General features: G+C 45.8%; 2 protein-coding genes across 7 annotated transcripts in view; one reads left to right on the top strand and one right to left on the bottom strand.

The window, feature by feature from the left end:
• Positions 1-20,726: 20,726 nt before the first annotated feature.
• TGFB3 (transforming growth factor beta 3) lies at positions 20,727-150,813 on the top strand. The gene is made up of 7 exons (XM_078659936.1): positions 20,727-23,434; positions 83,442-83,605; positions 117,126-117,255; positions 132,791-132,898; positions 139,726-139,894; positions 141,453-141,606; positions 149,730-150,813. Exons 1-7 carry the CDS (start codon positions 23,020-23,022, stop codon positions 149,886-149,888), a joined length of 1,299 nt encoding a protein of 432 aa, XP_078516062.1. The 5' UTR covers positions 20,727-23,019; the 3' UTR covers positions 149,889-150,813.
• A 43,902-nt stretch (positions 150,814-194,715) lies between these two features.
• TTLL5 (tubulin tyrosine ligase like 5) overlaps positions 194,716-243,793 on the bottom strand; it is a 1,026,293-nt gene continuing 977,215 nt past the window's right edge. For 4 of the 6 annotated variants that reach the window (XM_078659927.1, XM_078659929.1, XM_078659932.1 and 1 more), the window contains 3 exons: positions 230,930-231,015; positions 209,969-210,092; positions 196,056-196,188 (listed from right to left, as the gene is read on the bottom strand). In XM_078659927.1, coding sequence (XP_078516053.1) covers positions 196,182-196,188; positions 209,969-210,092; positions 230,930-231,015 — 217 coding nt within the window. In that variant the 3' untranslated portion in view covers positions 196,056-196,181. Of the gene's footprint in view, positions 196,189-209,968; positions 210,093-230,929; positions 231,016-243,793 lie in introns of all 6 variants that reach the window. The other 2 variants (XM_078659928.1, XM_078659931.1) reach the window with 1 other exon arrangement.

The raw sequence follows: 243,793 nt of genomic DNA, 5'->3' as shown, positions 1-243,793 counted from the left end.
TATATGGTTAATATGCTGCTGCAAAGGCAGGGTGTAACATGTCTGTCACAGATTTGTATTTTATGTAGATAGCTCTTTAGGTAAATACTTTTGTTGCGGAGATCGCAGGTCACAAGTTACACTTCGTTATAATATAGCGTAGTGAGTTATGTACCAGTATCAAGGAGCTGAATGCAAACTTTATGTACACTGCAAGGCATACATTTCGACCGCCACTGATTTTTCTCAATCTTTCATTATTCCAAGTTTGCTAAAAAAAAAAGCGATTCCTTTGGTAAGCAATAAACAGTTATTAGTATGTGCTATATAAATAGTTATTAGTGTAATTGTTCACATAGACAGATACATCTGACATACAGTGAGTGCATGCCTATCTCTTACATAGGATTGGAGAAGTCAAACCCAGCCCCAAATCCTAGTTTATCTCTTAAGTACTTGTGTCTTTGTTTCCTCGATGGTATTGGCATCAACATGTTAGACTACTGCTAGCTCCCAGCCAGGATCAGGGTCAACCAAAAAGAGTGTTGACAGGCCTTTATGTGAAGCAATAGTGTTGGGCTCAGCTGCAGCTGAAAGTAAGAGGCCTCCTTAACTTCTGCAGGTTGCTGCTCTGAAGGCAAAGCACAACAATGTGCAGGCACTGCTAAAAGCTAACTGCACCACAACAAATGTCCTGCATTTTCTCTGATCCTGCCTGCATCTTAGAAGGGCTAAACAATAGATGCAGTATTCCCCTCTTTTCAGCACAGCCTGCATGGGTGTTGTAGTCAGTAAGTAGGGCTATTATCTGGGAGTTTTTTTATGGTGTACTGTATTTTTCTGTATGATTGTTGTAGGAATTGTCAATTGAGATCTTAAATATCTGTACAGATCACTGATGGGTGCCTTCAAGTATTCTAGGTTTCTGTGTTGATTTTCCAGTCTGTATTGAGCATTTTAGTTGGTGATGGGGGTGTGTGAGAGTGAATATAACTTTCTCTATCTCTGCCTAGGTGGTTATTCTAGTGTCTATGTGTTCTTGTGCATTTGTATAGATTTAATTTTATGCATTTGGTTGCTCTAAACTGTCAGCATGAATGTTACGGTCTGGGAATATGATTCGCTTTGCTTGTGTTCATGCCATGAGCTTCATGGATGTTCTATGTTGTGTTATCCAGGGCCGGCCCTAGGGCGGTGCGCCGCACCATGTGCTGACTTTGGGTGGGAGCTTCATATTTGAAAGTATATCATGGTTTCTTAAAGCACCTGTTGCCACGTTCCTAGACACCAGTAATTTTAAGGTAACAATAAAAATATCAAGATAACTCCATTGATTAATGTTCTTTCCTAGAGAGAGTTGGGAGGTTTGTCTAGTGGAAGTTTTGACTCATGATAAGGTAGAGGAGAGGGTTAATGTGCCTGCTGCAAAGAGCGTGTACCATTCAGATCACAAAGTGATATAATGTAAATAGGTCAGTGGGTTACTGCTTTTGCCTGAGAGATCCTTTTTTTACTTGCAGTTTATAAGTTAAAATCCTAACATAGAACAGTGAGCTATTAACTGTCAACAAAGAACTGCATGCAAACTGCAAGGTGTAGACTAGAGCGTTATGATTTTTTCCTCTGTCAGTGTTTCATTCTCTTAATGTTGGAAAAGGAATTAATTTGGATAGAAATCAATTCTGATTATTAAAAAGAAACCCTAACCATGGTGTTACGTTTTAAATTCTTAGTTTGTGCTTCTCCAGACAAAGCACTCAAACTATCCTGCCTAAGTCTCCTACACCTTATAGTCTCTGTCTTATGTAACGTTTCCTATACACTGATTTACATACCTGTGATTGATTGTCTCTGTGTAGTGTGTGATGTAAAGTGCTCTGACCAGTAGCGGCCGGCATTGCTCTGCAGGGGGGAGTGGTGGCGGGCACGAGGGGTCACAGGGGGGATTCGCAGGGATGTCACGGGGGGTCGCGGGGAAATAAAAAAAAATTAACTTACCTTAGCTTTCCACCAGGTCCCGCGTTTTCTCGGCTCCTGCTCTCCTGCCTCCGACAGGAACAGGAAGCAGGCAGCCAGGCTCCCTCCTCTAAGCCAAGCAGCGTTGGGATTGGTCGGGACCCCGCACAGCCAGGGGCTAATGGGGGGTGGCTATGTTCTCCATGCAGGCTGCAGCCTGCATGGAGAAGGGCAGAGTGGCATGACTGGTTTGGGCGGCTCAACAGGGCCGACCAAACACTCTCTACACACTCAGGAGTGGGCACACCACTCGTCCCCTACCCTGCTCAAAGGCCAGAGCAGCCCCGCCCACCTGCTTGCAATGGCCAAAGCAAACATGAAATGGTAATAACTAAAAGTTATTACCATTTCATGTTTCTGCTTCTCGCACTGCGAGAAAGCAGTACAGTGGGGCTGCGCTCCTCTGCCGCCACCCTTGGCTCTGACACCCTACACTGGTGTGAGTGGCGGCAGCGCCTAAAAAAAATTAAACGCATCTGAGAGAGAACTGTTATGGAGACTTGAGGGGCACAGTCAACGGGTGATAGTGAGGGAACCCGTAGCGGAGGTGGTCATTGGGGGGCGCCAACAAACCATGTCGCACCGGAGGCCACCAGCGCTAAAGCAGGCCCTGATGTTATCACACGGACGTTCTAATAAAATAAGCAACCGGTGTTCTGTTAAGGCATGACTAGCGACGGGCAGGCTTTTCCTTGGCTGCCCAGCAGATGGCGCAATAAGCCCATTCGTGGATTTCGAGCTTTTGTTCCAGTGCAGTTTCCTCGCTTAATTCTTCAAATAGTGTTTGTTCTTTAATACATGGGAGCACACAATCCGGAGGGTCAATGCCTCTCAAGTGTCCTTACTAAGTTAATTCTTTGTCTTTGTGATGATGCCCCTTATATAAAAAAGTTTAGCCTGCTCCCTCAGGGTTCTATTAGGCACCCGTTGAACAGAGGATTTGAGACTTGGATTTTACCTATCCTGTCAAAGGGAGAGGCTGCTTGCTGGTCAGTCGTGGAGTGCAGGCTCCCTAATTTATATGCTTAGGGGGGTGAATTGTGACAGTCTGGGTCAGAGCCCCATTTTCCTTTAAACAATGTGTTCGCATCATGTCACGATTCATCTAGAAAACACAGTGATTAGAATCAAATAGTACAATCTCCAAGGTGAATTATGTGACTCTTCATCTGGCATACATTCTGAAGACCTTCAGGGATAGGCCTTCTTTTTGTGGCATAGAATGTAAAGGGGCCTTGTGTGGTGCATACCTGTCATGAGCCCTGCGGTTTGCGTTATTCCTTCTTATACATATTTCTCTTTCCAGCATGTCTTATTATAATGAGCCTTTCTTGTTATAACATGACTTCTTATAACCCCATCTCTGTCAGCCTGCCATGCTTTGCTATACACCCGTTTCTTTGAGCATGCCTTGTTATAAGCACAGCTCTTTGTGGCATGCTTCGTTATAACCTGCTCCTTTATAACAGAAATGTACACCCGTCTCTTTGTGACATGCTTTGTTATATATGGAATAAAGTACCCCCTACTGTACATGATAAGGATATTGCAAGTCACAGAGGAGTTTTGTGACCATAGAACTCCGAGATGACTTGCAATATCCTTTTAATGTATGGCAGAAGGTATTTTATTCCTTATAATACATAATTACTCATCACTATTTCCAGAAACCGGTTACATCCTTGCTGCCTTGCTAATTCAATGCCATTGCAGAGAAGAAGAATAAAAGCATAATTTATACAGAGAAATTAAACCCACTAAAAAGCAGTTCATATTTTTTGTCAAAACATAGTCGAATCAGTTCATGGTAAGTCAGGTTAAAAATGCTGTGGCTCCTATTATGTAGAAATATGCAGAGGGTCTATCTTTCCTACAACGACCTAGAGCTGTAGAACAAATAAACATGTTGCCATACATGTCTTCTTTCTGCTGATCACTTTTACTTTTTAGAGACATATATCAGAAAAAAAGAAAGAAGTAAGATATTCCCTGTTCTCCTTGTTTAAACTGTGGTGTAATAATGGTATGTGACCTGCCTCTCACCTTGGATACTGGCTCTGACATCACAACTGGCCTGTAATGAGGAATTTAGAGACTGGTTTTTATTAAAGGATTGTAGACTACCATACATTATAAGCCCTTCTCCTTAAGAAATGCTATGCTATTCACCCTTCTGTTTCTTCCATGACTTGGTATAATCCCGTCTCTGTGAAACATGCTTTGTTATACACTATTCTCTTTCTTCCCATGCCTTTACATAAGGCGTTCTTGTATCCAACAGCTTTAGGGGCAACAATCACAGTCCTACATGATGGAGGGTAAATGAAGTCATTCAGACCCCTTCAGTTTTACCGTTTTCCTGTCTGCTGTAACAACACAGGCTGCCCTTGATCTAGATCTGCTCACACCCTAGTGCACGGCACAGACTGCATCTGATCTAGAGCTGCTCACACCCTAGTGCACAGCAGACTGTACCTGATCTAGAGCTGCTCACACCCTAGTGCACAGCACACACTATACCTGATCTAGAGCTGCTCCACACTCTAGTGCACGGCAGACTGCACCTGATGTAGAGCTGCTCACACTCTAGTGCACAGCACACACTGCACCTGATCTAGAGCTGCTCACACCCTAGTGCACAGCACACACTGTACCTGATCTAGAGCTGCTCCACACGCTAGTGCAGAGCAGACTGCACCTGATCTAGACCTGCTCACACCCTAGTGCACGGCACAGACTGCATCTGATCTAGAGCTGCTCACACCCTAGTGCACAGCACTGACTGCACCTGATCTAGAGCTGCTCACACCCTAGTGCACAGCAGACTGCACCTGATCTAGATCTGCTCACACCCTAGTGCACAGCACACACTATACCTGATCTAGAGCTGCTCCACACTCTAGTGCACAGCAGACTGCACCTTATGTAGAGCTGCTCACACTCTAGTGCACAGCACACACTGCACCTGATCTAGAGCTGCTCACACCCTAGTGCACAGCACACACTGTACCTGATCTAGAGCTGCTCCCCACGCTAGTGCACAGCAGACTGCACCTGATCTAGACCTGCTCACACCCTAGTGCACGGCACAGACTGCATCTGATCTAGAGCTGCTCACACCCTAATGCGCACAGACTGCACCTGATGTAGAGCTGCTCGCACCCTAGTGCACAGCAGACTGCACCTGATCTAGAGCTGCTCACACCCTAGTGCATAGCACAGACTGTACCTGATCTAGAGCTGCTCACACCTTGGTACACAGCACAGACTGAAACTGACCTAGAGCTCCTCACGCCCTAGAGCACAGCACAGACTGTACCTGATCTAGAGTTGCTCATGCCCTAGTGCGCAGCACAGACTGCACCTGAGCTAGAGCTGCTCACGCCTTAGTGCACAGTACAGACTGCACCTGATCCAGAGCCACTCGTACCCTAGTGCACAGCAGACTGCATCTGATCTAGAGCTGCTCACACCCTGGTGCGCAGCACAGACTGCACCTGATCTGGAGCTTCTCACACCCTAGTGCCCAGTACAGACTGTACCTGATCCAGAGCCACTCACACCTTAGTGCACAGCACAGACTGTACCTGATCTAGAGCTGCTCACACCCTAGTGCACAGTACAGACTGTACCTGTTCTAGAGCTGCTCACATCCTAGTGCACAGCACTGACTTACCTGATCTAGAGCTGCTCCCACCGTAGTGCACAGCATGGACAGCACCTGATCCAGAGCTACTCACACCCTAGGGCACAAAATAGACTGTATCTGATATAGAGCTCATTACACCTATTCACACCCTAGTGACAGCACAGACTGTACCTGATCTAGAGCTGCTCACACCCTAGTGCACAGCAGACTGCACCTGATCTAGAGCTGCTCACACCCTAGTGCACAGCACAGACTGTACCTGATCTAGAGCTGCTCACACCCTATTGCACAGCAGACTGCACCTGATCTAGAGCTACTCACACCCTAGTGCACAGCACAGACTGTACCTGATCTAGAGCTACTCACACCCTAGTGCACAACATAGACTGTATCTGACCTAGAGCTCATTACACCTACTCACACCATAGTGCACAGCACAGACTGCACCTGATCTAGAGCTACTCACACCCTAGTGCACAGCACAGACTGTACCTGATCTAGAGCTACTCACACCCTAGTGCACAACATAGACTGTATCTGACCTAGAGCTCATTACACCTACTCACACCATAGTGCACAGCACAGACTGTACCTGATCTAGAGCTACTCACACCCCAGTACACAGCACAGACTGTACCTGTATCTGATCTAGAGCTGCTCACACCCTAGTGTACAGCAGACTGCCCCTGATCTAGAGCTGCCTACACCCTAGTGCGCAGCACAGACTGCACCTGATCTAGAGCTGCTCACACCCTAGTGCACAGCACAGACTGTACCTGATCTAGAGCTGCTCACACCCTACTGCACAGCAGACTGTACCTGATCTAAAGCTGCTCAAATCCGAGTGCGCAGATTGTACTTGATCCAGAGCCACTCACACCCTAGTGCACAGCACAGACTGTGCCTGCTCTAGAGCTGCTCACACCCTAGTGCACAGCACAGACTGTGCTTGCTTTCGAGCTACTCACACACTATTGTCCCCTTCACGTGCTGAACTCCCAGCCTGAGTGTGAGTGAATTTGTCTTCTCTGGCAACACGTGAACTGCGAGGTACTCCTAAGCATTTAGCTAGCTTCTGAGCCCAAAATAAGGACTAGTCCAGCCGTGCTGAAAAATAGGAAAGAGTCTCAATTTCCAAACTGCTTTCTTTCTGTGGTGTTTGGGCAGAGCACAAGCCTACTCCTATAATACATGGTGAGGAGTGATAAAAGTTGTTTATTTGAAATATAGTTAAAAGGAAAGTGATAAAATGCCCAGCCGTATACATTAGATATAGAAATGCATTATTTAGATATAAGAATGCATTATGAAATAAGCATTGGCAAAGCCAATAGGTCCGACTTGTATTTTGAGTCCTGACTAAAACATTGAAAAGCCGGCGGTAGTGAAAAAAACAAAAAAAGACTTCTCTATACAGTGTCTCTATGAGATAAACCATGTAATGTGTGATAATGCAGTGTACTTTGGTCTGTAAAATAGTCCCTTGTGCTTTGCAATGAAAGTTCACTTCTTAGCAGATGGATGCATATACAGCCAGTAGCATGAGGAGAGAAAGAGATGTTGTTCTAGCACATTCCGTGTATATTTTAAGCATTGATAAAAAATATTTAATGCAGACGGCTGTGCTGTCAAGTAAGACCTACAAATCTACCACGACCAAAAAAGGGGGGGTGCCTCGTGTATTGTGGTGAGTGTGGAAGAAGAAATAACGTTGGGGAAAACTGAAACTGGCAAAAGGGCAGTAAACAAATATGTTCTTGAAAGTAAATCCAGGTCTCGATAGAAAAATTAAGGTTCTACATCAATACAATAGATAATAAAGGTTTGGTATCCTTGTTAGATGATGTCCTTGTGGAGAGTGAACAAGGACAGTGGGCAAGAAATGTTGAGGTTAAAAATCAATTCACATCAAGACCGACCAAACCTGGCAATAATTCACAATGAAATTCAAAGTAACACAAAAGTTGCTTTTCATCTGAGCATTAAAAACAGCACTCAGTTTGGCCCCATTCAGAGGTTATACAACCAACAGGGGACTAAGAGGTGTGTTTAGGTTCCTGGGTACGTAGAGATGTTCTCCGGCCCAACACTGACTTTGGAGACCCTGGTTAAGCCTTATGGTTTATCCTCACTGCCCTGCTTACAGACATGTTTTCGCCTGATTTTCTTCGTCACAGAAACAAAGGGACTTCGGTTTTCTCGAAGTGGAGCTTTGGATGATTCCCATAGTGTTGGGATACAGGAAGAGGATGCTGATCTGCGCTGGAGTCCTTAGTGATCCAGTCACCTGCCATTGGACTGCCATTGCTGACTGTCTGAAGTCAATTTCTGGGGCTGGACAGAAGGGAAGGAACTAGGACCACTGTCCGTAATGGGCTCCTGAGCTTATGGTCCTACTTTGGTTAACTGGGGCCAGTCTAATAAAGACCTCCAGAGCCAATGAGGAGTTCCTTCCAATCTGCTTATGTGGCTGTGATTTACTTGTCCTGCAGAGCTGGATGAAGCCACATTCTTCTCGGGGATCTGCTGTGGCTTCCCTGTCCCGTAGAGCCAAAGTCAATCCCATGCTTCTCTAGGGACCTACTATGGTTCTTTTATCCCAGTGAGCCAGAGGAAGCTATATGGCTCTCCGATGATCTACTCTGGCTCTTCAACATTGCAGAGCGAAAGGAAGTTACATTGTATTGTATTGTATTATAATTGTATTTATTTAGCACTTACTACCCCTGACGAGGCGTCAAATCACTTTTTTGGCGAGTAGCACGCTACTCCGGGACAATAGAGGATTAGTGTTGAATTAGTATAGTGAAACATGGAAGTAAATTTTAAGTGGTGAATAGGTTAGTCAGTTATAATTTAGTCTATTATTTGGATTCGGAAAGATAGCAGAATCTTGAAGCACGCTACTCCGGAAAACCATAAAGGATTAGTGCTGAATTAGTATGTTGAAATATGAAAGTAATTTTAGTGGTCGATATTAGTCAATTATTTGGAGTGAGAAGGGTAGCGGAGGGCTAAAAGGGAAGAAAGGTTTGCATTCATGTTGCACCTGTTACCCCTGATGGGTGTTGACGCGCTTTTCTGGCGAGTAGGACACTACTCTGGAACCCATAAAGGATTAGTGTTGAAAAAGTGAAGTAAGAAGTAATTTGAGTGGTGGATCTGTTATTCAGTTATTTGGATGGAGAAGGGTAGGTTGCGGGATAGAAGAGGGAAAGAGGTTTGTATTTATATAGCGCTTGCTACCCCTTGATGAGGTTTTGAGGCGCTTCATTGGCAAGTAGCATGCTACTCTGGAGCCCAAAAAGGATTAGTGGTGAATTAGTATAGTGGAACATGGAAATTGAGAAGTGAACATGGTAGTCTGTTATTTTGATTGAAAAGGATAGTAGAGGGACAGAAGAGTGAGATTTCTTTTTTTTTTCTTTTTTTTTCGGTGATAGCAGTAGGAGGAGGCTTTTGGATATGTAAAAGGGGTTTTTGAGGGGAAGAGTCAGAGGGAAGAGTTTATAAAAGTTTGTTTTGTGGGGATTGGTATAGTAAAATGAGGTGTCAGATGATACAAGGAGGGGTAGAGTAGGAGAGAGTCTAGAAAGGATTATTTTGGGGATCATAGTAGTGGTACAGGGTACATGCTTCCATGGTGAAGTGTTCTGGCTCTCTGACGCTGCAGAGCCCAAGTAAATCACATGCTTCCCTGGTGTTCTGCGGTGGCTCTTCTGCCTTGCAGAGCGAGAGATCACTACATGCTCCTCTGATGATCTGCTGTGCCTTGCCTGCCCCTTGGAGCCAGAGGAAGCCCTATGCTTCTCTGATTATCTGTTCTGGCCTGCTCGTCATGCAAAGCCAGAGTAAGGCGCATGCTTCCTTGTTGATCTGCTCTGGCTCGCCTGTCCCTTGGAGCTAGAGGAATCCCTATGCTTCTCTGATGATTTGTACTGGCTTCAGAGCCAGAGTAAGGAACATTCAGCCTGATTCATCAAGCTAAATTGCACTTGCAAAGGGCAAGATTCTCAGAATCTTGCCTTTTGCGAGTGCAATTTTTGCATTTGGGATTCATCATCCCAAATGCAAAATTCGCTATTAAAGAATTCGCACATTTGCGAAGAATTGCATTTAAGGAATCTCTATTTGAGATTCCTTAAATGCAATTCATGAAGCATTTTAAAATTGCGAAATTGCAATTTTGGGCCGCTATTTACCGAGAGGTCAGACCTCTCGGTAAATAGCAAAAACTTAGAAAAATGCATTTAAATGCATTTTTCTAAGTTGGACATGTGTGTGCGCAACACCAATGTAGATTACATTTCAGGGGTGCTACAGGGTGTCCTTTGGTCACCCCTGCACCCTTGAAATCGCATCCTTATTTGCGATTAGCTAATTGCTAATCGCAAATAAGGAATAACTCCCCATTCATTCCTATGGGCCTGTAGGCCCATAGGAATGCATGGGGAGTTATTCCTTATTTGCGATTAGCAATTTGCTAATCGCAAATAAGGAACATGTAGGAATCGCAATTTTTTTTGCAATTCCTACATGAATCCCGTTTTGCAAGTCCTTAATAGCGATTCCTTATGAATCGCTATTAGGGGCCGCAAAACGGGAGAATGATGAATCAGGCTGATTCTTCCTTGGTGACCTACTGTGGCTCACCTGTCCTCTTGAGACAGGAAAAGGTACATGCTTGTCTGGTAATCTTCTCTGGTGTGGAACCAGAAGGTACAAGATTGTCTGGTAATCTTCTCTGGTGTGGAACCAGAAGGTACACGCTTGTCTGGTAATCTTCTCTGGTGTGGAACCAGAAGGTACACGCTTGTCTGGTAATCTTCTCTGGTGTGGAACCAGAAGGTACAAGATTGTCTGGTAATCTTCTCTGGTGTGGAACCAGAAGGTACACGCTTGTCTGGTAATCTTCTCTGGTGTGGAACCAGAAGGTACACGCTTGTCTGGTAATCTTCTCTGGTGTGGAACCAGAAGGTACACGCTTGTCTGGTAATCTTCTCTGGTGTGGAACCAGAAGGTACTTGCTTGTCTGGTAATCTTCTCTGGTGTGGAACCAGAAGGTACATGCTTGTCTGGTAATCTTCTCTGGTGTGGAACCAGAAGGTACAAGCTTGTCTGGTAATCTTCTCTGGTGTGGAACCAGAAGGTACACGCTTGTCTGGTAATCTTCTCTGGTGTGGAACCAGAAGGTACAAGCTTGTCTGGTAATCTTCTCTGGTGTGGAACCAGAAGGTACTTGCTTGTCTCGTAATCTTCTCTGGTGTGGAACCAGAAGGTACTTGCTTGTCTCGTAATCTTCTCTGGTGTGGAACTAGAGCATACATACTTCTCTGGTCATCTGCCTCTCTTGTGGGACCAGAAAAAGGTACAGTTGGGCCAGATGGGCCTGATGTAGAAGTCAGCTGAGGAAAAACTCTGTCACAAATGTGACAGATATCCCATCCGCCGTATTACGATCCCCATAGGATAGAATGTGATCTATAATACGGCGAACGTGATATCTGTCACGTTTGTGACGGAGTGTTCCCCTTCGCCGACTTCTATCTCAGGCCCTAAGCTGGAATCAGAGACAGACTAGATTGCGGTGAGAATTGCTTCCCATCAGAATTCTGACCACATCGATTGTACTTGCATTGCTGAATCTGGTCCACCGGATTTCAGATATTTAGTCTGGACTTGGGGCCTGATTTAGAGTTTGGCGGACAGGGTATTCTGCCACCATAAGATTGAGAGGCAGCAGAAAATGCCGCCAGATAAGTTGCTTCAGACCCACGATAAAGGCACAGGAATTAATAGGTATTTTTAACATACATTAGATGTAATATATCATATGTTTTACAGCTGTTTGCATCAAAGTATACAAGTACTGAAAATACACATAGTGCAAAATATAAACAGAATTTTTGGGGCACTTTTTTTTTTTTTTTAACTTTATTTCGGATATATTGCAATCCATAAAAGTACACAACATTAAACAATTCATATTACAAACATCACAATAATTACAAAGTCAATCTAGGTTACATACAACACATATATTTCTTAAAAGAGTGCGTAGACAAAATCAGTACAAGAAAAAGTGCAAGTAGTGCCCACATACAGAAAAAGTGCATTAGTGCATTGGGCTGCAGATGATTCACAATTACTCATCTAAACATTTTCTTAGTCTCATGGTTAGTTTTAAAAATTCTAGCACCTGGAGGACACTATCAGAGTGCAGCAGCTGTAAGTACATAAGGGCGGGTCTAATTTGATTAAAATTTAATTTCTTTAAAAGAGTAACAAGATACCGCCTACGGGGATATTCATAAAATGTACATAAAAATATAAAATGCAGCATATCCTGTGGAGACTTCCCGTCGCAGCCACAGGGAGCAGCAAGTTTCTTAAAAATGTCCGACTTGGGTCTAATTAAAAGATGATGAAAGATTATTAAACCTGAACCGGGTCAGCAAAAATTTCTCATGGGAGGTAAAGGAGCATGTTAGGTACATTTCCATGGAATCACAAGTTCTCAGCATAATATACTTTCTAACATTGGGTTTCGAGAGCTCAACTTCATCTCTTAGGGCATTACAATCCAAGAAAAAAGCTCTCTTAATTGCTGCAACATCACCCTTAACTATATCCCTCGGGTTATCAAACAAGTTCAGGCGGCCGAGCTTCAAAAATTGGGACTTCAGATATTTAAGCCAAGGTACACACATTGCATGATCGAGTGATGCAAGATCTTCCACTATCTGGTGGGTTAAAGGAATTTCATCACTTAACCATAATTTTACCCAGCATAACAGTGGTTTCACTCCAACAATGTTGGATAAATGCAGGCAACCAAGTTCTTCCTGTACAGCTAAATTCGGTGTGCTACCTGGGACACATAACAGACGCTTTAAGAAATTATTTTCAACTATTTGTAGTTGTTCGCCATTTACGTAGCCCCATATCTCGCTTCCGTATACTGCGGTGGCTATGGATTTAGTGTTGTATAATTTCATCATAGCCACATTTGGCTTTTTCCCCAATTTAGAGGCAAAGTTGAAGATGGAGGCATTTACTCTAGTCATTCCCCCCTTCTTCTTGGCCAAATGTGGGGCCCAACTAAGCTTCGTATCAAATAAAACACCCAAATATGAGAACGTCTGGGTGATGGGGATCAGAACATCATTCAGTTTAAAATTGAACTTCTTTTTAGGTTGACGGCCAACATGCATTATGTAAGATTTAGAATTGTTGACCATAAGGTCCCTGTCAGACATAAAATTATTAAAAGCATTCAAAAGTGCCTGGAGACCTAATTCTGTTCGTGAAATTAAAACCGCATCGTCGGCATATAAAAGTAAAGGAATACCCCTCGCACCAGCTCTAGGACAATCTGATTTTACCTCTTGTAGTTCAGCCTCTAAATCATGTATATAAAAATTAAAACGAAAAGGGGCCAGGATACACCCCTGACGTACTCCTTTATTAATGCTAAAACTTCCTGTGGTTTCCCCAGTCGATGAGAACCTCACGTTGGCTCTTGTGTCATTATGCAGATCCGCTAGGAACTCCACAATCCCCCTATCAATACCTTTATCCTTCATGGTCTGCCACAGCCTCCCTCTGTTAACACAGTCGAAGGCTGAGGACAGATCCATGAAGGCAAGGTGAATTACTCCTTTCTGTACGACAGTATATTTATTCAGAATAAGAAACAGGTTGAGACACTGAGTTATGGTAGAGCGCCCTTCACAAAAGCCATATTGAGAAATCGACATGATGTTATTTTCATTCGACCAGCTTGTTAGGCGTTGAAGTATAACTCTCCCCATAATCTTAACCATTGAATCAATTAGGGAAATTGGTCGGTAACAAAGAGCACTTCCCCTATCTCCCTTCTTGAAGACAGGAACTATAGTTGACAGTCCCCACGTTCGCGGACAACCCACTCTGGCCACAGCATTAAATACAGCAACCAGAATGGGAGCCCAGAAAACTGGATCCGATTTGTAAAGATCCGGTGGTATTCCGTCAGGACCTGGCGCTTTATTTGCAGTGAGACCCATTATGGCAGCCAAGACCTCACTTTTGTCAAAAATAATGGTGCTGTCCCTATCATAGGGGGCAGCAGCCATGGTTCCAGAACCCTCAGAATAGTACAGACTTTTAAAATGACTTTCCCATTCCTCTTTGGTTATACAACAGACAAGTCAATCTCCAGGGTCCTCGGCCAAAAAAGGTTTTTTAACCAGGGCCCAGAATTTGGTGCTGCTATTCAGGGTAGAAGGATCAAGCAGTTCCTCCCAGGCCTCTTTCCTCAGAAACTCCTTGCGGGCAACAGTAGTAGCCTTATATTCCTTTCTACAGAGTTTTACAACCTCCCGATTCCTCGGGGAGGCTGACAGTGCAAGCCTCAGTTTGCGAGCGGCTATAGTGCAGTCGTGGCTAAACCATCTCGGGCCTATATTAACCTGAATTTTGTTAGGGACCGAAAGAAACGCAGACACCTTCTCCGAAATATTTTGATAAGCCTCTAGAACCTGCCTAGGTTCACCCCCCCCCCCATTGGTACAGACTTTAATATCCTCTACACACCCTTCAGAGATGTTCTTATAGAGGATATCCGCAGAGACCATAGACCATTTTAACCGCCTCCTCCCGTCTGTTGTGCCCAATCTACCTTGATTGATGATCTTATTACCTTTTTTTACCCAGGGACATTTTAAACAGATTGTTAGAGGGTTATGGTCGCTGAATTCGCTAGGAACAATGCAAAAAGAATCTAAATAAGTTTGCATCGTCCGCGAGACAAGTATATGGTCTATAAAGGTACCCCTTCCATGCCCTTTAAAGGTAGGGGTATCAAAGCAATATAGCGGGTCCTTTAATGACATAGCCAGAGAGAGGTCATAGTCATTCAGTAGGTCATTGCACATTTCCCCCTCCTTAGTGTGCTCCATATGGAGATAGTCCGCACGTTCACAAGTCATTTCTGGTAAGCACTTGTGCAATGGGTCAATACAAGAATGCAGGTTAAAGTCCCCCATAATCATGAGGTTATGGCCCACATTTTTCATAAAATTAGAGACAAAAGAATTTAATATATGAATGTGATTCCTGCCTGCACTATCATAAGCAGCATTGTAAAAGTTCACCAGGCCCACAAGAACATTACCTCCAGTTAGAGTTAAGCCCATTACACCTGTGTGTTGTGCTTCAATTCTTCGTACTTCACAGCGTATTAGTATGGAAACAAAAATTACAAGACCCCCCTTGGGCCTACCCCTCAATGATGGCAAGGCTGGCACAAAGAAGGCCTTATACCCTTCTAAGAAGAGGTTACAGCCCAGCTCCCAGGTCTCTTGTAAACAGATAATCGAAAATTGCTTGATGTAAGTCACCCAGTTTGCATCGGACATTTTGGCCGCAAGACCAGCAATATTCCAAGAGACAGTAAGACATCCTGGCATTTTGCCCACCGGGTTATCTGAGTTTATAGATTCACCTGTAGCCCTGGTAACCTGAGCCGCAGGTGCCCCCCGTCAATCACACAGCTCAAGACCGGATAACACTTCATACCTGTTCTGTGTGTTTAAGTTCGATCCATATTGATAGTGTCCAGCACTGGGGCTCCTGTTATAAGTTCCAATGGGTCCGCCTGACCCACAGGGATTAATGATGTTATAAAGGAATTGAGTCTCTTGCACAGGAGTATAAGGTTCAAGCCCCCGCCTGGTTAAACTCTGTTGTGGTATAGGTTTGCACAAATGCGCATAAAAGTAACCCAGGGGGCGTACACAGATACTGTTCATATCATATACCAGTGCAGAGGCTCTCAAAAGAACAGTTGCCACATGCTGGGGATGTTTGAAATTTACAACTATACAATCCCCAGACCCAGTCTTTTTAGACGGCCCCACCCAGTTTACACGCCTTACTGTCATTATCTGGTCAGAATATGAGATGGGGAAACCACAGTTTTTGTTGAGCCATGACACTGTCTTATTTTTCAAAGAGGTTTGAGATTCATCAAAAGGAGATGCGGGATGGGTGCCACAGGGGGGCACATTAGTCAGTACTGCCACAAACGGAGCACAGTCTGGTGGTAAATTAAGATAGCGGTTGTGCCTCGGGGGTCTGGGAGCTCTACTGCTTTGGGGGTTTGTAGATGGTTGTTGCTGCGAGGCAGTTGCCACAGGGATATCCGGTCGAATAGGTGTTTCAGACCCTGAGGCCACTGCAACAACAACATTCCCCCTCCCCTTAGTTCGTGTATCATTAACTTTGGCAATTTCTCTCCCTTTCCCCCCAGAGTGTACATTTCCACTAGATGTTACAATCTTCTGAGACGATAACAGACCACCCAGCCTTGTCACTTCCTTGACTAGATTATCTATCTTATTGGTTAATGGTTTAATAAGCTCCTCCATTTTTGCTGTTAGAGAAACTTCTAAGTTTTTTATAAGTGAAGCAAGCAAATCAGGATTTAAATTTACACCATTACCATTACCATTACTGCCCGTGAATACAAAAGGGGTTGTTATAGCAGGACTGTTAATTGCCTTACCATCCTTTTTTTAGACTTAGAATTGTTATGTTTCCCATTCTCCCTTTGAGACAGTGTTCTACAAGTTCTCAGAGGCCTGGTTTCAGGTTGGGTCTCATTCAGCACACCAATATCTGAACTTGACAGCGCCCGTGAGTCAGGATGAACCTCCACATTCACTAAAATGGGCGCTGGAGGGTCAGTAGAGATGACATCACTCGTGTTAATTTCACAGTCTTGGGTTAGACTAATAGGGGAAATTTCAGATAATGTTTCCCCTATCACAGTGCCTTTCCCCAGAGATACACGTCTATCATTATTAATCTGATTTACTTTCCTAACCAGGAAATTGTCTAGAGTGGCAAGGCCCACCATCACTTTGTCAGTATTGGATTTAGACATTATAAGCAGTGATGATGTTAAACTTCCACACAAGTACCCTTAAGTCTAAACACTCACAAAAAAGCAAACGAAAATAACATAATAATAATGAATAAAATGTCTTACATGCTCATAGCACGTTAGAGGTCCAGAAGGGGCAATATAAAGTTCCTGGCCCAGTCCAGTCTCCTCAGGCCTCTGAGGGCCACAGAGGGCCCGCCCTTTGCCCGGGCTTAGCCCCGGGCGCTCCCGCGCGCGACTCGCTTTGCGAGAGGTGCTCCCTGCTTTTCAGGCGCGAAGGTAGCGTCAGGGACGCGACTTGGTCGCCGGGGCACCTGGGGGTTGTAGTTCTGTGACCCCGGTGGAAGAGATCAGCTATGCCGGTCAGCCGTTCCCCTCACGGCGCTGGACGATGCTGGATAAGCCGTTGCCCTCACGGCAGGTAAGTTCTGCACTTAATAATAGGTGTTAATTACTACTCTACACATTTATTTGATTGTCCTCTGACGACGAGAAGTTTGAGTTAGCTCTGCACATATTCAAACGTATGCCTTATAGTTTATGTGCAGGTATTTTCCACCCCTGAACTCCCAATCAATCAATCAGGGTTCTTGCAGAGCGCAATTACTCACCCGTTAGGGTCTCAAGGCGCTGGGTGGGGCGGGGAGGTCCTTTCTGAATTGAGGTATAGACAGTGAGTGCCTGAGATGTAGAGGTAGGAGAATGGAACTATGTACCAGGATCAGACCATGTAACTTGCAAGCTCTACACTGATCTCTGCAACAAACACATACATCCACTGAGTTATCTACCTGGGTTTCAGCCCTATGGCTTGCAGGTTAAAAGTGTTCTGTGTAATGGACATCAACAGATACCGCTAGCAAAACAGCTGACCGAACTGATGGTCCGGTCCTACTGTGGTTAACTGGGAAATAAGTGAGTATCTAATCTGTAATTTGCATATTTGAAATTTAACGCAACCAACTCACCTTTCTGTCTACCATTGGGAATAAAATAGTAGGGCAACAATACATCTATTCTATTAACATTTCTACTCATCGGCAAGCTGGTGGTAACAAACGTGTGGGGGAGAGTTGTGGGGAGGTGGAAGATTAAGCTGAGGGACTGGGGAGCCTAGGGATGACTGTGTTGGTTTAAGGATGGGGAGACTGTCAGGGGTTCAGAGGATGCTCTGAGGATCAAAGGAAGACTACAGAGATCAGATGGACTCTTCAGGGATAAGATGCAGGCTATCAGCATAAGAGGGAGACTACAGGAATCAGGTGTGGACTCAGGATCAGAGGGAGACTGTGGGTGTCAGAGGGAGACTGTGGGGATCAGAGGGAGACTGAGGGGATCAGAGGATGCTCTGAGGATCAAAGGAAGACTACAGAGATTAGATGGACTCTTCAGGGATAAGATGCAGGCTATCAGCATAAGATGGAGACTACAGGAATCAGATGTAGACTCAGGATCAGAGGTAGACTGTGGATCAGAGGGAGACTGCAGAGATCAGATGGACTCTTCAGGGATAAGATGCAGGCTACTTGTATAAGAGCGAGACTACAAGAATCAGATGTGGAATCAGGATCAGAGGGAGACTGTGGGATCAGAGGGAAACTGGTGATCAGAGGGAGACTGGGATCAGATGGACTCTTCAGGGATAAGATCCAGGCTACTGGTATAAGAGGGAGACTACATGAGTCAGATGTGGATTCAGGATCAGAGGGAGACTGTGGGATCAGAGGGAAACTTTGGTGATCAGAGGGAGACTGTAGAGATCAGATGGACTCTTCAGGGATAAGATGCAAGCTACTGCTATAAGAGCGAGACTACAGGAATCAGATGTGGATTCTGAGGATCAGAGGGAGACTGTGGGAGCAGAGGGAGACTGGGATCAGATGGACTCCTCAGTGATAAGATCCAGGCTACTGGTATAAGAGGGAGACTACATGAGTCAGATGTGGACTCTAAGCATCAGAGGGAGGATATGGGGATCAGAGGGAGACGGTGTGTCAGAGGAAGACTGCAGAGACTAGATGGACTCTACAAGGATAAGATGCAGGCTACTGGTAAAAGAGGGAGACTACAGGAGTCGGATGCAGACTCTGGGAGGTCAGAGGGAGACTGTGGGCATCAGGGGGAGACTGCAGAGATCAGATGGACTCTTCAGGGATAAGATGCAGGCTACTGGTATAAGAGCGAGACTACAGGAATCAGATGTGGATTCAGGATCAGAGGGAGACTGTGGGATCAGAGGGAAACTTTGGTGATCAGAGGGAGACTGTAGAGATCAGATGGACTCTTCAGGGATAAGATGCAAGCTACTGGTATAAGAGGGAGACTACAGGAATCAGATGTGGATTCTGAGGATCAGAGGGAGGCTGTGGGATCAGAGGGAGGCTGTGGGATCAGAGGGAGACGGTGGGATCAGATAAACTCTTCAGGGATGAGATCAAGGCTACTGGTATAAGAGCGAGACTACAGGAATCAGATGTGGATTCTGAGGATCAGAGGGAGACTGTGGGAGCAGAGGGAGACTGGGATCAGATAAACTCTTCAGGGATGAGATCCAGGCTACTGGTATAAGAGGGAGACTACATGAGTCAGATGTGGATTCTGAGGATCAGAGGGAGGCTGTGGGAGGCTGTGGGATCAGAGGGAGGCTGTGGGATCAGAGGGAGACGGTGGGATCAGATAAACTCTTCAGGGATGAGATCCAGGCTACTGGTATAAGAGCGAGACTACAGGAATCAGATGTGGAATCAGGATCAGAGGGAGACTGTGGGATCAGAGGGAAACTTTGGTGATCAGAGGGAGACTGTAGAGATCAGATGGACTCTTCAGGGATAAGATGCAAGCTACTGGTATAAGAAGGAGACTGAGCATCAGAGGGAGACTATAGGGACCAGAGGAAGACTATAGAGACCAGATGGAGGCTTTAGGGACCAGGTGGAGACTATGGAGACCAGGTGGATGGTTAGAGGCCAGAGGGAGACTTTGGGGCCAGAGCGAGACTATGGAGACCAGATGGGGGCTGTAGGGATCAGGGGGAGACTATGGAGACCCGATGGAAGCTGTAGGGATCAGGGGGAGACTATGGAGACCCGATGGAGGCTGTAGGGACCAGGGGGAGACTATGGAGACCAAATGGAGGCTGTAGGGACCAGAGGGAGACTATGGAGACCAGATGGAGGCTTAGGGAACAAGAGGGAGACTTTGGGGCCCAGGTGGAGGCTGTAGGGACCAGAGGAAGACTATGGAGACCAGATGGGGGCTGTAGGGATCAGGGGGAGACTATGGAGACCCGATGGAAGCTGTAGGGATCAGGGGGAGACTATGGAGACCAGATGGAGGCTGTAGGGACCAGGGGGAGACTATGGAGACCCGATGGAGGCTGTAGGGACCAGGGGGAGACTATGGAGACCAGATGGAGGCTTAGGGAACAAGAGGGAGACTTTGGGGCCCAGGTGGAGGCTGTAGGGACCAGAGGAAGACTATGGAGACCAGATGGAGGCTTTAGGGACCAGGGGGAGACTATGGAGACCAGGTGGATGGTTAGGGCTAGAGGGAGACTTTGGGGCCCAGGTGGAGGCTGTGGGGCCAGAGCGAGACTATGGAGACCACATGAGGGGTGTAGGGACCAGGGGGAGACTATGGAGACCAGATGGAGATTAGGGACCAGGGGGAGACTATGGAGGCCAGATGGAGGCTGCGGGGACAAGGGGCAGACTATGGAGATCAGAGAGGGATAATGTGGGGATCAAGAGAGATGATGACGGTCAGAGTGAGACCATGGAGGTGAAAGGGGGGCCGTGGGGGTCGGCGTGAGCCTTTGAGGTGCAGAGAGAGATTGTGTAGGCTGAAGCCTCAGGAATCAGACAGAATATTTCGCGTTCGCTGGGACCTTCGAGCTTAGAGAAAGATTGTGGTGTCCAGAAGCCAGAAGGGTTTGTTCAAAAGCCAAAAATACAAAGGTATTCGCGAGTAAAGCGGAAAAACACTCAGATATGTGAGCTAAGGGCTTTTTTCCCGCTGCCTGCTTAAGACATTAAAATTTGGTGAAATAATGCAGAAAAGGCTGGTCTCCGGCTAGCCCCCCTCCCTCCCCCCTCCCCCGGGCAACGTCATGGCAGAGGGTATAAAGTTTCACAGAGTAGGAACAGAGGAGCCAGTCAAGCTAGAAGCGAGTGAGCGAGGCAGGGTTGAAGGAAGAAAGAGCGGGAGGAGGGGGGAGAGAGCGCGCGAACGAGAGAGCAGCGAAGGAAGAGGGGGCGAGACGACGCAGGAGACAGAGTGACAGCAGCGGGTGGAGAGAGAGAGAAGGAGAGCAGGACGAGAACGGGAAAGAGAGCCAAGGAGAGACAGCGGCGAGGTGAGGGGAGAAAGAGAGAGAGGGGAAGCAGGGAGGGAGACAGACAAAGAGGGGGAGAGACAGAAGGATAGGGGCACGGACAACGACGGAGAGGGCAAAAGAGACGGAGGGCAGCACGACAGAGGCACGAGAGAGCGCCGAGGGAGCTCTGCAGGAGTGAGAGAGCAGCCTCGGAGGGGTCTGTGTTGTGTACTTTTTCTCTGCCGTATTTTACCTCAAAGAACCGAGAGACGCACTATCCCTCCTTGGAAAGTACCAACAGCCCGGGAACAGGCATCAGGGAAAGAAAGACAGCACGGGGGACACTCCTCACGTCGGCAGGGAACCCCGTCACCCCAGAGGATCTGTCCAAGGTCCCCAAGCAACTCACTGGGGAACTCCAAGGTTAACACGACTAATCAATTTCACAGAAGAGCATTGGAAAACACTAAGAAGGAACCCAAGACCAGGGAGTCAACATGAAAACCACCAAACCCCCAACATAACGGAGGTAGTCCAAGACCACCAAGGAACCAACAAGATTCCCTGAGCAACCCTAAATCCTCACAGTCACCACAGGACCATCAGAACGCTCCCAATCCCACAATCACTTCGAGTCATCGAGTAACCCCAGTCTGAGTACACATCCCAGGACAACTGAGTAACCCCAATCCCAGCGAGCCATCCCAAAACTACAAGAAACATCACAACCAGATCGCAACCCTAAGAACACTTTGAAACTGCAAGGCAACTGAGCTATTCCAACAAAGAACCGCTCGACCACCAAACAATCCCAGATACAGCCAGAGCTCCTTCTTGCCCAGTATTTCTAAAGAATTCCAAACACACTTGATCAATCCTATAAGCGAGTCTACGAGAAACCTAACAGCACAAGCCAAGACCACCAGGGAATTCCAAATCCAGCAAGAAAATGTAAGACTACTAAGGCGCCCCAAATCCCCTAGTATCCTCAAAACCACTTTTAAACCTCCTGGACCAGAGGAACCTCTGTGATCACCAAAAAATCAAGGTCCAAGGAAGACCACGTGGGTCACTGAGAAACACCCACACCCTTCAGGTCATCCAGGAACTGCATTCCACTGAGGATTATCCTGGGGGCCAGAGAAAGCCTACTGGGTGATTTGAAATAACTTCCAGACCAGCACTGGGTCATTCATACCTCTGAGGGATTGCAATAGTCACCAAAGACTACTGGGTTAATGGGAAATCTCCATTCGCCAAACACACCCCACTGAAAGGAAGGGCCTGCGAGATCTGCAGCCACCACTTGCTGGATTATCTGTGGGTGCATGTCACACCACCTCATGGAGCTGGAGACGAACAACACTGCTTGTAAGGGGCAATAATGACAAAAGCAACTTGCACGATGCCTGGTTCTGGGTGGCCCCAACCTGGCTCTATGCCAGAGAGGTGCAGGCAAAATCCCACAAGTCATTGCTGGTGAAACAGAGGGCCTGTGTGGCTTCCTTACATCCAGCCTACTCTCTGCATCTTTGCTACAGGTCTAGACAAGGGTACCGGAGCCCCGGCAGCAGCACTGTCTCGGATTCACCCAAGATAGGTCTGGATGCTGTCGTCCCACTGAGCGTGAGCCCAGGGAGAGTCTCACAGAAAGTCTTTTTCTCCGATAGCATCTGCATCAATTGGCCTTCATCAGCCATGGCCCCATGTTCCGAATGAAAGGGCAGGAATATTGAGCCGGCACCGTTTTCTTTGCTTGAAGACCCCTTTGCACCCAGAGATGGTCAGTCCTCCCAGGAAGGGTCTGCTTTGCTAGCAGCCCTCCATGCACCTCCTGGCAGGACACCCTTCCCCACAGGTTCCCAGCTGCTTGGGCTCCACAGAGCCTGCAGCAGCCCCCCCTGGCTGTTGGGCACCACTCATCCTCCTAGGACCACAGCATTCTTGGAGGCCTCCGACTCTGCACCCCCAGTGCCTGGTCACTAGGCACCAGCTATCCCACTAGAAGCTCCACACACCTGGAGGTCATCAACCCTACTCCTGCTCTGATTGGCTGTTGCTGCACCAGTCCTGCTCTGATCCTAACACTCCTGGGGGACTTTAATTCTCCACCTGCCCCCAGCTCCACCAATGAGGATGCCCTGGGACTGCGTGCCACTCTGCATCCTAAAACACTGGCAAACCTCACCCAAGAAGATGCCCTGGCACCGAGCCCTGCTTGCCCTGGTGCTTCTCGACATGCTCGGGCGATGCTGCGCCCTCTCCACCTGCACCACCATGGACCTCGAGCAGATCAAGCGGAAGCGGGTGGAGGCCATCCGAGGGCAGATCCTGAGCAAACTGCGGCTGACCAGCCCGCCGGAGGCCCTGGAGGACACGCAGGTGCCCCCGCACGTGCTGGCGCTCTACAACAGCACCCGAGACCTCCTGGACGAGGTGGAGGCCGACGAGGAGCGCCACTGTGCGGCCCAGCACACCTCCGAGAGCGACTACTATGCCAAGGAGGTCTACAAGTTCGACGTGATCCAGAGCCATTCCGAGCACAGTAAGACTCTTCCTCATATCCTCGCCAGCTTCCCTTCTTTCTTCTCGCCTTCTTCCCTTCTTTCTTCTCGCCTTCTTCCCTTCTTTCTTCTCGCCTTCTTCCTTTCTTTCATTTTTCCTTATCTCCTCTTTCTTATTTGACTTTTCTTTCTTTTCCCTTCACTTATTTTTTCTTCCCCTTTCACTTTTCTCTTGTTTTTCTTTTCACCTCTTTTCCTTATTTCTTAATTACACCATTTTCTCATCCTTCTTTCTTCTTCTCCCTCTTTATTCTATTTCCTCTTTCCCACATCTTCTTTTCCCTTCTTTTCCACCTCTTCCATCCTTTTATTAATTTTCTTTCCTTCTTTCTTCCGTCCTAAATTCATATGTTCCTAATTTCTTTGTTTCTTTCTTCTCTATGCCTAATTCATTTTCTTTCCATTCTTTCACATGTTTCTTCCTAAATCGTTTTCTTATTTTCATGTGTCTTTATTTTTCTTTCCATTTTGCTTCCTTCTGATTTGGCGTTACTTTGTTGTCTTGCCTCCTTTCTTCTTTCATTCCATATTTCATTGTCTTTCTTCTTTACAGCTTCTCATTCTCCCCTCCTTCTTTCTTTCCTTTGTTTTTCCTTTCCTTTTTTTACCAATGTACTTTTTTCTTTCTTCACTTACTTCTTCCTTCCGGATTCACTTTGCTCATTCTTTCTGCATTTCTCTCCTCCTTTGCTTTCCTTTACATTATTTTCACCAAATACCTCAATGTAGAGTGCACAAAGGGAGGCTGGAAGCAAGAGCTGTTATCTCTTCCTTGATAGTTTTTGCAATACCCAGACATAAATACGCTTTCGAGAGGCTGGCTAATACGAAGCTAGATAAGTAACATAACTTGTAATTTGGAAAAGTATACCAGCAATAATCAATAGCATTGACATGTTTTTTCCTACAGCACCAACCTAGCTCCAAGGAGTAGCAGATAGCTTTACAGAGAGGGTTTCCTAGGAATGCACATTTGCTCTCTCTTATGATAACTTTTATTACCTTACAGGGGGCTTACAGGTCATCTATTGCTCATCATTGGTTGGCTTCATTGTGACTCTCATTTGCGTGCTTCTTATTCGTCAGCTTCTAAGGGCTTCCTTCCTCTTCCTGTGTTTGTCCCTCCCCTGGAGCATGGACACATTCATTACCTGTGTCCTTCCACTACTCACTTTTTCAGGTTACTTTTTCTTTTTGTTTAAGTACTCTGCGAGAGTGTGTGTTTTTCAGCTGTCTCCTTGATGTACTTCACCCCCTCCATTTTCTTTCATTAGTCCTACCCGTGTCCATGCGCTTGCCTCTCTGCTCAACCCACCATTGTCAGTGTGCTTACCCTCAGCCATTCCCCAGGGGCGTAGCTTGGCAAGTAAGATTTAGGAGGAGTAAGCTTCAGATTTCCCGACAATTACGCGGTTATAAAATGTTAAAAATTGTAGGAGCAGCAGGACACGAGGAGGGGCTTTAAAAGGCAGTGGAAAGACAGAGGAATGCGGATGTTAGGGGTACTTAAAACACAATAGTTTTCAAACTACAAAGTTTTAAGGTAGAGAGAAGAGGGAGTGTGTGTTTTTGTCAGTGTGGACATGTAACAATCCAGGGTGAAATCTGACAGACACCTCACCATACCCGACTGAAAGCACCTATACCCAACTATTTACTACAGAATACATTTTGTAGATGTGGGGTGTAACACACCAAATACTCTCCCTAAAGCTACGCCGCTGCCTTTCCCGACCATCCTATGTTGACAGTGTCCATATGGCTGAATCCAGCCCCTCCCGAACACCCGCTGTAGTCTGTGTGGTTGCACTGCTCTACTCCCACCCACTTTCCGCTGTCCACGTGGTTGCCCTACCCCTCCCATCCACTCTCCGTTGTCCGTGTGCTTGCCCCCGCATCCTCACCTACTCTCAGTTGTCTGTGTGCTTGCCCTTGTCCATTGCACCCATTCTCCATTGTCCATGTACTCGCCCCAGCCCGTCCCGCTGACCATCCATTGTCTGTCTGCTTGCCCTTAGCACCTACCACTCACCCTCCATTGTCCGTCTGCTTACATCCACCCTCTGATGTCTGCCTGCTTGTCGCCAACCCCTCCAGTCTGCCACTGTTGCCTCTGTGTGCATCCATCCCCTCTCGCATATCCTTCTCTTCCTCCCTCCCTTCATGTTGCCTCAGGGGAGCACTCCGCTAAAAGAAATAAAGTGCTATGACGTGACCAGCACTAATGCATGGCTACAAAACACTGGCAAAGCCAATAGCACTCGTGGTCTTGGAGAGACCTATTGGCTTTGCCAATGCTTGTTTATGATAGGAGTGGCAGCTGAAGCACAAAGGGCTCTACATAAAAGATGACATTTCCTACTTTGTAATGTGTCTGGTGGCGATAGAACTCCGGAGTCTGAGCACACCAGTACATTGTGAGTGGGTATTTGCACTTGGGGTTCAGAGAGTTAAGCGCCTGGATCTAGTGTCACTGTCGCATTGGCGCTAACATTACAAATACTTTTCATAGAACAGTATTCTGTGGGAGCATTACAGAAGCTATGTTGCATCTGGCTATATGGTGTACCCGAGCTCTGTGTAATCTCTTCTGGTGTTTGCTTGTGTTTGTTGTTTTTTAGTGGTTGTTTTTGTTAGAATCTCTGTTAGCCGATTGTAAGCATATCTTTGGAGCGCTGGATCTTTGTGATAGATCATTTATTGTTAAGTAGCAGTTAAATAGAGCACAATTTAATAGGTTCTCATTAATATGTTCTGGTTCATTGTGGGCTGTGGGAACAATGCAATCAATGAAAACTTTACATCAGCTGATGATCTTTAAGATAGGACACACCATTGAATAACATTGGATGTCCCCTGTAATGTGAACCTACAATGTATGCACTATTGTCTACTTACTGAATGACTTGCCAACATATTAAACAGGACAATTAATAAAACTAAAGGCTGCTGCGAGGTTTATATGGCTGCAATTGATAACTATCTCTTACACAAATTCACTATGTTTGTGTGTGGAAAAGATACTTGTGATTTGCAAAAGGTAAATATTATTTTAATGTTGTTTACACATCTCCTTGTGTGATATCTATTTTGCTTATTGTTCTGTATAGCGCGTTCACAGAGGGAAAACCCATTCAGAGCACTGATAAGACATAGCATGAACCGAAGCTCTGAGATCCCCAATAGAAAATGCACTGGGGTGCAAAGGCACCCCTTTTAATTCGTCAATTAACATGCATTTAACATGGCTGCTCAATTCCAAAATAAGATGTTAGCATAGTGGTGGATAGCTTCTTATATCCGCATTTGCATTTCTTAAATCATGCTTTATTGCATGGCAGTTATAATTACATGATATATATATATGCACGCATCATGTTCGATATATTTTGATTGATTAGAACCGGAACTGTTTTGCAGCGACAGATAAGGTAGACTCGGCTGTGTGGTTATGAATGTGCACATGCACTGCATACTTATACTAAACATGTTCATATAATACATATACAGAAAGGTTTTCCTTTTGCCTTGCCTGGAAATAGGTCAATTGGTGAAGGCGATGATAGAGTTGTGACATGTATTTCTGACAACAAGGAGCATTTCACATGGCTGATCATCAACACTTGAAGCATCATCTTCCATCAATTGTGCTCCACAGCACATCACCAGCATAGTTGTAAGGATATTGTGCCATCCTTCCACCTTCAAGGGAGGGCTGTGTGGGAGTCCAGCACAACAGTAGGTGGAATCAGGGAGAGAGCACCAACTCCATGCAGGTGGCAGATGGGCCTGGGGGGGGCCCATGGCAGGTGATACACCCCAAACCACAACCTGGAACCACAAGGGTGGCAGAAGGAGTGGCGAGCATGAGAGCGGGTCAGGGAGGCTTCAGACTGCAGGGGGAAGGTTCATGTAGAGTAACTTTTGTTATATGTATTTATTTAGAGTTTTGATCGTGATGTGTTTCTCCTTCTGGTTACTTCAGAGGGCTAGTTTCTGTGTACTTGCGCCTCATGTCAACTTTGTCTCTTCTGTGATTAGTGGCTGCACCACATTTGCATTGTTTGTGCCCACAAATTCAAGAAGTAATCAGGGTTAGACGTCATTAACAGACCTGCCACTGAACATACACCGATCCGGGTGGAGTGCCAGGCCCTCGAAGATCAAACAGCTGTACAGTCAATAAAATAAAGCGTGCCAGTTACTGTAGGGCACGTGGTTTTTGACAATGCTATATAAACACTGGACACTTATGGTTTCTTCAAATAAATTAATCTTTCTGGCAGTGATCTAGCTCAGTGAGTTAATTTCCCTGCTCAGAGCTTTGTGTGCAACTGGAAAGCTGAAGCGTTGAATTCCACTAGAGTAGATCTAGGCTTTTATCCTTCCACGGCTGATAAATTAAGGAGCATCGGATTGGACGACAGAAAACGTTAATTAATAATCCATGCTTTCACTAGTGTGGTGTGGGGGGGGGGTATGGTTTCCATCCTTAGTAAACCTACCTCTTGGCCAGCAAGCTGGCAGGGCATCTTTTTCTTACAGCCAGTCAAATTCAGAGGTGGTGCAAACTTTAAGTCCTAAAGTAAATGTGATTGGATTTATATAGCACTTACTAACTACCCCATACGATACATTGACACGCTTTAATGGCAAGTAGCATGCTACTCCAGAACACAGGGTTAGTGGTTAATTTTATGGTTATTGTTGGTTATTGCGATTAGTCGTGCTCTCGTGAAAACATTGCATGCAGTTAATCCAGTTACTTTATGATAGCTAATATAATATCAGTTAGGTGTGATCATTACTGGGGACTGTGTGGTTTCAGGTGAATGGTTGGTGAGATAGATAGGCTGCTGGACATTAGTTAACCTAACATTACAGGACTAGAGTTTTAAAGAGGAGAGGTTGTGATCTATGAAATAAGGTATCAGTCAATTGCAGATGTACAGGAAGAAGGATTGAGGCAGACAAGCATGCGATTGAGAGGAGGCTGTACTCTGAAATTGAAGGCATGCAGAGGATGAAAGGTAAGGAGAGGGTCATTCTGAAGAAAAATGGAGAGGAATCGAGCAGGAGTAAGTCAAGGGCAATTGTTTATGCAGGGGTTAAGGAGTAAAGTGGGAGACCTCTTTCTGAGTTAGCCAGCATTCAGAGAATGTAAGCTTTAGAAAGAAACAACATTATAGATATTGCTCTATAATGCTTAAACAACTGATTCCGAGTATACACATCATTTAATCATTAAAAGCCTTAGTCTGTGCCCCAAGACTAGGACAGCCCTTTTAAAAATAGTATGGAATATCCCAGCCTTGGTACAGGGTCTGTAAGCAGCAGAAAGGAAGTTGGCACAGATAAAAAGAAAAGGTCTCTTTTAAAGATCTTCAGGCTTATTTACAAGTACTTGTGCCGCCTGTGTGTCACTTTTAATATGGAAAAAGTGACACACCGGCGGCACAAGGGGGTTGTAAATAAGCCCCCTTTTGTAAATTATAGGTTTTTTTTCACCCACTCACAAAAAAAGGAGTTCTTTGGCTGAGAGCGTCTTGCCAGTGCACAGTCCGATTTATACATTGGTGTCACCACCTAATCCCATCCAAGTTTGTGTTGTGTGTGTTTGTGGCTTTTGTAGTATATGCATTGTACTTATAAGCGAGGCAGAGTGAGGACGGCCTGTGGGTTTCATTTTAGAAGTCCGGGGCCTGATCCTGTGCACAAGCTGGGGGTGATGTTGTTTTCCCAGACTGTGGAAGTGCACCAGGAAGCAGGACAGAGGAGACCTAGACAGTATCTAAGGACAAACGAAACAAGGCTCCTAAAGATTTTTTTTTATTAGGTCCTTCCTGTAGCAGTGCCAATTGGTAATTGATGTGGATGAAGGGGCTGCAGCCTGTTGCTCAGAGTGAGAAGGATCTTTTAGGTAAAACCATCCTTTTGTCTATCTCCCGATTAATGTCTTTGTGGCTGTTCATAGCCAGGTGCAGATAGTTCAAACCTCTTTGTGCCTCTTTTGTGGGTGCCCCAAGCTGGAGACTACCCTGCTGTGTAGGTAGTAAGTGGTAAAAGACCAGTCCCTGGTTCTACATCTTGGCACCACTCTAACCTTGACGAGTGGCATCTCTCTAAACTTAAGTAGTGGTAAAACAGGTTCATTACATACATCCTGCCCTTCAATAAAGCTCCCATCCCAAGTAATGTGAACTCTTGGTACCACATGGCTTTCAGTTGTAATACCACTCTGCACGAATGCAAGTGTTACAGGGTATGATATTACTGGGACGTAGTACCGCGCCTGGTAATACTACACCTGGTATTTCCGTCTGCTTATCCATTCACAATTTCCATCTGCAGATAGCAGGTGAAATATATGTGTGGAAGAGAGCCTGGCATTTGGGAAAAACGTGCAATAAAGGGCCCAGTGGCATTGAGTCCCATATGTTATTCCTCAATCCAGGCCTCATAGTTAAAGTTGCCAATAAATACCCCCTTTAATGGAACTTCCAGGCCCGTATTATTACCACTCCATATACCTGCCAGCTGGTAAAGAGGGCCTAAGATGGCTGTTGTGTTCCTTTCCAGGCAAGGAGCTTCCGCTGATGGAGATGAAGGTTTAAATAGCCTTTTGCCCGAGATGGAATCACTAGCAGCCTGTGACTGAGCCTGACCTGGCTTGGCCGTCTGTCAGTTGGCTGGCAAGATGGTAAAGTCAGTTAAGCATGTGCTCCTGATGTCAATGGAAAGGACAAAGACAAGCAGCTGTTGGTACACGCACACATTTTTGCTTTCCCGTCAAAAATTCCTGTTGGATTTTCTTCAAATTAGGCTGTATTTGAGTGGTCCCTGGACTAAGCAGCCACCTGGCCACTAACTTTGGTACTTCTCAGGGGCACCTTTGGTGTCTCTTGGGCAGGAGGAATCACAAAAGTGCTTCTTCACCATTTGACTTTGAAGAGACACCTTCCCTGCTCCTACCAGCAATTCTAGATTTTGGGGTACAGTGTGGCTTCTGGCTCCCCAGTTTAAGCCTAGTGACCCCCTTGCCATGCTGAGGGGTGTGTGTGTTATTAAATGGAAGGTGGCTTCTGCCACAGAATAATAGGGCGAGCACAATCCCATCACTTCCTTCATGGCAGGAATATAAAACATTTCCACCAGATCAGCTTCTTGATATGTGCCTGCTGAGTGCCACATAACATCATTCCATGTTGGGAGCCTGATCTGCCCAGTAACAGCCTGATTTTTCCACAGCTGTATGAGAGGCAGTCCTGGAATCTAGCCACACCCTGACTGGCTGGTGGCCAATACTTTGAACAGTGCATTTATTATGACTGGCAATGGGCAACTGCCCAACTACTTAGACCTGGAAACAAAAACTGCAATCCCTCTCCAGCAAACTGAAGAAATTTACTTTGACAAGACTTGCTTCAATCTGTCCAAGCTCCTTCCTAGACACCTGGAGCCGTGTGCTGCTGGCCTCCCCTAGGAGTCAACGCTTGAAGCTCTTGACCAAGGGTCTGCAGCTCTGCCTGCTGCTGTCCTGGCGTGGGAGCTCCAGCCAGCCCAAGCAGTTCAGCGAAGTAGACCCAAACTGCCCAGACTCACCCCAGATTTCTCACCAACGACAGGAGAGCTGGCCTTATCCTTTCATCAAATACAGGTAAACAATTCCCAGGAGCTGTGAGTCTGCCTGGTGAGCGTGATCCCTGTGCTCCAACATTGGCTGTCTGCGTGCACTCCAGTACTGGCCAGCCTACATCCAGATTTGTATAACCATGAGCCAAGCACCAGCCTTTGGCTTGAGCCCCGGAAGTGTCCCAGAGTCATACTTTGAGTTGTTCCTGCCCGTCTGTGCAGCGATCTAGCACCTGATTGCTACGTCAGGTCACTGGATGTGGAGTTCATGAATAGACTTTGAAGTTCCTTTGTGTGCCCTGTCCTCTTGAGGTCAGCCAGCTCTTTGGTTTTAGATTATGAGTCAGTCTTTATTGTCTCATCTTCAAAAGTGACTGCATTGCTGACCAGAAACATTGACCTATGTTGCTACTGTGAATGTGGCCTCAGATATTCAAGGTCCTCAACCAGAAAACTCCCCTGGTGTTGGCGGTCCATGGGGGCTCTTGCTTTGGGAGTTTGTTTTTGTAAAAAGTTAAACTTAGTAAAAGTTTGACGAGCCATCCGTCATACTTTTACCACTTTGACATGAGCCATCCTGACAATGTTTCCTGCAAATGTTAAGATATGTCTGCATGTCCGGCTGGCATCTCTAAATTTGAGGGAAGGGATGCCCATCGTGGCAATGGAGTAATTTATTCCATTATCCTGATGGATATTACTTTGTCCTCCAAATTCTAAATCCGGCCCTTAATGCATTTTGGTGCGTTTAATTTTGCACTACATATTTTGCTTATATTCTCCATCTCTGCAACCATACTGTCTCTCTTTCATGTGAAAGAGCAAGACACCAAGGGTGATGGTGTATCCACCTATTATAAGGAATAAAATATCCCCTGCTGTACATCAAAAGGGTATTACAAGTCACTCTGGAACTCCATGACCTTATAATGGAATTTAGCCTTCTTTTTTGTTCCTCTATTTGGTCCTTGAACTGCTTGATGACTTTCAATATGTTTATAGTGTATGGAATAGGGGTACTTTATCCTGTATATAACTTTTTGCACTAAGAACATTTCACCGTCCCCATTTTTCATGGCTTACTACTGTTCTATAATTTTAGGGTGTTTCTTAAAGAGTTATGTATTTTCGCTCCATTTCTTATGCACTGTGCTTTGACTGCATGGCCAACTTTCAATCACACAGGACCCTGAGCATGCCAGTTCAGAACACATGCCATCTCTTCTTTCATACTGTTAGGTGGTCTGGGTCTTCATGGAAATACTGCTTCGCCATCTTCGGGGTACCTCCTGTCGCTAGCATTTATGCCCATTGCAGGCCTTTATTTTTGAGGACCCCAGCCAGAAGTAATGCGCATGCGCAATTTGGCCGCTGAGTCACTTGCATGCCAGAACTGTATGGACTGCAGCTCTTAACTGATATCACGAAAGGATGCCACAAGGCAGTTTGAGATATAGTCAAGTTTACTGCCTGCAGGGATGGGCCGCCTGCTCGATCACCAGCCGGACCAACTCTCGCTCTGGAGCTCCAGGCAATAGTCCAATAACAGCATTGTAAGAGCAAATGGAAAGTGCAATTAAGGCCGAACAGCATAGTCATGGAATACCCAGAATAGTCATTGTGCAATTCTTAAGGTAGGCACTACAGTAACTGTGAAGATAACTCTCTCTGCAGTTTCCAATCGCGGCACCCGGGGCCGGCCTTAGGGCAGAGCGACTGGTGCAGCCGCACTGGGCGCTGACTTGTTGAGGGGGCGCTGACCTCAAGGGGGGTGCTATATTTAGTAAATAACTTATGATTGAAGAGATGAGGGGCACTTTTGCCTGGAGAGAATCCAAGGAGGCGGTCATCGGGTGTGGGGGCACCAAAAATGATTGTCACACTGGGCGTCACCAGCGCTAAAGCCGGCCCTGGCTGCGCCCACACCAGGGTTGAATTGGCAAAGCGGGCAGTCCGGTGCCGGCCTTTGGGACGGTGCCAGAGTGTTATCTGTGGGCCTTTTTTCTTGGAGGGAAACCACCCACAATGTCCTACTAGCCACCCAGCCCCTCCATGTCTACCTGCCTAGGCCACTGTCATATGGGGCCGATGTGGGCAGCACGTAGGCACGCAGTGCTGTGCTTACAGGTGGGAATCTGGGACGCGTGAGCACACAGCAGCATCTTTGAGAGGCTTATTTTGTGGCTGTAGTTGGGCCATCTTCACCTTGGCCTACACCCAGTGCAGGCCAAGGTGCACCTTGGCAAATGCACGTTTGCTTTCCTTTTGCAAAAAGACAGCGCCTTGGGAGGGCTAATTTAGATCCTTATCAGCTGCTTGCCTGAATGAAATGCAAATCACTCCAAGCATTGCGATGGCAAAGATTTGGTATTTTGAGTGGAAGTGCAAAGAGTTAACAACTGGGATGGGAAGTGTTTGATTTTAGTTGTAGCTGCATTTACACAGCCCTTAGTACCCCTAAAGAGGTGTTGAAGAGACAGTTATGTAAAACAGGAATTGCATTACACACGATCTGGTATTACTAAAATCTAGATTTTGGAGGCACCATTTTATCATAAAACTATTTGCACGTTTTGCAACATTCTATCTTACACTGTATGTAATGCAACTATAAAATAATGACTTACATATTCACAGTGCTTTCTGTCACCGGCTGTGACCTCGTAGCAGTAAACACAAATCACTATTCTCCACTGTACCAATCACAGTTTAATTCTGTGGCTCTCTGGTAACACACACAACTCTGAAGTGCATTAACTAATAGAGGTTTCATAATGTACTACAGTGCATTTCCCACTGAGTAACAACTTTTTAAATAGATTTTTCATTTACGCTGCCCATTATTTTATAAGTAGATACCTGATGGTTAAAGGCCTAAAAACGAACAGAATATTTTGAGGCTTATTTATGAGAGGCTTGCATCGCCAGAGCATCCCTTTTTTTGATGCTCCAGTGGTGTAAGCGTCTCAACCATACCTACGAGGTGGTGCAAAGTCATCCTGCATGTCTTTGCATTGACTCACAGATATGGAGTAAGACATAGCAGCGCAAGTCACTGCGTTGCCTCACTCTGCGTCAAGGAGGTGTTCCATGGGCTTTGCATGGGTTCCCATGCAACACCCATGGACTTTGATGCTGCTCTATGTTTACAAGATCATGTAAACCTGGGGCAGCTCCAAAAACATACGCCACTACGGTGGACGCTTAACAAGGATAAATGTTTTCATTGCTCCTTGTTTATCCTCTTTCCTTGTGTGCTGCATTCTGCAGCTCACATAGAAAGAAGAAAACGCCTCTTGGGAATGTTTTTGTGAATGAAGGTGTTCCTTTCTGTACAAAAACAATCCTGCCTATGTTGGTGCTAGGCAGCAATTAGTGCGCCAACGCGAGGGAAAAGGACAGGAATTTCATGAATACGGTGCATTCATGCCCTTTCACATTGGCATAGAGCTGCGCAGCAAGACGACTTGTGGTGCTTCCCTACGCCAATTCCTCATAAATATGGCCCTTTGTTTTTAGCTATACCTTTGACTACACCCCCACGCTCACTGACCTGTGGTTTGCTAAACACTGTTTAATGTTATTCCCCACCGTAAAAATGATTTGCTGTGGGAATTGGAAGCGTTTAAAGTTGTCGATGGTAGTCGATGATGAGGAGTACCAGGTTCTAGAATTTTTTTTTGTCAGATGGGGGTCCTTACGCCTAAAAAAGTTTGACATGGGGGTCTTGGCATCAAAAAGTTTGAAGATCTCTGCCCTAGGGTGACCAGACCTTGAGGACTAAAAACCAGGACATATTTAGCACAGTGAACTATGGAGTAGCATCAAGGAGCTGCCCACAAATTGCAAGACAGAAAGAGAACCGTGTTATTACTTTTCTCAACCTTTCTTTATTTTAATGTCGTCTAAAAGGCTTCTTTGGATAATAAAGTCTTATTAGCGGTGGAAATAGGTTATTATACACTACGGGTAATATTATTAACAACCAATGGCAAAACCAATAGGTCTAGGCTATGTCAATTTTTGGCTTTGTCAATGTTTGTGTCATATTGTGCAGCATCACAACTGCTGTGCTGCGTGCCTGAAATTGGCAAAACAAAAGCACTGTGTCCTCGTCGTAGTGCTTTTTTGTGTTATTGTGAGTGGGTTTGGGCAAGCCGTGACAAGGGAGTGGGGAGGAAAGCAACAACAACAAGAGGGCCGAGGGAGGTTTTGAGTAAAGTAATAAGATTGGCTCTATGATGCAGCCAGCACTTGGTGCGTTCTAGTGCATCTTTTTATTGTTATGGCGTGTGGGTAAGGAGGCAACACCGATAATGGAGGGAGGAAGGGAGGGGCAAGCAATAAGATATATAGCTGGTGGTGGCAAGCAACAAGATGGACAGTGGGAGGGTGCAAGAAACAAGACTGATAATATGAGGGGGCAACCAGCAACACGGAGGGAAGATGGGAGGGAGAAGCAATAAGACCTATATCGGGTGGTGCCAAGCAACAAGATGGACAGCGGGAGGGTGCAAGCAACAAGACGGACGGCCGGAGGGGGCAACCAACAACACGGAGGGAAGATAGGAGGGAGAAGCAATAAGACATATAGCTGGTGGTGGCAAGCAACAAGATGGACAGCGGGAGTGTGCAAGCAACAAGACGGATGGCGGGAGGGGGCAACCAGCAACACGGAGGGAAGATGGGAGGGAGAAGCAATAAGACATATATCGGGTGGTGGCAAGCAACAAGATGGACAGCGGGAGGGTGCAAGCAACAAGACGGACGGCCGGAGGGGGCAACCAACAACACGGAGGGAAGATAGGAGGGAGAAGCAATAAGACATATAGCTGGTGGTGGCAAGCAACAAGATGGACAGCGGGAGTGTGCAAGCAACAAGACGGACGGGGGGAAGGGCCAACCAACAACACGGAGGGAAGATGGGAGGGAGAAGCAATAAGACATATAGCGGGTGGTGGCAAGCAACAAGATGGACAGCGGAAGGTGGCAAGCAACAAGATGGACAGCGGGAGGGTGCAGGCAACAAGATGGACGGTGGGAGGGGGCAACCAAGAACACGGAGGGAAGATGGGAGGGAGAAGCAATAAGACATATAGCTGGTGGTGGCAAGCAACAAGATGGACAGCGGGAGTGTGCAAGCAACAAGACGGACGGCGGGAAGGGACAACCAACAACATGGTGGGAGAATGGGAGGGAGAAGCAATAAGATATATAGCGGGTGGTGACAAGCAACAAGAAGGACGTCGGGAGGGGGCAACCAACAACATGGAGGGAAGATGGGAGGGAGAAGCAATAGGACATATAACTGGTGGTGGCATGCAACTATATGGACAGAGGGAATGGGCAAACAACAAGAATGACTGCTGGAGGGGGTGCAACCCACAATACGGAGGCTAGAGGGAACAGGCAACAACACGGAGGGCAGGAGGGAGAGCAAGCAACAATTTGGAGGGCAGGAGGGGCAAACAACAGCACAGTCAGCAGTTGGGGGCCAGCAACAACATGGAGGGTGGAAGCGGACAAGCAACAACACGTAGAGTGAGTAGGGCAAGCAGCAAGACAAACAGTGAGTAGGGGCAAGCAACAACACAGGCAGCTAGAGGAGACAAACCACAACAGCAAGGGGGACAAAAGCACACTAATGCAAGAGAGTGATCAGGGTGGAGAGAAGCACAGGAAGCGGACGGCTTTTAAACACATGCAATAGCAACTATTGCACACAGAGGGAAGATGTGTGTCAAGTCGTTTTCACCATCTTGTGTGTAAGAGCCAACAGGAAGCAGGGAGTTTTCCAATCAGGTCAGAGTCAATCATGTACAAAAGACCTTTGAAGCTATGACATTTCAGCAGGCAGGGAGTTGGAGACTGAAACTGGAAGTATTTCATTGGCACCCTTGCATCCTAAAACGTTCTGCATCAATCTTGTTAACTTCAGCTCAGGGTCCAAGCCCACATTACACTCTCATAATTCCTCCAGGATGTAGAAAACATGCTGATAAGGGAAGTAATATTAGCCAAGCCTGAATCATTGAAGTAATTTTCCCCTTTAGATTGAAAGAGTAAGATGATGCCTGTTTCATTGTTTTCTTCCTAGTGCCTACATAGTGAACTGCTTCTAGGAGTAGGTATGACACAGGTACCCTCATACATTAAAGTCATCATGTGACCCTATTTTTTTTTACATTGAAAATATTTTATTGAGGTTTCTTTGGTAAGATACACAATACATCATACATTTCATTTTGATCATTTTCAACTCTTAGTCTCTTATTAGGTCTCACCTAAATGACAACGTTTTCTAAATACCTCTTGTGGTTCGTACCAAAACTTAAGTGGCCAATGGGCGACCCCGTTGCTTTCAATTGTATGGCTTTTTTGCTTCTTATTCAATGACTTTCCACCCTCTCCTTGTAGTTGTCCCTCTTGTGAAGCATATCTTATTTACCATCCTTTTGATCAGATGACTTTTTTCCTTCCACTGCTCACATTATTGGGAACTTGAGAGCAGTGACAAAAACCTTGGCAAAGCCAATATGTAGAAAAGGCGAGAGCTACTGGCTTTGCCAATGCTTGTTAATTGTTTAATTGCTCAGCTCACTCTAGTAACTCTCATTGCCACTGGAGGATTACTAACAACACTGTAATATTCGCATAAAACCTTCCACCCTGTCAAGAAGTTGATTGCAAAGGAGCAACAGACACCTAGTATGAAAACTTGTAAAGTTGGTGCAAATTCATAGTTATGTTGGTGGCAGCAAACGATCGCCCTTATAGGTAATTATTTTAACATGCTGGCCAAACCCCTTAGAACACACTCCGAACTGCTAAGAATCCATTTCGTATTCTTTAAGACAGATACTTGCCATCGGCGGAGTTATTACAGTATGCAAATATAACCAGGGATGGAAAAAATGTTAAAAGGGTCCCCTCTGGGCAGAGGCAGCCACAAACTTGGATCAGTGCCTCCTTGAAAAGAACCCTGTGATCCTGCTAATCCTGTAGCAAAGCCAAGAGAAGGGGCCATGCTAAGCCAGAAACAATAATACATTTTTTGCCTGAACAGGACCACACTCTTGAGATATTCCCATGCTCTTGCTCTATCTACTCTGTCGAGTTGTGATGTAGTAAGTGTTGGGGTGGGAGGAGGGGAACACATTAAGAGCCACAGGTCATTTAAAATCATTCAAGATGCACCAATTAACCATGATTTGCTGCAGTGTTAAGTGATGTACCATTCAGATTTTATCAAATGTGACCTATCTCACCTCCCTTATAAGAAGTTCTACTTGAACCATAGGGTTCTTTTTAATTGAATTACAATTGTGCTTATAGATTAATGGCCGGCCACTGCCTTTACTCTGTCTCTCTCTAATCCACCGGGGACCTCTGGCGGGGTTAAGCCTTCGAACCTGGCCTGATCCACTCTTGGTAGCCCAAAAGGTTCTCCGGCGAGGCCTTCTTGCTTGCCTCTGTCTGTAAACCACTTAGTGAGAGGGCTGCGAAATCTCAACTGCAGGATGTTAAATCACCAACACATTCCATATTCCTGTCCAACCACCCATTTCACCAAGCAGTTGTCGCAGAAAGGGCACCGCAATGTGGCAGTTATTTAATGACCTAGCTGCAGGCAGACTTTTTAGGTCTCGCCTGGTGTTAGCAGCACGCAAGCGCTGCTCTGCCATGTGAGGACTTCTTGGAATCGATCCGATTCCAGAAGTCATGTCTGAGCTCCACTCATACTTTTCATTGGTGTGCCTCTTTTGGCGTCATTGAATATGCTGAACAGAGTGTAATGATTGTACCGGAGGCTTTGTAGTCCCTCCTGGTTGCCACCCTGCCCACTTTTGGGCCCGCCCCGGGACTGGATCTTTTACTGGCGGCAGAACACAGTGGGTTTTATGATGACTGTTGCCACTTTTTTTTTACCTTTGTTTGCGTGTGGGCTGTGCGTTTACTTGTGGGTGACATTTAATAATGTGCTTTACATGAGTCACAATTATCTTACATTGGAGCGCTTTACATGAGACCCAGTTACGTTACACAAGGACACATTAGATTTTGGTAGGCGCAGGGTACAAAAATAGTCGTGCCGCGCTGTTGGTGTAGTTTGGCACAATACCCGTACCTTTACTACGAACGTCACATGGTTCTTGACCAAATTGGAGCAATTCACCACCACGTCCACCACCACATCTACCACCATGTCCACCACATCCACCATGTCCACCACCACGACCACCACCACGTCCACGACCACCACCACGTCCACCACCACCATGTGCATCACCACCATGTCCACCACCACATCCACCACCACCACAATGTCCACCACCACCACCACAGCATGTCCACCACCACCGCCACGTCCACCACCATCATGTGCACCACCACCATGTCCACCACGTCCACCACCACCACATCATCACCACCAGCACGTCCAACACTACTATGTCCACCACCACCACAACCACCACCACCATATCCACCACCACGTTCACCACCACCACCACCACTTCCACCACTACCACTTCCACCACCACCACATCCACCACGTCCACCACCACGTCCACCATGTCCACCAAAACGTCCACCATGTCCACCATCACTACCACGTCCACCACCACCATTTCCACCACCATGTCCACCACATCCACCACCAAATCCACCACCACTACCAAGTCCACCACCACGTCCATCACCACCGCATCCACCACCACATCCACCACCACCACCATGTCCACCACCACATCCACCACCACATCCACCACGTCCACCACCACCACGTCCACCACCACCACTTCCTTGAGGGAAGTCTATAGACCTTACAGAGCACATTTTAAACCTTGACATCATGTAAATTCAGTCGCTCTCATGATACTTCTTCCATTCAAATCACATAAGAATCAGGCAATGTCTCAGGAGTACCATTCTAGTGCTTGGACATGTGTGTCTCCTTCAGATCAAGCAGCATTTCAATCCTTGCATCATACTTTAGCATCACATGATTGGCACAATATTGAAAGGGAACTGTCATAGCCACTGCAGTTAAACACACAAGATGATGGACGGAATGTTGCACAATGGCAAAAAATTCACCCCCAGTCACAGATCTGGGTTTAATCCATCGTTATTTTGCTCACCAAGCCACAGTTCAGACATGGCCATATGTAAATCAGTCTTGACCCTGTGCCTCATGGGAACAGTCCAGACCGAACTACCAAGCTATGTCTTCCCTGGACCGGAATCAAGCATCCTAGGACCGGTTTCTGGCTATCAGCTGTCTTCAGCCAGGATAGCTTGACTCCAGATGCGTAGTGAGCAAGGGACCCACGTCTGGGCATACCCTTCCCAAATAGGGTGAACAGCAAAACACACAAGATGATGGACGGGAGGTTGCATAATGGCAAAACATTCAACCCTAGTCACAGATCAGGGTTTAATCCATCGTTATTCTGCTCACCAAGCCACCCCAGTTCAGACATGGCCATAATTTGTTTGATAGCCACTGCAGTTGCCACAGATTGTGTCTCAAGGGCCTGGACTCTGTTCTCAACTTTCTCTGCCATTCCTAAGACTTCGCCCCTGATGCCCTCCAGTGTTTTCTTTGCCTTCTTTACCATTGCCTGGATGGTGCTAGCCATGTCCGCCAAATCAGTGTGCAGCTCTGTAAAGGAGCACTACTCACCTTATGTAGCTGACTGCTGGCTTTCTCAGATCTCTTTTGCACTATCATCCCAGAAGTGCATAGTTTGGACTTACACTGGGTGTGTGTCCCTTGTGTTTGGAGAGCTATACCTCTCTAATTACCTCTGTGTTGCAAAACGTGTCCGGAGCTGCTGTTACTTATTCTAGGTTGGCGTGGATGGTATTTTACCAATACAAAGCAATAATACTGTGCCTGGAATTGTAAAATGCCTTTGCCATTTTTATCTGAGTGTGATAGCGCTTGCTAATCCTATGTTTAAAGACTTTGCTAAAACATGCTTTAAGGCTCTGTCACTTTTCTGTCTCAGCCTGGATAGCATTGGCCTTATTCAAGGGGACTCCAACCTTTTCTCTAGTTAGAGCTACTTATGTTCAATGAAAATCATCCTGAGCTACTAATATGATTAGAATTTTTAAACTGACCACATCCGATAAGTTTGAATTTTTGTCCCAAATATTCATGTTTACATTTTCATATACATATATTAATTCAACCAAGCAAATGCTTCGAACTTAGTAGGTCGAGATGCACACAGGTGAGATACTTATGGGTAGCTGGAGAGCTACTGGTAGTTCAAAATGACAAAAAGGTACCCCCTAATTTAGTTTAAAGTCCAAGAAGAGGGGGAAAGAAAAGGCCAAAAACTATGAAAGACCTCTGGCAGACCTATATTTCTTTACAGCATAGCCTGTAGCTTATAAGCGCCCCACAAGAAACAGCTATTTATTTCTATAAAAGAATCATTTAGAAATGACAATTATTTAATGAAAAACATTATTTTTTTATTTTTCATTTACGAAAAGTGAAAGTTAATTTATAACATTGTTAAATTCGCAAATCACAGAAATACATCATGAGAATAATTCAACATAAATTAGCATAAATACATAGATTTGAAATCAAAATCATGTCACTTTTTTTATCAACACCATACCCCAGCAGACTCATACAAAAAGTGCAGCAACCACACTTACTATCATACCAATCATTTAACCTAACATACAAAAATGTGCATTAAAAGTACAATTTTACAACACAAATGGGATCTGACAGTTCAATGTGATGTAAAAACATTCCATCAATTTCAACAGTGTATAAGAATCACTATCATTTCATTGTTATATGAGAAATAACACCATCTGTCTTTTCCCTCTAAATTTGTCTCACTGGCTAAATTCCAAAAGGTCAATGGTCGATGTACGTTTCGGTGGGACAAACATTCTTTTCACCACCTTCATCAGGACCAATATTTAGATTTGTACAGTGAAAATATTAAAAAAATAGGGTATCTGAGCAAACGTATATTCAGTCATAGATAGTGGTACTAATCATCATATGGGCCACTTTAGAAAACCGGAAACTCCTCTTCTTGAGACTCACAATAAGTATATGGGTGCACCCGGGACCATTTATTTCGTGGATGTGCAACCCTCGGTCATTTATTCGAAAAGCGCCAAACGCCAGAGATCATTCAATAGCGCTTACTGTGAAACCAGACCTCCGTATCGTTCTGAAAACGTGTATTTACCGTTACATGTGTGTAAATTACAGCTTCAAAGTAGCAGCATGGCATCAGGAATGCCCGTGATACACAAGGCTTCTAACTTAGTAGGTCGAGATGCACAAAGGTGAGCTACTTATGGGTAGCTGGAGAGCTACTGGTAGCTCACAAGCTACTCGTTGGAGAAACCTGGCTTATTCTTTGCTTAAAAATTCTGCTACAAAAGCAGCACTTGGGTGAGCATATTTAGAGTACTAGTGGTGTGGTAAAGGTGATCCGTAAGAAGCAGCTCTCCGGATAAATACTGTGCAGGGTTACGTGCTTGTGTTTTGCATTACTATCAGGGATACTGGGGATGTGGTACACCGTGAAGCACTGGGGTAGTTTTTACTGTGAGAAGTTTTGGGAAGTGTTACATTGAGAGATTTTGTACAGCTGTAACAAGTGTCACTCATTAGGGATTAGACTAACACAAATCATTCAGTGTCTCGTCTTTTGTTGTCACACAATTCACAGCTTCATGATATGCTCGGCTACACAGTCTCTTAAAATTTACCAGCAATGTAAGCACGAAACAATAACTGTGAGTTAGCATTTAGCTGCTGCCAGCCTGCTCTGCCCAGAGTGAAGGAGACGTGGTTGCCATGGGTTATGGCGTCATGCACGGCGCCATGCCGGCTGTGTCAATATGCATCGAGTAGCTGTTCACTCTGTCCTGATTGGGCCGTTCAGGCAGATAGTGACTAAACTGCTTCAGTTAAAGACAACTTGAGGCAGTCATCGTTGTTCCTGGTACTGACTCTGCCAAGTGCCTAAGACCCTATAAGAGAAAAGAGCCCTGACCCTGCTTCCCCCATCACAGCAACCATACTTGACAACCATGATGAGCTCTGGAGGTGTGGTGCGAAAAGGGGCAGGAGAGGCTATGGGAGAGGTTAGCACAGAAAAGGGTAGAAGGGACAGGTCATTTTTCTGTGAATGGCACTGCTATAATTGTAGAGCTTCCATCAAAATCAGACAGCCCTGCCAAGAACCACGCATCAGGCTCTAGACTAATGCATTTCTGTTTGGTGGTCCACATCACCGCACTGAAAAGCAAAGGCACGCATTGATAGCGCCTCCTCAGCCGTCAAGCTGGAGCACATTAATCAGGCCCGGACTGGCCGTTGCGGGCACCGGGCAATCCCCCGATGCGCCGCAAGGGTGGGGGCCGGTTTTAGGCCCTGGGGGCCGTTTTTGTTACAGGGTCGTTTTTGCAGCATAGCTGCAAATGAAGCCCTGTAACAAAATCTGCCGAAAACCGGCCCCGCCAAAGAGCTCGGTCGCACCCCCAGGGGGCCGGCCGAGCACTTTGCCAGGGCCGGTTTTGGTTCTCAGTCCGACCCTGGCATTAATTAGCACCACTGAGTCTCTGAGCAAGCTAGTGGCAGCGTGCGGTCTGTGCTGCTTGCGGCAGCCTTGGGGGCTGGCTTAGCTGAGCTCGCTCTAGCTACAATGTAACCCGTTCACCCGACACCGCAGCATTTAGCACTGACGTCACAAGAGTCAGTCCAATTTTGCCTAATCAGGCAACAAGGACAGAGATTCATGTGATACAGAATCAAACCTTTAGGTGTTGTGCTGCCTGGCGTACATTTTACTACTTTTGGACTTACATGCTACCCGGCCCCCACCGGAATGGTGCCTCAGCGGAGTCTGAGTGCACTGCACAGCCATGAATGCATGCTGTGCGAGTCGAAAGTCTTGGACCGCCCGCAGCCTGTGCAGTGGCGTCCCGGGGGAATTTGTTGTGGCTGGCTCGCCCTCCCATTCATAGTGCTCGCTAGAAGAGAAACAGACTAATAAGTGTCTGTCTCCTGGGGCACAGCTCGCCTGTTACTGCAGCGAGCTGGGCTCCGAGTCAGTCCATATTAGCCACTTAATTTCGAAAAACTTATGAACTGAACAGTAACAAAAGAATCCCTGTGACAAAAGCAGTAACCCACTGAGCTATGCACATAAAATACAGTTCTTTGACATGTTCTTTGCAGCAGGCATATAAACCCTCTGTGCTACTTTAGATGAGGCAAAACTGCAGCTAGACAAACCTCCCATCTCACTCCAGAAGGTACATTAATCAGCAGAGTTATCTTGACACTTTTATTGTTGTCCGAAAACTGCTGGATATACAAGAACTTTGCAGTGCTTTTAAAACTGCTGCACTGCTACAAAACTGGCCCCCACCCTTCCATCCTCCCGGGAAAACACACGATGTGCATTTGCATGTTTTCATAAGCTGTATACGTGATACCTACAGGCAGATCTTCCTTTTGGGCCAACATCGCTTACAGATTGGGACCGTGAAACCCCAGTCTTTAATGGGAAAAGCGAAAGTACATGTCCTAGAATGTAAAGTGTTGTTAGAAAAACGTGTTAGCTGGTAGTCACTTGGAAGCTGTGCATTGAAACCGGGCCAAACAAAGAAAACCGATTTTATGTAGACGAGTTTCGTGGATGGGTTACTCTGTCACAAACATGATGTCCCTTCCTGCACAAAAACAATCATACCCATGACGAGGGCACCCTTGCACCGTGGTGCAAGGATGCCTGCGTCGGCGCATGGCAGCTAATTGTGCGCCAGAGCAGGGGAGAGTAAAGAGATCCGTCATATCGTTGTAGATATGATGCATCCCTTTGCTTCGGAATTTATGCAACACGGCGCAGCAAAATAGCTTGCGGCACCGCACTGTGTTAATTCCTTGTAAATAAGGCCCTGAATCCCTTCCCTTGGCAGCCCTTCCTAACTCATGCACACACAAGGAAGAGCCACTCTCCTCGCCATTCTTCAACCTCATCCAGCAACCCCAGGCGTTCAGGACCCTTGCCACAGCATCGGGACTGGCATCCCTGACCCCTGTACATATATCCAAAATGTTGGCTCCAGAGCTTAATCTTTGCTGGTGGGGGGTACCAGTGTTCATTTTTGGGAAATTAACTTTCATCGTCAGACTTTGATTCATAGGAAGAGACAGGTATGTAGAAAAGGAATAAAGAATGGAGAAGATAGATAAACAATAACAAATGGAGAAATCTGTGATAAAAAAGAATGTTGAAACGTAAGATAAAAAGACAGGAAGTGAAAGGCGGTGGAAGAAAGAGGCATGAAGTGGAATCAAAACTAGTCCACCTTCTTATATAGGAACCCCGCCATTTAACTGAGCCAATCTCTGGTTACTAACAAAAACTTTGGCCCCCTGTGCACACTAAGCACTGTGGTATATCCAGCAACTGTGCAAACCCTGAGATCTGAGCACTAGATGACATACACTGAGCAGACCCCTACAAAGTTAGCAGCAAACTGCAAAGCCTGCTACTGCAGAACCTGGCTGGGCCTTGTAATGCCTCTACCCTCTAAAGAGTCCTCATACAGCCTCCACATAGCGGCAATTTATACCTACCCGTGGGCGGCCTCATCCAGGACCCTCCTTCCAATCCTCCCTGGGCTCAGCTCACAAACCAGTGCAACAGTTTATGACCAGCACTACACTCGCCATCAAGAGTGAACTACCAGCAACACAAGCTAAAGCAGAAATTCAAACCCAGCACATCCACTTTTCACTTCTACTTTTCAGCTAACAGCTCACAAGAGCACAGGTGGTGCAGTACGAAGGAACAGCATCAGGTTTGTCACCAGTGAAATGGGCGCTAACCTGTAGTAGCACGAGGCCTTGACCCTACCCATTTTCATGTTGAAAGGCTCTTGAAACTGGCCAGGATTAACAAAGTGGCAGTGTTTTTTGCACTTAGCTAATGTTGGCTAGGTTGTGTGAAACTGAGATTTTTTGTAGAAATTGAGTAGTGCGCAGAATGTAGTTGAACGGTGTATCGCACGGGGTGAAGGGAGCAGCCAGCATGTGGCTGGTTTGAGGAGAAAATGTCTCTTAGTCGTGGTTTTATCGTTCCCATAAAACATTTTCTGCTAGACACAGTTTCATGCAGGTAAAAAATTTTGCAACTGCGAAATGGCAAAACAGTTACGAAATTCTAGGTAATAAAAATTTCACCTAGGTCTATTCATGGCCTGCCCAAAATGCAAAAGAGCAAAAATGACTGTAAAGATGGCTTTGAGTATTCGTTAAGAACACTTTTGCTTCCAAGAAAGTCTGAAGAGATCAAGATGTGTTGCTGCGAGAGATCTGTTGGGGACTAATCAAAAACTTACAGTGGGCTTTGACCCCGCCCATTGTTTACCATTAGTAGGCCCTGGTGTCACTCTTGTTTGCTTGATTCTTATATGTTGGCGTGCATTGGCTTTTCTTGCTCTTCTTGTGTTTGTCCCTCTCCTCGAGCATTCAATCTTACCCCCTTTTGATTATACTCTTCCACTGCTTAGATTTAAGGAATTACTTTCTTTGTATTTGTTAAACACTCCATGAAAGTACAAGTGCATGTGGTTTCCAGCTTTCTCTCTCAAGTGAGCATTCAATCTTACCCCCTTTTGATTGTACTCTTCCACTGCTTAGTTTTAAGGAATGACTTTATTTGTATTTGTTAAACACTCCATGAAAGTACAAGTGCATGTGGTTTCCAGCTTTATCTCTCAAGTGCTTCTCCCAATGCTCTGTGTTGCTCTCGTCCTCGTGTGCTGCTCGCTCTCTCCTATGCTTCTCCCCAGCATTCTCCATGCTCGGCGTTGCACTGTCCCCTGTGCACTTCTCCTCTTGCCTTCAGTGTTTTTCTCTCTCGTGTCCTGCTTTCCCCTCCTCCCCATTTGACTTTATATTTGTTTTATTCCACCCACCCACTCCTGCTTCCTTCATTACCTCAAACATCCAGGGTCCTTTTAAAAACATATATTTTATTTTATTGGCGTAACAGGCATCAATTTGTTGCTGGCCCCCATCTCTTTAAAAATAAAATGCTTTTGAGCTACATCACTTTCATTTTTTAATGTATCGATCGGTGCACAGACTTAATATCGACTCCAAAATATCGTTTGGACAGAATATCGAGTTTGAAATATCGTTTGGACAAAATATCGACAGGACAGAATATAGACAGCCAAAATATCGTTTTTAAGGTAAGTGAAGTAATATCGACTGTAAATAATATAGAAAGTGAAAATATCAAAGTATATAATCTAGATAGTAAAAAATATCGTTTTTTTAAATAATATTTAATTATTTATAGTGTTTTTTCATGTTATATGTGTGAAAAGTGTCATTTTATGTTATAATTATTTTTAATTAATGTTTTTTTTAAATTATTGTGTAATTTATTTCTGTAGCGGGTTGTGGGTTTATAGGGGAATAGGGTGGGAAGTAATTTAATTATAATTAATTAAATATGTAAAATTATTAATTGGTAGTAATATTTAATTAATTGGTAATTAAATAATATTTGTTAATTATTTAAAATTTAATTGTTAATTAATTTAATTTAATTGATTAATTGCTAATTATGTAAATTTAAATAATTTATTTCCTGTAGCGGGTTGTGGGTTTATAGGGGAATAGGGTGGGAAGTAATTTAATTATAATTAATTAAATATGTACATTTAATAATTGGTAGTAATATTTAATTAATTGTTAATTAAAAATAATTGTTAATTAATTAAAATTTATTTGGTAATTAATTTAATTTAATTGATTAATTGCTAATTATGTTAAATTAAATTATTTATTTCCTGTAGCGGGTTGTGGGTTTATAGGGGAATAGAGTGGGAAGTAATTTAATAATAATTATTGAAAAATTTTGTAATTTTTGGGTAAAGGGGTATTTTTAGGGTTCAGGGTCAGTTTTTAGTTTTTGGGTAAAGGGGTATTTTTAGGGTTCAGGGTCAGTTTTTGGTTTTTGGGTAAGGGGGTATTTTTAGGGTTCAGGGTCAGTTTTTAGTTTTTGGGTAAAGGGGTATTTTTAGGGTTCAGGGTCAGTTTTTAGTTTTTGGGTAAAGGGGTATTTTTAGGGTTCAGGGTCAGTTTTTAGTTTTTGGGTAAAGTGGTATTTTTAGTGTTCAGGGGCAGTTTTTAGTTTTTGGGTAAAGGTATTTTTAGGGTTCAGGGTCAGTTTTTGTTTTTTGGGTAAAGGGGTATTTTTAGGGTTCAGGGTCAGTTTTTAGTTTTTGGGTAATGGGGTATTTTTAGGGTTCAGGGTCAGTTTTGGGTTTTTGGGTAAAGGTTTTTTTTAAGGGTTCAGGGTCAGTTTTGGGTTTTTGGGGTACAGGGGTACAGTGTAAAAATAAAGTAAAATTACATTTACATTAAATTAATTTAATGAAATTAAATTAAATTATATTAAATTAATTTTTACTCTTTTGTATTTGTACGTTAATAATATTCGCTATTATTTAATTAAATTTTGTTACTATATATATATGTTTTAAGAAATATGAATAAAAAAATATTTTTTTAACTTTTATTAATTATTTAATTATTAAAATTTATTTGAAGTATTGTTAAGTATATTTTAGTAATAAATTTTTTATATTAATGTAATTAAACATTGTTTTTATTAAAGTCGATATTTTTTACAACTATATTTTTGTAAACGATATTTAAAACTCGATATTTTTGTACTTACCTGTTTGTACATAGAAAGTCGATATTTTGACAGTCTATATTTTGTCAACGATATTCTTGAAGGTCGATATTTTGTCACTCGATATTATTTCAGTGATCCGTATCGATCTACCTCAGTCTCAGAACGGTAAATAAAAACATTGCCTCACTAGGCGCTTGCTTGATGATGCCTGCTTGCACATACATCATCACACATATGTATGCCTACAAAATGACATGGCCACATATAGCGGCCATTTCATCTCATCTTTTTATATCCCACCTAGGCAGCACTTGCACCGTCTCTTCAAGAAATGCTGTATTCAGGATATGAGCATTAAGCAACACCCATCTTTCTAATTGGCTCCTTTTACTGTCCTTTGTAAATGGCCACTTTTTATTGGTTAATATGGTCACTAGTCCCTTCTTTTGTTCTTCTGTAACCTTCCATGAGGACTGCCCCTCTTACATGTGGTGTTATTCATCATGGTATTTATTACTGTTTGGGCATTCTTTTTTTCTTCAGGATTTTTTAGGCTCAGGAACTCACTCACACCCATGATTGCACCCTCGCCTCGTAATTATAAACAGCTGCTCTTTATATTGTCTAATGCTCACTCCCACTCCTTGTGAAACAACGTGGCAGTGCAGTTTTTTTTATTTTACAATTTAAAGACAAAGTCTTTCTTTTTTAAAGTGCTCTATGCTGCGCTTTCACTATTACAATGGCGGCTGCCTGCCTATCTTTGTGCGCGGCTCGCCGTATTAACGTTAACAAACATAGTCTTTTTTTTAAAGAGCCCAGTGCAGCGCTTTCACTTTAACAATGGAGGTTGAATGCCTTTCTTTATGCGCGGATTGCTGTATTTATGGTAACAAGCAAAGTATTTTTTTTATGCTGCTCCATACCGCGCTTTAACTTTAACAATGGCGGCTGTGCCCCTTTCTTTATGTGCGGCTAGCCATAATCACTTTAGAAAACATACAACTTAGTAGGTTTGTCAGTTGCTTTTGTCTGTGATGGTACGCAGTGTGGGGCGTCATTTCCTGCTTCCCACTGGCTGCCTGTGCGTTTGGGCTCACTTGTCTTCTGGTCTTTGTCGGTCTCGGGCACAACAGCAGCAGTCATCATTGCTTACCCTGGGCAAGGCTCAAAGGTGCTGGTACAGCACATTGTATCCTGAAACCATTAGCGGAGGAGGGTGACTTTTGTATGGTTATCACAAAATATTTCAATTTGGCCAATTTACTCCTGTCCCTTTCAATGATGGTCTAAACCCCGCATCTCAGCTTCTTGGCAACCCACATTTTGAAACCCTTGCTGTAACTATCCCAAACGTCAGCCCTCAGCCATCACGTCATTCATTGCACCCATGCCATACAGTGCTTTATACATTCTCATACATATAACTACATGCATTTTACGGAACAGCAGTGTAAAATGCTCGCAAACCAAAAAATATAACTAAAAATCTTTGTCATTTACAACGCCAATAGCTCTAACTTTCACAAATACAAGACCGATTGCATTGCAAATGCTTGTTTCTTTTGGCATGCTGCACAGCATCACTAAAAGGCATTGGCAACGCCAATAGGTCCCAAAGGGGAAATCTATTGGCTTTGCTAGTACTTAACGTATTGTTAGCATAAAAGAGGTCAATGCTTTTACTTTTTAAGTTACAGCAGAATCAGTATGCACTACAAGTGATCCATGCAATAATTTAATTGACAGATTTACCACATGGGCTTCCCAGAATTCCACTCTTCTTAATATTAGCAGTTATTTTGTTTGTGAAGAAACTATATGACCAGAAAAGAAAGAAGGCTAGTTTTAAACGGAATATACAGCCTGATTCATCAAAGAGCCGTTTTGCGAGTCTATAATAGCGATTTATAAGGAATCGCTATTACAGACTCGCAAAACGGGATTCATGTAGGAATCGCAAAAAGAATTGCGATTCCTACACATTCCTTATTTGCGAATAGCAAATTGCTAATCGCAAATTAGAAATAACTCCCCATTCATTCCTATGGGCCAAAAGGCCCATAGGAATGAATGGGGAGTATTCCTTATTTGCGATTAGCAATTAGCTAATCGCAAATAAGATAGCGATTTAAAGGGTGCCAGGGGTGTCCAAAGGACACCCTGTAGCACCCCTTAAATGCAAATTGAAACAGGTGTTGTGCACACACATGTCCAAAGGACATGTGTGTGTGCAACATGCAACTTAGAAAAATGCTTTTAAAAGCATTTTTCTAAGTTTTCGCTATTTACCACGAGGTTTGACCTCGCGGTAAATAGCGGGCCGAAATTGCGAATTCGCAATTTTTAAATGGATGATGAATAGCATTTAAGGAATCTCAAATAGAGATTCCTTAAATGTAATTCCTCGCAAAATAGCGAAATCGCTATTACCGATTTTTGCATTTGGGATGATGAATCCCAAATGCAAAAATAGCGCTCTCAGAATCTGGCCCTTTGCGAGCCGATTTCGGCTTGATGAATCAGGCTGTTAGTATCCTCCAAAGAAGCATATTGCCTATGTATATTAATCAACCTCATTAAGCCTAAGTGTAACAAACACTGACAAAGCGATTAGGCCTAACTTTAATGTGCTCACACATGTAAACACAGGCCTACACAAATGCTTTTTTACAAGCGTTGAATGCACAGGTGCTATTGATTGTGTTAAAGTCTGACTTATCGTTTTGCCAATGCTGGGAAAAAAAGTGGCAACTAAGGATTCCTTTCTGTATAGAGTGCATATAAGAGATGAAGAATTAAATGTGACAAACAGTGGGATGACTGATTGTAATTTGGAGATGCAAAAGAATCCCTCATGCGTTCCAATGGAAGCACTTTGTCAAAGGCAGAATGATTCACCCAAGTATTAGATAGCATGATGTGAGAGGGTAATACTCCCCTCGGTGGAGTTAAAGTACACTGTGTATATTTGAAAAACTTGGTAATACTGCATAGTGCAGAGAGCTGCGCTGCCAAGCCAGACTGAAAAAAAGCGAATCCATTAATGCCCTGATTCTTAGTTTTACAGTACTGGTGAGCAGTAAATTCACATTCTCATTTACTTGTACATCCACATCAGTATCATGCTATTGCAAATGAATCCCCCATAGAACAGGACATTTCCATATGGGATCAGATTTTCCTCTTTTAAAACAAGCATTGGCATCGCCAATAGGTCTCGCCTCTGGGACCTTATAAGTGTTTTACCAGAGGTGTTTGGAATTTTGGTAAGAGATGCAATTTAACATAAAGGGATCCCACACCTCGTTGAAACGTGCAGTACCTGCTGTTCAATCAAACTAGAAGAGGGCATGAGAATGTGAGAAAGTGGCTCTATATATACTGGACCAGAATAAGGTACAGTGTGTATTGAGTCCACAAACCCCAGAAGTATAACAGAGGTTAAAGCCAGGTGTTACCTTACTCTCTAAAGTGGTAGCTTGGTCGAGCAGTAAGGCAGTACCAAAGGACAGTGTAAATCATTTGTTGTACATACTCAGTCAGCAAAAGGTTTCACACACTCAAAGACTGAACTCCAGGCCAATTGTTTTTATATCAAAGATATAGTTGTTTTATTTTTAGAATCCACAGGTATCAAAATATAATGTTCTCAATATGAGAGGTCTCAGATGAATACTTTGCAGAAAGGCAATACACTTTGTGAACACCATAGGTACAAGGGTTGCAGTAGGCAACACACTTCTACACACAATTTAGCATAGAGCTCAATGGGCTTTTCTATATAAACACAGTTGATTACTTTGTAGATTACTTTGGTAGTTCCAGGACTGGATCCTAGATTCAGTCCTGGGGTCTAAGTTGAAACCAATTTAGTAAAAACGTTTTAGTTATTGCAGTGATTTTTCAGGAATATAAAGCTATTTTAAAAGTTCACAGTTAGAAACTTTTCAACAGATATCTGGCAATGTTATCCAATGGGAGAAAATTCAGGTTGCAGGTGAAGTACGATCTTGTTACTTTTGTAATCCAGTACTGGGCTCCGAGGTCCAGCACTGGGGTCTCAACTTAAAACAGGTAAGTAATTACGTTTCAGTATTTGGTATGATTTTTAAAGAATATTTCAAATTTTCAAAAGTAAATAGAAGAAATTTCACAGAAAAGCACACAATGTAGTCCTATGGAGAAAATTCAAGTTACTAGTAAACCCGACTAGGATTACTTTTGCGGTTCAGTACTGGGCGACAAGATGCAGTACTGGCTTCTCTCCTGATCACAGATGAGTACTTCAGAATTCGGTTGATTTTTTGTGAATATTTTAAGTTTTCAAAAGTAGGCACTTAGAAGATTTTTCCAGTCAAACCAGTCAATGTTATCCAACGGCAGGTAAGTGAGTTACTGGTTGCCAGGTGAGTACTCGGCTGGGGAAGTTAGGGTTCTGGGCATAGACTCAGGGGTCCCCCAGGGTCAGGTAGGTACAGTTGGTTCACCCTCAGCGGCACAGGGGCGGCCGGGTGCAGAGGTAGTTAGGCCCAATGTTATCCAATGAGGGGCAGGGGGCCTCCAGTTGGTGGCTGCTGGCTAGCAGGCCATGCGGCTGTGGGAGCTGGGCTCCTGGTCACTTGCTCAGGGCAAATGGGGAAGTAGGATAGGGCACAGGTTGTGCTGCCAGGGGCACTCGGGCGGCTGGGTGCAGGGTGCCTTTGAGCCGTCGAGCGCTCAATGTTATTCAATGGGAAAGGTAAAAAGGGAACAAAGGCTGCAGACTTGGGGACGGTGATTCTTCAGGTGCGACCACCACTTCGAGAGGTAAGTTGGGATCCTGGAGAAGAGGTAGGTACCCCAAAGGGAGGCACAGGGGGTCGCAGGGCGCCGGGTGCAGGGGTGTCTTTGGGTGTCGGGAAATCTTACCCTCGGCTGGTTGCGGTTGGAGGGGTCCCTGGTTCTGAGGCTGCAGGCGTCGACCGGTTCGTCGAGGAGGGTCTTTGGGCACTGGACTTTGGGTCTCAGTCGCCGGGGGGACGTCCTCGTGGTCTTGGATCACTCGGGCACGGGCCGGGCTCGGCGGGTGCAGAGTGGGCAGGTCTTGATCTTCCTGGCTGGCACCAGGGGTTGATTGTTGAAGCAGAGCCTCTACTTATGGGAGTCCCATTCTTTAAGAGGGTCAAGGCAGGCAGGTCCTCCGGGTGTCCCAAGATTGCTGTCCGCAGGAGTCGCCGGGATTAAGCAGGAGCAGGTTCCAGGATCGACAGGCCGGTAGGGCTAGGGACAAGTCAGTGGGTGTCGTCCTGTTGTTAGCAGCTGCACGGCGGGTCTTCTTCTTCTTGATCATCTTTCTTCTATTCTTATCGGGATCTGAGGAAGGAAGGTTCAGGGTACCCCTAAATACTAAATGTAGGGGTGTTACAGGTAGGGTAAGGGCAGGGACTAATAGGTCCCTGTCCTGGGGTGGGTATACCCACTAGTCTGCTCCTCTCCTGTGGGAGGTGGGCAGGAGCCTAGCTGTGATTGGGCAGGGCTCCCCATCTTCAAGATGGCTGGAGCCCGGGGTCGTGCTTCACCTCGCCTCTCCCACCTGAGGGGTGGGGTTGGCACAGGCTGGCACACCTCCCTTCCTGACGTAGGGTTTCCCGCCAGAGTGGGGATTAGAACTGGTGGGGGCCAGTTGCTGAGCACAGCAAATGGTCTGGAGAAGCTCACAGAGGCAGCATGCCTTTGAAGCTTCCCCTGCCCATCCTGGGGGAGGAGACCTAGCACCTCGCCCAGGATGTGCATTGTTGCAGGCCCTGGAGAGCAGGTGGCTCTCCACCCAGGGGTCCAGCAACATGTCTGCTGTGTGGCAGCCTCTGCAGCCACTCAGCCCAGACGTGGATTGTAGGTTAGGTTTTCAGGGGGCATCTCTAAGATGCCCTCTGGTGCATTTTACATTAAATCACACACTGGCATCAGTGCGGGTTTAATGTGCTGAGTAGTTTGGTACCAAACTTGTCAGTCTTCAGTGTAGCCATTATGGTGCTGTGGAGTTCGTAATGACAACCTCCCAGCACCATATACTCTTAATGGCATCACTGCACTTATAGTGCCCAGGAATGGCCCTGGGTACTGTAGGGGCACAGGGCTCATGCACCTGTGCCCACACCTCTGGCATAGGGCACCCAGCTAGAGGGGTGACTGAAGTATGCCAGGGCAGTGGGTTCTGTGGGCATGGCACACAGGGATGTGTGCCATGTCGACTCTTTGTTTAGTTCTGCACTTAGACACTCAGCCTGCAGAGGCAGTGTGTGGGTGTCAGTGTACAGGGCACCTGAGGGTGGCACAATAAGTGCTGCAGCCCTCAGGGTCTTCTCTGGTCACCATGCCCTGGGTGCCTAGGGTACCATTTACTAGGGGCTGACAGGTGGCCAGAGATGCCAATTGGGTTTTAGTTTCAACACAGTTTTAGGGAATGTCAAAGCACATCAGCAGTTCAGAAAAAAGTGGGGGCATACCAATGCAAGAAAGATGGCAATTTCTCACACATGGGGATCCCTCTTCTAAGATCTCAATCAACGGAGAAGGCACGCTTTACTGCAACTTGTGCGTGCCTCCACCTTATAAAAATTTAACACACGATCCGAGGCAGTTGAATGCTAGAAGCGTGCAGCTAAAGCCTCGCATGAAGCAGCGTTTTGTGAAAAGGCGTAATCCCATATGTGGGCCACTTTTTTAGGACGCCAGGCTAATTTTTTATCCCATTCCATTGCAACCCTGTATGTATGAAAAACTCTTCTGTGTAAAAGCCACATGAAGGGCATGAATGGGGAAGGAGGGGAAAAAATGGAGGAAGCGTCCACCGATTTCTATTTTAATTAACAGAGCGCCTATGAACCATGAAGCGTGGCATCCGTGCAGTGGGGAGAAATGGTTTGACGCATATTTACCCTACAAAATGGGCTAAAAGTAACCAAACGTTTTTTAGCACATTTTTTAATAGTTTCAATATAAATAAAATGTACCTGATACACATGCAAAATTCTTCAATGCGTACCTTTTAGTTTAATCACGAATCACGTTGTGACCCGCGCCTTGGGGAGGTTCAGGGATTCTTCCTCTCTCTCCTTCCCTTCTTCCATGGCCGGGCAGCAAGCATGAAAGTGGTGAAGGCGGGTTTGGCCAGCTGCAAAAAGCACTGGCTGAAACTGGATTTGATGTAGCATCGTGTGTGGTGCAATGGGTAGACAGATTAATGGAGTGTGAGGGCAAAAATAAAAAATGCAAACACAATGAAGCGGACAATGCATCTGGTAAAAAAAAGCCGCACGCAAGGCATAGATGGGGGAGGGAGGGGAAAGGATGAAGCGTCCAAGTAGATTTCTTTAATTAAGAGCGCGCCTCCTTTGTGGGCGTCCCTGCTGTGGGTGAGAGAGGGGGGTGAGGAAGGGGAGTGGAGATTAGGTTTTTTAGATTAACGGAGGATGAGGGCAAAAACAAATGCAAACGCAATGAAGCGGACAATGTATCCAGTAAAAAAAAGATAGATGGGGGAGGGAGGGGAAAGGACAAAGCGTCCAAGTAGATTTCTTTAATTAAGAGTGCGCCCGCTTTGTGGGCGTCCCTGCTGTAGGTGAGAGGGGGATGAGGAGGGGGAATGGAGATGAGCGTATTTAAAAGTTACTGTGTGATGGTAAAAAAAAAAACAAGCTTGCGAGTGGTGCGCGCGTTCGCGCTGCAAGGAATTTAAGGAATGCAGCTGGCACAATGCGCGCCTCTGCTCGCTCCCGCGACCCAAACGCTATGAGAGGGAACCATTATTGAAAAGGTGGGACATGCATCAGCGTTTGGCCATTTGTGTGCTTTAATTTCTGAAAGACACGCAAAGGCCAATCAGATGTGTGGGAGGAGTCTGACCCACACGGAGAAGTTTGTACTGATTACATAAAGGCACCCATAGGGCAGTGCATGCGCACTGCCCTAGGCTCGACCTAAAAACACAAAAAATGGAATTCCCAATTCTATGGGGTACAACAGATACACTGTTAACATCTCTTGGCACTCTGTATGACGACAAGACAAGATTAAAAGAAGTGTGTTTAAGAAACGAAGAAGAAATTCGGATCTCTTTACTACATGTGCATTGATGCTTTAAACTTTACTTTGTTGCCTCTCTATATGTTATATATTGTTTAGCAACTGTTTGAGTCCTGTGGCAGTGGACTAAAGAGGTGGGCAACTGTGAATCTATGTTCTATAAACAATAAGTGTGTATAGCTAGGTGGTGCGGCCTTCCAGTATCACTTACTGCCGGTTCTCTAGCTAAAGTCATACACTGTTAACACCTGCTCTAAGGCGGTGGTAATTGAATGCTTCTGCCTTAGGGTGAGGTAGGGCGGAGGGGATTTAAAAGTTAGTTCTGATACCCCCCCCCCCCCAAAAAAAAGCCCCATTTGCTAGGAAAAAAATTGGGAAATTAGGCTTGGCTACTCCTGGAGCGAAAACCTTATGCAATTTTTCAGAGTGAAATTACCAACCGTCTGGGCGTGGCCAAGGCGGCGATCATGGCGGACGCAGCTTGAGAGAGCTCCGTCGATCTAATATCCTGACGTTATCCTCTGCTTCCCTCACCCAGAGCAGCCCGAGCCGACGGATTCGCCCACCGGACCCTGCAGCGGAGCGGCGGTGATAGTTTGCGGGCTATGCAGACTTGCTGTACGGCGCCTTGGGCCCCGGTGTGGAGAGGCCTGTGGTCACGAGTGGAGCCGGGGCTCTCGCCTGACTACAGCAGACCGGAAGTGGGGCGCGGCCGGCGTGCCGCAGAGGAAGGAGCCGGTCCCTGCCATCAAGATCGCGGAGGCGGTGGCGAAGGAGGTACCCGGGTCGCACTTGGGGAGGGGGCCGTGGATAATCTACTGGAGGCCCCCGCCCCGCATCTTCTGCTGGCTCGCAGGCGGGATCGGCTGCTGGGCGGGCTGCCGCGAGATTGCGGCGGCCGTTCTGTGGGGCGGTGGAGTGCCCCCCCCTCCTTCCCTGGCGACACAGCTTGGCTTCCCCCCTCCTCCCCCCCATATACCTTCGCCTGCAGCCGAGTGGCGTTCCTTGGAGCTGCTCGAGTGGGGGGGGGGTGTGTGACACTTGGCCATGGGGCGCAGTTCCGGCGTCCCTCACCGTGGTGTACTGAACTTTATCCTCCCCAGGCACAGAACCATTACGGGGCCACTGGGCAGGTCCCGATCTACAGAGGAGGAGACGGGCAGGGGAGCCTGGCGATATATTGCCTCGCAGTGGATTGGTCCCGTGAGGGCTATAGCCTAGCTTGGTGGAGTGGGCCTGCGGGTCAGAGGTGGTGGCCCCCCTCCTGGAGAGCTCCCTGCGGTACGACACACGTGGCCTTGGTCCTGGCGTGGGCCCATTTCCTGGCTTTTGGAGGGAGAGGCAACCCGGTGACGGTACAGCCGGAACACAGGGGCGTGGCGCCCTAGGCAGTGGCGCGTTTTGGCCGAGGAGGGGCTTCTTACACCTTGTTGGCCCTACAGATAGCGTCTTGGACCTCGCCTTCGCATTACTTGGCAGCCATGACGAGGGGCGGCAACATCGGTCAACCCTCCAAACAGGGCACCATAGACAAATTCACGGGCCCGCCGGGGGGTGCTGGAGCGGCTGGGAGTTCTCCTACATCGGTCCCTGACAATGCTGCCCTCATGGCGGCGATCACGCAATCCCGGGACATGTTAGATGCAAAAATTGGGGCGGTGGGAGCAGATGTGACGTTACTGCGCCAGGACCTGCGCAATGCAGTGGCCCGCATATCGGAAGCCGAAACTAGGATCACCGGAGTGGAGGAAGATGTCGCGACCCTTAAGAAGAAGGTGGCTAACATGGAGGGCAGATTCATCAATAGAGAAACGGATACTAGTTACACCTTATGACCATTGGTGCAAGGAACAAAGATCAGAGTAGCCTCAAAAAACTCTATGTTATGGTTGGAAGGAGGTGCGGTATATCTGGTTCATCCGCCCCACATTAGAGTTATGGCAGTTATCATTGGCTACTCCGAAGTGGTAAATTTGCCAGCCTCAACCCGAGGCGCCTCTGGTCTAGGGTGCAGCATCCAGAGAAATTGAGTGAAAAAAGTGTAAAAGTAAATTGTGCAAAAAAAGAAATTAATCGTTAAAAAATGGTAAACAACCCGGAGGTTTTTTAATGAAGGTTGTTTTTACCACTCGCTTAAAAATAAGTGATACTCCTTGTGGACCAAGTTACTAGGACCAGTAGTATAATCAAAAGGCTACGTCGACATGTTTCAGCTCCTTGGGCCCGGATGGGTCTATGGAGCTTTCGTCAGGACTAACAAACATAAAAATTCGTACTTACACAATTCGTGTAGTGGTTTTTCGGGTTTAGATACACTTATTTAGGGTTATGTAATTTTAGGAAATTCTCCTTCACAATCTGAAATGAAATAAAAATAAAGTACAACAAATGCACACACCTTTTTCTAATGCATTGCAATTAGGATTGGTTAAGTAACATTTTCCTTCTACCAATACAACATGACCAAGGAAGGCAGTGAACGGTGGAGAGTTAAGTTGCTAGTGCTGAGTCTTGCTAAGGGGTAGTAGTCGTTTAGCCCCTGTTTTGATACTTGTAATGGGCATTAGTTTGTTTTTTAACAACTGTTTACTCATATGATTCTTAGTATAGTGGCCCGCTAGTCATTGCTTCACGTTGGTTGGTGAAACATCAAGGGGAAGAAAGCGTGAGTGTATACAACAGGGAGCATGCCACACTTTCGCTTTTTCATGAGCGCTATTGCGCGGACATAGAGGTTGCCAATATCACCACGTTATAAATTTCTGAGACGCTAGGCAGTTCATGTAAACTCGCATGGATTTGCACACTTAAAGATACGTTATTCATCCATTCTGACGCAAATGTTATTACGAGGTCTTTAAAGGTTGCCAATACCACCACGTTACAAATTTCTGAGACGCTAGGTAGTTTATGTAAATTCGCATAGATTTGCACAATTGAAGATACGTTATTCACCCGTTCTAACGTAAATGTTATTTACGAGGTCTTTTGAAGGAACAAGGTGGAGCAAGACGCAGTGCTGTCTTAGAAAAGGAGAAAGATCGTTTTTAGCCTACCTTGTATTCAAGAAGTGCTCTGCTACATCGGGGTGTCGCTTTTAGGATTTAGGAGCCCAGAGCTGTTGTAAAGAGGACTCCATTAGTCTGTAACTAATTAAGCATCTTACCGGTGTTTCAGGATAGCAAGGAGACCGGCGCCATTACCCGCGTGTTGCTAGGATTCCTGCCTTGTGCTGACTCTGCCCCGGGGTGTGGCCTCGACTAGAAACTCAGATATTTAAAGGGCCCTGGTGGGCGGAAAAGACGTGTCGTTTTTTTGAAGCATCTCGTCTTTTGCACGTAACTTTATTAGTCTGTCTGTGGCATTAAGACTTAAAGCAGATTGTTTCCTGTTGATATTAGGGACAGAAGGTATTTTATGCAGGCCAAATGGGAAGAAATCAATGCACATGGTTTTTATGTGAGTCAAAAGAAGAAAACATGAAACACGGAAAGGCTAAGTGGTTATGCTCAACATGGAGGGCATCCAGAGGGGCCTTGCCCTGAGGGCAGAGGATGCGGAAGGGCGCGCCCGACGGAATAACCTACGATTTGTGGGTTTTCCAGAAGATTGCGAGAAGGGTGACATGGAGGCCTTCCTGACCAATTGGATAGAAAGTTGGATGCCGCCAGAGTCCCTATTGCGCTGCTTTATCGTTGAACGGGCACACAGGGCGCTGACACAGAAGCCGCCGGTGGGAGAACGTCCTCGGCCTGTGATAGCCAAGCTCCTTAACTATCACGACCGCGACACGATCCTGCGTCAAGCCCGTCTGAAGGACCCTCTACTCTATGACAATCATAAGATCCTCATTTTTCCGAACTACACTAAGCTAGTGCAGAAGCAGCGCCAATCCTTCACTGAGGCTAAAGCGAGGCTGCGGGGTCTGAAAATCCAGTATGCCCTGCTCTATCCAGCCCGCCTGCGGGTGGTGTTTCAATCCAGGACTCTGTTCTTTAATACACCTGAGGAGGTCTTCGCCTGGACAGATGAGACGGTCCGCATTCGAGTGCACACCCCCCGGGTCGGGATTCAGACTCCTCCACGACCGGGCCCCCTCGGACTCCGCGGCGGTCGCGCAGCAGAAGTAATTGGAGGTCCCGCTCAAAGAAAAACTCCTCCACGGATGATGGAGCAGCGGGTACTACTGGGGCTCCAGACTCTCAAGATCCGGCGTCTTAGCTTCCGCAACGCCAAGCGATGGCTTCATTGGGATTTGTGGGGAGTTGATTCGCTCCCCCCTGATGTGAACAGCTGTGACGGATCGAAGCAAAGGATTTCATTTGTACAAGTAACTTTATGGTTTCGGGACTCGGGTGGGGGGACGGCTTATGGAGGGCGGACTTGACCCCTCTGTTTGGTTTGGTTGTTAGTGGGTTTTGGGTAGCGATGGGGGTCCATTGGTGGGGTGGGCAGTCTGTCTCACGTTGGGGGCGGGTGCCAAGCTTCACCGCGACAGGTACTTCATTGTTCATTGAGGTATGGGGTGGGGGCGGGGGGGAGTTGTGGGACGTTGATTGCAGTTGGGGTAGGGGGGTTGGGGCCTGCGGGAGTTGGGGGGAGAGGGTTGTCCTGCTCACGATTGTCTCGAAAGATGCTGCTGTGGTGTTCACGTTTGTTGAGCCTATTGCCTGCTGTAAAAATTCACCGGCGCTTAGATGGGGGCTGAAATCCCTAGGCGGGCGCAAGTAGGTGCCCTCATGAGAGTGATGAGCTGGAATGTGAGGGGTGTGCTAGACAAGATTAAGCGGGGGCGGTGTTGCGACAGGGGAAGAAGGAGAATGTAGATGTCTTGATGCTGCAAGAAACACACCTCATGGGTAACAAAGCACTGAGCCTACAAAGATATGGATATGATCAAGTCTACCACGCGGGCTTTGGGAGAGGTTCCAGGGGGGTGGCCCTACTGATACATCGTAGACTAGCCTTTACTCACACCAAACACTGGACAGACCCCCAGGGCCGATATATTTTTGTGCATGAGACGGTGGGCTCGGACTCCGTGGTTCTTGGGAGTGTCTATGCTCCACCCCCGCTGCAGTGGGCCCTCATCGAAAAACTCTTCACAGTGTGGGCCGAGATCCCTGAGAGCCTTGCGGTGATTGGGGTAGACTGGAACGATGTCATGCAGTGTCGACTTGATCGCCTCAGACTCCGGGGAGATCCCGCTGTTGATACCCCCACTAAATTACACAGCATGGTAAATGGCCTGAACTGGGTTGACACATGGCGATATGTCCATACACATGAGAGGGAATACACGTACGTCTCGGCGGTCCACCGCTCATTTTCGAGACTGGACTACATTTTTGTTCCCGCGGCGGTCATTTCCAGGGTGGTCTCGGCGGCTATCCGGCCGCGGGGACTTTCAGACCACTCCCCCGTGGTTGTGGAGGTCGCCCTCGACAGGGAGAGGCGCCCATTCCGGTGGAGACTCTCCACCTGGCATTTGCAGCAAGAGGTGTATCAACAACATCTAGAGGTGGCTATTGCCCAGTACTGGGAAGAAAACCTAGGCACGGTCTCCGATACACGGACGGTTTGGGAGGCTATGAAACCCACGCTGCGCGGGGTAGACATTACATGGTGCGCGGCAGCGCGTCGCAAGCGACGGGAGGAACTGGTGCGGGCAGCAGCGGAGGTGGAGCAGTTGGAGGCTCAATGTGGGGTGGCGAATCGCTTAGAAGACGTAGGGCAACAGACATACGCCTCTCTCCAGCTAGACGAGGCCCGTCAGATCTGGTTGGCGACCAGGAGTAGAATTTATCAATGGGGCGACAAGTCCAGCACAATGCTTCACAGGCTCTGCCAAAAGGTGTTCCAGGCACAGGACCTGCCGGGCCTTAGAGACGACACCGGGGCCTCCATTACAGCTCCCAAGGAACTTGCGGACAGCTTCGCTGGCTACTTTGCGGCGCAGTGCGCCCCGCGGGACCCTCTCTCGGCACTTGATGTTGATAAATTTATAGCTAATCTCCCGCCCCGCGCGCTCTCTGATGATGTGCTGGAGCTCCTTGAGGACCCTCTTTCGGCCGATGAATTGGGCACGGCACTGGGGGAACTTAATGCTGGTAGGGCCCCCGGGCCCAACGGCTTCCCGAGTGAGTTTTTTAAACGCTATCACCTACAGCTGGGCCCGCACTACAAAGCCGCCCTGGAGGCAGCACGAGAGGAGGGCCTACTGCCGGCGGACTGGAGGCATGCGGAAATTGTTGTCTTCTGTAAACCCGGTCGGCCCCCGGAACGCCACAAGTCCTATCGGCCAATTTCTCTTCTGAACATCGAGGCCAAAATACTTGCTAAAGCACTCGCGAATCGCCTTCTTCCCTATATATCAGAGTTGGTCCACCCGGACCAAGCCGGATTTATGCCCCGCAGGGCGACGCGGCACAATATTAGACGAGCCCACGTAGCTGTGGAAGCGATGAGTGGGACCGGGGGTCATGCGGCACTACTGCTAGCCGATATCGACAGGGCATTCGATTCCCTGAGTTGGACCTACTTATTTGCCCTCCTTCCGCGCCTCAACTTAGGGCCCCACTTTCTGTCCTATGTCAAGCTTCTCTATAACGGTCTGACGGCCTCGGTGAGGGTGGCGGGGGAGGTGTCGGCGGCCTTCCCGATAGGACGCGGCACTCGGCAGGGATGCCCCCTCTCGCCTTACTTGTTTGCTCTAGCTATGGAGCCGCTGGCGGCGTGGGTCCGGATTGATGCACAGCTGACGGGGTTTGAGTGGCAGGCGGGACCATCGGACAGAATCGCACTGTATGCGGACGATGTCCTGTTCTTCCTTACCAATGTGAACCGCTCCGGGCCGCGGGTCCTAGACATCATGAGAATCTTTGGCGAGGTCTCCGGACTCTGCTTGAAACTGCAGAAGTCCACCTTATGGACTTTGGGTGACCACTTCGAGGTCGGGCCGTGGGCCTCGACACTGCAGAGAGCGGTCGGGGGCCTTAAATACTTGGGAGTGTTCCTGACCACTATGCCGACTATAGCCTGGGAGCGCAACGTAGTTCCTGTATGGGACAAAGTGCAGCAGGAAATGAATTGCTGGTCCCGCATGCCTCTCAATATTTTTGGTAGATCAGCCATCTTCAAGATGGTTGCCCTTCCCAGATTGTTATATCAACTACAAAACCACCCGGTCCCGCCGCAGTGGTTCCGACTAGTCAACTCGGCTCTTAGTCGCTTTTTGTGGGCCCGTGGCGCGGCGAGAGTAGCGCTGCGAACCTGCTTTCTATCCACATATTGTGGGGGACTGGCGACCTCGGATATTCTGTCGTACTACCAGGCCTCGCATCTGGTGGTCCTGAATGATTGGTGGTACTGTGACGGGGGGGACCCGGCGTATGCCCTAGAACGATTTCTGATGGAACCTGATTCCCTCCATACGGTCTTATACTCACCCCAGCTGCGAAAGAGACTGCCTAGAGCAACACAGGTGGTGTTCCAGATATGGCGGCAGGCACTGCGCCGCATGGGATGGTGGGGAAAGCTGACTGGGGAGACCCCGCTCTGGCATAACGGGCAACTGCCGGCCCTGATGTCCCTTTCAGGATTTAGGAGCTGGGACTTAATAGGAATTTCTACTCTGGGCCAGGTTTTTAGAGGCACCACGCTTAAAACCTTTCAGGATCTCAGTGCAGAGTTCAATATGCCCCGCACCCAGTTTTTTCGCTACCTACAGCTTAGACATGCTTTGGCGCACGCGCTGGAGGGCTTGGCTACACTACCCGAATTCAGCCCGATAGAAGCGAAAGTCTTTATGGGGGACTTGGAGGAACGTAAAATATCCAAAATATACCAAACATTAGTGACGCACTGTTCCTCAGACCTACAGCCCTTAAGAGATCGATGGGAGCGGGATGTGGGAGAACTGGAGGAGGAGGATGGCGGGAGGCTCTTGAGTCCCCCAGGGGAGCAGCAATAGCAGTCCGTTTATGGCTAATACAATTTAAATACTTGCACCGTGTATATTATACCAGAGAGAGATTGTGGAAGGCAGGGCTGATTGAGTCCCCGGCGTGCTTGCGATGTGGCCATGAGCTAGGCACCCTGTTGCATACAGTGTGGGAATGTTGTGGCCTGGCGCGGTTCTGGAAGGGTGTGTGGGACTGTTTGTCGGAGGTGCTGAGGTGGGAGCTCCCTCGCACGGCGAAATTGGGCCTGCTTTATGTGCTTGAAGGGGTAGGTGGGAATGTGTACAAGCGGCACTTGTTACTGCTGGGACTCACACTAGCCAAACGTGATGTGGCTCAGGCCTGGAAGGACCCTGGGGCACCTAAAGTGGCCGGGTGGAAGAAAGGCCGGGACTTTTGCATGGGACTGGAGCGACCGGTGTTCGAGGCCAGGGGCTGTCCCACAAAACACTATAAGATATGGAAAAGGTGGGCGGACTATCGGGGATTGTGGCTGGAGCCCCCACCACCGCCAGGGAACGAGGAAGGGCAGATGTAGAGGGCATATTGGGGCTCGGTTCTTTTCATGTTGGATTGTATGCTTTTCATAGCAGTGTTGGGGAGACGGAGTGTTGCAGGATGGGGGGAGGGGTGGTTGGGTAGTTAGGGGGGGTGGGGGGGGGTATTTTTCACTAAAGGTATCGCACAGCATGACCCGTGATTGTAGTCACAGTTCCTCCGGGGCTCGGAGCACTGTGGATGTTTATTTCTGCGATTCAATAAAACCAGTTTTGAAAAAAAATAATTACCAACCGTCAAAATCGTGTTTGGTGTTCCCACACCCAGGAAAACCTGGTAAGGGAACATCAGTCCACTCTGAAGGAGGTGGAGTACAATTCTATAGGGTAATTCTGCTCCGCCTGACTCATAATAAGGGCTGTAATGTCTACGGTTCACTTAATCTGGAAGCACTACTTAGTAAAGAAAAGTGCTTTTGTTAACTGAAGCTGGTTTTTATTATCTTCCTTGAGGGAAAAGTTGGCAATCTGCCATTCTGGAATTACAGTGTGTTTTACTTAACTAGGTATTTTAGGGGAAGCACTTCCATTTAAAAAACAATAAAATATACGTTTTTTGCCGTTGTGAATCTCCAAATGGTTTTCCAATGCTGCACTGTTTCATGAAGGCCAGGGATTATCAGTAATAATTCCTCGCGAGGGTTCGCAGCAGGGCTCAAAGACCTGCGTTTAATTTCCAGCTTCTCTGCGTGTTTCGTTTGTGTGATCCTGGTCAAATCATTCTTTGCCTCGGAGCTTCACATGGTCAGATAGTATTTAGCTCTGGGTATCTGACTTTATTTTATTTGTTAGGGAGAGTCCAAGCACGTCTCAGGATGCATGAAGTACTTAAAATGACGTGGTACCAGCACTTCTCAGTAGGAAACAGGTACTCTGAGTTAGCGAATACTCGCGCGCTGTTGCTCGTGTGACTCTGTTCACTATCCGTGTGCTCTAATGTAGGACGATGTATTCATTTACGAGGCAGGACAAGTCCCCAACTTAACCTCACATGGAGTGTGTCCCCTGGAAAGACTCCCTTGGCAATCTAATCTTCAAGCAGTAGACTAGACTGAGGTGAAATCAGGGAACGGGGATGTTAGGTGCCCACTGCTCTCAAATCCTGACTGTCTGTCTTTTGTCAATGGGGGTAGAGTATTTCTTTGTTTGCACCATGGCCAATGACACCCTTACGACATCACTTTGTGATGTAACAAGAGTTTCATTGACCATGTGTGGTATTGGGACTCAGCACAGCCATAACTGTGTTCTGTGAATTACAAGGTGGGAGTTCAAGAAAGCAGCTTTCCTCTCACACCCAGTACATCAGACTGTCTGAAAGAACAAATGTAGAAGATATTGTACTGACGGAAGACACGGTCTAGTGTCTCAGTTCTTCTGTAACCTCACACCTAACACCCACCCACCACCAGGCGTCACAGGTCAACCAGGGGCCGTCTCTATCCTAGGAGGCGAAGAGAGGGTGGAGAGACAGGGAGATGGAGGGAAAGACATGGAAGAGAGGGGAGGAAGACAGGAGGGGCGAGAAAGATGGAACATGAGAAAGAAGGGGACAATAAAGTGAGTGATCAGGAAGGGTTATAGTAAAAGGATAAGCAAGAGAGGGGACTCAGGATAATGCTATTGAACGATAGAGGAAGAGCAAGAGAGCAGCTAGTGGGTAAGGGAGAGTAGAAGTGGGAAGGATAATATTATTAGAAAAAGGAGAGTGGGGGAAGAGGAATACAGGGAATAGTTGTATGGTAAACTGTAGGATTAGAGGGTAAAGAAAGGAGAGATAGAGCATGGTCCTACTGGCCTGTCGGACAATCTGGTGTTGCCAGAAGACTAATCTGAGAAGTTAGTGTGCCACTCGTTTTTTGGCTGTTTGTGGGTCTGTTTATGATCTTGTGGGCCAGTTTTTACTAATGATTTCCCCAATAATATCAAAATCGTTGCCTGCATCACGCACAGAGTCTCCCACACCTTGCAAAACACCCATACAGACTGTCTGTCTATGTGTTGCATTTGTCACAAAACTGCCCCGATTCGCAAAGGTGGCCACTTTTTATGCATCTGATTCGCTATTTGGGGCCACTTTTAGTCTGGGTCCTGGTCTATTTTCTGTACCAATCTGACCCTGAGGGTGAAATATAGAGAAAGTGCAGGAGCGAGGGAGGGACGAAGTGGGATGGGTGGGTGGAAAAGGTAGAAAGTGGAAGTCAGAGAGAGAAAGGAATGCAGAAGTTAGTAGATAAAAAAAGAACACAAAGTGTAGAGAAGGAGGCAGGAAAAAGAATGAAGATACAAGGGAATTAAAGCAGCGGTAGGCTGGCACACATTTCGGAGTTCTGGGGATGGATAGTCATTTCCAGGTTGCTGACTTGTAGTAGCGGGTGCATGAGTTGCAGAATCTAAGAGGGACATGTGTTGCATTGGCACTCAGCAGAGATACTCATATGATCTGGAACCGCCATCCTCCACCAATAATTTTTTAGCATGATCAAAAGCCTTTTGTCTGCATTGACCCAGTCTTCCTCATAGGGCCCATTAAATGAAAACCCGCCATGCCAACCCAGAAGCAGAAGCGGTGTGACCAGCCCACTCTCATTGTGAGCTCATACTTCCATGGGTGGTTCCGATTTGGCCCATTACCTACCGTCACATAACCCTACAACCCTGTCTTCTTGATGTACAAACATCTAATCCCGCTCATGTTTTTGGTCATCTGGCACTTTAGGTTTCCTGTGCGTTATGCTCGAAGCAGTACATGTGTCAGTGCAAAAAAAACTGTGGGCGAGGTATGGGTGCCTAACGAGGGACTATGTGAGAACTCCTTAAACCCCATCCTTTAAGAAGCTCAAATGTAGCAAGGAAACAACATTCCACAGCGGGCAATCTCCCTGCGTACACATAAGAGAAGGGTAAAAGGGCCTACAGTATAAGTGGAAACATTAAGCTAGTGGTAATGGTGAGCAGGTCACAGGTTATGGTGTAGGGGTAAGAAGTAACGTCTTTCCTTGGAGTTTGGCTGCAGCTTCGGATTGGGACAATAAATATGCCTGGGCAACCCAAAAATAAGTGGCCCACATTCGAGGAGCGCTACCTTTCATAAAGCATTGCTAGGTTAGTGTCAGGGTTCAATTTTGGGAGAAATCTGGGATACTGTAAGCATCTTAAAACGTGTAGGGTCAGTAGCATTGGTCAAGATTGGAAATTCTGTAGATGTAAAAACTGAATACTTATTACAGTCTCAACACATTGTACAACCTAGAGAGATGACCCAGATTATCACATAAATCACAAATGGAATACAAGGCCTAGGGGAAAGGGTCTAAATCAGGATCTCTGGGAAAAGAACCTACAATGACAAAAAAGCGGTTCTGAAATTCCTCCTACACTACAGAGGGGCTTCAGAGATTAAAAGCTCTTATTTTCAGTGGCAGCGCTGCCTTGTTCCTGCCTTTTTTTAGCTCTCACCAGAGATAGCATTTGTGCTGTCGCTTGCAAGACATTTTCTTAACTCAGTGGGCTTAGAACCCGCCCATTGCTTATCATAGGTTGGCTTCATGGGCATTCTAATTTACTTCCTTCTCTTTGGTCAGAATGTGCCAACTTCCCTTACTCTTTGTGTTTGTCCGCAGAAGCATGACCAAGTGCTTGTGTTCTTCCACAGTCCGCGCTTTCGGAGCTACTTTATTCATTTTGTTGAAGCACTCTATAAGAGTGCAGGCCTCAAGAAATCTATTCAACCACTTGCCATGGTGAGTCAGATTTTATCAGGGTGGGCTATTCGTAGGGCCTCCAGGCCCAGTCTGATAAGAGAGCTCAAGTGTTCTGTTCATTAAAAAGTGAATGAGCCTTTAAATCTTGTGTTTGTCTTGTCACGTTTGCTGTGCATTCAAAGACAGAGGTGACATGTCAGCGTATTTCTTCCTATAAATTGCTGCTTATTTTATCCTGGATATTGGTGTTTACTTTTCTTTCTTTGACTAGTGTAAAGTTAGAGGATTTTGTGTAAGTGAACGACAACGTGCTGGGCACACAACATTTGAATAGATTGTAAATGAACTGTACACATATTTCAAAATATATTTCAGTAGTTAGGAAAGCACTTATTTTAGTAATTCCAAAAGTGATATGGAAATAAAGATTTTAATAGGATCAAAAAAAATCAGAATACTTTACTTGGTGATGTGCAAATGCTAGATATTTGCTGAAACCTGATTTCCACCCACTATCGTTTGTACGCTATATAGTTGTATTAGTATAACTATGTGTCTTTGGGAACGTTTGTTGCTGTTTCAATGGAAAATGTCTGTCTGTAAATGACATGTGAACTATCAAATCATGCTGTAGTGATATATTATTGAAAGTGAGAGTTTTTAACCCTTTCGGTGCTCATGATGGCTCTGCCCTGATTATAATGCTGTTAGTGAACTAAGTGGCAAATCAGGGGTCATGTGTACCCTTTTTGTGGACACAATTTTTCTTACACTTGGAGAAAATGTTTAGTATATAAAATCAAGCAAGAGTTTTTTTGTGCAACAGACATGCTGAACTCACATATTTGAAGGTGCTCCTATATGTGATATGGTAGAAAAGGGAAATTCAGTGGAATAAAATATTTGCCTAGGATCACAACATTTGAGACACGTTTATGAGTCAAATGCATTAGAGTTAGGTTGAGTAGATTATTCAAGTCACTAGACCTGCCTGCCTTGTAACATTTTTCTGATTTTTCGAGGCCAGCTTCATGTGGCAATCCGTGTAGAATGGATGGCTATCCACCACGTCAGAAGGATGGAAGCGTACTCATCCCTTGGGTGTAGTTTTATGTTGCCTACAAGTAACTGGTGTCTTTACGGGATTCATGTGAAAACATAGATTACCAAAACTTTTTTTCCAAAACATAAGGGTTAAAGTTCTTTTCTATCTCCAGCAATAACACATTTGGGGAAATGTTATAGCGGGTTTAGGTATAGGTCAAAAATATTTAGTCCATTCCTGCCCCTTCTTGCACTGCGAACTAGCCTAAGCAACATGTTGGTGCATTATAAGTCAAATACATAAATGAAACCGAGGAAGACTATGGATTAGATAGAAAAAAAGACTGGCGGACAAAGAAACAGGCACACTTGAGAGGCTTGCAGACAGTCATAGAGGCAAGTAATTCGAGAGGCAGACGTACAAGAAAATAGGCAGCTAGAAAACAAAACAAACAATTGGTGAAACAGACACGAAGAAGAGAACCAATAACAAAGAAATGACAGCCAAACCAAACAGGCATGCTATCACAAATGCAAGTCGCATACAGCAAAAATAGACACTGCCCTCACAGCCTGGTACCAGCTATGTCACTCCTGTTTACATTTCATGTTTTACTTACTCTTGCATTCCTTAAGATTGTTTTTTCGGGGATTTTGCATTTCTGTAGCTTTTCATGCAGCGCTTTTCATGTTTGCTGCATATTATGAAACGAGTTGCTCCAATAAAGTTATGTGACTTCAGGATGTGGTTGGGCCATCACTGTAGAGTTCAGAACAAATTCAGGGCTAATTTCTCACAGTGCCTGTCAGTGGGCCAGAAAGGGGTTAAGAATACCCGCTTAACCAATCCTTTGCCTTTGCGTAGTGCACAGAGCAGTGGTCAGGTGTGCAGTTGTAATTGTGCTTAAATGCAAAAGTGTGTGAAGGAGGCACACAGCTGTCAAAATACTGACAGGGCGAAATTGAAAGAAAATGCAAAGTACAGGTGAGTGGGTACGGTGTGTAGGGGGATTGGTGAAGTGCAGGAGATGCAAGAAAGTACATTGAGGAGAGTTAAAAGAGTGATGACAGGAAAGAGATCAGGCATGCCATATACAGATCGAGTGTTTCAGAACGATATGAGGAGGAAAATAGTGCAAATGTCTAGCAAAGAGACTGCAGAAGAGAGTGGTATGAAGCGGAAAAAAGGAGTGATTGAGACACTTCAAAGATCTTGCCACGTAAAGGCTTCTGCTTAAAATGTTTACATTACGATAGGTCTATAACACGCACAGTCTTCATGATCACCAGTTGTAGATGGCACTGCCAGTTTTATCTGTGGCCCCTTATGTGCTCCCCAAAAAATAACATCTAGAGAAGCCACTGTTTCCCAGCAGGTGGAAAGACATAGAGCGAAGCATGCAGGACACCAGACAGACAAAAAGACAACAGACAAGCGGCCGCTAAGGCGGAGGAGTGCAGCCTCACTTCACTTAGAGCAGTGGAAAAGGGAAAAATAAAATGATAATAACACTATGTTATCATTTTTTTTCTCCGTTGTCAGGCAGGTTTACGGGGCGGGGCTTGGCTGTTGTCACAGCCAGCAGGAGAGGAGTTGTCGGGGCACTTAAGTGTGCATGACGGTTTGGCCGAACGTCTTGGGCCAGCCAAACAGTCATGCGCACTTTGCATGTTCCTCACCAGGCTGTAATACGCAGCCTGGGTGGACAACATGCACAGGCTCATAGTCCCCGTCTGAGCCCAGGACCACTGCGCGCAGACCAATCACAACGCTGCATTGCATTGTTGTTATTGGCTTAGGGAAGCCTATGTGTGCTTCCTGCTTCAAGCAGCAACAGAAGAGGTCGACGCGAGGTGAGGAGGGGCGGCGGTGCAACAGCAAGGTAAGTACGTTTTAATTTTCTTTTCTATCCCCGGATCCAAGTGGGTTCCCCAACAGACCACTTTAATATGTAAAAAAAAAGAAAGTACATTTTCCTATGTGCCCTTTGTTGAAAATGCCGCAGAGTTCGAGAACCCAGTACTGCATTGGTGGACCCTGTGGGAGGTCCAATAATGCAGGGTTTTGCGATCCTAAAATGGGGTCTGTGAACGCAAAAGAAAACCAAGGCCAAACCCTACGTGGCCACTTAAAGGCTGTGCGCAGGGCCTTGCCTAAGGGCAGTCCTTGCGGTCAACCCTTGCTGTGCATGGTCGCGTGGCATGCATAGTGAGGGTTGGCTGTCCCTACAGCAGTTTGGGCTCAGGACTTCGCCTACGCCCAGATCCTTTGCTCAGCCCCTGCTACGCACAGCTGAAGGGTGTTTGTAGTGGGGGTTGGCAGCCCATGGAGTTGAATGCAGGGACCGGCTGTAGGCCAGCCCCCACTATGCATGGTAATGCATATGACCAATAAGTAGCAATACCTAAAAACACAATGTAGTTGAATAGTAACACAGACCCAAACCAATACATTCAAAACCATATCTCTCATAGTATAGAGAGTAATGTGACATGTAATCTCATATGCAAGATTATTTGCGATGTTTGTAATTGCATTTCTCACATTAAAGTTGAGGTCATGAGCACTGCATTTGGTGTCAAAGTTATGGTTTACATGACTAGTGTGTGAATTATGTATTGCTGAGTTAACCATAATTATATTGGTTCTTCACTTTTAATTCAAAAGCACAGCAGTGCCTTAACTGTGTTTAAGCACATATATATGTGCGTGTGATTGAATGTGTATATGTATGTAAGTATATTTATATATTTTCACATGTGTGTGTGTGTTCATTTCTTCTCAAGAAGCATTGTTCAAAACAGTTGCAAGGTCCCTCCAGCCAAAATGCATTCACCAAGTCATCTGTGTAAATAAACACACGTTCAGCCAATGAGAGGGTACCGCCTCCTCATTATACAAAGTGGAGATTTAATTTGTATTTCTAATAAGATATGTGATTCCTGTAAGGACTGCTACAGCCCTGCTACCAGGAAACACCATAGTGTTAACTACAAGTCTTTGGAGATGCACAGCCTTTACCACACTGTTATTGATTTACGACTTTAGCCACATAATTTGCAGATTTCTCAAAAGATTTTTTTTATCGCTTAAATGTATGAAAACCTTACTGCCACAGAATGTGTGCATAATAAGCATTTTTGCTGCATAATTTAGATGATCTTACTCAATTATTCAGTTACCCTCGCTGCATAATCCTAGTGGTTCTGACCATGGTAAAGCTCTGAAGAGTGGTTTGCCAACTGTCATTAGAATAATGATACCCCAATTTAAGAGGGAATCATTAGAATAATGATACCCCAATTTAAGGGAGAACCAGGAATTATATTCCATATTTTATACCACTCGATGTTGTGCAAATTAAAGTACCCAAACATGCTTGCCTTTTATTTGGTGGCTTTCCTTTCTCTTCTTGAGTTTATCCTGCCCTTGTAGCACAGCTTCTTTGCCTTCATTCTTTTGATTGGATGACTTGAATCCTTCCACTGCTTACATTTAGGGGGGCTTATTTATCAGCCGCTTGCTACACTTTGGCACCACAGTTGCGTCACTTTTTGTGACGCAGCGGTGGCATAAGTAATGCTCCACATTGAGCCATTTTTACAAAGTGGCACATCTAGGCAGATGCGTCACTTTGTAAACCCCTACGCCACATTATACTTGTGTCGGGTATAGTGGATGCAGGGTGGGCGTTCCCCCACAAGAAAGCCTTGTAGAAGTGGTGCAGTGAAATCTAAGATGCCACTGCGTCAAAACCTTTACTCCTGCCTCATAGCAGGCATAAAGGTAACTCAGTGATAGGTATAGGCCTCCGCATGCATTGCTGGAGTTGCGTCATGCTTACAACACAACTCCAGCAATGCACGAGTTTTGCGCCAACAGATACGTCAGGATTCCTGACGCATCTGTCAATCCTTGTGACATGGAGCGACGTACATTATATCTGGCGCATCCATGGTGTTGCAAGGAAGGCACAGTGAAGTGTCGCTTTGCTGTTTTACCACAACGATGCAACACTTTTCATAAATGAGGCCCAGGGAGTTGTTTTTTTTTATTTTGCTTTCACCACTTCATGGAACTGTTTGTGTATTCTCTGCGCCTTGAGTGCTGCTTCCACTGTCGCAGCCCTGTGGCTCCTTCATTCTTCTCTTACGCTGCCCAGCTTCTGCTCCTTCCCCTGCCTTTCCCTGTCATGCTTGGATTTTTTAATACCCCTGCACCACTTCTTTCTCCCCCGCCCCTCCACGTTCTTATCCTTTTTGGCAGTGTTGACTTGTGCCCCCTCACTTCTCTGCTCCTCCGTTGTTCCCACAACCCTCCCCATTCCTTTTGTAATTTTTAGGATGGCACAGCAGCTACAGTTTGTTACCAGGCCACTCCTTCCTCTAATTACATGTTTGTGCACCGTCTTAAAGGAAATTATCACTTCAAGATCGGCGTCTGCCATCTTGAAACAATAGATTAAAAAACAGCCAAAATGCCTGCCCTGTCATGATGTATGCACACATATGCATGGTGATGCATGCACACATACCGCATCATGCTGATCTAAAAAACAAAATGGCCACCACGTCATGAAGTATGAGAATGCATTCATGGTGACACATCTATGTGTGGATGGTTTCACGCTGGGGCTGTATTTTGGCTCTTTTTACCCTGACACTGTTCAAGTTTGACAAAGCAAAAATTAATGTTTTCTGGATTTGTTTGGCGCACGAATCATCCCCGAGGGGAGTTCTCGGTGCCTGAGCAGCCTGCCAGGTCACAGTACAATGAGACAATTAAAGATCAAACAGACAGGTTTTCAAAGATTTCTTAAAATAAGGTAAGTCTGAGCAAGAATGTAGCTGTAAGGGTAACTAGTTCCAGTTTTTGGGGGCCAAAAATGAGAAAGAGCGACCCCTGTGCTGTACAAATGCCCTTTGGGCAATAATAGCTCATACTGGATCTCAGTGGATGTGCCAGGATATATGGCTGCAACTTGTTTCTAAGATATATTGGTCCTTTCCCATGCAAGGATTCAAAAATCAGGCACAAAAGATTAAAAAGTGCACGCTTTTTTATGGGAAACCAGTGGAGGGAACGTAATAAAGGTACAGAGGGAGATCGTGGAGAGCGATTGCAAGCAAGGCGAGCTGCCGTGTTCTGTTCCACCTGAAGTATGAAAAAAAGGGCTTCATTCACTGCGACCATAAGGGAGTTCCCATATTCCAGGCGGCTCACTATCAATGCCTGGACCAGGGTTTTCCTTGTTTGCAAAGGAACCCAATGAAAATCTTTCCTAAGTATGCCCATCACACCAAAACATGTCCCAGAAATTGAATTAACATCCTCATTCTTAGAAAGTGGGTCATCCAACAGAACTCACAGATTTGTTGCCATTTTTTGGGGGTCGGAGACAGTCCCATTTCAGATGGCCACCAATCGGTTGACCAGACTGCATGTGCCTTCCCAAAGAGCAAAATTTCAATTTTACTGGAATTAAGCTGAAGGAAATTAGCCATCATTTAGGATGCAATTTTTAACCTACAATTTCTTATTTGATTTTAGTAAGTTTCGGATTGGGGTCCATAGTAATGACAAGTTGCGTATCATCAGCATATGAAATCACATCAAAACCACATGACCTGATAACCTTGGCCAAGAGAGCCATGTATATGTTAAAAAGGGTTGGGCTCAGAATCGATCCCTGTAGCACTCCTTTATCCAGGGCCATAGTTCTGAAGTTATAGAGGTAAAGCTGTACTGTATGGGTTGACTCCGACAGAAAGTTTTCCAGCCATTTCAAAGCTTTCCAACTGACACCTATCACCCCCTAGTCTCTGGATTAAGATTGAGTGGGAGATGGTGTCAAACGCTGCTGAAAGCTCAAGCAGAACCGGCATAACACAGTTCCCCTGATCTAAGGCAAGCGTGATAGTGCCAGTATCCTCCGCCAAAGCTGACTACTTCAATGAGAAGCACAGAAGCCTAACTGTGAGGGATCTAAAAGGGAATGGGTTTCTAAAAAAGACACCAATTGTTGGTTCACCAGAGACTCAATGACTTTCCAAAGACAAGGGAGCAATTATATTGGTCTGTTGTTTCCCTTTTCTGTACAGACAGCTGTAGCTTTTTAAGAGTAGATCTAACCTGAGCGGCTTTTCATTTCATAGGAAGGGTTTCCAAATTGAAGGAGGTTTTACATGGGTCCATAATGGGAGCAAGAAGATTTCGAGCCTAGGTTTGCTAAAGTCTTTCAAAGGTGACACGTATTGGCTTAGCCAATACTAGTTTATTTTGAAAACAATAGGGAGAGGTATTCTTAATGAACTGAGACAGTGGAAGAGGAGCATGGAAGGTTAATGTTTCTACGAGCAGCATCACTTCAGCTTTAGACCCATTGAACTGTAGCCAGTTTGTTTTGAATTGGCTTTGTATGCTCATGAGGTAGAATTTGAAGTTTGTCGAAAGCAGATTAGGAGTTGGACGCACCTGCCAACTTCCAACGGTCTAACTTGACCATGACTTGCGTGTTGTCAGAAGGTATATGGAATTCAAAACTAAAGTGCAAGCTGTCTTTAGTCAGATGTCTTGTGTAGTCTCTGAAAGGCATGGAGAAGATAGCTGACCCGAGGGAACTGTACAATGCAGAGGTGAAACATTGAATCTCCAACTGTGGGCACTTAATTGGAAGAAACAAATGCAACAGTACAAGGAGCAGCACACGGTCTCAAATACTGCATGTGGCCATCAAGCCCAAAATACCAAGGCTGCTAGAAGCACCTGATACAATGGTCTGGAGAAATTCTTCCTGGTGTTCAGCATGATGGGCTCCATCCCATGTTGACCAAAAGGCCAAATAATGGTGGCCGAGAATGCAAAGTTTCCCTAATAAGATAATGAAATTTTACAGCCAGAAATGCCACGTGTTGTTGAACAAGATGTTGCACTTTTAGAAAAGTTGGGTCATAATTGGATGTTTCAAGACCAGAGGCCCAGCTCCCTGATCTTGTGAGTTGGAAATTAAAGTTTACTACACTTAACTAGTAAGGGCATCATTTATGAAAAGTGATGCATCATTGTGGGAAAATAACGATGCAACACTTTTCATAACGCCATCCGTGCGACACCATGGATGCCCATATTTACTGTACGGTGCTCCATGTCGCAAGGATTTACAGATAAGTCAGAAATCCTGACTTATCTATAGGCGCAAAATGACACGTTGCTGGAGTTTGTCTGAAAAGTGACGCAACTCCAGCAATGTGTCATTTCACATGGGGCATGCCCAATGTGAAAGGCGCTGCGTCACCCCTTATGCTTGCTTCAAGCAGGCGTAAGGATTTGACACCATAGACGTGTTGAAGTGAAATCTCATAGATTTCACTGCGTCACTTCTACGTGACTTTCCTGTGTTGAGATGCCGACTGTCACAGGGAATGTGGTGGATTAGAAAATCATCATCAAGACTAGACAGTCTGGTAATCGGCAAACACTGATGTTCCGCAGCCCCGGCAGTGGTCTTCTTAGAAAAACTTTGGGCGCCACCATTTATTCTTTTTTCAAATGAACCATTGAAAAGTCTGCATCGTAAAACTCCTGCGAGGTGCAAGCAAAAGGGAATTGTCACTTCCTCAGTGGCAGTCCCTCCATTAGGACCGAGGAGTGCTGCCAACCAGCTGCAAATAGAATGAGAATACAACTGGTTTCTAATCCGTTTTATTACCGTTTTTATTATTTTAATCCCCCTGGCCCTGCCTCCAGGACTCTGACAAGTCTTGGGGGCGGGACCATGGGGATAACACTGTGATGGGGGAGTGCTAGTGCACTCTTTTGTCCCTTCACTGCGCATGAAGTGTTTGGCCGGTTGTTTCAGGTTGGCAAACTAGGTAGATGAGAGGCAACATATAAGAGCAAAGCAATGTGTAAACATTCAACGAGACAACATATTTTAGTGCTGTTATTCGTCTTTTATTTTCAGCTGTGCAATGTATGCAAATGATGAAACCAGCCAACGCGTTTCACCCAAACATGGGCTTCTTCAGGGCTGTGATGGCATACAATGTAAGCAAACTTTAGTACATTGACAAAAGACTACATGTATACGTCACAAATGCATGTCACAAATATAGCGAGTATGCACGGAAAGACACCAACAGACCATGGATGAGGGGAGAAAAAGGAAAAAGAATATTTGTGGAATGTGAAAGCCAGTGCAGAGGAGTCAAGAGGTGCTGTGGTGAAGAACAGAGGTGAGAAAAGAGAAAAGGACGAAGACCCAAAAAACAATCATATAAATGTAATAAGTGAGCAACATCGACAAACTGCGTACCGTGAGAAGGTTTTAAAAGCATAACAAGTGCTCACTGCATCCAAGAGGATCAGTGAGTCAACCAGCCGCAAATAGAACGAGAATACAACTGGTTTCTAATCCGTTTTATTATCGTTTTTATTTTACTCCCCTTGGCCCTGCATCCAGGACTCTGACAAGTCTTGGGGGCGGGACCAGGGGGATAACACTGGGGTGGAGGAGTGCTAGTGCACTCTTTTGTCCCTTCACTACGCATGAAGTGTTTGGCCGGTTGTTTCAGGTTGGCTAAACATCTCATGTGCAGTGAAGCTTTCTCGAGCCCCAGCTGCGTTGGTGGGGCTGGAGAAAGCAGGCAGGCTCCCAGTCTGCCTGGGAGCGCAACGTTGTAGCGCTCAGGCTAATCCTGACGTTGCTTTCCAGCAGCGTCATGATTGGCGGCAGTGCAGTCTGGGAGCTTGTCCCAGAAGCAGGAAGAGCGGGATGAAGCGGATGGCGGCGGCAATCAGGTACGTTTATTTTTTTAATGTTCTTTTATTATTTCGTCCCCCGAGATCCCCCCACCCCCAGAAGCTCCCTCCTCTGGCCCGCTTCACCAATTTGGCAGGGGACGGGACGAAAACTGCACTTCCTTGGAGCCACAAAGACATGATTCCAAGCTTTGCAACCACACAGGCCGTCACAAAGAACCAATTTTTACTGCATTTTCTGCACGGCTGGTAAGCAGGGTGGGACTGACCAATAAGGCAATCCGGCAGTGTCCGATGGGCTGGTCTGATAGGTCAATTTGCGGGCAGGTTTTTGGGCTGTTTCTGGGCCTGTTTATGGTCTGATGGGCTGGTTTGTACTGTTGATTTCCCTGATATTATCACAAATATTGTCTATAGCAAGCAGAAATGCATGGTTCTCCATATCTTGTAAACATTTTTTACGAATGTGTCTTTACTAGTTTAACACTACCCTGATTTGCAGATGAGGGCCACTTTTTTATATAAGGTTTGCTAATGGGGACCACTTTTACTTTGGCGCCCTTTCCTATTTTCTGTTCCAGTCCAACCCTGGTGGAAACCTTTCATTAGAAAATGAGGAGCATGTGTCTCTTTGCATACGGTAGAGGCTGAGATGTAGAAAGCCACTGCTTGAAATGCTATAAAATGATGTAAAACAGTATCTATAAATGTAAGCACGTTTGTGTAGCAAAGTTATGTGTTCACTTCTCTAGGTGCACATGGTAATCTGTCATCATGAAAATTAATGAGGGAGGCAGTGTGCACCTACTTACATTATACTCCAGTGCCTTGAGAGGCGTCGCTACATCCAGTGCACACCAATATGCTGTAGCTCAGTCGAAGCAGTGCAGCTGCTTCTGCTATTAGAGAGCAGAGGTGATGCATTTGTATATGCACATTAATTAAGCCAGTCTGGTGGTTTAGTGGACTATTGCACCCACTGTAGCGGCCGGTGTTCAACCTCCTGGTCACAGTTCAAATCCCGATGGATCCACTCAGCCTTTCATCCTTCTGAGGTCAATAAAATGAGTACCTTTGAGTTGGGTAACAATAATCATCTGTTATTCAGTGCTTAGATACTCTTGGGTGAACGTTCGCTTTACAAATACATGTTATGTTATAGCAGGAACAATGCAGTTGTGTGTGCTAGAATAGAGCAGAGGTGACGTTTTTGTAAATGTGGGGTAAGATAGCGGAAATGATGCAACGGTGTGTGATGTAATATAGCAGTAGTGTTGCAGCTGTGTCTGATGTAATATGCCAGAGGAGATGCAGTTGTATATGTGCAGTAAAACAGCCGTAGCAATGCAGAGGTGTGTGTTATAATATAGCAGAGGAGATACATTTTTATAAGTGTTACAACAGTAGTGATGCAGCTGTGTGTGATGTAGTATAGCAAAGGAAATACATTTGTTTGTGTGTGGTGCAATATATATAGCAGAGGTGTTGCATTTGTGTACTGTACTACAACAGTAGCAATGCAACTCTGCGCTGTAATATAGCAGAGGTGTTGCTTTTGTGTGCAACAATAGCCATGCAACTGTGTGCTGTAATTTAGCAGAGGTATTGCATTTGTGTGCTGTAATACAACAAACAGATGCAGCTGTGTATGATGTAATATAGCAAAGGTGATGAGTGTGTGTTCTGTAATACAGCCGCTGTTTCCTCTAAAATATCAGAGGTGATGCATTTGCAAAGGTGCTGCAATTCAGCCGTCCTTACTCTAATTTAACAGAGGAGCAACTTTTGTGTCGGTTCTTTTATACAACGACGAGACCATGGAGTAAAGATGAAGTAGCCATAACATCTACTAACCCCACAACAAAATCCAACGCAACAACACAGGTTACCTAATTGTATCTCTAGAAAATCGCTGTATGATTTTATAGACTAGACCAGTGTTTTAATTTTGCTATGCTGAGTTTATGCTACTTTTATGTAATGTTTTTAGACCGGATTGAAGTAATTTATTCGTATTGTATTATTATGGATATTGCTTTCATGGTCTATGACCAAAATAAAGTAAACAAAGAAAGAATTAGCCATGTTTCTGCTCTACAGTAGATCAGTACTACCCAATGTTCCAGTGTGGCAGTGGAAGTAAGGCCAAGTGCTCTCCCTGTTACCCATGTATACTTCTGTAGCAGTATGAACCGTGCCGCCCCATTGTGTCACCAAGGCATGGTCTGCCTATGTGTTCATGCTGCTTTCTATCCTACCCCTGTGACAGTACAATGGTCTGATGTGCTCTGCAACAATATCCTTCCTGAGTCCAAACGTCTCTGTGCCTGTATCACACAGCCCAACCTGCTAGTATATCCGTTTAGTCTGGCCTAGCTATCGATACAGTTTGTCAGCCCCACTGTCAGTACCACCAACCAGTCCCGCTTACCCTTCTTGGTACAAATACAACTCGTTCTGCCGTCATACAGAACGACCCAGTCCACTCCTGCAGAACTTTGGCCCGCTCTGCTCTACCTCAAAACCTTTCAGCATCTGTTCCTATAGATGTATGGTCTGACCGACCTGTATCAACTAAGCACTGTTTATCATTTTATTACTACAGGAGCAAACTTCATAGGGAACAATTACTTAACAATATACAAGCCCGGGTATAGGGATCAAAACAACAAGATGTCCTCACTGTCCTCATCTATCTTGTCTGTAGAGTATGGTTTTAAACTCTTAAGGGAATATAATTCATCGGGCATGTACCACATATATAGTATTACCACATCTTGGGTTGGATAATATATATATATATATATATATATATATATATCTATCTATCAATTCCAAACATTCCTTGACGAGAAAGAATGAGCGAACTCCTCTTCGTGATATTGAGATATCTTTTTTATTTCTCTCTTCTGCCTGCCATGATGCGTTTCGACCGGTACAACGGCCTTGATCACATATATATATAGTCCATATATTATATATGTGTGTGTGTGTGTGTGTGTGTGTGTGTGTGTATATATATATATATATATATATATATTGTCTAAGTTATTAACATATACGTAATGAAATTTCTGGTTTTTCTACTTTTGGATAAATTGATTTTATAGTTATAATCAATTTTATTCATCACTAAATTATTTTATATAAGCATTTTTACTATTTTTTTTTTAAATAGTTGCTTGTATATATATCTTCCTTTAGCACATTTGCGGTTTGCACAGGTCTTTCTTATATGATTGTTTTGCACATCTCTGCAAGTTACTTTTGATATTGATTTTTAGTAATTAGCAGTGTCATGACTTTGGATTAAATGTACTGAGGAATATTTATTCAGTTTCATTGTATTTTACAATTGTTCCCAGCTACAACTGTAAAAGGTATGTTATTTATACCGAAGTTAGTGTTAAACACGGTTTTAAATTGCTAGTTTAGCAGTAACTTCGCTAACTCTTACCTTTATTAACTTTTACCATTTATTTGTGTAAATATGTTGTTGCATTTTTTAACAAGCATTTTTTATCGATGCTTTTAAAACATGACGAGCTGCTTGATATTATATTCTTGTCTATGTCTATGATGACGTTGTCGATTGCAACTTGCACTGTCACTTTAAATGTTTGAATTTCACTCCATAGCGTGTCATGTGATCAAGGGCCAAGGAGGCCCGAAACGCGTCATGGCTAAGGTGCGGGGTTTCTTGCACAAATAAAAATATTGCACCTTCAAAATTTGGGTCCGCTGTCGTCCTTCGAATTCCTTAAGGTGTCGACTTTACTGTATATATATATATACATCCAAAACAAAGTTTGCCTGCAGTGAGTCAGCCCTATATATATTGCCCACATACTCCGCGTAGAAAACCTATTTATTTTACCGCTAAATAAAAAAATAAAGAAAAAAGTCAACCCAGACCATGCATTTGAGCAAATTCACACCATCCTATTCTTACTCCCACACTAAATCACATATTTCTTGTTCTGACTTTTTTTTACAATGGATTGTACATTTATTTAATATTAAATGTACAGGCACTCTTCCTCAGGAGTAGGGGAAACAGAACTGTCACAAATTCATTTTTGAGCATATAGCCCACTAAGGCAGTTCTATGTGATTTACACTTTACAATGATTTTAGTAAATGTATGGTTAGACTTAGTTTTGTATATGTCTAGTGTTTTGCCAGTTAGCAACAGAATAAATATATTTCCTATTTAGATTCTGTGAACGATGCTTGTTTCCTCATAAAATGTAATACATATACTGTTCTTATATGCCAGATGGGTAAAATGTTTGGCTGCTCACACAAAAAGAATGATTTATATTTCAATGCATATGTGATTACCAGCACACTATATAGATAACATAGGAGTCCAGCCCTGCCTGCCCGTGCATCAACATGTCGTGGTCTTTGCTTATACCAATGCGGTCCTGTTTGTTTCTGAATGGGTACAATCCATCAAGACCCTTTATTTGTAAAGATGGATCTGCCTTTTGCTCACTCCTTCAATTTGTCTTCTTCTCTCCCTCCTAGATGACCTTGTTCTCTGTCCAAAAGGGATAACATCTAAAGTATTCCGTTTCAACGTGTCAGCGGTAGAGAAGAACAGCCCTAACCTCTTTCGTGCTGAGTTCAGGGTGTTCAAAACTCCTAACCCAGCAGCCAAGCGCGGCGAGCAAAGAATAGAGCTGTTCCAGGTGAGTGTGCCACATGAAGGCGGGAAAGTAAAAAAAGGACTAAATCATGTTCTATGGAACCCCATGATGTGTGATCGCTTGGACCTTTTTATAGATATATAATATTGGACTCTCACATAATGAGTCATAGTCTAGCCATAATCTGTAGATACTCCATCATCCATGTCCATCAAGCCAGGATAGGGCCTTCATCAATTAAACGCCTTTCACTGCTATCCCGAACACCAGGATTAGGGCAGTATCTGTGTGATCCCTTCTCTCACAGGAAAGGCCTCCTCCTTGCCATGTTCCATGGATTCCTTTATCCTTTATCCCGGTGGCATAAGCCAGGAACTTCAGAATCCCTTTTGCCCAGGCCTTGAACCAGGATCAGGCCTGGATGTGCAGAATCTTTCATCTCCCTTCTGAGAGTCAATGATCAGGCCAGAATGTTGCATATCTTGCAAGAGCCTCTCTGTCCCCATTCAAGCGGTGTAGCACAGATTGCATACTCAAATCTATGATGGTTGAGTATGCAGTAAAACACACAGGACAGAACCCCATGAGAGAGTCATACATTAAAGAAGCATCTCATGATTCTAAGGGGGAAGGTTGCAATGAAGGAAACTATCAATTGGAGAATATATAGCGGCAAAAAGGGAGAGGTACACTATACAGGCATGTGTAATATGAAATATTAATTTGTTGAAAGCATAAGGATCGCCTTGTTAGTACAACAAAAGTCAAATAAAATATCTCATGCGTTATAATGGCTTTGTTAAACTTTAATTGGCAAGTAGTATGAAACTACCTATGGTTAACGAAAAAGAGATGGTTAAACTGGTTTTGTGTTTTTTAAAGACTGTTTCATTGAAGGATAATAAATTGAATTGTGAACAATCTGGTTAATCCACAAAACTATCTAGACTAGAGCATTATTATAATTGGAGTCAGGGAAAATGCAATATTCTGGTACATGAAAGAATGGTTTATGCACCACATATGGCCGCTGAAAGAAAATAAAGGGTCCAGCTGCAAGATATTAGGTCAGGGGGAATATGTGATAAAGTATTTAAAACTAGAAGTAATACGGAATCAGCAAAACATGCAAAACTACCTTGAAGACATTCCGGGTAAGGAAATTGCAACACACAGAAACAACTTCACCAAACGTAGACATAACTTTAGGAACCTGTAAGCATTTCCATCTTTTGAAATTTCTAAAGGGGAATGTCATCAAATAAATAAGGTCAGACGCAAGCAAGCACTTTGTAGGGTGAAAACGAATATACATTTGAGTATATTTTATTCCAGTACTTTGAGGATCTCCCTGTGTTGAGGTTCATTCACATTTATCAGGTATTATACTCACATAACCTATGTGGATCCAAGATTAGACATTACATGTGAAGATTTCAGAAGAGTTAGTTAAAAAGTCAATATTTAACCTGAAAAATGGGTCTACAGTGGACACGGATGGTCTATCACCAAACATTTATACAGTGTATACAGTGTGTCACCTCTCCATAGTAAGAATATTCATTTATTTTCTGTTGGAGTGTATACAAGTTATAAATTGTGGTTTGGAAGTAAATGGTCACATCCATTTTTTGTAACAAAGGGAGAGACTTAGAGGCATGTTCCTCTAAGAGACAAATGTCCCTCCTAAATGTAGAATCAAAATAATTAATCTGACCAGTGCTCTTTTTGTGGCCCAAGGACAGGAGGGATACTTTAGAGCACATATTTCGCAGCAGCCCTATACTTTATTTACTATCGCAGATAAAGTTGCCCAGAAAAATACTGTGTTTGCCGTGGCAGATGCAGAAAAGGCATCTGTTTGGATCTGCGGAAACCTTGTTGGAAGCAAAAAGTAAAAAGACAGGATACTAATTAGTAGATGATTGACAAGATATATATTTTTTTATCACGAAGGGGCAGCCAATAGTGGTGTCACCTGACACCATCCGTGCTTGCGTCATATTTGGGGCCCTTTGTATTAGGGGTATAAAGAGTGGCAATAGTTCAAAATTAGGATTAACACAATTGTATTGGATGTGGTTGATGTTTTGTAACACCCACAAATAATAGCACAAGGCAAATGATGTATGGTTCCTTCCATATATTCACATTAAACAATATTCCTGTGCCATATTATTGCTAATAAAACATAGATAACATGCTAATTTCTATTTATGACATATGATTTGTCTGTTGGCAGATTCTAAATCAAATATAATTTTATTTAGGCATACAAATTGTAAAATATCGTGTCATTATTGTAGAATAATTATTACTGGCCTGCAAATCTACACATTATAAAATTGATTATCATTCAAAAGAATGTGACACTTCCTTTGAGTTGCTACTTGATAACTTCAAGAACATTTTATCACCAAATATGTTATTTAACGGTACACATCAAAATTATTAAAAATAAATGAGGCTGAAAGAAAATCAGTTTTATCTTTAATTACATGTCTTCCTATCTGGATGTGTGATACATTATCAAGGTTGTCCATTAAGGAGAATCTAAATTTATCAGGGGGCTTCACATGTGTGTTGCCATCACGGAGCCCTGCAATGGAAAAGGTCAAGATAGTAGAACGTTCAATACATGCAGTCAGTCATCACAGTGAAGCGTTTCCTTGAGAACTACAATTTAAAATTAATTTTCTTTAGACATGCTGGAAAACCTAATAAGATAAGGAAGAATGGAAAAAGGCTACAGCAATATATAAAGTGATTCCCCTTTTCTTGGGGCAAGAATATCTACCTAACACCCAATTAATTATGGCATTAGACAATGAGAGAAAACAGAAAACGAAATAATAAGTTAGATTTCAAATGTCTAATAATTGATGAGGTAAAACAATCTTTGAATTAATACAAAGTTCCTGCTCGAGAGAAAGGCACCGCCAAGCCATATTAATTGACTTACGTGTATTAATCAAAAGTGCCTGTTAAGCAAGCTTGTACCCAGCCTCGTGAGTAGTGTGATTCTGCAAATAGACATGAAATCCAATATTCTGCTACCACTGGGCCATTGCCATTGTCCAACATTAAGTTCTAATCTCCCACCGTGATAAATTTGGTAACTTTTTATTAGTAATTGTGAGATATCCTGAACTAAGTGAGTGCCAAAAAATCACTAGAGCCAGGCAGTCAATATATTAATAATAAGAGGCCAGAGTATGCTCATTTACAGTGAATTTAAAAGTTAAATCCTCTGCTAACTTAAGCACAACTTCACAGAAAAGAGAAATATTAATTGGGCTTTGTGTAATAGCCAAATTACTGCCTTTTCTTCGTTGACAGGTGAGATGTGAGCAGGTAACTCTTCCAAAATGTCTTTACGTGCATTGAATTCAATATGCAGCATTTGGATAACTTTTCCTAATAAGGATTAATTAATTTGAGCTACAAATATGTTTTTAAATACTCCAATAATGCCGCAGATGATGGATTATGGGCAAACGCCATTAAATCCAAATTTACATGAAATTGATAGAAACCAGAGAATCACAAAAACTGAATTTCTACTCTTGACTATTCTGCAGAAATTCAATGAATGAAGAAGCATGTAAATAAATTGATGATACAGTAACTATAACTTATTTTTGGTTATTATAAATTAGGAGAAAAATAATCTGCATTGTGAGAATTGTACAATGTACTTGCGAGTGCTGACTATTAGAGGTAAGAGAGCTATATGAAGTAATAAGGGAGAACAAGAAGAAAACACACTAAATTCAATGTCCTTGGGAGGCAAGAGGAGGCCTAGTCCCGGTCTGAGTATCAGCTGCAAAGAATAACTTGGTCCTAGTTTGGATCTGGTCTCGAAGTCCTATTCGATGGAGACAATGAAGAAGAAGAAAGGCATGGTTGGTTGTGTGTAAGTCAACAGATAGAGCAGTTCTTACCACTGCTACCCATCTCAAATTCTACATCGTTCACAACTGATGATGGTACCGACTGTGCCGTGTCATGGACACATGCCCAACAGGACCGGATCTTATTTTTATAAAGATTTTAACCTGATCAGTCCCAGCTTTTTCAAGTGCTGTGTTGCGAAAGATCAGGTTTTTTGGAGGGCCTTTAGGTTGAAATACGGTTTCTTAGTAATGGTGGGTACTATATCTTATTTAAAAGTCAAAGGGATATATCTTTGCTGTTCTCATGGAAACCTATTGAAACATACCTGAGCAGATGAAGCCGTGACGGATATGTGTTCAACTAGTGGGGATATCAGCATGAAGTCCACATTTCAGATCGTATCAGGGAACTAAGAAGGTACACAATCCACCCTCAATGCTGAAGAAATAAGTGTTAGCCGTGGCAACACAGACTCAAATTAAGGTACATGCAGGTATTTCCAAGCCTCCTGTCAGCGGCATGAGGCTGATCCCTAAGGATCCTCTTGAGAAAACTTTGGTGAAAGCCTAAAACTGGTCGGTGACTGTTCTCGTGCCCATCGTCTTTGTATTAGATGCTGATCAGTGATTAGACATGGGCAATTGCTCATGCGCTCACAAGCAACTGGCTGCCATGTCTGTTGTTCCTAGATCCACACGCTGCCCGCAGCCCTTACTCATGGATACAACAGCTCCCTGTTGCCAATTGTCTACTTGGTGTTATCTCTCCACGGCTAACACCTTATACAACCAGGCTCGGTGGAAGCCTCCTATGCTCCTCGAGGGCATGCTTCTGACTCGGACATATACGACTATCTCTCCTGCCCCACCCTCGGTGCACCGTGGCCCTGAAAGCTGCACAGACCAGATTCCCTTACAGAGAGCAATTGGTCCTTTAAACAACCATGCCTGCTGTCCTTGCCTTTTCACTAGGGAGTTTTTACATTGTACGGTGAGCTGTATTAAAAATTGTTGGTAAGCATATAGAGAATATTTTGATTAAGATGTCAATAACACATTGAGCGTTAGTAAAATAGCTGCTGGCAGCAATTCCCCCTTTTTGACAGTCTTTTTGGAGATTTGTGTTATCACTTAAGGCGACGTTTGAATGAAGACGTGACATTCCTGCCGGATCCGTGCAGTATAAATCCCTTCGCTAATTAGCAATCTGGGTATTAAATGTATGAACCTCAGAGTAGAAGTTATCCCTTTCTGTAGGGCTTCCATTCATCATTGAAAGTGGAACTGTCGAGCAGTGTAAATATTGACCTTCTCTCCACACATCTCAATGAGATATTTCATATATTCCGGAGCGAGCCCTGGTTGGTCAGACCCATGGGCTCGGCTCGACTAGCGATGAATACCCAGAGGGTGGGAAGTGCGTTTTAGGCGTGGATCCATAGGCGGAGGTTAGGGGACCAGCTATCATCGAATGTTAAGAGTCTAGGTGAACTCATAGCAAACATTTCACAGCAAACACGTGAACTGACAGCAAACATTTCACCTTGGCAAACACCGCAACTGAATTTCCTGGTCTGGTATATCACTCTCCCGGTCAAGAAAGGAGAGTGTAAAATTGTAAGAATGAGGGTAATCAGCGTAAATGACGAAACAAGATGATAGTTTATTCTTTAGTTTCAAGTAGGAGTCATAGGTTACAGGTATTGTATGAAAGAAATACATGCAATAAGAGCAGGATACCACAGAGAGTAACATCTAATTGCCTCATTTAAATCCGCCATATCCATGAACATGTTTCCCCTGTATCCCTTCGCTCTATGTAGCAATTTCATGTGATTTTGAAGTTTGAGTCTAAATAGCCTTATTTAAGCTAAAACAAAACACTGCCAAATAGACCTCTATGTTGCAGTTCAACACAATCCAGCATTCACTACCTCTATCTGCTTGGGAATGTAGGTAACCACCATGGGATGCGGTAAACCCTCATGAGACACCGCGTCAAAAAGTGCCCCATTTACCTGCCTGTGTGCCTTGTGCCCCCAAGTGTTTCTTTCATTTAGACCTGCCCTGGCCCACTCACATTTGCAGGTCTAGTCTTGGTTCGCCTTGTGTCTGTACCCTCCTCCCCTAGTTCAGCATGTTCTCTGTTGTGTATTCACTCTGCAGTCCTTGCCCTCTACTGCTTCCCTTCATCCATGACTTTGCTATCATGTTCACCTTCTTGCAAAGGCAGCATTATGGGAGGCTGCACTGTTATTCCAATCCATGCTCCCCTGCATTAATAAACTCCTGTAAATTCACCAGATACTGAATGTTAAGGATCTACTTTCCTCCTATAATTCCATAAGTCTTTGTCCATCCCATCTCTGCAACAAGGCCTTGTGAACGCTCCCCTCTGTGGACGCTGAGCTATGACCCGGTTGGGTCTGATACTTCTGTAGGAATTCCTGCCTCCAAGAGCTGTGCCCGGCTGTTCCATGCAACCACCCTCTCATTGAGGAGATTGAAGCAGCTCACAGCAGGCATGGCCAGTCCCAACAGTTCTGAACAGGAGGTGGGAGTACAGGTAGACCCTGTCTCCATAAAACAGGTACTCGTGCTCTGAACAGTTTTCTTGCAGATTTTAAATGCTCATTTTAAAAATAACGCAGTTCATCATAATTAAGAAATAAGAAATTAACAGTTTTTTCCCAATCACTGAAATTGATAACTGCAGGCGGTGCTTAGCATTTATTTTCAAACATGTTTCGGAATATCAAGCCCATCATCAGGGGAATTCAATTTTCGGCCAACACTACAATAATGACCAAGGTCATTCCTTGCTAGTCATATTAGTATATCCCGTTGGTATCATCCTAAACATCAATTAAATAGATTTATGTAACCTGGACTGTTGTTTCTTCCCTTCAGGCTGGCGTCCACACTGTCTACCATCCAATACCTGCACATATGCTTTGTGATACTTTTGCCGCTTTAAAGGTTTTCAGTGTGCACTAAGAAGCGTAATTAAACAGTGAAATTACACATGCTCACCAGGAAGGGACTCATGGATCAGACTGCCAAATGTTTAAAGGGGCAAAGATTTGTAAGTTTTTCCTAGTTTCAAATGCTTTTTAGCTGCCCTGTTTCCTCCCTCCAATATCAGATTACTGTCCCTTTGCAATGCTTTCTGGTCTTCTTCCTCCAGGAAATACTTGTATTTTGATTGTGATTTTTATATACATCAAATCCTCTTCTAACATTGACCTAGCAGGGCACTGATTTTTCTAAAGATATTTTATGAACTATGAGGCTGATGTAGTGTTTGGCAGAGAGGGTACTTCATCTCAATAGAAGGTCTGCCCTCCTGATTTACACAAGGGCAGACTGTGATCATGTCGGGACAGAAAATACTTCATCTCCGTTGCTGACATATTCCTCTGACGGAGTAGGGGCCATCACAGATTTGGCCATTCGACCACATGCCGAATTTAGAGTGCGCAGTCGAATGGCAAGTTTTTACTCTCTGTTACTGCAATGATGAGGGTGGTGGTAGAAGACAATATAAACATTTAAATGACCCCCCCCCCCCCCCCCCCCACATTATGTTAGAAATCTTCCATGATGTGTAGGGGTCCTTAATTTAACCTTTTTTTTTTAAACAAAAACAAAAACATGTTAAAAGTTTGACAGACGGTACTGTTATTTTGAATGTTAATACATTGACAGGAATGGATGTGGCGGCTGTTCCTGCCAATGTTTAAAGATGCCTGCTGGGCAGACCAATGTTTCTAAATTCAGAGTGCGGTCACTCCAAACTCTATATCAAGTCCTATGTCATTCATAAAGTTTGCTCAGGAATTAGGTTATTATCAAACTTTGCTGATGAACAAAGTTAGTTCCAAATTATAGGTAGAAACTGTTTTATTTACAATCTTTGGAAACGGAGTTAATACCAAATTTTACTTGTGAATTGTGTTATTCTTTAAATGTCCGTAAGAACTTTATTTTTTGCAAGGTTTGCCTACGAATTTTGCTAATAGTTTATTATTAATTTTATGTGAAAATACTTTAAGGACTTGCATTATTTCTGCTTGGTAGCATTAGTATTTACAAAGAAGAGTTGTGGGCCAGCTTCATAAAGGTTTTAGTACTAAGTTCAACGTAGGTGCACACAAAACTTATACAATGGTGACCTATAATTTGTAATTCAAGATTGAGAATCGGGATTGGCCGAACTTTACCCTCACAAATGACATTGATGAATTTGGTCCTGCCACTGGTTTCTTGAAGATTCTGCATTTTTAGATATAATGTTAGCATTTTTATTGTGAATCACTGAAAAGATGGGCATTTGCACCAAAAGTGCAAATCTATGAGAACAAAGTCTATCGGAACAAACGCCCATCTTTTATCCCCTGGACTTTTTGTATCGAGCTGTGTATAGTTTGCCAAGCTATATAATGAACTTGAAATTACCAGAGTTTACTAAGAATACGTTTTAATTGGAAATATAACAGGAATTTGGGTATTTACTAAGTTTGCTTTAGAAAGTTGTAATTTTGAAAGGATGGCTAGGAAATGTGCTATTCCGAAAGTGTCCTCAAGGTCAAGTGAACTGAGGAGGCAATTGGGGGCCGAGTATACAATCAGCCTCCAGCCATGAGTCACTCAAAAATAGGGGAGGTGGTGTGGAGGTTGAAGACTCTCTGTGGTTTGTATTTGTACAATTGGATTTGAGAACTTTTAAGGGATAGTTTCCCCTTAAAAGAGCTTAGCCATAGTGTATATGCAGGTAAAACTGTTTGTCAAGATTCCAATCCAAACCCTGTGGTTTGGCATTAGACCTCACCAACAAAAAAAATATCTTTAGATTATTGTATTTTGTAAACATTGGTGGTTTGAAAATCTTTGCAGAAAGCCTCTCCATGTTGGACCTCCAGTAAAACGTGTTCCACAACCCCTAAGTTGCAACCTCATCTATTTTGTATTGAGAATATTGGATCTGATGATCTTTGGAAGTTGGAAATGTCTCTTTGAAATGTTTAGCCAGTTGGCAGATTGTCTATTTCAAAGCACATTTTGTCTTTTTTATTCCTAGCTGACACGTTTTTGGTTTTTGTGTGACATTTATATGTTTGGCTTGTGCTTATATGTAAAATTCCATATCCTACATGTGACACTTTCAGAGGCATTTTATCACAAGTGGAGTGAATTGCTTGCCAGAGAGTACATTTATATTTTGAGAAATTACCCACTTTTATGAAGTGTCTAGAAAATAAAATGCATTAATATGCTATGCCTCGAACCTACTTTCATTTTGCCTGGAAACATAGAGCATGATTCACACACTGCATTTTGAAGTAACTTACTCTTTTGAGTAACTGTACTACATTTCTGTATTCACAAACTGCACTTTTGTAATAAATTACACTTTTTTAGTAAGTCTTTACCGCCATTATTTCCTATGGGAGAGTGTTGCAGAACCTTCATGGCTGTAAGGCTAGCTGAAGACTTTCGCTGTGTAGGGTTTAAAACACATTGGAACAAAACACTGTTCTTCCAGGGTTGGTGGGGGGGCGGGAGTGGTTAAAGTCACGATTTTGTGTTAATTAATAAAACAAAATAGCTTATTATTAAATAACATTTTGCCTCATTCCTTGGACCAAGCTAAATACTGTTCAGTGACCATTTCATGTAAGCCATGTAGATGAGGGAGGCCGGAAAAGCAACCGTGAGAATTTCATTGTCACATGTCTAGGCACCATTTTCCTATATTGGAAATCGCCAACATAGGTCCAGCAAAGCCTGATCCAAGCCAGATTTTCAAGATCACCACTAAATCTGGAAATGAATACCATTGAGATCGAGTATATTTTATATTTATATTATGTGCATATTGTGAAAATCTGGCATGGATCTGGCCCTCCTGTATTCAGCTGTACATCTTTGCTTTGACATACATGGACTGGTTAGGTCAATTTCTTAATCTTTTATTAACCCCCTCATCTAGATTGTTAAATGAGGCAAAACCAGGATTCTTAAATTTTCATTTCTATTTTTTAGGGTTTCGATTAGTTCAAAACGTACGTTTCAATTCAAATTATAAAGTCTGGACGTTGCTTCTTGTGCCTTTGCTTTGTTGAAGTGTAGGAATGTACCCTTCCTACTCTCACATTCTCAGTGAGAGCTGCCTACCCCCGCCTGCTACGGAAATGAGCGTAACTGTCCTTTCGAAACCTCACGTTCCCTCCCTGCAGAAATATTTCATTGAGATTTGGCTGGAGACCTGACACAGTGCTTGTTGAACTGTGGTAACCCCTCCTGTGTACTAAAGCCTGACAACATACCTCACATAACTGGCACAGAATAGAAAACGTTAAACTCTTAATTTTTATGGGTACTCTCTGGTGGCTAAAAAGAGTTTGCCTTTTTGGAACTTTGCTCTGCTCTCTCCTCTTGCATTATTATTATTATTATTAGTACAATTTGATATCGCGCACGAATCACCCCGGCAGGGGTATCTCGGCGCTAGGTCAAATTCAAGCCTGTGTATGAGATCCAGAACAGTACTGTTTTTAATGATTTCCTGAAGTTGCAGTAGGTAGGACAAGTTAGAAGAGAAAAAAGTAAACTGTTCCATATGGTGGGAGCCACGTAAGAAAGGGCTCTACCACCACATCTGGCACGTCAAATGCATGGAATCACAAGCTGCTCTCTATCACTGGAACGCAAATTTCTAGTGGGAAGATAGCGCTTTCGTTTCTGGCAGAGGTATTGGGAACCTTTTCCCTGAAGTGCTTTATATGTTAAGCAACAGATTTCAAAAGTGACTTTTCTTTCGTGGCAGCCAATGCAAAGATTGTAGAAGAGGAGCCGAGGGCGGCTGGGGGCTGAATGCAGATCAGCTGTGCAGCGTGTTTTGCTCCACCTGTAATTGGCTATTAAAGACTCATTGACAGAAGCCAATAGCGCATTTCCGTAATCCAACCGACTTACCACCAGCGCCTGTACCAAGGTCTTTCTGGCTGTCAGTGGGAGAAATAGCAGGGCTTTCTTTATTAGGCGTGAAGTGGAAAAGCAAATGCCTGTGGTGGATATAACCTGCTCCCTAATGTAAAGTTCCTGGTCAACCTTAACTCCGAGTTTATTTTGCTACCTTACTGGGTGAAGGGCGCTTGCCTTTCTCTGGAGGCACCAGTCGGAAGACCACAAGTCTTGGGCTTTTCCAAACAGAATGATTTTTGTTTTACCTGGGTTCAACTGGAGGAAGTTATTTAACACCTGTCGCGATCGCCCAATGAAATAAATGCACTGAGTCGGGAGCAATGCATTTACGTGTTGCTTTATTCCCTGCCAGCCTCGCACTGGCTTACAGACTAGTTCCTTTCCGGTTGTGTGCTTCCTGTTCCTTGTTCGCCTGTCCTGTCCTGAGGCAGGGTCAGGCGAGACGACGTGACATCTCCCCCTTTTTTACAAAGTCTCATTTCCGCTATATTTCTTCGTTAAGACGTCGAGGTTTCCTTATCAGACGTTGTGGACGTTTCTCTCGCCCTGATGCTTGACTGTGGTGATTTGTGGTGTCCACCATTCGTGTGGGACTGTGGTGGTTCTGGTCACTGCTGTCACTCTGGTTGGGGGAGTCACTTGAGAGCTGACTTGATGAAGTCTCATGCCGGGTGCGCCGATTACATCTTTTGAAGTGCGATGTTTCTCGTTATCTGTTTGTGGTCAGCCTTGGCCGTGATCATGGTTCCTTTCCTCTTGATGACTTGTAGGGGAATGTCGAGGTATCGACTGTCTGCCTTGGCTCGCTGATCGCCCCGAACTATGGGTGCGTTGACCGGAGGGGCTGGCCCCCCTGTATTTGCTTGTGAGGCTGGGCCTGCTACGCGTTCCCTCCAGATGAGCTGTCAGGAGTTGTGTTTGACATCTGCGACTGATGACTCGAGGTGGCTGGTTATGTTTGTGTGAAGTTGTCTTGAGTTTGTATTGTTTCTGGGAGGCTTTCCTTTGTCTTTTATGTGTTTCCCACTCTTTTCTTTGCTAGTGAAGTCCTTCGTGAAGAATGGCGCCTGACCTTAAAATGGCCGCCATCAAGGATTCATGGGTTAATTACGTGCTGGCGCCTGACTCTAAGATGGCCGCCGCGCGGGACGTCGTGTCTCTTTTCCTCACTGTGGTTGGCGCTTTGCTGCCGACTATGTTCAGACCTTTGTTCAGGTCTCGCGGGGGAGGCTGCCGGGTTATGACTCACCCTCGCTCCTCGCTGCTCATCCGTCTCTGGAGGCGTGCGGTTCTCTCCTTCGCGCCACACGGAGGCCTCGCGCCCCTTCCGGCTGCTCGCGTCTGGAGACACGTGGGGATGGCGCTCTGGCATATGCGCTCCTGCTCCCGGCAGACGGCTCAATGTTCCGTGACTCGGTAGGCTTCTGGCAGGTTCGGGGGACGGCGGCTCCGAAGCCGGTCTTGGCTTTCGCGCTCTTTCCGCGAGGTCGGTATTTGGGCTGCAGGACTCGGTGATCGGCCACGATAGCTGGCTGGGCAATAGCGTTGTCTGTGGGTTTTATGAAGATCCCATCCTCGTCGCCATTGTCGCGATCGCCCAATGAAATAAATACACTGAGTCGGGAGCAATGCATTTACGTGTTGCTTTATTCCCTGCCAGCCTCGCACTGGCTTACAGACTAGTTCCTTTCCGGTTGTGTGCTTCCTGTTCCTGTTTCCTGTTCGCCTGCCCTGTCCTGAGGCAGGGTCAGGCGAGACGACGTGACAACACCCAGCCAGCAATTGCCTTCATACCAGCCATGAAACGGGTCTTTGCTTTGTCAATGTCTTCCTTGAGAGTAATGACCACTGTCTGTCGTTTTCAAACCCATTTGCTCAGATAACCTTGGCTATGGGTGCCACACACATGTTAAACAGAGTAGGGCTCAAACAGGACCCCTGTGGTACCCCTATGTTCAATTAGCTCTTTAGCTAGGCACACCCTTGTACATTGTGCATTCTTATTCACTTTTTAGTTTAAAAACACAAGATTGCATTTTGCTTTTTACTGCTGTGTACTAGCATTATTGTATGCATTCATTCCTTTGAAAAGAAGCCTTCTTCTCATCCAAACTACTTTGAAAAGCGAGTATTTTATTGGGTGTACGTTTTTTAAAGCTGGAAGACTTTGTAACTTTAGAAGAAGCCAAAAGCCTGCGGTGCTTTCTGTTCCCCGTGGGGATTTGCGTGACCTCTGCAAGCCTTCGTGTTTCTGGCTGGTTCTACAGTTCCCCCAATACTAGTTCTCACTGTCCTGCTAGCTCATATTTTCCATTTTCTTTCCTTGCATTTTTTTTTCTCATCTATCCGTATAACCTTTTTTTTATCAAGTTCAAAGCTCGCCCTCAGGGAATGTTTCTTGGCGCCTTTTTGATCTGCCTAGGTTTGTCCTGGCTCAACTACTAAGGTTCAGCTTTACACTCGGTGATTTTTTTCAGTCACTTTGTCCACTTATAATTTTTGGTAATTTTTAAAAGTAAATGTAGCACAGACATGGCTTTTGTAGGTAACGGAGCACTTCACGATATAAATAAAAATATAAAAAATGAGTATGGGCGCAGCCAAATTTTCCCACTTTGCTCCCACTTCTGCAGCCCACCTTCCGTAAACTCAAAAACAAAAATAACTTTACCATATTCTACCACTAAAGACATTCAATGTACAGAAAAAGAAGCTAATAGGCTAATAATAGAGACAGCCCACCAGGCCTGATGTCATTCAAGACACAATAGTGCACCAGGCGCACATAACAGAGATACATATATTTCCAGTGGAAAACATACGTAATTAGAGTGGGAAATTCTTTGAGAAAAGGACAGTCTTCAACTTACATTTAAACTATAATGAAAAAAAGCTAGCTAGCTGCAAAGCAAGATAATGGTTGTGCCACCCAGGGAGGCCAAAAGAAGACAAATTCTGCTTGCTCTGCTTAGATTAATTTATTTTATCAAGGGGATTGCAACCAGAGAGAAGAAATTGACCACTCCTAAAAGCTTTAACGTCTCATTCAAGTAAAGAGAGGGCTTAAGGTGAGAAGCCTTGTATCTGAGGCAAAAGGCCTTACATTCAGTGTCAGGTGAGACCTGCAACCAACGCAGCACCCTGGCCATGGGATAGATGTAATCTATTGACACTGCCCTGTCACTCAAACTAGCTCCAGAGTGCTATAATACCTATCATCTGCCGCATAATCTGCAGATTAAAAAGAAACTTCTAGCTCAAACGGTTCAAAAGTTACTAAAAACACAGTGACAGGTGTTGCTGCGTGCTGGAAGGCCGTTTGCAAAACTAGACTGGTCAACTTTCTGTTGCTTATTACTATATTTGGGTGTTAAAGTGCTTTTAATGCGGTGCAACCGATGCTCAGACAGTGTTACTAAGTTTAAAAGTCAAGTCAAATGGTCTTTATTCGGATAAAAATATCCATAAAAGTACAAATCATCACCACCAATAGGACATAAATATACAATCAACATTATAACAAGTTTAAAAATAACTAATAATAATCGTGGAGAGGAGTTGACCTAACGGCTAGGGCAGTCGACCTAGAACCTGGGGAACTGGTTCGAGTTTCAGCAATGACGCTGAACATCCTGTGATTCTGGGCAATTCACTTAATCTCCCCGTGCCTAACAAAAATTTATGTTTCCTCATGTAATGCAACTGGTGCTATGTAAAGCGCTCTGATACCCGATTCGGGTCAAGTTCCCGCTATATAAAACTCTGTAATAAAAAAAGAAATTAAAAAAACCAAACAATGAAACAATACTATTACAAAATGTGCCGCATTTACAGCATTATTTGTCCTTTCTTGCCCCATAATTTACTAAAGCCTACTGCATAATTTGGCGTTCCCCTGTCGCATAATTCAAGTGGGCCTGAAAATACCTCTCATAGGATGTAAGAAATATGGTGAAAGCCAAACTAGAAGAACATTCCTCCCATTAGGCAGGTAGAAAAAAGAAATGCACAACCACATGAAGATCGGCCTCCGGAATGTGTTTGAGCTATTTTAACAAATTAAGATTATAAGTAATAACTTCTCGCTCGCTCGCACCCCCCGCATCCATAGCAGCATAGCTGTTGGGCGTTCGTTTTCCCACAATGCTGCCAAGACCTGGAACGACCTCCTCCTCCCCCACACATCAGAGGCTCCTCCTCCCTTCTTGAATTCCGCAAGAAGCTGAAGGCCTGGCACTTTAATTAACCCTGCATCACAGGGAGTCAGCCTGTATGCAGGCACGACCTCCTCACCTGCCCAGCACCTGGATACCCTCTCGGGTGACAAGTGCCCTCTACAAAGCCACACAACATAACTTGAACAGGTTTTTCAATGTGCTGAGACACGGACAGATTGCATTTAATGGAGAAACACTAGATTTCTCCTCTGAGACTGAGGTGTGGAGACCTAGTCCACTGATCGGACAGACAGCCATCTTTGAGTTACAAGATTTTTGATCATTGAGAAAACCAAAGCAACTCCATTTTGGAAGGATTGCATTGTAAATGAAAGACGGCATGCAGCTCTCAAAGTGACAGAGACACTCTCCCAGAGGCTCATACCAGCAACAAACCATGCATTTGAACACAATGTTTTCCGTATACTACTATATGGAAATTGACACTGCTAAGGAGCGCCAGGGGCGTTGACCTGCAATGTGTGAGCGAGCTGTCATATACTGGTCACATAATGTTCTCTGTCTGTTTCTGTTTTATTTTGCCCGCACCTTTACCCGGGGTGAAGTGCGCTGCTCCCCAGGCTTGATGATTGGCAGCCAACCTGCTTGTCCCTGTGAGATGAAGTGCGCATGTCAGTTTGGCTGTTACTTTCACCATGGCCAACCAGACATGCATACTTCAGCTCTTGCAACTAGCACTGTGTCAGTGAGCCCGGGCAACATAAATGCAACCTACAGGTCTCCCTGTGAGTGTTGTCCCTGCCCGCTCGAACCAATTGGGTGCTGCTGTCGTACACTTATGCAAACAGTATGAAAGCAGCATCGGAGTGAGGAAAGTCAGAAAAATGGTCAGGCGATTTAGTCGATGTTTCTTAAGTAATTTTGCCCGGCGTTAAACGCCTCTAATACCATACGAAGTTTATCAAATAAAGAGGCAGGCGCTGGGGCACAGGAAGACAGGAAACAAGTTTTATTCCGACGGAGCAGAACACATCAGATCGGACAACAAGGTATCGTCTCGAGGTGCTCTCTAACAGCCTCTCTGAGGCCTGGCCTTTTATACGCTGGTTTACGACATGTGACCGCTCTTTATTACAATAAAGACATTGTGAAGTAATGAAAAATGACATCCCCGGTACCCCCCCCCCAGTTCCGGCTCATTCCAACACGTGGCTACAGTAGAGGTCCTCACCCCCCATACAATAGGAGGGGGCTATCACGCAGCTGAGTGTTCCGCCGATTCCTTTGGAATGAGTGCGCCTGATCGAATCTCAGGGGGTGGGGAGGTCATGATCAATAGTAGCTCCTTTGAAAAGGGGCGAGTGCATACAGTAGTGGGCAATAAACTGTATCCTCAGGCCAAGGGATGACCAGCGGTCCGTGCAGACAATCGGGCTCAGAGGAAGGGGTCATCAAAGGAGAGATATTCATGAAAGAAAGGATCGGTGTGGACAATCGAGCATAGAGGAAGGGTTTATCAAAAGAGGGGTATTCATGGAAGGAAAGGAGGTGTTGGTCAGGCGCGGGGGGTGATTCCCAGAGACAGAGTCATGCGGAAGGGGAAGGTTCATGACTTGTGCATGTGAGAGCGGGGGCAGCCAGGGTGCATGGGGGATGCTTGCAGGGTCAGGGAAGTGCGCTGATGATCGATCGTGAACAGGGAGACCATGGTACCTAAAATGGCTGTCGTGTATGTACATACGTGAGTCTGAGGAATGGGCAAGATGGCGCAGATGATGTTCAGTTCACGAACTAAAATTCCACAGTCCTCCCTTTTAACATGTCTCGCCAGCTTGTCAATTCGGATCTATCCCCATAAGACCACGTATTTCTATCTCATAGAGGGGACTCATGTGCTCAGTTCTAAAGTCCAAAGTCTTAGGGCACATACAGTTAGAAATGAGTGAACACAAAGGTGGCAAACATTGAATACCTAAGCAACACCCACACAGTACCACGACTGGTATCAGTATAAATGTAAACAACCTCCATCCCCAGTCCTTCAAAGTGTCCCAAAACCAGCTTCCAAGCGACCATCCTTCTTGCTCCTGGTGAACCTCTGAGGATAGTCTGTGGAGGTGTTCGATTGCTTTGTAGACTGAAGGCGAGTTATCTGGCACGTAGGTGCAGCAGCTGGAGCCGATGATGCGGCATGCTCCTCCACGGTCGGCCAGAACCACATCTAGAACAAGGCGGTTTTGAAGAGCCACCAGGCGGACTGCCTGAAGCTCAGCCGTGTTGTTAGCGAGGATGCCAGCCGTGATGTTAATGGTTGTTTCTACTGCCTGAGTCAGGTGCCGGATAGCGCGGCTATTTGCCATTGGGCCCCACAGAGGAACAAGTCCCTTCACCGCATCCAGGAACTGTGCTCCGGTGGAGTCGGCTTGTCCAATGTCTCTGGGGCGCTTTTGCCGGTGATGGTAGGCTGGGGCCACATACGTGGGGGGAAGAATAAAGGCGATGTAGCACGTACCCCTCCAACCTTTCGGGAGCCAAGTGTAAGCTTTGATGCCACAAACAAAGTACATATTCGGAGAAGCAACAAAGGAGGGGGGATCAACTGAGACCAATGTTCTGGTGATGTGGCAGGAACTGTGACCCACCAGCTGTGTTCCCTGGCCTTCGAGGCACACAAGACCTGTGACATTGATGACAGACAGGGCCACAGTCAGAGTGGCAGCCGTTCGCTTATGCAGGTAGGAGAAGGTGGGTCTAGCTGGATTGTGGAGCACTTGCATTTCAACTCGTTCTTTGGCAGGGATGTTCATATGGAAGGCAGAACCTGAGGTCACAGGACAAAAGGGGGCAGACGTCCTTCCTGTTTTGTTCAGCCAGAACCCATAGTAGAGGTGTGACACTGTTTGACCAGAAGCGGCGTTGTCCTTGTGGCTTTCCTGCAAGAGGATCAACCAGGCGAGGCAGGAGCCGTGAACTGAGAAAGGAGAAGGGATGAAGGGGATGGAGTGTCCAGTGGCATGCGGGAGCAACCCGCAGACCCAGCAGTTCGTGGCATTTGCAGCAAGGTTGTGCTGGTGCAATAGTTGCACGAAGGAATTGTTCCAGAACTCCTTACGCCTTTCTCGGAGCTGAGGCGAAAGGGAGATCAGGTGATGCTCTTTCATGGTGGTTGGCTGTGCAGTGGTCAGCAATATCTGATGAGCGGGCGTGCTGTCCTCCAAGATCCAGAAGCAAGTCATGAGGAGGAGGCAAAGGAGGAAGAGAATGAAGAAGGCGATTGTCTTTGATTTGTGCAAATTATCAGCCTTTGGGTTCCTGTAGTGGGTATTTCCGGTTGCGTCCATCATCTTCTTATCTGGCGCTTCCATCATCTTCTTATCTGGCGCTTCCATCATCTTCAAGGTGCTCGGTAGGGGGCAGAACCACAGACTTTGTTTAGCTTCTCTCCGGGTAACCCTTGGTTGTTTTAGGCCACCGTTCTGAGATTTTAACTTAGTCCGTGGTCTACTTAGCCGAAGCTCCCTCCTTTCGACGCAGGAAATACCCTTCCCGGGATGGCACAGTGGGATCAGGGAATTTTGCAAGTTCAAGTGCCTCTGTATCAGGATAGCAGTTCAGTGATGGCCGGTCTTTGTTCAGGAGCTCTTCTTGGGTGTCGACGTTTTCTGTCGTGGCCAGGGTCGAGGAGACCTTCTTGCAGTGGTGGGCGTGCAGCCAGTGCCTTTTCCCCTCTACTCGAAGAGCCGTCCGAGTGGTGATCAGTACTTGCCAGGGGCCCGTCCACCGGGGTTCCAGACTCTTTGCCCGTTGAAAATTCCGGACTAAAACATAATCTCCCGGTTGGATATCGTGACCGGGACCCCTGGAAGCATCGGGGATGGCCTGCTGCACCTGTTGATGAATGACAGACAACGTTTTAGTTAATTTGCATAAATAATCTGACAGCAGGACGTCGGGGACGTCGTGAATGGAGGTTGGTTTGGGGGCAGTCCAGAGGTTCATTGGTCGCCCAAACACAACCTCGTAGGGGGTCAAGTGGTGCTTAGTGGGAGTGGAGCGCCTCAATAGCAATGCCAGTGGGAGGGCATCTGGCCACTTAAGTCCTGTGGTGGCCACTATTTTTGACAGTTTTAGTTTCAGTGTAGCATTGTGTCGCTCAACTAGGCCAGCGGATTGGGGGTGGAAGACCGCATGGAACCTCTGCTTTACCCCCAGCCCCTTCAAGATTAGTTGGATAACTTCAGCTATGAAGTGGGGGCCATTGTCGCTCCATAAAATTCGACAAAGGCCGTAGCGAGGGAAAAACTCTTTCAGTAGTACTTTGGCAGTAGTCATGGCAGTGTTATCACGGGTTGGATAGGCTTCCACCCATTTGCTGAAGGCGCATACAATGACTAATACGTACTTCAGGCCTTGGCATCTCTCCAGCTGGATGTAATCCATCTGGAGGACCTCAAAGGGGTGGTCGGGGATCCCAAACCCTACCCGGGGTACCACAGTTCCTTTCCCGGGGTTGTGTTGTAGGCAGATAAGGCACTGCTGGACCAGGCGTTTGGCTGAGTCGGAGATTTTGTTGTTGTGCCAGACTTTGGAAATGAGTTCAATCATGGGGGCAGAACCTATGTGTGCAGGGGAGTGTGCCATAGTCAGTATGGGAATCAAGTATGAGTCAGGCAGCAACCATTTGTTTGTGTCTTTTGTCCGCCAGCAGCCTTCATCGTCCTTTAGACCCACCCGTGCCCACTCAGTCAGTTCGTGAGGTGTGCTGGCCGACTGGATGTTCCTAATCGTTTCCCTAGCGTCAGTCCATTTTTCTGCTTGTGACCTGGTCACATATATACGTGTCGTTGTCCTATTCTCAGCTGTGGTTCAGGCAGTGATGTCGGCCAGTGCGTTTCCCTGTCCAACTAAGTCCGTCACCTTCTTGTGTGCCTGGCATTTGATCACTGCTAATCGTTTGGGGAGGAGAACTGCTTCAATCAGGGCGGAGACTAGATCTCCGTGAAGGATGGGCGTGCCGTGGGACGTCAGGAATCCCCTTTCCCTCCACAAGAGCCCAAAATGATGAACCACCCCGAAGGCATACTGGCTGTCCGTGTAAATGTTCGCCGTGGTTCCTGCTGCTATGATACATGCTCGTGTGAGGGCAATTAGCTCTGCCGCCTGTGCGGATCGTTGCGTGATGCGGGCTGTTTCAACTACTGTTCGGGCTGTCGTCACCGCATAGGCAGCTGAAGTGGTGCCGTCTGGGAGTTTGATACAAGAGCCGTCTACCCATAGCTCTCCATCAGGGTCTGTAAAAGCAATGTCTCGGAGGTCAATTCTACTCCTGGTCTGTTCGTCCGTGAGGGTCACACAGTCGTGTATAGGGGGCACATCGGGGTCATTTTCAGGCAAGGGCAACAGTGTAGCAGGATTCAAAGTTGTGCATCTCTTCAGAGTGATGTGGGGTGCAAGTAGGGTCAATTCGTACCCAGTCAGTCGTGCACTAGTCAGGTGTTGAGTCTTGGTCTGGTTCAAAAGGGTGTCAACTGCGTGGGGTACTAACACCGTGAGAGAGTTCGATAGTACAATTCCCTCACTCTGACGGATAGAGACAGCAGCGGCGGCTACTGCTCGAAGGCAGGCAGGTAAAGCTCTGGCGACTGGGTCAAGAGTGGCAGAGAAGTAGGCACAAGGGCGTTGTTTGGAGCCGATGGGCTGAGTTAGAACAGATAATGCGCAACCCTCCCTTTCGTGAGTGAAGAGGGAGAAGGGCTTGGAGTAATCTGGTGTCCCTAGGACGGAGGCTGAGCAAAGGGCATCCCGCAATTCCTTAAAGGACGCTTGGCATTCGGGGGTCTAAGGGAGTGGGAAGGGAACATCTTTGGCCAACAGGGAAAGTAGGGGCTTTATAATGAGACTGAAATTTGGTAACCATTGTCGGCAAAAAGAGGTAAGGCCCACCAATGAACGGACTTGCTTCTGTGTTTTTGGGATGGGGGTGTCTAGGATGGTTTGGATTCGGTCGGGCGTAAGTTTCCTCCCTTCTTTGGACAGGAGATGGCCTAGGTATGTCACTTGAGGCTGGCAGAACTGCAGTTTCTTTTTGAAGACTTTGTGGCCATTCTCCGCAAGAAAGTGCAAGAGTTGGATAGTGGCCGTGATTGCAAGTGGAGTGGTGTCGGCCGCCAAAAGGATATCATCGACATATTGGATCAACACCACTCCATCTGGTAGCTGGACGGCGTCCAGCTGTCTTTTGAGGGCCTGGCTGTAAATGCTGGGACTTTCAGCGTAGCCCTGGGGAGCTCTACAAAATCGGTACAAACGGTTTTTTAAAGTGAAGCCGAAGAGATAACGGCTGTCTGGATGGATGGGGATAGAGAAAAATGCATTCTTGAGATCAATAACGGTGAAGGTGGTGGCAGTGGACGGGATGAGGGTCAGAATGGTGGTGATGTCTGAGACTACGGGGTACTGTGGCACCACCACTTTGTTGACTTCTCGCAGGTCGATGATGAAGCGGTACGCTTTCTCATCTCCCTCACCCTGCTTCTTAACAATGGGTAGGATAGGGCTGTTGCAGACATTACTAACCACTTCCTCTACCACTCCTGCATCTACCAGGGACTGAATAATCGCTACCAATGCCTTCTCGCCTTCGGGCGATATCCGGTACTGTGGGAGTTTCGGGAGTATTGCGTCTGGTCGAACAGTTATGTGCACAGGGTCGATCATCATTCGTCCTACATCCGAGTCGTTTCTGGCCCATAGGTACAGGGGTAGGGTGTCGAGCAAGGATAGGTCAGCATCAGTTATAGAGTACATAAGTCATGCGGGGCGGGATCTGGACATGCTCGGGTTGTCGTACAGGATGACTCGGACTCCATCTGGGGAACACCTAATAGTAGCTCGGAAATGTTTTAGTAAATCAATACCCATAATGGCGTCAGGGGAGTTGGAGGAGAGCAGAAATGTTGTGTCAGTGGGGTTGTTTCCTAGGTCAAAGGAGATAGGTACAGACAGGGGATTAGTGGAGGGCGTTCCATCGAAACCTATCGATGTAATGTGTGAGCCAGACAAGGGTGCCCTTGGAATCAGTCGCTTTGATAATACACTACGTGTCGCTCCAGTGTCTACCAAGAATGGAGACTTTGTACCCAGGACCTTAGCGGTGACGTAAGGACCTTGCTGGTCAACACAGAGCTCGACTGGATCCCTCCCTTGCCCCTGGCAGTCCTATGCGAAGTCGGGAGTGTTCTCACTGTCAGATAGTTGGTACTGGTTCTGTCGGGGACGGTCAAATGTGTTCGATCTTCCTGGTCTGTCGCTATTGGTGTCGTTTGTGTACCCCCGCCCCTGCCCTCTAGTCCTGGGGCCATTCGTCATGTCCCTCGTTTCTTTATTTTTAATTAGTTCCAGAAGAGCCGGACATTGAGACTTCCAATGCCCGAATCCTTTGCAAAATGCACACTGATTATCTTCTATGACCCTACGTCCAGAGTAGGGAGTGGGTGTGCGGTCCTTTGGGGGTGGATTTCTAGGGGCGATTGATTGGTAGCTCCCCCTGTGTAGTTCTTTCCCGACTGCCACCCCTTGTATCTGGGCTATCATCACCCTTTCTTTCAAATCTTTCTTCTTTCTCTCGATTGCCCTATTATTCTCATCCTTTTGGTGTTCGTAGTACTGAGCCATTGGAGAATAGCGGCGGGTTTGGAGGCCCCCCAACTACTCTCGCTCGTTTGTAACTTTTGGGAAACCTCTCGTGACAGACCCTTTACGTAGTTTTGCACAAATAGGTGTTGTCCGGTTGCGGTGGTCATGTCTTGGCCACTGTAGTCGGAGAACACCGTTTCAAATCGGGAGAAGTATTCTGATACGTCTTCCTGGGGTTTCTGACGGCAAGCCGTGACTATTGACCAATCTACCTTTTTCTCTGGGATCAAGGTTTTTAGCTTCTGAACTATTTTGTCCGGAAGTTCCAGTATGTCTTTTATCGGTTTCCTTCCGGGCTCTCGTCGTCTATCTAGCTCACTGAGTTGATTCCAGGTATGTCCGAACAGATCTGTGTGTTCGGCTTTCCGGATTTGCTTCCACACGTCAGCCGGCAGACATAACCCGAAAAACAAATCAATGTCTGCTAGAGTCATTATCGTTGAGCCCAAGGCTGTGCCTAATTCGGTGTAAAATGCTGTCGGGTTTTTCCTTAAATCAGGCAGGGTTTGCCTAAAGGTTAAAATATCTTGTCGATCCCATGGTTGGTAAACCCAATTGTACACAACCCTCCCTTTTGCATCTGCGTGGTTGATATCGTCGTTTGTTCCCTGACCTCTTGGGGGAACCCAGTAGGGGGCGGCTTCTCTGATAGGCATCATAGTGTTGGCTACTTCTAATGGGGACTCAGCTGTTTCAGGGACTGTGATCTTAACCTCTGGTTTCTGTTCCGTGAGGTGGCGGAAGACTTCAAGCGTTTGCATGAAGAGGTCCGTCACATCGCGCTCAGTCCCATCTCCAACATCGACCTTTCTATATAGAGCCGTCAGCTTAGCAGGACCCTTAGTTTGATATCTATCCTCATATGCGTTCAGGGTGTGGTAGCTGAACCGTAAAATAAAATGCCGTCTGTGGCTACCGGCATGTGAATTGTGCATATCCATCGTATATTCTTCGCTCTCTTTCCGTTCTACCAGTGTCTTTGCTATCTTGTCTATCCCATCCCGCTCGTCTTTGCTCAACCTATTTGGTCTGGCCGTTAGCTGCTTGCTAGTCTCGAGTTCATCTGATGTTGTTACCAATGTGGCTGGTGCGAAGGCCGTAAGAGCCGGGGCACTAGCGCTAGGGTCACCCTCGCCCGCACTCAGAACTGGTAGGTGCTGTGCTAGAGGCTGGCAGGGGGCATAAGGAGGGGGCATGTAGGTAATCGGAGGACCTAGCAGTAACTCGTCGTTTGCCCTTTGTTTGGAGGGCATCTCCGGGTAGAGCGTAGAGGGGGTCCTAACAGGGCATTGGTCTGCCGACCCTGATTCTTGCGTTTGTCTAACTTCCTCTCTCCTTCTTATTTCTTAATCTAGTTCCTTAGCGGCCAGGTGGGCTGCCTTTCGTAACTCTTTCCCTATTCTTGCTTCTTCTCTTTTCCTTCGTTGCTCTGCTTCTTTGCGCCACATGCCGATACTATCGAGCATGGTGGGCGTTGCCTTATTTATTCTAACAGCTGCTTCTAGCGCTTTTATTTTATGATCATCAAAGGAACCTATCAGTGGCCACTGACTTTCGGGGTCCTTTTTTGTATATTTATGCCATAACTTACTATAAGCTATAGCGACTAGTCCTTGTTTAGTGAAATGTCCTTATTAGGGGTGCCTTCCAATGGAGCTGGATGGTTCATCTCTAATAAGCGGTCCGGGTTGTTCCAACTACCAATCAGTGGGGAGAAGACAGGCATGACAGATTACAGCGGGTGACAAAGGTCCGCACTACCTATCTTTCACTATTTGCAAAGACTAGACAGAATATTGCTATTCTACGTTATTTGCAAGCAGAGAACCTCAAAAGAACTATACTCCAAACAATCTATGTTCGGACAATCAATCAGTGGGGAGAAAAATAGGTACGGCAGATTACAATGGGGGACAAAAGTCCGCGTTACCTACCCTTCACTATCCGCAAAGGGAGATAGAATATTCCTATTCCTCCCCGTTTGCAGGCAGCGAATATCTCAAAAAGCGACAATGCAAATACTAGTATTTCAATCAATCAAACAATCAATCAATTCGTAATTCGTCGTGTGTCACGACCTTACCCGGACCGCATGGACAGTTTCTCGTCTTCCGCTTCCAGCGCCCGATCGTCCTCTACTCTCTGCTGCTACCGCGGCACTCCTGATGGTTCCCAGTCAGGACCGTAGATCACTCGGGAGAGGTCTGCTTGGAACCAGTGAAGTTCGGATGATCGGCTGTCAGACGAGGGTCTATCGGACAGGAGCTCTCCCGATCGTTGCAGTCGTTCACTCTGTCGTCGGGACCTCTCCCACTGGATCCACGTGTCGCTGATGGGCCCCACGTTGGGCGCCAATTGAGGAAAGTCAGAAAAATGGTCAGGCGATTTAGTCGATGTTTCTTAAGTAATTTTGCCCGGCGTTAAACGCCTCTAATACCATACGAAGTTTATCAAATAAAGAGGCAGGCGCTGGAGACAGGAAGACAGGAAACAAGTTTTATTCCGACGGAGCAGAACACATCAGATCGGACAACAAGGTATCGTCTCGAGGTGCTCTCTAACAGCCTCTCTGAGGCCTGGCCTTTTATACACTGGTTTACGACATGTGACCGCTCTTTATTACAATAAAGACATTGTGAAGTAATGAAAAATGACATCCCCGGTACCCCCCCCCCCCCAGTTCCGGCTCATTCCAACACGTGGCTACAGTAGAGGTCCTCACCCCCCATACAATAGGAGGGGGCTATCACGCAGCTGAGTGTTCCGCCGATTCCTTTGGAATGTGTGCGCCTGATCGAATCTCAGGGGGTGGGGAGGTCATGATCAATAGTAGCTCCTTTGAAAAGGGGCCAGTGCATACAGTAGTGGGCAATAAACTGTATCCTCAGGCCAAGGGATGACCAGCGGTCCGTGCAGACAATCGGGCTCAGAGGAAGGGGTCATCAAAGGAGAGATATTCATGAAAGAAAGGATCGGTGTGGACAATCGAGCATAGAGGAAGGGTTTATCAAAAGAGGGGTATTCATGGAAGGAAAGGAGGTGTTGGTCAGGCGTGGGGGGGTGATTCCCAGAGACAGAGTCATGCGGAAGGGGAAGGTTCATGACTTGTGCATGTGGGAGCGGGGGCAGCCAGGGTGCATGGGGGATGCTTGCAGGGTCAGGGAAGTGCGCTGATGATCGATCGTGAACAGGGAGACCATGGTACCTAAAATGGCTGTCGTGTATGTTCATACGTGAGTCTGAGGAATGGGCAAGATGGCGCAGATGATGTTCAGTTCACAAACTAAAATTCCACAGGACGGATTGGTTTAGATGGCGGCCAACATCTGAGTGCGGCATCCGCACTTGAATTATGAAGCCAACCAAGCGTGGCACAGGGAGAGGAGGCTATGGAGCAGAACAGCACCGTTTATTTAGGTTGAACACGCGTAGTAAGGTAAGTTATATAAAACATTGTGGGTGATGCAGTCTGTGCTGAAGTTGCAAGCGTGCATGGAGCATGAAATGCCCCGCTACTTTCAAAAGTCACCAGTCGCCGCTGGTAGACCCCCTCAAGTGATCTATAGGTAGAGGGTACAAAGTTGGAGGAAGACTTTCATAGAGCACTATTGACGTATGGACAGTAAGTCGCACAGTTTTGCAAATTGCGTGGAATTCCGATTGGGAAGACATAGGTAGGAGTAGGAGAAAGAAATACGCCCTGGTTCAAATAAGAAATAATGATAGAATATGTGTAAAATAGTAACTATGCGCTATATAAGTACAGCTAACATGACATAACATAATTAAATGTTTGACAGAAGAAAATGGATCATCAAGACAGCTAAGGAGTGCCTAGATTAAACAAGCCTTTGCAAAGAAAGCTTTGTGACAGAAGAAAAAGACTACCAAATAATGGCAGAGTGAGTGAAACAGAGCGGGTGATGCTCTACTGAATTAGTCTGCGGATTCAGAATTTTTATTAGTCTTCTGGTGAAAAAAATAGGAACGTTTTAGGAACTATTCCAAAGTATTGGCAAGTGAGAGGAAGCAACAAATGAACGAAGAGACATTTTGCATCCAGATCTGCCTCCACTCCAAAGATACTAAGTGGTAGCACAATCGCTTTACAGAAAGAAGCGAATTCAGAACAACTCCATGAAAGCATGGGTTTGGGTGGGCCAAACAATGCTGCCCCCTTATCTTTAAATTCTGCCAGGCCCATCTCACCCACGATGCAAAGACAAAACGAACTTTACAGGACCTCAAACCCCATGCCACTAATGGCTGGCAACATAAGGACCTTTTACAGACTGCCCAACTAGCCCTTAACAAGGAAGTTAGCATAATAACTCCCCACAGAACATCGGGCAGTTTCCCCGGAGCATAGATAAAGCATGAGAGAGGGAGGACAGGCCACAGATACTCCTCATAGTTTATGGAATATGGGGCTGTACTAACAATCAATAAATTGCACAAGAAATTTGACATCCCAGACAAAAACCTTCTGTAAATACCTCCAAATTGGGCTTGGTCTACAACTACCACTGCAGGGTTAGAGAGAAGCGAATTTGCTATAAACGCAATAACACAATAACAAGATTAATGGAACAAACGCGAAAGGGTAACACCTTGAAACTTTTGGTGTACAGGTGCTACGAAGAGGTGTTGCAGGCAGATGCAGTACAAGTCCTATCAAAGTGTAGACCCAAGTGGGTGGAACAGATGGTCAACTCAATCCCTGAGGAGAACCAGGACCAGTGCTTTTAGACGATCCTTATAGCGTCTAGTTCACCTTCATGGAAAGGATTACAATCAAAAGAGGTCCCCACACAGACCAAACACTGGGGAGTCTGGGGAAGCAAACGCTATTGGGGATGTTTCAGGGAGGACACATACCGGCACGTATTATTGCCATGCCCAGTTATAGTGACATTTCGGCACAATGTATACAGAGATACAACCTCTCCAGGATGAACCTTCAAGCTTTCTATTCAGATCTCAAACACTAGTAGATCTTAATCATAAAGGGAAATAATTACTCTGCATGCTGGTGGCTTTGGCTAGTAAATGTTCAACCACAAAATGGCTACCTATTGAGGCCGGTCAATAACAAAAGGGGGAGAGAGAGAGATTCGAAAATGGATTCGTTCTCCCTGGGCAAGTATGTATAAACAAAATGAATCCACTTTTTAGAATGGAAAGGTTTCCCTACGATGGTTGGGATCACCAAAGTTGTTAAAATACCCCTCACACACCAACAGGCCCCTTAGTGTCATGCTTCATCATTGGGGTCTTCACACCCCTCTGCGGGATGCGGCGTGCTGCGACCTACAATTACGCGGGAGCACTTATAAACGACTATGTGTGGTGTGTGTGAGGATTTTTGTTTTATGTGTGTGAGTGGTGAGGTTATCGACGAGTGATGTTAAAAAGTGCCTGGCTCGTGGGGTGAACACAAAAAACTTTAATGGGCCCCCGGGCTGGCGCTGTTAAAAGGGTGAGAGAGAGGAGGTATGATATGCAGGGCAATGTGCATCACCTCCTGTGTGTGTGTGTCAACATGTTTCGGAGTCGGAACTCCTTCTTCAGGACTGGGGTACACAAATCCCCACCTTACTCACGTTTCTCTACTTTAAAAAAAGTGTTATTTACAAGAAGTGAGATATAGTGCAGGTTATGCAATGTACCTACAGATTTTTCGTTTTTGTCGCTTAATAGCTGACTGTTTTTGTATTGAATCCAATGCCTCATGAGCCTTAGGAAACGTAGGGGTTACTCGTGCTGGTTCGCTACGAGGTCTGCCAGAGAATGCCCCCTGACTGCCCCATACGCGGCTCTCTACGAAGATTATATGCAACAATAATGCGGCATCTTGTAAGTTGTTCATGCCGTTGACCATGTTGACAGTTTGTTATATTCCCTACTTTTACCCTCCCCTGCGACTCCTAAATTCTAAGAACAAGGAGCAGACAGCTTGAACTGTGCCCAACTATTGCATTATGACTGCTAAGTTCCTGGACCTTACTGCAAACATTAATCATTTTTTAAGGATATGTATGACTAATTCTGGCTTATTTATCTGCTGCATTTAAAAAATAGACATCTTGGCTTCACTGAAAAATTCAGGCTCCATAAGCTTCTGCAGAGATCCTAGAAAGAGGGTTACTTCCACTGCAACGTGGCAGAGGGGTGTCCGATTTTGTCATTACAGGGCTCATGTTATCTGGCAGTGTGCCCGAACAATCCTGTCAAGAGATCTCACCATGTCTGTTTGATGCCCCTGCGCTTCCTGGTACAGTGCGGATAATGTGACCTCTGAAAGTACACATGGTGATCATGAGGTGCTCTGCAGGTACTCCTGAAGCTACTAACAGACATCTCTTGATACCATACTACAATAAGCGGTTCTGATCACTGGTCAGTTTCAACCATATCACAATAAGTCTGTCATTGGATGAGGCAGGAGCGCCACTATAGAAGTTTGTATGGAAATCTGAAGATTTCCCAAGGGGAACATCCCTCAGTCAGAACAGAAGAGCTGGGACAGTCAGTAACTTAACAGCAAGCTTGGAATGTGACTGACTCTTTCCTAGGTCTTCCATCCTTTCACAGGCGCGGCCTATCGTACAGTTTCAAATTTCTGTATCAAATAGTCCACCTCGGGAGAAAGTCCAGTCCGAGAATTGGACCGACTCTCTACTATCTGCAGTTCTCTCGGGTCCATTTAAAAAGTCTTTGGCAGTGTTTGGGAATACCCTAGATTTACTACCGCCTTATCGGTTCAATTTGGCAATGGGGATTTTTCTTTGTAATTTATGCCCTAATACATCATCTGAACAAGAAAGATTGTAGGTGTGTCACGGGCAGCGAAGCAGGGCACGGAGGAATGCCTTTCTATTGGCTGCAATGCTTTCCTCAAGCTTCTATATATTTTAGAGAGAAAAGAAAACTATTTCAATGGAAGATTTTATTTAATTTCAATTACGTTATCTTTATGTGTAAAATGTTTGTGTTGTTTTCAGTAAAGCACTATGCCCTAGATTCATCAAGGTCCCGATTTGCGAGTCCTTAATAGCGATTATTAAGGAATCGCTATTAAGGACTTGCAAATCGGGATTCATGTAGAAATCGCAAAATAAATTGCGATTCCTACAGCCTCCTTATTTGCGATTAGCAAATTGCTAATCGAAAATAAGGAATAACTCCCCATTCATTCCTATGGGCCTAAGGCCGATAGGAATGAATGGAATCGCAAATAAGGATGCGATTTCAGGGCTGCAGGGGTGTCCAAAGGACACCCTGTTGCACTCCTGAAATGACATTGGACGCAGGTGTTACGCACACACATGTCCCAAGGACATGTGTGTGTGTAACATACAACTTAGAAAAATGCATTTAAGTGCATTTTTCTAAGTTTCCGCTATTTACCATGAGGTTTCACTTCGCGGTAAATAGCGGCCGAAAATTGCGAATTCGCTATTTTTAAATGTTTCATGAATTGCATTTAAGGAATCTCAAATAGAGATTCCATAAATGCAATACATCGCAATTTTGCGATTTTGCTATTACCGATTTTTGCATTTGGGATGATGAATCCCAAATGCAAATATTTCGCTCGCAAAGGGCCAGATTCTCAGAATCTGGCCCTTTGCGAGCGCAATTTTCAATGATGAATCTATCTGTATGTACTTGCTTTAACTACCCTTTTCTCTTGTGTGTGTGTGTGTATAAAAAGGAGGCCATTATGGTTTTCTACTAAGATCTCACACTAAATTAGGTTACAAAAAACCTTGTACATTTTCCGAAAAAACTTTAGGTAAAGTGACACTAATGTTACAGTCCATAATCCAAAAGACATTCAAATTCACAACCGTCACCTCATGCACTGTTTATGCCTTCTCAAATTTCATCAATGGTGTTCCATATAGTCCATTAGGCACATACACCTAGATTCATCAAAGTCCCGTTTTGTGAGTCTGTAATAGCGATTCATAAGGAATCGCTATTAAGGGCTTGCAAAACAGGATTCATGTAGGAATTGCAAAAAATATTGCGATTCCTACATCTTCCTTATTTGCGATTAGCAAATTGCTAATCGCAAATAAGGAATAACTTCCCATTCATTCCTATAGGCCTACAGGCCCATAGGAATGAATGGGGAGTTATTCCTTATTTGCGATTAGCAATTTGCTAATCGCAAATAAGGATGTGATTTCAAGGGTGCCAGGGGTGTCCAAAGGACACCCTGTAGCACCCCTGAAATGCAAATTTACACAGGTGTTGCGCACACACATGTCCAAAGGACATGTGTGTGTGTAACATGCAACTGAGAAAAATGCACTAAAGTGCTTTTTTCTATTTTTTCGCTATTTACCAAGAAGTCAGACTTCGTGGTAAATAGTGGCCAGAAATTGCGAATTCGCAATTTAAAATTGGTTAATGAATTGCATTTAAGGAATCTCAAATAGAGATTCCTTAAATGCAATTCCTCGCAAATATGCGATTTCGCAAATAGCGATTTTTGCATTTGGGATGATGAATCCCAAATGCAAAAATTGCGCTCGCAAAGGGCCAGATTCTGAGAATCTGGCCCTTTGCGAGCCGATTTTTCGTTCATGAATCCAGCTGATAGTTCCTAGCCTGCACTCACACATTATAAGAAGCTTGCCTATGGACATGAACTATGCCCTGCAAGAGAATAGGTAATACAGAACTAGACCTGGAGGTAAGCCCGCTGTGTGACATGCACAGCTTATGCCTTGCTTAGTATTAACGGTGACATGGGCATTAAAGGGCACAGTTTGTAGCTATGTGCATAATGTTGCATTCACAGGGCACAGACGTAGATTACACTATGTGTATGATACGTACAGGAACACTATGCATATCTGGGGACTCCTCTACAAAGGGGCCTGTGGCATTCAGGTTATAGCCTGCAGACAGTTCCTTCATATAACGCACAAAAGGTATGGCTTATAGCCATTCACTATGCCCACTACATACAAGTGCATGCTGGGCAAATCTTGCAGCCTTACTGCTTCGTTCTTGCAACATCTTCTGCACAACTCTTTAAACGATCCTACATGTCACTTACATTACAATATATGTAGCAAACAATGGTGTGTAATGAACATAGCATCATTAGCTACTGTAATGTGATGAGGGACAATCCACCAAGAAAATCCCTAAATGCTACAAAGACCATCAACACAAATCTGAGATGCATGGCACATTATGTGTGCCTACATATACCCGGGTTGAAGTGATGTATACTCTTCTTCGACTTCTTTGTACCACTGTCTCATTGTGACATCTGACAAACTTTCAGATTATCACCCACATCAATTACATCACATTCTGTGTGTCCACTCACCATGCCAACAACATCAACTGAAGCATAACTACAGACAAACTGTTTGCAGAAGTAAATCTCAAGTAACCACCACCCATACAAACGCCACAATAGACCCCACAAAATCACCTAAAGCTACACCAAAAGGGAGTTCCTATTCCCAAGCAGGCCTACACTTATGCAATTGAGCAAATCAGGGAGAGAACACCAAGCCAGTGTTATACCTGCAATACTTCAATGGAACTCTTCTGTCGAATTTTAAGCCATAGACCTCAAATCCTGAGGGAGGACTACTGGTACCACACCCACCCGTGGACATAGAGGCAAAGGTTGTCAAGTCATACATGGGAAGGGAGGAAGTCATGCTTGAGTTTTATGATATGCCTTGTTTTGCACAATTGTTATGTCCTATTCCTACCAGAGAGTCAGAGAGACCAGCCCATCAGAAAATCTCCGTTTTCCTAGCCTCACTTTCCATGTTAGGCTGAGACCCTTCTCCCTCATTGTTCCCAGTTCTGAAGCAGGGTGATTCCAATGGCACCTCCTACCCCTTCTCCTCTGCTAAGGCGGAGGATCACCGCCCCATTGCTCTTTTGAGCATTGGAAAAAGGAAAAATAAAATAATAATAACTCAATGTTATTATCATTTTATTTTTCTGAAGCAGTTTTACGGGGCGGGACAGGGACGGGCTGGGCTGTCATCACAGCCAGCAGGGGGAGTGGTTGGGGCTCTTAAGTGCGCATGACAGTTTGTCCGGTTGACTTGGGCCGGCCAAACAGTCATGCGCACTTAGTATGCTCTCTACTGGGCTGTAATGCACAGCCTGGGTGGAGAATATGCACAGGCTCCCACTCCACTCTCTGTCTGAGTGCTGAACCATGGTGCTCAGACCAATCACGACGCTGCTGTCATACTGGTGACAGCGGCATTGTGATTGGCTTAGGGAGGCCTGTGTGCTTCTTGCTTCCAGTTCAGAGGGAACAGAAGAGGATGGAGGAGAGGTGGCAGCCAGCAGTCAGGTAAGTGACATTTTATATTTTTTTCTCCCCCGTGCCCCACCTGTACTACTTTGTGGCTGCCACCAGATATAGTGGGCGGTTTCTCAGGAAAATCCATAGGGAATCATAGGGAATCAAAGAGACCTCTAGAAAGAGTGGCGTGCATGCCCCAACATGCATTGGGACAGTAGGAATAGAACAGGGCTGACACTCCCCTCCATCATTGACTCGGACATAGTCTGGAAAATCATGAATCGGGGCGCAAGGTAGCTACGCTTTGTTATGCAATGTTTTCTCCTCTGTCAACTGTCAACTGATGCTATATTGCCAATACCTAAGGCAAGGTTTGAGGACATGATAACACATATGGTTCTAAGTTCATCTAACTTCAAATTTGTATGTGACTTTTTTGAAGAACTGAAGTCCACCGAGGGCTCACAGTGTATAAATGTGTGATTCTTATCCTTCCGCAGATCCTGCGCCCAGATGAGCACATTGCCAAACAACGCTTCATCAGCGGGAGAAGTGTGCTGACCAAGGGAATAGCGGAGTGGCTGTCATTTGATGTGACTGAGAATGTCCGGGAGTGGCTGACCCGCAGAGGTACAGTATGTTCACATAGCCCTTCTCTCTCTGCAGCATCACTCTGACAGTCAGGGAGGTGATGAAATTGCTCTGTATGATAGTTTCATTTATTGCTCTGGTTCTAAATGCACAGCCCCACATGCATCCAATATGGGAATGTCTGGCAAGCCAGCGGTCACACTAGGCAGATCATTATTAGGCCTCAGCCACAGCCACAGGCGACCATGAACACGGACTCATTGCTTAAGGGGTGGGGTGCCAAGAATGTCAATTCTGGGTAAGTGGTCATAAATGTAGACCCAACTCAGCCCCAACATACTGGAGCTAAAGGCGATACAGTGTCACTGCAAGTATGCCAAAAGCGCCTTCACAGCAAAGTTGTGCTAATACGCATAGGAAGCATGACAATCGAGTACTACATTCAGGTACAGGAAGGCACTCCTACTTCTCAGCTGATTGTCATTGGGTCCAGTGATGTCAAATACATCTACTGGCAGAACATTTGCAGGGGGAGGACAACAACTTCACAAATCAAGATTAATACTCTATCTAGAACAATAGTTTAAAAAATGGGAGAACCCACTGATTGATCTGATCTGATTGATTGATCTGTTTGCTAGACAGAACAAAAAGTCCCAAAGTTATGCCACCAGGTACACGTGGTGGCTAGATTGGTCAGAGTCATTTGTTTAAACTTTCTTCTCACTACAATCATGGTGGAGTTTGGGTGTCAGTATGAGAAGTCTTGCTTGGCAGTTTTGCTATTCCTTGGTGTAGGAATGTCCAGAGTTAGTATTTATTTCCGTCTTGTTTTTCCTTGACCCTCGGAGATGTTTAGTTTTTCCTATACGTATCTAGGAAGTCCTGAATGAACAGTTTTGTGCATTATTCGGGCAGAGATGAATGATCCTTGTGGAACCCCACAGTATAAGAAATGATGGGATTATTTTACATGGTCAAGTTTTCTGAATTCCAATCTATCTGTAAGGAACGAACAAAATAAGTACTGTTGATTATATGCTTATTCTGGTTGAGAAAGTGTTATGCAACGGTTGCATGGTTTATAGAGTGGAATGCTGCTGCTATACAATCACTAAAAGCCAGATTTCTCATTTATCTAGAATTCTGAGGCAGTCCTCTACAATGTGATGATGAGTTGTGTATTCTGCACTGTGCTTGTTTTCATTTAGGATGTTATTCCTGGATATGGTTCTTGTGAGCGTTTAGATGTTGAAAAGATGGTTTAGTTCACAGATCTTTCAGGTATAGGTGGAAGAGTTATCTTTGATCTAACTCATCATGTATTCTTCGAATTTTCATTTGAAAGAATTTTATTTTTAACGCTTTTATTCGAACTTAAAATCTTAGATTGTTTACTTGGGTTTGCAACGAATTTTAAGGTTTGGAAGATAATTGTGGGTCTGTTGTTTGCGTCTCTATTCTTATTTTCGAAGTAGTTATTTTTCGAGTAAAGCACCCTTTTCTTGGAGGACCTGAAGGACAACCAGAGATTCCAAAAACCTCCACTTTTTTCTTTCCTTCCCGGAAAGGAGGGGTAGAAGGAGATGACATTAAAGATTAAATAATAGATGGGAGGAAAGGTGGAACAATGGAAAGATAGAAAAAGAATGTCAAAATTGAGAAATGATGGAAGAAAATGCATCTGTATCCAAGAATAGAAGGATGAAAGTGAAATATTGCGAAGGAAGGATCAACGTGAGGAAATGTGGCAGAAAGAATATAAGGAAGGGTGGAACAATGAAAAGAAGCAAGGAGTAATAGAAAGTTGTAAAGATACAGCATTGAAAGGAAATATGGAAACAGTTATGGATCATTAGAAGGAAAGATTGAAGAGACAACAGAATAAATGATTAAATAATGGAAGTATATTGGAAGGATGGAAGGAAAGATAATAATCACCATACTTAAATTGTGCAAGTATACCATGTGGTGTCTAGGCATTTATAACTGCTGCTAATTACTTCCCATCTCAGTGGTACTCATTTTGTGGGTCGCAAAAGGATTAAACGAACTTCTGATCTTTAGGCCATATTCAAATCTCTGCAACTGATGCAACAGTCTAGCATACCAGCTAAGAGCGAAAGAAGAAAGATCTAAATTTCAGAAACGAGAAAGAGAAAAAATTAAATAAGAGGGAAAGAAGGAAATAGAGAGAGGGAAAGAGAAAGAAGGTTAATGAATGAATTCAGAAGGTAAAAGTAAATATGAATAAAGAAAGGAGGAGCACAGAACGTTGTTGAGGTTGTTAAATATAGAGCTGAACATTTCTTCCAAATAATGTCCGAATAGATTTACCAGACTCGCCAATGCTACTGATTTAGGCAGTAAGCTGTTGTTTGTTTCAGCATCACTACCACCAATAGATGTATCTGATTCATCCTACTTCTTTTGGGGAGCAGTGGATTGAACTGTCCAAGCAGATAAAGCCAAGTCCCTGAGCAGGAAGAGAATTACCAACAACCCCCTGAAATATATGCAGACTTTGGAGATGCATGGCCTGCAGTTATCTCTGCTGGTGTGGTTGTTAATGAAGAGATGTTATCAAGGATAAGTGATGCTACAATGCTCAGAGGGCACTCACTTATGTCATGTTAGTTATATCTTTTGATGCCATTTATGTCATTCCATCTCATCTGGGTACCCTGTCATGTGATTTCCTACAATATCATCATTGTATTAAAGGTATCTATTTACCGGCGGTGGCATCAATATGCTAATTAGTGATTTTAAAATCTGAAAAAACTTGGCCCTCCTTACAGAAGATCAAGAAACGTTTCTTGCCATAACTATCCGAAGCAAGCATTCTATCAATACATCCTGCCATACATTATGAACATGATGGTACTGTAAACAGAAACCAAGGCAAAATCTCATTGGCAAATTCAATCATAGTACCACAATTGTGAATGTGTCTTAGATTTGAAGGAATACGGCATCGAAAGAGACCCCCGGATAGTCACAAACAGCTCTCTGTGTCAGAGCAACAAACAGCTGTACTAATTCACATATGAGTAATTTTGGAATACCGATCAAGTGATTTATATAGCAACAATTATCTCATTTCTAACTTCTATTTTTTGGCAGACATGTGAACTGAAGCACGGCGGGTTGACGTGACTTGCCCAAGATGCCAGAATGTGGTTAAGTGAGAAAGCCAGAATAGGGGTTTATGGCTCCCAGAGGCCCAGTCGGTAGTTTAGCTGCTTTGTAAACTCCCTTGCATACGTATCGTGCACATTTGCCAACCAGGTCCAACCATCTCGCTAAATAGAATATTTCCCTCTATGCAACTATAGGGATGTATGTAGTAGACCCTTGCCACTTGGCAGCAGTGGGGGAATACATTTGGGCTGGAAGTAGTATTGCCAGGAGGCAGAACCCAAGAAGGGAGGGTAGATGATGGACTTTCCTACGGTGTTCCGGGTGAGCAAGTATGAAGAGATACAGTGACAAAAGGGGGCTGGGCGAGTATCCAGGTGGTAGGGCATCAGGGGGCAGGGGAAGGGTGGTTCATCTTCTGCGTATCTTCTCCTTGCGCCATAGCAGCATAATAATGATATGGCGATGAGGTGCTATTTGAAGAGTACAGACTTCAATTCCATCTTAAAGTGGAGCAGGAGTGAGTATGCGTGACAGATTTCAGACACAGTGGCATTTTAGACCATTGCAGAAGATCTGGTATCTGGATTTCTCTTTTCTAGTGTGTCTGGTCTGTAGTTTGACAGTGCTGTGAGCTTTGCACATCTCTCGGAGGTACTGGTCTTAGATACCAGTTAGGGTGGGGAGCCGCTGTTGACTGCCTTGATGACTATTCAGCAAGTCTCTAAGTTGATACGAGCTCTAAGAGGTTGCCTTGCAGAGAACCTGGTTCTGTTTTTGTTATTTGTGGCTAAATCAAAAGATCTCAATATGTGACATGGGTTAATATAATTTTCCGATTTTCTTATAATTCCTGTTTACCATGTTAATGGAAATAGGAAAGAGCCCGGTCTACAATGTAAGAGGGCAAGACCCCTCTAACATACTTCCATAAAAGTCTAGAAAACAAATCTATATTGCGCTTGTTTACATAGTCGATACTTGTCTTAAAAGTCTGACATGGATCCAGCCCTCCTGGACTTACGACGGACTGTCTAGTTACCTGAATATTTGAAAATGGGATGCGCATGAAGTTAAGCTGACCAGGCTGGAGCCTTAAGTCCTGATGTAGAGTTTGGCGGGCGGGTACTCTGTCACAAACGTGAAGGATGTCCTGTCCGCCTTATTACGCGTACCATAGACTAGAATGCACTTATAATATGGCGGAAAGGGCATCGGCCATGTTTTGACAGAGTATATGTAAATAAGTCTCTTAGTCATCAAGTCCACTAATGATAAACATATTTGTAATATTTATGAAAATAAGGCGTTCCTTAAAAAAAAATCGTGGTCCACTGCCATTTTTTGCAAATGTAAAACAGTTTATTCGGTGGGCATCAAAAACAAACTCCTGTCTCTTCATCAAATGGCTGAAATGTTAAGCCTGTTCATAAATCTCTTCTCTCCATGCAAAGAAAATATCAAAATAGGTCCAGATGTTAGGAAACCACCCTAAACAGAAATTGCAAACCACTGCAACAGCAGAATTACTGCTCGAGCCTTCCATTCCAAGTGGCTGGAAACTCATCATTGTAAAGTTTAAAAGAGCCCATTACTGAAGTAATCAGTTCTACAATAATATTCATGCATGCGTCATACGCGGCCCGCTGGCATTGAGATGTGCTAAACCGTCATCACTTTTTACTCTGTCTCAAGAAGCTTTGACGTCGTTAAAAAAGAATCAGTACAATAGTGTAGGTGTTGTTCTGTACCATAATTAAGAGACTCGCGTGATTACACGTTACACTCTTTGTTTCTATAATTATAGAGTAAGTACACAAACAGTGCTTTGTCTGTGTGTGCTTTCATCATTAGAGTTTATCTCTGAGGCATATCTCATTTTAAAGCAGTGATAATGTACAAGGACTCTCTGTCCAAACTCTGCTAGTCTGGGCACTCAGCGCCTTTGATGCTTGGTGACCGCATTGGTGGCACCTGGCAGGAGTGCTGGCACTTACATTAGCAGGGGCGGCCTTGCCCTGACACGCGCCGCTGTCATGTTTCGAGGGAGAAGCGGACATAAGGATACATTTTTATGTCTGGCCTAGAAGCAGCTTTAGCTCGCTCGCCAACCTCCTGTTTTCCCCCAAAAATCTTTAAATCTCTATACATTTTAACTTCCATACAGTAGCTTTCAGTCAGCCTTCTTCTTCAACTGGTCCGTTCAAGCACTATTCACATTTTGGTTTCGTCCGCTTCGCCACAGAATGGGGCAGTGGGACAATCCTCTTCATCAGTTGGTCGTCTTACAATGTGAGTGACACTATTTTGCCTGATCACATGGGCCCGCCTGCCTAGATAATATTGCACCTCAATGGCAGGGTTGGTGCATCTGGGCTGCTGACCCACTCCTTTATTTTTTATATTTTTTTATTTTTGGAAGTTGCTTTTGCATACTTAATCTATTTTTACAAAAAATCAATACATAGGCAAAAAATAAATGTTGCACTCTTCCCAAGGCCAACCCTGTTGCTTTTGCCAATGCTTGTTATTATAGTGTTTCTTAGATGTTTTTTGAGATGTCAAGGTGCGTGATGGTAAAAGAATATTGGAATCAAAGCAATTAACATTATCATTCCACTGCAGCCAAAGTTCTCCTCAGCGGTCACCACTGTAGCCCAAGACCTACCCCCTGCTCTGGAACATAAAACTAAATTCATAATGTATTTGGGGTGCTCAGTAATAATAAGTGGCCACTTAAACAAATATTATAAAGGTGATTATAGGACTGCTACCAATATACAGTCTTAATCTATATTCTATGTTCGTATTGTCATCTCCAACACCAGTCTCATTTTTGAAGAAGAAATGCAACTACTGTTGACCTTTCTGGGAGGAGTCCTGTTTCAAATGTTTTACTTTTTTCTGTTTGAAGCTTCAATTTCTGGAAGCCTTTTTATTGACAGATAGCGCAGTCATGTTTTTTGTGGCTGATTCTGTATTTGCGTATTTAAAAATGTTTAGAATGGCGTGAACAGCTTTTAGTGTGTTTCAAATTCTTATGGAAGATATTGTACGCTTGATTCATATGATTTTATATCACCTTGGTTTAGTGACCCATGTTTCTTTCTTTCTTGATAGCCTTCACCTAGGTATTTTAGGTGTGGAATAAAATGCAATGCAATTCACTATACCGGCACATCACAGGCAGCAGCTCAATCTTCCGGTATACACAGGCATGGGCAGCAAAACAGAACCTTACTATTCACTCAAATCTAAAGTACTCAAAATTCAGTTTCCCCTCTCCTTTGTGAAACAGTAGGGTCCTTGCCTTCTTTGCTCCTTGCCGCAAGGCTGCAGAGTCACAGCTGGGAATCTGGGGCCTGGCGTCGTGGCCACCTCTGAGGGTTGTACACTGGAAGTATGGCAGGTCACTCAGTCTCTGGGCTCCTTAGCACCAGCAACCCACCCTGGTAGCAGAGTGTCAGAAGCCAGCTGAGATCAACATAAGGTCACACTTTTTGACCTTCAGTGGTTAGGTGTCAGGGTAGGAAGGAGGTCCGATGCCAGTAGCAAGGGACTTCTATGTTCAGCCTGGCACTGCGGCCTGGAGACTCGATGAAACCAAAAAAATCTTCGTAGAAGTGCTGGGGACCAAAGGAACCACCCAAGGTAAATAACCATGAATCCCACGGAGGCCGTGTGCAGAGTGGGAACACAGCCGTGTGCTCAATTCAAGTCAATGGGTAAATCGTGGTTGCAATTTTAAAGAAGAAGGACCCTTCCCAGTGGACCCTGAAGAAACCCCATGGAAGACAGAAGGTTGTGGAGCCACCCCACCTGTGGATGCCATAGGAACCAGGATACCTACATCAGGAAAGCAGGGTGCATAGGTGCACAGTGGAGTCTGAAAATGCAGTTGAACTCAATGGAGGACTTCATGTAGATGCCGCTGATGAAGAAGGTGAAAGTGTCCAGTGGATTCAAGATGATCTATGGAGACAAGAGTCGCCCAGGCTTAGCAACGGCAAGCCGATACTGTGCACATGGACTCGGTTCCAGCAGTGTCGACAAGGGATCCTGGCCTCGGACTCGGTCTGAAGACAGTGCCGGCCTCAAGGAGGCTGTAGAACCGTCACCTGTGTTACCGACCCTGTTGGAGATCAGGATCAGCAATCAGTGAGCTTGTGTTGCAGTGCCTGCGAATGCAGGGGTGTGACTCCTTCACTCCAAGGGCGATTCCTTCGGCTGTCTTTGGATGTCCACAGGACCTGTAAGGGGCCTGTAAGGAGGACGGACACTGAAGGTGCGGAGGGCTTGCAGAACGAAGAGATCAGGAGCAGACGGAGTCTTCCTGGTTGCAGTCTCAGTTCCAAAGGTGAAGTCCGATGTGGTCAGTCCTACGTGGTCTGCCCGACTCAGTCAGAATGTCCAGACGGTTAAAGAGAGCGCAGAGTTTGATCTGAAACGAATCCCACGATTAATCTAGGGACCCACCCTTAGGTAAGCCCTTAAGTACCCTAAGGAAAGGGTTGGGATGATTCAGAGGTCCCTCCCAGAAGAGAGGTTGGACACTCGGGCGGATACTCCCATGTTCTTTGTCCAGTTTCGCACCAGAGCAGGAACCAATGGCTCCCCGAACTGGTTTGAGCTGGAGTATGCTAGGAGGGCACCAAATGTGCCCCTCAAGCAGTCTGAGTGGCGCTGGCAAGTGCCCCCATCCTGTCCCAATACACTAAACCATGTCTCGGAGTTGGTCACACCTCCCTGTGACAGGATACCTATTGTTCTGCCTTTCCCTGCTCGAGCTTGGCTCAGCAGCAGGACAGCAGAATCATGTCTCAGGTCGGCAGCAGCCCTAGCTTGCTGTCCGGTTCTGAAAGACTGGTACCGGCAGCACTGAGAGCCTCTCGGAGGAGCTGTACAGTCCATGGAATCATACCTCCCACACTGTTTATGGTGTGAGGATATGATTCCAGCATGTTTGACACCAAACATGACATGGTTCGTTACAGCTAGTTTAGAGATGGTCATCGCATAATGACGAATGGCAACTCTATGTATCGTAATGGCTGATGCTCTTATAACCCGGGAGAATCGCGCAAAGGTTGTTGGGGTGTTCTGTTTGTGCAGAGGCATCCTCACACTTAGAACCGAGCATCTTGCCTTCAGGATTGAAAGGCCTGCCTTAGGGGTGACTTATAGGTTTTAGGTTCAGTGTCCTCAGATATAGGGAAACCTATATCTGCTGTAAATGCTGCTAGCACCAGCTTACACAGGCTGCAGTGGCAGGCCTGTAGTCACAGTTTGAGTGGTCTCCCATGGGTGGCATAATACATGCCGCAGCCCATGGGAGACCCCTGGTGCACCTATGCCCTGGGTACTTCAGAACCATATACTGGGAACTTATAAGGGTACACTAGTAGTCAATCTGGGATGTACCTAAGTACTCACCATAACCAATTTAAGGCAGAAAGAACAGGGACTGGGGTCTTAATTAGCAGGATCCTAGTCAGACTAGTCAGAAACAGAATTGTACCAGGCAAAAAGTGGGGGTAACCATAAAAGCAGATCCTACTTTCCTACTATGTTGAAGTAAGCTTCGAAGCTAATAAGACAAAAAAGGACGTCATGGTCTTGGTTAAGTCATGGATAATAAAAATGTAGTAATTTAAGTTTGATAAAAATGCTAAAACCAGACCGAGAATCTCACAAATTCAGTCCAGGACAGCCCTGATGTTATTTAAGTCGGTTATAATTCTCATAGGAAACACGCAAGTGCTCTGAACTTCAATCTGTTGTCGTCATGAAGTGATCTTGAATATATTGTTAACTGTAGACCAACGCGCTGAAAGGATGATAGGATTTCCCTTAAAGTCCATATTGAAAATGCGGGCTGGGTTACCCCATTCAATGCTCCAATTATGACTCATTGAAACAAAGCATTAAAGCAGATGCCTTGAAGCACTCATGACTCAACTACTAGAGAAGAAGTTTTTTGTGGACATGTCAAACCCAGCTAGTTGTCGTCCAATTGCTAAGGCCCGTTTTGTAACACAAATATTTAAAAAATAGCAACCATTTACCCGGGATAGTGGTGCTCAACTTGTCATTCATTCAGCACTATTGATCATTTCATCCTGCTAGAGGGATTAAGATTAATGTCAGGTGTGACCATGGAGACTTTTAGTTGGTTCAGTGTACAAAGGGTCAAGTTACTAGGGACTGTATGAATGCAGCGGAAGGAATATATGACGTTACAACGCATGCAATTACAACGCATGCTTTTACAACGCAGTCTTTACATTGCAGCTACCATTACATTGCATGATATTACAACACATTTATAAAAACTACCATTACAACGCATTCCGTTACAACGCATACCATTACAATTCATAATACTTTTAGGGTAACAGTAGGGTAAGTGTTGGATAGTGTAGGGGTAAAAATTACTATTCCCACTCCAGTGAGTGCAATAGTAGGGTAAGTGTTGGATAGTGTAGGAGTAAAAATTGCTATTCCTACTCCAGTGAGTGCAACAGTTGGGAAAGTGTTGGATAGTGTAGGGGTAAAAATTACTATTCCCATGTACCCCAAAACCCATACCCACCCTAAAACAAAAACAAATCTCCATTACTTACCTTATAATGCTTTGCTGTAGGGTTCCATAATTAGGCTGATGAAAATCAGCTATTTTTTCATTTAAGGGTAATTATTAAGGGAATTCAGGAACATTTGATAATCATTATCTGGCCTCAAAGAATAAGATTGGTGGTAGATAAAATGCCAAGAAGGCCAAGCTGATGTTGGCTAGCTCAAACGTTGTATTAGACATGGTAGAACCAGGCAATTAATCATTGTGGAGTAGACATTTCCGAAACGCGACCTAGGGCGTTACTCTCGACCCTACTCTGTCCATGGAATAACAGATTATCTCAGCCTCCAGAAGCTGCATCTGTTATATCAGATTGCTTCCGAAGATCCCAGCATTACTGCAGGAGAGGTGCAAGGAGGAACGGCCCGTGCAGGTAAGAGCGGTGGGGAGGGGTGTGGATTCGATAGACGATGCCGATGGGAAATTAAATAAATAACTAATTTTCCCTCATCATCTGTAGAGTCTCCCCCCCAACCCCGCCCCACTGCTGCTACCTGCATGGGCCGCTCTTGGGTGAAAGCCCACCTTTGTAAGGACAGTCTTAGGGGCATGCCTTGATTATGTTAATGATTTAACTGAGAATCCCTCCACCCTCTACGAAGAAATTACTCTACAGTCTTCAAAAAATCCAGCATTGACTATCTCCCAGGAGGTTGCACACTTCCCCAACAGTCGGTGTGCATGTCTGCCCTGACTTGTACATCTTTATGGGCAGTGACTACATTATATCTAATGAACCAGCATTACTAGAATCTCGGAACTGAAATAATCCATACCAGAGTGCTGGCAGTTCCCAAGTGGAGTGAACCGATTTGTTAAGTCGACCTCTGGTATCAGGCTGTTAGCAGAGGTTGGCTCTAACTTTCACCTTCACCTTCAAGAGAACGACGACCCACCACCACCAGCAACAGGCCGCCCGCAGAAGCTGGAACAAGATCACAGCAGACCAGCTCGCCACCTCCCTGAGCCAGCACCCTCCTGCCAGCTCAGCGAACCCCAGCCAGGCCGCCGACAACCTCACGAAGTGGATCAGCAACTGCGCGGACGAACTCGCCCCGCTGAGGACCCCGCCCAGCAGACCCGGCAGCAAGAAAGCCCCGTGGTTCACCGACGAACTCAAGAGCTCCAAGAAGAACTGCCGAGCCCTCGAGAAAGTCTGGAGAAGGGATCCTACACCGGACAACAGGACCACCCTCAAGCTGGCCACCCGGAAGCACCACCAGCTGATCCGCGCCGCCAAGAAAACTGCTTTCAAGGACCGGCTGGACAACAACGCACACAACTGCAAGGAACTCTTCAACATCGTGAAAGAGCTATCCAACCCCAGCGCAGGAAACAACGACATCACCCCATCGCAAGACCTCTGCAACTCCCTCGCTTCATACTTCCACAACAAGATCGCGGACATACACAACAGCTTCAACAACCAACCAACGCACACCAAGACCGAACAACCACCCCTCACCACCACCCTCCACGCCTGGACTCCGATCAGCACCGAAGACACCATCCGCACGATGAACTCCATCCACTCCGGATCACCGACCGACCCCTGCCCTCACCACGTCTTCAACAAGGCTGACGCTGTCATCGCACCCCACCTGCGAGACATCATCAACACATCCTTCGACACCGCCACCTTCCCTGAGAGCTGGAAGCACGCCGAACTCAGCGCTCTACTCAAGAAACCCACAGCGGACCCCACCGAACTCAAGAATTACCGCCCCATCTCGCTCCTCCCGTTTCCAGCCAAAGTCATCGAGAAGACTGTCAACAAGCAGATGGCCGCCTTCCTCGAGACGAATGGATCCCTCGACCCCTCGCAGTCCGGCTTCCGAGCCAATCACAGCACCGAGACCGCCCTCATCGCCGCCACCGATGACATTCGAGCCCTGATGGACAACGGAGAAACAGCGGCCCTCATCCTCCTAGACCTCTCCGCAGCATTCGACACTGTCTGCCACCGCACCCTAGTACAGCGCCTCAGCAACGTCGGAATCCAGGACAAGGCGCTGGAATGGATCATCTCCTTCCTCGACGGAAGAACACAGAGAGTCCGTCTACCACCGTACAAGTCAGAGGCCACCGAAGTCATCTGCGGCGTCCCTCAAGGATCCTCTCTGAGTCCCACCCTCTTCAACGTCTACATGAGCCCCCTCGCGGCCATCGCACGCCAACACAACCTCAACATAATCTCCTACGCCGACGACACCCAGCTGATCCTCTCCCTGACCAACGACCCCGCCGCCGCCAGAGCCAACCTTCACGAAGGGATGAAAGAGGTAGCCGAGTGGATGACGACCAGCCGCCTGATGCTGAACTCGGACAAGACGGAGGTCCTCATCCTGGGCTCCTCACCCTCCGCCTGGGACGACTCCTGGTGGCCTCCCGCCCTGGGCACCGCACCCAAACCGACAGACCATGCACGCAACCTGGGCTTCATCCTGGACTCCTCCCTCTCCATGACCAGGCAAGTCAACGCCGTCTCCTCGGCGTGCTTCAACATCCTACGCATGCTACGGAAGATCTTCTGGTGGATCCCCACCGAGACCAGGAAGACTGTCACCCAGGCCCTCGTCACCAGCCGACTGGACTACGGCAACGCCCTCTACGCCGGTACCACCGCCAAGCTCCAGAAGAGACTCCAGCGGATCCAGAACGCCTCAGCCAGACTCATCCTCGACATCCCACGAACCAGTCACATCTCCGGACATCTGAGAGACCTGCACTGGCTCCCCGTCAACAAAAGAATCACCTTCCGCCTCCTCACCCACGCACACAAAGCCCTACACGACCAAGGCCCGAGCTACCTCAACAATCGAGTCAACTTCTACGCTCCCAAACGCCACCTCCGATCAGCCAACCTCGCCCTCGCCGCCGTCCCCCGCATCCGAAGAGCGACTACAGGAGGAAGGTCCTTCTCCTACCTGGCCGCCAAGACCTGGAACTCCCTCCCTCCCGACCTGCGCCTGACCCAAGACCACCTCTCCTTCAGGAAGAAGCTGAAGACATGGCTGTTCGAGCAGTAGCGGCACCCCCCCACCCCCAGCGCCTTGAGACCCTACGGGTAGGTAGTGCGCTCTATAAATGTCAGTGATTGATTGATTGATTGATTAACTTTGGAATGAGCTCCGATTAGAGTTGGAAGTCTGTTGCCATTTTGGAAAAGCTGAAGACGTATGTCATTGTACGAACAGCTGTCTTTAACCGCATGCGCGCTAGCGGTTTTCCCGCTGCGATTTGCAAAAACCCGCGTTACATGACGAGCTCAGCTCGTCCTCCGCGTAGCGCAGGTTACGCTCATGACGAGCTGAGCTCGTCATGAGCGTAGAAGGGGTTAAAAAGTGGTGCAGTCAAAAGGGGACACCTGGGGCAAAATGTGTAAGGAATTGGCATAGGGCAGTGCTGCAAGTTTTCTTGCTGCACTTCCCCTTTGCCAATGTGAAAGGGCAGGAATGCACTCTATTTATGAAATATGGTGTATTCCTATCCCTTCTCCCTGCGCTAGCACACAATTTAATGTCTAGCGCCAATATAGGCACCCTTGCACCATGGTGCACCCGTGCCTCCGCTGCAGGCAGGCAGGATTGTTTTTGTGCAGAAAGGAAAACCTTCCTGCACAAAAACAATCCAGGCACCCTTGCACCATGGTGCACCCATGCCTCCTCTGCAGGCAGGATTGTTTTTGTGCAGGAAGGAACCCTTCCTGCACAAAAACAATCCAGAGAGGCATTTTCCTCTTTCTACATGTGCTGCAGAATGCAGCATACATGGAAAGAGGAAACAACGAGGAGAAATAAAAAATATTTCTCCTCGTTACGCCTGCTCTGAGGCATAAGGTTGTGGCACTGCCCCAGGTTTACATGATTAATTAAATCTGGGGCAGTGTCAAAATCCATGGATGCTGCATGGGAAAATCCACCTTAATGCCCATGGAACGCCTCCTTGACGCAAAGTAAGGCAAGGCTGCAACTTGCGCTGCTTTGTCTTACTCCATATCTACCAGGCCATGCAAAGCCATGCAGAGTGATTTTTCGTCGCTTCATAGATATGGTTGAGAGGGTGCCGCTGCTGGAGCGTCAAAAATAGTGCCGCCAACTGGCGCAAGCCTCTCATATATAAGCCCCGAGTTTTATAGCAATATGTGGATATAGTTTTAAAAGTAAATACCTATAAATAGAAGGGCAATTAATGTAAATGATTAGCCAGATGTTAGAAAAGCAAGATGATTCAAATTATATGACGCTTTTATAAAGTGCCATATTTGAGGTATGTCTAACTTCTTCATGGATTATATTGGACTCAAGGCTTGATCAAGGCATTTACTCCCAAGGTTTAAAGGATAGTTCTCTATGCTGCAGAGTTGTGGTTTGACAAATAATGAGTTCATTAGAAGTAGAAAAATATTTTTTGTTGAAGACCAAAGCTTGTTGTCAGTGCTACTTATGTGGTAATTTACATAATCCTTCTTAGTGTAGTCTTGCAGTTTCACAGCACTGCAAATAGGAAAGAGTTATTGCTGTGCTTAGGGCATTAACTGTGGTTAAAACCCTGCAGAGGATGTTAACTGCTGTTAGTTGCACACTCCGCGATTATCGGCCTGAGATGAGGGCACGCAATCAGGGCCACACTATTTGACAGCTGTTAATGGTAGAATGTGGAAAGGCTATTAGAGGCCCCCCATAATCATACTAACACTTAGAAATAAACGTGCCCACTGTCTCTGTGTGCATCATGGACCTGATGTCGAAAGTATGTAACTTGGCAACACTAAACAGTGGCAGCATTCTAGCCATTCTCAGCATGCCACACAGGGTGCTAATGGATGTGACTACTTTCAACTGAATGGGATTCGCTTTAGTGACTTCGGAAAGAGGAGAGGCTGTGTGGACCCATCAGCATTTCAACTAATTCTCTGCAGCAGGTGCATTGCCCAACAAGCACTCTCACATGAAACTCAACCCCTCTCCTTGTGGAAGTGTAAACAGTGTAATGCAGCCTTGCTGTGGGATTGCTCTCCCATCCTAATCCCTCTGCTTACGCTGGCAGGTCTCCCTTGGTTTTTTTTTTGGGTCGAGCCTGGGCAGTGCATCTGCTGCTCTGCGAGCCATGCTGTATTGGAGTACGGGATAGAAGCCCCACCCACTCTCCGCCCATGTTTGTCATTGGCTTGTGTCATTGTCCTTTGTAAATGCTGGCTTCGGATTCATTAAAAGGCTTGTCAGTTCTTCCTTAGTACCCCCTTGTCTTCATTTGTAACCTCCCATGAGGACCGGCCCTGTTACTTCGGTTGTTACACAGTACGTATTTTTCAATCTGTAAGCACCATTTTCCTTAATGAGTTTCTCCTACTGCAGGCAGGACATGCTTTCCCGCAACATTAGCGCTCCATGGGTGCTTTCACTTTCCGAGTAGCCGGGACAATGGCAACCACTTCGCATTTACAAGAGTTTGAGCTATTGACATTGTAAATAACAATGCCTTTTTTATTTATGTGTTAATTAGCAAAACAGATAAATAAAAGGCATTATCATTTACAATGCTAATAGCTTAAACTCTCGCAAATGCCAGACCTATTGCATTGCAATGCTTGTTCTTTTAATATCGCCACTATAATTCACTAAGTGGCAAAGGAAGAGGGCTGTACAAGCAGCCCCAGCAGGTAAAGCCTGGAAACAGCAGCTTGTTGCTCTTCTGCAGCCCATGAATTAATGACGTAATTATTTATGTCCACGTTTTCACGTCTCATTTCCTGAACTGCGTGCAAAGTTCTCCAGCTTCTTTTCTGTTTTGCAGAGACCAACCTCGGCCTAGAGATAAGTGTGCACTGTCCCTGCAACACCTTCCACCCCAATGGCGACATCCTAGACAACACGCATGAAGTGCTGGAGGTCAGATTTAAAGGTAAGGGAAGCGCCTCACAAACCTGTCCTTCTATCTAAGGCACATCTCTAGGAAATCGATGAAGATTGTTTGGCTTAAACTATACTCAGGGCCACTGGAATTATGCGAATGTGCGGCCGTGGCGATTTTCGCATGAATATAGATTTGCTGCATTTGCCACATAACCCATTTTCTGCTGCATAATCTGCAGATTTGAACAAATAAAATTTTGTTTCTAGCTCAATAAGTTCAAAAGTTACTAAACAAGCATTTACAATGCAATGGTCTCGGCATTATTAAAGGTAGTGCTATTGGCATTCCTCATGACATTTTTTTAAAAAACATAAATAAATTGTATTGTCATTTACAATGGCAATAGGTGAGCATTAGAGAATAGTAGAGAGTATTGCGGACACAGAGCCACACACACACACACACACACAGACAGAGCCGCCCACACACACACACAGAGCCACGCACACACACACACACAGAGCCACGCACACACACTCAGACAGAGCCATACACACACACACACACACACACAGACAGACAGAGCCACGCAGACACACACACAGACAGAGCCACGCACACACACACAGACAGAGCCACGCACACACACAGACAGAGCCACGCACACACACAGACAGAGCAACGCACGCACACAGACAGAGCCAAGCACACACAGGCACAGAAAAACCGGGAGGACAAGCAGGGAACAGAGGCACAGAAAAACCGGGGGAACAGAGGCACAGAAAAACCGGGGGAACAGAGGCACAGAAAAACCGGGATGACAAGCAGAGAACAGGAGTAAGAAGCAGACTAGAGAGCTTCATGGAAGGAGTAAGACAAAGGCAGTGGGCACACCAGGAGTAAGTTGCAGACTAGAGAGCTTTGTGGAGGGAGTAAGACTTGGATTAAAACCTGGGATGACAAGGCAAAATATGGGCTCATAACAGTAGTATCTGAGTGGAACAGTGGTGTCACAGCAGGAGCATGCAAACTGGCAGGCAGGATCTATCCATGTCGAGGCAGAAGAAAACAAAAGCACACATTCGATAGGACAATCTGAAATTCTGGAGGAAAGGTTATTATTTGATGAGGAATACGCGTTTTAGGCCAATCACCTCTTACAGACCCTCCGCCCCCTCGCAAACCTTTTTCAGCCCAATTAAAGTCCTGGACAACTCTCAGCGCGGCCCGCCATGAGACCGACACATTTAGTGTAAAGCTAACAACGGCACTCTCCTTCAGATATAAACTGTTCCATCTCACTGGGCCGACGGGCAGGCAGTCTGTCTGTCACTCTCTCCGCGGCGGCTGCCAGGCTTTCGCTCCTGTGCCTTCAGGGAGGTCTAGGGATTAAAGGGAGCAAGATGGACATGGATGGAAAAGGGACTATTTATGACTTTAATGTTACTTTTCTGTAACACTTTACACAGATTGGTGTCAATCACATTCAGGATGTGAATTTCATACCAACCAGTTGGCTACTTTAAAATGTGCCAGAGAATAATAAGCAATCTGCCTTGATAGCACTTTTTGGCTTAGTGGCATTGCTTCGTCCCTCGCATGCCAATAATGGAAGTTCCATGAGCTGGCCAGGTACCATGCCTCTAAATGCAAGGGTTAAATTTACTGCACTTTTGCTAATGCTTATGGGATGTTGAGCCTCCGCTTTTCCTATCGGACCTTCCCTTTTGGTTTTTACCAGTGCTCTCTGCTCAAGCCAATCAAGGGCTTACGCTTGAACCCCTCTTCCCTTACTGGCTGACATTAGTCAGCATGTACCAGATCGTCTTTGACCTTCATGGCCCACAATTCAATGCATTCGCTCTACAGCTCAAAATCTGACTTTTGTACCAAAAGGGTTCATTCACTCTTTAGTCTGTGCATTGTTGTTTCAATATTATTTAGGGGAAAAGGAGGTTAAGGCAGAGCCAGTGGATGTGGGTTTCATGTATTGAAACAATCTTTTCGCACAGGGAAGATTGCAAACCTTGTCTAGTCAGTTTCCTCTCAGGGCCACCATCTCCCTACAGACTTCTGAGAACCTGGAGTCCAACAGCAAGAGCGGTGCTCACCCTCTGTTGCTCCCCAACATCTACTCCACCTCACAACGTCCCTCTGTTGTATACGAGAGTGGACACGTTCAGAAACACTAATACACTTATCAGCAGTTGTGAAGAGACGTTTTACCTTATAATACGGTCTCTCAGCAGTTTTGAAGCCTTTAAATATCTCTTGAATACCCCCATATGCCTTTGAATTGGAGTAGTAGAATATGAAACAGAGACAAGAGCACTTCACCGCATGGGGAGCTAGCCTTTCTGGTTAGGAAATTACAACTTGGAGCACTTGTAAGTACAACAACCATAGGGAAATTCGAAGTGGAGTTTTATATTACAATTACACACCCCAGTGGCTGACCCACACCTCATAGAAACAGACACCCTGAGCCTGCTTGCAAACTAAGCTGAAATAAGAGTTCAAGCCGTAGAAAAGAGTGACAGTCACACAGGGAATGTATATTACACAGAACGCTAAATAGAAGCGAGACTACTTTCTAGCACAATATGTAATTCCAGTCAGTAACACAAAAGACAGACAACTGAGATCACATTCAGTGTCGGCAATCACCGGCCGTAGATTGCAAGGGGCTAGCACAAACAGACCTGGGAGGCAGAGCCAGAAGCGATTTGTCAGCTATGTGACATGGGCCTTGTGGGAACCGGATGTACTTCCTCATACTCTGCTCTATTAGGAAAGGCCGGGGCGAAATCATGCACCCGAGGCTATACCAATGGCAGCCCAGCGCAAAACAAATCTCAGTTACTACAGACAGGACATGGAACACGCCTACAGGTTCACGGACGAGCTTTGCAGCCTGCGGGGAGAGACCCGTAGAGCTATCACACGCATCCTTGTGAAAAAAGAACACAACACCGATGAATCAGTAAAGCATTGGCAACTCTTACACACTCACAAGCCATGCCCCTGCAGCGCTGTTGTAATGCACTGTACACAAAGATCTGGGGAGTTTTAAAGAACTCTCAGCACTCGGGCTCTCACTTTATGTCTAGGGCTAAGTGCTTCTTTTGGAAGAAAGTGCGAGCCTCGCTTCAGCCAAGTGCTCATGGCCTGAATACGATCTCGGCTTCTTGTTGAGCCTTTGGCGGATGGTCACATGTATGAGCCCCGAGGTGCTAAAAACACTAATTTGCACAATCAATAAAAAGGTACATAAATCTGAAAAGACAAGGCTGTTTTTATCTGCAGCTCTTATCGTTCGTCCTTATGTTTCTTTCGTCCTATTTCTCTAGCCTTCCGAACTCACACTTCAGTGAAGGGTGGAAACACCCACCCCTATATCACCACCGCCGCCGCCTTGGCTCCGCTGTGGTCCTGCCATGCCATCGGGAGCTCACTCAGATGTTACCTAGGCAGTCTGGCACTCTCTTGCGTGTGGCTGTGTTGATTAAACTGTCCACTGGGGGTTGATAAATGGGGTAATTGCGTGTGTTTGAGAGGAGGCAGCTTGAAAGGTCTGTTGGCGCTGCAGCGCCTCCTTTCCACATGACGGCTGGACGGGTCCAAAGTGGTCCTCGGCTTCTTCTCACTGCCGATTTCTCGCTGAGATTCAAGGGTGTCCGGGCGAGAGGTTTATGAAAACCGATAGGTGGGCAAGAGTTGTTTGGCTAATCAGCCTTTTACGCAGAACTTGGGGGCACCCTGTTTCCTCCTCTTAAAGGATTAGGCGGGGGCGAGGGGGGGTGGTAAGATGGGGCACTAGGTGGGGGTAGCTGCAAACTCACAAACGCTCAGAGCAGCTTGGGCACAGCTAGGGAGGGGGAGCAGCAGCCTCGCAGCCGGCAGAGGGTCCACTGACCGGCAGAGTGTGGAGAAGTGGAAGTGCCCTGTCTCAGAGCAGCACCTGGCCCTTTCTGGCTGCAGAGCTCCTCGGCGGACAGCGGCAGCAGCGAGGACCTCGCGGCGCTGGGATAGCTGATTTTTTGGAGGATTCGAATTGGCACCTGGGGAGCAATTCTAACCTAGGCATGTGTTCTTCTGGACAGACAAAGGACATGCGAAGGGGATAAGGGCGAATGGGTTTTCCAGGACTTGGGGTGGGAATACGCGCGCCTGCTTTCCAGAGCACGCGACGGGGGGTTCCGTTGGTCTCATGGTCACGGCAGAGCGGCTGATGTCAGGTCTCTAAAACACAGGGTGTCATCTAGTCGCCAGGACACTTACGGGAACTTACCAGTCATTCAATGGGTGCAAAAATATCCGATTAATTCGGAAGTCGAAGAGCTTTTTCAACGGCGCTGCATAATATGAAGTGTTCCTGCATCGCTTTGTTTACTTCCACGAGACTCGGTCCCAGGTGACTGTTTGAAAACAGGAACACAGGATCCAACACCACCATGTTTCTCCGAGGTGAGGCAGGAATGCCTCGGAGAAACCAGCGTCTTTTTCCGATTCGGGGGCGTGGTTTGCGTTCTCTCCTCTTCCCATTGGCTGGAAGGTAAAAAAAGAGGAGAGAAAGTAAATAGAAAGAAGCTTAAAAAAACGCCCCCGAATCCGAAAAAGACGGGGCTTGAACCGAGTGACGCCCCTCTCCTCCAATGGCTGGCCAGCATTTACTAGGCCAGCCAATGGAGAAGAGGTGCGGGTTCCAAGCCCCCTCTAGGAAACATTAAATCTCGGGCTCCGCCCACTGCTACGCAGTGCGACGGTCCGAGACCTAAAAAGCAGCAACACGTGTTGCCGCGCAATGGAAGGCACTTTGCAAACCTTGACTGGTCACCTTTCTGTAGCATATTGCTATATTCGGGTGTTATAATTTACTCAACCCTGCCACATAATTTGGCCCTTGCCTGACTCATAATTCCAGTGGCCCTGACTATACTGGCTTAGGTTGGGACTGCTCTTCTCTTCTTCTAAGTTTGTGAGCAGCAGACATGAATGGCTCTCGAATCTCTACGATACGAAAGAGAGCTCACCCCAGATTACAGGGCGAGCCCTCTTGGTCTACTGGTGAAATCTGTTGGTTAAAGGAGTGAATGCTCTTGCACTGAGTGAATGCGCGCCGAGATTTGTAATCATTGTATGGAACAATTTCAGACAGACTTTGCACCGCTTAAAAATCTTTAAAAGATAAAAAATGTGCTAAAGCTAATCATATGCATTAGAAAAAGAAAATAAGGGGCATATTTACAAGAAAATGACGCAGGGCTGCAAGCCAGCTTGCTGCGCCGCATCATTAGGAAAGTGTAGGGATGCGTTGTATTTACAGCAATGCAACGCATCCCTGTACTTTACTCTGCCCTGGCACACAGTAGGCTGCCTAGCTCCAATGCAGGCACCCTTGCAACATGGTGCGTGGGTGCCTGCGTTGCAGGTATGATTGTTTTTGTGCAGGAACGGACACCTTCATACACAAAAACAATAATTGATGGCGTTTCCTCCATCTACGTGTGCTGCAGAATGCAGCACACATAGAAAGAGGAAAAACAAAGAGAAATAAAGGTATTTTATCATGGGAATCCCCAGTGATTTTGGTATTATCTGAGCTACACTGACTGCTCTCTGGAGATGATAAAAGGATGTAACAAGGGGCTGGAGAAGCACTAAACGCCCCAAAAAAACTAGGTGTAGTGTTAGGATGTACCAACTCATGGAAGCATAAAGAACTGTTTATGAGGGCAGGAGATGCCCATAGAAATGTCCTGAAAAATGGGGACCATGGTAAAGCTTGTATAGGCTGGAGGAAGGACTGAGAGGACTAGTGATGGTGCAAGCTGGCGAATTAACAACTGGTGGGCCTACCCGCTGGCAAAAACAAAAGGGACCATGTCATAGAAAGACTCCCTAGTTGACAGAGAGATGACCACCTACTTAGTGGCCTGTATACAAATGATTCCGAAAATGTAATGAGTAATAACTGTAACAATTCCAGTAAACTGACTGTGTTGTATTATGCCTCGATGAAAAAAAAGTTTTAAAACAGTCTGTGTGTGTGAACAACACAAGGGCAGGGGGCAGCAATCTGTTGTGAGGCTGAAACACCAGTTCACGTCCCATGCAGTCTGCTGAAGATACACTCACACAATGCCATGCAATCTGAGGTATGATTATAGACTGACTAACTAGTAGGTACATCATGTAGGCGGTGACAGTTACAGCAGTGCATTCCTATGCAGTCTGTGGTTTGGACCTACAGTGGTTCATTCACCATTTAATGTGTGGTGTGGGAGATACTGCCACCCGTGCCCCATACAGTCTGTGATGTTGAAGATACAGTAGTGCATCTCCTAGGCATTCTTTGGTGTGGTTGATGTACCTGTGACTGTCCCAGGCAGTCATATAATATTTGTGCAGTGAAAGATGCCACAATGAGAGCCTTGTGCATTTCTAGGACTTGGAGGTAAACGAGCACATTTCCCAGGATGTGCCACATGCTGTGATTGCGAGGTACAGTAATACTCTTCCAGTGGAAACCATGATGTAGAATATGCACCAGAGCATTCCCCATACATGATAGGGTGTGGAAGCTACACATATACATGTCGCTTGTACTGTACTCTGATGTGGGCCTAGACTTGTGCTTGCCCCAAGCAGAGTGAGCGATATCAACACTGTCTGGTTGATAGTACAGGGACCCCATGAACAACCAACCGAGAAGTTACACTGTTTTAGCTAGTCTGGAAGCAGGAGAAGAGATTTGAGGGTAACGTAACCTTTATTTGTGGAGGAGCAGAGAAGGTCTTACGTCCCTGTAGCCCTAACAGGCACTTCCCAGCCAGAAATCCTTTCCAGCCTCTCATCTTGTATTTTCTCCCAAGGTACAGATGGCGAAGATGACTTTGGGCGTGGAGATCTAGGGCGCCTGAAGAAGCAAAAGGATCAGCACAACCCCCATTTGATTCTCATGATGTTACCGCCACATCGCACTGAGAGTCACTCCCGGAGCCCCAGGAAGAAGAGAGCCCTCGACACAAACTACTGCTTCAGGTAAATCTAAGCTCATGAGAGAAATGTGAGCTCCCAATCACTCAGGCCCAACAGCCAACCTCACCTATTTCTACAAGATGGCACATTAACTCCTCTACTATTAACTCCCTCCCATTCCTTGTGCACTCTAACTCACATCAAACAGTTGGCACAATTGCCCCCAGTCATTTTTAATAGACGGCACGCCCACTCTTGTTCATTCCCAGTAGCTGGCATATACACTCCTGCTTGTTCCCACTATTTAATTAGGGATGTCTGTATCGGGTTTTGTGGGGCCCTAACCTAACCAATAGGAAGCGAAGCACTGTGTAGGATCTGGAAGGGCAATAACTGGAACCCCCACTCACGCCCAGTGCCAACAGCTGGTACATATACTCTTACCCACTGCCAACAGCAGCTATATTTTAGTCCTTGCATTCTCATCAGCAGGTAGAAATCATCTTTGCCATTCCCAATATCTACAAGATGTACACCTGACTGTCTGGTATATCCACCATTGATGGTCTATCTAAATTAAATCCATAGCCTTGACATCTCATACATCCAGTTCAACTCTCGAAGTAAACACCAATGTGTGGTGCCGATTCTGTTCCTAACAGTGTCCCTGTGACAAAGATGGATGTACAAGACATCAGACATATGTGTGATTGAAAGCGCATTTTAGTTCAACGCTGGTATCAGTGCATAGGAGACATACGCTTGCTTCAGGTCTCACAGAATCCCGTCTCCAAGGAAGGAACGTCAAAATCAAATGTGATTTCATGTTGGTCAAGTCATACAAATTCTTTGTTTGATATCATAGTACTCTATAAAAGCCACAAAACATCATGGATTCCAACATAGCTGCTAAAGCCAGCACTTCATAAATTCATAGCAAAGAAATGGTGGTATTCTAACCCTCACTTTCATGTTGAGAGTACCATATTAGGGACCTCTGTCTGCATGAAGTTATCCGTGCCAGAGGCTATTGAGAATTGTATAAATGTGTCCAACACAGGATACCCTACTAGCAACCCACGCGCTTCATCGTTGGGAGTTCTTATTTCTGCCTTTGGGATTTCCTTAAGTGTCATATCAGCAAGGAACTCTTACTGTGACACACATGGCACACACCCATTGGAAAGCAGATCATTTACCAGACGGTTGAAAACTTGTAACTACTGAAGCATCAGTAATAAGAATAAGGTGGCTGTTACTGTCCTACAGGACCCGCAGGCTACTTCTACCGCCACTTTACCCACCGACATTAACAAAACACATTTAACATCACCCACAACACTTGCACCACGTATATCATAGTCATCTGTGTACACTCCACATGCAGGCATACCTACCTCTTGGTACACAGGAAGCACAAGACAATAGCACCATGAGAATGCATTCTCCTTTAGGCTTTTTTGACGACCACTACCTCTGTCTCTAAATAACAAGTCTATGCCCAGGTCATGCTCCAACTCCCTGATCCATAGGCTAACGTTTGTTACTAGACGAACAACAGATATTTCCACTCCTACAAGTTCATTGTCCCATTTCACATTCTGTGATGTTTTATTTGCAGAAGCCAGGAGGAGAACTGCTGTGTGCGATCGCTCTACATCGACTTCAGACAAGATCTCAACTGGAAGTGGGTGCATGAACCGAAAGGATACTATGCCAACTTTTGCTCAGGGCCGTGTCCATACCTGCGCAGTGCGGACACAACTTACAGTACGGTAAGTAAAGCCCGAATACAAACACCCAACTGCTGTCACTTCAGGGCTGTCCATACCTGCGCAGTGCGGACACAACTTAAAGCCCGAATGCAAACACCCAACTGCTGTCACTTGAGGGGACGCGTCACCCTTAAATTCCATCACAGACCGGGTGTTACTGAGTTCACATCTGGGGATTGGCAAATTGGGCGAAGCGTCACTTTGTAACCCTCTGCACTCCATTATACCTGCATACCTGCCAACTCACACAGTGCCATTGTGTAACACATGATATCGGCTCCCACCACACGGTCTCCCGGTGAAGAGCCGATATCATACAATGATCGGGAAAACGAGCTAAAAACCACTGTAAATAGTGGTTTTCCAGCTTGCTTTTTGAGGCTTTGAACTGCCGAAGTCACTTGAGGACGCGTCACCCTTAAATTCCATCACAGACCGGGTGTTACTGAGTTCACATCTGGGGCTTGGCAAATTGAGTAAGAGTGGACACATTGACCTGATATATTTTCTAACTGTAAGAATTGGCTCAGGGCACACAAAGTAAATGAAAAGCACTACACAGTCACTGGTTTTGCCCCCTCATGTTCCTTCTGATGTCCATGGGTAATAAAGGTCCATCTAAAACAAACCAGAGCCTCAACTGTATCCTGCTTGGTTCTTAAAGTCATTTTACACATCTGCATTATTATGGCTCCTATTCTACTGATCCCTTGTTCAGCAGTGTAATTATCTATCACGACCGTTCTCCAACATATGTATCTTTTCTTGATTTATAAACTATTCAAATCCACCTGTGGGCATGAGAGTACCAAACATTTTTAATATGTCTAATAATACATTGGCAGCCGAGGTCCGTTCAGGTAACAGCAATGGGACCACGTGGGGGGGTTGAAGGGGGGATTTCGAGGAACGATGCTGAGGAAAAATTATTTATTTTCCCTCTGCATCGTTCCTCGAAATCCCCCCTCACACAGCCCCACCGCTGTTACCTGCAGGGACCGCTGCTGTACATTGGTCAGTTTCAAAGCAGAAGTGCCTCTGGTGAGTAGAGGAACTCCAACGCTGCTTTACACCTTTGATGCCCCCCCCCCCACGATTTTATTTTGAAGCTTTCATGTTAGTCACCCAGGGTTTTTATAAGGCCCTTACGCCGCCGTTGCGTCACTTTTTGTGCTGTTACTGCGGCGTAAAAATTGCGCCACACAGCGCCATATTTTCAAAGTGACGCATCTAGGGCGAAGCGTCACTTTGTAACCCCCTGCACTCCATTATACCTGCATACCTGCCAACTCACACAGTGCCATTGTGTAACACATGATATCGGCTCCCACCACACGGTCTCCCGGTGAAGACTCGATATCACACAATGATCGGGAAAACGAGCTAAAATCCACTGTAAAATAGTGGTTTTCCAGCTTGCTTTCTGAGGCTTTGAACTGCCGAAGTCCATTAAGGGGTGTGAAAACACCACAGGACACTGGCGCCAGCCTTAGCAAGCTTTTTTTAATTTTTGGAAGGAGGGGGCTTGGGGGCGGTGGGGTACAAAAGTACCTCACAGTTACTTCTCGGCACCAGGCCCCCCCCTTTCAAGGCTTCACCCCCTCCTCACACAATGAGTGTTCTTCAAGTTGGCAGGTATGAACCTGCGTCAGGTATAATGTATGCAGGGTGGGTGTTCCAACGCAGGAAAGCCACGTAGAAGGTGACGCAGTGAAATCTGCAAGATTTCACTGAAACACGTCTACGGCCTCACTGTGTCAACTCCTTACGCCTGCTTGAGGCAGTTGTAAGGGGTGACGCAGGCAAGCCCCATGTGAAATGACACATTGCTGGAGTTCCGTCTGTTTCCAGACACACTCCAGCAATGCAACTTTTTTACGCCGACAGATACGTCAAGATCAGACGTATCAGTCAATCCTTGCGACATGGAGCGCTGTACAGTAAATACGTCTCATCCGTGGTGTCGTAAGGAGGGCGCACTGAAAAATTTTGCATTGCTGTATTACCGCAGCGATGCAGCACTTTTCATAAATGAGGCTCCTAATTTCTGAAAAGCGGGAATGCTGAGAAGATTGCATGCTAACCTGGGACCAATCAATACCCATGCTGTAGACGTATTTTTACATTTAGCTATTTAACTTCTCCAGCAGTGGATTCTAACCAGATAAATGTAGGCAGTGGTTCTTGACCTTTTGACTTACTGTATTATGGAACAGAAGGTCAAGCAGTAAATAAAACTGGGAGGCAGGCCCTTAAAACGGATTCCACTTGAACAGTTTATTGAGTGATGGCTGTTCTGATCATCGAACTATACATCAGAATCAAATTAATAACAAGGGCAGAATGTAATGGATGTTTTCCATGTTTACATTTAGCACATTCCTGCCAAAGGGATGTTTCTGAAGAACGAAGCCCAGAAGTGTTGTAGTTGTTCTCCTGATACTTGTAGAACACAATCAGGCAACACATTATATAAAGAGAACTATCATTTTGAAATGATTTCCTTAGAAACAGTTTAGCTCAACAGGGACTACATGTTGGCCACAATTAACATACTTTGTAGCATGTCTTCCTTTGTTCTTTGTGTATAGTAAAGTAATGTGCTTTACATCTGTTGTGTGCAGAATCAGTTTGTTTATTTTTTTAATTTAAATTCTTTCACTGATTTAAACAAATGAAAGGATACTATGGGGTATATTTACAAGGCCCCTGCGCTACGGGAGCATCTCTTGCTTTGACGGTCCAGTGGTGTATAATGTTGAGCCATAATAAGGCCACGCACAGCCATCCTGCGTGGCTTTTCATGGCCTTGTAAATATGGCCCCCTTTCACGCATTACTCTGCTTGAAAGGGGCGTTCCATGGGTGTTGCTGCGAGTGTTCCCACGCAACACCCACGGATTATGACGCATACCCAGATTTACAAGGTTTGGTGAACCAGGGAATGCATCAGATTCTAACACCTCCCCAAGGGAGGCATTAAAGTGGCATAAGGAGGAAAACACCATCAATGATTGTTGTTGTGCACAAAGGTGTCCCTTCCTGCACAAAAACAATCCTCCCTGCAGCGCAGGAACCTGTGCACCATGGTGCAGGGTGCCTGCATTGGCGCTAGGCAGCCAGTTGTGTGCCAGCACAGAGGAAAGCACAGGGATGCGTCGGATAGCTGTAAATATGACGCATCCCTGCACTTTACTAACAACACAGCTCGCCGCAGAAGGATGGTTTACAGCACCACGCTGCCTCATTTTCTAGTAAATATGCCCCTATATTGTTTCTGACGAATAAGCACTTCAACATCACGTTTCAGATGTAAATGAGAAGTTTGGTCAGTACAGAAAAAGGGTATGATACATAAAATAAGTCAATGAGTATATTAGTCACCAAAAGAATACTGATGTCATGAAAAACAGGTCAAGTCTGCAAAAATCCGGTAATGATAGTGTCATGCCTTGAATGGAATCAAAGTTTATGTCAGGTATTAAAGTTTGGTATTTAAGTCTATGGAGCATAACGTGACTCAGTTTGTGATATCTAGTCATAAGTGACCAGGGACTACAGAAAGTGAAGAAACAAAATACTGTAAAGAATAAACAACACAAAAACTATAGTAAGATAACCCTGTGTGATGGACATGTATAAACCAGGGTACTTCAACCAAGTGGGAGCAGGGTCGGCGATTAAAACATAAGGATATTGATTGGCTTTATGGTTGCTGGATTAGGGAAAACGTGTATGTCTGTATAAAGCTAAAACGTGAAAAGTACCTTGGTCAGACATTCCTGGTGCCTTTTCTCAATAAGTGAGTCTCTTTGGAAATAAACATGAATTGTTAAGCATGGAATTTGCCCAAGCTTCAAGTTAGTGTAATCTATATCTATACTACTATTATAAAGAGAGAACTTGCACCTTTTGGCAATGTAAACTCGGGAACCACAGCGCCAATCCACACACCCAATACATTGATGTAATCCTCAGGGTGTTTAGATGGACATAGGCTGCATAAAATAAAAAATAAACGTAAATTAAAAAATTAAAGTTTAAAAACAAAGTAGTCCCCTAAAACAAGCGCCTGTCGCGACGTAGCGCTGACCGCGACCTACACCTGCGTGATGACGACAGGCGGGGGGGAGCGGTCACGAGCGGCGACGTGCTGCGAGGAGTGACGTGCGGCGAGGAGTGGCGCGGCGGCTCAGGTAAGGGGAGGCGGGAGGCGGTCCGGGCAATGTCGGGGAGGGCGGGGGCCCGAGAGTGAGGGCTAAGTCCGAGCGCGGCTGAGGTAGAGCGCGGCTGAGGTAAGGCAGAGGCGGGCGGCAGGCGGGCGGGCAATGTCGGGTCGGGCGGGGGGGGGACCAAACAAATGCCGGGCTGCTAGTGAGTAATAAAAGGGTCCACTACCAATACAGACATCCAATATTGCACACCTGTGGGCTCAAAGAGAGCTCTCATCATCTTAGCAAACTCCATGGGCAGGTCCTGAGTTAAGGCAGATTTAGCATCAGACAAAGCCTTCTATTAATGTCCTCCAAGAAGTTGTTCATTGCTTGTTGCGCTGCATACAGGTAAACTAGATAGATGACCTCGAAAAGAGGGTGTGTTATAAGGCATATGTATTTTTTAGTATAGCTTGGCATATACAATTTTAAGAAAACTGGTATTGTTGGTGAGAGAGGTATCAGTTCGCAAAATTAAACACATTCAGCTCAAAGTCTCAAAAATGACAGCATATGGAAATTGCAATTTGTTTATTGCAATATTAAATTATCCTTAGCCTTTACAAGCTTAATAAGCAAATCAGAATTTTCTCCTGAAGACTGAATAGGCACTTGTATGTCTTTGCCACATGGTGACGATTGAAGAAAATCCGCTCAACTTCATCTTAAAAGGCCCGGCCCAATAAAAGTGCAGTCATCAAACTTCTTTCACTAACTATTAGACCTAGTTCTGGGTTGGTCTTTCTCTTGGCTATGCTAGCTAGTCTACTGGGCAGAGATTTGTAGGCAGCAGCACTATCTAAAAATATAGGTGTTATCTAAAGCTGAGGTCTTAGGAAAGGTTAACAGCTGTGCAAGACAATACTGTTGACATTTCGTCTTCAGTCTTAATATTAAGTTTCTTTTATGCCGAGCTACTTCTCAACATCCTTATAAGGGACAAGGTTGAAAATATGTATTGGCCCATCCACGTTGAAGAAGTAATGAGCATTGAAGAAATTTAGCAGTGTGTTGCAGGCACAGATAGACTAGTAAAAGTAAACAAAACTTGAGATGTATGAAATATATTCTCAGATCCTTGGGTGTCTGTGTAACCACTTTGCACAAAGGCCTTTGTAACTACCAGCAAAGTTGCCTTGAGAGGTCCTTTCCTGTGGTGGGTCTGCACTGAGCCATGTTGAACTGCTACCACTAGATCCCAAACAAGGTAAGACAGGCAGGAAGCTTAATTTATTTCCAACTCAGACAGCATATCTCCTGAAGTGCTCATGTATCTTAACTCATGGAGAAGGACAGACCGAAATTCGTGTATTCGTTCTGTCGAAAAAATATTAATTTGGTCAACGTTGAGGGCAAACAAAATCGGAAGGAGAAAAATACACATGAGGTGCCAAAAGAGAAAATAAAGTGGTGAAAAGGTAAATGGAAAACTCGTCAGAAGGACACCAAAATGTTACGAATATTTTAAACGTATAGAAGACCAGTGTCCAGCGATCCACCATGTGAACCAGATAAATGAAATCTGAGGGGTCCACCATTAGTGCAGAGGACTGTACGAGTCCCTTCTCGTACGTTAATTAAAGTGTTAGCAGGAAAGTGCTCCAAATAATTTTCAGCCCTAATGCATACCAGTGTCAACACCACGAACTGCCAGTGCATACTTCTGAGTGGCAGTAGAAACTGCTGATACATGCTCCAGTGCATAAGCACCTATTCTCAGAATGTATTGTATTGTATTGTATTGTAATTGCATTTATATAGCGCTTACTAACCCATACGAGGCGTCGAAGCGCTTTTTCGGCGGGTAGCACGCTTCTCCAGGACCCATAGAGGATTAGTGTTAAATTAGTATAGTGAAACATGCAAGTACATTTTAAGTGTTGGATAGGTTAGTCAGTTATTTGGATTTGGAATGATAGCAGAAGGATAGAGGAGGACAAAGGTTTGTATTTATTTATCGCTCGCTTGTTGACGCATGCTATTCAGTAAGCCTATATAGGATTAGTGGTGAATTATTATGGTGAAATATGAGGTAATTTCAGTGATGGATATTAGTCTGTTACTTGGAGTGAGAAGGATAGCGGATGGATAAAAGGGGAAGAAAGATTTGCATTCATATAGCACTTGTTACCCCTGATGGGTGTTGAAGGGCTTTTCTGGCGAGTAGCACGCCACTCCGGAACCCATAAAGGATTAGTGTTGAAAATTAGTATAGTATAAATATGAAGTAATTTAAGTAGTAGATATGTTATTCAGTTATTTGGGCAGTATATTAGTATAGTTGAATATGGAATATGGAATTTGAGAAGTGAACATGTTAGTCTGTTAATTTTGATTGAAAAGGATAGTGGAGGGATAAAAGAGTGAAGGATTTTTTTTTTAGGTCTTAGCAGTAGGAAGAGTCTTTTGGATGAGTAAAAAAGGAGTTTTGGAGGGAAGGAGTCAGAGGGGAGATTTTAGACATTTGGAGGGAAAACAGATTTGTCACCAAGGAATGAGAGGGACAAACTACAGAGGTTGGACTGCAAATCCCACAATTCAACACACTAAATGGAGGCAATCATGGGCAGGAAAACCAAAAATTTAAAACACAACACAGGTGATAAAATATGCAATTACAGGCAGGCTAAAACTACAATTTTTAACTGTAACAACCACTGGCATAGACAGTAAACACAGAAAGTGAAAGTCGTTTTTTAAACAACTTTTTGTCTTGGGAAGAGACAGCGTTCTTAGACCGCCATGCACAGCGATGCTGTGGGACTTTCACAGGTTAAAAACAAACTGCACAGCAGGCTGTGCATTCCCATCTGTCTGGAGTAACACTTGCATTCTAGTTTTCTGGATTGTAAGCAGTGCTTTATTTGTTAAAAATGTAAGTGCCAGGATCTTTTTCAGGAGGCTACTGAGGCTTACACCACCTATTATTGCCCCAGCCAGCGCTGCCAGTGAGAGTACTAACACAACCACTAACCATCGCACTTCTACAAGTGTGAGAATTCAGACTATCCCAGGCCAACCAGAGCTATAAGAACAGCATGAACAGCATAAGAACCATAAACGCCTGGCCAGGCTATGGTGAGGGAAGGTTGTCGAGATGCATTCGTGCTCAGCGATGCTCAGTGCCTTCAGTATGCCTGCTACTGCTTGGCATCAGCTTATCACTCTGCTGATCAACAGCTGTTAGCAGCAGCATAACTGTGTTTTTTATAGTAGTGGGCCATGGTACAGCAGAGACCCTTAAGCAATCAGCTGCCGTCTCTTCCGCAGTCAGCAGACTTCATTCTAGATGTGAGTAATAGGAACAGCGCAGTGCACTTCAGTAGATGAGGCCTCTCCTCACCACGCATTCTCACCGCCACCTCGCTCTCCTGTTCTGCATTCCTCAAACTCACACAGACTCATCTTCTACAAACAAATACTAAGAAAAACAAGTTACTTACCTTCGGTAGCGTATTATCTGGTAGAGACAACATAGTCAAGCCGCAGATTCCTTAACTCGCGCCTGGGGAGAATTCGAAAGTTAAGGAATCTGCGGCTAGATGTCTCTATCAGATACACAGCACATAAGTGGACAGTGCCACACAGGGGACTCTTTCCAACTGCAGGGAATCCTTCTTCTTGGGAGGATGTTATTCTGGAGACTATGTATATGGCTCAGCCTAATTGGCTCTGTCCGTTAGATGCCCACCGAGGAGTCACAACACAGTGCTCAGTTTTGAAAAGCTATATTCTAGAATCTTCAGAAACGCCCAGTTTGATAAAAGGAAGTGTCACTTTTGGCTCGCTTTATAAATGGCACTTGACTTAGACAACAGAAAAGTAAACAAATTATACCCTGCTGTGTGCAAAATATTAGTGTAACTTTTGCCATATTTCTTGCTTTTAATCAACTACTTTGTTTTTGTAGGTTTTGGGTTTGTACAACACATTGAACCCTGAAGCCTCTGCATCGCCATGCTGTGTACCCCAAGACCTGGAACCTCTCACCATCTTGTACTATGTGGGTCGAACTCCCAAGGTGGAACAGCTGTCCAATATGGTGGTCAAATCATGTAAGTGCAGCTGAGATGAAAAGAGTGGGGACTGGTCATCAGGCAATGGACTACGAGAGGTGCCACGGGGCCAAGGTACGAAGCCAGACATCCTGCACTCCCTACTTTTGGCATGTCTAGCCAATGGAGAGTAGGAAGACAAGAAGGACACAGCCATCCATGGCCTCTCTTTGCACTCAAGTCTCAGGCAGTATCACCTGAACTACAACGTAAGCAGCGAGAAATTCAGAGACGCAACTTTAATCCGATTCTTTACATGGTGGGCTGCTTGTGTCCCAAGGCTCTTACATTATTGAAACTGAACCTAGACCTGTGTCCTAATGGAAAGAACGCTGCCAGCCAACCCAGAAGGAGAGACCACTGTGAACTGTAGGAAAGCCTAATGTCGGCAAAGCTTCAATGCTACGCAGGGATCTGCAAAGTTTAGAGGAAAGAAGCCATAATCTAGGCAACAAAACAGTGTTTTGGACAGATCACATTGGCATACATGTTATACCTTCTGCTGGTTTCATCCTTGAATACCACTTTGAGTTAGCGGAACAGGAGCGAATGGCCTGGCCTGGACTCTACTCTTCAGATTTCTCAAGGTTGCAGCCAACACCCAGACCCCCTTCCGATTGCAACTCTACCTTGCAGTGTGGCAGAAAGTAGAGACTTTTTATGACTTGTACGCACCCGCCTAATCACTTGGTAGTACTCTGAAATCTCTCAGATGACTCAGTGCAACTTCCCTGCCAAGTCCTGGAAGCGGAGGAGGCCAATGGATATTTTAATATTTTATTTTATTAATTAGGGAAAGACAAAAGGTTGCTTGCCCCTCAAGCATTTCCTGCATTAAAGATGGACCTCGGAAACCTTTCTCGAAATGGTGCTTTCATCATAAATATTACAATTGGAAAACTGTACTATTTAGATGAAATAAAAACTTTTTTTTCCATACAGACGTGCATGCCATCAAGACTTTAAACCACTGCAGATTTCAATTTAAAACTCTTTTAAAGAAATGTTATTAGTGCAATGGTATTTAATTGAGAGGCACTAGAGATTATGGAATAATCATTAACAGAGAGGCCACGAATATGAAACACTTACGTCGTGGTATTCTCTATTAAGATTTCTCCTGGCGCCAGACTAGAAACTCGAGAACACTTTTAGTATAACGTGGGTGTCCGATGATGCTGGGGATATGACGTAAAACGTGTTGCTCCGCAGCATCAGAACTGACACACTCAAATATAACTGGCTCCTGATGTGACATCTAGATTCTCTTCCTGTAAATTATTTTATTTGTACAATTGCTATCGTCAGAAGTAGCACTAAAAAGGTGACAGAGTACTGCAGCAGCACATTATAGAAAGAATTCCATAAAAGTAGAACATTACCAAATACGCAGCGTATACACATTTTTTTTACAAGTCGAAAAGAATTGCGCCAAATCCATCTTGAAGATATTAGGAGTTACGTTTTTCTACTAAAAGACCAAACTAATGAGCTGACTGGAAAAACATGACATTTTTTTAATGGCAAAAGCAAGTCTTATTTTTATTTTGGAGGTCTTAAAATATAATCTGGTTCCACTGTGACAGACACGCTGTCTTATATTAAATGGGTTTGCTTGCTATGAAGGCTTTCCAATTTGACTATAATAAGTAGCTTCAATACAAAACATCCAACCTTCAACATAGCCCAGGTTCTGTAATGTACCACAACGCATTAGCCGACAGGTAATTTCTAATTCTAATGTCTGCTTCACTTGTAGGACTATGAGGGCGTCTGGCATAGACTCCCTTAGCAGTAACCAAGCAATTCCAAAAGAACCCCCATTAGGTAAAACGATTTGTGGCCAGGAACAGGTGGCAAAAATCTAGAGACCAGTGTTGTGCACATGCACAGAGGAAAGATGATGTAGTGGCCCAGCAGATCTCCTGTCCTGAAGGAGCCTTTTCAGTGGTGGAATGGCCAAGGCCATTTCCTCACACTGTGGCTCATGAAGCTAGCTCCTTGCATAGGGCACTGAAATACAGATCGTAACCCTCAAAGAGATGCCAGGCAACCCTGACGTCTTATGTTCTTGCAAAGTGAAACCCATTCCTTAGGTCTTAGAAGGCAGAACGGTTGACTTCAATAACTCTACAAGTCAAAGAAATGCCACCCCACCACACCTCTTCCTACCCAAGCTAGCGATTTTTCATAACAATAACGTTTAACATTTTGCCATGCCTGGGTTCAAATGGATTAAATGGATCAAACAGCCAAAAGAGGATGAAAGCCCCACTAGGCTGGTGCTTAATATATAAGTTGAAGAACTCTTCTGACCTTTCTAGATGTGTTAATGAGCATTCATTTATTTATTTTGCTTAAAGAAATATAAAATGTACATAGGGGCAGCTAGGGGCACCCTGATCTAGGGACGAGGAGCAAAAAACAGCAAAAACTGTGCATTAAATCGTATGTACATTTGTAACGAGACAGGCTTTCTGTAGTTTCATGAAAGTTGAATCTTGAATGCAGTTTTGCTTCTTATGGAGTAGTGCAAATTGTAGGCAACGATGTAGACTGGAGATGATTGTGACACACAACTAGGCTCATGTTATGAAAAGCGCTTTTTGAGAAATATGGGTCTCTTGCTTTGAGAATGCTCTGGTGCTTACGCACAGGCATTGAACCATTTTTCAAATGTATTTATTTGAGTTTTATATAGTGCTGGCTAGACCCGGAGGTATCAGAACGCTTTACATGAGGATCCACATTGTTACAAAGTTCCATCAGTTACAAGTTACATCTGTTGCACGAAAACATTTAAAGAGCGTAGAAGACGAGATAATGGAGCCTAGAAGGGTAGGGGAGTAAGGTAAGAGGGAAATACAGCCGAGAGACGAAGGAGAGTCTGCCCAAAGTCCGGCAGGGTAGGTGACGGTCGAGGGGGAAGTCCACAGCCCATCTCCTCTATAGCTATCAAGTTAGCTCCACCGGGCATCGCCCAGAGTGCAAGGTCTCAAACCATATTTGATGTGGAATGTGGATGTGGAAAGCCAGTGAAGGTTGGGTAATTGATGTTCTATGGGATCCTTCCTTCCTCCCAGTACTGATCTAGCAGCTGCACTGTGCAGTTCGCTCCTTTTTAAGCTGGTCTTGGCGAAGTCCTCCATATCTTGAATTGACAGAATCCAGGTGCAACGTGATAGCTGCCGGTACAATGGTTTTACGGCAGTCCAGCGGCATAAAAGGTGGGATTATCCAAATTGTACATTGTGTCAGTAGGCAAGTTAAATCAAATTTATTAATCTGAGCAATCCGGGTTAATTAGTGGTCTAAAAGAAATCCCAAATTCCTCACTGCTGCCACAGGAAGCAGAGGTAGTCCAATGATGGCAGGCCACCAGCAATCAGACCACCTCTCTTTGTGAATCGCTACCACCATTTCATTGGATGGAAGTTTGGAAAAATACAAGACGTCATTAATGGTGTTTATGTTGATGCTGACCTTACCCAAGCTTACGTACACCTTTAAGTTCTGTAGTCAGAGAGCAAGACAAGGCATCTCTGGGTTCAATTTACATGTATGGTAACTCACTTAACAGATTACACTAATCCTCCCAAGGTGATATGGTCAAAGGCGTATAGGCAGTTTATTTTATTCACATTGTGAGCAGTGAAGGACCTTCACAGTCAGTACTGTAAATGTCCTTACATGTGTTTCATAGTTCTTTTCACTCATATCAGAAGAAGTGACAAGGCAGCTGAGGTGCAACCAACTGGATCAGACAACCTAATCATTCCCTCCTACTCAGAATAAGACCTTTAATACTTCACAGATGTGGTTTGCATACTCATCAGAGAAATATACTCCTTACATTTGGGGGACTTACCTAGTGCTTTTTGCATTAAATGTGTGAACAATGCATGTGAGAACTTAGAAATCACACCATTTACTGCATACGTATAGCCAGTCCACTGTACCCTCAAAGTCTGAGAAGACTGCCACTTGAGTAAACTAGAAAACACTTTAGCAAAGTGAGGCCAAAGACACAAGTACACCCCTCCATTGCATTCCCAGCCATGTCCTTTGCCCATCTGAATTTCCTTGACACAGGGTTCTATTTTGTTTCACCAGCTAGCACATACTGCATGTTTGTTATGATCATACAGGCCTGTGGAATCTGTCCTATTGCAATCTGGCGGTATTCTAGGCAGCGAGGGAACATGCCCCTTGATCCTTTATCCAAATATGCAACTTGGAGATGTGCTTGTAGTCTGGCTTGACAGCCCAGCTGTTGTGAGACAATTATGTGAGAATAATCACCAGGAGAAGGGATTTGGCTCCGCCCACGTTGTTGGGAGCCAGTTGTACTTGTGTTTATTGGACAGAAGTTGTGTGCTTCCACAAAAAACAACTTCCCCCCGTATCCTGCTGCCTGAACTGGAGCCTTCGAAGGCGCACACACATGATATTGTAAACCTTTTAAAGTGTTTCAGATAACTGGATACATTATGGGGTTTTTCTCTTGCAGCAGCACAGATGGAAGGAGAGCAGTCATTAACCCACATGGATATTTAGGTCTGGCTTGACACTGCAACTTCACCAGACCTTTTAACCCCACCAATGTTAGTCAACCGTTCTGTGCTTCCACGCAAACACATATCCATTCCCATGCTATTCACTTGTATTGCTTCAGATTTCCTTATAACATTCATTTAAAGCCAGACCTCTTGGCATTGCCAATGCTTATTTTATTGGAGGAGTAGAAGGATTAACTCAACCCTTCATTTTATTATTTGCAAGGCTTAGACAAAAAAGAAGGATATACAGTTTTAGAAGATTCCAAGAAGTATTTTATATTATTCATCTCAACACAGGTTATCTTATAAGAACAATTTACTAAACTTTGATAATGCTCTGTATGGTGTATACTCAATCTAGCCGCAGATTATTCACCTCAGAATATCACCCAGGCGCCAGAATGCATCCGGAGACTGTTTTGTAGCAGTGCTCCCGCGCCACCAGGTGGCATTGTGCTGCTCCACGTTGGCTCCATCCTGCCCTGAAAGTGACAAAGCAGATCTCAAGATGTCTTCTAAAGACGTGGATGGTATCAGAAAGACTGTCTTTATGGTGGGCCCATTGGAATTTCAAGTTCCACTGCAAAGTACGCATGTGCCTCCTTGCATAGTTGACAAGGAGGATGCGTAAGGCTAAGGGGCTATGAACCCTAAGAGCCACCCTCCCCATAATCCAGGAAATATCAGGATCATAGCCCGAATGGCCTGGAATTGTTGCCAATGGATGGAAGCATATTCAAAAGAATCAGGTGGGACTTCAGGTCATTTATAGTAAAACTAAAAAAGAGTTCAGCCGTCGCCGGTAAGTGGTCTGCTAACTTGAAAGCATTCCAAAATGAAGTCAGTCATCTCTTCTATGACCCATCAAAGGGCATGTCCATTATCAAAGCGCGTAAATTGCCAGAGAACCCCGTGGTCCTCCAGGCATGTTTGGAGAGACCCTTCCAAGGCAATCCATGGCATCTAAACTGCCGAGGATTTACTGCGTCCTGGCCATCATGTCTCGTCTGGGCCAAAGAGGCCCTAAGATCCTCCAAGACTGCAACAAGTTCCTGCTGGCCAAGTCCCAGAGGGCATGTGTTTAGCGGCGAGAGATTGTGTTTACAAATTGCAGAACCGGACTGGCAGAAGAAAACATGCATTTGCCAAAAATATCAACCTAGAGGAGTGGTTGGAAATGAGTTAGGGTGAGGAAATGGGGTGTATTATATGGTGTGGCTTTGCGACCTCACTATGTAATACACTTACCAACTCCTTTAGATCCAGTTGGCTTTGTCTGTAAAACCTTCAGCTCAACCCTCAGTAACCGTGGCTCTGAGTAGCAAGGCTTACACAGAGGAACAAGTGTAAAGCATTTATACAGCACCAAAACAACTGAAGAAATCGACATGACACTCAAGAAATCCGACAATTTATAAAAAATAGACTGTATTTTTATAAGAATTTAGAGACTAGAACAAAAAAGATCCACCAGAGGGTTCCGGAGATATAAATTTTACAAGCAATATTAAGTCAAACCAATTTCACGCAACCATGAACAAGCCTTGGCAAAGTCAACGAATTGACCACTTGGAAATTTTTTAATAGAAATCCTAGGTAAGTGTCCGTAAGGTCGATTACAAGCACTTGGGTCGACCAACTCCAGCAGGGAGCTAGTCAGGGGGACAAGCAAGGTCCTCAAGAACAGTTACCTTCACAGAAGAATCAGTCCTTTAGCAGTTGCAGGCACTTTATCCATGTTGCAATGGATTCCTATAGAGTGGTACTAATGCAAGCGATTAAGGATGCTGAGATGCTCCAATGATACTGTGGATGTGATGCGGTCGACGGGTTCTTCCTGCATAGATTCCTTACTCCACGAGGTTGGTGAGGGGCTCCCGGTTCCAGGGTCCATGCCCCACAAAGTCCTCTCTGGTCTGGCAGAAGTCCAGTTGCCACTGGACTACAAGTCGACCGCTGTTGCAGTTACAGGCCAATCCTTCCTTAACCAATAACTCCGCCTTCTTAGGGTCCCAGCAACTCCCGGGCTGCACTCCTGGGGTCAGCGAATTCAAGTGCTACTCTGTGCTCTGTGTCTTGGTCCTTGGTGCTCCATGGCTGCAGTGGTAGCGGTTTGAAGACTTCGGGCTACCAACTTGCCCCAGCAGGCTTCTTCAGCTGCTGTGTTCCTGTGCTGCGAACAGGAGGCATTCAGCTGGCCCTTGAAGTTCTCTTGGCTTGACTGTGCTCTGGAGACAACTTCAGTGAGCAGGACACAACAGACACAGTCCCTCTCTTGCAACAGGTGCAGCCTATATTTGCTGGTCCCTCTGTAAAGCAGGGCAGACCTTCTTTGGTCCTTCTTCCAAGTCAGTCGAGAGCCGAGGTCTGGTTGTCAGGAGTGCCCTCTTTATGCTCGCAAAGTCCCTGTAAGGCAGGATGCGATTGGTAGCCAATGGGTTAGCAGGTTCCCTCTCACCTGATGACCACTTCCTGTGGAGTGTGGCATCTGGCTATCCCAAGACGCACCGTTCTGCCAACTCCCAAGATGGCGAGGCCCTGCTCTTGGGGTTCAGACCCCCACTAGCCCACACCATAGTGTGGCTACCTGATGGCTACACACCCTTGGGGAAACAGGTTTGCCAACTGGTTTCCCCTCTGTTTCCCGTGCCAGCCTGTGTACCTTAATAATGGGGCAGCCCTCTCTCCTAGTGTTAAACATGTGCCATTCAAAGGCGTCTTCGCCTTTGAAGCCTACCTTTTGGGGTTAACACCAAAGTGGCTTCCTGAACGAGGGAGGTGACACTTACCTGGCCTGCAGTCCCTCATTGTTCTCCTTCCAGAGAGTTGTTATTGTGATTCTCCAGGAGAGCAGAAGTCTGTCTCCTGGAGCAGGCTTCATGTGTGCCAGGGAAGGCACAGTAAGTGTAAAGGCAACAAAAGGACAGCTATGTTATTGCTGCATACGTCAACAAGCTACATTAATTTTGAATTTAAATACAAGTTGGGCTTAATGTAACACTTGGAGTTCCCACTTTGGTCACACCATTCAGGAGTTAGCATAGCTGAGGGGTATGCGTGTAACCCTGTACTCGCTTATTGAGTGACCAAGTCTTTCCACAGTAAAAACAGTACTTTTTCAGGTTTGTACTGTCAGGACATGTACAGTACATATCCTGCCTGTGTCACATGTCACACCCTGCTTTTAGGATTCAGTAGGCCTGCCGGAAGGGTCTTACACACATGTACAGGGGAAGTGGTGGTTGTGCCATTGCGTTTAAAGGTAAAGTTGGGCTAGCAGTGCGGGACTGCTCACAGTCTGCAGTAGCGGACATGGGGAAACATTTTACTTGGGGGACCTCCAGGGTGACACAACCAGTGCTGCCAGCCCTGGGGTACCCCCCTAACTTATATGCCCTGGGTACCAGGGAACAATTTACTAGGGACTTACAGGTAAGTTAGCCATTTCCAATTGTATACCGCCAATTCAACATACACTTTGGGGTCAGGGCACGGGCAGTAAGGTCTGGTTAGCAGGCCTCATTGCACTCTAAGGGGCAGATTTACAAGCCCATTGCGCCACTTTTGCGTCATTTTTAAAATGGGAAAAGTGACGCAAAAGTGGCACAAGAGGCTTGTAAATAAGCCCCTAAGGGTCTAAAAACCAGCAGCATCAGTCAAAAAACTTTGGGAGTGACAATACAAAAAAGAGGCATTTCCTTACAGTTAGGATTGACCATACTGATGAGACCTGTACATTAATATTCTCTTGGGGGGGGTTCTTGGTGGGACAATCCTCGTCACCATGAGCCGGTCTATGATGTCTGGCCACCTGCCTGTTCACATGCAGGAAAGAACATGCTTTCAAACTAGGCAGCCATCAGAACATCTATAAGGGTGTCATTAAACAGAAGCAAGGGCTCAGATGTTACTGGCACAGGCTGCTGAATTTCTGTCTGTGGGCAACACCTGGTTCCTGCACTCGCCACATTGATTGAAATGTGTTGATTTCTCTGGGGCCATAAATCCCTAGCACACTGAGAACAACTTTGGAAACCATCCGAAAACTGGCAAATGTGGGAGCAGAGCTCTGAATCTGCGTTGGAAGGCATGAAAAGAAAGGAACTGACATCAGTGAACAGGAGTAATGCTTACATATAGCTTCCCTATAGCTGGAACAGTATGAACCAACGTGGTCACATGACACCTCCTAGCGGCACACTGGAGCACAAACAAATCTCTGGATACAGTCTGGCCCTTGACGATATTCTAAGGTGAGCAATCTGTGGTTGGAAGTATCCATCATAAACATAAATTCTTTTTTTTAAGCTTGAACCTTTAAAGACAGTATCTAAATCCTATTTTAGTACATATTGCTAAAGACAGTGGTGTGGTTTCTGATGCTAAATTGCATCTATGTGCCTGCCTGGGCTTTCTAGGTTCATTAATCATATAATCATATAATTAATATTCGTGTACTGAAAAAGTTAAAACTGAAAAAATAAGTGCTAAAAAGTGTGCAAGTTGCCATCTTCAGTCCTGGCTATATTGTTGACTCAAGTTATTTCTCCAAGTAATGGTTCTTATATCCTCAGAAATGTTTCCTTAAGGCCACCCACGTTTAAAAACACTCCTCACGGTGCATAATGCATTTAATTTTCACTCTCAATTTTTCAACTTTAAGAACCTCATCGGATTTTCATAACTGGGCTGTAATGGACCTCGCAACAAAGGACCCTAAAACAAACTATGCATTTCCATGATCAGAGCTGTCTTATACCAGGTTCAATTCTGACCCCAGATATTGGCCTGAGCTGCCAAAAACATGCTTCCAGGAGTCCTCAAACGGTGGCCAGCTGTATAACCTATATTTCCAAGTCCCAGGGTCGGAACCACATCTTTTGCAGGCTGAGGAGGCTTTGTCGCCTATCTTCTTCAGTTTTTCTTGGTTATAATATAGCTGGAAAAGTGAAAAGTATTGGATTCATCCCAGGTTTGCCACTGTAGGGATCTAGTGTATGTCCAGAAGTGCGCAGAGCCACTTTTCAATAATCTTAATTCCAGTCTTCTCACATTTATGTGTTATGCCCTTATAATAATCCTTAAAATAAGAGTTAAAACACTTAAATATATATAATTTCTAGTTGAAAAACTAAGTTACAAGTGTAAACATTCTTCTCAATCTCATTATTCAAGGCAAAATAACTTTTTAATTGTAATTTATTTTTAAATACAACCTTGTGCTGGGATCCCTTCACACTGTTGAATTGTCGAAAATAACATGAAGTTCCCACTTTTCTGTATTTGCTGAAGTTCCAGGAACCCACACTAAGCCCAAAACTCAAAGCCAGAAACAGTTTTCCTTTGAATTTTTAAAAGAATGGGAGTAGAAATAGTTTTTTTAAGTATGTTGTCTCCCTAATCTAGCATAAATCTGGAAGCCCAGCTCGTACTCAAAATCTTACCTTTCTGCAAAACCTGGTGGTCTGGAACTTAGCCAAAAAGCCATAAGTCTCCTTCTTCTGAATCATCTGATTTATTATTACACAATTGAACAGTCCCGAGTCGTAAGGAGTAGCAGCCTGTTAGACCTGGCATCCTTGGTGTGGTTTTACCCCTACACTTTTGCATTCAACCCTCCTGTTTTACCTACTTCGTTTTTGCTGCTTTTAGGACTCTGCACTCTTTTCCACTGTTAACCGTGTGCTCTCTCCTTAAAACATGGTAGGACTGGCTTATACCCAATTTGCATATTTAATTTACTTGTAAGTCCCTAGTAAAGTGGCACTGTGTGTGCCCAGGGCGTGGAAATTAAATGTTACTAGTGGGTCTTCAGCACTGATTGAACCACCCACTTAAGTAGCACCTTAAACCTATCTCAGTTCTGCCATTGCAGCCAGTGTCTTCAGTTTTAAAATGCCAGTTCGACCTGGCAAAACAAACCGTTTGTCCGACCCCAACCTTTCTTTTTTTATACATACATGTCAACCCTAGGGTAGGCCCTGGACAGCCCAGAGGGCAAAGAACACTGTATTTAAAAAGTTGGACATGTTTTTCATGTCCTGGTACTGAAAAACTCTTTGTTTTTCACTACTGCAAGATTCTACCTCTCCTAAAAGGTAACACTGGAGTTACCTTATTACATTTAATAAGTGGTATTTTCCAAATGGGAGCAGATTACAAGTTTATGTTTGGTGTCTTTGGAATTGTAATGGAAAATCCTCTCTCAAGGAGGTCAGATTTTTTTGGAAAACAAGCTTCCTGGGATAATGCGTTAATAACTTTGATTTTAAAACCAGGTAAACCAGCATCAAGTTGTGGGTCCTTTAGACCGATTTCCATTCTAAATGTTGACTATAAATTTGTTGCCTCTATTATGGCCAATAGATTGGGGTCGGTTGCAGGTGACATCTTGCACCAAGACCAGAGGGGTTTTGTCAAGGGCCGACAACTTTTCGAATTGACTTATGATCTCATAGGGGCGATTGATATTGCATCCACTGACCCTCTCCCCTTGGCTGTTCTTACGCTAGACGCTACTAAGGCCTTTGACAGGGTGAATTGGTCATACCTGTCGGGGGTCTTAGGTAGATTTAACATCGGAGACGGGTTTCGTCGAGCGGTGAGATTGCTATACCAGAATCCCTCAGCCTGCCTTTTGGTGAATGGAGCACTGTCAGACCCATTTAACATCACAAGGGGAACACGTCAGGGCTGCCCTCTTTCCCCTCTCCTGTTTGACCTATATATTGAACCCTTCGCCCAACGGCTGAGGAATGACGTTAATATCAAGTCTTTTAGGTACAGGGAATGGGAGAAGAGGGTGGCCTTGTACGCTGATGACATCTTGATTTTTTCTTCAGAACTGTGTACAGCCCTTCCATCGGTCATCAAATTGGCTCAGGATTTTGGTGAAATCTCTGGTTATGAGGTTAATGCCTCTAAAACAGAGATCATGGTGTGGAATGACAAGGAATTAGTGGCAGGGGTGCAGCCCAGCTTAAAAATGCGGTACCTTGGAATAAATATTGTCCAAGATGTTAATAAAATTGCTGAAACAAATTTTTCTGCAGTAGCTAAAGATTGTCGAAAACTCATGAGATCATGGTCCATCTTGGGAAGGGTAAATCTTATAAAGATGTCCATTTTACCAAAAATCACTTTTTTGTTTAATACCATTACTCATTACTTTGAACCTTCACTTCTATCTAAGTTACAGAGTGATATTAATTCATTTATCTGGGCTCAGCATACACCCAGGATTGCCTGGAAAAAACTAAGGCGTCGAAGAGAAAAAGGAGGACTTGCAGCCTCGGATCTTCAATTGTATGCATGGGCATTCCAACTTACTCATTCCCACATGCTATTGAAGATGCCCACTGACATCAGGATCGACTGCATGTTTAGGGCCATGCTTAGTGGGGCAAGTTTAGCACAGGAGGGGTTTTTGTTTAAATTTGGGGATCCCAAATAAAAAAAAAAAGTAAAACTAAAGGTCTTGCAGGGCATGGCTAGAACATGGGCCAAGCTCAGGAGTTCGGTAAGACTAGGGTATTTCTCTAGTAAGGCACCTCTGTGGGATTCACCTGGGGGCCCGGGTTGGCTTAAGGACAGCCTTGCTTTGCCCTTGAGAGAGGCAGGGTTGGAAGTTTGGGCGATTTGTTTGTAGAAGGAGGTCTGGTACCATGGGAATCCCTTAATGATAGAATAGGTCCAAACCTTTCTAGGTTTAAATACCTACAGATAGCTAGCTGGACTCACTCACAGGTCATCACTAAGAGTAGATTCCCAGTAGGGGGCGGTAACCATCTTGAGTCCCAACTTCTTGATAAAATTCCGTCCAGAAAGGAGATCTCGTTTTGGTACCATTCAATTCTAGAGGAGATTGACGGTGAATTTCAACTGGCCGAGAAACTCTGGGGGAGCTCCTTTCTGGATCACGATGTGGGAAGCCTTTGGCTTAACTCCTTCAAGCTATAGTGGGATATTGTTAAACCAGCATGGCTCCGATGGAATCATCTCTTCACCCTGCATAGAGCTTATTATTCACCACAGAGGCTTTCAAAATTCTCCAAAGACTCACCGGTAGTTTGTGCAAGATGTGGGGCAATAGCTGCCTCGGACCTACATATGTTTTTTGAATGCCCTTCTTTGTCTCTCTTTTAGGGCTCTATAAGTACTCTACTCTCGACTTCTGTGGGCCGCCAAATCACGATAAATCCCGCACTTGCAATATTTGGTGTTATGGATGGGGTTATGGGTCCTGCCAAACATCTTCTATTTTATTCCATCCTCTTGGCCAGGAGAGAAATTTGTAAAAAATGGAAGGACTCAATATCACCCTCTCTTCTTGATTGGCGGGCATCAGTATTGCAGGTGTCAAAGCTAGATTTAATGAGATCAGTCAACCAAAATATAAGAGCCTTTTCGTACCTTGTGAAGTGGGACCCAACAGTGAGACTACAGATGGGGTTTTTATTTATTTTTTTTTTTCTTTCCCCACGGTCCAATGATTACGCTGCCTTTGGCTTCTCTTCCTCTTCTGGCATATCCAGACTTATCAGGCTTTGTCCTTGCTGTCGGATTATCTGTGCAGCAAACGGCTCCCCTATGGTCTCTGTATGAAGGTCTTGGAGGCTGTGACATCACTGATTGGCGAGGCTGGCTGAATAATAAGCCCTGCTATCCAGTTTACTGAGGCAGTGTGTTGCTCTCTTTAGACTTCAACTGAGCGACCAGGGTAGAAGATGAGGACTAAAAAAAAAAAAAAAAACTTTATTTGTCACAATTTTGAAAATGACACTTTTTGAAAGTAGGCCTTTTCCTGTCTTAGCCACTTAGTGTCTGCAGCCTGACCCTGGGTCACATGATAGGTTGTAGCTGACAGTTGGGCTTTGTGTATTCCTCCTAGACAGCCACACAAAATAGAGAGTTTAGATGGGCCATCACTGGCAGGATGGGAGGGAGGGAGCTGGGAACAAGCTCTACTTACACTTGAATAGGCTGTATCCTGCCTCCGTACAAAATACAGCATACCCCCTGTAGTTAGTCTAGAGCCAGGACAGGGAAGGCAGGAATCCTGTAGATTTCAAAGGGAAACCTCTAGAAGCTTCTCCTACTCAAAGGAAGTTCCAGTTATAAATATTGGACCCCATACACCAACTCTTCAGTACATTTCGGGACCTGTGGATACTCTGCCAGGAAGGACTGCTGTGCTGCTGAAGAACAAGTTACTTACCTTCGGTAACGCCTTATCTGGTAAGGTCTTTATCTAGCAGAGGATTCCTCACCTTTGAATAACCCCAGGCGTTGATTTGGAAGATTTTCAAGCAGTACCCCTGCACGCAGGTAGGTGGAGTTGCCTGGTACCTACACAGGCGCCACCTTGGTGTACTAACGTCAGTTCCGTTCGCGACTTTCCATGCCAGAAACGCAGTCACGTTGCGAACTGACCAATGGTGTGGGAAAGATTAAGGCCCGGAAAAGGGTGTCTCTTACACCTGAACAGGTTTGCAGAGCGGGAAGGATGGGAGGGTCGTTAAGGAATCAGGAGCTAGATATATTCTCTACCAGTTAAGAAGTTACCAAAGGTAAGTTAATTGCTCCTCTGATAGAGACTTGTAGCCTCAGATTCCTTGCCTTTGGATAGATACCCAAGCAATACCTCCCCGGAGGTGGGTCTGTGAACCAAATTAAACCAAAAAGTTCTGCAGCACTGAACAGGTAAAGTGCCCATCATGACAGGCCTGACTGTCCAGGCAGTAATGTTTTGTGAACATGTGCAGTGATGCTTATATCGCTGCCTGGCATATGTCCAGGAGATGAATGCTGCTTCCTAATGCAGTAGTCTCGTCTTTGTCTCTGGTAGAGTGATCACACAAGCCATCAGAGTAGTGTTTCTTGGCCAGTGCATAGCAGATTTTAGGGCACAGGACAATCCACCGAAAGATGGTTCTCTTCTGTATAGCTTTCCCTTTTTTCCTCCCAAATAGCCCACAAAGAGTTTGTTGTCCACCCGGAACTCTCTTGTGCAGTCAAGGTAGAACGACAATGCTCTTTTTGGGTTCAGGGGGTGGAGTTTGTCCTCTTTTTTTGTAGGGATGAAGTGGAGCAAAGAAGGTAGACAGGGTGATGTTCTGGCCTTCCTGGAATGGAGTGACAGCCTTTGGAAGGAAGGGGGCATATGTCCGAAGAACTAGCTTGTCTGAGTAAAAGGTGGTATAAGGAGGGTGCGGAGAGAGCGCTTGCAGTTTGCTGTCCCTCCTGGCCAATGTTATGGCCACTTAAAAGGCAGTTCAATAGCCTAAGAGGACAACTGTACTTAATTACGGGTGCCATCTACCCCTCCTGGGGTATAGACCATCAAGCAGGACACTCCAGCTATCTTTCTCCAGGACTTCTCTTTCTATCTGACTCTAGGTTTAGCCCATCTCCTTGCAGTCAGCCTCGAGGCCTCAGCCCCAGGTGTTTCTTGGCCTTCCTTTTCCCTTGAGGGTTTCAGGTCAGGGCTTACCTGGTGGTGTTTGATGCAGGTTTACAGAGGGTGTGACCTATCCAGCCTCAGCATCTTTTCATGATTTCTTCATGAGCAGGGAGTTAGAAAGTCTGCTGCCGTAGATTGTTGTTGCTGATGATGTTTTACCTACGGATTTAGAAGCTTTTCCTCAGGCAGGTATTGACGAAGATCTGGACTTTGTTGGTGGTGGGCACTGTTGTCCTTCACATTTCTGCTCCATACAGAAGAACCGATTTTACATAGTTGTTAAAAAGCCTGAGCTTGGAGCTCCAAATCTTCCTTAGCTGAAAGAAGGCTTATTTTGCTTTGCCGATTCTTGCCTTGACATCAGTATCTGTGCCGCCATGCTTGACACTGCCCAGGTAGGTGAAGGCCTCAACCTCTTCCAGTGCATTGCCTGCAAGAGTGACTGCAGTTATGCTTCCCATATTAGCCATCAGTATCTTGGTTTTTTGCTGTGAATGTTTCAACCTTGTTGGTCTTCTCTTGCATTTGTGGATGGGTATGGGAGAGTAGGTCCAGGTTGTCTGCAAAGTCCAGGTCGTCGAGCTCTGTTCAAGGTGTCCACTGGATCCATTTCTTCTCCTTGCTGTAGATGTCTTGATGATCCAGTCTATGACCAGCAGGAAGAGAAAAGGTAACAGCAAACAACTTTTGCGGACTCCGTTTCTCTCCTGGAAGGCTTCCATGAGTTGCCCTCCAAGTGCTATCTTACAGGTCATTCCCTTGCAACAGTTCCTGTTGATTCTTACACGTTTATCTGGCACACCAAAGTGGCAGAGACGTTTCTAAAGGGTGTCTCTGTCCACGCTGTTAAATGTTTTCTCATAGTCAATAGAAGTTGACATAGAGGAGAGGAGGGAAGGATAAACCAAAAAAGTGTTAACGAGTTCCATTCTATTGACTGCTCAATGATGATGCACAGTGTTGCAATCTCATCTGTATAGTATCCATCTTTGCAGGAGCCTGCTTGCTGATCTCGTAACTGAGCGCCGACTTGTTCCTTCATTCTGTTCAGGATGACTCGGTTGAACACTTTGCCTGGGGTTGACAGAAGAGTTATCCCTCTGTAGTTTGCGCAGCTCCTCAGGTCACCTTTCTTGGGGATCTTGATGACATATCCCTCCTTCCAGTCGGATGGCACCTTTTCCTCTTCCCAGATCCTTTCAAACATGGGGTAAGGCATGTCTACTGATTTTTCAATGTCTGCCTTCAGTGCCTCAGCAAGAATGTAGTCCAATATTGCTGCCTTCCCATTTCTCAGATGTTTGATGGCTTGCCGTATTTCTTCCTTGGTTGGTCTGTTGCAGTAGATAGGCAAGTCCTTGTCAGCTGGCTGTATGTCTGGTGAAGAATGTTGCAAGGGCTGGTTCAGCAGTTCTTCAAAGTGCTCCACCCAGCTTTGTTGTTGGCCTTCGTTCCCCATGACTATCGTCCCAGCTTTGTCTTTAACAGGTCTTTCTGGCTTGCTGAATCTGTCAGAGAGTTTCCTTGTTTTCGTTTTAGGGTTCTTTCAAGTTTCCATGGCTTGCTACTTCCTGAGCTTCTGTGGCAAGACCATTGATGAATCTTCATATGTCTGCTGCTAAACTCCTCTTTACTTCCTTGTTGCTTTTGGTGGCTTCGCATTGAGCTTTTGCTTTTTCTGCTCTTGTTCAGCTGGTGTTGACTGCAACTTTCTTTTCCTTTCTCTCTTGGATTTTGGGAGGGTCTCGGTGGAAATCCATTCTTTATGCTAGTGTTTCTTATGACCCCGTACCTCCTGGCAGGTGTATGTCACTGATTCTTTGATCTTCTCCCACTGACTTTCTATTAGGTCTCTGTCATCCTCGATGCCACTGTTTCTTTGATCTTCTCCCACTGTCTTTCTACTGGGTCTCCGTCATCCTCTAGTTCAGTCCATTCCCAGCCGGATTACAACTAATATAATCCGCTCACGTCCAAGTGGCAGTCAAGTGCCTGTCGTCTGCCGCTCTGCGTGCCTCTGGCGCATTCATCAACGGCCCAGGCCTAACAGGGCCGTCCGTAGTTCATGCTCAGCCAGCGCTTTACTGCATCAAATGCCAAATTTTCAGGCAGCTTGCCGCTCCTAGGGCGTCACAGCCCACATCGGCGTCTCTATTGATTGTGAGGAATGTCGGCTGGACGGATATTTAACTGGTAGTAGTTGCCTGGCCAGCGGAGCTGCACTAGAGTGCGGCCATCTTGCTTCAGGGTCACTAGTGCCCCCAGGCAATCACAACTTTTGGCAAAAATGCAGCTCTAGTCTGCAACACCAGTTTGTCTGGAAAGAAGATGGGGTATGGTAGGTGAACAGACACTGCCTGAGATTATCGCTATAAGGAAGACTATTTTGAGAGTCAGGAGAGGTAAAGGACAGCTGTACATCAGTTTAAATAGAGTACACATCAGGAAGTTAAGTCCCAAGGTAAGAAGGCAGAAAGGACAGACGATTAACCTTTAAATCTGCCCACAACAAGTGCTTGTTGGGCTAAACACAGCACAAAATGTAGAACATCTGACTACTTTGCTTGTAATGGACCTGTGTGGTGGGAATTGTACCAGACCACAAACTTCCCAGCATCACAGATTATGTAGGTGGCTGCCTGGCCGCCAGAAATACATCCACTAGATTAAGAGGGAGATCAAAGGGAGTCCGCTGTGTCAGAACTATCTCCACGCATGGAAGTATAGATTGTACAGGCCTGGGTGCAGGACACTGCCCTGATGCTGCGACATAAGATCCCACCAAATTGGCTTCTTGAGAGGAGTACAGATTCCCATGCCCAAACGCTCTCCAGGTCCAACCCAGAGTCAATAGGATGACTTGGGACCAGTCATTCCCGATCTTCTTTGGAACTCCAGAAAGGAGAAGCAACAGTGGGATGGCACACAGGAGTCCTGTGATCCACTCTAAGTGGAATGCTTTAGAGAGAGAAATCCAGTGCTGACGTGTTGACACTCCACGTTCTTGTCAGTATGAAAGAGATCTAGCCAGTGCTCTCCCCAATGCTGGGTGTGGGTGCCATTTGTGATCTATAAGGCATTGCTGACTGAGTTTGTCTGCCCTGGCATTTAAAGATCCCACCAGACGGTTCACGACCACTGAGATGCCCTGCTGTCTCCGCTAGTTCCAGAGCGGAGAGGAGAGCAGTTGGCCTAACGGCTAGGGCGGTCGAACTCTAACCTGGGCAACCGGGTTCCAGTCTCGGCAATGACGCTGAATATCTTGTGATTCTGGGCAAATCACTTAATCTCCCCGTGCCTAACAAAAAAAATTACTGTGTCCTCGTCTAACTCAACTGGTGCTATGTAAAGCGCTCTGCTACCCGATACCGGGTCAAGTTTACGCTATATAAAACTCTGTAAAAACATTTTTTTTTTTAAAGAGCCTACTGGCACAGGACACAGGACCCAGCTATTCCATGCTAGTTGCAGTATCACATGGCAGTGATGTTGTTCTTGAGGACCTGTATTAGCCTCCCTTTGTTGGAGAATAAAAAGGCCTACAACAGCAAGCGAATGGCCTGTAATGTAACTCCAACAGACTTATGTTGAGGTGGATCTTCGCTGGAGGCCAGAGCCCTCTGATCGTCATCTCTCCCAGATTATCTCCCAAACCAACAGTGAATCCCTTGGTTCTTCATCATCACCGAGAAATAACAGGATTAACATCCAGTCCCTATTTCCGGTGTCAGGACCCTCTTGAGGTTTCTTTTGTCCAAAAGAGCCTGGTTTTGCTGCTGTAAGATAAACAAATGGTCTTCTGGCAGACCCTCTGGGGTATGTGGAAAATCCAGCTGGTATAAAGGAATGGTAGGGCATATCCTTGCTAGACTAGGAGCACCCATTAGCCAGGGCATACCCACAACGAGGGCAAGAAGAACAGATGGTGCTGAGAATGGATCTGACGAACAAGTTACTTACCTTCGGTAACGCTTTTTCTGGTGGATACAATATCTGCCTGTGGATTCCTCACCTTGTGAATATCCCCTTGCGTCAGCAACGTTCGGAAAATTCTTTTGTAGCACGCAGGCGTGGATGATGTCACAGGAGCACAGCATCGCGCGCGACTCCGACTGACGTCACTGACATCAGTTCCGCCCTTTTTTCTGTGCCTTCGAGGCACCCGGACGGATCAATGATAGTAGACATATACATATGCAATGTACCCAGTACATAATTTCCAAAAATACACACATAGTGTGAAGATAATGCATGAAAAACACCATATATAACATATATATATATATATATATATAAACACATCAATGCATTTAAAACATTGTCATAAAGTCAGATATAGAAGAGTGGACAACGGGGAGGCGGGTGGGCATGTGAGGAATCCACAGGCAGATACTGTATCCACCAGAAAAAGCGTTACCGAAGGTAAGTAACTTGTTCTTCTGAGTGATACATCTGTCAGTGGATTCCTCACCTTGTGAATAGATTCCCACAGCAGTCCCCACTCCCGGAGGAGTGTGTCCACTCTTCTATACCAGAAAATCTTGAAGGACAGAGCGTGCAAAATGGCCATCCCTCCTCATCTCGCCATCCAAGCAGTAATGCTTTGCAAAAGTGTGGAGGGAGGCCCATGTCACCGCTCTACAAATGTCCTCTACAGGTACACCTCTAGACAAACCAGATGTTGATGACTTTGCTCTAGTAGAATGAGCCCTTATACCCTCTGGAGGTTTCTTACCAGCCAGGGCGTAGCAGATTTTGATGCATAGTATGATCCATCTTGAGAGTGTGCGCTTGTGCACAGCTCTTCCTTTTTTGTAGCCAGCAAATCCAACAAAGAGCTGATCATCCACTCAATAGTCTTTTGTCCTATCAAGATAAAAGCTCACTGCCCTTTTGGGGTCCAGATGGTGAAGTCGCTCCTCCTCCTTGGAAGGGTGAGGGGGAGGATAGAAGGTAGGAAGGGTAATGGACTGTCCTGGATGGAAGGGAGTTACCACCTTAGGCAGAAAAGCAGCCCTGGTCCTAAGAACCATTCGTTCAGCATGAATGGTCAAGAACGGGGGCTTTGAACTAAGAGCTTGAAGCTCACTTACCCTCCTTGCCGAGGTAATTGCGACAAGAAAAACAGTCTTAAAAGACAAAAGTCTCAAAGGACACCTGTGCAGAGGTTCAAATGGAGAACCCATTAAATATGTAAGAACCAAGTTCAAGTCCCATTGAGGCACAATAAAGGGAGTAGGAGGAAACGTATTTGTTAAACCCTTTAAAAATCTCAATACAACAGGAGATTTAAACAAAGATGGTTGATATGGTAAACAGATAAAAGCCGATAAAGCTAATAGATATCCCTTTACCGTAGCAACAGCAAAACCTTGCTGCGCCAATGAAAGAGCAAACTGAAGTATTTCTGACAAAAGAGCTCTCAAAGGATCAACATAATTCTCTCCACGCCAGGATACAAATTTAGACCACCTATAAGAATAGATGGACTTGGTGGAGTCACGCCTGGCCGAAAGAATGACATCCACCTCATCAGGCGGGAGAGAAAAGGAATTCAGGTTGCCCCGTTCAATCTCCAGGCATGAAGGTGTAAGGTCTGGAGGTGGGGGTGTAGAACCTGCCCCTGCGAGAGGAGGTCTGCCCTGAGAGGGAGACGGAGCGGAGGGCAGGTGGAGAGGTGGAGAAGATCTGTGTACCACACCCTTCTTGGCCAATCCGGGACGATCAATATAACTCGGGCCCGGTCTTGACGTATCTTCCTCAGAACCCGAGGAATCAAGGGTATGGGAGGAAATGCGTAAAGGAGTCGCGAGCCCCAACTCAACTGAAACGCATCCCCCAATGCTCCTTGCATCGGATACTGGAGACTGCGGAATGACGGGCAGTGAGCATTCTCGCGAGTGGCAAACCGGTCCACCTGAGGAGATCCCCATGTCCGTAAGACATGACGAACTACCTCTAGATGAAGCCTCCACTCGTGATCGGCTGGAAACCGCCGACTGAGACTGTCTGCACGAACGTTCAGTACTCCGGCCACATGATTTGCCACCAGTCAAATCTGATGTTCCTGAACCCAGGACCAGAGACGCAGAGCCTCTCTGCAGAGACACTGCGACCCCACCCCTCCCTGTTCGTTGATATACCACATCGTGGTGGGGTTGTCCGTCAGGACCTGAACCGACCGACTGCGAAGGGAAGAGAGGAAGGTCTTGAGTGCCAGACGTATTGCCCGCAATTCCAAAAGGTTGATGTGAAGAAACCTTTCTTCTGGAGACCAAAGACCCTTGACCTTCAGATCCCCAGATGAGCACCCCACCCTAGAGTGGATGCATCCGTTATCACTGTGGCCGCCGACGGAGGAGTTTGAAAAGGCTTTCCTTGAGACAGATTGCCTTCCACTCCCCACCAAGACAGATCCGCCATAGCTTCTCTGGAGAGCCTCACTGACTCCCCGAGATCCCCTTGGTGTTGATACCACTGCCTGCGGAGGCACCACTGGAGTGCCCTCATGAGCCGGCGTGCATGGTTGACCAACAGAAAGCAAGAAGCCATCAGACCGAGCAGACTAAGGACCTTCAGGACTGGAACAACCGCTCCATTGTAAAATAAAGGAATCATTTCCTGTATGTCGTGAATCCTTTGAGGTGGAGGGAATGCACGACATACAGTTGTGTCCAGTACCGCACATATGAACAGGTTGCGCTGGGAGGGCACCAGGTGAGATTTGGGTACATTTATCGAAAAACCCAACCTGTGCAACAACTGAGTTGTCTCTTGCAGATGATGGAGCACTATCTCCAGAGATTCTGCTTTGATCAGCCAATCATCCAGATAAGGGAATACTGGAATCCCTGACCTTCTGAGATGTGCAGCCACCACAGCCATCACCTTGGTGAAGACTCGAGGTGCAATAGTAAGACCAAATGGTAGAACCGCAAACTGGTAGTGTTGCGATCCCACCTTAAAGCGGAGATATTTTCTGTGCGACTTCAGAATGGGTATATGGAAATAAGCATACTGCAAGTCGATTGACACCATCCAGTCTTCTTCCATCAGAGCCTGAAGAACCTGCGCAAGAGTGAGCATCTTGAACTTCTCCTGCTTTAGGTAAAAGTTCAAGATCCTGTGATCCAGGATTGGACGAAGTCTGTCATCCTTCTTGGGAATCAGGAAATACCAGGAGTAGCATCCCTGACCCCTTTCCTGCTCCGGAACCACCTCTATCGCACCCTTTTTGAATAATGCTTGTACTACTTCCTGAAGGAGCAACAGGTGGTCCTCCGAGCAAAAACCTTGGCAAGGAGGGTAATTTGGAGGAAATTCCCGAAAGGGAAGAGCATACCCATTCTCTACAAGATTGAGAACCCAAAGATCTGATGTAACCGATTCCCAATCCTGTAGAAAATAAATAAGCCGACCCCCCACAGGACCCGCATGATCCAAAATGGTGGATCTAGGGCTGTTTTGCTGTTTTAGGTGGGGGGTGGGTAGAAGAGGAGGAAGTGGAGGAGGAGGAGGCTTGATGTCCACGAGAACAACCCCTTTGTCTGCCTCTGTAGGACCTGTACAAAGGATTTTGCTGCTGCTGTTGCTGTTGCTGCTGGGTCTGCCTATAGGTACGAAAATTAGACCTTCCAAAACCCTTGCATCTTTTGGTGACAGAGCCTCTAGTTTGCAAACCCAAAGATCTTGCCGTTGCTCTGCTATCCTTAAACCTTTCCAAAGCAGCACCAGCTTTCTTTCCGAAAAGGCCTGTGCCAATAAAAGGCAAATCCATCAGAGCAGCCTGAACATCCGCAGAAAACTCAGAAGTCTTTAGCCAAGCAGCTCTTCTGGTGGCGATCGAAGACCCCATGATCCTAGCCACTGAATCTGCTGTGTCCATACCTCTTTGTATGACCTGCCGAGCTGCAGCCTGCGTGTCAGATATCTTCTTTCTTTCTTTTTCATCTTTATTTCGACAAAAAATGTCATAAAAGAGAATACATTACATTCAACAATAGGATTTAGGGTGTTTTGGATCAGTTCATTAACTTAAAACCCACCATTCAGTCTTATACATTGAGGTAAAACATTGCAATAAAATAAAAAATCCATAAAAAAGAATTAAAACAAACAACAAACACTTTTTTCGCATTTTGATCCTGCTTCTTAGAGTCTTTATCTCCAGGAACCTGGGGAAAAGCACCCACAGACCTTTTCGAGCAAGCAGCCTGAACCACCAAACTCTCTGGCAAAGGATGTGAGGCTAAGAATTCAGGATCTCCAGGCGCCACTCTGTAGCGCCTTGCCACTGACTTTGAAACCGCAGGAGCAGTAAGAGTTTTACTCCATACCTCCAATATAGGATCAGTAAGAGCCTCAGTAAATGGAAGAAGTGGCTCAACCACAGAGGATGGAGAATGGAGAACTTCAGTAAGAATGTTCGACTTGTACTCCACAGATGGCAAAGTCAAATTTAAGAGTTCTGCAGCCTTGTTAATTACCACATGGTAAAGCGCCACATCCTTAGAAGGAGCATCAGATACCGTGGGCAACCCCCATTCTGGTGAAAATTCTAGACCACTTGCATCATGCAACTCTTCAAAATAATCCTCCTGATCCTGAAGCTCGCCTTCTTCAACCTCAGCTTCTCCATAATTTCTTTCCTCCAAAAGGCGCTGCGCTCTACGCCTCGACCACTCCATTCGAACCGACGTCGTCGGATCCGGTAACGACACCGATGGAGTCGGAGCTGGCGTCGAATGAGGAGCTGGAGCCGGAGCCGCCTTCGAATGTGAAGCTGGTACCGGCGTCGAACTTCGATTTGGATATCGAGGTCGCTCCGGAGCCGGTGAAGCCGTGAACGGAGTCGATGACCTCGGAGGCGCCGATAGAAGCCATGGTGGAGTCGGCGTCGGCATAAACGGCAGGAAAGGAGCCGGAGCATAAGCCTGCGGTACACCCAGATTATAAGCTAATGGACCCATGGGACCAGCCGGCGCACCAGAGGGGTACATTGCTCTCGCATATACGCCATACATGGCGTTTAGAAAATGCGAAGGGTCCTGACCAGGACCAGGAAATTGAGGGTACGAACCCACCGGCTGCTCCTGAGGAGGCTGCACCAGATTCGACTCCTCCTGTACCTCTTGTTCCTCAGGATGATGTACCGGAGTCGCCGAACCCTGAGGAACTTTTTCTCCTTCATGCTCCGAAGACTGATACGGATCCGGAGACGGATTCGATTCCGGAGCCGGTGTAGGCTCCCGAGATTGTAAAGGCGTGGCCTCACCTTCAGGATTACGAACTGGAGAGGGAGATATCATGCCCTTACGATGTTTTCGTGAAGATGACTACTTTTTCGAGTCCGACTCCCTGCTGGAATGATGTCTCGAACTGTGCTTCTTTCTCCTATGCTTCTTTTTTGATGAACCAGAAGCATGACCCGAAGCAGACTTCGAAGCCGACCTCGACCGGGACCTTGACCTCGACTTCGAGCATCTCGATCTTGACCTCAAAGCTCTCTCGGTATCCTTACCCTTCAATTTGGCAACAAGCAGTTTTGCCTCTCATTCTCGAAGAGCCTTTGGGTTCATTTTAAAACAGGATCGACAACCCTTGACGTTGTGATCCAAACCCAGACACCATAGACAGTCACCATGAGGATCGGTAATGGACATCATCGTCGCACATGTATCGCATGGTTTAAATCCTGTCTTCCTCGATGGCATCTCGACAGAAGACAGCAACACCAAAAAGATACAGAAACCAGAAATACACAAAAGTAACAAAGTTACTATCCGTACAACAGAAGATGCCAAGAAACCGTTAGCGTCGACGACGCGGAAAAAAGGGGACTGGTGTCATCACGCCGACGTAGGCCTAATAAGGAGTCAGTGACGTCAGTCGGAGTCGCGCGCGATGCCGTGCTCCTGTGACGTCGTCCACGCCGGCGTGCTACAAAAGAATTTTCCGAACGTTGCTGACGCAGGGGGATATTCACAAGGTGGGGAATCCACTGGCAGATGTATCCATCAGAAAATAGGAATAGAACTGGAGGCCTCCTCAGATCCTTGGGGCCTGAATGTGTGCCAAACGGAGTGATAAGGGTGCCAAAGATGCACAACATGGCCTCCTTGAAGGCTTCAACTTGCTGTAGTGTCAATATGGACCAGGAAAGTTTTGTTGTATCGGGATAAGCTTGAGAGGCACCTTGAAATACATTCATCTTCTACTGACGAGAGTGGAGAGAAGAGGACGAGTCATGCTTTGACTTCTTATATTTCTTTTTCAATATGGACTTACCTGGCGACTTTGAATGGGAAAAGGACCATTCGTGGGAACAAGCTTGAGAACAGTAACAAGTCTGCATCCTTGACCAAGTCTTATGCGTGTTTCAACAGTGCTTAACATTGTAGAGCAAGCTTTATGATCCCATATCACCTTGGGATTCATCCTGGTAGAGTCCCTGCATGCCTTGGGGCACTGCGAACACTCTAGTTAGCTCCGACATATTTGATGGAGGTCTGTCACAGTCATATGTGTGTGACAGTCCTTGCAAAGTTTAGCAATGTAGTGAACATTTTTGACAAAAACTCATTAATGTGACAAGAAGAAGTTGAGGAAGCGGGCTTCAAGATCCGCATCCTTAAGCACAGAAATAAATGATTTGTTGTAGCATGGGAGGGTGGAGACTATATATGGCTCCAGTGCTATCACTTTAGGGGCGGGATGAAACAGAGAGAGTTGTACAATGCCATCTACCTGCACGCAAGAGCAATGCCGAGAAAAATCTCTGGATTTTCACAAGGTGTGGGAAGTCACAAGGCAAGAGATCTGAGGTTAGAAGTATCCATCAATAAAGTCTTATAAACTTCCCTTTCCAAGATAGCGGGTACCATAGAAAACTATCTGAATTTCCCAATCCAGGATGAAGAAGAGTTCTATCCTATGATGTCAGTTCCTGTTGGAGTCATACATAAGGAGGCATTTCCAAGTGATCGATGCCTTGAAATGTATTTGTTCCCTTATTTTCCATCATGGTCTTCACCCTCTTGTTCTATTTTTGTCCTAAATTTTTCCTTCTTTCAGATGGAACTTCCTCCAACAGCTTCTACTTCTGGATATTCTTGAACGTCTCTTATAATGTCAGGGGAGTTTGGTGCTTTTCTAATAACTTCAGTTTTGATTATTAACTTCAATCAAGAGCTACGAGACTGCCAAGGAGGTTTTTTTTAATCTTTGTGTTTTTCCCTCTGAACTGGGACCCTCTTAAGTCAACACTTGCCATCTTACCGGTGTAATGTTCAGTGCCCCTAGCTACTCAGAAGAGTCTCCTTTTCCTCAGGCAATCAAGAAGAGGACTCAACATACCTTCTCAATGTCCATTAATTTCCATTAACATGAGTAGTTGTTAAGAGGTACTTGCCATTGTACAAAGGTATCTGGTTTGTACTAAGGTGTTATGTAGGACATTCTGTGCACACAGCATGTAAGCTTAAGAAAGATAAGGATTGTTAACTCTAAGAGAAATAAACATAATTCCAAAAATCCTGAATTCCACTGTTTCCTCCCCTCCTCCTCACAAATAAAGAGGTACACATAAGAAAACAAGTTACTTACCTGTAACTTTAGTTCCCCAGTATTGGTAACTTTCATAGATTCCCATGCTTTTGTATCATTCCCCGTCATTGGATTGGGAGTTTCGGTAACAAAAATAACATAGCAGTAGGCACAAAAGAGAAAAAAAAAGGCCTAGGCCTCATTCCATTTTGTAGCCCATCACTCTCTTTGTGTAAAAGAGACCAAACTTAGGCATCAGCCAATCAGAAGAGCCTCACCCCTTAGAACCCTCCTGAAGGAACCTCAGATTTTCGTAGCCGTTGTGTGTAGCCACCATTTCTGCTGAAGGCTGAGCTTTCCTCGGGGAGGTGGGCGGGCGCATGGGAATCTATGAAAGTTACCAATACTGGGGAACTAAAGTTACAGGTAAGTAACTTGTTTTCTTGCCCCGGTATTGGAACTTTCATAGATTCCCATGCTTTTGTATCAGAGTAGCAAGCAGTTAGCAATAAAAAACCCACATTTTGTGTCATAGTATACATTGCAAAGCCAACATGACAAAGATACAACATGTGCAAAATTACGGAAGGTGGGATAGAAAGGAAAGCTCACCAATTAGTGGAAGAGGTTCCTCAGGACTGACTGGCCCACTGCAGTATCTTCTTGTTGCAAGGAGTTCAAGCAGTAATGCTTAGTAAAGGTGTGGACACTGCTCCAGGTAGCAGCTCTGCAAATGTCCTTTATCTGTACCCCCGCGAAGAGGGCTGTTGAAGACGCCACTGATCTTGTGGAATGTGCCCGAACCCTGCCAGTCAGTGGTTTACCTGCTGCAGAATGGCAATGTAGGATGGCACTGGTAATCCATCTTGCAATTCCCTGCTTTGACAGAGAGAGAGAGACCCTTTCTCGGACCACCAAAAGCTACACAATTGTGAGGATTTCCGAAATCCCTTGGTGCGATCCAAATAGAATTTCAAACATCACTGCACATCCAGAGAATGTAGCGATCTCTCCGCTGGTGTAGCCGGGTGAGGAAAGAAAGCCTTAAGAATAACCAGCTCATTCAAGTGGAAGTCCGAGGGTACTTTGGGTATGAACTTTGGGTTGGTTCTCAAGATAACTGTGTTTCTTTGGAATTGTAGAAAAGGCTCTTGGATTGTGAGAGCCTGTAATTCCCCAACACGCCTTGCCGATGTGAGGGCAAGAAGGAGAGCCAATTTCCATGACAGGAACTTCATGTCTGAACGATGAATTGGCTCAAACTGACTTTTCATGAGTTGAGTAAGGACGAGATTCAGGTGCCAAGTAGGAGGCGGAGGTCTCACTGGTGAATAGACCCTAAACAAGCCTTTTAGAAACTGCTTAATAATGCTGGAAGACCACAAAGAAGGTCCGCACTCCGACCGTCTGTATCTTGAAATTGCTGCCAAGTGTACCCTTATAGAAGAATGGGCCAGCCCAGGCTTGGACAAGAGATAAGGCAGAAGCTGATGAGGTTTTGAAGAAAAAGGGTCAATTTTCTCTCTCCTGCACCAAATGCAAAATCTCTTCCATTTGAGGCGGTACGTCTTGTTTTTGGAAGGGGCTCTCGCTTGGGAGAGGACTTCTTTAATTTTGGTCGAGATGGGGAGATTCATAAACTCTCACTGCTCAGGAGCCATGCTGTCAGGTGTAATGACTGTGGATCCGGTTGCCAAACCTGTCCTTCTGACATTGTGAGTAGGTCTGGAACAAGCTTCAGGGAAGAGGCGGAGCTAGCGACAACAGATGGAGCTCCGTGTACCAGAACTGTCTCGGCCAAGCAGGGGCTATCAGGATCATCCTGCAAGGTTCCACCTTGAACTTCCTGATCAGTCTCGGGATCAGTGGGATGGGGGGAAAGGCGCAGACAAATGTTCTTGACCAGGCTATCAAAAGCGCATTCCCCAATGATCCGCGGTGGTGAAGCCTGCTTGCACAAGACCGGCATTTTTTGTTGGACGGTGTGGCAAAGAGATCTATCAACGGTGTGCCCCACTGGCGGAATACCTCTTGTAGAACTTGTTGGTTTAGCTCCCACTCATGACTGACTGATGATAACCTGCTCAGTCTGTCAGCATTCTCGTTCAAAACCCCTGGCAAGTGTTCTGCCTGTAGTGACATTCCGTGAAGGATAGCCCATTCCCAGATTTCCTAAGCTTCCTGTGACAACGGGAGAGATCTGGTTCCTCCCTCCTTGTTCACATAATGCATGGCCGTGGTGTTGTCAATCCTGATGAGAACTTGTGAACCTCCTAGATGTGGGAGAAAAGCTTGAAGAGCCAGTTTTATCGCTCTGAGCTCCAGTAGATTGACGTGGAGCCGTCGATCGTGAGGAGACCAATGGCCACTGACATGCAGGTCCTGCATCACTGCTCCCCAACCATCCAACAACGCATCCGTTGTCACTACTTGAGGAGACGGATCGTTTACGAAGGATAGACCTTAGGACAAGTTGCTTTGGTCTGTCCACCACAGGGCTGCTCTCCGCATTGTCGGGGTGACAGACACCTTGTCGTCGAATGATCCATGCACCTGTTTCCATTGGATGTCCAATTGTTCCTGAAGAGGCTGCATTCGCAGCCTGCAGTGAGGAATCAGGGGTATGCATGATGAAATTACCCCTAGCAGAGACTTGTAGCGGCGTACTGAAAGACACCTTCTTTTTCGTAGGTCCAGAGCCATGGTTTGAGGTTTTCTCTGCCTTTCTAGGGTTGGAAACGCTTTTGAAAGTTTTGAGTCCAGGATGGCTCCCAGGGATCGTGCCTTCCTGGATGGAACCAGAGATGATTTGTCCTTGTTTAACGTGAGTCCCAGATTGCGAAATAGGTTGGTACAAGCCTGAACAGCGTCCTGCGCTGCTTCCCTGGACGGATCCCTCAGCAACCAGTCGTCCAGGTAAGGGAAGACTTGAAAATGATGTCTTCGTAGGAATGCTGCTACCGGCGCCAGCACCTTCGTGAAAATCCTCGGGCTGAGCGAAGACCAAAGGATAAAACCCTGAATTGAAAGTGGCTCTTGGCTACTGTAAACCGTAGAAACCTTCTGTGTGCTGGGTGAATCGGTGCATGAAAGTATGCATCCTCGACATCGAGAGTGGCCATGAAATCCCCCGGATTGATCAACCTCAGGATGTCCTGAAGGGAAACCATCCGGAAAGATACAGAGATGAGATAGGTGTTGAGCTCCCTGAGATCTAGAATGGGGCGCCATTTCCCTAACGTCTTCCTGACCAGGAAGAACCTGGAATAGAATCCCTGTCCTCTTTGGTCGGAGGGAACCGGCTCTATAGCCCCCTTGAGGAGCATTTGATGAACTTCGAGCCTCAGAAGACGTAGGTGTTTCGATGGAACGGCTGCAGGGGGCTTTGTTGGTTGGATTTGGGTGAATTCCAAGGTATGACCCTTTCGAATGATGTTGAGCACCCAACGGTCCGATGTTATCTTGGACCAATTCTGAAGGTATTTTGATACCCTGCCTCCAACTGATGACTTCTTGGAGGAGGGTCCAGTAGGAAGAGCCAGGAGGCCGCTATTGGCGCTTGGACGCATCGCGTCCCTGGCGAACCTGCTTTCCTCTGTTGTTAGGCCTTGAGTAATTGGAGGATTGGCCCTGCCTTTGTTGGTAAGGCTGGCGGTACTGCTGTGAACTTGAACCATAGGAAGAGTATCTTTGCTGTTGGTAAGATCTTCTGTAGTTCGTACTCTTACCCCTGGATCCTTTAAAAGGTGTTTTACGGTACTGGAGCGTACCCAAGGATCTTGCGGTCTCAGTGTCTTTTTTGATATCTTGGAGTGTCATCAATCAGTTTCCCGAACAGTGCCTCTCCATCAAATGGAAGATCCAGGACTTTATTTTGGATCTCGGGTCGAAACCAGGTTGCTGGCGACGAAGGACCGCAGCTCCCGCCAAAGAACTAAATGCCGTCGTGGCAATGTCCATGGCACAGTCCATCGATGTCGCCTCCCCCTCTTGCAAGACCTTCCTTGCTCCTGCTTTCGCTTCTGGAGGTAGCCGGTCATATCTGCCCAATATTGCTAGGGCATTAGCTGCCCGCACAAGAAGACTCGCCATGGACGAGAATCTCTTTCCGGCATTGTCCAATCTCCTTCCCTCTTTGTCCGGAGGAGTTGTTAAAGGAGCAGAGGGGTTGCGGGATTTTCTCTGCGCCGCCTGGGAAATTACTGAGTCCGGTTTCGGGTGGCCTGTCAAGGCAGCTGGACCATCATCAAGCGCCTTGTACTTCTTATCTAGACGCGGTATCACAGGGACCACCGTCGCTGGATTTTTCATAGCCTTAAGGCCCTCATTCCAGAGATGTTGCACTATTGGAATGAATCTTGTCGTTCTTCTGTAAGGTTCCTTGAAATCGTACAAGAAACACTCGGAGGACACCGCAGGCATTGTCAGTTTGAATCTTCCAGTCGCTCTTTCTATCAGCTGATGAAAACCTCCGATATCTGCAGGTGGAGAATCCACCGGATCCGGACTTGGAGATGGAGGGTCCGGAATGACGTAATCATCCCACTCAGAGGTCTGATCATCTGTACCCTCCGAATCATGATCCTAATCCGGGGAATCATCATGAGTGTCCGCAGGTCTGGAAGGCTCCCGTGGAGTCGATGTCAGTGGCTGAAGAGACTCCTGAGGTGGTGATACAGGAACAGCCGTTGAGGCCGGTGCCATGACAGGCATGCCAGGCGCCACAGGAGCTGGAGCAGACTGAGCAGCCTTAGACTTATAATCTTGCAGCATTTTATGCAGGTCCTGTAGGAAAGATGATGGTACAGTAACCATCTCATGACCAGAGTATTGCTGTGGTTGGGCAGCATGACGTTCATAGCCCTCCTCTTGGTCATAGCCTCCGTCCGAGTCAGTTTCCTGGCATTTAACCAGCAGTTGAGAGGGGCTGTTGGCATAGCCATATGAGTCCTGATCCTCCTCTTCGGACTCATCCTCATCGAACAGTAGAGCTGGAGGAAAAGTAGTTACCCTCCTGGGAGATGTCATGTCCAGGGTAATCCTGGTCATGGAAATTGTGATCCTCTTTTCCGATGACAAAATCGTCGACGGTCCAGTCGACGATGGAATTGAGAATGCAGGCGTCGTCGGATTCGTCGATGGAGTATGTGTCGTCGACACAAAAACACTCGACGACGAGATGGGCGTTGTCGATGTTATGTTAAATTATTTTTATATAGCGCACGGCTACTCTAAAAGAGTGTCCCGGCGCTTTCCACAGGCAGCTCGAAGTAGAATAACACAACACAAAATAAACAGATACAAAGAAGAAAAGAAAAAGAACCCACCAGAGGAACGCCTAAAGATTAAAAAGCCAGGTCTTCAGGCTCTTCCTGAACTGAAGCAGATTGGAGGTGTTCCGGAGCGCCAGCGGAAGCGAATTCCACAACTGGGGGGCCTTGTAGCCGAAGGATCGCCCCCCAGTGCGGGCCTTCCTCACACGCGGAACCACAGCCTTAAAAAGGGATTCGGACCGCAGTGAGCGGGCTGGGCGATAGAAGGCCAATCTTCGCCGCAGGTATCCAGCACCTAACCCAAACAATGCTTTGTGCATCAGCGTCAGGGATTTAAACATAATCCGCTTCCGGATAGGCAGCCAGTGAAGCGTGTGCAGCAACCCAGAAGCTCGTGCTCGCCTGTGCAGGCCAAAAATGGCGCGGGCAGCAGAGTTTTGTGCCACCTGCAGGCGCTGGACCAAGTACTCCGGAAGGCCAAGGAAAAGGGCATTGGCATAATCCAACCTGGATCCGATGAGCGCCTGCACAGTAATCCGCCTATGCTCCACAGATAGCAGTGGTAAAAACTTGCGAAGCATCTTCAGAATACCGAAACAGGTGCCAACCAGCCCCAGGACATGCGCTCTTAGTGAGAGCCTGTTAACCAGCTTGACACCAAGGTTTTTAGCAACCTGTGATGACTGTGCAGGAGGACACATATCAGAGGGCCACCATTGCCGCCAGTCAGGGTCAGTGGCACAACCAAAAAATAAGACCTCCGACTTGTTGGAGTTGGCCTTTAAACTGTTCCGCTGGAACCAGTCGAAGACCATACCCAGACAGCCCCGAACACTCTCCCCATCAAATGCCTGGTCTTTACCGCAAGTGAAGAGGAGTTGCGTGTCGTCGGCGTAGGACACGATCTGGGCCCCATAAGCCTCCACCGCCGCCGCCAAAGGGGACATGAAGATGTTAAACAATGACGGGCTCAACACAGAACCCTGTGGAACCCCGACTCCCAATGGCGGCATCTCGGCGGAGCTCTGGGAAACCCAGATCGTCTGGCGGCGGCCTTCAAGAAAAGATGTAAACCATTTGAACACCGTCCCCCTGATGCCGATGTCATAAAGCCTGGCGAGGAGCGCCTCATGGGAGACGGTGTCAAAGGCCGCCGACAGGTCTAACATGACTAACATGGCCTTGCCACCCACATCCAAAGTCTCCCTGATGATCTCTGAGACCTCCAACAACGCCGTTTCCGTGCTAAAATTAGGGCGGAATCCGGATTGGGATGGATGGAGCAGATTGTTGGCTTCTAGAAAGCTCGACAAGACGCCATGGACATGTTTCTCTGTGATCTTAGCCAGAGCCGGGAGAAGTGAGATTGGCCTATAATTGGCCAAAACCGTAGCATCAAGACCAGGCTTTTTCAGGAGGGGGATTACCATCGCCCTTTTCCAGGTACGTGGAACACTCCCCTCCCTCAGGGAGGCATTGAGGATAGGGTTAACCAGGGGGTTCACCACCGCCGCCATCCCGGCCAAAAATTTGGCAGGGCATGGGTCCAGTGGCGAACCTGATTTAAGACTGGCCAACAACACCCGGGACGCGTCGCTGGAGACAGCTGGAAAGTCTGACAACACACCGACTGGCATGGATGGTAACCCATGACCCGACCCGGGGCCGCAGCAGCCCTCCTCCGAGCTCTCCGAGAAGGAGGCCTGAATCGCCTTGATCTTGTTGGTAAAAAAGCTGGCAAGATCACACGCCCACGCATCCGATGATACTGGCGGGGGCGAGTAGGAACTAGATGTCGTGAACTCCTTCACAATCGTAAAAATCTCCTTACAGGAGTTCGCCGACGCCTCAATCCTCCTAGCAAGATATTCTTTCTTAGCGCCTAGGATGTCCCGGTGATATGCTTTCACAACCGCCCTGTAGGCACTTTTAGCGTCCCCGTCGTACTGAAGGCGCCAGGCCCGCTCAGCAACCTTACATTGGCTGCGAGCCACGCGCAGCGCCTCCGTGAACCACGGCGCAGATTGCCGTATTACCGTGGACCGGGGGGCTGACTTAGGGGCGAGATCCTCCAACCTCTCAGTCAGCCACAGTTGCAGAGCCTCGGTATCTCTTTCCAGATCCCCCGAGAGGTGGCAGGGATGTTCCATAAGCGCCTGCTCCAGCATATCAGACGACACTCTATGCAACGCTCTCGAAGCTGGTCTAGGCAGCGTGGGGGCGCTGTTGTCCGGCCGCCCATTCTCCAACACGGAGAACCTAATCAGCCTATGGTCCGTCCAGAGCACCGGCAGGGTTTCAATATCGACAATCGGGACTGATGAAAACACTTGATCGAGGGTATGCCCTTTATCATGTGTAGGTCCCGACACAAACGGTACAAGGCCCAGCGGAGATGTAATATCCAGCAATTTAATAGCATCCGGGTCATCTATCACATCAAGGTGAAAATTAAAGTCGCCTGCTACCACACAATGCTGTGTAGATAGCACCAGCTCGGAGATCACAATCTGCAAATCCTCAAAGAAAGAGCCCATGGGGCCTGGTGGCCTGTAAACCAGCAGCCCCTTGAACGCTTGACCCGGGGATAATCTCAGTGTAAAAGCAAGAGACTCAGAGCCCCCAATGGGATTCACGGGGAGAACAGAGCAGAAGACGTTTTTCTTCACCACCACAGCTACTCCGCCACCCCTTCCCTTGGCTCTGTCCTGCCGGAAAATGTTATACGTCGGAGGAATAGCAGAGAAGATGTCCGGATTGGACGCCTCTCCCAACTAAGTTTCGGTCAGGAGGAGACATAGAGGATTTTCCCTAACAAGGAGATCATGTATGTGCAGAGCATGGCTGCCTAATGACCTTGTATTGAGTAGCAGGCATAGATGTTTAGCGCGGGCCTCAACTAGCCTATGGGCATTGGCTGGTATCCAAGTAGGCGACCAGCCGCAGCCCGGGCAGCGCCGTTTACCCTTGAAGCGCCCCGGAAAGACCACGCGACAGGAGCAGGAATAAGTCTGCAAAGCGCGCAGCATCGCCGAGGTGTAGGGAATCATCCTCACCCGCGCCTGGCCGCACCGTAGTATACCGCCGCCCCGCGGCCTCCGGGACGCTGACGGGCGCAGACGGGCAGGACTCTGGCACGACTCAGGCTAAGCGAAGGCGCCCACCTGCGCGTCCCGCTGCGCGTGGGGGAGCGACTTTAAATAGGCGCTCCAGTCATCCCTTAGCGCGCGAGTCCGCTCAAAGATGGCGGCCGCCGCCGGATGAAGTTCCCCAATCAAATATGGCGCCCAAAGTTGACCCCCAGGACCCGGACCCACCAAAGTGGTGGTGCTTTGTAGGCACAAAGCGCGCTTTTTTAAATGCTGTGAGGGGAGAGAGTTGCGCGAGCTGCAAGCAACAGATTTAAAAACAAGGGTAAGTTAAACGAAATACAAACCGAAATACAAAACGAGGAGAGCTTTAAAAAACACAGCGCTGGTGAAGCGCGAGCGCAGCAATGTGGTAGGTAGTATAGGCCACCGCCTCACAAAGGACCGCCTTAAATAGGCGCTCCAGTCATCCCTTAGCGCGCGAGTCCGCTCAAAGATGGCGGCCGCCGGCGGATGAAGTGCCCCAATCAAATATGGAGCCCAAAGTTGACCCCCAGGACCCGGACCCACCAAAGTGGTGGTGCTTTGTAGGCACAAAGTGCGCTTTTTTAAATGCTGTGAGGGGAGAGAGGGGCGCGAGCTGCAAGCAACAGATTTAAAGACAAGGGTAAGTTAAACGAAATACAAACCGAAATACAAAACGAGGAGAGCTTTAAAAAACATAGCGCTGGTGAAGCGCGAGCGCAGCAATGTGGTAGGTAGTATAGACCACCGCCTCACAAAGGACCGCCTTAAATAGGCGCTCCAGTCATCCCTTAGCGCGCGAGTCCGCTCAAAGATGGCGGCCGCCGCCGGATGAAGTGCCCCAATCAAATATGGCGCCCAAAGTTGACCCCCAGGAGCCGGACCCACCAAAGTGGTGGTGCTTTGTAGGCACAAAGTGCGCTTTTTTAAATGCTGTGAGGGGAGAGAGGGGCGCGAGCTGCAAGCAACAGATTTAAAAACAAGGGTAAGTTAAACGAAATACAAACCGAAATACAAAACGAGGAGAGCTTTAAAAAACACAGCGCTGGTGAAGCGCGAGCGCAGCAATGTGGTAGGTAGTATGCCGTAGATGAGGAGACTGTCAACATCCCAGCCGTCGTTGTCGTCAATGTTGTGGTCATCGAGGCTCTCGTCGACGACACTGTCGTCGTCGACCTCGTTGTCGACACTGTCGTCGCCGCCGTCGCCCTCATCGACGATGCTGTCGTCGACGCCCTCGTCGACGATGCCGACGTCGGCGAGCCCCTCGTCGACGCTACTGTATCTGTCATCGACAATCCCGTCGTCGATTGTCCCGTCGACGAGCCTGTCGACGGAACCAGTTTCAGCTTCTGTTTCAATTTCTTCGTCGGCGACGCCTTCTTCTTCGACGACGACTTGGAACTTCTGTCAGAAAAATGGGAAGAGGGCTTCTTGAAAGCTGGATCAGTCTTCAACCCTTCATAAGGCGTGGATGGTCCTACCCTCTCCTTTTCACCTTGGTGAGGAGATTTGCCTGGACCCTGGCTCTCAGACTCACTGGGGGTCTTTTTTGAGGCCTTAGAAGGACGCTCCACAGAAGGAGAAGGGGAACCCCTACCCCTTTTCACTGACCTTCTTGAGGAAGATGCCGATGCCGATGCCGAATCCTCACCGTCACTGGAGACAGTATCCTTCCTAGATTTCAACTTCTGGAGCCATGTCAGAAGCCTACCCTCACGGTCCCGGAGGGTCTTAGTTGAAAAGGTGCGGCAGACCTTACCGTCAGCAGCCTTGTGGTCAGAATAGAGGCAGTAGATGCAATCCTTATGCTTATCCTCAATGAAAAGCCTTTTCTTACCACAGGTGGAACATGGCTTGAAAAGGGCTTTCTGCTTGTCAGACACCCTGGAAGGATCAGCAGACAAACTGAAGAGAAAACTGAAGAAAAATGTTGAAGAATAAACTCCTGAAGAGTAGATTGAGCAGAGCTCAAAGGAGACTCCCTAAGCACAACGTGCGGTAGAAAATCTGAGGCTCTGAGGTTCCTTCAGGAGGGTTCTAAGGGGTGAGGCTCTTCTGATTGGCTGATGCCTAAGTTTGGTCTTTTTTACACAGAGAGAGTGATGGGCTACCAAAGGGAATGAGGCCTAGGCCTTTTTTCTTTCTCTTTTGTGCCTACCTTTATGTTATTTTTGTTACTGAGACTCCCATTCCGACGACGGGGAATGATACAAAAGCATGGAAATCTATGAAAGTTCCAATACTGGGGCAAGAGTAACTTCCAGCAGTAACACATTAGGAGTATTTTTACAATCTGTAACAATACAGAATTTAACTGCATTTTGCATACTTCTTTAACTTTAGGTTGCTTCACACCAATTAATAATTCAATGGCTTAGATTAGGGTTCTCCACAAAATAATTAATTCTGTGCAGAGATGGGTTGGCAAAGGTTTGCTAATCACCTAAACACCTATTACAAATGATTATGAGAACAAGTTACATACCTTCGGTAACTCCATATCTGGTAGAGACTCTGGGGCATATTTATGAGCCCCTTGCGCCGCCAAAGTGTCACTTTCTGTGACGAGGCAACCTATAAAGTCATATCTATGAGGCCACGGAAAGCCACTTTGTGTGGCTTTGAATGGTTCAATAGATATGGAGTGCAATGCAGTGCAAATCACTGAATTGTTTTACTCTGCGCACGGAAGGAGTTCCACAGGCATTCCCACGCATTACCCATGGATTTTGACAGTTCCAGATTTACAAGACCATGTAAACCTGGGGAAGTGCCAAAACCGTACGTGTCCTGAGGTGAGGAATAACAAGGAGAAAGAACTTTATTTCTCCTCGTTTTTTCCTCTTTCCATGTGTTCTGCATTTTGCAACACACATATAAAGAGGAAAACGCCTCTCAGGATTGTTTTTGAGCAGGAAGGTGATGCTCCTGCACAAAAACAATCCCGCCAACAACACAGGCACCTTTGCACCGTGGTGCAAGTGTGCCTGCGTTGGCGCTAGGCTTCCGAAATGGCACCAGCATAGAGGGAAAGGAATGCACCATATTGGATAGATACAGTACATTCCTGCCCTTTTACTTTGGTGTAGGGTAGTGCAGCCGCCCTACACCAAATCCCCATATATGAGGGCTTCTACCTAGCTGCAAATTGCTTACCTTAGAATATGCCCCAGGCACCAGACTGGATCTGGAATATTTTTTTTAGGAATTCCCTAGCGCGCCAGTAGGTGGTATCGGGTAGCACCACAGGGCATTGTTGGCGTCGTCCACAACAGAAGTGAAGTACACGGTGCCTTTCTAGGTGCTATGATCTCAGTTCTTTTTTTTTGATAATCAAATTTATTTGCATTTGTAAGAAACAAACAAACAAAAGAAAGCAGGTGATTACACAGTAAGTCAAAGTCCATCTTCGGCAGACCGCAAAAATCCCAGCCATAAATTACACCTTTCAAGCCAGTCCCATCCTTGGAAAAGCAATATAACAGTATAGGAGAAAGAACAGGGACATAACTCAAGACGGTAGATTCAGCCTTTTGCCCCATATCTTATGAAATTTCTCAGGACATCCCTGGGCCTCAAAGAGGGGTTCTTCTTGAGCCGCACACCAATCCACCCCAGTTGCCACTTTCGTACGGTAGGAGGTTTGGCCTGAGCCCAGGCCACTGCGATGTCTCGCTTGACCACCGCCACCTCTGTGCCCAGGAAGCGTTTGTCGGCTCTGGAGCCATCCAGGCCATCGAAGACTCCCAGAAGAAGGCGTATAGGATCGTGAGGGATCTGCCAACCCAGAGTCTGTGTAAGCTCAGACACCACGCCCGACCAAAAAGGAGCGAGGGCAGGGCATAACCAAACCATGTGGTAGAAATCGTCCGGAGCTTGGCCGCATCATGTGCAGTCTGGGGATGAGCGCATCCCTGCCCTATATAGGTGCTCAGGAGTGAGATAAGCCATATGAAGGTAGAAGAGTTGGATGAGAAGTAGTTTTGAGGAAGTCGTCAGAGTTTTGGGGGCCATAAGGGCATAGCGCCAATCTGCCTCCCCCAGGGGACCCACACAATCCTCCCAACGGGTTCGCAGCAAGTCTAGGGTGGCAGGGCACCCCCCACCTGCCCAAGATTCCCATCATAACCTGAGCCTCCAGCGGGCTAAACTCAGGAAGCAAAGTGCCTGGTGGAATGTGTGCAGTGAGGGCACGGTGGAGTAGTAGATACATGTAAAATTGGGTGGTGGAAGAGTGATGCTGTTGCAGATCTGAGAAGGCCCTAACATGATCGCCCACCCAGACATCTCCAAGTAACAAGATCCCACTGCTGAAAGCCCTTGAGGGACGATGTTTCACTGAGCCATGTGCCGTGCCACAGAGGTGTATGTTGGGTACGTCTCTCGTCCCATCTTGTGTAGCACAGGGCGGAGCGCTAGGCCACTAGTATTGTCCTGGTGATGGGAGGAATTGTTTGTGGAATGGGAGCCCCGTATAAGTAGGCTTGGATTTGTGGAAAGTCCATAGTATGGAGTTCGGTCCGATAAGCCGGGTCAGACCAGCCGCCAGTAAAGCAGTCATGGACCACAATAAGTCTAGTGGCCAAGTGGTAGAGATGAAGATTCGTCATACCCATGCCTCCATCAAAGGGGGGAATCCGGCAGTGCGCCAGGGCTATACGTGGTCTTCCACCTCCCCACAGGAACCTGGTAATTACCCCATAAAAGTCTCGGAACCAACTACCCGGAAGGTGAAAGGTGACGTTCTGTAAAATGTATAGAAAACGGGGAGAATCATCATTTTAAAGAGTGCCCCTCTTCCAAGGGGATTGAGAGGGAGAGATTGCCATGGCTTGAGGTCGTGTTTGGCTTTCGTGATCAGGGGTGTAATGTTGAGGGCCCAATCCAACTCCGGGAGCAGAGACACCCAGATCCAAAGATATTTGAACAATAGCCTCCCTAGAGAGATGCTAGGCTGCCAGTCAAAGCAGGCCCTCGAGGGATGGAGGGGGACCGAAGTGGACTTCTTTGGGTTGAGTCGCAGGCCATAGGCGTTCTCGAAGGCCCGAGCTCTCCAGATCAGCTAAGAAATGCAGGATGTTGTCCGCATAGAGGGATAAATCATCCATCTGGTGGGGGTCCCAGGACCATCCTCGGGGTCGTTGCGTGTGAGGCAGGCCATGGGCTCCATTGCCAACGCAAATAGGAGCGGCAAGAGAGGACACCCCTGACGCGTACCTCTTCGAATTGGGAACACCTCCAAGAGGGCACCGTTGGTCAAAACTCTGGCTTTGGGATTGGAGTACAGGACAAGGATGAGGCGTCTGAAATGGGGGCCAAACCCCATCGTGGTGAGAACATCCTCCAAATAGCCCCAGTCAACTGTGTCAAAGGCCTTCTCAAAATCAATGAGCAACAGGGCCAGGTATGGCGTGAGGAGATGGCGATGGGTCAAGGCAAGGTGATGGTGTCCTATACAATGCAGAGTACCGCGATCCGGCACAAAGCCACATTGGTCTGGATGAATACATTTGTGTAACAATGGATGGAGACGCTGGGCCAGGGCTGTGGCAAAGATTTTCATTTCTGTGTTAATTAAAGAAATAGGACGATAGTCCGCACAGGAAGGAGAAGGTGGCTGGGTCTTGGGGATGACCACTATAGTGGCGACATCGGTCTCGGAGGGAAAGGTGCCCCTCTCAGCCACATGGTGAAAGAGGTAGACCATGTGGGGCACCAATAAGTCTCGGTAAGTCGCCTAGTACTCTTGTGGGAAGCCATCCGGCCCTGTAGTCTTTCCAGAGTGCAGTAGGGAAATAGGCCCAGGTCTGTTGATTCGGCCTGGGCAAGGCGGGGTAATTGAACCCCTGCTTGTTCCAGCAAGCCAACCAGAGAGGCCCCGGGTGGCCGGGCGGAATAGAGCTGTGCGTATTAACCCGCGAAAGCCTGGGAAATTCCCCATGCAGTGGTTGGTCCCATCGGCATCTCGAATTTCGGGGATCTCGAATTTCGGGCGCCTGAGGGTAGGAGACCAAGTTATGAAGCAACTTTCCGTTCTTGTCGCCCCAACCGTACATAGGGGCCACAGAGGGGCACCATAGCATCTTGGCCGACTCCAGGGAAATCTGACTGATCTGATCCCGGATTGCCGCAAGCTGTCTGGCGGGTTGAGCGGCATCCATCACTGCAAGGGTCAATTCCAGAGCTGGGTCAGGCGCTCAGTCTGTGCCGCCCGTTTCACGTGTACCAGACCTCTGGCTATTCCACATAGGGTAGCCTTACCGGCCTCCCATAGTGTGCTGCAGAAGCGACCGAACCCTGGTTAGCAAGAAAGTAGTGCCGCAACTCTACTGCAAGCGCGTCCTTAATGTCCATGTCCTGCAAAAACCATGCGTTCAGTCGCTAGACCTCTCGCACCCCATCAACGGTGCCTCCCAAGTGGAGGGAAATGGCAGAGTGGTCTGAGATACCACAGGGGGGAATAGGGATGCTAGAGACCTGTTGTCAGTCAGTGGCAGGCAGGAGGACCAAATCGATTTTGGAGTAGGATGGTGGGCCAAGGACGTGTGAGTGTACTGTTTCGCCCGGGGGTTCCAAACCCTCCAAGCATCACAGTGACCAAGGGCAGCCGACCAATCGGACAGCCGATTGGAACCGGTGAAACGCGATGAAGACGGATCGCCCGTTTTTTCGAGTGGCAGTTGCATAATTGCATTGAAGTCACCTCCAATTATGGTCTGACCCAGGGGTAGGGCGGAGATCATATCTGTAAGGTGGTGAAGAGTAGAAGGTAGTGTGGCAGGGGGGATGCATGTTGACAGTAGGTTCAGGACATGACCCTCAAGCTTACCAGACATGGCAACGTAGCGGCCCTGCGTGTTCGTCATCACATGGATAGGAGTGAAGGGGAGACCTCTCTGGGTTAAGATGGCCACCCCGTTAGAAGTCCGCACGAAACCGGAGTGCCACACCCGGGCCGGGAAGAGGAGACCATATCAAAGTCCCAGAGTGCGGAGTTTTCTTTTGACTTCTGCAAACGTGTAACGCTGGGCCTGCACCTCTCTTGTATAATCTGGGAAGAGCATGATTGTGTTTTGGTATTTCGGGGGACCCTGGGCCCGAGCCTCTCTAAGGATGGCCTCTCTGTCTCTGAAGTTGAGAATCCGAATGATGATGGGATGGGATGGGACCCCGGGAGGAGGCCTGGGCGCCAGGGAGCGTGTGCAAACACGCCCTGTGGGGTGTTTTAAGTTGGGGGATTAAGTCCCCTTGAATCTTGAGGGTCCCTGGGGGCCAACCAGCCTACCAGGTACCTCCAGTAAGCACCACAGAGTTGCGTTGCAGAGAGGTGTAAAAAAGGGGTGGCCTTGGACCACCTCTCTGATCTGGTCGGCGGACTTTCTCTGGTTTTGTAAGAGTGAAATGTCCAACTAACTATAACGTCCCTGAAACCTATAGTTTTTTTTAGTGCATATAATATATATGTATATATATATATATATATATATATATATATATATATATATATATATATATATATATATATATATCTCTGTGTTGTTAAAGGTACAACGTACATTCATTTTTTTACACATATACACATATCTATATCTATCTATATATATATTATTTAATATGTGCTCTGGGGTCCCCACACGTGAGCGGGACTATTCATTGCTTAGGACTATGATGAGGATTCCCCTGGAAAAGAACTAGGATTTCAGATAAGCAATTTATCTTTTTCAATACAAAAGGTCTGTGGTGGTGTCAGTGTACAATCGCCTCCCCAGATCTCACTGCTAGTATAACGTCTTTCAGTGCTATGACGATTGACCTGAAGCTACAAGGTAATGAGATTGACAAGAAAGTCAACCTATTGTAAGCAATGGGCAGCCCTAATGCCCACTTTAAGTATTGGTATTCTCTGCAATAGAACTTTGACAACACACACTAAAAGCTGTACAGTACTCGAAACCAAATAAAGTAATCCTCTCTCTTACGTGCTAGGCTCTCTCTAGCAGCAGGAACACTTGAGTCAGAGAAACGTTCATCAGTGCTCCAATGCACTACAGATGTCAGCTTGGAGTGAGTTCTAGCTTTGGATGGGTCAGGAAGAACTTCATTCTGTGCAGCAATTCCATCAATGTCTGCAACTCATCCATTGTGTCTTGGAACAGTCAAGTCTAGACCACAGACTGTCTCTCCAAAGCGATCGTCTTAGTTCTATGGGCTGCACCGCGTTAGGACTGCGGAACTGGGAGAAGATGGTCTAGAAGCACATCAACAGTGAGCCTATGTGGCATCTCTGAGATGTCCGATACCTGGGGTACCGAATAAATTTGCACTGTGGAAAGAGGCCCACAGGGGTCAGAGGCCAGCTGCTCCCTCAATTGCGTCATGATGGTCAAAACATCACGTTTGAGTGATTCAAACTGAGCCACAGAAAAGCATAATCCTGAGAACAAATAGAATTAATTACAAAAAACATTTACCAGACTTCCTAATGATTTCTAGTCTAGTCTATGCAGGTGGCTGCTCCCTCGTAGGTGAGAACACAGCAAATCGGGATCATCTGTCTCCTGTCTTGAGGAGGCTGCAGAGAATTCAACTTCTACAAGGGGATCGTGCGGAAATGGATACAGACTAATCAAGGGGTCTGTTTGAAACTTAAGGAAGATACCTTTTAAGAGCAGGTGTCCTGCTTCCCATACCGGATCTGAAGGCTACTTACAAAATACTGTTGGGTTTTCACCCTGCTCTTTCACACAATACAAGGTATTTTGTGGGTGTGAGGGTTCAAATACAAATACCACTGGAGATAGCATGCATTAAACATCATTACGAAGAATACTGAACCTGTGCATTTTATATTAAGCATTCAGGGGCTTATTTACAAGCCGCTCGCGCCACTTTTGCGTTCTTTTTAACATGGGAAAATTACGCAAAAGTGGCGCAAGGGGCTTGTAAATAAGCCCCTCAGTGCTTAAGTGCCAACTTAACTAATTAGTTTTTCAGAGTAAACCAGCTAAAGAGAACTCCTGCCTCCCATTCAAAACTCCATAATGATTACAAACGGGTAAATGTACACAGAGAGGCATACATGCAGAAGCAAAGGGAGGTGGACACAGCCAGTAAGAAGGATACATGGTGCGTGCACTCCTTGCTTCATTAAATGATAAGAAAAAACAAGAGGGGGAGGCAGAGGGATGTGAGCTAGGTTCGCCCTCCAAAACTAGTACCTGTGTCAAAGAAAATGTGGGGTTAATTAACGACGGGCAGTCAATGCATTATAACCTTGTTTTTTTCCCCCCCTTTCCTCAACAGATTGACCACAGAAATTCTGAAGAGTCGTATGATTATATATATAATTTGAGTGCTTATTGCTAGGCATTATTTTCACGGTTTTTGGAGTGGAAATCACAGGGCTGGACATTGTGATGTCCTGAGGAAGAGCTGAGGGGTACAGCTCGAAACTAGTTGGCCATCTACTAGGTTCCCGGACCCATTAGACAACCGGCTTTACCTAGAGACCCACCCCACCTTTTAATATATCTGCTAGGAGCACGAATAAAAGTATTTTTTCATCCACTAGTAAGATATTTTTAATTTGCACCACTCCACTCACTTTTTCACATTACACCACACATAGTCCTCACTAATAGTGCTCCTTCGTATTTCGCAAGTCGTAGCACGCCTCAACCCGCAGCGGGTTGAGAGGGCCCCTATGATGAAGCATGTCACCGTGAGGCAACTCCGGTGAGTGAGGGGACTCAAGAAAAAGGGTATCCTCCCCCCCTTTTCCTTAAAAACACATCTATTCAAGATAGTGACCCTGACAACATAGCTAGGTTCTTTGTCCGACACTTCGGATTTTTTCTTCATTAAATGATAATCAGGGCAAAGATGGGTTTTCATAAAAACTCTTTAATTAATCTGTACATGGATCTTCAAGCAGTAAACAAGAGCTGACTTCAACGCTATGGTGCCTTCAGTGACAAACTCAGAACCAGATGGACAGAGAATTGCCCAACAACTACTTCCAGATACCTTATAAAGGAGAGCTTTCATCAGGAATGTGTCAAGATACCATCTTTCTAAGTGACAACTGCAGCACACGAGATGGCAAACCGGTAAGTATCACTGCAATGTCACAGACCACCAGACCTTTTGTTGATCTACAATGCTCCATTAATGCCTTATGCGGGGGGATACGATCCAGGCTGTGCTAATTCTGCTACAGCCTTCATCACCAACACTTTTTCTTTACAAAAAGGGTAATGTATAACAAATGCTGCTATCTTTCCTTTTTTTCTTTGCAGGTGAATGCCTTTTCATCAATGTTGGCCAGTTTGTCAGTTAGTTGGATTTTGGAATGGTTATCTACATAACTTACACAGTCAAGGTTGGCCGTGAAATTCCCTGAGAAATGCAGTCAATTCTGTCTTACAGCTGCCTCTCAGTATCAACCAGCGGAAGTTGTGATTAATGTTCGTTTTGTAGTTACCTCCCACTAGTACCAGCTGTAGGTTGTGCTGTGTTCATCGAAATGGTGGGACTGAGGTAGTTAATCCTACAGATAGAAGCAGCCTGGTACCTGGTAACCACAGCTGAACCCTGTTATCACAGGAACGGTGCCTGAAAAACAGCCCAGTGGGTATTAGTTGCAGGAAGGACAGCCGGTAATGGTTGTACGACTGCAGTACCGCTCACTAGATATCAGTTGCATGGTGTCTGTAGTGATATCTGTTGGTATCAGTGCATGACTTCTGATGTCCTGTCTCAGAGTTATCACCAAAGTGGCATTGATGGTTAAATCCTGTGATCATCAGTTCTGAAGTAATTGCAGCTGTGTCATCAAAATAGCATCCATCCAGACACAGCAGAACAGTCCTGTCACATCAGCTGCAAAATACAGCAATGCAGTCCTCTGTGTATCAGCTGCACTGACTTTGCCCAATGTCCTTTGGCTATAACCAGTTGTGGCTGCAGTGTGATCCTAAATGTATCAGCTGTGTGATGAAGTAAAGTCCTGCAGGCGACAGCAGTGAAGGCCAGTAGCTATTGGACTCCTGATGACAATACTGAATCAAGTGGAATTTGGTGGTGATCAGGAATAAGATGAAAGCAGGAGTATCCTATGAGTATGAGGACTGTTGATGGCGGCACAATCATCTGGACCTCAGCTCATCAGACAATGAAGTACAGTCCCGTTGTATCAGCCGCATGCTGATTTCAGCAGTATCCTGCAGTTAGCATCTGTGTGGTGAAGTAATTTGTCCATCAAGACACTGCTGTGTTTATCTGTGGCTCCCCCATCTGGACTGCTGGTGCTGTCCGTCAGCAATTTTGGGGGGTGACTTTTTCTTTACGCTCCTTAGTAGCTGGAAAAAAAAAAAAGACAGAAGGTTATCCCTGAGCTATAATACATGACCTGATTGTATCACAAAAGGTTTAGAATAATTACACTTTGAGTTGGAAGTTGGTGTATGTGTCATCAGATAAAGAGAACTGGAGCAAGGTTAAAGAAACCTCAGCAAAAACAAAAAGTTATTCATTTGTTTCCAGAAAGCACAGACCGAAAGATGTCTCTTTAAGTCTGGGTCTGTGTGACAAAGCCCAAAGCATGTGCCACAGGATTGTGATAAAAAGTCTGACTCACTTCAGACTTCAAATACAAAGTAGCGGCATTCCAGGTCAATAAAGCATATACTGTATTACACGACAACTCTACCCCGTATGAGCTAAGACACAGTCACTGTGAAAGCTTAGTAATGAATGGAGCATAGATCGAGACTCAAAGCATTGTCTCTGGTACAGCAGACCAAAGGTTGATCTTGGCACCATTTCCCTAAAACTTCTCTTTCTTATAAGCTTGCCCCATGAGAGTGGTAAAATTGCTAACCACTTAATGAACTGAGCATCCTCACTTGAGGAAATTGTGTAGAAATCAAATTTTTCCTGTATTGTACAACTACATTGGTGTTTTTTGTCTTTGGTGAGGGTGTTTACCTCTCACGGGGTACCTCTCACTATTCTTTATGCTATGAGATGTAAATGGGGGTCAGTAATGTTTATATGGTGTAACAGCTGCAAAACGTACAGGCCCCCTTCATATATTTCTCCAGGTCTTGAAATGTAAAGTTGCCTGGGTTACACAACATAAATTGAGCTGTATCTCATTACAGTTATGTTGTGTTATAGTATTCAGATCAGCAGGGAGCAAAGATACATGGTTACACGGCATCAACAGAAGTGTATCTTGTTGCTAATATTTGTTCCGGAAACCAAAAATGCATAGCCAAAGCCAACAGGGCTCACCCGAGACACTTATTGGCCATTTCAATGCTTGTTGTTTACCCCTGAAGGCGTACAGCGAACACAGCCATCACTTTCATGAATATCCAAGGAGCACCGGTGAGGCCAAAGGAGAGCACGGAAACCTGACCGCAGGTAACGCCCGTGGGACTGCCCACCTTAAACCGCAGGTAACACCTGTGGGATTGCAGGGTGTGGGTAGGAAAATAAGCAGCCTGTACGTCCAAAGCTACCCTCCAGTCTCCTGCATCCAGGGCAGATGGAACCTATGCCAATGAGCCCATCTTGATGGCCATGTGCTGCAGTAGGCAAGATAAAGTGGCTTGGATGCTGAAGAGAGGGTACGGAGGTAAAGGCACTGGGTTGTACACTGCCCCTGAGGCCCTGGATGATGCTGACGGGACCCCCAACTCTGGCTTCAAAAGGATTGCAGGGGACGGGTCATGTTACTGGCGTGGACAACCTTGGCATTGTCTTTGTGTCAAACCCCTTCTGAAGCATCAAAAGAGGCGAAACTGCTGGGAATACTGTCGCACAGGTGCAGAAAGTGGGAGAAAGTACATGAGGCACTGGAGCAACAGTGAGAAAAATCTCCCGATCAACTTCAGCACCTGGGAGTATTCCTACACATATTCCTAATAAGAAATTGTAAATTGCACCAAAGAATGATTTGCGATTTCTTATTTGGAATCGACTAAAATGTATTCGGTAGAAGTGGGTGCAATTTGCACTGGTTTCTACCGAATGTATTAGAATTTTGTGACCCAACCTATGTATTAATAGGTTGGTTCATGAAATTCCGATTCATAGTGGGTTGCAATTCGACCTACCTCATTAATATGCATGAGGTTGGTCACAAATTGAGACCCACTATGATTTTTTAGAGTCACGAGCATTGTGGCCTGCTTGGGTCAACAAACCACGGTGGCTTTCATTTCCTTTAAATGAAGCAATCTTTTTTTGGGAAATGCATCCTGGTTTCCTAAAAGGAAAACTGGATGTGTTTAGACAAGAAAATGCAGGAGGTCAGTATTCCCAGCAGTCTCAGTCATCCACACTGAGATCCAGGACAGAGGCTGAAGCATCGGGATCATAGCCCGAAGGACATGGACCCTCCATTCCTGTGGTAAAGTACGAAACTGTACGTATTGAGATTTGCTCTAAAGAAAGGCAGCCTGTGCGGAGTCAGATGTGACTTCAGCACTTTGATCAAGAACCAAAACAATGTTAAAGGTCTGCTGTCTTCTGGAGGTGGTTGGTGACTGCCTGCCGTGAGTCTGCCTTCAACAGCCAGTCATCGAGGTAGGGGAAGACTGGTACCCCTGCTCTCAAAAGGTATGCTGCGACCACTGCCATCACTTTCGAAAATACCTGATGCCAAAAGGGAGTACTTCAAACTGAAAATGCTCCTGGTCCACTTTCAGACACAAAGAAGGACCGTACCCTCTCAATGGCTGATTTGCCAGAACGGGCCAAGTCCTGCAAGATGGACATGTGGGTCTCCGTCAGCTGTCCTGATTGTGGGTGGAACGTGTGGTGGGATAAAAATATAAAAAATACAACCTTAACAACGCAACTTTTACAACGACATACCATTACCACGCATTTTTTACAACGCAGGAACCTTTACAACGCATACCATTACAACGTAAGTATTGGTAAGTATATAATTTTATCTAATTTATTATAAGTTTGGGTTTTTGGGTAAAGGGTATTTTTAGGGTTCAGGGTCAGTTTTGGGTTTTTGGGTAAAGGGGTATTTTTAGGGTTCAGGGTCAGTTTTGGGTTTTTGGGTAAAGGGGTATTTTTAGGGTTCAGGGTCAGTTTTGGGTTTTTGGGTAAAGGGGTATTTTTAGGGTTCAGGGTCAGTTTTGGGTTTTTGGGTAAAGGGGTATTTTTAGGGTTCAGGGTCAGTTTTGGGTTTTTGGGTAAAGGGGTATTTTTAGGGTTCAGGGTCAGTTTTGGGTTTTTGGGTAAAGGGGTATTTTTAGGGTTCAGGGTCAGTTTTGAGTTTTTGGGTAAAGGGGTATTTTTAGGGTTCAGGGTCAGTTTTGGGTTTTTGGGTAAAGGGGTATTTTTAGGGTTCAGGGTCAGTTTTGGGTTTTTGGGTAAAGGGGTATTTTTAGGGTTCAGGGTCAGTTTTGAGTTTTTGGGTAAAGGGGTATTTTTAGAGTTCAGGGTCAGTTTTGGGTTTTTGGGTAAAGGGGTATTTTTAGGGTTCAGGGTCAGTTTTAGGTTTTTGGGTAAAGGGGTATTTTTAGGGTTCAGGGTCAGTTTTGGGTTTTTGGGTAAAGGGGTATTTTTAGGGTTCAGGGTCAGTTTTGGTTTTTTGGGTAAAGGGGTATTTTTAGGGTTCAGGGTCAGTTTTTAGTTTTTGGGTAAAGGGGTACTTTTAAGGTTCAGGGTCAGTTTTGGGTTTTTGGGTAAAGGGGTACAGGGTAAAAATTAAATACAATTAAATTTAAATTACATTAAATTAAATTGATTAAATTAAAGTAAATTAAAATAATTACATTAAATTAAATTAATTAAATTATATTAATTTTAATTATTTTACATTTAAAAAAAATATTATATACTTACCAATACTTACGTTGTAATTGTATGCGTTGTAAAGGTATCTGCGTTGTAAATACATGCGTGGTAATGGTACTTCGTTGTAATGGATCCTGCGTTGTAAAAATTGTGTGGTAATGGTAGGCGTTGTAAAAGTATGCGTTGTAACGTCATACATCCAAAGAAACGGTAGGCGATAGCCTTGATGGACACTTTGAAGGACTCATTTGGCTGATGGATTGTCATCCACCGAGAAAATGGAAGATTCTGTCCACAGAAGGGTGGCTATGTGCTGCAAAATATACACAAAAGAGATTTTAGGACTGCATCAGCTGGAAGGGCAGGGGCTGCCTGTTTTCCTTGATGGCCCGGTAGTTCCCTTTGCAAGCCACGGCCTAGGCCACAAAAGGACTGGGAGACCTGTTGGGCTGGCAGCAGGGTTTGCTGTTGTCAGTATTGGAAACTCCTACCTTAGCCTCGGAAGGGGCGAAATTGGTGATGGAAATGTCTTGGTGGGGCAGACAGGCCCAAGGAACAGGTCATCCCTATACTGCTTAAACCTTCTTGTCTTATGCGTTGAAATTTTTTGCAAAAAGGGTTTTGTAAAGACCAAAGAGTAGCTCTGGATCTGCATCTGAAGGTGCAGAAAGAAAAGAACGCATGGGTGCTGCTTATATGGAATGCATAATTCTACTTATCGGCATGCAGCTGTGCGCTTAGAAGTAGCCATCAGAAATACGTTTTTGCCAATTGTGCATTAGGTATCTATTTGTGATTCTATGTGTGGTATTTAGCTTGTGTGCACTAAAGTACATTTTCTTCTTTAAAAGTAAAAGTACTGCCTGGACAATGCTTTATTACTGAGTTTCCATCTCACATCATTTCCTAGAAGGAGCCTTAGGTTTCTGTGCCCTCGCTACCTTGATGTTAAGAGTTGGTTTTCAATTTAGGATGACAATCAGTCGGGGGAGCCCTGAACAAGCTCAATTGATACAACTGGGAACCCAGGAATCCTGCATGCCTTTTCACCCTAAACTGTTCTTTGCAAAACATGACTTCTTGGACAATCAGTTGTAAACATCAGCACACAAAACCGATTGTGGTCTACAACAACTGAGTGCATATGGACCCAGAGAAAAGTCCACATAGGAAGATCAGAAATTAGCTTGAAAAATATTGGCCGTGAGTGATGGAAGACTTAACGGAGGAAAAGTGTCTTCCCACTCATGATATATACTTGTTGATCACTGTAACAGAAATGATCTGAACTCCTCAAAGGAAATCATGCCGATTTTTTATGGTGTCTGAAGTAGTAGAAAGTTGAGTAAGAGATCTTTGTTTAGGGTGCAATTTGCACTCCTTTGAGGAAGCATTGGAAGTAAATGCTCCCGTTTGAAATTAAACTGATCCTTAATGTTTTGAAAGACTAAGAAGGCTGGTGAGCACCCTTTTGCAAGGTGAAAGTTAAGGAACTCAAGAATTTGTTTTGTCACTACTTCAGTTTGCCATTTTTTGAGGACTTTTTCAGACACTGGTGAAAACAAAGTCTTGAATTCAAATTACAGATCTATGACTTTGTCCTGAATGTTCATGGTTAAGGGAGATGTCTACAGCTGTACATGCCTGCACACACACACCGAGCCATGATTAGCAATACCTGTAGTATCAATTGGACTTTATTCATTGTCAAGTGATGCAGAGAACCCTGGTTAGAAGTGATAGGAGAGTTTCTTAAACTGTTTTGGAGGGAAACATTCTGCAAATGACTCAATGCTGATCCAGCAATATATGACAGTGGTAGAATAGGAATAAAGATACATTCTGGCACTTTTCTTGCTTTTCCCAGGACTTTGCTTCCTTATCTAGAAGTGAGGATGCTGACGGTGCTAGTCTTTTGCCATAAACAAAAGCTGTTGTGATCACAGAAGACTGTGCTGGAAGCTTCTCCATCACCATAAAGTTTAAAGCCCACTCCTTTCGTTTGCTGCATTTGGTATCCAACGTTCTGTAGTAGGGGATCTCTGTGTATAGTCATAATCTAGTGAATAGTCCCGCCCATGTGCGTGGACCCCGGAGCAATCAAAAATAATCTCTTACAGTGTCAAAAAATGCAGAAATGCATAGACACTTAAGAGAGAATTTAAAGACAGATAATGCAGCCAAAAAAGGCTACACTGTCCAGTACTTCAACTAGAAATTCCACCACAAAATCCACAAAACAGCAAAGCCTGTACAGATTTCCCTTGCTTAACAGCAAAACCCCTCAGGAATGATAGAGAGAAGAACCTGGACAGACAAGCCCCCTAGGCTGCCATTATGTGGCTTAAATAGGATACTGTGCCTTTAAGGAACCTTCCAGAACCTTCTCCCAGTATCCCAGAATGCATAGCAGGTCCAACTTAGTTTCAGTTCTTTTTTCCGGCTCCTGCAAGCAGGACCCTGGAGCATTGAGCTCTCCCTTTTCAAGGGTTTTGTTGGTGTTTTTTGCACTAAATTCGATTTTTGTGCTTTCAGAGTACTTTAGTGACTTTCTTCTTGGATTTCTGCACTCTTTTATTGTCAATAATGCCTGCATTATTTGATAAATGCCCGGAGTGCTCCAGGAAGAAGGCCAAATCAGACCCCCATGAGGTCTGTATCCTCTGCCTTCCCTCTTCCCACATCCCTGAGGAGTGTGTGATCTGTAGAGGCTTCTCTGGAAGGACCCTGAAGGACAGGAGAAAAATCAGACTTCAGGGACTTGAAGAAAGAAGATTGAAGGCTCGAGGTGGGTCAGGAGGGGCTCCTTCTGCCCATGCTGAGGCCTCTGGGGGGGCTCCCCAGGGGCAGGAAGTCCAGCTCTCGTCCAGATTCTCCGTCTGGGTCAGTTGCTCTGACCACGACGTCGAGAGGAAGGTCCACGGCCAGTTCCCGGTCTCCCCAGGACTCTGGGTTGAGAAAACGTCGCCCGTCGACGTCGAGGGACGTTTTCAGGCCGCCGTCGAAGCCGGTCTCGATTTCCTCGTCGTCGACGTCGGCGTCGAGTGGACGACATCGTAGGACCCGGCGTTTGCGCTCGCCGTTGAGGCGACACCGCCGTTCGCCGTCGAAGTCATCGCCGTCGAGGGGATCCTCGTCGTCGAGGTCGCCGTCGAGACGGAAGAGGTCTCCGGCGCCGAAGAAGTCGACGTCGAGACGGTCTAAGAGGTCGACGTCGAGACGGTCTAAGAGATCGACGTCGAGACGGTCTAAGAGGTCGACGTCGAGGCGATCTAAGAGGTCGAGGTCGCCGTCGAGACGCCACCGCTCGTCGTAGAGATTCCGCTGTTCCTCCATCTGGTCGGGGTCGACGTCGAGGCATAGACACCGGTCGCCGTCGAGGAGTGTGGAACGGTCGACGCCGAAGGGCAGATCGCCGTAGAAGGGCCCGCATTCGATGTCTGGGCACCGGTCTTCGGCGTCAGGAGGTCGTACGGACAGGCCCAGGACTGTGGGGGGCTCCCCTCAGTCTGGACATGGTGATGGCTCGCCGGGAACGGCGTATTCCGCGGTGTATACCCTGAAGAAGCCTACTCCGCCTCCTTTACCCAGGGGTCCGCCTCCGAGGGCTCCGACCCCTCCCCCGTTGCCTCCCCTGCCGGCTCCGAAGGTCCCGGTTACGCCTCCTCCACCGGTTCGGCCGAGATCGGTGTCGATACCCAAGTACCCGACACCCCCGAAGAAGACTCCTAAGTCGAAGGTTCCCCCGAAGCCTAAGGCGTCTGACCCGGAGAGGCCTACGGACAGGCCCAGGCCCAAGAGATCTAGGTCTCGCTCGGGTAAACGAGACAGATCTAGGAGTGGTCGCGGGTCTTCATCGAGATCCAGGCATCGCCATAGGAGGCATAGGTCCCGGTCCCGTTCTACCTCGGGGACCCGTTCCTACTCGCCAACGTTGTCTGATTCACCGGAGACGAGGGTGTCCCCAGTAGATGACATTGGTACGTTTCAGGAGGTTCTCCTGCGTGGGGCGGCGAAGTTGGGGATCAAGGTTACAGCTCCTACGCCTTCAACTTCGGTGATCTTTGAGACATTACATAAGAAGCACCTGTCTCGCCCCCTACTGCCTTTGGTGCCAGGGCTCCTTGAGCCTGCGGAACAGCTCTTCCTAACACCGGCGGTGGTGAAGTCTGCGCCCTCCAGGCTCATCAAGAAATACAGAGCTCCAGAGTCGGACCCAGCTTTCTTGAGAAAGGACCCGACACCGGACTCGGTGATCGTGACAGCGGCTCGGAAGCTCCATGCCACCTCCCCTGCCTCCACTGTGCCTCCTGATAAGGAGAGCCGCTGGATGGACTCGGCTGGACGGAAGGAGTGTGGGACGTCCTCCACAACGATGAAGGCCGCCAGTGACTCGGCTCGTTCCTCGCGACCGCAGAGAGGACTTCATGGAGATCGTCCAGGAGGGGATGCTGGTCTCTAACCAGGCCATTAGTGCCGCGGCAGATATCTCCCTGCTGTCCGCGCATGGATACTGCCACGGTATAAACCAGAGGCGCCATGCTTGGCTCAGGTTGACGTCCCTTAAGCCTGAAGCGCAACAACGTGTGGCGAATCTGCCGTTTTCCGGAGATACCCTCTTCGGGAAACACGCAGATGATGAAATGGCCAGGATGAAAGCCGAGGCTGAGACCCTGACGGCGGTGGGCCTGGAGAAGCCCAAGGAGAAGAAACCCTACCGCCAGTTCCAGCGACGGTTCAGGTCGCAGGGTCGAGGAAGGGGACAGTCTTCTGGGCAGCATCAGCAGCAGCCACAACAGCAGCAGTACAGAAGGCCCTTCCAGAAAAGCCAGGGGGGTAGAGGTAGCCAGCAGTCCTCTACCGCGACCAAGGGCCCGGCCGGGTCTCGACCCTGAGCGGTTACTTCCCCCTCGTCCGTTACCCGCTCCGGTGGGGGGAAGCGTTCAATTTTTTCTGGCAGAGTGGAGAAAAATTACTCAGGACAAGTGGGTGCTGAATATTGTTTGCAATGGATACATTCTTCGGTTCATCAGCCCTCCTCCATCGATCCCTCCGGTCAGCTCGCAGTTCCAGCTGCGCGAGCTCCAGGCGGAGGCAGACATCCTGCTGAGAAAAAGGGCGATAGAGGACGTACCTCTGTCACAAAGAGGAAGAGGTCTTTACTCTCGGTTCTTTCTCGTCCGCAAGAAGGACAAGAACGAGTTCAGGCCCATTCTGGACTTGCGACAGGCAAACAAGAGGATTCGCAGAGAAAAGTTTCGCATGCTGTCGTTGCATCAGATCTACCCTCAGCTGCAACGAGGAGATTGGATGTGTGCCATAGATCTACAGGATGCATACTTCCATGTGCCTATTGCAAGCAAACACAGGAAGTTTCTGCGCTTTCAAGTCGGCACCAATCACTATCAGTACACGGTGCTTCCCTTCGGGCTGAAGTCTGCACCCAGGACGTTCTCGAAGTGCATGGCAGTGGTAGCGGCACACCTGAGGAAGAACAAGGTGTTTGTCTACCCGTACCTGGACGATTGGTTGATCAAGGCCTCCTCCTTCTCGGAAGCTCAAGCACACTTCCAGAAGACGTGCGTTCTCTTGAACAAGCTGGGGTTGCACATCAACATGTCCAAGTCTGTTCCGACTCCGGTCCAGTGCATCCAGTACTTGGGAGCCTCCATCAATACGCTGTCAGCAAGCGTGTCTCCTTCGGAGGAGCGACGTTTATCACTCCTTCGGAAGGCTCAGGCTCTCATGTCTACTCCATCCACGACAGTGAGGACGGTGTCTTCTCTGCTGGGATCGATGGCCTCGTGTATCTTCCTGACGCCACATGCGCGGCTGCACATGAGACCGCTGCAGGAGTGCTTGGAGGATCAATGGGACCAGAGGAGAGGATCTTGGGACGACAAGATACGACTGTCTCTACATGCTCTTCAGTCTCTGAAGTGGTGGTGCTCGAAGGAGAATCTTCTCAGAGGGGTTCCCTTCCACAAGGACATTCCCACACAGACTATCGTGACGGATGCTTCTCTCCAGGGCTGTGGAGCGCACTCCGGAGACCTGCAGATTCAAGGGACGTGGTCCCAGACGGAGGCCACGTACCACATCAATTTCCTGGAACTCAGGGCTGTGCACTTGGCGCTGAAGGCTTTTCACCCGTCCTTTCAGACCAACTCTCTGCTTGTTTAGACAGACAACACGACAACGATGTATTACCTCAACAAGCAGGGGGGCTCGAGATCGCGCACTCTGTCGCAGGAGGCGCAGGCGATCTGGCACTGGCTTCTGGCTCGAGGACTGTCGATTACGGCCACCCACCTGCCAGGTGTGCAGAATGTTCAGGCAGACGAACTGAGCAGACTCATTCAGGAAAACCACAAATGGGTCCTAAGCGACGAAGTTCTGGGAGAAGTCTTCGCAAGGTGGGGGACTCCAGACGTAGATCTGTTCGCCACCGCCGAAAACAGAAAATGCCGAGGCTTCGCCTCCAGGTACTACCAGCCGGGGACGCTGGGGAACGCGTTATGGATCAACTGGTCGAACAGCTTTCTGTACGCTTTTCCACCAATTCCCCTGATTCCGGCGGTTCTCATCAAGCTGTCCCAATCCAGGGCGAGAATGATTCTGATTGCCCCGGAATGGCCCAGACAGTGGTGGTTCACGGACCTGCTTCACCGGTCTCTCCTTCCTCACATGAAGCTGCCGTGCAGGCCGGACCTTCTCACGAAGTTCGGGGGGCGGATGGTGCACCCCAACCTCTCGTCTTTGAGTTTGGCGGCATGGCTCCTGAAATAGTGCAATATGGCCATCTGAATCTCCCAGAGGATTGTATGGACATACTGAAGGAGGCTAAACGCCCTTCCACTAGGACTTCTTATGCTTACAAGTGGAAGAGGTTTTGCATCTGGTGCAAGTCTAAGAACTTTGACCCTACGACATGCAAGGAAGATGTCATCCTTCCATATCTACTGCATCTGGCGCAGTCAGGCCTTAATGTCCATTCCATTAAGGTTCATCTGGCTGCTTTGACTGCCTACAGGAAAGGCCCTTCACAGACTTCCTTCTTCCAGATCCCTGTGATCAAGGATTTTTTGGAAGGCTTGAAGAAAGTATTCCCTCCTGTCAGGCTTCCTTCGCCTTCGTGGGACTTGAATGTGGTGCTGTCCAGACTGATGAAGGAGCCTTTTGAACCTATTCATAAGGCTTTGTTGCAGCACCTGTCCTGGAAGGCGGCGTTCCTCGTGGCCATTACATCGGCCCGCAGGGTGAGTGAAATTCAGGCGTTGTGTTGCCAAGAACCTTATACTGTGTTTCATGCTGCTAAGGTTGTTATGCGTACTCACCCTAAGTTTCTTCCCAAGGTTGTTTCTGATTTTCATATCAATCAGACTATCACTTTGCCTACGTTCTTTCAGAATCCGTCATCTCCAGCGGAAAGGTCTTTACATTCCCTGGATGTGAGGAGGGTGCTGAAGTTTTATCTTGATAAGACTAAAGATATTCGTAGGTCAGACCAATTGTTCATTAATTATGGCTCAGTCAGGACAGGTCTTGCTACCTCTAAACAGTCCATCTCGAGGTGGATTGTGTCCTGCATACAATTGTGTTACTGCAAAGCTAATAAGACCTTAGGGGGTAAACCTAAGGCTCATTCCACCAGAGGCAAAGCTGCCACGACAGCTATGCTTCGTAATGTTCCCTTTGCAGAGATCTGCAAGGCGGCCACTTGGAAGTCGGTTCATACCTTTGCTAAGCATTACTGCCTGGACACTGATGCCAGGACAGACGCTCAGGTTGGGCAGGCTTCGCTGCGGAATCTGTTCGCACAATAGTGGCGTGATTTCATACTCTCCACCGCCGTTTGATGTGGGGATGGGCTTGCCATTCTATTCACTAGATTATGACTATACACAGAGATCCCCTACTACAGAAGGAGTAGTTTCTGTCCTGTAACTCCAGTTCTGTAGTAGGGGTATCTCTGTTATAGTTATAGTCATAAGCGCCCTCCCGCCTCCCCGGTGGAGATTTGTTCAGGTGCATAATGCTACAGGTCTGGCGTTTTTTACGCCTTCAAAAAGAACTGAAACTAAGTGGGACCTGCTATGCATTCTGGGATACTGGGAGAAGGTTCTGTAAGGTTCCTTAAAGGCACAGTATCCTATTTAAGCCACATAATGGCAGCCTATGGGGCTTGTCTGTCCAGGTTCTTCTCTCTATCATTCCTGAGGGTTTTTGCTGTTAAGCAAGGGAAATCTGTACAGGCTTTGCTGTTTTGTGGATTTTGTGGTGGAATTTCTAGTTGAAGTACTGGACAGTGTAGCCTTTTTTGGCTGCATTATCTGTCTTTAAATTCTCTCTTAAGTGTCTATGCATTTCTGCATTTTTTGACACTGTAAGAGATTATTTTTGATTGCTCCGGGGTCCACGCACATGGGCGGGACTATTCACTAGATTATGACTATAACAGAGATACCCCTACTACAGAACTGGAGTTACAGGACAGAAACTACTCCTTACTGCCACTGCAGGTGCAGAAAGTAGGTTTATCCATGCTTAAACTGACTACACATTAATAGATTGCTCCATATCCAAAAGGAGGTCTGTTGAGGCTTCTAGACCAAGAGTAGAAGTCAGTCTACTAGTATTGGGCTCAGAGGACATAACTAAGTTATGCTTTATACATGGATGCTGCAAAATGCCTTCCTAGGTGTGACTGATTCCGAATACCACAGGACCCACTATCAGTGTCAATTTTCTGCCCTAGCCTTCTTTTTAGAGGATTCATCCTTCAACAGGAGGCATTTTCGCTGATTAAGGGAATGGTTCTAGAGCAAGGTTTAAAACAAGATCCGGGATGACTAATCATACCAGATTTTTAGTGAAACGCCTTAGTACTTGATTTAAATTTGGAATACTTGTATATAAATGTATCTGTATGTAGCTGAGATGAATGACGATTCTAAAGAACTAAATCATTTAGTGAAATACAAGGTGATGGAATCTGAGCATGGCATTCCTTTAAGAAGCTGAACAGAACTGAAAACAACTCCTCTGGAAGAGGAGAAATGTATTCAGATGGGTAAAATTCCAGCCGTAAGTAAGACTGCAAAGTTGGGTAAGAAGGCTGAAGTTCAACCTCCACTACTGGATAAAGGGAGGATCTCGATAGCACTCATATGTGAAGACCTGCAGCCGTCTTACAATTTGTCCTCCTTATTCCACTCGCCTTTATTCTTGTACGTTTTTATGATGCAAGGAAAGAGCATCCAAGGCAGGGCCTGGTACAAAATACTGTTCTTTTACAATTCGAAGCAAGGACCAGTGAGAGGTTTGGATACTTACAGGCTACCTGGTGCAAGGGCACCAGACTGAGCAACACCAGGATGGGATTAGCATGGCCTTGGAGCAAGTCAGACCTACAATATGAAGGAAAGGCCTATGAAAGGCCTATGAACCTTCTTCGAGGGTTTAGACCACGACCTAGACCTACCCCCGGAATGCTCTGAGTCAAACCCATGATGTACACAAGCAGGCACAAGGCGTGAATAGGGCAGTCGTACAACAGTTCCTCTTGTTTTTTTTTACCAACAACTTTACTTGCAGGTCCATGCTAATGTAGGGTCTATCTCCTGAGTTCATGATTGAGGCCCACAGAATACAGAACGAGGTCCTTCCATCAGTACCACTAGTTGATGTTGAAATAAATACCATGCCTAGTCCCACATCCCTTTTAACAAGATGAGATGGTGGTTCCTACCACAAAGGCGATTTCCTCTTATGTCCCTGATACTTCTTTTTCCTTAACGAGAAAGGCTCCTTATTACCGACCTCTGTTAGCTTCCCACACAGAATGGACATGAACACACTGAATGGAAGTGCCCTATAGAAGACACACACAATTTGTATAGATCACCTGTCAAGAAGAAACCACCACCAGAAGCGTTTTCAGGTTGTACCCGTGCTGCAGGCATCCCCTACGAGTTTGGGGAAAAGGAGACCAAGCTCGACAAAGTGCATCACACACAAAACATACAGCAAAGGCTGCATCAGTGCAAGCCTTCCTCACTCGGACAATAGGTGCAGCACAATCACCATCAGTAAAAGCTTTAATAACATGCATGCGGGTACAGCACAGGCAGCAGGAGTGCATCTTGTCCTCGCGTAGAAAGAAAAAGTGCAGCACAGGCGCCAGGTAGTGCAGGTTTTACCCATGCATAAGCCTTTGAACTGCAAAGACAACAGCAAATAAAGCATCCCTGCATTAACTAACACACACACACACACCAACACACACACACACACTTGTGCAGCTATTACCTGTCCTCGGCCCCTGTCTGCACTGCCTTCCTCAATTTCTTTGATATATCTTTCTTAGTAACTGTGAAAGAGGGAACTTCAGCTTTGGATCTGGCAAAGATAACTTCGTGAGTATTTAATGCACCTGAAAGAATGAAAATAACTAGCTTGTAACCATGTTAGGCGTGGACTTTTCTTCTTCATGAGCGACAAACAACCAAGTGGGAATTATAGTGCCAGATAGTTAAGGGGCAACAAGTACTAACCATAGAAACTAGACATTATTGAGAATACTGAGAAAACCATGTGCAGAAGACCGCACAGGAACAACTTGAACACTACCAGTATTTTGAGCTGGTTGAACACCAGATAGCACTGTGTCACTTTGGTAGCATTGGTTCTGATGGATACTGGGTGCAAACTGCAGATTCTTTATTCTTGAAATATCCTAGCTTCAGCCTGGGACCCTAACTTATTATAATTGCTTCCACTGCACCAGGGCAACAATTAAGCCCCAGAATGTTGCACTCGTATTGTGCAAGGTTGACCAGGTGTGACGCCACCTAGTTTGGGGTATCAAATGTAAGTTCAGTTGCTTGGTGCATGACAGATTTTTAGGAAACCACATAAAATAAATGTTCATACCATAATTGTAGATGGAAGCAATTTACATAGTTAGTTGGTATCCTGCATATGTGAGCAGGGATGTGGCACTCCTGGACCGATGTTGGACATCTTGATGACTGTTAGGGGAAATGGAGAGGACTGCAAGGAGAGATTGAGGAACAAAGTATATACAGGAGAAACCCGGTTTTCCATCAAAACTCATGTTAGTATAGTGTAGTTTGGTCCACTAGTTATAAAGCACCCCATCCAGTGAGGCATCCAGGTGTTCTGCGACAGCTACTGGGCAGTATTGAAGAACAGCGCTGTATAAAGTTGTCATAACTTTAAACGCAACTAGCGAGGCAACACGTAGAAAATTGAGCTTTTGCAAGAATGGGTTTAAATGGGAATAACGATGATCTCATGCCATCATCCCATTCTCATGAATGAATTTGCATACTCTGCACTCTCACTCTAGTCTTACTTGAAGCCCACAGTAAAAGTCAATTACAGTGACTAAATGAGAGGCAGTAATGGCTCTCGCAATAGATGCCTTACGTTTCTCCTCCAAAAAGGGTGCAGATTGACAAGAATTTGCTGCTAGAAACCACAGTTCTTTGTTGAGTGGTTGTTTTTGGTTTGTTATGCCAGATTTTGTTTCCAAATGGTCAAAGAAGTCAACGAAGTTTATTACCTTTTGTAATATAGGAATACCACTGATGCCAGGCATCTTCTGGATATGTTATGTACCGAGTGTCGTCATTATGTGAGCCTATCCCTGTCATGAGCAGCTCTGTTTCTCTCTGTTCAAGGATAGAAATGTTGTGTCATACATGATGCTTGAAGTAAATTAACACCTAGTGAAGTTCCATAACATCGTTTAATGGATAATAATATTCTTTACCTTACAAAGATTCCTCATTAATATCCAACAAGCTCCCACAACGTATATGAAACCAATCATCTTCTAAACAAAGCGTATATCTGGCACTAGAGTAATGACATTAATGCTTTACATTTGAATGAATATGAAACCAAGTCGACCCGTTTCAACTCTTCCTCTGCATTCTTGAGACCATCGTCTTTAAGGACACAGCAATGGCCACTTTGACCTTGGCATAATGTGAAATTAATCCAGCTACTCTTACCTTCCACTCAGCATGCCTTGATGCAGAACACTATCCATAGGGACATTTTTCATTTTGTAACAGCCACACCCTTTGAAGCGTCGAAAGGAGTCTGTTACTCCTCTATTCATAAGACCTGAAATTTAAATGACCGGTTACTGTCTTTGTGCCCAACCTGTGCAGTCTACCAATTAGTTTTAATTGGTATATCCCAGGCAGGACGTGACGGTCGGCAACGGCCAAAGCTGCTGTGGTCCCCAGGTTGAAACGATTCTCCTGGGATGGCAGAAGCTTTGTGATCGGTACAGCAAACGCATGGAACTCCCTTCCAATGCTTATCAAAACCATGACGGACCTGCTAGCCTTCAGGAAAGCCCTGAAAACTTGGCTATTTAACACTGATTGAGGTTTTCTTCTAACTGTTAGCAAAGCTAGCGCCAAGACACCTCCGTGTATTTGTGCGCTCTAGAAGTCTATTTAACAAAGCATGGCAGTCAATTCCACACCGTATATGTATTCAGGAAGGAGAAAACTGGCAACTGAATAGATTGGTTAAAGTGACATTTCTTTATGACCTCTGGAAGAAAAAAACGGATTTATTCTAAAGAATATTTTGTCCTAAGAAAACAAAGAATATGAGAAAATACTACCACCAAGATGACCAAGATGACCCAAAGCCTAGTAATTTACACCACACCTAGGCAACTACTAACATACAGAAGCCACCAAATGTGCACAACCCTAGTTGAGAACCCACTAAGCTGTGACACCCGGTACTGGAGAAAGTATATTCACCATTCCTTTCCGACAGGAAAACTGCATGAATCTCATCAGGTTTCTTCAAAAAACACAATGTGGTGACATAAAATTCATATAGTTGGTTAAGTTACGAAGAAAGCAAGATAGAGGGCGGCTTTTAATTTATCTAAGTGCCTCGGACTACACTATCAGCAGAACCTTATCCATCTGCATACAAATGTCTTGTGCTCAGTCGCCTGCATTCGCAAATTAAGTCGCAAGGAATACTCTTTGAGGTATACGCTTGTTGCTGATGTTACAAGTTACAAGTTTTCATCCTGACAAGGCCAACTCAGAATTCTAAATCTGGTTCCATTAAACTGGGCAATAGTAACAAGTTATTTACAGTGGTTAGAAAAAACAGAAGTGTGGTATGAATGCTATATAAAGTAAGTTACCATTCGTAATTTACTCTGATAAACCTTAGTTAGCAATATCAACCTTTCAGATGCCCATCATGAATCTATAGGCTGCCGAGAGCTAGGTTCAACAACTGCCCTCTTCCGAGACAAAAGAAAGGTAAACACCGGTAGCCAGAACAACTTCACCCTTGCAGAGTACGTATGTCTAAAACACCCTTCATGACCAAATGTGAACCCATTCAAAGCCACCGGAAACATTATTGTACAGGATTTCAGAAAGCTATCTAAGACCATGTGTATAATTGAAAAAAGCAAGAGGGCATACATTAGACTGAACATCCAAGGTTCAGAATTGCATTCTTAGAGCACTCCTCCTTGGGCACTCATGAGAGAAAGACATGGGGCACTCTCTTCTGGTGAGTCACAAAAAGATCCACTAATGGATACCAACACATGCCAATAAGATTTAAGATAACATTTGCTTGAAACCTCCATTCCTGAGATAATGTCTGAAGCCTCCTGGGAGTAATCATTGAAACATTGCTCTGTTCTGTCAAATGAACCATATGATTAAACATACCTTTCAATAGTGTCCAAAGCCATAGCATCTTTGCTTCCTTGACCAGCTACAAGATGATGACTGTCCCACAGCGTTTGAGTGGGACACACTGACAATGTCATCGCCGCGCAGCGGGAGCGCCGTAGAAGCGCCGAAGAGGCGCCTAAGAGAAGCCAGTCCGCGCCCAGATCCCACGATCCCTGGCAACATGGCTGGTAACTTAATCACCTATGACTCCTCATCCTTGCACGGGTTAAGAACAGCTGTTAATCCTAAATGTCTGCACTCTATGCGCCCTCTGGGCATGAAGGCCAGTTGTAATTATTGCAATTGGGAACCACCATTTAAAACCATAGGGAGACATCCCACCTATAGCACATGGAGGATGCTCCTCCTCAACTGTAGATCGGTGCCCAAACACCATACAGAGCTGGACCTTCTAATAGAAGAGCACAAGCCTGATGTACTCTTTCTAACAGAGACTTGGCTTCATTTGGAAGCCGATCCAACCACAGTATGGGCAACCCCACAAGGCTATACTATAAAGAGATCTGATCGAAACACGGGCAGAGGAGGTAATCTAGCGATCATCTATAGAGAGCGGTACAAATGTCGTATTACCCCTACCACTACATCAGTCTGTGAGAGTTTGTTGTTTTCATTAGAACTATCCTCTACCGACACTTTTACAGGTCTTCTGGTTTATCGACCACCTGGAACGCTAGGTCAGTTTATTTCGAACATGGCTGACCTAGTCGCCAACCTAGTGCTCACCTCGGCGAATTTCACAGTGCTGGGCGATCTAAATTTGCATTTAGATGATCCACTTGTTCCCGCAGCCAACAGTCTTCGGCTGAGCTTTCAAGCGATTGATCTGGCTCAAAAGGGATTCCTTCCAACACATAATAAAGGTAATCTTTTAGATCATGTCTATAGCAATCTTGATAATATAAACACTGAATCGCCTGTGCCACTGCCCTGGACCGACCATTATCTGATACCCCTCACTTGGATAACAGGGAATTCCCCTCCCGTGCAAGAACCTAAAAAACACTGGGGTAGGAAATGGTCCAAACTTTCCTCCACCAAATGGGAATCGGCGCTTGCTGAACTTAAACCTCTGAAAGCCTCCAGTCCTGACACAGCCAGTACTAACTTTGATAACTGGATCCATAACTCCCTTGACTTAGTCCTCCCGAAGGAACCCCTGCACTCCATAAAAAGGCAAAAAGTAGCCCCCTGGTACACTCCCAGATTAAGAGACATGAAACAATCATGCCGTAAATTAGAAAGGATCTGGAGACAAGATCGCTCACAGCACAAGAAGGCAGACTATAGAGCAGCAATTAGGCTTTATAAAACGGAAATTAAGTCGGCTCAAGCCCAGTTCTACGAAACAAAAATTAACTTGGCCGCAAATGCTCCTAAGGAAATTTTTTTAATAGCCAAATCACTGATCTCCCCTCCCCCAGAACAAACGCCACTAGATGGGGCATTTGCCCGTTGCAATAATCTAGCAACTTTTTTTTTCCAGAAGATTCAGACCATCTATTCATCTTTTGCCTCTGATAGAACTGAATCTGATGCTGCTACAATAGTGAACCCCAGCACACTAGTCCCCTGTACGCTGGAAAAATTCACCCTTCTAGATTCTGTCTCCTTAGATAAAATAATTCCTAAAGTTACCTCAGGATCCCCTAGAGACCCAGCACCGCCACAGTTCCTTACCTCGGTCATTGATTCAATCCGTCCAGTTATTCTCGATGTTCTTAACACCACAATCATTTCAAGCACAGTTCCGACATCCTGGAAATGTGCAATGGTCAAGGCCCTCTTAAAAAATCCCAATCTGGACCAAAGCAATTTAGCTAATTTTCGCCCTATCTCCTTGTTACCCTGGATGAGCAAACTGCTAGAAAAGCACATTAATAACACCCTAGTGGATTATTTAGAATCCAACAATCTGCTATGTGCCTCCCAGACGGGATTCCGTCCACAACATGGGACTGAGACAGCTTTGCTGGCAGTGGCCGAAGAAACAAGAACTGTGCTGGACCAGGGAGGGAAAGCAGCCATTACACTATTAGATCTCAGTGCCGCGTTCGACACGGTTAACCATGCCACTTTATTACATCGACTCAATGGCATGGGAGTGTCGGGCGCGGCCTTGACATGGCTCACCTCCTTCCTGGACGAGCGCTTCTTTTAGGTGTTTGAAGGAGAGGCTGCACCACCAAGCAGGCACTCAGTTGTGGGGTTCCCCAGGGCTCCGCCCTGAGCCCCACACTTTTTAATGTCTACATGAGACCTTTAGCAGAGATAGTCCATCCATTCGGCGTTCAAATTGTCACCTACGCAGACGACACTCAGCTGGTGGTCTCACTGAACCAAGCTGAGGGGTCGTCTAGCACTCGGAGCCCATGTTTAGAGGCAGTGGCCAGATGGATGGAGTCCTCCTGCCTCAGACTAAACGGGGAAAAGACGGAAATTATGCTACTAGGCAACCCTTCACCTACCACTTTGGCCCCCATCTAGCCTACGTGTCTAGCCCCCCCCCCCCCTTCTCCCAAGCCTCAGATAAAAAGCCTGGGAGTTTGGCTAGACAAATCACTTGACTTCACTTTCCAGGCCACCAAAACCGCATCTACCCGTTTTGGGCTGATGAGAATGCTCCGGAAAGTTCTCCCTTTGCTTCCGTTCCAGGCGAGGAGAGTCATGGTTCAAGCCCTGATACTCTCTCGCCTGGATTACGGTAATGCTCTTTATCTGGGAGCTCCGGCGGCCGCGATCAACAAACTCCAGGTCACCCAAAACTGTGCGGCCCGACTGCTTTTCCAAATTCCACGCTGGCAGTCGGCCAAACCTGCTTTGAGGAAGCTACACTGGCTTCCAGTGGCAGCCAGGGTACAATTTAAAGCTATGTGCCTTGTCCAGAAAGCCATTCACAGAACAGGTCCAGCCATAATGTACCCTCTAGCCACTCCCTACCTTCCCCTCAGAGCTCTCTGCTCCAGTTCGTTACATCTGGCCACCACAACTAAGATAAACAAGGCTCGCTGGGGCGGTCGCTCATTCTCACACAATGCTACGAGAATATGGAATTCCCTCCCGCTTGACCTTAGAGAGAATAACAATCTGCTGACATTCAGAAAGCTTTTAAAAACTCACTTGTTTGGAAGAACCTGTTAGCACCCTATCCTGCCGCCTTTTGATTCCAGTTAAAGCGCTGCAAGGCCTCAGGGTAGACTACGCGCTATATAAAGAGAATTTTCATTTCATTTCATTTCAATGTCAATTTGATTAACCTGAGGTCCAACAAATAGAGGTGGACTTTCATTGTGACAATCAACTTTAGATTCTTCAAATATGCTCTCCATACCATAAGGGAGTCATTTGCCAGTGCCGATCTGACAACTCGGGAGGTTAAAATTCTAAACAGAGTTTCAACTGGCATCCTCCATGCCAGAGAAATCATTTTGCCTCTTGGTTAGAAGATTCATCAGACGTCTTTGATGTTGCCAACATGTAGTCCTTAATGACCACAGATGGGACTAATTTCACAATTCTGCTGGAGGTTAAAAAAGAAGGCAGAATACCATGAAATCTATCAGTTCCAAAGACGGTTAACCACTGAATTCCAGAGGGGTCTAGCATGAAAAGCTTTGTGCAGCAATACACTTGTTATCGTAACACCTTTTCTAGCAAGACTTCTTACAGGAGCCTAGAATTCTAGTAAGGATATTCATGCATTCACTACATGCGCATATGTGCAACCGCAACTAGCTTTGCCAGCACTTTAGTGAAAACTTGAGTGGTAGACACAAGACTAAAAGAAAATACCATGAATAGAAAGTGCTTGCCTTGTACTGCCATTTGCTGGTACTCTCGGTGCTGGTAAAATTGCTCAGAGAACCTATCTAGTTCCCCTTTTTCAGCACTTCAAGAATCTGTGCTAAATAAGACATCCTGAACTTTTCAATTCTCATATATAGACGTCTTTGATGTTGCCAACATGTAGTCCTTAATGACCACAGATGGGACTAATTTCACAGTTCTGCTGGAGGTTAAAAAAGAAGGCAGAATACCATGAAATCTATCAGTTCCAAAGACGGTTAACCACTGAATTCCAGAGGGGTCCAGCATGAAAAGCTTTGTGCAGCAATACACTTGTTATCGTAACACCTTTTCTAGCAAGACTTCTTACAGGAGCCTAGAATTCTAGTAAGGATATTCATGCATTCACTACATGCGCATATGTGCAACCGCAACTAGCTTTGCCAGCACTTTAGTGAAAACTTGAGTGGTAGACACAAGACTAAAAGAAAATACCATGAATAGAAAGTGCTTGCCTTGTACTGCCATTTGCTGGTACTCTCGGTGCTGGTAAAATTGCTCAGAGAACCTATCTAGTTCCCCTTTTTCAGCACTTCAAGAATCTGTGCTAAATAAGACATCCTGAACTTTTCAATTCTCATATATTTGCCAGGTGCCCTGAGATCCTATACAGGTCTCAATTACCAACCTTTTCATATGTTTTTCTATTCCACAGATTTATCTCTGTACAATCCTGCTTTTATGTATTTCAGTGGGTGGTGAGAATGGTGAGGGAAGAGTCTGAGGAAAATTCTATGATCTGGAGGCTGCACCCCTTTTTCAACATTTGAAGTACTCACTGGTGCAAGGTCGGCTTCTCCTAATCCAATAAAAAATCCATTTACCTGAACCCTTCTGTTGTAAAGTGTTGCAAGGGAATTATCAAGGTGAAGATCGGTAGGTCGCAAGATCAATTGGGATGGATGCATGAGTTACGTTCTGCCTACTTGCCCCCTGTCTCTGGCGGTTTTAGAAAAGGTTGACTTCAATCATACTTTGACTTTGTGGAATTATGTGTACGCAATAGAGAGGCAACACAAAGTAGAGTATGAAAAAAGACATTTGTCGAAAGCAGGACAGGACAAATAAATCTTTTGTGATTGCCTTTTTTGTTCATATTCTTCATCAAAGTATAAAAGCAAGCGCAGCCAACGCATTTTGCCTTATCACAGGCTTCCTCGGGCTGCATTATACAAGAATGCACGTTAGTTTATATAGAAACTTACTAATATCAACAATGTACATATGACAGGGAAAGCAACCGATAAGATCAAACAACTTAACATGTATCCATTGTACAAAACGTTAAGAGTGCTCACAACACAAGAAATGGAAAATTGGTTTAGTCAAAACACAAACAACAAAAATATTATGTACTTTTAACAATTGCATTCAACTCCGTTAATTTTTAGGGACTTAACATATATCATCAGCAAAATGTTCAAACGTAAGACAAAAACAGTAAGCTTTGCAAACATGTCTATCGGTTAAAGAAACATATTAATAGACATAATATGCAAGGACAGGCACTATGAATATATACATCAAAAGAGTAAAATCATAGTTTGATGCGTGAAATTTCCATCCTGAAAATTTGTCACCACCTGGACATTGGTCATTGGACAGTTGCGCTTCTATTCAAGAACACTTACCTGTCCTAAAAGTGCTTATTTTGGGGGTTCTAACATTTTGTACAATGGATGCATGTTAAATTGCAGCTCTGCTGAAGCCTGTGACAAGGCGAAAAGCATTGGCTGCGCTTCCTTGTATACTTTAATGAATAATAAGAATAAAAAAGACAATCACGAAGGATTTATTTGTCATGCTTTTCATCGATAAACTTCTTTTTTATACCCTCCTTTGTGTTGCCTCCCTATTAGGTACAAATGTTTCCAATGTTTGACCAATTTGTAGCTGGTCTTTAGAGGTGGGCAACTTTTGCTTTCATTTTGGTGACAACTAGAGGTGGTGCAGTAAATTGTCCCCTGGCAGCCGATATTTGTTCTGCGTTGGGGAATTGGCAGCATCGTCACATACCCTGGTGATGTATACAATGTATTAGTTATAGCATACAAACCTCACCGTCTCTCTGTATTGCTTTTCCAAAAGAAAGCCAACTTTGTCCTCAAGCAGTTTTTCAAAGGTAAGAACATATCTAAATGTTTTAACTGAACATTCAGAGAAAACCAAGACAGACTGGGTCAGGAATGGAGTCTTACTATTGAAGATTTGGTCCTCTTTCTTTCAGAGGAAGACAGGGACTTTGGACCATATTAAATAATCATCTTCACGCAAAAAGGCTTCTGTGCAGAGAGGATCTTCTTTACAACTTCGGAGGGTATATCCTGCATCAAAGCCATCGATCACTGAACTTGACGGGTTGGCTCCTGAACTCCTGTAACATCAACTCTGTAATCCCCCTCGATACAGAATAAACACTCTCAAGGAAGCTAGGAGTCTATCCAATAGGGGGATCTGTATGCTAAAAGTGAAAGTCATCCAGTATCTGGTGCATACAGAAGGTTACTCCACCCTTATTAAGTGACAAGGCGAAGCAGTACTCCACTACCTTTCATACTTGGCAAGTCAAACTAGCAGTTCTCTTTAATCAAGGTACATAAACATTGCACCCATTTCTGATTTTAGAAAATGTCCCTAGCAAACATATTTTTTCAGTGTGCCAGTGATAAACGGCTTGGTAGAAGGAATTAAAAAGTTGTTACCCCATTCTGGTAACATTCCTGGTCTATCAGGGAAATTAACAATATCCTCTGAAAGCTCATAAGTCCTCCATACGAGCCCATCTGCAAGGCTTCTTTATAGCATCTACTGTTGTTTTCGTCAGTTATCACCTTAGCATGTAGGGTTAGTGAAATTCAAGCATTATGCTCAGATGCACTTTACACAAGTTTCCATAGACCTACTGTAGATATATGCACACATCCATGGCTTCTTCCCAAGATAGTCTTAGACTTCCACATTAAGCAACCCATTTCATTACCAACATTCTTCCAGAACCACCCCTCTCCAACGGAACGATCCCTCCGTACACTAGACATGAGAAACGTTTTGGAATTTGATATTGATAAAATCAAAGAGGTGAACACGGAACCACAACCGCACAGCGGTGTAGGCTCTTTTCAACATTCATTCACCTGCCCTTTAACTCAAAGTTAATTGGGAGAGAGACTTAGAACACCGTCTTTATGACAACTATTAATTTAAATTCAACGAATACCTTAAAAAGTCTTCCAAATATAGTCTTCAGCAAATATTATGTTAACAATCGCACAGAGCCTAAATGTCCCCCCATCTGATCAACAAGCTACAATTTAAAGCGACATCATGCTGCCTCCAGTCCTGCAACATCGAAGCAGACTCTTACCATATAATGTGGGGCAACTTAGTTCTGGCACATTATCCAAGAGGTCATAAAGACTGTCACTGACAGAGAATGCTTCAATACTTCAGAAGCCTGCCTTTGGGGTCTTGCACCTCGTCCAAAACGAAGGAATGCAGGCACTGAATGTGCCTGCATTCCCTCGTTTCATATAGGCGAAATGTGCCATCACCATGCAATTGAAATCCCCTACAGGTCCGCACATGAAACATTGGGAGACCGATGCCAAAGGACTAGAAAAAGCAAGGCATTGCACAGGGGGGAGGTCCACGGCCTTCGTAAAATCCCAATCATCAGGGAATAGGACAAATTGTGTGCAGCCCTAGTGGAGATCAGAAATTATGACAATGCCCCCATGAGAAACAGGCTACACTGCCTCGGTCATCCCACACTCCCTCAAGTACCTAGTCACCCTTGAATGGAGATGTGATTATAAAAAAACAAAGCCCTGATGAGAATTCCACAACATTGTTATCAGACGCCCCTCATTACATTCATAAATCCGAAAGCAAACACAACTTTAATTGATGCTCACTCTACCAAAGGCAATGCATCTGCATCATGCAACTGCATCCCTGTTGGTATTCCCTATTGCTGAAATCTGCTCAGAATGCATAATATCAAGCAACGCTATTGTCTTGACTATGACTCGAGTGCTGGGACCCAACAGGCTCAGGCATCTTGGGGAAACCTCTTTGGAGAAAGCATTACTGTTTCTTTCTTTCCACCACTTTTTTAGGGGGTGGGCTTGTGATTCTATTCAGTGCTTTTAACTATCCAGGAAGATACTTTTCTTCGGTAACGTTTTTTTCTGGTGAAGACTCTACCTAGATGCAGATTCCTTACCGTAGAATATTCTCCAGGTGTCAGACTTGATCCAGAAACTCTTGAGCAGTACATCTCTGTGCGCCAGTAGGTGACATTGACTGTGTTGGAAGTGACGTGCATGGTGATCATATAGGTGCCACCGCGGCCAGAATGCAAAGCCACATTAGACTGAGTGTTAGGGTGAATAGCCTACTTCACCAGTGCAGGGAGGATAGGAGGGTCGATGAGGAATCTGCGGTTAGAGTCTCTATCAGCACAGGCGCTACTAACAGTAAGTAATGTGATTTTCTGATAGACTTCTAATGGCAAATTCATCACCTTAGAAGAGATACCCAAACAATGCCTCCCCGGAATTCGGTCTGCAAATGGCTCAAAGAAGGAAGTCCTGAAGAACTGAATGGGCAAAATGCCTATCTCAACAGACCTGACTGTCCAAGCAGCAGTGCTTCGTGTAGAGAGATGCCCATGTGGCAGACGTCCAGGGCAGGTACCCCACATGGTAATGCAGTAGTAGCAGCCTTGGTCCTGGTGGAATGGGCCCACAAGCCCTCAGGAGGTTCTTTCTTAGCTAATGTGTAGCAGATCTTGATACAGCGTACAAGATATCAAGAGATGGTCAGTGCTGCACTGCCTTGCCATTTTTCACTCCAGTGAACGCAATGAAGAGCTGGCAGTCCACCCAATAATGTTTGCTTCAATCAATGTAGAAAGAGACAGCTATCTTTAGGTGCAGGCGGTAGCGTCCCTCCTCCTCCTAAGAAGGATAAGGCAGAGCAAAAAATGTTGCCAGCGTGATGTACTGGCCGACATGGAAGTGAGTGACTACATTTGGCAGAAAGAGGCACATGTCTGAGGAACCAGTTTGTTTGGGTAAAAGCTGGTGTACAGAGGTTTAACTAACAGACAGTGAAGCAGACGTAACCCTCCTGACCATTGTAATGGCCCCCAAAATGCAGTTGTGAGAGTGAGTATCCTGAGTGGACAACTATGCAGAGGCTAAAATGGTGAGCCCATGAGGAATGTTAGGACCAAATTAAGATCGCATTGGGGCGTGATGAAAGGGGTAGGAGGAAACAAATGTTGCAAGCCCTTAACAAAATGAGTCACAGTGGGTGACTTAAAATATAAGGACTGATCCAGCGGCTGCAAAAAAGCTGATATGCCCGAAAGGTGACCTTTAACGGTGCCCTAGGCAAGGCCCTTCTCGGTGGTGGTGAACAGATCGACCATAGGTTCTCCCCATTCTCTGAAAAGACCTTGCACCACCTCTGGATGTAGACACCAATTGTGATCAGCAAAGGCATCAGCAGCTGAGCTTGTCTGCCCTGGCATTCAGGGATCCAGCCAGGTGCTGCACAACCAGGAAGATGTCCATTTGCTTTAGCCAGGTCCAGAGGTGCAGGGCCTCCTGGCACTCGGTCCACAAACTCACTCTACCCTGTTTGTTGCAAAACCACATGGCGGTGTTGTCGTCAGTGAACATCTGAACCAAGCATCTCTAGATGGAATGGATGAAGGCTTGCAATGCCAAGTGAATTGCCCTCAGGCTCATGAGGCTGATGTGCCGCGGGGACTCCACTAGCAACCAGAATCCTCAGATCTCCACCTCTCCCAAATGGCCTCTCCAACTAGGAAGGAAAGCATCAGTCATCACTGTCAATTCTGGGAGGACAAGGGAGAGGAGTTTGCCAAAGGTCCAATTGCTGTTCGAAATCTACCAATGCAGATCTTTTGCAGTTTCCCATGATGCTGCGCCCACTGTGACTAGAGGTCCCACTGCAGGGCCCACGTGCCATTGGGCATGTTGTACCAGCAGGATACAGGAGGCCATTATGCCCAGCAGGCTCAGAGTCAGTCACACTAAAATCCAGGACAGAGGTTGAAACATTAGGATCATAGCCAGAATGTCCAGGACTCTCCACTCCAGAGGATAGGGGCGGACCTGCACTGTATCCAGAATAGCTCCAATGAAAGGGAGCACATCTCGGACAGAGTCAGGTGTGATTTTGGCATGTTGACAGTGTATCCCAGCGAATGCTGGAGTTTCGCCGTAGACTAGAAGTGGGTGACTACTGCCTGGGGCGACCCCGCCTCCAGCAGCCAGCCGTCGAGATAGAAGAAGAGTGGAACCCCTGCCATCTGAGGGTGAGCTGCAACCACTGGCATCACTTTCGTGATCATCCATGGGGCACTGGTACGGCCGAAGGGGAGCACATCGAACTGGAAATTCACGTGGCGCACCGCAAACCTCCGGTAATGCCTGGAGGCTTGCAGGATAGGGATGTGAAAATATTTGTCCTGCAAGCCCAACACTACCATCAAGTCTCCAGGGTCCACAGCAGACAAGTCCTGTGCGAAGGTGAGCATTATGAATTTCTCTTTCTGCAGAAAGGCGTTGAGAGAGCACAGATCTAATATAGGACAAAGTCTCCTATGCTCTTTTTTGGCACCAGAAAGAAGTGGGAATAGTAATCACGTCTTACTTCTGGCTCTGGCAACCTCTCAAATTAATCTTTTGGCCAACTGAGCCTGCTCTTCCTGACTGAGTAAGAAGAGATGTTCCTCCGTTAGCTGTTCTGGTGATGACGGCATAGAGGGAGGGGTTTCCACAAATGGGAGGGTTTAACCCCGCTGCACAATTTGGAGCACCCAGTTGTCAGTAAGCGCCTCACTGAAGAAGAGCAAAGGCTCTTCAGAGCTCGCCCCTGGGTGAAGCACCTCCATCAAGTACATCGGTTTTGACTTTGACCACTGGCAGTTGTAGGTCAAGGACCTCCTCTGCCCTGTGCATCATGATTGTGAAGGATGCGCCTTTCTCCAAAACATGACCCAGAGGGGATAGCATGCCAGAGCCTGAGGAGGTGTCTAGGCTGCTGGTGTTACCCAGTACCAGTTCTCTTCCTAGTTAAGGCCAGTTCTCTTCCTGGTCAGGGTCATCCCCACAGTGCCATACACTTCTTCTTCATCACCCCCCTCAGTAAGGAAGGACCTGTCAAAAGGTGGCAAATCCTAGGGTGGATATGGCATGGGAGGCGCAGGTGTCGACATCGAGCAGCATTGGGGTGGCAAAGACTTGGAGTCAGAAATGTCCATGGGTTTGTCATCAAGCGGCACCGAGGGGGGCATGGTCACTTGTGGTGGCATCAGGGCGGATCCGGGTGCAGAACCAGTCGGCTCTGCAAGCATCGGGAGTCGAACCCACCAGTGGCAACCCAAACGGGGAACCTCATGGCTCCATGGGTTAACAAGGCATGCCAGAGGGAATTGGTGGCTAAAAGATGGTGTGCATGGCATCAGAAAATTCCTTTAACTGGGCAGGAGTCTCTCTGACTCCGGGGAACGTGGTGTGGCATGGAGCGGGCCCAGATGCCAGCTCCGCAGGTGCAGTGGGGGAGGGGAGCGGGTGTAGAAGCTAGAAGTTTAGATGGTGAAGCTGAAGAACGCTTCGACTTCTTGTGTTTCTTGTACTAACCCAACTTAGAGGAAGAAGTCTTAGAGCAGGAGTATGATCGCCGCGGGAACGGCTCCGAGACCGGCTGAAATGACGAGGGTCTTCTTTTGCCGCACCACCAGGAGCTGAATTGTCCACTTGCGAATCATCATGGGATGCATCGACTTGCACTTGGCGCGGTCCATTAAGTCATGGCCTGACCCCAGGCACCAAAGACAGACAATGTGAGGATCAGATACAGGCATCTGTCTGCGACATTCCACACACGGTTTAAACCTGGTAGGCTTGGTAGGACACATGTCCCTAGCACACGGGGAGTAATAGCTCAGAAAAAAGGTCAACAAAAAGGCAAAAAAGGTCAAAAGGTCAAAACGTTACAGAGGTAGCTCCGCAGATCTGCACTGTTGGATCGGAAAGAAAGGAACTGATGTTAGCTTGCAAGATTGCCACCTATATGTGCATTGTGCATGTCTCTACCGGTGCGGAGCCAATCAATGCCACCTACCAGCACCCATAGGTACTGTTCAACATTTCCCTGATACAATCTGACACCGCGTGGAGAGCAAAGAAAATAATTTCCATGCAATGCTGATGCAGGGGTAATTCATAAGGTGAGGAATCAAATGGTGAGGGATCCGTAGGCAGATGTATCCATCAGAAATGTACTTACATTTCAGTTGAGTTTGGTTACACAAGAATCTCTGTTGTGGTCTTAAGCCACCATGCTTCTATTCAATTGAAAGAACAAGCATTTGCAATGCAATAGGTCTCGCATTATTAAAGTTAGAGCTATTGGCATTGTAAATGGCAATGCCTTTTATTTATGTTTTTGTTTTTAAACATTTACAATGCTAATAGCTTAGGCCCTTCGCTGCGGGGGTAAGAGCTGTCAGCATGACCGTCAATCACAGAGAGAGTATCAAAGAGAGCAGCACTCGACAGAAAGTTAGTTTCGGTACCTGCAGGTCTGTGGAGTGATGCTGGGGAATAAAATATAATGTGCACTGTTTGTTTTAAATAGTTTCTTGTGCATGCATTTAGAAAGAATTACCTTTCAAGTTATATTGGCAAACAACTCTAATGCAGGTTACGATTTTCAATGCCATAGTGCTTCAGGATTGTGAATGTAAAAGCAGTAGAGGTAATAAAATGTAATACAGATCTTGCTTTACATTAATTTATGAAACAGTCACCGTATTTGGGATTTCTATTCTGGGAAAACAGCAACCTTTCCTTTGCAAAGTAATAGGTTTGCACATCTTACTATGCACGTCACCATATCAACTTAAGAAAAAATGATCTTGCCATCAAATGCCTGCTGAAGAGTCCACTGTACACCTTCAGAAGCAGTAGATTGGTTCCGCGCTCGTAAGTATGGTCTTAAACTATTTCTGGAGTTTCGTGTTGTATATTTGCAGGGAGACTCTGGTGTACAGATGGCTGAAGGCAGGCTGTGGCCACCGCGGGTCGTGGCAATTCAAGTTGGCCTCCAGGCCGCGATGTCTGTGGCCTACAGCTGGCTGAAGGCTGCGTGAGGCTTGAGCCTTGGTAATTCAAGTTGGCCCCCAGGCCTGCCTGCAGTGAAAGCCCATAGCTGCCAAGGTTTCAGATTTGTACGAGTGACATTTTTATAATTTCAGTGTAATTATGAGTGACATTTCAACGACTATGAGTGACACTTTGTCCCGAGGAAAATCAAGCAAGAAAGTGGAAGGAAACATAAATCTCACAAATTCTCCCCATTTTAGCAAGGAGAAACTCGAAGCTGATCAAACTGCTGCAAAGCCACAGAAATGGAAGGGCACTAAAATGAAGTGTTAATAAAAGTCAGCTGACGCGTGGACGCCGCCGCAGTCAGTCAGGCACTGAGCAGGCCTCAGGCTGACAGGCACACACACAGTCAGTCACAGCCAACAGCCAGTGTACTGTAGTGTATTATTTTGAAAAACTACCTTTAACCCATGAATATCCTAATTCGGCAACCCCGGCCGGCACACAACTACCTGCCCCGCAGCACAGATGAGCTGCATATATTCAAATTATCAGTGTCAGTCAAAACAGCTGATAAACGAACGCCGCAGATGGGCACCAGACATCATTGATTGTCAAGCCTGAGGCCGGCATACAGGTTATAGCCGGGAGCCAGAGCGCTATAATTATTTAAATAAAAAAAAGGAGTAGTACTCGACTGACTCGCCATAAAAATAAATGATTATACCCTGGGCGGCGTAACGTTACCTGTTCGGCCCTCAGATCACACCACAAGCAGGGTGTTACAGCGAGCTACACAAGGCTCTGCTGATGTAAGTGACGCAGTAGTTCTGAAATTAATGTTTATTTTAAATCGGACGGCCCACATAAAATATAGCTTAGACATGTAAAACCTGGATTGTGGTCGTTCTTTTAAGTTTCGTAAATAATTTCCTATTGATATTATGATACCTTTACTTTTAAAGGCCCTATTCAAAAATAATTTTTTGCCAGAGGGGCAGAGTGGACATAGAGCTCCCAATGCTTATAACTTTTAGATTTAACTTTGTGTAGACGGCTATTCCTGTCAACAAACTGTGCTCACAAATTAAAGTCAGCCCATACATAATGGCATTGTCTATCTCCAAAATACTAAAATAATTCAGCGTGCATGCTCTCTTGCACAAAGCACCCCATCTCTGTAAATGGAAACAGGATGCAGTCAATTTCCAATCACATGGCCTCAGTTCCGAATAATACAAATCACTGCCATTGACTGATGGCTGACAACAGATTCTGCAACCATGTCAAACTGCAACTACTGCTTAGCATCCAGTCATATGATCTAACAGCCCTTTTGAAACTAGGTAAGAGGAGAACAGATTATTTAACAGAAGCAGAGGATGTAGCAAGCATTGAGCCGCTGCGATACAGTGGAGAAATGCATGCACACGTTTTTTAAAGATTTCATTCGTTTTATACTTAGGTGTATATAATAACAAAGTATTTAGTTCCTTAGACACGCGTCAATATGGTATGTTAAGAGTCTTTTTCACTAACTGGAGTGAACAAAATTAACATAATTGTGTAAAAACACAAACATATATATTATCATTATATTTCATATGGGGGGAACATTTTAAACAGAAGAAAAAACATGCATGCACACTTACGTGCTGCTGCGGTTTTGCCATAAAGGTGGAACTCTAAAGTTGGTCGCCACTGTTTTTCATTTGCACGTATTTCTTAGATTAAATGTTATAATTCTAGCCTGTGGAGTTCAGTTTGCATTATATTAGTTGAACAACCTACACAGGCAATCTAGGCTGTGCTTAATGTGACCTGGAGTGTGCGCCTCCAACTTCAAGCATGTTGCAGAGATAGAAGCTATGTCTAACTCAATATTGCTCACTAAAGTAGCTGTAGAACCCTGCTGAAAGGTGTAATTCATCAGCTATGTGGAAGTATCACTCAAACTTTATAAAAGCAGTCACCGAAGAACCACACAGAAAGCCGAATAATTTATATTAAATATTCATGTGAATTTTTACTCCATTTCTACTCAACATTGCGAAGGGTCTATTGGAGAAAAAAAACAAAGGTGACCAAGGGTCAGAAGGCTGCTGAAAAGCCGGCTTGTTTGGCATGTCTTATCTGAACAGCGCTGATCACCTTGATAAAACAAACGATAAAGCAAAAACAGCTGAGAAAACACACATGCCATGCTTCCCAGGCCGTGAAATAGCAGAATACACACGCAGAGCGCTCACCTGACCGGCTCAAAAATGCTTTGTCACGCAGCGCCTCGTCCTTGAAAACTACAGTTCAGCTGTGGGCAGGCAACTGATTGACCGCGCGCAAAACTTATTTAATAATATTTGTAATGTCCCCAAATAAATTATCACCGCCGACGGGCCCGGGATTCCCGAGGAAACGCTGTGCCCGCCTCCCTGCTCGGGGCCGCGCTGCCATTGGCGGACCCCTGAGGCAGGAAGCCAGGCAACGGGAGAGAAGACGTGGGCCGGGCCAGAAGAGGGAAGGAAGTCCCGCCTGCTGCTGGGCTATGATTGGCTGCCCACTGGGATAGAGCAAAGAGGCCGAGTCCTCCCGGGGCTCCCGTGAGCTAGGGAGAGCCCCGGGGCCGACCTTGAGTCCCGGTCCCGAGATGGGGGACCGGGTGAACAGAGGCGCTGTCGGGCGGGCTCCCAGGGATCGGGAGAGCCCCGCTACCGCCGCCCCAGAGAAGAGAAATCCTGCGTAGCCGGTGAGTGGGGTGGCGGCGGGGGGTCTTTGTATGTGTGCGTGCGTGTGTGTAGGTGCGGCGACGGGGGGGGTGTGTGTGTGCGTGTGTATGCGTGTGGCTGTGATGTGCGCATGCGTGAGTGTGGGTGCGCGTGCATGCAGTGAAATCCAGGACAAGAGAAGCGCGTGGCACACTCTTGTCCCTCCTTCCCCCGAGACGGGCAACATGAAGTCTCCAGCTGGACGCATCCTTCGGATGCAGTACCAGCGAGACCTAAAAAGGAATTGGAGTCCATTCTAAATAGGATTTCATCAAAACAACTGGAGCATTTGACACCCACAAGGCATGATGGGATACTGTTGGTGTGAGTTTCCTAAAAGAGTGTTTTTTCTAGACCAAGCAGGCCAGGGTATATATTGCTTTGTTGGACATGTTTTCTTTAATTTCTCCATATTAAAGGATTTGTGAAAGCGTTTCTTATCACTTGGATTACATTAGAGACTTTCTTCAATTTTAAAATGTGTTTGTTTGAAAGAAAATAAACATGCCTATTTATACTTTTTTTTTTTAAAGAAGCACAGTGTGTCCCGTGTGAGAGAAAGTATAGTCAATACTTAGGACCTCACTAGAGATCGCTTGTAGATGAAATACGTTTTAAGAGAAGCAACTCAACTAGTGGGTCTGGTTCTGATCAGCCATGCTCTGCCTTGGTTTGTGAATTATCAGGAAGAGAGCTGTCAGCAAGTTTGGGTAGGATCTGGAGTAGTCCTCTAGTCCTCCGGGTTCACCTGGGTATCAACGGGATCTGTGCTCACTCAGTGTGGCTTATTAACAATAGCAGAGGCTCTGAGTAAGTGGAAACTATTAACTGTAGGGCTCTCTTTGAAGGAATGCGGATATTATCAGAAGCATAACTCTCGGTAAGTCTGAGCAAGTAGCTTCAGGAAAATGAAGGTATTACTCCAGAGTACTTCTCTGAACGCGTTGCTCTAGATACTTTTAAACACTCTACAATAACATTGTTTTTTCTTTGTATTCTCAAGCCTGGAAGTAAATAAAATACTAGGAGTGAACTGTAAAGGTTTTGTCGAATGCTGGAATTATTCACATCACTATGGAAAACAGAACATGAAATTCTAGCCTCAACATTACTGACCAGGCACCTGTGTATACCATCTTATATAAATAATTGTTGTTATTATTTCATTTTAAGTGCTTTTTTTCCAACAATATGTTTCAATTCAAGAAGAAAGTTGTAAAAGATATTTTTTCCATACTAACTGACGGGAGTGGCAAATGTTGAATGTGGAAAAAGTTGTTAATTTCAAACAGACTACTGCAGGATGAGGAGCATGATAGCACTCTTAGAAAAATACCAAACATTGGCTTGTATGAAATACACTGATGACCATGGTTCATATATGCCGTCCAGCTCAGCATTTCACGCCCTATCTGAAGAATGAAATTCCAGGGCTGTAAGCTAAGTAACAACACCAGCTAGTGAGTTAGAAAGGATGATTCAAAGACATATTGTAGGTTTCACTTGCTCTCAGGAGGATAATGAGCGTAGCATGTGATCATCATTCCTGAAACATACAAAGGCTATTGGACATGAAGCCCCAAAAAGCATTCCTACTCACCGAGCTTTCACTGAGCTCATTAGGACCTCTGGTTTAGTAGCCAGGATTGTCTTGGTTTTGGACTCTAATGGTGGCGCCACCACCATTCAGAACAATTTTGTGTTCAGTGTAAACTCTACACTTACCTGAGTTGCTGTTGATGGTCTCTGCAGAGACTGCGCTTATCAGGCTGTTCGGAAGTAGATCAGGCCGGCTGTCTCCAGTGCAGACCCTAATGAAGACAAAGTCCAATTACAGAGTTGTCACAGAAATCACATAGCCACTCAATATAAAGCTGACAAAGTAATACATCTCCACCCTCCCCACCTTCCTACTAAAGGGAAGACTCTCTAAAAGCATGTTGTGCAGGCCTGGGTGAGAGTCAATGAGAGACAATCTACAAAATAGGCCTTGCGTGGAAAAAGCGATGGTGTGCATATTTTCTCATTGCACAAGGGGTGATTGTCCCGAATATCAGAAATCGGGAGACTGAAAAGATATGGAGCATCAAGACTAAATCCTTCACAACTCTTGGGGGGGGGTCCCAGACAGGAATGCCTTTGCACCTCTTCTGGCCCACCAGCGGTCTCTTCAAATAGAACCACAGTGGTGTGCCGCTCGTAGGCTTGGACTTTGTGCATTCTTTGCAATTCCCTACTTCACGGACCAGCAGAACAAGTGGAAGGATCTTCGAGCGCCAGAGGGGAAGAGCGTTTTCTTGTGAACAGCCGGGTCGGGACTGCGAGGTCCAGCGGGCCTTGCGGTGACATCATTGGCCGCAGCTGGGGCCTCTTCCTGCACCCTCCCCCGACTGCATATTACGCCTCGCGGCCCCCGCTTCGCGGGAGCCGCTCGTAGGCTTGGACTTTGTGCATTCTTTGCAATTCCCTACTTCACGGACCAGCAGAACAAGTGGAAGGATCTTCGAGAGCCAGAGGGGCAGATTGTTTTCTTGTGAACAGCCGGGTCGGGACTGCGAGGTCCAGCGGGCCTTGCGGTGACATCATTGGCCGCATCTGGGGCCTCTTCCCGCATCCCTCCCACCAACTATTTTAGCCACGCCCATCGACGCACTAGCGGGACGCTCGCGGGATGAAGACCGGGGCAAAGCCCGGGCAAAGGGCGGGACGTCTAAGGCCGTCCAAGGTCGTGTAAGGCCGGGCTGGGCCCCCTGTCCTTCACTGGTAACTCTTTCAAGCTCCGTAATTATATGCTCTTCTAGTGAACTTGAGCGCAGAACTGGTACGATTGTGACATTTGTTGTATAGCATTTAGGTAGACTGTGGCTGAAATCACCATGTCCTTACGGTCCGGAAAGAATCAACATATCACTCTTTCCACCTCTGGTGGGGTGGCCACAGGTACTCTGGATCACTTCTTTAAGAGAGCGTCTAAAATACTAGAAAGGAGATCGCTTATGCAGAGAAGCGATTGTCTCTGGATCTAATAACGGGGAAGCGATCGTCCCTAGGTCAAATAGGGTCGGCGGTTTCCCGGTGCCCACACATGCTCTAGGGGATGAAATTAGGTTGGTGGATATAGGTGAAGATTTAGACAGTTCTAGTATAATCTTGTCTCCCTCGAGTCAGACTCCTAGTGGTAATACTGGTTTATACAATTCTTCGCGGTTATCCACCTTATCCCCCCCCCCACTTAGACCCAGGGGTCATTAGCTAAGAATAAACCCAATAGTAAGAAAAGAGGGGGCAGCCCTTTGAAGGGCAGCCAAGCTAAGCTACAAAAGAAGTCCTTAAATTCGGTCCCCCCAGTTGCTGCCCAGCCTCCTATTCCGCCTAGGGATCCCATAGTAGCTACTCACACCCCTAATTGTCCTATTGATGAGGGTGGTTTTCTGGGAAAAATTGAAATCTTGGTGAAATCTTTGATGCTGCCTCTCTTAGAGAGAACCAGGATGATCATTTCTAAACTAGACCAGATTGAGAAACAGGTTGGAGGTAATTCACTTTTATTGGCAGACCTGGTAAAAAGTACGGCCAGCCCTAAAACTACGGATACTACCATAAAGGGTCCGGGTCCTAGTACTATCGTTAGAGCGACCACTGAGGTATCAGGTAAAAAAATCAAATGGTCTAACAATACAATCATGCCTGAAGATCCAACCAGTAGGTTCTTCTAGATCTGGTGGGAGGGGGATGGAGTCGGTGCCTATACCGAACCACAGTGGTGTGTATGTGTGCGGCGCAATGAAAGGGGTCCAAGCTCTTCATAATATAGAGACTCTAGATCTGTCCTCTCTGATAATATGCCTCGTAGTACCAGCTTGAACTGCAATACTTAAAGGACCGAAAGCACTAAGGAAAATGCTTTGGTTCATAAGCTTTAATAACAATAACCATAGAGTAAATTAAAGATTAAAGCGCAAAACTTAGCTTACAATAAGCACAAATAAAATAAGTGTAAACTGTTAAAATTATTGTGCAATCGTATTTTTTTTAAACAATTTCCATCAGGCAGAGAAACATTTTTCACTAAAACCATAATTCTGCTAGACTCGCTTACTGCAAACAGTATGTTACAATCTTGGCTAACAGATTCCCGGAGATTATACAATCAAATCTATCTCAACTAAGCAGGTTTTCTCAAGATATTCTTTTGGTTTACAATACATGCCTCGAATGCCACGTTTTGGCATCTGTTTACATGTCAACAATGGCTGCTGGTCTTTGTTCTTCATGTAGCAAAGGCCTTTGACTGTCGCATGGACTTTTCTTTATAAAAACCATGTCATTAAAGAAGTTTGGTAAAAGGTTTCTCCCACAAAAAATACGATCTATACTAAGTCTCTCTATCTTCAAACATGTGTTTAAATCTTTTTATTTGCATTTCACATTAATAACACATCAACAGTGACACAATGTGTACCAACGGTTTACCATCATCAAGAACACAAATACGTAACCAACTATGTCTACAACAATGTACAAACAGAGTATGTTGCCGTTTGCTTCCGAACTCAATTTTAAATCAAGGCTAAAATGAGAGGTCCGTAGTTACCAGATTTTGATTCTATGCAGGCTGAATGTCTTGGATATATCTAAAAAGGATTTAAAGTAGTTTGTTTCTAGACATACCCTGCTCATGAAATACCAAAGTTGCTCCAGCCAGGGAACCAGACCAATTTATTAACTTGTTTTAGCCATTTTCCAGGACAGAGGGGGTCTCTTGGAACACACATCCATTCTATCCCACCCATTTAAGCCGGCAGTTTAGTACCACATCGGCAGCTTGGGGTAGAATATACAGTCTTGGGCACCCATATAAAGCTCTAATCATCAATGGCTGAGTTCTGGAAGTTAGAGCTTACAGCCACATCGCTGGGTCATGATACCAAATAAGCAGTCATTGGGAACGATCATCGGTGCTGCCCAGAAGTATAATTGTGTATCTGCCATTGCAAGTCCACCCTCATACTACGATTGAACACAATTGTGAAAAGCCACCATAGGCATCTTATGCTCCTATTGGATTGGGCAAAAAATATTATCTTAGCGATTGCAAACAGCTCGACAGGATTTCAGTGATAGTTTTCAAGACCATAAAGAAGCCGGTAGTAAAATCATTTTACAAAGGCAATCGATATTCGCAATGAGTTCCAGTGAAGGAGGTTAGCTCTAGTTGCTCCGAGTAGTGGCGAAAGATTTAGCTCCCGGGCCAAATGAGGGTCTCCAGTAACATACTTTCCCAAGTATTTAAAGCTTTCCTGAGTTACCATAAATCGTGACTCAAGGGGCCAATTCACAGAACTAATCTGAGATAAAATCCTAAACGTACTACTTTTGGTATTCACAGAAGGCATTTAGTAGTAGCAAAGTTAGGACTCCTAACTTTACCACTACTAAACTGAGACAAAGTCCTAACTTTACGACTTTCGGTATTCACAAAAGGCATTTAGTAGTAGTAAGTCCTTCGAAATCAATGCAGCTAAGGGTTCAATAGCCAGGACCATTAGTAGAGGGGAGAAAGGGCTCCCCTGTCCGTCCGTATCTCCTTCAATAGGGAACAAGGATATTATGCCATTGATTGTAGCTGAACAAATGGATTCAGGTGTAAAAGCTACTCCCCCAAGTGGTCTTTAAGTTCCTCGTCCACCAGTAAATACTGTTCCAGCGGGTAATATCCACATGAGCGCTAGCGAAATTCCCCTCCTGTGCTCTTCTTTACAAAAACCCATTATTCATGACGAGCTGGGCTCGTCATGAGCGTAGCAGGAGGCTACCTCATGACGAGCCCAGCTCGTCATGAGCGTCGAAGGGGCTATTCAGCCAAGATCTTGTTCTACTCATAGGCACAGGTCAGGACACATCACATCGTTCAGCATCAAGAAGACGTTCTCACAAGTCACAATAACATATTCACACTCCACACAGATCGCCACTCCTAAGGAGCACTGTACTCTTACAACAGCACATTGATCTTTTTATTTATTTAGTTGTCACCGTAAGCGAAGACTAAGGGCCTGCTCACAAGTTGCATGGTACAGGAGTGCCAAAATTACCAAGTCTTATATTACCTATTGTGTCCTGCTACTGCTTCCTGTACGATGTAATTGTGGGTTATACTACCTGGAATGGGAAATAGCATGTGGAACTAAAAAAATAGGCCCTTTTCCACTGCCTTTTCCTACCTGCTTTGAGCAGGTGGTAAAGAGGAGTGGGAGACTGCTGTGGATAGGATAAGTGGGGACGGCGGATATCTAAGGCATCCAGGGGAGTATAGGCTTGAGGCAGGAGGGTGGGGAGCTTGTCATGCTCTCCCTTTCCTGTATGTGGGGAAAGGGGGTTGTCATGCAGCGGTTGGGCTGCTCTTGTGCATCAAGCCCATGTCTGTACTGCACTCTATTTCACAGGCCAGTAAGTACAATCAGGCCTGGTGTTCCCACACTTTGGCCTGGTGTTCCCACACTTGGTAAACACAAGCGAAGGAACACTGGGGTACTTGTGTTCAGGTGGAGCGATATCCCACTCGATGATAACACTCCACATGACCTGTAAGGTAGTCTGAGTAGTCATCTCTTGTTTTGCCTGTCTTCTGCATCTAGCAAGCCTCTTTATAAAGAGCTTGCCTCTAATCAGTTTCATGCCTTGTAAAATAGAGACTCCTCAGAGAAAAAGGGGGTATAAACATGTACTGATAAGTTCTTAAGAAAGGCTTAAAAGTTGCTTCTACTTCAAAAAGTTTGTATTATGCCTCTATTACTTAAATGGCTCAACGATAACGTCAACTTCATCACTAAATAGCATTTTAACTCAGAAGGGCTTAACTAAGAGTTTATTTGCAGATTCAGTAAAGAACCAGAATGCCTCAGTAATTAATTTCTAATCTTTGCTTAAGACATAGTTAAGCTTCTGACAAATGATCTCTAGATACCAAACCTATTTGAATGTTAAGGCGAATCCATTGGCACATCGTCAAAGCCCTCTCTACTTATTGGCAAAGGGACAATTGGTATCTTGAGAAATTAGCAGATGTTTAGACTCACCTCAATGCCCTTCGTCCTTTGGCTTCTCTTCCATTGCATGATTCTCCAGCATTTGTACAAGCATTGCAAACATTTATCCTCTATATTATTCTGACCACAGGTTTTGTGGTGGAGGGCAATGAGAACGAATTATTTTAAGGAAAGACTGTACACTTAGCATCAGCAGGTCGGAGGTTACCTTCTCCCAAGAAAAAATCCTCCAAGAATCCCCCTCTTGTGAACATGGTATCAGGAGTTATTAAATTAGCTTTCACTGGGAGACAGGTGCAAGTGTTGCCTCATCTTGAGTTGCTAGCACCTGAAATGATTCGTTGCCTGCCCCAATAAGATTGCTGCTTCAAAGATTTTGCCTGGCCATTAGACAAATGATCCACAGCCTTCTCGAGCAAATACGACTGGTAAAAAAAAGACACATACTGACAGTGTTCACTGATCTCAGGACCAAAATTCCTCAAACCCAGAAATGTCTTTAATCGTTTTAGTAATCCCCAAAGGTTTTCTGCAATGAGGCAGAATTTAAAAAGCATTTGGCTTAATGAATCACCTATGCATCTCCCACAGGATGATTTATATAGGGTAAAAGGGGTTCCCAGCCATTTGCCTACACTTTTGCAATCCACTCCAGCAAATGGAAGGCCCAGAATGTGTATATATATATCAAGTTGTTTCATGAATGATTCTGCGAATTGAATGATAAGCCCCTTTCCATGGTCCCTAGTGTAAAAGGGCAAGCACATTGTAGGGCCGGACTGGGAACAGCTTCCAACCCGTGGCAGACTGCTGCTCGGCCAGCCCTCGGAGCAGGGGGGAGGGGGTCAGTTGGGGGGATCTCAGGGGGGGGTGGGGTTGCTAACAAGAAGCACTGCTCCTGCTTTTGTTACAGGGGGCCGATACTGGCACCAAACCGCCCCCACTCCCTGGGCCCACTGGGGAAATGACCGGTGCTGGCGCTACGGCCAGTCTGGCCTTATCACCTTGTCATCAACATCCACCTCCTGGTAAATGGTGACTTTATATGCAAGTGGAACAAGCTCTTCTCCAAAGAGAGATATATAAAAGAGTGATGTAAAGATGTGGTTTGCCCAACCTCATGCTTCTCTCTACCAAGTGGTATTAAGATCACTTTAATCCTTTTCTGCAAATACTGCAAGGTTTTAGAGACTCCTTTTCTTCTTGATGGCTCTGCTTCCCATAGGTGGTTTGGCAAAGTACATATTGCACTCACCTATATCATACAGTTCCATTGAATGGTATGAACCACTCAGTCTGATAAGCAGGCACCACAGTCTCTGGACCTGACTGATATGGGTGTTGAAGACATCCTGGTTGTTTTAGTGGCATTATAGGAGCCACCAGATAATGCTGCAGAACTACGACACCGTTGGCCGCCTCCTTGACTCCCGGGAGCAGTCTCTCCCATGAAGCAGTAGTCTAAGGCAGATGTTCTATCATGTCATCAGTATTAAGCCTATGTGACGTGACAGAAATCTACCACATCCGTTATGCCCAGGGCAGGGTACCCACTTTGAAACTGGCTTAGTGGGACCTGGCAAGGGGACATGCTCTTTTAACAGGTTCATTTCATAAAACAAAGTCTCCTTTAAATTACTTGCACTCTGCCATCAAAGATATTGCTGAATTTGGAGCTGGTGCAAAGTTCCTCCGAGAGGAGTGATTTAAATCCCGTTCTTGGAGCATTTTACCACACTACCAAAAAAATGGGCTTGCGTCATCCACACTGTCCAGAAAGGGAATTCTTCTCTTCCTCTTTTTCTGAGCAATGTATATGTCTGAAAGACCTGGATTCTCACCGAGACTTCAACGTTTTCTTTTTTATGTTTTCTCATGGTCTGTTCTCCAAAGTACTCACAGGGGAGTTCCTGTTTCGAAAGTAGCAGGAACAACTCCTTCCTCAATCTCAGGGGCTTGCTGGTTGTTCATGGCCACATTCCACTAAGCCATTGCTTTCTTTCCTCACGATCATGGAACATTGGAAGATATTCCAAGGTAAGCATCACTTTTGCCACTGCCATACACTGTCAACATGACCACAGCTTCATTTTGTGCGGCACCTTAAACCCTGACACCATTTGCTCACGGGGAGAAACAAACAGAAAATAAGAAAAACAAATACACAAGGCAGAGTCAATTAAACATGCATGAGCACTGGAACTGCTGAGCTTGGGTTCCAGTCTGAACTTGGGAACACCCGGTTGAGTGAATAGGGTTCGGAACTGAATTCGTATGGAGAGCTGACGCCATTCCTCAGGCACTCTCCGTGCCAGTGTGAGCGTTAGTAAAACGTTCCAGGGTCAAAGACAAGGAATCTGCAGAGAAAAGAACATCCCTTCGACCCGAATTCTATTTCAAATAGTCTTTCGCGCATCAAATGTGTGCCTGAGAAGCTGCACTTAACAGGAGACGGCTCTTTAAATACCTTAATGCGGCCAAGCAGAGGGCATGCCCACAAGGGGTTCATATGTCTGATATTACTCAAAATAGCAAAACGTGATACAGGGCCGGTGTTAGACATGGGCTGTGCAGGCAGCTGCCCAGGACCCCGCACTCAGCCACCAGCTTGGGGTCCCGCAGCTTGGGGTCCCGCAGCTTGGGGTTGCCACACAACCAGGCCACTACGACATACCAGTCCCCTTTTCTCCCTGCTGACCCACCGGAACGGAAGGTGTCTCTTTGAAACTGTGTCCACGGGAGGACAACCTCTCCCCTGGGCCTCGCAGCGATGGTGTGGAGAGGACCCCTCCTTCTGTCCAGTTGTAAGGAGACACATTTGGCAGGTTTGTCCTGCAATTAGGCCTCCCTCTTGGTGGCCCATCGGAGGCAGCAGGCGCCCAGGGGGGTCTGCAGAAAGCAGCTTCTGGAGCCCTGAATGTGTCAGCAAATTAGAGGGGCCTCGCACATTTCCCATATGTCAGGAGCCCCAAAACTCCTTAAACCGTCCCTGAACATTAAAGGTGCAGTGAACTTTCCGCATGAATCACTCAACGCAGTAGGCTAGAGCCTAATGCAGCCTGTGTGCACACGGCATTGCCAGTCAGTTTCCCTCACCCGAAATGCCTGTTTGTATGTGGTTTGCGGTTAAGTGCGTGTATAAATAACAAAGGTGTATGGACGTGTGTGGGGCGTGTGCGTGTCTGTGTGCACGCGCACCTTACACTCTCACTAACAGATCAGTGAAGGCATTATGGCTAACGCAGCGCGCCAGGAAGAAATTGGCAGCACGGAGATTGGCTCAACTTCAAGGCACCGTTAACTTTTCCCTGCTTTCAGATTAGCAAAATCAGGGAAGAATAAGCCTCAGAGAACGCTGCCTCGGAGGGTGAGCAGGAAACTATTTTCTGGAAAGATTTCTGCAGCCACGTGGCGTTTGATCCTAGGATTGGGTTTCTTCAGCTGGAATAGAACGAATAGGCCCCCACCTCCCTCTATCCTTTTAATTTCCATTCGTTGCATGTTTGGTTTCTGGTTTTCCCACACTCTAGACCACCAGGACAGTATCGCAAAAAAAGCAACGTGAGAATTACAGGGTTGCAAAGACTACCCCAGCCAGCGAAGTCGGGAGGACTGAGCCTAAACAACTGAGCCCTGAGCCAGCTACAATCTTAGTCTTACCGTATTAATCAGCCATTAAAACCATACGACCTGGGATTAATGGCCATAGCAGGAAAGAATCACCTCTGCTCTTCCTCCACCCCATCGTCCCTCCTAATACCTCTCCATAACTACAAGTGGCTCAGGCATGCTCATCATTTTGTGAACCTGGGTAAGCAAAGTCATTTCTTCTCCATTTGGATCAGTGGGGCATGTCCAGACTGTTGAAGATAGAGAAGGATGAGATGCCCAAATCTTCCGACCTTAAAAGATGGCTACCTTCACATCCCAATAAGACTTGCGTATGGGAAACATCAAACGTTTGAGGTGGGACTCTTCCCTGTCAGTTCAAGGTGATACCTTTTGGCCTGAGTACAATTCAGGGAATAATCAAAAGGGGCATAGCAGTACAAACTGCACACCTCAGGAGCATTGGTGGAAGATGTGTAGTTATCTAGATGAGTGTGTCAACTATTCAAGGTGCTAGTCTACTAAGAGCCACCAGCAAAGATAGGTAAAAAGATGTGAATCAGGAGACATTTTAGTGAATTCCTCAGAAGAGGCTCATAGTCTGATTTAAAATTCTACCCAACTTTTGACCTTCCTCATGTACAGCTTCACTGCACCTTACTTAAGTAGTCTCACTCTGAAACCCACCCTATACCGTTCCTTTGACCATAACCCCCTGAAAAAACAACCTCCGAAATAACACACTCCGTCACATCAACCAGACACATCTGCTGCCCTGACTTGAAAAATTCTAAAGATATCCCTTTCGAGAGATTAACAGGCGCAAGGTCTATAAAGATGGCAAGCCTACATCTGGACCGAACTGATAAACCACGCCTTGAAGCACTTGAAGAAGAGGGACAAGTAATAACAATTACACAAGTTTTAGGAAATCCACATTTTCTTAGGATTGGGGAACAAAGACAAAATACAGAAACAGGCGAAAAGGGAACTGAAGTCACAGGGGGAAATATGTTAGCAATAAATATCAACTACAAGGACCTGCTCAACCAAAAGCGACCTAGTTAATATATTTGAATTCATGCACACAGAACAGAAGAGGCATCAGCTCAGTTGCCCTAATCAAGGATTAACTGAAACACATCCACCAAGACAACTAACCACATCAACTCCACTTGACCACTAATCCAAGCATGCCACAAATACATAGAAATTAGCAGTAATGCCATACACAATACGAGGTCCAACAAGATTCCAAAACCATAGGTTAGGAGGCAGAGGGTCAACGACCAGCACCCCACTGTCTATGCCAAGAAGAGACAACCGTTTGACTTCACCCTCACAGAGGTTTGTGCAGCAGGTTATATGACGTTCTCCCCCACACTCCCACTTCACAGGACAACCACAGAGAAAATCCACACCCAGCAGTTGCCTTACAGCACATAATAAATTTGCCCGTGGCCAAGCAGTTGGCAGGCGTTCACTACATAAAGAATGCATAACCTAACAACTGCTTTCCTTCTTTGTCTTCCAGCAACTATAAAATAATTTAACTTAAAACCTGGTCTGATGATTGCTTTCAATCAAGAGATTAGATTTAATTCCATAGTTCAGACTGTAAGGGAGTATGTGCCAAAATACTATATTTCCCCTGTTCGGACAAATGGCTTCCTACTAGCAAACTTCACCTTTGGGAAAGAGGAGGAAGAGGCATTTGAACAAGTTACTTACCTTCGGTAACGCTTTTTCTGGTAAATACAATATCTGCCTGTGGATTCCTCACCTTGTGAATATCCCCCTTGCGTCAGCAACATTCGGAAATTCTTTTCGTAGCCTCGCCCCGACGTGGACTTGGACGTCATAGAGACACGGCATCGCACGCAACTCCGCTGACGTCACCGACGCCTATAACAGGCTTCCGGATTTGGAGATGGAGCCGGAATCGGAGATGGAGCCGGAGTCGGATCAGGAACTGGAGTCGGAGAATGAACATGCGACTCCGAAGGCGAGGCCTCGCCTTCTTGATCCAATTCTTGTGGAGGAATTACTTTTGATTTCGACCTCGATTCAGACTTATCATCCGAATGACGTCGAGATTCATGTCTCCTCTTCTTATGTTTTTTACGAGAGCTCGAAGCATGATCTGACGAAGACTTCGAAGCCGACGCCTCTCGAGACCGCGATCTGGACCTCGACTTCGACTTCTTCGAATGTTTTGAAGATCTTCTAACCTTATCGGCCTTCAGCTTAGCCACAAGAAGTTTAGACTCCCTTTCTCGCAGGGCCTTCGGATTCATCTTCTGAGACGACGAACACCCATCCACGTCGTGATTGGAGCTCAGACACCAAATACAGTCTTGGTGTGGGTCCGTAACGGACATCATCTTCCCACATTCTCTACAGGGCTTAAAACCCGTCTTCTTTGTTGACATAATAAAAGAGCAAAGAGGTCAGAGAATGGAGAATCGAAGAAACAAAGTAACAGAGATACAAGAAGCTACAGAGTATCCCGAAACCGTTAGCGTCGACGACGCGGAAAAAAGGGAACTGATGTCATCACGCCAGCGTGTGCCTGTTATAGGCGTCGGTGACGTCAGCGGAGTCGCGTGCGATGCCGTGTCTCTATGACGTCCAAGTCCACGTCGGCGCGAGGCTACGAAAAGAATTTCCGAATGTTGCTGACGCAAGGGGGATATTCACAAGGTGAGGAATCCACACGGCAGATGTATCTATCAGAAATAGTTATTACATAGAAGAAGGTGCTCTTAAGACATCACAATCCATGACAAAACCACAAAGGGTGGCTTTACACTTTGAGAAGCCACTGCTGTTGAGGAATAAACCCATGTGCAGCTACTGCAGGGATGTCCTTAATAGTAAACTTTCAGAGTACTGTGGTCATGTGTGACATTCATGCTGAATATATAAAAAATCAGAGTTCAAAGCAGTGAATCTTACACATATTTAAAGAGGATGCAACAGCTAAGTTTTGCAATAATTGTAAATGTGACCAAGATCCTCTTTATTATGCACCACAGTAATGAATTGATGATTATTTAATTCTTTGCCCAGTTCATTCACAAATGCTCTGGTAGAGTCACATCATGTAGGTTTCTTAGGATAGTTATAAACGTATTAACAGAAAGCCATTGAGAGAGAGTATCGTCAGACCTTTCCGATTTTTGGGGGGAGTTGCCAGAGAAAAGGATTCTTCGCAATTGTCCTTAGTGCTGAAAATCACTTTTAGTTGCTGCGTTCTTGTAAGGAGAAGATGAGGTTGCTATCGAAAAGAACACCGTAGTCATGTGTTTTGCCGGCTTCCTCATTGATTAGGTCCATGAAAAAGTGCGAGGTGATGGTTCTCCAGGGCCAACAAGCAGGATCTTGGTTTTGTAACTTTTGAGGTAATAGCAATTCTTCTGCATCTAGGACAGGACATATTTCATACACTTTGACACCTGGTTTTAGCCCCTAAATACTGCAAATAGCTCAAGTTAGAAGATCTGAGGTCATGCAGGTGTTGAAGAGGTTCAGCATGGGGACTGGACTTTTTTTGGGTTTCCACAGCTCATGAGCAGTTTAACCTATGTGTCTAACTGGTAAGAAATTCCACCTATCAGTCTTGGAGCTCCAGTTCAGTGACCAGCGCCTGCCGTTGCACCCCTAATGTGTTTCTAAAAGCATTCATAACTCTCACTGGCCACAGCCTTCACCAGGCCTACACAACTGCTGATTCCAAAAGTTGCTTGGAGTCAGAGCTAGAGAGTACACAGAGCCAGGTCATTCTGCATTTATGTCAGAAACTACCAGGGCCTATGCACACCTGCAGAGAGCCTACTTTTAAAACCATAATGTCTCTGATTCCCCTCCCCCCACCAACCCCTCAGCCATTATTTTTAGGGAAATGAGCAACATGCATTTCCTTAATTCT

This window comes from Lissotriton helveticus, chromosome 9 (assembly GCF_964261635.1).
Source record: "Lissotriton helveticus chromosome 9, aLisHel1.1, whole genome shotgun sequence".
In the NCBI taxonomy this organism is placed as follows: domain Eukaryota; kingdom Metazoa; phylum Chordata; class Amphibia; order Caudata; family Salamandridae; genus Lissotriton; species Lissotriton helveticus.
The sequence above is the reverse complement of the archived record's forward strand: the minus strand, read 5'-3'. Positions and strand labels throughout refer to the sequence as shown.

Bases quoted from the DNA above. Each gene is read 5' to 3' on its own strand.
- TGFB3 (XM_078659936.1), top strand. From the start codon at position 23,020: ATGAGGATGCCCTGGGACTGCGTGCCACTCTGCATCCTAAAACACTGG. The intron at 139,895-141,452 runs GTAAATCTAAGC...TTTTATTTGCAG, and splicing joins GACACAAACTACTGCTTCAG to AAGCCAGGAGGAGAACTGCT. The intron at 141,607-149,729 runs GTAAGTAAAGCC...TTGTTTTTGTAG, and splicing joins CGGACACAACTTACAGTACG to GTTTTGGGTTTGTACAACAC.